At 51.8% G+C, this 235,445-nt stretch overlaps 1 protein-coding gene and 1 non-coding gene across 3 annotated transcripts; both read left to right on the top strand.

Annotated features, from left to right (window-relative positions):
* Positions 1–18,874: 18,874 nt before the first annotated feature.
* PLXNA1 (plexin A1) lies at positions 18,875–123,261 on the top strand. 2 transcript variants are annotated; one of them, XM_034066458.1, is made up of 32 exons: positions 18,875–18,948; positions 29,814–31,156; positions 37,254–37,436; positions 63,655–63,795; positions 66,403–66,503; positions 66,654–66,777; positions 68,783–68,936; positions 69,525–69,624; positions 76,585–76,699; positions 80,780–80,980; positions 88,493–88,589; positions 88,877–89,067; positions 91,295–91,446; positions 91,737–91,857; positions 92,146–92,282; positions 92,787–92,954; positions 93,826–93,919; positions 94,264–94,503; positions 94,652–94,795; positions 95,460–95,694; positions 97,166–97,308; positions 100,392–100,648; positions 103,668–103,734; positions 107,579–107,725; positions 108,223–108,382; positions 108,937–109,040; positions 109,572–109,749; positions 110,310–110,500; positions 110,946–111,115; positions 112,709–112,921; positions 115,214–115,364; positions 118,923–123,261. In XM_034066458.1, the coding sequence occupies exons 2-32, from the start codon at positions 29,954–29,956 to the stop codon at positions 119,016–119,018; spliced, it is 5,778 nt and encodes a 1,925-aa protein (XP_033922349.1). In that variant the 5' UTR covers positions 18,875–18,948; positions 29,814–29,953; the 3' UTR covers positions 119,019–123,261. The 2 variants fall into 2 exon arrangements, with proteins under 2 accessions (XP_033922349.1, XP_005142291.1); XM_005142234.3 differs by lacking the exon at positions 18,875–18,948 and having other exon boundaries at positions 29,954–31,156; positions 109,572–109,668.
* Positions 123,262–180,288: 57,027 nt separating this feature from the next.
* On the top strand, positions 180,289–180,371 carry TRNAL-UAA (transfer RNA leucine (anticodon UAA)). The gene has a single exon. It is a non-coding gene; the product is annotated as a tRNA-Leu (tRNA).
* The last annotated feature ends 55,074 nt before the right edge of the window (positions 180,372–235,445 follow it).

Genomic DNA, 235,445 nt, shown 5'->3' with positions numbered 1-235,445 from the left:
TTCCATGTTCTTTTATAATGAGCTTTATTTACCAAATTGGCAATTTCTCTGTTGAGAAATAACTGATTACAGCATTCAGGGAGTTGCTGTCATCTCAAGACACGCAGGTGTCTGTGGAACATAAACAGATGTCATCATTCACACAGTGAACTCCATTGACAGAGGGGAGGGGGAGGGAAAATCAGCCCTGAAATCATCAATGTAACATCTCCAGCTAATGCTGCCCAGGTGCTTTATGGGTGTCCTGCAGCTCAACAAGGACAAAGAGGCTCTCTGAGGCCATCCAGTACCTCCAGATGAGTGGTTATTAGCTGAAAATACACCTCTTGCATGTCAGCATGCTTCAGTGTGGCTTGTCTCGCTCAGCCCCCCAGGATGAGTTCATTCTGTGCCAGCAAGTGGGACACTTCTTCATCCAGCCATGTTGGGTTTGATGTTCATCACTCTGTGATGAAAGTCTTGGTGATCACGTCCATGGGAATCGTGGTCTCAGCTGCCTTCCAGGCAGTGCTTTTCCTTTGGTGTTTCCTTACGCCCAGGAGCACTCTTGCCCTCATCATCAGCTCAGGGAGCGGAGCCAAGGGGAGGATGCGATAAGCAGAGATGTCAGTGGGAAACTGCTGAAGATGAAGTTCATTTTGCAGGGTCTTAGCTGCTGCCTGAGTAAATAACATAGGGGTAACACAGCTCCTCGAGTCAGTGTTCTCCCTTTACTGCTCCTGCACTACCGGGGCCCTCGCAAAGCAGACAGCAGCCCTGCATCCCCTCATCCACTCCCGCTCCTTATGTTTCTCCTTGAGTCTTTGTTGGGTATTTGGAGCATGAATTTGTTTTTCAGGCAGCATTGTGACAGCAGGTGTCAGTTACGCTCTGAAGTGGCAGAGATTGTTCTTCCCGGAGCCTGGTGTCCAGTGCTGAATAGATGTCCTCATCACACAGCCACTGGCACAGTTGTCATTAACGGGCAACTGGGACAGCGGGATAAACAAGGTCTGCATCTATTGTAGGAGCTGAATTGGAGGCAAGTTTGAGGTAGGGCAGGGGCAGCCGTGCTGCTCCCTGGGCTACATGTGCTGGATAAAAAGGAGCTTTTTTGTGTCTGGAAATACCCCTGACCAGTCTCACCTACTCAAACCAACCCTACCTAATGGGTGCTCCATCCAGATGAATATTGCCTGTCCATTTTGCCTGCCCATTTATTGCAGCTCTGTGTGCAAATAGGGTCATGGTGTGTACAGATGCATCTGCAACGCGCACAACTGTAGTTACTTCACGTGAAAACTCAGGCTTGCAGAGCACCTGCTTTATGATGTGAATTGTTCTAAACCTGCCCAGATGAGGGAAGGAAGAGCCTTGTTTTTTATTCATGCCTCATTTCTTAGTGTTGCAGGAAGGGAGAAGAACAAAACCAACAAAGCCAGAGGAGATACAGCAAAGAACAGAACCGATAGACGCTTTCCAGCAGGCTTCAACAGCTTTTGAAATGAAACATTCAACGAGCACTTTGAGATTCCAGTGTGCGAGAGCATCCCCGGCTCCGTAAGCACCAAATTTGTGATCTTGCATAAAAACACAACCCATTGCCTCCTGTTGTTAATATTTCACACTTGACTTTGCAAGATGCTTTATCTAATATCTTCTCTGCATTCAGGCTCCTACTGGCTCTGCTTTGGCCATAACAGGAGAGGCTGGAGGAGGAAGGCAATTGCCTAGTGCTCTGTAATCTGTGTAGGAGGGGTTTGTGTAGCTGTAGGGGGAGAAGAGTAAGTCTCATTTCCCATTTTATAGTCTGCTGAATCCTGTGGGCTCCCGCTGTGTGCGCCTTTTCCCAAGCAGAATCTTTCAATTTGGCCTTCAAGTTGTTATTTTTCATTTCCAACCTGCTTTAAAGGGTTTGTCTGGAGCTTGTTGTTCAGCTGTTTATGACTGATCCCCTAAAACACTCCATTGCCGGCCTTGGATGTGTCTCGGACCACATTCAGCTTCCCTTTGCCTGGTGCCTTGGTCTTTTGGGGTTAGAATCATAGAATCACTTAGGTTGGAAAAGACCTTTAAGGTCCTCAGTCCAAGCACTGGAAGCAGTGTAGATACAGTACAGTGTAGGACTCTCCTCCACCTCTTGCTCCGGTGTGTGATTACACTGCAGAGCACCGATTGTGCAGCCTGGGGCAAACCCAAAGGGAGTGAACGGAGCAGCCACTGGTCTGTGTGTCTTGTATTTAATGACCCATGTGCTCTTCTCAGCCTTGTTACAGAGCTCAGCGCATGGCAGAGAACTTTCCTTTGTCCTCTGCCCAGCGAGAGCAGCAAACCTCAGTTTCCAAGCTGAAGATGAAACCACTGCTCCCTCTGGGTACGTAACGAACTCCTCCTGGAGCTGCTTTCCCCTTGTGAATGGCCTAAATTAGCCATTCTTCCTGCTCACACTCAGTGGAGTGGCTTGTGCTTGACCCAGCCATTTCGTTTGTGCTGTGTTAATAGTACTTGTGTCTGGTTCCTGCTGCCCTGTGCTCTTTACTGTGGGAGCTGTTGTGTGGGAGAAGGGGCAGAAGGGACCTGGAGGCTCGTATTGAATCCTGCTGTGCATCCTGGTTTATAGGATCACAGACCGGTTTGGGTTGAAGGGGCCTTAAAGCTCCTCCAGTTCCAACCTGTGCCACGGGCAGGGACCCCTTCCACTGGAGCAGCTGCTCCAAGCCCCTGTGTCCAACCTGGCCTTGAACACTGCCAGGGATGGGGCAGCCACAGCTTCTCTGGGCACCCTGTGCTAGTGCCTCAGCACCCTCATTAAGACCCATTCTGTGATGGTTCTGTGATCCCCAGCACTGCACAAGACCTGACTGATGTTTGGAACAAGCCTAACACAGGGGTGTCTCTTGCCCTCTGCTTATGCTCTGTTTGGACAACACTGTTGACGATCCTCTTAGTCCAATAATTGCAACCTGAGGCAGTTACCATTAGTGCACTGGGAGGTAAGGAACAGAGGGAGAAGTCCCAACACAAAGGCTTGCAAAAGAGAAGTAAATAAGGGTTAAAGGGGCTGTGAAGGCTGTTTGATTGCAGCAGCCCATAAAGAGCCATTTCTCTGCCTTTTGTAAGCTTTTAATTTTGGCTGATGTGATTTAAGCTAAATCCTGGCCTGGCATCTCCCTTCCTCCTCATCGCAAGCCATGCAGCTTTGCTGCAGTCACCAGCCACAGGCTCCTGCAGCAGTTGAAAGGCCACTGAAGGAGAAGCAAGGGATGAATTTTTACAAGCCAGCTCCATCACATGGAAAAATTCCAGCCTCTCCCTTTGGTTCCGCCGCTCGGAGCGGGATGCGCGGCCCTGGCACAGTTCCTGTTTACTTGTTTTATGATGGTTGTAATGAGGAGCCCATTAAATTAATAGCCGTGCTTTAGTTTTAATGTTATGTTTAGCTAATCCTGACTTACAGTGGCACTCCCCACTCGCAGAGGAGAAAACCAAACTCACTGTGGCGATGGGCTCCATCATGCAGGGAACAGATACAGGGGGATGGTAGATAGGGAGGGATGTTCAGGAGGGGGACAGTAACACCCTTTCCATTCCTTCTAGGGGAGCATCCCTGAGCTGGTGCCTGTTAAAGCAATCAGTTCAAGCTCAGCAGTTCAAGGACTAAATAAGGCAAAACTGATCTAAAGGTGTAGGAAAACAAAGAGTTGTCAGATAGACCTGATCCGAGCCCATGAGCAGCTCAGCAAATGGTGCTGAAACAGGGAACCTCCCGTCCTCCCCTAGGAGAAAGCAGCCCTTTGGAGGCTCAGTGGTCAGAGGCTGGGAGCTGGTGATAGTCTCCTTGCCTTTACAAGTGGAAGTTACCCATTCACACCCTCCTGATGATGTACCCAGGTCAATGAGTCAGAATCATAGAATCTGCATCTAACCCCAAGCTCCCCTCTGGCAGGTTAAAGCCATTCCCCTTGTCCTGTCCCTACAGGCCCTTGTCCAAAGCCCTCTCCAGCTTTCTCATGGGCTTCTTTAGGCACTGGGAGCTGCTCTAAGGTCTCTACATTCTGATTAGCTCATGTAGAGACTTCTAGTACCCTAAAGCGTACATTCCCAGGCTGGAGGGTGGTTTAGGAAGTGGAATATCCACAGTAATGCATTTAATACACTTCATGGCTGCTCTCCCCACCATCCTAATGAAACCCAGCCTTGGGAGCCCGGTGCCAGCTGCCGGTTCCACCCATCCGCTGGTTTTCCTGGCTTTCCCTGTGCCAGGAAAATTGAACTGCGCTGCCTGGAGGGAAGGGGCACGGTTTAGGCTGTGACCAAACAGATAAAGCAGAGAAATGATGCTGCTGAATCGGAGCTGGTTTTCTTGGAAGCACCCTCAGACAGCAGGCTCTGGTTCAGCAAGCAGTGTCCTCCTCGGAGTTCTTCAGTGCTTGTGCCTGATGCAGAGCTCAGGTAGTTCTATTCCAAGGCTCTTTTCAGCCAATGACTGGGGTTAGACCTGGTTGTAGGAATGGGATGTCCAACACGGGGTTGGAGCTGGATGAGCTTTAAGGTCCTTTCCAGTGCAAACCGCTCTGATTCTGTCCAGGGCAGATGTTTCAGAATGTGGCTCTTCTGCTGGGTAAAATCTTCCCTTCAACAGTGCCAAGAATGGCACAGAGAAATGAGACACGTGCCCATCATAGCATCATCCTTCTGCCCATGGGCTTGCTCACGTCATGGGGTCCAAACTTGAGCTGCTCTCTGGGAAAACCCCCCATCAATGTGGAGGTTTGAATGCACTGTACTCCAGGGGCTGGTGCTCCAGGTGGCTTTCATCACCCCTGGGGCTGGAGGCTGATGCTCTGACACTGCCATGGACCCTGCAGCACTGAGCGAGTATATGGCAATGTAATCACTGCGGCTCTCAGGAGAGCAGGATTCTGCCGTCCTCAACTGGAAAGCAAGTGAGGTTTCAATGAGGAGGGCAAGGTGAGAAGGTCTCAAGCGCAGGAGCCTTTAACAGCCACTGGGAATGCGGACAGGGAAGTGGGGAGTATGGCTCAGCCCTGGCACTGTCACAGTGCCCATGGGCTCCCTGGGAATGCTCCTGCCCTTCTTGCTTCCTCTGCTCCATCCAGAGGTAGGTTTTAGGTGATGTATAAACCGCTCTGTGATGTTTCCTTCCATTGCTCTGCATCCCCATGCACCCTCCCCAAACCCTTCCCAGGTTTTCAAGTCATATCAAAGCTCTACCTGAAGAAAAGCACCATTCCCTTAATGATGCCTGTGCATCCATATGGGCTGTGCCTGGCCCAGGGTTGTCTCATCCATGCTGAGCTTGGGGTATGAGTATGGATGTGGAGGGAAGTGCTCATGGGAAAGGAATGGTTGAAAGTGGCCCTTTGGCTGTTAACCTGGGGGAAATGGTTGGTGAACTTGGTCCTGGTTTCCTGGGATCCTTCAAGTCCTGAAAACTCGGGATTCTGAGTAATGGCAACTGAGTCTATGCACTAAATCCATGGGCTTTTCCATACTTGTGGTCCCATGTGCTGTCAGTCGGTAGTGTAATGTTGTCCTTAATCTAAACTTCTTAGTGGCAAAGTTATCCATGATTCTGTAGCCCTTGGCTGTTAATGGAGATACTCCTTATCCCAGGAATGAGACATGGACTTTGGGAGAACGGCACAGGCGATATGGATGTCTGTGCTGACTGATCCTGATCTCTCTGCCATGTTTATTCCCCCATCAACAAGTAATTGAGTGGTTGCACTTAATTAGTGCCAATAACATCCTAGTTTGAGCAGTTAGATACAGTTTGGTGTTTCTATTTCTTTCTTTGCAGCACCCACACTTGGTGCTGTCGGGATTAATCCTCGCGCTCACCTGATGCTGAGCTCTGATTGTGACAATGGAGTACACAATCTGACACCCGTTCTGCACCTTGTGTAGCTTATTTATGTAACCCAAGTTATAAATTGCATCAATTGGGGACGTAATTTGCCATATACCTTGTGCTCTTCACTGCAACGCTCCCAGCCCGCAGCTCCAATGCTCCTTATACCCACACTCATTTACACTGAACACTCTTGAATGATTCTGCAATCTGTGCCCGGACAGACAAGGAACTGTGTTGGGGAAATGAACCCTTGCTGGTGCTGGGGTTAAGTTACTGATCACCCCATTCTGCTCCCCACAGCATCTTGTGTGTATCCTGAGCAATGCTGTGTCCTGGATGATGCTGTGTCCGGGTGATGCTGTGTCCGGGTGATGCTGTGTCCAGGTGATGCTGTGCTGGCAGGGCCAGACCCAAGCAGAGATTACAGAATCATAGACTCATAGAATGGTTTGGGTTGGAAAGGTCCAGTTCCAAGGATCATCCAGTTCCAACCCCCTGCCATTGACAGACACCTCACACTAGACTATGTCACCCAAGACTCTGTCCAGCCTGGCCTTGGACACTGCCAGGGATGGAGCATGGACCCAGGTCTTCAGCTTGTGCCTTCCTACCTGGGAATGATAAATTCCATCATCCAGCCTATCCTGCCTGGAAAGCTGCTCTGCTGTTTGCATCCTCCTCCAGGAGCACGGGCCCTGGCTTCTCCATCATCCACTCAAGCACACAAGTGATGGAGGGTGGAATGCTCATGGAAATGTTCATGTAAGCACTGTCATTGCCTTTCCTTGCCTTATCCTGTGGCTTTTCATCTGCTGTCACTGCCCATCTCCCCTGCTTTTCCCAGGGGTGGACAGAGGTGACAGACCATTAATCTGCCATCCCTTGCTCCAAGCCCCATCCTACCCCTAAGCTGCTGCCCCGTGACTGATGCCTCTGAGTTCTGCGGGTGCCAAACCTGCAAACGTGACATTTGGGAGCATGGGAATGGGGATCATCATCTCACGGCCCTGACGGCCACCAGCTGCATCCCGAAGCTCTCCCAATGGCACTGCCAGGAGGGGTTGTCCCTTCCTCAATCCCTTGGTATCCCAGACCACGGCTCTTCCCAGCTCTCCCTTTGCTCCCGCTTGTACCTTCCCATGAGGACCAACACAGGAGTTATTGTCCACACACAATCCCAACACATACATCAGCTGGACTCATGCATCCCAAACCCATGTGGGCAAAGCCCGGCCCCTTCCCGCAATCATCCCCTGCAAGGCAAAACAAGCAGGAGTCTGCTCTCCTCTCCCTCCCTTCCCCCTTCTTCCTCATTGTGCTTGGCAAAAGAAGGTTAATTAAGCTCAGAAAATATCCCTTTTCTCCCCTTCCGAAGCATGAGACTGTTAATTTTCTCTTTATATTTGTATTCAATTAATTCCCGCAAAGGCTCCCGCTATATTTTTTGGGTCTAATTTCTCCCTTTGTCTCTCTCTCATTGTTAATCCTCGCGTATTCAGTTTTTCCCCTCCCTTTTTCCCTAGATTGGAAATTCTATTACCATTTCAGAGGCAGGCATTTGAAGAGAAAATTGAATACCCGTCCGGTCTTGATAACAAGGGACATTTGGTACCAGCAGTGATTTGTGCGGCAGGTTCCCCCCCACCCCGTGCTCAGGCTGTGGGTCCCCCCTCTGCTCTCCATGGTGCAAGGATGTACCTGTGACAGAGGGACCTGGGGACATGTCTTGGCATCGCCAGTGGCTTCTGCAGCCCTGGCATGGGGTGACAGTGCTCTGCCTGCTGGCTCCCATGTGCCTTCACACCCACAGGAGCCATCCCTGCATCCCACTTTGTGATGCCCAGCCGTGCTGCCCCATGTTTTGGGGGAAGCTGGGCTGTGCTCGGTGGGGACCCGCAGTTTTCATGGATAACCCTCTCCCCATCCCCACCAGCATGAGGCTCCCTGTGCAGAGCACGAGGGGATTCCTCCCGGGATGGCCCTGGGCTATGTCTGGAGTTGCGTGGTCCGTGTCTATCTGCGGTTTGCATCAGCATCGTCGGGGCAGGGTTTGGGACACGGGGTCCCGCAGCTCCCTCTCTCAGGACACGGCCATGGGCGCAGCATCCCCTTGTGCGCGCTCCCGCCTTGTCCTCGCATCCCGGGGACGGAAAAACACCTCGGGGCGGGGGGGGAGGTGTTGGTGAACTCCCCCCTGCTCTGGGATCACTGTCACCCCCCGGGACGAACCCCCTTGTACCGGACCCCCCGTCCGCGGGCATCCTTCTGGCAGGCGGCACAAGGTGGCACTGTCGGTCTGCGCTGCCGGTGCCGCCGGTGCCGCCGGTGCTGCCGGTGCCGGACCTGGCGATGCTGCAGCCTCCGTCGGCGGGGGCCACATCCCTATGAGCATCCCGGGTGCTGAGCGCTGGTTGCGGGGGAGATGAAGGACCGGCTGTGCCCAGCAGCGGGGCTCGGCTGAGGCGGGACTGAACTCACATCACTTGTGAATCCCGGGCACGGCTCCCGGCTCCTGGGGTGGGAACACGGGAACCCTTCATTGAGGAACGGGCCCGAAGGGTGGGAATTGGTCACTGCTGCCGGGTTGGTGGCCCGAGGTCCAGGAGAGCATCCCTGGTCCTGGGATGGGGTGAGGGCTGCAGCCCCCCTGGCAGGATAAGGACCGTGGTCATGGTATTGCTGTTCCATGTGAGCATCCAGCCTGAGCAGGATGGAGCCACTGCCATCATGGATGTTGCTGTGATCCTGAGTGTCCCCAGAGCAGGGTCTGGGTGCCATGGTCCTGCCTGGGTACTACACTGCATGGCTCAATCCTGTGAGTACTGGAGGATTGAACAGCATCCCCAGGGACAACCCCCCACTTTGGTACCACCATGGAGCCGGTGGGACATGATGGGGACCCAATGTGGGATGTGGGAGCTGGAGGTGAGGGAATCAGCATCCCTGGAAGTGTTCACACACTGCATACACGAGGCCCTCAGTGCCATGTGTCCGTGGTGGCCTTGGCAGTGCTTGGGAACAGTTGGACTGGATGATCTCGAAGCTCTTTTCCAACCTGGTTGATGCTGTGGTTGTGCGATAGCAGCCTGGGCAGGGGGGCGAATTCCATGGGGAGCAACACTCTGTTCTCCCCACCTCCCTCACGGCTTTGTAAATCCTGACGGCTTGGACAGAGCTGAAGTGAAACATTCCCTGTTTCCTTGCCCAGATCTGTAGTTTCCTTCTGGCTCCAAGGCTCTGGGCCATATTGCACATTTGAATTTAAAAGCAGATTTGTGCTCGGGCTTGTCACTTATTTATTTATTTATTCATTCCAGGGTTATTATATCCTTTCAAATCAAGGCCCTGCTTTGGTTCAGCCCAATGCATCCTATGGGAGCGGTGGCTGACAGACCTGGATGCGGGCGCTGCGGACAGGAGGCCGGGCTTGGTCCCTTGCTCCCGGGGGGGTGTCCATGGGGATGCCTGGAGCTGGGGAGGGAGAGCCTGGGAGCCCAGCGCTGGCTCCCAGCCCTGAGAGGGATGCACAGAGCTCAGGCGGTGGCTGGGGGTGCTGATGGGGGCCCCACTCCCCTCCCTCCCTTAGGCTTTGCCATCTGCTGTGTGAGCAGTGGCATTTGCTCACTCCAGGGATGTCAGGCTGGGGATGAGGTGTCCCTGTGAGCCCTGCTCTGCTCCTGCCCACAGAGCCTCGTGTCCCCGGTGTCCCCATGGGCTGGGGTGCAGCAGTGCAGGTCCGGGCTCTGGCGGTGGCCTTGTGGCTTAGAACGTCTTGGGTTTATCATTGAGTCCCAGCCTGGTTTGGGTGGAAGGGAGCTTAAAGCTCCTCCAGCTCCAGCCCCTGCCATGGGCAGGGACACCTTCCACTGGAGCAGGGTGCTCCAAGCCCCATCCTGTGGCATGGGATGCCCAAGTCCCTGTGGCTGCCCCATCATAGGGGATCCTGGGAACCCACCAGGAGCTGAGCTCAGCAGGCAGGGACCAGCCTCAGCCTTGCTTTAGGCATGGGAAGAGCATCTCTGGAGCGGGAGAAGTGGGAAGAAAGGATGGAGAGGGGCAGGAGGAAACCAGGACAGCAAGGGAGAGGCAGGACAGGGGACAGAGGTGGGATGGGAAGCAAGGAAAGGAGGACACTGGGGAAGGAGGGGTACACATGGAGGAGGGGACCCCACTGCAGGAGCAGCCCCTGTGCCCCTCTCCCCATCAGGCTGCTTATGAGGATTAATTGCATGTGCTGGGCTCCTGCATGGGGCCACCCATTGCAGCCGCCTGTCCTCCATCCCCATTCCCTGGGTAATTGATGCCACATCAGCCAGGAGCCTGCTCCAGGTGGGTGCTTCACCACCGGGCATCTGTGCCTGGGTCCGGGCACTAAATAACCCCATCGGCTCCTCCCCATCCCACCCAGGCCACCCCAGTGAGTGCAGGTAGGAGGCAGCAGTGGGGGTCCTCCAACCCCAGAAACCACCGGTCCAGCCCTGCAGGGATGGGGCCAGCTCTTGGTGGCCTCATCACAGCACCAGTGGGGTCCCTTGATACCGATGCCACCATGAAATGAGGTTCACTGGTCACTGCTGGGTCTTGCTGCCTCATGGGGTGGGTGAGCACAGGCAGGGTTCATGCTGATGGAGGCTGTCAGCACTCTGGGACCTCACTCTGTGTCCTGGTTGGAGCTCAAGGAGTGTAAACCACTCTGGGATGCTGTGAACCCAGCCCATCCAGAGGTACAAACCCAGCCTATGAGCCCTTGCTTTCGACATTTAATGTCTCTTGAGCCTTGTCCTGACTTAGGACAGCTGGAAAACAGTGCAGAGCTGGGGGCTGCCTCCCCAGGATGCTCTGGCTGCAGTGAGCACTCCCAGTGTGCAAGAGAGGTGGATGTGACCTGAGCTGGTACCCACAGCCGGTGTGAGATGGGACGGGTGTGTGGCCATGGGGCACTGGGAGCACTGGGGTTCATCTGGGGGTCCTGCCTGCGCTCGGGTCACAGGGACAGCCTCTGCGGTGCAAGAGGTGCAAAGCCCTGCCCTGGGCCATGGAGGTGCTGGGTGGTGGAGCTGATGTGCACCATGGGGGGTTCCTCCCCTACATGTGGGGTTCCATAGCCCAGAGCACACACAGAGCCCTGCTGGGCTTTATTGCACACAGGTCAATAGCTCCTCACTGGGTGGTTTGTTAAAGGAGCTCATTTACTGCTGATAATTCATGGGGCTGAGCCTCTCCTCTTCACTGCTCTTCAGCCTCACCCCTTGCTCCCAGTGATGGGGCTGAGGAGATGCCAGCATGGATGGGCAGGGATCCCTATGGAGTGCCTGATGCCTTGTGCACCCCAATCCTGGCTGGGACATGCAGCATCCCTGATGGGGGCTCCCCCCTGGTCCCTATTCCCGCAGTGGGGACCCATGGCACAGCCCAGGCACATGGTGGGCACCTCCAGGTAGCTGAGCTTCCTCGTGGCCCTGCATCGGGAACCTCTTTAAGACACATATTGACATTAAAAAAGGCCCCTCTGTACCTATTAATTGAAGTCATTAAATGTAATGGGATGGTTATTGCATGTTAAATAAATACCAGCTAATTATGAAAAACATATTTGCCAAGGTTTAACTATAGAAAAGATGCCTCAATTACATGGTTATTAAACCTCAAAAAATATACACTTCCAAGAATGAAGTGACATTTCAATGACATGCATTAACTGCCTTATTAAATGTTGGTTCTTTTCATGTTTGAGGACTTTAATTCTGAGCATCCTCCCTGGCACTGAGCATATGATGCATCATTCGCTGTCTTTCACTCATCACTCCCTAAACTTCTCCTATAAACAGGCTTTGGATGGGGTTGCTTTTGTTCCCCAGCTTCCAGCTCTCCCTTCGGGCACCGGGATGTGCACTGGGAGCAGGCACCTTCTTACGCTTCCTAAGGATGGTGAACCCCTTCCTAGGTGCATCCTCATAGGCAGGCCAGCAGCCAGGCTTCCCAGGATTTCTGGCACATCCTTATGGGAAGGAAGGACCACTCCTGGTGTTCCAGATTGGATAGGTTTGTAAGAAGTAGAAACAGGGATGGGGAACAGGGAAGAGGAGCTCCTCGGGAAGTGCTTGGTGTGGCTGAGGGGGACTTGGTGCTGTCTGTGCCACCAGCTCATGGTACCAAACCCCTTCTGGGATGCTGCATCCCTCGTGGTGTGGGGGGGATGCTGCTCCAGCCAGGATTCCTCTGCATTCCCTGTGTCCAACCTGGCCTTGAACACTGCCAGGGATTGGGCAGCTGCAGCTTCTCCGGGCACCCTGTGCCAGCGCCTCAGCACCCTCACAGGGAATAAGTCAATCGTTTTCTCATGGAAAAGAAGTTGGAGGAGAGGAAGTATCCCAGTATCCTGGGAATACTGGGATTTGGGTCTTTTCTCTGCATTCTCAAGTGTGCACTGTTAGGGGTGCATGGACTGGAGTCTAATCCAGAGGGAAACATCCCTGCTCCATCCAGGCGGCATTACACCCATTGTGGTGATGCCAGGATGAGAATAAACCCAGCTCGGCTCTTCCTGGGAAACTGCCTCATGGATACCAGGCTCTCCTCTTCCTCCCATCCCACCAGCAGCAGGACCATGGTGACCTCCAGAACCGTCTCAGGAGGGCTCATGGCCAAGGAGCTGAAGCCAAGAGGCTGTGGATGCCTTCAGGATGCGATCATCCTGCTGCCCGGAGCTTGGAATCTCACAAGGCCGGACACTGCTTCCTCGCTGAGGTTTGTGATGCTCCTGGAGGGATCCCTGTGCTGCAACAGAACATCCCTATGCAGGGAAATTGACTTAAGTAATGTGGTTCCTGCATTTTTTGTGAAGGTATATTTATCACATCTTTTATTGGAATAGAATTAAAGTGAAATTAGAAACTAAAATAACTTTAATTACGAACTTCATGATTCAGTATGTTGTAAATCCTTCAGCATAATATTGTGCCATAAAAATGCTATTTTGTGATAATTATTATTATTATAATTAATGTTCCTTAATTGCTAATGTCGCAGGCATGTGTTATCTCCCAGGAGCTCCTGCGGTGAGGGGGAATGTGGAGGATCCAGGCAGCTTCCAGGGTGGGCGCAGGGCTGTGGGTTGGTGTCCGTGTGTCCGAGTGATGCTGGAGCTCATCCCATCCCATCCCACAGTTTCCCTCCATCTGGTGGCTCAGCACTTTCCAAGGAGGCGGATGCAGTGAGCAGAGGGATGAATGTTCTACGCTGTGGGTGATGCTCTGGTCCAGGCTTTGCTGTGGTCTCAAGTGCTTGTGGTCAGTCAACAGGCAGGGATAGGCTGAGCGTGGTCTGATGGCTCTGCCACCGGTCGGGATGGGAGCACCCATCCATCCTTGCAGGGATGGGTGCAGATGCACTGGTCATGGCCTGGGGAAGGAATGGGAGCACTGAATAGGGCCTCTCCTCCTCACCCCCAGCCACCAAGCGTGAATTCAGCTCCCTGCAGTGCCTGCCAGGAGCTGTGCGGGATGCCAGCCTTGGGCACTGCAGAGTGAAGATGCAGTGAAGATGCAGAGCAAACAGGATGCCTCAGCCCATGGTTGCCTCACTGCTATCCAGCCAGGCGCAGGATGCCATAGGGAATCCCAGCTTAGCTCCCAATGACTGTTAACACCCAGCCAACAGCAGGCTGAGAGTGGGTTGGAGATGCAGGATGTGAACAAGGGAAGGATGAAGGCCGGACAGAGGGAACTAGGGAGAATTCAATAGGATGGGGAGATGATGCTATCGGCTGCTGGGGCTTAGCAATTCCCATCAGCATCCTTTATAAGTGCAGAGGATGCTGTGGGGTCTAGCAGAGAGGAGCACAGGGATGGAGAGCACCCAGTGCTGATGTGTGGATGGTCCTGGCTCATGGCAGCATGGGGCTGCATGGGACTGACCAGAGCAGGAGACAGGAGCACAGCCGCCGAGCAGGATGAGCTGAACCCAGGATGCATTTTTAATGACACAGGCAGGGCTGGGTTTCCGTAAGCGAGAGCAGACAATGGGAATGTGCTCCCGAAGCCGTGTCATGCACCACGGATGCATTATTTACAGCAGCTTCTGCCTTGTCCACGTTAATTTTACATGGGTACTGGAGAAAGGGAAGGGACCCTGGGGTGTCTCGTGGCCAGCCACTTGTTCCATGTGATGGAGATGGATTTCTGAGCCACCAAAGGGTTTGGTGTTGATCTTTCCACTGATGTGAAAAGGAGCAGGGGTGTTACCTGGGTATATGTAGCCTGGTGCACATAGCCTGGGTTTGGTTTTGTTGATGCATCATCGGGTCTTAAGTGGCTCATTTTCCATCTTCTCCCCATGCACGTAATGGGAGGGGGATGCTCTCAGACCACTGCACCCTCTGCTTGTCCTTCGCTGAGCACAGCATCTCCCCTCCTGGCGCTGGTGGAGGAGCAGGAAGCCTTTGGGAATGGATGATGACACATGTCACCCTGATGGCGAGGGAAGAGGTGGATGTGAGAGTGGTCCTCAGCTGGCGCTGGTGAAGGAGGGCTTGAGGAGGAGGGAGCAAGCAGCAGAGGGGCACTTGGTGATGGAGACGGATGAAGGGTGCTCTGAAGGACACAGAGGGGATGCTCTGCCAACCTGACCTCAGGTTGCTATTCAGCCCTCAACTATTAGGCTTCTGAGTTAACTCCTTTTGCATTGATCCCTTTATCCCACAAACCATCAGAACAGCCTGTGCTGCCTTTTCCTCTGCAGGACTGGCTCAAACCTCAGCCCACCCCAGGTAACCCCCTGCACACCCAGCCCAGCATCCAAGGCACTAAACATGCTGGTGATGGCACCACAGCCTTCTACCCCCTGTAATAAATCACAGCAGCTGCATCCGGGGGTCCCGGTGGGGTGGTGATACCATATCCATGGTGGCAGAGCCCATGGACCTGGGGGCTCAGACAGTGACTTTCATTCCCACCTTTAAAGCTGCCCTGATTTGAAGCCTGTGTTCGATGCCCTCTGTGTGGGGATGCTGGGGTTTGGCTCACCGGGAGCTGCCTGATTTCCTCAGGGGGACCCCACAAAGCGGTCCCGGACTCCTGAGCGGCTGCAGAGGTGGGATCAGGCTCCGGGAGCTGCTTTCCCTGGCACTGTGAGGCCTGGGAGGGATGAGCTGGCAGCGTGACGGCCTGGATGAAGGGATATCAATATGGAGAGGAGCCGCTCCTGCCGAGCAGCCCCGGGGCAGCCAACATGAAACGCTGGTTTCTCAGAGGAGCTGTCAGGTGCCTGCATCAGCTTCCTGCTCATTAAGCGATGCTGTGAGTCACAGGGCAGGGATGGAGCCGGGAAGGAGCTCAGCAGGAGCAGGTATGGCCAGGGGGGATCTCTGCAGGACGTCCCTGCCCATCGGGAAGCGCTGGTGTACGCACGGCTGTGGCTGCCGGATGGAGCCGACGGGGCAGGGAGGGCTTTAGGGAGATGGGATCAGCTTGAAGAGCAGCGCGAGGTGTCCCATAGGGTGTTTGTGCTCTCCCATTGCAGCTGCGTGTCCCAGACCTCCTGCTCCAGGCCTGGCAGGGTCATGGAATCCCAGCCGGGTTTGTGTTGGAAGGGACCTTAAAGCTCATCCACTTCCAACCCCTGCCACAGGCTCCAAGCCCCCAGAGCACCTCCTACAGTCCCAGCCCCCCAACCAAAGGGTGCATTGCTGCTGGTGTGTCAGGCTGTGGACACAAGGATGCTCCCGTACCCCTTCTTCCCAATCCCCTTCCCGGCAGCCTTGCTTTGCCTGCAGACCATTTGCCCTGGCTGGGGGCAGGTTCTTGCTGTAATTCAAACGCTGCTGCCTGCTCACTGGGGCCTTGAATTCCCCGTTCCAGGAACACAAGCAGGAAAAATAGCCCAATGCGTTCCCTGTTTGAATTCCACCTCGGAGCCCCGGGGCTCCGCAGGCACCGGTTGTTATCCCGGCTGTCAAGAAGCTTAAAGAGCTGCTGACACCTCCTGGAAAACTTTGACAACCCCTCAGATGGACCCAGCGCTGCCTCCCCAGCCCGTCTGTTCCGGGGCCTGGTTGGAAAACACATTGCTGGGGATGGGAGGAGGGAAAGAGACCCCATTGGTGACACTGGGCAGAGCTGATCCCCTCCTGGAGTCCAGGAACCCTTGGAGAATCCCATGGGATCAGTTGAGTGGCAGAGTTTGGGTGTGAGGGTCCCCAAATTCCACGTTTTGGGGTGCAGGTTGCTCTCTACAGGTTTCACATCCCAAAAGGCCCCTGGATGAGGGCGCTGGGTTCATCTCATCCCTGCACATCACTGCTCAGCACAGGAGGTTCAAACCATGGCTTCTGGTCCGGGGGGGTTCATTTTGGGTGATGAGCAAGGGGGGTGGCTCCTGCTGAGGACCCGGGTGCCCCGTGCAGGGCTCTGCCTCTTAGCAGGAATTTTTAGCAGCCAAAACCTTACAAACAGTTGGAAAACCATGGATTTACCGGATTCCTTTCAGTGCCTCAGCACCCGGGCTGGGTTAACCAGTGAGTGGAGCAGAAGAGCTTCCAATCTCTGCAGGCTCTCTCCAGCCACCTGATCCTCTCCCAGTGAGGTTCTTTCTTAACAAAGGAGATGCCAGGCTGCTTTTAGAGCCCTCTCTATGGGATTTGGGGGGGGGAAGTGCTGAGTCAGCTTTTAGCCTATGAGCTTTGGGTCCAGCTGCCACCAGCCCCATCCTCTGCCTCCTCCAGCCCCCCGCTGAGCGCGGAGCTTTTGAGGTGCCATTCACGGCGCTGCCCTCGGGGCACGGAACGAAGGGCGGATGAGGATGCGCAGGGATGAACGGAGCCATTGCAGCCCCATGGGAGGAGGGATAAAAGGGCCCCATTCCTGACATAACGAGGGGGTCTCTGCAGGGGTGAGGTGCCCAGAGCCTGGGGGCAGACATGGGAGTGACAAGCGTGTCCCAGTGCCCGCGGGCATGGGCATGGGTGAGACATCGGACCAGCGCCATGAGATCTGCGGGACACTGCGGGCATGGGGCTGCTTCCCATGAGGGATAGATGATTCCCACCTAGGACAATCCCCTTTCAGGTCGCTCCCTGGCCCTGTGCTGTGCTCCGGGCACAGGGGATGCTTCGGATTTCTTGCTGTCTCATTCCCCTCTCTTGGGGCTGGACGCCTCTTGGTGGCTCACAAAGGGGCTGGTGATGCATCCACAGCCGGGGCACCTGCCCTTTGCTCACTCCATCACCTTCATTTCCCTCATTCCCATGGATGGTGATAATCCATCCTTCAGCAAAACCACCCCACTCCAGTCTCCTTCCTATGGACAAAGCTGGGAGGAAGGATTCATCCCTTTCCCCTTGCCTAGGAAATGGAAGCCATGGGACCGATGTGTCCTTACTGGGACAAAGCAGGTTTGAAAGTGGTGGTGGGAGATTGAAGATCTCTTCCTTCTTTATAGGTGTAAGAGGTTTTGCTCCCCTGGTAACTCCCCTGAGAGAAAGGAGCTGCTGCCTCCTTGGATGTGGGTATCTGACAAGGATTCAATGTGAAGGGAATTCACTGAATTCACTCTCTTGGAAGCAGGGAGTGAGGGGAAACTGAAGGGTTTCTTTCAATGGAGGGAAGCGATCCAAACCCTGGCAGAGCTCGCTGCTTTCTTCTCTTCCCCTCTGTCTCGAAAGCTTTTAAGTCTGGCCCCATGTGTGTCTGTGCACAAACAAGAGGTGGGAGAGCGGCAGCTCCGACACTGCATCCCATGGGATGTGCCTGCTCCCGGCTCCTCCCGGAGATGGATGCTGGGGAGGGCAGAGAGGGGGGACAATAGAGGAGAAATCCCTGTTTATGTGGGATGGACCCTGTTATCCCAGGCACAGGGATCCCAGCTTTGCTCTCAGGTGGGCTTTGCACAAGGTGTGAGCTTTGAGGTGCTGGAGGGAAAGAGCATCTCTGCTGTTGTACTCGGCCACAGCACCTCTTTCCCCCCTCCATCCTCCCTCCTACCCCTGCTGGAGCCTCCAAGGGCCACTTTGATTCTTCATTCACCAGGAGCCTCCTGCTCTCCTATATCGTCTCCCAAAGGACCTGCAGCTCCATCACCTGGTGGACAGGTCGGGATAGAGCCGCTCTTTCCGTTTTCATCCCCAAATCCCTCATGAAACCCATGGAGGTCCCAGTTGTAAACTCTGGATTTGTTTCTGTAGGTCCTTGCAAAGGTCCCTTCCCAACTGAGAGGTGATGGCGCATCACAAACAGGCAGGACCCTTCCCCTGGGCTGTGCTGTGCTGGGGCAGGCAGGGAGCATCCAAGGCCTGCATGGGAAGAGGGAGAAGCACGGGAGAGGGTTTAGGGGTGGTGGATGAAGGTGACACAAGTGGCTGGCACCGAGCGTGCTTAAAGAGCCAGCATCTCAGCCCCCAACTGATCGTTTCCTAATGGATTTTATTACGTTCCCCCTATTTCATTGAAGCGGATGCGGTGCCATTGGGGTGATGCTGAGCAGACATCCCTGGGGAGCGCAGCCCTGCCGCGGGGACAGAGAGGACCCTCCCCTCTGTTCCTCTCCCTGGTGGGTCCCTGCCCCACGGCTCTGCCCCACAGCCCCTTCGCGTTGCAGGGGGTGCTGCGGGGATCGTTCGGTGCGGCCGCTTTAAAGCTTCCCCCTTTAAGGCGGCATCGCCCTTTTAAGGCGGGACAAGGGGAGGGGTTGAAGGCTCCGCCCACTTCTCCTTTCTGGCGCCCCCTGGAGGCGGCGGCGCGCGCTCTCTCTCCCCCCCCCGTCCCTCCCTCGTGCGCGCGCCCGCGTGCGGGGCGCCGTGCGCGAGTGCGTGCGTGCGCGCGCGCTGGGGCGGCGGGGGCGCGCGCTGAGGCGGGCGGCGTTCCGGCGGGGGTCTCGCGCCGCCGTCCCATTCATGCGGGACAGCGGCGGCGGCGGCGGGAGCGAGGAGGCGGCGGAGGGAGGAGGAGGAGGAGGAGGAGGAGGAGGAGGAGGAAGAAGACGAGGAGCAGCAGCGGCGGCAGCGGGAGGAGGAGGCGGCGGCGGAGGGGCCCCGGCGGGCGGCGCGGTGTGGAATGCGATTATGGCTGGCACGGCGGAGGCGAGCGGGGAGCGGAGCCGTGAGTAACCGGGGTGGAACTTTGCTCCGCGCGCCTTTCCCTTCGGTTGGATAAAAATGCGCCCGTTTCTTCGTGGTTTTCACCCAAAAATCAGGCGGCGGAGGAGAAGCGGGGCCGGCCCGGGCAGGGCAGCGAGAGGAGGAGGAGGAGGAGGAGGGGTGTGTGTGTGTGTGTGTGTGCGCGGAGGGGCCGCGGCCGCCGGGCTGGGCCGGGTCGGGGCCGCGCTGCTGCCGCCCGGGGCCAGCCCCGCATTGCGCCCGCGGCTCCGGGAGCGCGGCCGCGGGAGCCGCCTCCCGCTGTGGGGACAAAAACCGCGGCGGGGACCGAGCCCGTGGCGTTACCCCCGCACGCGGCTGCCGTCGGGGCTCCGGGCTCCGGGCAGGTGGGGGCCGGAGCCGCCCGGGGCAGCGCCGGGGTTTGCTTCCTCGGTGCCGCACCGCGGGGACCCACCCGAGTCCGGTAGCGCTGGAGGCGTGAGCGGGGCGCAGCCCTGACGGGGCTCCGGGTCCCCGCACCCGCCCTGCCCCATATCCGCGCTGCTGTGCCTCCATCCCCGCTGCCATCCCCGCATCCCGTCGGGGCGCGGCACCGGGCTGGGCTCCTCGCCCCGACACCCGCAGAGCCGCCGTTCCCCCCCCCCCCCCAGCGCAGCCGGCGGAGCGATGCGGTGTGGCTGCGGGGGGACTGGGTCGTGCTCGCCCGGAGAGGCAGGCGCTGTGCGGGGCGGCTGCCATCGCCTCCGTGCTTATCGCGGCTGTTGTGATCGGGCACCTCTCGCAGCGAGGCTGCGGGGCTGTGCTCCGGTGCCAGCTCCGGTATCGACGGGGAAGGTGGGAAATGAAGCTGGGTGCACATTCAGTGTCCCTTTCCCCTCTCCCTTTCCCATTTCTGCCCTGCAAACGCACACGGCAGCTCCGGCGTGCGAGCGGGGAGGGATCTGTAAAAGCACATCTCTGTGGCGTGCCGAGATAAATCCCGAAACCCCTTCTTTTCCCTTGCCTTCCTTGAAGGGAAATTGTGCCTTCTGCCCCTGCCTGGGGGAGCCAGGGGATGGGGCCGGGGTGTAAACAGGGCTTAACACGGAGGTCACTGGTTAAGGCGGAGATGGATGGGAGAGAAAAGACAGGCATTAACCTCACTTGTTCGCTCCCCCCTTCCTCCTGCTTTGGGGAGGACAAAACAAAAGCAGAAACCTGCTAACGGCGGCGGGGGGGATGGATGGATATTCATGATCCTTCTCGTCTGCTCTGGGACACGGAGGGGAGAAAAGTTGGGCAGAGGAGCTGCCTTCCCGAGCTGCCGCTGCTGCGGCTGGGAGAGGATCCCTGTTTGCTGAGCGAGGGCTGTGCCGGGGGCAATCGCCTGCCTTTCGCTGGATTTCTTTATGGGGTTTTATTCTATTATTGTCTTTTGTGTGCGGCTGCGAAGAATGGGAGAGGTGGGGGAAGCAAAGAGAGGAGCCGAGGCTCCTGCCTGCACCAAAGGTTATCCATTTAAAAACACCGTTTTCCTCTGAACGGCGGCTAATTGCTTCCTGAACAATCTCAGGGTCTTTTGTATGTACTCTGTGGGTAAAATGAGTGACTCGAGGTCTCTCTTTCGAGACATCGGTGACCAAACGGGGTGGAAAGGTTGGAGGAGCCGAGGAGGAGGAGTGGGGCAGGGATGCGCGGATGGTTTGTGGAGCGAGGGGAAGGTGCAGGCTGCGGGTGCCGGTGGATGCCGGCGCTGGCAGCGGTGCGGCAGCACGGGGCCGGGAGGGAAGGCTGGTGAGGAAGTTTGCATTCAGAACACCCCACGGGGCGTGCGAGCCGGTGCCGCTCCTCCGGGAGCCTGGATGCGCCGCTTCCCGAGGGGCTGCCTCCCGCTCCTGGGGCTTGCTGCAGATGGTGCCCTCACGATGGAAGCTGCGGTGCCAGCGGCACCGGTGAGAGGGGTTTTTCCCCCTCCCCTCTTGGCTTATTTCTCCTCTAATGGAAGCATCGGATCGGTTGCGGAGCGGAGGCGTGCACCGGGGCTGCGCACGGAGCCGAGGGGAAGATCCTCGGTGCACAAAGCCCTGCTCCGTGCGAGGCAGAGCCAGAGACAAACAAACTCCTCTCGACTCGGCTCCAGCCCAGCGCCGTTTGGCCGGAGCTGGAATGGCAGCGGGAGATGCAGCGGCGCTGGTGCGCGCTGGCGGGGCTGGCTCCGCTCCTCCGCAGCCCCGGCCCCGCTCCCGGGGTCGGTGTCACGCCAGGCCCTTGGTTTCGGTGCTTTTACCGTGCTTAAGGAAAGGGAAGGATCCGGGTTTTGGGATCGGGGTTAATGATGGAAACTCGTGCGTGTTTATTCTCCAGGCTGAGCAATGGTCAGGGCCTTTGTTGTGCCTGCCCCTGCTCCTGGCTGTACCGCTGACCACTGCCACGAGCTGGGTTTGGTCCTGAGGTGGGAATATTGGAGCGGGAATGCCTGGTGCCGGCTCCCTGCAAACATGGGGAGCCTTGCTGGGAGCATCGCTGGGCCCATTGCAATGGCTTTCTCTTTGGTGCTGTGGCTTGTGAAGTGTCCATCGTGGTTTTTGGCACCCCTGGCACAATAGAAGGGAGGTGGATCTTGGGAGAGCCAAGGTGGTGGAGGTGATGCTCACTCCTCTGTGCAGTCATGGGGAGGTGGGCATAGGTCACCCTAATGCCCACGTGCCGTCCTTGCTGCCTGCAGGCTCAGGTTTGGTGTTGTTCTTGCCTGGTGTGATTTCTGTATGGAGACCTTCGGTTCCTGCTCTCTGTGACTCATTGATGTCTCGTCCAAACTGTGTCATTAGAGACTATGAAGAAACCAATGGGCAGAGGGCTCCCATTCAGTATTTGACTGGTGAATGGCTTGGTGATGTGCCATATGTGTGGGGCTGGGAATCACAAGTGATGGGGAGCTGGGTTCAGCATGGCCCATGATCCTGTACCTCTCCTGGATTTGGCCTGGGACCCCTGTTACCAGCAAGTGGCTCCATGTGAAATGAGCAGGAGTGAGCATTTACCACCATCCAGTGTTGGGGCGGCTGGTTTGGCTTCAGGCTGGACACAAGCAGCTGCTCCCCTGGCTGCAGCCCATGACATGTTCTAGGCAGTGCTATGGGGAGCATCCCTCTACAGCCAGATGGTTGTGTGGTGAAAATGCAAGGGCTCCAACACAGTCTGACCACAACCTCTTGGTCCAGGCCAGGATGCAGCATGGAAGCCATGTAGATACCCCAGTACGGTCCTCCAGCTGTGTTGGAAGCCATGTTTGAGCAAGTGCTTGTGCATCCATGGAGGAGAAAAGCTCCAACCAATACATAAAGAAATCTGATGGCTTCCACACCAGGGATGGGCAGACATGGTTTGCCTCCCCAAAATGCATGGCTTGTTGGAGCAATGTCCTGCTTTGCCTTGCTTCCCTGAGCATCCTGCACCCGTGGCTGCTTCCAGCCCTTGTTCCATGCGGAAACCACCGCTTAAACCCCTGAATTAAAAACATTTGAGTTTATTTTCCCTTTAGCTGAGGCTTGGCAGAACTCCTTCTTGTTGCTGGTGGGCTGGGATGTTTGTGTCTGGAGGAGAACTTGGTGTCTAAACCCTGGGGCTCATACTGCACCAGCACTTTTGCTCTTTGTGCTCTGCTGAAGCCTCCTCGCATGGCACAAGGTGGGCTGTTTTAGGTGACCAGTCTGTCCCTAAGGTGTGGGATGGCTTGGTGCTGATGGGGGCTGAGTCTGGCTCTGCCCCATGGGTGCTGTGTCTTGTGAGCTGCCTGATCCATGGAGATTTGTTATCGGGGTCAATGCGGTGCCTGGTGCGAGCCCTGGCAGGATATCCTCTTTGCTCCTTGAGCTGAGCTTGTAGGGATTTCACTGGAGAAAGTGCCAGGGTGAGAGCTCAGAGCATGGCTGGTGCTGAGAATGGGCTGCGTGGCACTGGGGACACATTGGTGATGGGGTCTCCTCCCCATCTCTCCTCCTTCATAGCCTGTGGATCAGCCCTGGGGCTCAGCACCCACCTCCCTATGTCCAACAACCCGCAATGCACTGACCGACTTGGCACGGAGAGCCAGGAGCAGCAGTAATCCAATTGCACTTTGCTATCGGGAACTTTAATCCAGCTAATGACCCCGGCTTCGGGGGGTGAGTAACTGGTGACCATCTCATTTGGTTTCCCTTTCCATCACTGGAGGACAGAGCCTGAGGCTGATTCCGAGTCCTGCCCCTGCTGTCGGGCATGGTTTCCAGGTATCTGTATGTGTAGGGTGAGGGCAGCGTGCAGAGGCACTGTAATCCCTGCTTTCCCTTCGGGAGATCCCTCCTTTCCCTTCCTGTTTTCCATCTGTTCCCCTCTTTGGTGAAGATAAACCCTTCTGTTGGAGCTGTTTTGCAACACACTATTATTTTCAGAAAGGAGAAGCCAAGGAAAATCAAGCCTCTCACTTCCCTACTGTTAATGTACAAAATACAGGGGTGGGAATTGCATTAAAATGTATATAATTATATTGGAGGGAAGGGAAAAAGAACCCTTGCTAATTGCACGGCTGTTTTGAACTGATAAATGCTGAGTGATTTGTGTTTTCCGGGGAGTTCTGGAGCAGAGCTGTGGTCCGGTGCGTGAGGGGTTGGGAGCAGGGCTGGTTTCCCATCGTTATCAGGAAGCTGGATGGGATGCTCATCATCCTGGAATGCACTGGGTTAGTGCTGATTGTGTCCGGGGCCCGATCCTTTCCAAGGCACCGAACACAACTGGTGCTACCCTCCTCTAGGCAAATCCCAATGTTGTAGGAACCCTGGAAGTCCTTTTATATGCTCAGTGAAGCGACTGCTTGTGTGTCAAAGCATTCAGCCTCTTGCAGAAGTAAATCCCTAGTGAGAGGAGAGGCAGATTCCCATCGGTGCTTGTGTTGAGGTGGGGGGGGGTCATATCCTGCATGATGTAGCTCTCCATATCCAGGAGCTGTTGTGTCAGTGCCAGCGGGTTCTGACCCCTTTGGGCATGCTGGCAGGAAGGCTGGGCTCGTGTTTGGAATGACACCGATGTGAAAACCACGTTTCCTCCTGCAGATGCTGAGTTGGAGCTGCCGATAACATCGCAGGTAATTGTGATGGCAGCGAGCTGTTTGCTCTGCGCTTTCCTGTGCAGACCCGGAGCTTCGGCAGGGGAACAGGAAAACCCAGGAATATTTTAGGAGCGGTTTATAAATAGCCCTGGGGCTTGGCCCGTGGGCAGGATGTGCTGCAGCGCTGGTCCATGGCCAGGCTTGTGGCCCTCGTGATGCTTTGCTGGGTGGTGGGAAGTCCTATGGCCAGCTTGAGGATGCGGTGGTGGTCTCGGGGGGGGGGGGGTGAGTGTTGGGGTTTGCCCTGGGTTGTGTGCCTGGTACCGGAGCAGTGGCATTGCTGGGCCGTGAGCCTGTGAGGTATTTAACATCCATTCCCCAGCACCGTGCTCCCTCCACCCCCATCTCCCCCGTGGCTTTTATTCCTAGAAGTGCTGGCAATGCCATCAGGGTCCCTGCCCGCCCGCTTATCTCCGGCTCTGGCTCCTGGATGGCGACATCCTCCCTGGAATCAAGGGGGAGGACATGGAATCCTGGCATCTGAGCGGGACCACAGTTGGCCCGATGAGCCCTTCTGAAGTCGGGAACCTGTTTTTCAGGCTGATGTCATCGAGAAGCAATGGGGGAGGAGGGAGGCAGGAAGGCAGCGCCGCTTCCGAAGGGAGCCGAGCCCGTGACGCCGCAGGCGGTCCCGGCTTCCACCCGTGGCTATTCCCCATTACCGGCACGGCAGCGGTGCCCGTGGGGATGCGGCACACGCCGAGAGGTCCTGCTCGGCACAGCCTCGTGCCTGCATGGGGAGAGGCGGGAGGGAGGGATGTGCCGTGCCAGGGGCATGTGTTGGCTTGCACCAGGGCTCCGGGTGGGATGTGTCTGGGCTTTCCTGGCTCTCTGCGGGGTGATGGCACTCGCTGCAGCCACCATCCATGGGGTCATGTGGGCTGCTCTGGCAGAGGTGCAGGCAGGCAGACACCTGCTTTTGGCTGTGCGGTGAATGAGCAGCCCCATTGCATCGATTGGGTTGGGGGTCTCTGCCCTTTGTGCCCCCCCAGGGCTGCACCTAGGATGTGCAGGGATAGAAGCAGCCTTGCTCCACTCTCTCCTCTACCTGGAATCTGGTTTGACCGGATGCCCTGCACCCGCTGTGCTGCAGATGAAGCTCCTGGTGTCCTCTAGGAGCAGTTTCCCCTTGGTGCTGTTGCTGTGGGGAAGCTTTTGGGTCCTTCCCCTTCCCCCTGTGCCCGTCCCACTGCTGAGTGAGCCTTTGGTGCCTCTCTGGCTGTCACCCTGCTCCTGGGTCACCTCCACCTTGGGCAAATAAAGCCGGGACTTCCACAGAGGAAGCTGAGCCTATTCCAGCTGCGGTGCTGGGGACAGCAAAGAGGGAAGCAACGGAGGTTTGGGGGAAGGAAAAGCAGGACATGGCTTGGGGTTTATCCGGGGAGACCTTGTTTGGAGAAGCTTTGTGGTCTGTTCTATTCAGTCCTGACTCCAGCAGCGGCTCAGCACGTGATGGCACGAGCGCTGGTGTCAGCATGGGGCCGCGGGAGCATGGGAATTGCTCAGCCAGGATCAAACCAGCCCAGAGCCACCTCCCTTTGCTGGGGGCAGAGTGGGTCCAGCAGGAATCCCCCTGCAGCAGCACTCCCTGGGAGCTCCTGGATTCCCTCTGGGATGTGGGGGGAGCGCAAAGGCAGAGGAGCTCCAGTTGGACTTCCCTGTTGGCTCTTGGGAGAGCTGGGTGCTGGGTGAGCTGCTGGATCTCTGCAGGTCCAGTTGGATGAGGTGACCTCTGCCAGCAGGGATGCATTTTTGGGATGTTTATATAGGGCAATGGGCTGATGGGGTGGGAGAACCAGGGTCTGTGGCAAAGCCAAGCTGGAAGGTGACCTTCAGGGGATGTGATCTGGGCTTCTTTGCTCCAAAGCTGGGGATAAAACGATGTTAAATGGTGATGGTTGAGGTTGCAATACCCACATCAGTCTGGGGTCAAAGCCTCGAGCTGGCCTGGGTGCTGGCAGTGGGAAGACAGCCCCATAGCTGGGATCCTGGCCCCATGGGTGAGGGTCTTGGTGTGCTGAGAGGCGCAGAGGGGTTTGGGGTGTGGAGATGTACCCTGATGGACAGCCTTCCAGGAGCAGGATGGGGAGGCAGCAACCTATGTCCTGTGTGGATGGATGGTCACCCATGGGCTGTGCATCGGTGGCTCCAAAGCTGTTCTCCTTGGCATGATGTGACATCTCCTGGAGGACCGGAGAAGGGGAATTGTGTGCTCGAGAAATGCTATTTAATTTCCTTGTTCCTTGTTCTTTTATGCCCTGTTTTTGCTGAGGGTCAAGCTGCTGCTTGAACCCCTTGGGCAGTAGGTGGCTGCTTCTCCTTGTCTTGTTTCTCAAGACAGAAAAGGTTGGATTCCTTGCCCAAAAGAGCCTTGCATGGCAGGAGTGGGAGCTGCTGTGCTGCAGTGGATGGGGTCCTCAGCCCTGGGGGGGGATGGCAGGAGCCTGGGGTATGCTGAAGATACTCCTGATGGAGATGATAACAATGGAGATTGGAGCAGGGCAGCTCCAGAGCTTCCCATTGATTTCATCAGGGTGCGGTTCAGAACAGGGATAAGATTGGTAAGGATTTAACTCACTTGCTAGGGCAATTCTGCAGCCAGAGGGATTTTAGTGACTGTGTGATGAAGGAAGGAGTTAAAGTTTAGCCCTGTTGCAGAGGATTGCATATAGAGCGCAGCTCTAACTCGGCCCACCACCAGGCTTTCCTCATTGTTGCCGAGGCTTTTCCCAGGCAGAGGAACCTAAAAATACACCATCTGCACGGTGAGGCCGGCTCTCCGGTGGTTTTCTTCTCCCTCGGAATAGCTGCACTCTCCCCATCACTAATTACTGGCAGCTCTGCAGCTCGTGGGTTTGGATAATGGAGCCGGGTCCCTTCCTGGATGTTTCCTATTGCTGAAAGCAGCAAGGGACTCGGAGATGCTGCAGGTAAAGACCCATCAGATGCTGTTTCCCCTTTTTGGGGTGGTTGTATGGGGGGTTTCAATCCCATTGCTTCCCTCTTCCAGCCTCCCTCGCAGAGTGTGGGGCTGTAAGGCTCTTGGGGTAGTTTGCAGCCTTATCCCGCTGTTTGAGAGCAGCTTCTCCCTGAGTCCAGTGATGCTTTCCCTAACCTTGGGGTGCAAACCCACCTGGGATTCCGGTAATGTGTGGGGCTGCTCTTGAGATGATGCATAGTGGAGGACAGCACCAATAGTGATGCGTCCCAGCCAGGGTCTGGGTGATGCAGGAATGGGCACTGCAGGTGGGTCTGTGGGTGCCAGATGTGCACCTCTGTGCTCACCAGCATGTTTTAAACCCTGGCTCCAGCTGTTAGCACTAGGGCTGGTGCTCTGTAGCCCAGCAGCCTGTGCTGACCTGGCATCCATCACTGCCTGGATGAGTGGTCCTTAAAGCCCTGTCCAGTCTTTGCCTTTTGAGGTTGTTTTTTCCATCCCAGTACTGCTTTCTGCTATCAAAAGTGATGATTATCTTTCCAAAGCATGCTCTCCCATCCCAAACCCAGGTTCCTGGCTGGGAAGCAGGACCTGGAAGCTCACAGCCTCAGGGGATGAATGCTGCAGCCTCTTGTCACCTCTTTGACAGTGACCAAGTGGGATGCAGGCATTTGTGGGCCATGTCCATGGCTTTTTGACTGGAAAGCTCTCTGGAAGCTGGAGCCTGTGTTGGCTGTGGGCAGCCTCATCCAGGTCATGCTGCGACTGGCTCTGCATGGCCACTTCCAAGGTGAACTGTGAGCAAGCATCCTCTCTGGTGTGGGATGGAAGGAGCTGGGATGGGTTTGGTGCCAGGTTTGTTTATGATGGCAGGTTTCCTGAATGCATCTGTGTGCATGGAAAGCAAAATACAAGCCCGTGGGGCTGTCTCCCCATAGCGTGGCCCTGTGTGGGGATGCTCTGCACTGCAACCCTTGCTGCCCAGGTAGCCTAACAGGGTGTAGTTTCGGTCCTGCTCTCCCAATTGGCACACATACATCCATTCTGGGGTGTATTACTTTATTGCAGCCTGGTTTAGGGCTGGGCTTGGCTCCACGGTGTCTGCTCAGGGTTTTCCATGCATTAGGACTGCAGTGGTGCAGGTCTGGCTTCCTGGTGGCTCTCGGTGGTCCAGGGCCGGGTTCTTCTGGGATAAGATGCTCCATGTGTGCAGCTCTATGGGGTTTGGATGCTGTGTGGGTTCAAGCAGAGGAGCTGCTCTGCTGTTAGCCTTGCTGTGACCTCTCCATGGGGGTTGGAGGTTGTGTGATGGGACGGAAATGCCCTTTGTTCCCTGTGCTGCTCCTCCCAGGCTGCTCCCATGGGCATGGAGCTGAGGGCTCAAACCCGGCTTTGATTCCATCCCAGCCTCAGGAATCCTGAGGAGAGCAGACAAGCAAAGCATTCCTGCTGTGTCTCTGTAATAGTCACTGCTCATGGTTTAAGCTGGACAGACCCACCGCTGTGTCAGGTCACTAGGGCGAGATGCTGCTGCTGAAGTCTATTTAGGAGCAGAAGTCTCAGAGGAGCTCTGCAGTGTCATCTCTCTGCTCTCAGCTCACCCCAGCTCTGCCTCTCTTTGCTCTCCTTCCAGCTCCCGAGTAGTAATTCCCTACGTTAATTTGGGAATCTCCTGTTGGGCTTTCTAGCACTGCTTTGTGGCAGCAGCTCTTGCCTGCTTCCTGAAATAGAAGCGGTGAATCATAGAATAGCATTGAGAAAGTGACTTCCCTGTCCTGCTCACACATCCTGGTAGGACAATGCTCCAACGGGACAATGCTCCTGCACTGAGCTCCTGTTTTCACCTCCATCACCTGCTCCTTTCCTTTTGGCACATGAGTTTAATGGTGATTTCCAGGACTGGTGGCTTCGTGCTTTGGTTGTCTTTGTACCCACAGGTCTTTGTGGCTCTTGGCTTTGGTCTCAGTGTTGGAGAACTGGGGATGAGCTCTTGTCCTGGTCACGGATCTTGAGAGCGATGATCCCACCCTGCGTGGCTGGGTTGTGATGGTGTTGGTGGGATGCGCTGTGTGCTGGTGGCGGGGTTTGCACAACCCCAGGGTGTTTGTGGATTGGGATAGAGAAGACATGGATGGGGTGTAACTGAGGCACACACGGAGAGCAGAGCTGTGTTGTCTGCCCATGGCCATCTCCTCCCCACTGCTGGATGCAGTGGTCACACTGCTGTGGGCTTTTGGCTGGCCCCATGCTGAGTGTAGAGCTCTGCATCCTCCCTGCGTGTGCCTCCTCATCCCTCTGGAGCCCCTTGAACCAACTGCCTGGTGCTGCCCCTGCATTCCCTAATGTATGTAAATGCCTGCTCCTCCTCCTGGGTTTTATCACCTTTATCAGGCAGGTGATGGGGACAGCAGGCAGCGTGCCAGGGTGCTCAGCTCCTTTAAAATGTGCTCTCAAGACCCTCCTCTGTGTAAGGCTTGGGCTGGGCTTGCTTCAAACTGGGTCTTTGCATCCGCTCCCAGTGCAGGGGCAGGAGGCTCCTATCAAGGCTTGTTAGGAGCCATCCCTGGATAACACTTGGGTGCTGCTGGTGGTCCTAAAACCAGGTCAGGGCCCGCATTGCCCTGCTGAGGTGTTTGTATGCTGTAGGTGTGCTAAAGAGCATTGCTGGGCTCCTGCTGGCATCCTTAGCATCTCACGGGCTCCTTTGGTCCCTGCACCTGGGACAGTCTTCCTCTGGGGTGGGTGGAATGGGCTTGACACGGTGTGGGAAAGCCTCCTAATCCTTTTCTCCTTGTCTTTCTCCCTCTAGGGCTGACCGGAGCGGCCGTGCTCACGATACCCTGAATGCGGAGCGCAGTGGAAGCAGAGGAGACTGTGTCCCGTTAGCTCCTGCCTCCCTTTCCCCTTAATTTGGGTTTGTTTCTATTTATTTTGTGGCTGGGTTTGGGCATGGCCTCGGCTGGATGCGAGGCTGCTGCGATGCGGCTCCTTTGGCTCAAGCACCACTTGTCCATCCACGTTTGGACCTTGCTGCTCTTGGGGAGCACCTGGCTACCGCTGGCGGAAGGCAGCCCCAAGTCTCCCTTTAGGACTTTCCCGGTTTCAGACTGGAGCTTGACGCACTTGGTGGTCCACAACAAAACCGGGGAGGTCTACGTGGGGGCTGTCAATCGGATCTACAAGCTCTCCAACAACCTCACGCTCCTGCGGACACACGTGACGGGCCCCGTGGAGGACAATGAGAAGTGTTACCCTCCGCCCAGCGTCCAATCCTGCCCGCACGGGCTGGTCACCACCAACAACGTGAACAAGCTGCTGCTGGTGGACTACTCGGGGAACCGGCTCATTGCCTGCGGCAGCGCATCCCAAGGGATCTGCCAGTTCCTGCGGCTCGATGACCTCTTCAAGCTGGGTGAGCCCCACCACCGCAAGGAGCACTACCTCTCCAGTGTGAACGAGTCGGGCACCATGTCTGGGGTCATCATCGAGGTGCTGAACGGGCAGAACAAGCTCTTCATTGGGACGCCCATTGATGGGAAGTCGGAGTACTTCCCCACCCTGTCCAGCCGCAAGCTGATGGCCAACGAGGAGAACGCAGAGATGTTCGGCTTTGTCTACCAGGATGAGTTTGTGTCCTCGCAGCTCAAGATCCCCTCGGATACGCTCTCCAAGTTCCCCACCTTCGACATCTACTACATCTACAGCTTCAGCAGCGAGCAGTTTGTGTACTACCTGACCCTGCAGCTGGACACCCAGCTCACCTCACCCGACTCCACTGGGGAGCAGTTCTTCACCTCCAAGATTGTCCGGCTCTGCGTGGATGACCCCAAGTTCTACTCCTACGTGGAGTTCCCCATCGGCTGCGTGCAGGACGGCATCGAGTACCGCCTCATCCAGGATGCCTACCTGACCAAGCCTGGCAAGGCTTTGGCCAAGTACCTGGGCATCTCGGAGAGGGAGGATATCCTCTTCACCATCTTCTCCCAGGGCCAGAAAAACAGGGTTAAGCCTCCCAAGGAGTCTGTGCTCTGCCTCTTCACGTTGAAGAAGATCAAGGATAAGATCAAGGAGCGTATCCAGTCCTGCTACAGAGGGGAAGGGAAGCTCTCGCTGCCCTGGCTCTTGAATAAGGAGCTGGGCTGCATCAACTCGGTAAGTTCCTGCTTGTCTCTACCCAAGCCAGGCTGTTTCTGGCTGCTGGTTGTGGCTGGACCCTTCCTGATGACCTGCCCTGCTCCGGGTTTTCCTGGAGGGAGGATTGGCACTCTTAGGGCTGGGTGTGTGGATTCCTCAATGTCTTTCCTTGTGGAGATAGTGGCTTCACAGGGGGTTTGGGCTGCATCAGTGCCCGAGGAGAGCCCTATGCAAGGGGCCCCACGCTGATGCACTATGGCTATGGGAAGTGTTGGTGGGTTGGGCTGGGAGGGATGCTCTGTCCTCAGGGAGTCTCTTGCACGTGGCATGTAAGAATCTGTGTTGTGGCACCCTGTGGTTGAGAGCAGTAGGATGTGGGGTTGAGCAGTGCAGATCTGATGGATAGGGTGGACAGGTTGACAGTCCAGGTAGGATTTGGTCTCAGTGTGGAGGGACCACGTCCTCTCCATGGGGTGCTGGAGGAGAGGACAGAGGGTGCAAGGTGCTGTAAATGATGTGGGTTTTGAGCATGGTCATCCAGAGATACAGGAGGCGAGTGGCAGAATCCCAGGGCAGTGATTCCAAACCAAGGGAATGCTCCCTTTTGACCCCAAAGATGTGTCCGTCTGCCTGGTGCTGGGTTATTTTCCACTCCACATTCTAACCCATGGGTGGTCAGAGGGAGGCTGTGGCTCTGGGTGATGGGATCACAGCTGGTGGTCCCCAGGCAAGGTGGCAGAGAGGGCATTTGGGTGCCATTGTGTGTGTTGGGAGGGTCTGGTGGAGGTCCCAACATTCCTGCTGTTGCTGTTATCCCCCATCCCTGCCTGAGCATGGTTTTGGGTGCCTGGTGATGGGATTGGTGCTCCCTATGGAGCGGATCTGCCTTCCCTGCCACCGTGCTGCCCTCAGCTCCGGAGCAGACAGCTAACAGCTGCCTGACAAAGTAAAGGGGCTGCTGTCAGGAGCGCCGGGCTCACAAATCACATTTTGCCTTTGAACTAATTGAATTCCGCTGGAAAAGGATGAAATCGTTACCCTGCTGCCTGTTGGGTCTGCAGCTGCCGGCTCCACTGAGGAGATGCTGCTGCTTCCTCCCTCATTCCCGACTGCCTCTCTTGGTGCCCCACGGCAGCACCGTGCTCCCTGCATTTGGGGAGCCACCCCTGTGCTTTGGGGGTGGCTTCATACTGAGAGAATCATGGGATCATGGAATGGTTTGGGTTAGAAGGGATCTTAAAGCTTCTCCAGCTCCAACCCCTGCCACAGGCAGGGACCCCTTCCACTGGAGCAGCTGCTCCAAGCCCCTGTGTCCAACCTGGCCTTGAACACTGCCAGGGATGGGGCAGCCACAGCTTCTCTGGGCACCCTGTGCCAGCGCCTCAGCACCCTCACAGGGAAGAGCTTCTGCCTAAGAGCTCATCTCAGTCTCCCCTCGGGCACGTTAAAGCCATTCCCCTTGGCCTGTCCTTGCAGATCCTTGTCCCAAGCCCCTCTCCAGGTTTCCTGTACGCATGGTCCTGTTGGTCAGCCCATGTGAGTGGATCCATCTCAAGGTGCTCTTTTGGGGCTCTCGCAGGATGGAAGGATGTGTGTGGTGATAGGATGGCTCCTGCTTTCAAATGGGCTGGGTTGGAGGGTGCTGCCTCCCTTGTGTGGGATCCAGGTGATGTTTTCTGTCCCATCCTGCTCCAGCTGCCAAGCAGAGCTGGGAAGGCAGGACTGGATTGTGAGTCCAGCTCTCAGCCCCATCCTGTGCTGAGCACAAGCCAAACCAGAGCCTGTGGAGCATGTAACCTCTTCCTGGCAGGAATTTCTGTGCCCCTAATGAAATGCAGCCACCTCTGGGGTGGGCCATGGCAGTGATGGGTCTCTCAGTGGTGAGGGCTGGCCAGGAAACAAAGGGCATGTTGTTTGTTGTCTGATTTTGGAGGAGGCAGAATGGAATTGCTCAAGTCAGTAGCTGCTTGGGATTTACACCCCATCCATATGGAAAGTGTCCCAGGAGGTCTCCAGCTCTGCTCCTTTGCAGTGGGAAGCGGCTGAGGCTGGTCCATACTGGCATCCCAGACCTCAGGGCTAAGGGATACTCATCCCTCAGGGCTGGTGCTGGAGCCAGGAGGAGAGGCCAGGAGCCAGGCCTGGCAGCAGCTCAGGGGATGTCAGTGGTTCCTTCCCGATGCTGGCGAGCAGAGCAAATTCCTGTCTCCTGTTCCTTGTGCTCCCCTTCTGGGATCCAGTGATCCAATGGGAAGGGGAGAGGAGCTGGCTTGGGAGCGAGACCCCTCATGCGCTCAGACCTGTGCACACAGCAGAGGCACCTCGTGTCCATCCCCCTGCTCCAGCCCCGCTGTCGAAACCACTCCTGAGCCCATCCAAGGTCTGGCTGCTTGTGGTGCTTCAGTGAGGGATTCAGTGCTGTGGGTCCTGGCTCTTTGCTTGCCCTGTGCATTGCAGGGACTGCGCTGTCCATGGCCAGATGTGCTCTGCACATCTGCTCCACATGCTGGTTGGTATCCCTGCCCATGGCAGGAGGTTGGAAGCAGGTGATCTTTATAGTCCCTTCCAACCCAAACCACTCTAGGATTCTATGTATCAGGGCTGGGAGAGGGCAGGTGCTGCAGCAAGGAGTGATTTGGGGTTCCCAGCATCCTCACCCTGGGTTGGCAGCGCAGGCAGAGCCATGCCTGGAGCCAGCAGGACAATGGGCAGCAGCTTTCCCTGTGGAACCCCAGGGAGAAAATGAGTTCTGACTCCTCTGTGGGGCTTGCTGCCCAGCCTGCTGGCACAGGGCAATGGCTGGTGATAAACTGGCCCACACTGGGCCAGGATAAGCCAAATCCTTGCCCAGGGGCAGCCAGGGAAATGCAGGTGTTAATGGAGCGTACCAGGCTGCGATTATTCCTGGGAAGCGTGCTAAAAGCCTGGCATCCCGGCCTGGCGCTTGCTCCCTGGCTCTTCCCATCCTTCCGCATCCTCCATCCTCAATCGCAGCACCTGGGGGGGGGGTGCACAGGGGACCAGGCTTGAGCCTGTAATGGTGTTAACTGGTGAATCACTGGCTAATTAATAATGCTGCAGTGCAAGTCTCGCCTGCCTCTGCTGTCTGCTCCCTCATTGCTTTCGTAAGTGGGCTTGAAGGGAGGCAATGAGACAAGGCACGTCAAGGAGATGCTCCCTCAGTGCTATGGGCCTGCTTTCCATCCTCCTGCATGCTGTTGTCCCTGGGAAATATGGCTTTCCTGATCCTGCTTTGAGGGAGTGGGTTGGTGATGGAGGAGAGAAGGATGCTGTGCTGCAGAAGTGGGGTCTGGGGGTGACAGGGTGCCAAGGAAAGCACTGAAATAAAAACTAAAGGAAAAATCATTAAAATCCACAAAAACACCCACCCCAAAATAACAATTCCCCCCCATTGCAATGGGCTGAGGCCATGGTTCCTGCAACCACCTGTGCAAATGGGAGAGCAAGCAGAGCCAGAGGCCTCCTGCAGACCCCAGCATCTGCGAGCTGAGATGCTTCAATGTCACTGGCCCTTGTGTGCTATGGTGTGTGTCAGAGGACACCCCTCCTGCATGCCCCTCCTGCATCCCCCTCCTGCATCCCCCTCCTGCATCCCCCTCCTGCATCCCCCTCCTGCATCCCCCTCCTGCATCCCCTCCTGCATCCCCTCCTGCATCCCCCTCCTGCATCCCCCTCCTGCATCCTGCATCCTCCAGGGATGCTGGTTGGTGCCGTAGCCCCGGTTCCGCCGCCCTTGGCCTGCCCTCTCCACGCTGCCTGCCTGTGCTTCCCTAACGAGGCAGTTTGCTGTTAATGAGCTAATTGTGGGTGTAATTATTTATCGAGGTGGTGGCTGCATGGCGGTGCCGCTCGGCAGGGCCCTGCTGCAGCTGTATTTGTCGTTTCCCAGAGAGTTTGTTGAGACAAAGCAGAGCGGAGTAAACACCATCAACATCTCTCCTCCTGCATATTCAGCAGCGGAGGGGATGGGGAAGCTGCAGATGGAGCGTGAGAGAGCACAAACTGCACGCAGGGGCTTAAGTCCCATCCTGGCATTGCCCTTCACCTGCTGCGGATGGGTGGAAGGTGCTGGGATGCTGGAGCAGAGTGGGGTTGTCTCCCAGTGAAGTGCCTAAAGGATCCCAGGTATGCGGAGAGGAGCGTGGTGTTGGCTGGAGCATCCCTCGTGTCTCTTCTTTTCTTGGATCTTTTGTTTCAAAGTGATGCAGAGGAGGATGCTTAATGTGTGTGTGCTGGCTGATGGAGAGCAGAGGGTGCTTCCAAGGCTGGGATTAAGAGGATGGATGGAAAGCTCCTAATTTCCCTTCCCCCTTTTCCCAGGGTTGCTAAAGTGCCTGGTGCCCCATGCTGCTGTTTTGGGGATCCCCACATCTCCCATGCCTGGCTGTGGGAGCTCTGCCAGTTTAAGGAATGATGAGCAAAGGTCGTTGATCTGTGGCTGTATATTAACCCAGGCTCTCAGCAAACACGGAAGTAACTGAGGAAGCAGCCCAGCATTCCCAGTCTCCCTGTAAAGGCTGAATGTGCCTGTGCCTGAAAGCTTGTGTCATTCCTGGTCCTTTCGCACTGAGCCGGGAGTGGGACCACTGGTCTTGGTGCTGGAATGGTGGCACAGTGAGGACAAGCAGCCTCACCATGGCTGTGGAAGACTGAAGCCATTGTGGTATACAATGCACTGGGACATGGAAAAGCACCCTGTTTGCCCTGTTCCCCATGGGTGACTGGGAATTGCCTGTGGGAGCTGGTCCAGGCTGACCCACTCTTCCCAGGCAGCATGGAGTGGGAATCGTGGAGTTATGTACTGCCCTTATGTATTGGAGCTGGGGGTTTTCCCATCTGCTCCATGCACATGCTGTATGGATTTAAACCCCCGTGGGGACTGGCATGCATTTGGAGGGCCCTGCTTGCCAAAAAACCTCTCTCCCCTTTAATTTCAGTTACATAAAGAACCTTGTGGAGCAGAAGGATCCCGAGGCCGGAGCAGGCTGTCTCCTTTGTGCCCTCACCTCCTGCACCAGGCTCCCTGATCCCATTGGGATCAGGAGCCCCTCACTGCCTGGGCAGGCTGGGATGGATTTTGCTGGTGCTGTGAAACCATGGCATGGGTGCATAGGCTGGATACCTGTGGCCGGGGTCTGTTGTGCTCAGCAGATCAGAGTGACTTGAGGATGCTCAATGGAGCTGGTCCTGGTCCCACTTCCCTGCCTGCATCCTGACTTCCACAGGGGCATCCGTCTGTCTTTGCCTTGCCCATTAATGTGCCCATCCTTGCCTAAGGGTGGCAAGGGCTGGTGCAGCCCTTTCCTCTGCCTCTCCTGGGGCGGAGCTTGTATGGGTGCTCCCATGGGTGAGCACAGAAGCAAGGAGCCAGCTCCTGGATCCCGGCGCCTTGTCTGGGGCAAGGCAGCAGGGAAAGAATGCGGGGAATTCCCAACGGCGTTCCTGTGGGAGGAGGAGCAGGGCTGGCAGGTGGGCAGCGTGTCTGCTGGAGCCTCTGCTGTGTGAAATGAGGTTCTTTGAGGAGCCCTGACTCGTTTGTCTTGGCACGGCCTTGGCTGGGAAGTGTTTTGTCTCTGGGAGAAGACCCGGTGCAGGATTCGGCCCCTCCTGCCTGGCTGCCAAGATGTTTTCCTTCTGGGATGAGGAGGAGAGGGATGTGTGTGGAGTTCGTGCCCGCATCCCACGTGTCTGAGGTGGCAGTGGATGGAGGGGGAGCAGGGATGCTGTGCTAGCTCCCGCTGGGTTTGTAAGTGTTGCTCTGTAAGACCCAGAGCCTTAATCTTGGTCTGCAAAGCTTGTTCTGGATGCAGAGTGGCTGCGTTCTTGGATGTGTCCTAAGTGCCTTACATCCGTGTGGAAAGGGAATTTTAGGGAAGCATCAGCTCATCCCTTCCCTTGGGATGACTGGGACACTGATGGTGATAGTTGGACTTATTGATTCTAAAGGTCCTTTCCAACCTAGCTGGTTCTATGATGGGGCTGCTGAAGCCACCATAGGTGATGGGGTGGAGGTGGGAGATGGCTGGTGGCCCTGTGGCAGGGTGGGCATGTGGCGGTGTTATTCCCGAGCTCATCTCTCGGTTTTCCTCCACAGCCACTGCAGATCGACGACAACTTCTGTGGGCAGGATTTTAACCAGCCCCTGGGGGGGACCGTCACCATCGAGGGGACCCCGCTCTTCGTGGACAAGGAGGATGGGATGACCTCGGTGGCTGCCTATGACTACAGGGGCCAGACCGTGGTGTTCGCAGGCACACGGAGTGGGAAGATCAAGAAGGTAGGGAAAGGCCTCGGTGGTGTGATGGGGAGGGATGGTCCTTTGGGGATGCAGATAAGGCTCCATCATATCGTAACTTGATATATTGATCTGTTTCTGTCCATATGGCTTTGCCATTGACCCTGGCAGAGATGGGTGCTGATGGCTCCATCCTGCTGTAGGGGACATTCCTCTTTCTACCATGCCACAAAAGGCTGCTTGTTGGTGGCAATTAGCAAATAGCTCCGTGCGTGCCTTTCCCTGCCTGCATCTCCACAGGGCATGGATTTCCTGTTATCATAACATCATGCCTATAATTACAGCTGTACATGCCCTGTATAAACATAGCTTGAGTTAACGGATCCTCAGCCAGGGAAGGGCAGTGTGAAGGTCCTGGCATGATCCCTGCCCAGGAGCAGGAGGGTTTGGCCAGGGGGTCTGGCTTGGTGCTCTGTGGCTTGTGAAGTGCTCCAGCACCCCATCCTGGGCACAGCGTGGTGCATTTGTGCTTGATCTATGCTGGGCAGGATGCCTTGGAGAAGCAGGGTGGCTTTCCTGGCCGGAATCAGGAGCAGGGTGCCATTGCAGGAGATAATTCCCTATATAGATGTGCTGCTGTGTTGGGTCAGGGGCAGCACACCACTGGTCCTCTGCAGCCCCACATCCTCTGTTGGCTTTGTGTGGCCCTTGGAGGGGCCCTGGCGTCGCCAGGGCTGCAGGAGCTGATGGAGCAGCTCATCCCTTCCGGATCGATGGGGGATCCGCAGGGATTGGTGTCGTGTTGCTGGCTGCTTCTCCTGCACTGGGCTTCAGATGGGAGTGATGAAATGGGGATGGGAAGGAGCGAGGATGTGGAAGAAGGGTCACAAAGCCATTGGGACAGTGCTATACCTCTAGTTACTTATTCATCTGTAGGGGCTGGTGGTTGCTTTCTATATGGCAGATTTGTTTTCTCCTCTTCCTCCTGGTTTCAGTTTTTCTCTGGTCTTTGCACCTTTAGAGGGATTTACAGGGGGGCCTACAGGAAACCTGGAGAGGGGCTTTGGACAAGGGCCTGTAGGGAACAGGCCAAGGGGAATGGCTTGAACCTGCCCGAGGGGAGACTGAGATGAGTTCTTAGGCAGAAGCTCTTCCCTGTGAGGGTGCTGAGGCGCTGGCACAGGGTGCCCAGAGAAGCTGTGGCTGCCCCATCCCTGGCAGTGCTCAAGGCCAGGTTGGCCACAGGGGCTTGGAGCAGCTGCTCCAGTGGAAGGGGTCCCTGCCTGTGGCAGGGGTTGGAGCTGGAGGAGCTTTAAGGTCCTTTCCAACTCAAACCAGGCTGGGATCCTATGATGCAGGGTGGATGCCTTGCCAGGGTGTAGGCTGTGTGCTATAAAGTCATGGCTGACTTGGGCCTTAGCTGTGGTTCAAGCATCCTCCTCTCCTGCAGGGTTTTCCCCAGCTTTCTTTTTGCTCTTTACCAAGCTTGCTGCCCCACATTGCTGGTCTGGCTCTCTGGCCCTGCAGGGCACAAGGGCACGGAGCAGGAGCTCCATGAGGAGCAAAGAGGTTGGTCCAGCCCTGGGATGCTGGGCAGGTTCTGGAGGCTCATACTGCCTGTGGTCGCTCTGCTGGCAGCATAGGAGCACTCTGCAGTCTCCAAGCCAGGTCTCCCTCATCCTCTGCTGTGACCTTGTGGTGGGCAGCCCATCCTCCCTGCTGCAGGGGCTGCCTGCCCAGCCTGGCAAAGTGCTGCCTCAGCAGCTACCTGATCCTGATCCTGATCCTGATCCTGATTCTGTGCCTGATGCTGCGCCTGGCTGCCGGCCGGAGGCAGGATAGGGAGGGAATGGCTCCCTCCCACCTGGGAGCACAAGGGGGATGCTGCTGACTTGTCCCCAGCCAGGGGGTGTGATACCCAACAGGGGCACAGCAGAGCATGGCCAAGGTGGCTGCCAAAGGCTCTGCAGCGGGGGCATCCCTTGGAAGTGGTTGCAATCCCTCTGCCTCTAAGTTTCCCATGTGAGGGGACAGCGATGAGTAACCTGCATTAGGCTTGGTGCAGCCTCGTGGCTTCTCCATCCTCCTGCCAGTTCCCCCATCCCTCCCTGGCATCTCCTGTAGGGAAGGAGGGCTGTGCTGGCAGCTGGTGCTCCCCATCCCAGGAGCCTGTGACGGATGCTGCTCTGCTGCGGGGGCTCCCATCTCACCATCTGGGCTGGGGTGAGGTCAGGCCAGAGTCACTGCCGCGTCTGGATTTTCCTTGGATGGCAGCTCCATGCCCAGCATTTGTCCAGGCTGTTGCTTGCAGACAGAGCCTCCCTTTGTGTCCCCTTCCCAAAAACAAGCCACGCGAGCCTCTGGCTGCCCTGCAGCCTCTCCCTGGTGCTGCCGCCTGCAGTTGCTGCCATGAGGCCACAGTGATGGGCAGCTCCTGCTGCAGCAGCTGCACGGACACCCCAGTTCCGGAGGGGTGGAAGGATATTGCAGGAAAACCAATGCTAGGGGGTTGGAGCTGAATGATCTTTAAGGTCTCTTCCAGCCCAAACTGTTTTGTGATTTGCAGACCTGGGATGGGGATACAGGAGTCTGGGATGTGGGGATACAGGAGTCTGGGATGTGGGGGTACAGGAGCCTGGGATGTGGGGGTACAGGAGCCTGGGTTTGGGGATACAGGAGCCTGGGATGTGGGGATACAGGAGCCTGGGCTAGGGATACAGGAGTCTGGGATGTGGGAATACAGGAGTCTGGGATGGGGATACAGGAGTCTGGGATGGGGATACAGGACCCCAGGATGCTGCGTGGGTCACAGCAGTGAATCCTACAGTAACCCACTCCAGCTTGTCCCTGCAGTGTCACCAGGCAGGCATTATCTTTGGCTGGCCCTGAGTTATATGGAGGAAAGGTCAGGCTTGGAAAGCCCTTAGCCCCACGTGCTTGCTGTGCCCTGTGCCAGCAGTCATGGGACTGGGGCGCAGGGGGAATTCCTGGTGCATCCCAGGTGAGTAATGTGGGGATGACTTCTCACACTGCTCCTGTCCTTTGTGCTCCTGCTGCGTCAGGGACCTGGCCTTGAACCCTGCGCTGTGTGGGTGCTGTGGATGGGGAAGTGACGTGGGGACGCTGCAGTGGGGAAGTCCAGGGGGTATTTGCGCAAGGGAAGCGAGGTTTGCTTCCCAATGCCTGGGTTTTCCATGGGGCTGTGGGCACCCTGCTCCAGTGGAAGGGGTCCCTGCCCATGTCAGGGGTTGGAGCTGGAGGAGCTTTAAGGTCCCTTCCAACCCAACCCATTCCATGGATATCTGGCTGCCCAGTTGCCACTGTAATTCCTGCAGCTCCCTGCCCTGTCCTGATGCCAGCTGGCTTTGGGCATGGATGCATCAGGAGTGTCTCCGTTGGGAATCTGCTCCCCCCCAGGGCTCACGCTTGCTGCAGCTTGTTTATTCTCTCCCACAGAAAGCACAGCTGAGCTGGCCCCATGTCTGCCTGCTTTGGCTTCTCCACTGCAGTAATAACAACAAATAAACTCTTCACACTAAGTGGAGCATCCCCATCCCTGTGCACCAGGATGCGGTGCTCCTTGTCTGTCCTGGGTACCACCCCCTCTGCCCTGCTGAGGGTGTGGAGATGGGATGCTTTGGGGGACCAGATTTAGCATCCCATGGAGGCACCTCTTTTGAATAGCATTCTTCAGCATGTCTGGGTAGCCTGACCTGAGGATAGGTGCTGTGTGGATGGGGAGCTGCTGGTTGGGGGGCTTTGGGGGAATTTCCCTGTTTCCTGCTGGCTCTCTTCCCATCACAAGAGCCCCCCCACCTCCCGTGTCAGCCTGTTGTGTATGGAGCATGACCTGACTGTGGTCCACGTGAGCTGGCAGGACAAGCCCTCAGGCTTCCTGCCTGCTCTGCCTGGCCCTGTGGGTCCATTCACGTCTCGTGGTGCTTAGTGCTCGGGGTAAGCGGCTCTGGATGCAAAGGGACCCTTTGTGCTGTGTGTGAAATCCACTCCCCTCGTGACCCTGATGCTGCTTACCCTGCTCATTGCCCTAGCCTCGAATGGCTTTTTGGGGGTGATGGGGGCAGATTCGGGCTGTGAAGCCTCTGGTGTCATTGGTGACCCTTGAGGAGCATCGCCCCCAGCGCAGCCCCTGCGGATCCTCTCCTGCCCGTGTTGCTGCCTCTCCCCAGCTGGCCGCCAGCACAAGGGCCTTTTGTTCCTCTTCCTTCTCCCATTCCATCCCCATCCCAGCCCCTGGGGACCCCTCACCCCCTCCCCACATGTTCACAGCTCACTGGGTGCCTGCTCCCAGCCCCTCGGCGCACGCGGCTGCGCCTCTCCCCAGTCAATGGTGATCATTTTATTGGCATGACAAGGTAGGCGACGGCTGCCAAAGTGAATCCATCAAATACCTCTCGGCAGCTCCCTCCCCCTGAGACCTCTCGCTGGAGTCGTTAAGCTCTTTTAATCAAGGTGGAGGCTTGAGCTGGCCTGAAGTGGATGAGGTGATGGGGAGGTGGAGGCTCTGGCTCCCCACTGCTCGTGATGGGGACTGCTCAGCATCGCCCTCGGCATCGCCCCGCTCCTGCTCGGCAGGAAGGGGCCCCGCTCGGTGCTGTGGGGCTGTGCTGAGCTGCCCGGCTCCGCACAGGATGTGTCATTGTTGGGGGAAACAATCACAAATTCATCGTGAACCACTGGCCCATGGGACTGCTGCCAGCGCTGTCCTTGGGTGACTCCTGCAGGGGGATGCGGCTGGGTCTGTGCTCCCGGCTCCTGTGGGGTAGAGGGGATGCTGAGAAGGGAAAGAACCGTGGCTGCCCCATCCCTGGCAGTGCTCAAGGCCAGGTTGGACACAGGGGCTTGGAGCAAACTGCTCTAATGGAAGGTGTCCCTGTCCGTGGCAGGGGTTGGAGCTGGATGAGCTTTGAGCTCCCTTCAACCCAAACTGTTCTATGAAGATTACCACGCTCTCTGAGGATGCTCCATGCAGCCATGGGGAAGGAAAGGGGGTGTCAGTGTCTGCCCCCCCCAAACCCCCCTCCTTGTCCCCCATGTCCCCAGGCTTTTTGCCTCAAGCCGTACCCCTCTGTTCCCCCATCTGCTGTGGTTGGGGCACGGAGCTGCAGGTGAGCGGCTGGGAGCCTGGCTCCAGGCCAGCCCTGCTCCAGCCTCCTGCGGAAGCGCTGACGGTGCAGGTCTCGCCTGTACTGGTGCAGGCAGCACGTGGCCTCACCCCATCCATCACCGCGCTGCCACTGCCGCCGGCACGGCACCGGTGCTGCCGGCATCGCCCGTGTCGGGCAAGGTGACTGCTGAGGAGCAGAGTGCTGGGGGAGCAGGGATGGAGCCGGGTCCTGAGGACCCTCTGTCTTCCAGAGGGCTTCTGTGGTTGCCCTGGAAGGGGGTTGAGGGCCAAATGCCTCTTGGTGCTGCTCTGTGCTCAAGAGCTGGTGGGTCCATGCCAGCCGAACACAGCAGCATCGCCCTTGCAGCCCATGTGGGTCATCCCTGAGGATGCCACCCTGGGAATATGGTGGGAATAAGGCTGGGAAAGGGAGAGGCAAGAGCTGTGGGTTTGTGTCTGTGTTCTCTCCTGCCCCTGTTGTTGCAGGGCTGTGTAAGGCAGTGGTGGCTGTGGCTCAGCAGAGCAAGGCAGAAGGGTAATGCTCTGGGGTCACTGAACCCCTATAAAGAGCAGGAGTCACTGAGGGCCTGCGTTGGGACTTGTCCATCCCTGGGGTGTGCAGTGCCGGCAGCAAGCACTGTCCCAGCCAGTGGGGCTGGTTTGGTTTGGTTGGTGAAGCATGAAGCTGCTGAAGCATTTTCTTTCCCATCTCTACACTGCTGAATACGGGGCTGTGCCCCTGTCTGTGACCCCTGTTCCGCTGGGAAGAGCGGGAGCACGGCTCTTGCTTTGGGTCTTTCCTCTTGCTGGGGACCTCTGCGGTGGCCCCATGAGATGGGGCAGGATGAAAAGCCCCAATTGAGATGGAAATGAGCTGGGAGGTCCCAGCTCTGTTGGGTCCCTCCTGTTGGGGTCATTGTGCCTATTCAGGGCCTCAAACACTGACTAATTTTGGCTTTTCAGGTGGGAGAATAGCCCTGGCCTCCCATCAAAGGCAGAGGAGGAGGAGGAGGATGCTCATCAGGAAGGCAGTGGTTTTGGGAGCAGGGGCTGCATAGGAAGGGGCAGTGTTGCTGTCCTGCCTTGCCTTTGTGCAGCCCCATTAACCCAGATTTAATGGTTTCTGAGGAATTTGGCCTGAGCCTGTGTCTGGATGGAGGAGGGAGGGAAGATGCTGGAGGAGGGAAGATGTGTGCTCAGCTGCTTTCAGTGTTGACTCGGTCTGCATGTCCCAGCACTGCCTCATGTTGAGATGTGACAGCGGGGAAGGTCAGCCATCCCTGTGGGCTGACCTCGCGCTTCTCCCTTATGGAATGGAAAGAAAAGCCATCATAAATCAAGAGCGAGGTGGAGGTGCCAGATGGCACTTAGGGATGGATGCAGGATGCTGACTCCAGCTGCCCCTTGGTGGCTGATGGGGCCCATCATCCATCTCTGAGGCTTTGATACACATGGGGATCATCCATCTCCACTGCAGGTCCAGGCAGGGACAGCACTCAGCCCCCGGATGCTGGGAAAAGCTGCTGTTTGGCCTCTGTTATCCTCTGCCCTTGTTAATTATGGGCTTTTCTGAAATGGAGCAGGGGATGGGATGCTAATGCAGGCTGGTACTGATGGGGAAGGCAGCAGGAAGGTGCATTGTGAGGTGAAATATGGAAGTGGAGGAGTGGGGTGGTGGTGATGGTCATACTTAGCCTGAGTGATACAGGGCAAACAGCCCTGGAGATCAGGGCTGTGCTGGTAATCCCTCTGCTCATCAAAGGATAGTGGAGCCGGAGCTGCAGCACTGGGGTTTAGACACACTGCCCTTCATCATGAAGTGCCATCGTGTAAAATGAAGTGAGGTTGATGGGTTCTTGCTTTAATCCCTTCACTGGGCTCGGTTACAGGGCTGAGGGTGCATTGGAGAAGGCTGGTGGGCAGAGCTGGGGTGATGTGACAGGGCAGAGCATCCCAAGAGGAGGAGGAGCATCAGAGCCCTGAGTCCATGGGATGGATTGCAGGTTCCGCCTCCTCCTTCCATCCCCTTTCTACCCAGAATGGAAACATTTCCCATTCTTTTCTCTTCCACTTTGCCTTTCTCTTTTATCTCTCTTACCCCCACCAGTGCTCACAATAGGCTTGAGTGCTGCACACCAGCCCCATGTTCTTCCTTTCCTGCCCTTTGGTTGCTCCTTGAGGTTCCTGTGTCTCCCCCCAATGAGGGGTAGAGCAGTGCTGAAGGGAGTAAACCTTCCTGATCCCAAAATGGGAAGTTTCCCAATACCCCCCCTCCCCCCCTTCCCATAGCCATTGCAGTTGGGTTGAGACTGGATGGGGAGAGCAGGGGACGTGATGGACAGGGCTATTGCTATTGTTTGGGGTTTGGCGCTGGATTTCGGGGCCCCGGGCGCTTTCCCTGGGTGGCCAGAACTGATCCTGGCACGTCCCTGCTCTTTGTGTGCCCATGGACCAGCCACCGGCACGAAACCTCCCCGTGGCAGCAGGAGCAATTGTCTACATGGGAAGCAATAGTGGGAAAGTTTTATTTAATGGATGCTTAGTTCTTTTAATGCCATTTAGCAGCTGGAGAGAAGGAAGAGAGCCAGGGCTGTGTGACAAGCTGGCTCTGGGCAAACTGAGGAATGGCTGCAGTGGTGGGGAGCATCCCTATGGTCTGGCAGAGAAAGGTGGGATAATGGGATAGTGCTTTAGTTTCCCCATGGTTTGTGCTCTTGAGGGCAGCATTGGTTGGTCACTCTATGCCAGGACAGCTCTGGCATGGCTGGGGCACTCAGTGTGGGGATGCAGGGATGCAAGGAGGGGTCATGCTGGTAGAGTTGACACTGGGGAAGCATCTTCCCCCCTCCATAATCCTTTATGGGTGAAGGAAGCTACACTGGGATGAGAAATCCCTGCTTGGTTTTTATTAGCTACAACCCTAATGATGTATTTTGGATTGCTCTCCTGCGTGGATAAAAACTACCAGACCTTGAACAAAGGGGACAGAAAAAAGTCTCTCTGACCTTGAAGCTGTTGGTTCACTCGTCTTCATTTCATTGCCCTCGCTGGGGATGCAGGTCAGTTTTGGGTGCTATTTATAGTCCACTTGGCTTGATGGTTTTCTTTACAAAGCGAAAGGTTGTCACCTTTGTTTCTGATATTGCAGCAAGGAGCAGCTCAAGGGAAAAGGAAGAATAAATGAGAAATGTTTTCAGAGGGTTCCTGTATGCAGCAAAGCTTTGTAATCTGGACAGATCAGAAAGCCCTGGACTGCCGTGCCGAGCTCGCGTGGATGTAGCCAGGGTCCGTACTGCACAATGATGCTCTGCTGGGACCATTTGGAGCCTTTATGGGCCCAAAATGATGATGCTTTCCCTTCCTGGGCAGCTCGGCTCACTCCTCCACGTGTGGATGGCTGGTTTTGGTTGAGCTTAATTCTCCCCTTCTCCCTTCATGTCTGTGCCTCCCACCTTCACTGCCTGCAAGAGTAGCATCGCCCGCCTGCGCCCGCATCCTCTGCTCCATCCCCTTCCCTCCCTGACAGACTCCTTGAAACAACAAATGGTGCTGTAATTTAATTTTCAGGCAAACAATAGTCGGGGGACAATGTTAAATTCATGAAAGTGCCTTAATGCAATGACATTTAATGAAGCAATTTGTGCACTAGTGTGGCTGTGCGTGGTGCTGGGGTAGCGGGAATGCTGCTCCATCCTGCTGGGCGGTCCCTCTTTAGGGATGAGCAGGGGAAAGGTTGATGCTCCAGGGAAAAGGGATGTTCTCCTGCTGCTCCCCAGGCTGTGTGTGCTCTTGGGGTGCAGCCTTCCCATCCTGCTCCCTGATGCTGCTGCAGTGAGAGCCGGTGGGTCTGCTCTCTGTGGTTAATGAGTGTTTTGGGGGCTCTCTGCAGGCTCTGTGTTCTCTGGTCCTTTCCTCCCTTTGTCTAGAGCCCCTGGATGGTCCCTTCATCCCCCCCCCCCAGCTCCCTTAGTGGGGGGTTCCTGCTTGAGGGGGGCCTTTTGCTGAGGGCAGAGCCAAGGACTTGTCCTCCAGGTCTGGGCACCAGAGGAGGATTTGGCAATGATGGGTCCAGGCAAAGGGCTCCTGGGCATCCTGTTGTTGATGTCCAGCTGCTTCTGGAGACCTCTTGTCCTGGGGATGCTGCTGGCAAGGGCAGAGTGCAGACAGGGAAGAGGAGCTATTTCCTTGTGCTGGGTCTGCATCCTGGAGGGCTTCTCTTTGGGGGTAAGGAGATCCATGCAAACGCTTTCCTCCCTCAGCACTGCATTGGGGTAACAGATTGAAGCCTCTGGTTCTGTAGCCTCTGATTCTGTAGCATCCCATCTCCCATGGCTTTTCCCAACCACCATGTGTTGCAATATCCACGGAGCTGTTGGCTGATGCTGTTCCCTCTATAGCAAGAGTTAGGAGTGATGCTGCACTGTGGCAGCACAGCCTTGTCTTGGGGGGTTAACGGTTGGCCAAGCAGGTTGAGAGGAGGCAGTTTGGAGGGCGGAGAGCCCAGCTGCTTGCTCCAGGGGTGGATTGGATTGGTGCCACCCACCAGCATCCCTCGGGCACCCTGGCACCGGTAACGTGGAGGCTGCTGCCTACGTGTCCCAGGAGAGGTTTCCCTGCTGCTTCCCTCCCCTCGGTGACTGACAGAGCCCTGTAGATCTTAATTATTGTGCCGGCATCCGCAGAGCAAATCTGGTGCTGCCGTAGCTGGAGGCTGAGCATTGGCAATGATGCTCGCTGGGGCGGGTGGCTGCGGAGGGAAGAGGCTTTGTGCCTCCTCTTCCTCCTTGCCTCCTCTTCCTTGCCTTTCTGGGGACAGCTCATTGTCCTTGCTGGACGTGATGGACCTCTGGAATCTATGGGTGGAAGCTGGGGCAGGCATTGCTGGGTAAAGGGATGGTATTAAGTGTATGTGTAGGTGATTTCACTGTGGCTGTTCTCCAGTGAAGCTTGGGAATGAGGGAGCTGGAGATGGATGGATGCTGCTTCCTTCTGGGTGGGCAAAAGGACCTGAAGGAAGCAGCATCATCTAAAACCTGAGCTCCACCAAACCCATCTCACTGATGATGCTCTTCCCAACCAGCTGAAGGATACAGCAGAATCCATCAGACGTGGGTTTAGGGGTTCAACAGGGATGTTCATGGGTAAACTCGAGGTTGGTAGTGCAGTTTGCAGTCCTGGAAGGTGTGAAGGCAGCAAGGGCAGTGCCTGGCTGCTCCATGGCTTCTTGCTTCCCATTGATGATGCTCAAAGATGAACAGGTAGTTGTTGAGCAAAATGCAACTGGAAAAGTTCAGAGGGGAAATATGATGCAGTTTTGATATATGTGTGTGTGTCTATATATATATATATGTGTGTGTGTATGTATTTTTTCTTTAAAAGCTTCCAAAAATAGGCCTGTGTCTTGGCCAGGGTGACTGTGTCTGTAATTAGCTATGGAAAGCGGGTGTCATAGTGATGCTGGTACATATGGAGCCACAAAGAAAGGCTCAGCATCCCTGGGAGGGATGCAGGATCTTGGGCTGGGGGTGCAGGCAGTGGGATACTTGGTACCAACAGCTTCTGTGGAGCAGAAGAAGGGGAGCATCTCTGGATGGAGATACTGGATGGTGTTGGCCTCACTTGGTTCTCAGTTTCTGGTCAGGTTGTGAGTGATGCATGGGACGTTCCTTGTGAAGAACAAGCAAAGTCCTTTAAAAGGACCCCAAACCCACACTGTTCCCACCTGTGTGAGGGGTGGGAACTTCCCAAATTGGATTATCCGCTTATTTCCCCAGGGATCCTCCGCGTTACTCTCCCTCTCTTTCTGGTGTGTTTATGAGCCTCGAGGGATCTGTTTTTACGCTCAACGTTTGAAATTAAAGATGTGTTTCTCCTCTAGCAGGTGAGATAAATGCTCCCCGGCTCCTTCCTGCCTCTCCTTCCCCCACAAATCTGAGAGTGGGAAAGAGCAAGCCAAAGGCTGGGGCACAGAACCTGGGAATGAGAAGCCTGAGCTCTCCTCCCAGAGGGATGAGTCTGCGTCGATGCGGGATGTGTGGCTTTGGCTGCTTCTGAAAAGAGGGGGAAAATTGCTACTTCCAGCATTGGGGATGGAGGTGGAGGAGGGAATGGGGTGGAAATGTGCTTGCTGGAGCTTCAGTGTGGTTTGTCTTAGTGATCTCGGGTGGCACCTCCTGCCCTGGGTGCCCATGGGGTGCACTGCTTTGGGTGCTTTGAGTGTGTCAAGGGGAATGGCTTTAACCTCCCCGAGGGGAGACTGAGATGAGCTCTTAGGCAGAAGCTGTTCCCTGTGAGGGTGCTGAGGCGCTGGCACAGGGTGCCCAGAGAAGCTGTGGCTGCCCCATCCCTGGCAGTGTTCAAGGCCAGGTTGGACACAGGGGCTTGGAGCAGCTGCTCCAGTGGAAGGGGTCCCTGCCCGTGGCACTGGATGAGCTTTAAGCCACTCTGGTTCTATGATTCAGAGATGCCTTCCTGCCTGATGCTTGCTCTTGCAGGCTGCTGAAATGAGACCTGGGCTTCATTTTGGAACTGGGAGCAATTAAGGAGCACTCAACCAGCTCTGGTCCTCTCTAACACCATATATCCGCCCAGGTGGCTGTCACTGCCTCCTTCCTGGGGTGGAAACCTCTCTGCTCAGCATCATTTCCCACCCTCCATGTGCTGCTGCACTCACATGAGCATCCTTACTGCTGTGCTGTGACAGCCTTGGCTGTAACCCAGCCTAACCCCCTGCGAACATGTGCCTTTTGGAGCCAGCACTGGATGTGGTACCATGTTCCTGTGGGACCAGGGTGGTTTTGCAGCATCCAGCAAGCTCCAAGCCTTGTCCCTGGTGACCCTGCTCTCAGTGGCCAAGGCTGTTGAGCCAAAACTGTTGTTTCTGACCCACTTCCCAACCTCCCTCATGCTGTTTATGCTCGGGAGCAGGGAGGAACAGAGCGAGTGTTTCTTTTAATGGCTCGTGAGTTGTTGGTGATGTTTTTCATCCGCAAAACGACAGTTGTGTAGCAGCCATTAGTGGAGGAAAAGTTTGCAGGAATAAGTGTCAGGAATGTTTCAGGGATGGTTTCGGTGAAATACCTACTGCTTTGAACCTTGCCAAGGAGAAACGACTTCAGAAAGTTCAGTTTTCATCTTGGTGTGTGATGTTGAAGGGCCTTTTCCCCCTTTCAGCCTGTGCTCCTTAACCAAAAGCATGTGTTTTCCTGGCGCGGCTCCCCCGAGGCAGGGCAGGGGCTGTGGATGGAGGTGATGGACGGACAAGTCCAGACAAGTCCTGGGTTTTGGCAGGAGCCGGGCATCCTCCCTTGTTCGGGAATAGGAGCAGTCTGTGGTCAGTTCTCTTCTCTTGCCTGTTTCTCCTCCTGTCTATGGATGGCGGTGCCAAAAGGAGGAGCAAGCTGAAAGCATGCATGGGGACCTTTGATATCCTGGGGCAGGAGGTGATAAAGGAAGGAATTATTGCTTCGGAATGATGCTAGAGCCTTGGCTGCCTATCCCTGTGCAGGCATCATCTGCACTGTTGATAACCCTGATTGTCTCGTGCTCCCTGGAGCGAGGGTGGGTGAGGTTGGTATGAGAACAATGACAGGGAGATGAGTTCCTAGGGGGGGATGTCTGTGTGTGCGCGTGGGCTTGGAGCATCCCTGGGATGCTGTGAATCCACATGGGAGCTGGGCTCACCCCGGTGTGGCCGAGCCCTGCTGCAGTTCAGCCTTCGGCCCCAGCTGTGGGGCTCGGGGCTTGGTGTGTTTTTCATAAAGGCTCTTAATCACATACAGGATGTTTCTGTTTGTTCAAGCAATGAAATCACACAAACAACCCACCCCCAGTTTGGCTTTCGCAGAGCATCAGCTGCTTGACCCAAGTCCTCCCAGAGCCAGAGCCCTCCTTCCCCTCTCCTCTTCCTCCTCCTTCTCCTCCGGCTCTCGACCCAGGAGCGCGCCTTTCATGTTGTGGACATGCCCTGGAAAGCCGCCCGGCACCGGGGATGGGATTAGATGAGGGCTGGGAGCTGGGCTGACTCATTGCTGGGGCTCGCACTGGGCCGAGGCGGCGGCAGCATCTCATGGGGAGGCTCCAGGACCTTGAGCCAGGACCAGCCCCGTGTCCCGGGGTCTGGGTTGTGGTCAGGCTCTATGTGAGCAGTGGTGCCAGCTCAGGCCCTTGCCTAAGAAGAGTGTGGCTGGGTTTTGGGTGGGTTGCAGGCATCGCTTCATTCCTGTGAGCTGGGGTTATGTAGGTTTGTGTTCCTGGATGGGGATGGATCCCTGTCCCATCCATCCATCCATCCCCCAGGCAGCGCAGCCCTCCTGCTGTGTTGTCATCTTTTGCTTTGGGCCCTGTCCTTTGTGACATTAAGTAGAAAGAGAGCAGGATGGATCCAAACCTAAATAACCCAACTGACTTTCTCACCCCTGTTGCACGCATCGGTCCCGTCTCTGCGGTTTCCATGGCAAAGCAGGGGTCCGTAACCCAGCCCGCCCCGCGCTCCAGCCCTTTGGACGAGCAAAAAACCCTCGGAGATGAGAGGAATGATTGAAGAAGCCATTATGGAGAGCTTGGGAAGGCGCAGGAGGAGCGGGGTCGGGAGGCAGGGCTGGTTTTGGCAGGGAGCAGGTCACGTTGGCAGCCTCTGATGTGTGATGAAGTTTTGGAGGCTGCTTGAGCAGTGCCTGGGGAGTGGTGAGGAGCCAAGCGGGCCGGGGGCCAGCGCAGCCCAACGTGGGGCTGTGTCAGATCGCAGTCAATTCATTTCAGGGCTGCCAATTTCGGCTGTGGAACACAGGGAGGTTGCGTCGAGTTCTCAGTGGGGTGGGAAGGGGGAAAAGGGGATGAGCTCTCAGCACTTGGAATCGCAAACAGCGATCCTCTGCCCGATGCTGCAGAGCCACCTCCTCGTCTCTCCCCTCCTTGTGGTTGTGGTAAACTCGCTGCCACTGATGTTAAAAGTCCTTTTGCCATGTGCTGTCGGGGCTGGGATGCTTGAAGGATGGCAGCCAGTGCATGGTGAGGTGCTGATGGCATTTTCAGTGGCTGGGGACGCTGTGGGGGGATGATCCAGTCACATTTGGCTTTGCAGTATTCCTCTTCCATAGCCCCATGGGGAGCATCCCCTCTTTATCATCCTAGTGTTGTCTTCCCTAAACTTACCCAATCCTGCAAGGCTGATGGGATCCTTGGCATGTTGGGCATTGTGCTGTCTGTCTGAAATAGAGGAGGGGCTGGGAAATGCTCAGTGCAAGCCCAAGAGATGCTGCACATCCCCTGCATGCAGCCCTGGAGGTCAGAGCAATGATTCATGATGGGGCACATAAGCTGGTACCCACCATGCAAGAAGACAGCCTGCACCTGAGAGCTGGCAGCCAGGTGGGCATGGTGCCTGCACCCCTAAAAGGCTCATTCCCACCCATCCTATGGTAGCAGCGTGGTGGATGTGCCCCCTGCCAGCTACTCCCCGTGCACGTTATGTTGTGCTGCAGGAGCATAGCACATCAGAGAGGGGATCCTGATGGGAGGCTCAGCTGTGTTTGCCGTTATCTCCATGAGGAAGGTGTTTCCCGGGTTCTGGAGGATGTGGAGTACGTGAGTCTGTGAGCTGGCTTTTTCTCCATTATTTCCTTGTTCTTTTCTCCTGCTTTACAGCTTAATGAAGCTTCTGTGGAAGCACAGCTCTGCTTGGGAGTGAGAGTCATGGGGCTGGCGGGACAAGCTGGTCTTGGCTGTTCCCCTTGGACTGCTCGCAGGCATTGGTGGGGCTGAGCTCCTTCTGCTGGACACTTGTACCTCGGCTCTCCCCTGTCCTTATCCCAGCTTGCTTTTCCATATCGGAAAGCAGTGTGGCTCAGATTTACACATACATGAATGTCCTTTCTGTGGTCTCAGCCCTGGGTTTTGCTGTAGCCTCTCTCATTGTGGCTGTGTGTTTTGAGGATGCTCTCTGACCTCTCCTAAGCTGCTGTTTTCTGATTTCATAGAATCATGGAATGGTTTCATTTGGAAAGGACCTTAAAGCTCACCCAGCTCCAACCCCTGCCACGGGCAGGGACCCCTTCCACTGGAGCAGCTTACTCCAAGCCCCTGTGTCCAACCTGGCCTTGAGCACTGCCAGGGATGGGGCAGCCACAGCTTCTCTGGGCACCCTGTGCCAGCGCCTCAGCACCCTCACAGGGAACAGCTTCTGCCTAAGAGCTCAGCTCAGTCTCCCCTCTGGCAGGTTCAAGCCATTCCCCTTGGCCTGTCCCTACAGGCCCTTGTCCCAAGCCCCTCTCCAGGTTTCTTGCAGGCTCCCTTTAGGTATTAGCAGATTTGCCACCAATGGGTGCGAAATCACCTCTCCCACGGCTCTAGGGATGTGAACCAGATGTGTACCCCCCCACATCCCAGTGTTTGAGCTTTCCTGTGCAAGGGCTTTGCTCTTGGTTCAGCTCATGTGTGTTCCATGGAGCTCCTGCACATCCCTGCAGGGATGCAGGCTCACTGCTCCTCATGGCTGGGAGAAGGGATTGGGAGGTAGGGCCCTCTGGAGCTGGCTGTGCCACGTGGGCGCTGCCATCCCGGACTTCCCTGGAATACATTAAGTGTCATTTCCTCCTGCTTTGCCGGGAGCCTGTTAATATTTCACTGGGCACAGGACATAGCACAGCCCCTGCTGTGGGGGGGGAGCAGCTCCAGCAGCAATGGGGAGCTTTTGACCCTGGGTACCGCACACCATTGCCTGGCTGAGCCAGCTGTGGCTCTAGTGTCTGCTCAGCTCCACTCCTCCTGCACTGGTGTTTGGGATAAAAGGATATAAATGCAGTACATTTAATGGAGAAGGACTGTCTGGATGGCTTGAGAGCTCGCTTGGGTCTGGAATGGCTGGAGGGACCCAATGCAATCAGGCTGTGTCCTAGTGCTGCCAATCACTGCTTGTGCTCACGGCTGGGCTGAGGTGGGTTTTCCCATCCCAGGAGCGTTTTGGGACTGCCTTTAGGGGGGAATTACTTTTGCCTGGTCCTGGGCTCCACACATTGGAGCAGGATTGCCCCTCCAGGAGTAATAACAGAAGAATTACTGCATTGCATGGGCGTCTTTATGTGTTTTTTAAACCGTGCCTCCTAATTATAAATAATGGCTGAGATATGAGATATGATTATGATAGATGGTGATTCCGCATTCCGTGTGCATTAGCGGCTTTAACCTTGCTGGGGTAATTATGTCTCATTTCAAATTCTGATACTATTTATTTGAGGTAGGGGACTGGGAATTTAATTTCTCCAGCTTTGTCTTTTAGTGCCGTTATTATTTGAAAAGGATACCTTTGCCCAATTGTTTTTTAATCATTCCCTCCACCTGCCAGCTCCAGGTCATTAATATTTCCCAGCCCCGTGCGGGCTTGTTTTGGAGCTGTTTGTGCAGGGAGATGTTTTTGGAGGGATGTGGAGCTCAGGGATGATGGATAAGAGAGGAGCTTGTCCTTTGCCTGTGTGCATCCCATTGGCTTCAGTCTCCCCCAGGCAGCTATCTTTGGCCTTTTGCACTGGTTGATGCTGTTGCCCCACGTGTCCTCACCAGCAGGTCTCTGGGGGGTGCAGGCAGGGCTGAGCCATGGTTCTGCCCACCCCTCTCCCTGTCTTTGATGGCACGTTTAATTAAAACCCACATCAACCCGAAGATTGCGCACGTGGTCCTTAATCAGTTTGAAGTCTCCGTGAGAATAAAGTAATTATAGTACTCGTTTGGTTACAGTAATTAAAACTTTAATTAACATCATTTCCCACCCCTTGGCCTCCCTCTACACCTATTCAGGCATGCGATGGGTGCCTGCTAGGGTTGCATCTCAGCATGAAGCTGTTACCTGGGGGTTGTCTGACTGTCCCCATCTCTGGCTGGTGGGGTCCAGCCGTGCTTGGTGCTTGCCCATCTCTAACTGGATGCTCCTTGGCCAAGTCATGGAGGGTGGTGGCACTGAGGACGCCTGGCAGCAGTGGGAATGATGGGGAGGGTGGTAGTTGCTCCTCAAAGACCTTCTGAGAACTTGGTTTTGGATGGGGTGTGTGCTTGATCTGGTCTTGGCAAGAGCTGTGCTTTCAGATGACAGCCCTGCTCCCCAGTAGTCATGTATTAAGGTAGCTGTGCTCTTTGTTTCCCGTTGCATTGGGCTGTAAGAGTCAGGATTGTGGCCAAGAGCTGTCACTGGGAAAGCTCAGGGGGGGCTCCAGCCCCCTGCATCCCAATTTACCTCCTATGGTCACTGATGGGCTCCATATTGGATGCTCCCCAACAGACTGAAGCAGGGATTGCAGCCTGGAGAAGCAGGGCAGGGAGTTCTGCGTCGGTGCCAAAGGAAATCCAAGCCGTGTAAAACCTGAGCTCTTAAATATCTCAAGCAGCATCCTTGGGGAAAGCAATCTCTTTATTTAAATCTTCCCAATCTCTCTTTCGCAATTGCTCCTATCCACACACTGAAGAGCCTGATTTTCATCCTGGTTTTGAGCAGAGAGCCCACTGCAGAGAAGTGGTTTTCATCACTCCATGTGCTCCGTGACAGGGAGCTGTGGGCCCATAGCTTTCCCTTGGCTTTTCAGAGAAGGGTGTAACATAGCCAGGGATATGGCTCTTGGGGTGGGGATGCTGGAGTTTAGGGTGTGGGAATGAAGCCTTAGAATGCAACCGAAAGCAGGGAATTTAGCAAACACATCAAGAGCTCGAGGTGGAGCGAGCAAGAGGGTCTGGGTGTGTTTGAAGGCAAACACTTGCAGGCACTCTCTGCTGTCCTCAGCCCGGAGCCAGGCTTAGGTGGCTGTTATCACCGGGAATGCCGGGCATGGAATGGGGGAAGGTTTCTGCTGTAATCCTGGAGGTGCTTGTGTTTGGAGCAGGACCTCCAGGAGGCAGAGCCTGGAGTTGGGATTGTGGCATGTTAACAGTGGAGATGTTGCTGTAAGGAGAAAGGACTGAAGTGCGGCTGTAATGCCGTGCCTCCTCCTGATGCTGTGGGTTATGTTCCCATGGAGCACACTGTGCTGTGTGTGATGTAGTCATTGAGTTTGTCAGTGATCCTGCATGTCCAGGCCTGCTGCCCATGCTGGGTGTTAACAGTTAACGTTGTTGCTGTGTTCTGTGATATTTAAACCCCGATCATTTATTGCTTATCAGCATCCGGCCAGTCTGGTGTGATTTGTCCATGGAGATAAAGCACCAGGACAGCCCCAGAGCCAGAGCCCAGATGGGTAGGAAGGGATCAAAGCTGGTGTTAAACAGACGAAGCTGAATGCAGGTGGAGGGGAATGGGCAGTGGATGTAGTTCCTTGCTGCAGTGCATTGCTGCACAGCTGGAGCTGCCTGGATGGGGGACCTGCTGAGATGGGGTTGCAGAAGGGTTTAGAGCCTGATGGATGGATGGATAAATCCCTGCCCAAAGCCATGGTGCCATACACAGGCACAGCTCTGCTGAGATAGGGGCTTGGCTGGTGCTGAATCTGTGCATAGGTGCTGGGTGGGAGAGGACCCTAAAGCAGATCCCCCCTTGGGGTCCGCAGCATCCCCTAAGTGGGCTTTGTCGGCTGCTGTTTGCAGGACTGATGTCCCCTGCGTGTCCTCAGGCAGCTCCTCTCTTGCTGCTTGTCTTAGGGACCAGGAAGGACACAGCTCTGTTCCTGGAGCCGAGGGGGCAGGATGGATCCAGCTGATCTCCAGCTGTGCAGCGGCCCCATGAACTCATCCTGCCTCCCCGCTGTGCTCCTGGTGAATCCCCACTGCCTCCTCCTGCCTTTGGGCTTCCCTCATGGAGGCCTGGAAGGAAGCATCCCCATGGCTGCTGGCAGGCAGCAGGGCTTTGAGCCCCTTTGCTGCTCACTGCTCCGTGTCCCAGGCGGCCAGGAGGGTGAAGGTGATGGGCATTCACATTGGGGTTCTCTTGGTCTGGCTGCATGTGGTACTGGTGTCACTGGTAGCCAAGGGTTCGGGCTGATTCCCATGGGACAGAAGGATGGGATCTCCTTGGCAGTGCTTTTGGAGAAGGTCTCCATCCCGTTTTGCTCTGTGCTTTTTCTGCCTTTACCTTCCAGTTTTGCAGGGCTAAAATTCCTTCCCCATCCATTGCCAGGCTCTCCTGCCTCCACAGCTCCTTCTTCCCTTCCCATGGCTTGAGGAGCAGCAGGACCTGGTGCCTGTGTTCCCCTCCCTCGAGAGGGATGTGTCTGCAGTGAGATGCTGGGGTTTCTCTGTGTGTCTATGCTGGTGCCAGCACTGTGCTGCTGGAGGGGTGGATTTGGGATGCTCCATTACCCCCTCCCCAGGGAACTGATGCTTCCTGGGGACACCCTGGAGCTCCTTTTGGCTCTTTACATTGGGGATAAACCTCATGGATCACACCCAGGGAGTGTGGGGTCGGTGGCTGCCTGCACTCTCCTTGCACAGGTTATTTTCTATCACCATTGCTTGGCTGAAGGTCAACAAGGACAGAGGGCTGCCACCCTGCCGAGCCATGGCATCGCATGGGGGGGGTCCCTGGGGTCCCCTGTCCTCTGCCTGCCCTTCCCTGAGCTGCTCAGAGCTGCCAGCTCCTCCTGGCAGCCCCAGAGCAGAGGCTGCCCATTGATTTGCTTGTGGGAGCCCTGAGCAAAGCAGATTGGGGAATGGTTGCAATAATAATAGTGACGTTTTGGTTCTGAGTGACTGGATGATGTGAACCGGGTGCTGAGCCAGGAGAGATGTGAAGGGCAAAGCTGGGAAATCAATGGCTTGAGACTGCTGGTGCAGCCGTGGGGCTGGGGGTGATGGGGATGGGACCTGGGGCTTTGCTGGGGAGGGAAGCAGGGCAAGTGTCTTCACCCATCCCATCCATGCAGCTCCCAGCAGTTGGAGTTCCTCACCCTGCTTCCTTGCATTACCCCATTACAAGGGGAATGGCTTTAACCCACCAGAGGGGAGACTGAGATGAGCTCTGAGGCAGATGCTCTTCCCTGTGAGGGTGCTGAGGCGCTGGCACAGGGTGCCCAGAGAAGCTGTGGCTGCCCCATCCCTGGCAGTGCTCAAGGCCAGGTTGGACACAGGGGCTTGGAGCAGCTGCTCCAGTGGAAGGGGTCCCTGCCTGTGGCACTGGATGAGCTTTAATTGTCCCTTCAACCCAACCCATGCCGGGGTTCTGTGATCTTTACAAAGCAGATGGTCTCACTGACTGGCATTGGGCAGCTCAGCTCACCCCATTCCCAATGTGCCAGCTTGGAGCAGTCAGCAGCTGCCCATTCCACAGGGAGCCTGTGTGTGCTCCTGGCCCGGCCAGTGCATTCCAGTGCAGGCAGCTGGTGGGATGCAGGGAAGGCAGGCGGGTGCCGGCTGCTGCCTGTCCCACATAGCTGGGATGTTTCTGTGGGGCCGCCTGTCCCCGGTGCTGGGTGCGAGACCTTGGAGATAGAGCCCCAGTGCCTGTGCCCTGCCACTGATATCCCTGTGGATGGGTGCATGGGTCCTGCCCCTGACACAGAGCATCCTATGGTGGGTAAATCATGGCGAGGGTTCTACTGGTGGTGGTTTAATTCATGCCTGAGCAAAGCAGGGTGCCCAGAGAAGCTGTGGCTGCCCCATCCCTGGCAGTGTTCAAGGCCAGGTTGGACACAGGGGCTTGGAGCAATCTGCTCCAGTGGAAGGGGTCCCTGCCCGTGGGTTGGAACTGGGTGATCCTTAAGGTCCCTTCAACCCAAACCAGGCTGGGATTCTCTGAATGCCCTCATCACCCCATGCCCCTATGACAGATGATGCCATGGCTCTACAGCTGCTCCGGCCCCACATTTCACCATCACCCCTTGCATCTCCCTGGTATGGGAGAAGCACAACCTGTGTGTGTCATCCCCCCAGAGCAGCTGATCCAGGAAGCTCATTCAAACCCCTTGTCCTGCTTAGGAAACCAGAGAAGTGCTGCAGCAGCTGTGGTGACATGTGGAGGGGCAGCTGATGTCCCATCCCCATTGTGCCTGCTGCTTCGGGTGAGCCCAGGTCATGGATGGCATCCCAAGGGGGTCCCTATCCCCAGCCAGACCCCTGGCTGGACACAGGATGCTCCCTGTCCAATTCTAGGCTTGTTGGTGGGTGCTGAGTGACACCAACCAGCAGCTGTCACCTCCACTGGGCTGTATGGGACTTGTATTGCCTGCAGGAGACTGCACCATGGGGTCAGCTCTGCTGGCATCTGCTTCTCTCCTGGTTTTATTTGCTCTGTCCTGTGCCCTTTGGGCTGACAGGGCCAAAATCCAAGCAGAATGCTGGGTGTTAGCATCGCCCCACTCCCACGGAGGATGCTCACACACTGGCTTGGATGCAGGAGCCTGGGGCTGCAGTGGTCCTGAGCTGTGAGCACCACGGGCATGGGGAGGGGCAGGTGTTGGTTCTTGTGCTGAGCTCTGCCCATGTCAAAGCGAAGCAAGAGGATGGGGCAGGAGGGGACCAGGCCATAGGCGAAGGTGGGGCAGGGACCAGCATCGCTTGTCCCATTCTGCTCAGTCTGTCCCTGATGGACATCCCTGGAGCAAGGGGGACTCTGCTTCCCCCAGTGAACGTTGAGAGGGAAGGGGGGAGGCTCTGAAATGCGCTCCCATCAATAAGCCTTTCTTTTGCCTTGCCCGTGGAGCTGGAAAGGGTCCCCGTGAAAAGGCTGCGAGTGTGTTCCAGGCAGATAAGTCCCTGCCTTTGAAGTGTGGCAGGCGGGCAGAAGCGCCCTCCTCTTGTAGCTGCTGCCAGCCGCTGCGGATTAATCCCAGCCTGGAGAGATAAGAGCACAAAGCCTGGCTGAGCACTTCTCCTGCCCGGGGACCTTGGGACCCGGGATGGGGTTTGAGAGCCTGGAGGTGTGGAGATGCAGGGATGCGGTGGGTGAGCCCCCTCTTGATGGGTGTCCCCTGTGGTGAGATGGGGGCTCTCTGCATGTGTTGTGGGTCCTGCAGGGACCCGGTGACCCCATCCAGCACCCCTGGACCGTGCCATAACCCAGCACATGTGTTACATCCAGACGCAGCCATGGCATGCGTGCAGCTGCCTTCCTGCTCCGGCTGCGCTTCCTCCCTCTCCGCATGGCATCCCTGGACCGCACTGAGCTGTAAAGCCCTGTCCTTGGCTGCTGTCCTCTGCTCCCAGCGCTGGGTCAAGGCTGCTCCCTTTGTCCCTCTCATTGCTTGTCTTCCCAATGGAAAAGTGCTCCCCTTCGCCTTGTGCCTGTTGCTGGTGGCCATGGGATGTGGGGAGGTTTCCCCTTGGTGGTTCTATGAGCAGTGGGTATGGTAGTGGGGAGATGCCTCCTCAGCTGGGCAAGCCCAGAGAGCATCTTGCCATGGGGAGCAAGCATGCTGCGATGGAAGGAGCCTTCTCTCCTCTGATGTTGTCTCTGCAGTCCCAGTGTTTTCCCTTCTCCTTGTCTTTCCTGTGAGTTTCAGGTCCCAGCTCCTCAGGGCAGTTCTGTGATGGGTTTGGGTCCTGTAGAAGCTTCTGAGTGCTCCAGCATCGTGGTTTGTTAAAGAAGGGCTGAGCTTTGAAGGGAACATCAGGCTTGAGACCACAGCAGGACTGGCCGGTGCTGTCATCTGGCCATGACCCCTGCACCACTGCATTGCTGTGTGGGATGGCAGCTCCCTTCTCCAACCAGGACCATGCCATTCCCAGGAATCCTCTCTAGACCTTCTGGGGGAGGACTTAACCTCTGCCCAGACTTCATGGTCACTCCTTACACTGGGTGCCTCTGGTTAAAGCATTGCATGATGTCCTTTCCCTCACTGTTCCTTTGCTGGGGCTCTCCATGGTGAGGAGCATCTCTTGGCCTTGCTCTGCCTTCACCATCCTGCTCAGAGGGACCAGGTCTTAAACTCTTCCCTCTCCACACTGAAGTGATGCTGGATGCTTGCCCCATGGGGTGGGCTCATTGCTTGGATGGGAGGATGAGCACATGGGTGCTTGGCAGAGCAGCCTTTACCTTCTTGCCTTTGGTCTCCATTGGGATCCAGCATCCCCTCAGGGCTCCTGCCAGCCCTTTACCATCACTGAGCCGCTGCCTGAAGCAGCAAGAGCGAGGGCAGGAATCCTGAGCGAGAAATTAGTGTGAGTAATTATTAGTATTGGGTAATTATATCAGCATCAGGATGAGGAGAAAGGTTAATAGGTCTGGTTATTTATTTATTTCTGGTAAATGTCTTCTCCCCCGGGTGGGAAGGCGGGTGGAGGGTGGGCAGGAAGGAGCGTGATGCCGAGGGGGCTGCTCTGATTAAACCACATCCTCTCCCCCTTTCCCTGCCCCAGCTACCCCATGGCTTCAGGGAGAGGGGGGGGAAGTGGTTCCCCCCAGTGTCTGTAAGGGATGGAAGGCACACTGTGTATCCCATGCACTGCTTTGCTGCGTTATGGTCCAGCTGGGATGTGTAGGTTCCCATTGGGCTAATCCCACTGGAAAGGCCTTGATGCTGTGTTCCCATCTCAGCCTGCATGGAGCAGAGATGCGGGATGACGTTGGGTCTATCTGCTGGTGGTCCCCTCACACTGGGGAGAAGCAGCAGGATGGGTTTGCCTACCACAAGCTGACCTTTTGGCCAACCAGAGAACAACCCGGTTGCCAGGGCTTCCAAATGTCACTTCCCAAATCCCAAACCCACCCACGGAGCATCCGCAGTGGGAGGAGAGGTGCTAAAGAGATGGATTTCCATGCTGGCATGCCTGGGGTGGCCCCATGCCCCCCACCAGCACACTCTGATGTGTGCCAGCCTGGGCTCCAGCCCCCTCTGCTTACCCGGGGGTATATTTAGGTTCTTCCTGGAGCCTCAAATTAACTGGAAGCGCTTTGCGTCTGTTGGGGTTTTTTAATGTCTCTTTCTCTTTCCCAGCACTGCGCAGTGCATTAATGTAATGGGGAAATTACCCCGCTGGTTAAAACTGAGTGCCAGTGCCACAGCCAGCTATAGATCTGTTTTAGAACCAGGGGGAAGCGGTATTGATTCTGCTGCGCTGCCACTGCGGCCCATAAAAGGTCTGGAAAGGTGCGTTTGTCACGGTGAATAGTGAGGGGATGGTCCTGATACCCTGCTCTGGGGGCTGGCTCCGATGGGATTTCATAGGGGAGATCCTGAGGAGCAGGAGGGGAGCAATCTGTGAGGGAGGAAGGGTTCTGGAGTGATGCTGTTGGTACCAATGAGCAACCAGTACTGGAGGGCTTGTGGGTCTGTACCAGAAGGGCTTGACCCCCTTTGGTGTAGGGAGTAGGAGCAAACGTGGTCCTGGACCTGGGTGGAAAGATACCCCACAAGTAAAAGGGCAGAATGAGTCCAGAGGAGGCCACAGAGATAGAGCAGCTTTGCCCTGGAGCCAGGCTGAGAGAGCTGGGCTGGGTCAGTCTGGACAAGAGAAGGCTCCTGAAGAGGAGACCTTAGAGCAGCTCCAGTGCCTAAAGGGGCTGCAGGAAACCTGGAGAGGGGCTTGGGACAAGGGCCTGTAGGGACAGGCCAAGGGGAATGGCTTGAACCTGCCCGAGGGGAGACTGAGATGAGCTCTTAGAAAGAAGCTGTTCCCTGTGAGGGTGCTGAGGCACTGGCACAGGGTGCCCAGAGAAGCTGTGGCTGCCCCATCCCTGGCAGTGTTCAAGGCCAGGTTGGACACAGGGGCTTGGAGCAGCTGCTCTAGGGGAAGGGGTCCCTGCCCGTGGCACTGGATGAGCTTTAAGGCCCCTTCAACCCAAACCAGCCTGGGATATGATTTGTGATTTAGGATGAGCTTTTGATATCTCTTGGGCTCCCCAACATGCAGTGGTACCCAGTGCGTAGGTGATGGGGAGCAGAATCTGCGTATGGGTCTGGCAAAGGATGCTGATGATGGAGGTAGGTACCAGGACCAGTTTGGGTCATGGCAAAGACTTCAGTCCTGGACATCCAGGGTGGTTTTGGCTGTGCCGTGGGCTCCTGGGAGCGATCCTGTCCTTGGTCAGAGGGAGCAGGGCTGCCCCTTGGCTCGGCGCTGCTCAGACCGCATCGCGCTCTGCTTGCTCAGGGGTCTTTTTCTTCATTAAATACATTTGTTTTGTAAAACTGCCTAAAAATAATCCGGGGCTGGGGCCCGGTGGAGGCTGGCGCTGAATCAAAGGCGCCGCTCTCATTAAACCAGCCCTGGTTTGTTTGTGAGCCGCATACATTTCCATGCTAATCAGCTGCACACCGGGATCCTGCTTTCCCGGCCCCCATGCCTCCTGATTGGGAGCTATGTAAATGCCAGCAGAGATTTATTGCAGGAGGGGGGCGAGTTGGCTGGGATGCCACGAGCGGCTTGGGGATGTCCATGGGAGCTGATGTGATGCTCAGGGCAGGGCTGTGGGATATATTTTGGTGGGTGCTTGGCATCCCATGGGAGCAGATGAGACCCACTCAGCCATTTCTTGGCACTGTCTCTCTTGAGGCTGCTCTGTGGTGGGGACAGCCTGAATTGGGGGTATCACAAGTGATGGCAGTAGCAGGCCCATGCAGGTGGTTATAAGGTTATGACTGAGTTTATTCCCTGCTTGGTGGGGGTCCCCGTGGTGCCTCCTGATGTTGTTATTGCCGGTACAGCCAGAAACTGGTGCACTTAGGAAGAGCTTTAAGGTAATTGTGCGCTGGAAGGGGATTAAAGCCTTCCCCACGTTCCTGCTCAGGGAACAAAGGCACTTTCTGAACCTCTGTTGACCCCCAGCTTCCTTAAGACCCTGTTGACTTCCCAGTCACTTGTCCAAGCATTTCCTCTGATGGATGGGGGGATGCGAGGCCGGTGTGCGCTGCAGCATCCTGCCTGGGAGGGCTTGGCATGGTGTGATGTGCAAACTGCTTTTGGTACCACTGTGGCAGGATGGGTTTGCTGCTCTGCTGCAGGCTGGGGGCTTGTCTGTGCCATGCTGCAAGTTGGAGGGGCTTTGGGGCTGAGCAGCAGTGGGGAAGTGGGGCAGCGTGTTAAGGGGATGCAGTGTGAGGACCAGGGATGTGTTTTCCCTCTCTGGAGGGGTGAATGCCATCACTTAAACATGGTGCACCAAACCATTTGGTACTACTCTGCCATAATGCAGTGGCCATGGTGTGGGGCAGAGGGGTGGCATCTCTAACAGGACACACTCCCCATGTGCGTGCAGGATGTACTCACACTCCCTTGCTCTCCCCACAGATCCTGGTGGACCTGACAGCCGAGAGGAAGCACCAAGTGCTGCAGTACGAGAATGTCGTGGCCCACGAGGGCAGCTCCATCCTGCGGGACCTGGTGCTGAGCCCCGACCGCCAGCACATCTATGCCATGACCGAGAAGCAGGTAAGAGGAGGGGACACAGCCCCTTTGCTCTCCTGCCTGGCAGCCCCAGCCTGGTGATGGGAAGCCCTTTGGGCATCTCCCTGGTGGGGTCTGCCCTTTGCTTCCTGGGATGAGGCTGCCTGGGGACCATGTGCAGCTCCTGTCTGGAAAAGCACTGCCCAAGGCATTAACTGTTAGCAGCAGCTGCTTGAAATGCCCATGATCCCTGGGGACTGGTGGCTTCCTGACCCTTCCTTGCTGGGAGGGGCTGGCCATAGACCTCCCTTCTCTGTTTATCCCCTCCCAAACAGGGGTTCTGCAGGTTAGCAGCAGCTCCTGGCTCCAAATGGCTTTTCCTCCTCTGAGGTGGCTGCTTGTGCACCTCGGGGCTGAGGAGACAGGGGCTGGTGTTCCCATGCACACCTTGGTCGCTCTCTCTGTTTGTGCTAAACCAGCCAGAGGTACAGACCTGATCCAGATCTGATGCTGCCATCCTGGCAGTGTGGTTTGGGCTCACAATAGGAAGTTGCAGTTGGCTGTGTGAGTGGTTGTGTGATTCCCAACCTGTGGAAGAGCTTGCTGCTGCCGTTCATCCATCCATGAGCTGCACTAATGCAGATGAAGCAGGTTCATGCCACAGTGGTGGATCCGGCTCGGTGGGGTGATGCAGGGTGGCTGTGGTGTGGTGCCTGTATCCCACAGCATCTCCTCCCCTCTGCCCTGCAGAGGTGTGTGTGTGAGTGGGACCACGGCAGAGCTTGGAGCACACCAGGATCCTGGCTGCCAGCCCGGGGGCAGGATGCTGTGTGTTTGTCTAGACAGCCCTGTGGGACAGCAGAGCCCTTTCCCCCTCCTCCCAGTGCCTGCCTCCGCTCTCTGCTCTGCTGCAGGAAACCTGCAGCCTCCCAGGTGGGGCAGGAGCTGTGTTTGTGTGGCTGCACTGGGCTGTGTGTCTGTCCCTGGCTGTGTGTCCGTCCCTGGGCTGTGTGTCTGACCCTGGGCTGTGTGTCTGTCCCTGGGCTGTGTGTCCGTCCCTGGGCTGTGTGTCTGACCCTGGGCTGTGTGTCCGTCCCTGGGCTGTGTGTCTGTCCCTGGGCTATGTGCCTGTACCTGGGCTGTGTGCCTGTCCCTGGGCTGTGTGCCTGTACCTGGGCTGTGTGTCTGTCCCTGGGCTGTGTGCCTGTACCTGGGCTGTGTGCCTGTCCCTGGGCTGTGTGTCCGTCCCTGGGCTGTGTGTCCGTCCCTGGGCTGTGTGTCTGTCCCTGGGCTGTGTGTCTGTCCCTGGGCTGTGTGTCCGTCCTGGACCTGGCTCAGCAAAGCCTCCCATCTGCAGGGGAGATGCTGGAGATGTGAATAACGGTGCGGGGGGAGCTTTTATGCTGACCTGGACTGGGGATTTCCACCAAGGATCAGCACAGCGTGTGCCTGTGTGGGCTCTGCATGTGGAGGGCACCCACTGCTGCCCCCATTGCCACCACCTGAAGCAAAGTATAGACAAAGAGATGGGAACTGCAGGTACCCTCATTGACATGCAAAACAAAGGATAAGGATTGGCCAGCCGGCATCACTCTGAGCCCATGTCGGGGCTGGGAGGAGGGGAGCACCTGAGGCTTAGCATTGAGTAGCAAAGATTGCAAATTGTAATGGAATGAGTGAGTTCTTCCTTGTTGGAGCAATGGGGAAACTGAGGCAGGAGCAGAGCAGGCAGCTCCTGCCCCCCCTCCCTGGCCCCCCTCTTCTCCTCCCCTCTCCTTAATAAAACCCACTCTCCTCCCTACTACACTTGGTGTTATCAGAGTGCTGGTGGAAAGTAATTAAATGAACAGTTGTAACAGAGCTCGAAGGGCTTGGAGAATGAGGGGATTTTAATCAAATCTGGAGGAGCAATTAATAAAGGGCTGGTAACCCCTTCAGAGCCAGGGTGCCGGCCGTGCTGGGAGCACACACAGCCATGCAGTGGTACAGCACTGGTGGAAAGGGCTTGGTTGGGGTGCAGAAGCATCCCTGGGGTGGAGCTGTGACTGCAGATGTGCTGCCAGGCCTGGCAGAGCAGTTGGTGATGGCTGGAGGGTCAGCCTGGAGTCCTGCATCCAGCTCTGGGGCAGCAGCACAAGAGGGATGTGAAGCTGCTGGAGCGAGGGCAGAGGAGGCCATGGAGATGCTGCGAGGGCTGGAGCAGCTCTGCTCTGGAGCCAGGCTGAGAGAGCTGGGCTGGGGCAGCCTGGACAAGAGAAGGCTCCTGAAGGGGAGACCTGAGAGCAGCTCCAGGGCCTAAAGGGGCTGCAGGAAACCTGGAGAGGGGCTTGGGACAAGGGCCTGTAGGGACAGGCCAAGGGGAATGGCTTGAACCTGCCCGAGGGGAGACTGAGATGAGCTCTTAGGCAGAAGCTCTTCCCTGTGAGGGTGCTGAGGCGCTGGCACAGGGTGCCCAGAGAAGCTGTGGCTGCCCCATCCCTGGCAGTGTTCAAGGCCAGGTTGGACACAGGGGCTTGGAGCAGCTGCTCCAGTGGAAGAGGTCCCTGCCCATGGCACTGGATGAGCTTTAAGGTCCCTGCCAACCCAAACCATTCCATGAGTCTATGAATAATAGGAAGCTTAAAGTGAGTTGGGTTTCCTGGTTTCCCGCAGGTGACGCGGGTGCCGGTGGAGAGCTGTGAGCAGTACGAGAGCTGTGAGCTGTGCCTGGGCTCCCGGGACCCCCATTGCGGCTGGTGTGTCCTCCACAACATGTAAGTACCACAGGATGGTCCTTGGGGCCAGGCCAGCATTGCCAAAGCATGTTTGTCCCCATCACTGCTCCCCATGGGGACATCCCTCCTGGAATTGTGCAGGGCCCCGGGGTCTCTCCTCCTCACCGGGGTGGTTCCCATCCCTTCCAGATGCTCACGTAAGGACCGGTGCGAGCGGGCGGATGAGCCGCAGCGCTTTGCCTCCGACCTGCAGCAGTGTGTCCAGCTCTCCGTGCAGCCCAAGAACATCTCCGTCACCATGTCCGAGGTCCCGGTAAGCCACCTCTGCTCCATGGAGCCCCAGCAGCTGCTCCTGACCCTCTGCAGGCGATGGAGGGGAGGCAGCGATTGGAAATAGCTGATGAGTTTATGTTGACTAAGGAGAAAGGGGAAGAGAGACAAATGCAAGGTAGCAAAGCGCAGGGCATTGCTGAGGGCTGGTCTATTGATGGAGACAATAAACCAGTTGATGATTAGTCAGAAAAGATGTAACAGAGCAATAAATATCTCCCTATAAGCCAAACACCACCATCAGAGATGCTGTTCGCAGGCCAGCCATCCGTCTAGCTCAATAGCCTGTCTCCGACTCTGGCCTGCAGTGGATATTTTGGGATGAGACTTTGATGCACAACTCGCTGCTCTTTCAGGGCAGACAGAAAAAGATGATGGACTTTCCCAAAGTAGTTTTCCAGGCCATTAGCACTGTGAAAAGAACATGAGACAGCGTCTGCGAGCAATAGAGTTTTGCAAACTGCCTTGTCTGGATATCTGGCACTCAGCATTCCTGAAAGAGTTGGCCAAGGAGTTCTGTGGCCTCGGATCCTTGGAATAATGACTTTGTGATAAGTAAGTGGATGCTGAGAAAAGGTGCTCCTTGTTTTGCCCGAGTCCAGAAAGGACCAAATGGTCAGAGACTGCTTAGTTTGACATCAGGTTTGGAAGCAGGTATAGGATGCAAGTGATAAAGGTTTAAGGATGGAGACATAATTAATGCCAATTGACATGGTTTTATGTCAAACCACGTCTTGTTCTTTGATGGAATTATGACTTGACTTAGGAGGAGGACTGCAGGGGATGTGATGTCTTTAGGCTTGTACAAGGCATTTGGCTTGGTACAACACAACGTCCTGATTAAAAATTAGCATTATACAATATTGATAAAGCATGTTTTAAGTGGATTAAAAACTGGCTCCGTGACAGATCTCCAAGTCCTCGTCAGAGGGGAATTGTCACTGGATGGAAGTGGTTTAGGAATTGCTTCTGTGTGTGGTTAATGTGGAGATGAATGGGAGATGGCTGTGATGGGACTTACTGGGGCTGATGGGGATGCTATGGGGTGAGATTCCTTTCGGAGCTGTTGAGTTTGCATGGGACTGGCTTGGCAGGGAATTGGCATTGCCAAGTCTAAATCAGAAGGAGAAGACAGGCATCTACCCAGTGTACTGGGACATGGTACCAGGGCTGAGCCCTCGCTATGGGGCTACCGATGCTCCATGGGTGAAGCTGGGATGTGGGTGCTGAGTTCACCTCTCGGGTGGTTTTCCCCTTGTCTGGTGGCAGGGTGCTGCATGGGGTCAGTTGTGGTCCATACAGGGATGCTGTGCTGGGGCTGGAATCCAGCTTTTCAAGGGAGAGGCTGAAATCCTCCCGTAAACATCATGTAAATGAGTTGAAGGCTGGAGAAAATGCCTTGCAGTGAGAGACTTCCAGAGCTCAATCTGCTTAGCTTATCAAAAAGAAGATTAAGAGGTGACTTGATTACAGAGTATAAGTGCCTTTACAAGGAGCAAATATCAGGGACTAAAGGGCTTTTTAATCTATCAAGGAAAGGCATAACAAGAACTAATGGCTGGAAGCTGTGAAAAATTCAAATGAGAAATAAGGCAAGCGTTTTGTAAAGTGAGAACTGCTGACCCTGGGAATGACTTTGTGAAGGAAGAGGTGGATTCCTCCCCTCCTCGGCTCTGCCGGAGTGGATGCCTTTCCGTGAAACACTCTTTAGTCCTGACACTGTGCTTGCTCTCTGCACAGAGGTGAGACATAATGGTTTGTGGTATGGCAAGGGCAGAGGATGGAGGCTGTGAGTCATTCCATCTCTTAACTCATTTAAATCCGAGCTCCTTGCTCGAGTGGGGAGGCCCATGGATGGGGCTCACTTGCCAAAGCATGAGTGGCACATGAGGGATTGCACCCCATTGGCTGGATTTACCCATAGCAGACACACAGAGGAGTCTTCTGTGCTGGTTTCCCATGTTGATGCTCTTGTCTCTCCACCCCAGCTGGTCCTGCAGGCCTGGAATGTCCCAGACCTCTCGGCAGGAGTCAACTGCTCCTTTGAGGACTTCACCGAGTCCGAGAGCCGCATTGAAGATGGGAAGATCTACTGCAGCTCTCCCTCTGCCAAGGACGTCATCCCCATCACCAGAGGCCGTGGTGAGCTTGTGCCCTGGGCTGGGAAGAGAGAGACAGACAAACCTTGTCCCACTTGTGGCCCCATAGGCAGATATGCAGGAGGATGGTCCTGTGACAGTGCTCCCCAGGCAGGACCTGAGTTGGGTTCTTGGGGTGCAGGGGGAGAAGGACATCACTGCTCATGGGGGACTGGTCCTTGGTCTCCTCCAAGCCATGGGCAGAGCTATTTGCTGGCACTGTAGTGGTCTATGCACCATTCCTGGGCACCCTGGCCTCATTCCCACATATAGTCCATTCCTGGGCAGATGTGCTATAGGTGACTATGGGCTTTAGGACATTCTGCTGACTTCAGAACTGTTAAGCCCCCCTTCAATACCTAAGTACAACCCAAGGCACCTGCCTCCTTTCCATCAGAAGCTTAGAGTTGTGCTTGGGCTCTGCTGGCCTGTTGGGGTGGGTGAACACTCTTTAATTGCCAGATTTGGAGCATTTAGTTAAGTGAGTGGTGATGCCCAGCTCCCTCCAGCCCATTTCAAGCCTTGGTTTGAATGAATGCTGGACCAAGCACTGTGTCCTTTCTGATGCCTTTTCTGCCTGGATCTCTCCCAGGGGACAAGCGGGTGGTGAAGCTCTACCTGAAATCAAAGGAGACAGGGAAGAAGTTTGCCTCGGTGGATTTTGTCTTCTACAACTGCAGCGTCCATCAGTCGTAAGTGGCCTGGGCTTTGTGAGGATGCTCTGGGAAGGGGCTGGTGAGGCAGGGTGAGAACTGGAGAGCTCAGTCTCAGCGTTGTGGGTGCTGATGTCGCAAGAGGGAAGGGCAGTTGAGTGTAGTGGCGTTTGCAGTGAGAAACCTCCTCCTTTTGCCCTTGTGAGCTGGGACGATGACCAGCGCACCCGCAGTTGGGTTGGGTGTGTGGGAACGGGTAGCATCAGGGCAGAACCTCACTTAAAAACAAGGCTTTGGGTTTGGCAAAGCTTTGGAAGAGGAGGCGAGTTTACTGCATTGCAGAGTGCAGGAATCCATGTGACCAAAAACGCCGAGCATCTTGTTATTCCTGGAAACAGTTAATAGGAATGACTTGGCGATGCAAAAGGAGAAGCCTGTGTTTTCCTGCTGTGGTACCTGCTTCCCAGGCTTGCTGGAAAGCGAGCTGGAAAGTTACAGCAACATGGGATGGAACATGCTGCATATCCTGGGGCGTTTACCCAAGAATTTCCTAACTGGAAGTAATTGTGGATTTGCTTTCTTGTCAGGCTGCCATGAAATCCTCTCCATGTATGGGATTTCAGGCAGTTGGAGATGTGCAGGTGATGATAAAACAGAGGAGGTGTGGATTATTGATGTGCTGTCTAAGCAGGGTGCCTAACGCCTCTAACCACCAGCTCCTCATGGGGAGCCATGGATGGTGTGTCTGAGCAGCGGGGAGACGGCTCCACTATGGGAACGTCTCAGGAGGTGCTGGGCTGTGTTTGGGCAAATAATTTGGAGCTTAAGCATGAGAATGATTTCATTACCCTGCCAGAACCCTCCCCTGGATGGTGGTGCTCCAGCTGATCAGTAATTATAGATAAGCAAATGCAGAGTGATCTCCTATGGATGGCTCTTTGCAGTGTGTCTAGCCCGGCTTGGGCGGGGGGGTTCTGCTTTAAGTTGCTGCTCTACTTGGATTAGGGAAAAGCAGGTGAGCTCCAAGGGGGATGAGCCAACCTTGTGCACTGCAGGGATTTCTTTGCATGGGAGCAGATCCTGGCTCCTGGGAATGCTGTGGTGGCAAGGGAGGAGAGAGTTTGCAAACTTGACTTTCTCCCTCACCTTGACTCCCAGGTTGAGCTTTGTCTCCCGTCCCGTGGTGTGGTTGCAATAGGATGAGCTCAGCTTTGGCGCGGGCTGGCTGCATGTCATTACCCTGCGAATCACAAGGCAGATGTGACTTTAGTTCTCTAAATCAAAGGAAGAAGACTTTCAAGTACCAATGGCATCAGATCCATTCTGAGTGGGGGTCCAGTGGGAAGAGGTGGGCAGGGAATTGACATTTCATTTGATGTGCCTGGCACAGGAGGGGAAATAAAACCTAACATATCCCCCCCCCCCAGACAAACCTACAACAAAGAGCCCTGACTGATTTATTACCACGTTGATGTTTAATTTTGGATGCATTATTTAAAAAGGCTAATTATGGACGCATTAATATTTATGGGCTTGCGTTGGAGCTGATAGAAAAGTCTATGTTCTAGGCTGGTGAACAGAACTATTATTTCCTTTATGCCTAGACTTTTAGGGTTTGGAGGCAGCCTTAACTGGGTGACCTGCAGTCAGAGCCAGAAAGCATGACGGTACCTCGGATGATGCAATACTTCTAAATACCATTTGCAGACAAGCGTCTTTAATGGATCTCTTTGGAGTTAATAGCCTTTCAGATCCAGGTTTCATATTTTGTGCAGGAAAATCTATATGTTAGTCTGATGAATTCTGGATTGGGAACACTGCTTTTCCACGAGGCTGATGTTTGACTGTGGAGAGCTTTGATCACTGTGTGTTACGTTCTCTTTCTCTGTTCGGGTGGCTTTGCTCAGGTTGGGAGGTAGAGCCCTGAGCATTGAATCATTTCTCAGCTGAGGATGAAGTGTTCGGGTGAGTTTTCAGGTGGTTGTGGGGAGATGGGAGGTTTCTAAGGCAGCTCTTTGCTGGTGTCAGCTGGGGTAGCTCCAGAGAAGCCAATTCAGCTCCACTGTGTGCACTGGGGAGAGTCTGACCCTTGTTTTCAGCAGACATCTGATGCTGAAAGATGCTTTCCATCTGATGGAAAGGCATCAGCAAAACACGCTGCTGAAGCCCTTCTGCAGGCTGTGGGGCTGATGGAACCGGGCTCTCTTGTTTCTCACCACCTTGCAAAACTCTTCTTGCTGTGTCTAATCCCTTCTCCTAATGGCTATGGGTATAGAGGAGGTTGTGCTGCTGTGTGTTTGGCTTGTGATGGGCCAGGCCAAGAGCCCTATTGCTATCCAGTCTGCTAATGCAGGGCTTTATCATGCTCATCGTGGGGATGTCCCCATCACAGACCAGCATCACTGGGGTACTTCTCCAGCTGCCAGCCTTGTCGTTGTCCTGGCTGCAGTGATGGTTGTGACACCCAGGTCCTATCAGCTCTGGGGTGCTGGAACCAGGGGCAGACATGCCAGGAAGCTCTATCTCCTGCTGGCTGGAGAGATGTGACTCTGCTGTTGCTCTGATCACAGCTCAGGCTTTCCCTATAAGCCTCCATTAATTAAATGGGATTGACATGCATGTCCCAGAGGCTGGGAGCAGTGGAGCTGGTCTGGTGGCCAAGGCAACCATTGGCATCCATGGGATGATGCAGCCCTTGTGTCACTGGGCTCCTCTCTGCAGCCTTCCTGGCTGCCCGTACCCACTGTGACTGCTTTTCCCCTGGCCCCATGCTGCTCGTTTCCAGATGCTTACAGATGTGTTCTTTCGGAGGCATGGACAGATGGCTGCAAGCAGTTTAGTGTATCTGGGTTCACACAGCTGAGCTGTGAGGCGGTAACAGATCCTTGTGTGTGCCTGTGCTGGGGCAGGTGGAAAATCCCATAGGATGGCCCCACAAACTGCTCAGGATAACCTGGTTTATGTCACGTTTGCTGTGGATGAGGAGGGCTGGTCCAGCCTGAGGGTTGTGTTCAGTGAGGGGAGGCAGCTGAAGGGGTTTAAAACCTGGGTCCTGACTCTGCCTCCTCCAGGCAGGATGGTGGTGGAAGCCCTGGATGAGGTCTCTGTGCCAACCCCTTACCCTGTCAGTTAAAGGCTCTTGGCAAAACCCACCAGGGCTGGAGAAGCACAGGGCTGGTGTGAAAGGAAAGGCAGAACGATTGAGATGGACAGGGATGGAGGGAGGCACGAGCTGATCTCCTGCCTGTGCTTCTCCAGGGTTTGGGTCTGGGCTGTAGGTCTGTTGTAGGGCATTGACTGTCTGTTCCCGCTGCTCCTCAGGCTTTCCCCCTTTCCCTGGGGCACAGATATGGATGTAAAGCCCAAAGCACTGCAGCTCAGCCCCTCACCCTTGACAGCTGCTGCTCCAGATGCCGGCTATGCTGGAGCAGAGTGTTTGCTAAGGATGGATCCTCCTGGCAGGAAGAGGGCTGCGGAGCAGTCGGGGTTTCCAGGCGGGATGTGCTGTGTGTGCTGTGCTGTCTGTGTGTGTGCAGATGCTGTTTCCATCTTTATATTCTCCCTTCTCCCGGGATCTACCCATCTTTGCTCTTGGTGCCGTTCAGCTTATCCCCATCCCTGGAGGGGAGCAGGATGCCCAGAGAAGCTGTGGCTGCCCCATCCCTGGCAGTGCTCAAGGCCAGGTTGGACACAGGGGCTTGGAGCAGCTGCTCTAGTGGAAGGGGTCCCTGCCCGTGGCAGGGGTTGGAGCTGGAGGAGCTTTAAGCTCCCTTCAACCTATTCTATGGTTCAGTAACATTAGGAAGCAAAAGGAGATGGCCGGGGTTGATCCCTTCCCCCTTTCCCACACTGGGCTTTGTCTCTACCTGGCCCCTGTAGGGCTGAGGATGAGGCAGATGGGGCACAAGCTGTGGGTCTGTGTCTGCTGCAGCCCCATCGCGGTGTTCCTGCCTCGCTGGCTCCCTGCACGCTTCAGGGAGGCAGGGGGGGAGCTCCAAGACGTGAAGGAGAACCCCCCTCTAATCATCAGAGTGATGAAAGCCTCTTAGGCAAGAAGTGATGAGGGAAGAAGCGATGCCTGACCGTGGGAAGGAGAGAGACAGCACAGATGGCATCGCGCTGCCGAGCAGCCTGCTCCCGAACCGGGAACAGACAGCGGCGGCACATGGACACACCAGGAATACAGCCCTGGCCATGCTGACCTGCGTGGGGTTACACCCCCAGCTCCTGGGGTTCAGGCAGCCACACAGGAGCTGCGTGGCCAATGGATGCACTGGGGAAGGCTGGAGATGGGGTTTCACTGCAATAACCAGCACCTGGGCAATGGCTTGGTCACCACATCACAGAGTCCTTGGCCAGCTGGGGGGGTGCTGACCCCAACAGGCTCTGAACGCAGCAGCGATGCTGTGGAGTGAGATGCGCGGTGATGAGTGCTCTCATGGAGGTGTTTGATGTCCTTATGGCAGATGGAGAACCTCGGCAGAAGGGAGAGTGTGAAAACGATCTCCGAGAACGGGCTTCAGGAATGGCTCAATTCAGTTGGAACCAGGGGAGGGATGAAGTAGGAAGGGGGGGGAACCATACATTATGGAGGATAACCTGAGATGCTTTGGGTCTTTTGGCAAGTGGAGATCAGGAGATAAGCTGGGACTGCAGTGTTTAAATGGCAAAGGAGACCCGCAGGTGAGCAGGGTCCCAGATAGCCAGGATTGGGCTTTCAGAGCAGAGCTGCAGCTTTGGGGACCAGGATGCCCAGGGCAGGGCTGTGCTGGGTGCTTCACCCAACTGCTTTGAGGTGCTTCTGAGATGATGAAGGGGTCTGTGGGGTCTGGATGATCTATGCAGAGTGCCCGTTGCATGGCAGGGTTGATGGTTATGCCCTGGCACATGGTTTATGACTGCTTAGAGCATGCTCCTCTCTGACATGACCTCTCCTCAGGAGCTCTAATTCCATGAGGATTAACCCATGCTTTCCCAGCCCTGCTGCCTTCACATCCTGGATTTAGCTGCCCACTGGTCGCTGCTTGAGCCCTTATCGTAGGGCAGGAGCCATCCGCTTGCTTTGTCTGTGTCCCCCGCACCTTCTGCGCCTCCCTCCATCAAAGCAGGCAGAGATAGGAGGCTGTGCCTCTGCTTTTAAGTTGAATCTCTGCAGCTGAAATAAAATTGCATATATTTGCATAAGGAGCATCTCAATTAGCATATTTGTGGGTAAAGCTAAAAGGGCTGTTCATTTGGAAGCGAATATGTGAGCGAAACATGGAAATGACTTCCAGCCCCCTTTGCAAGCAGCTTAATTAAATATTTCCTTAGTGTGTGTGCATGGATTTGGGAAGCTCTTGCTGTGTATGGAATGGTGTGTGAAACCCCAGGGCGGGCATGGAGCAGTGGCCCTGTGAAGTGTGCATTGGCGCCCTGTGCTGCCTGTACCCTGTGGGTCCCTGTGGTACCCAAAGGGACAGGGCTGCTGGAGGACAAGGGCTTTGGTGTGCCACCTGAGGATGCCCCTCCCCTCTCCAGGAAGGTTTTCCTTCTGCCTCCTTGCATGGTGATGCCATATTCCAGGTTGGTGGTGCTGTATATTCCTGTTTGGCGATGCTATATTCCTGGTCGGTGATGCTGTGTTATCCCAGTTGGTATTCCCTATCGGTGATGTTCTGTTCTCCCTGTCATTTCCCAGAGGGTAGAAACAGAGTGATAGCTTTGCTTTAGGAGCAGGATGAGGCAAGGCTGCCTGCCTCCTGCCAGAGCTATGTTCAGGGGAATATCCTCCCTTTGTTTAAATGTAATTGCTTTGGGCCCTATCCTGCTCACACTCGGATCAGTGGGAGCAGTTATGAGCTTTGAGGGAGAAAAATGGGGCTGATGCTCTTTCATTGCCTCTTTCTTTCTTTTTAAAGCCAGGCTGAGGCTTTGTCTTGCCCTCCAGCTTCTGCCTCAGGAGCTCTGCCGTCTCCTCCTTGGGAGGGCAGCTTGGGCTGCATGGGACATGCTTGGTGCAGACCTGCCCTGTGAAGCTTCGTTGCATTAATGCAAGACCTCACTGCTGCCATAGGACAGCACAGCAGGGGAGGGCTCAGCCATTCCATCCACACAGGGCTGAGTGCCCTGAGAACTTGGGGATCCATGGGATCCACAGCACTTGCAGGCAGGGATGCCTCATGGTGCTGAAGAGTGGGGGCTTTTGGGAAGCAAAGGTACAGGCCACTTGTGTGAATGGTTGCACAAGGAGGGGATTCTTTATATCCCCTCCTGCATGGGGCAGAGGCATCAAGGTCCCTTGGGCTGGTTTCTTTGGTAAGAGGGGTGCAGAGCACAGAACTCGCAGCATCCCTGCGCATCTTTGGTACCCAAGCACATCCCTGGTACCCAAGTGCCAGGGAGAGGGGGGCACACATGATCCCACCACACAAAGAGTCTGGAAAGGAGGATGGGGAGAGAAACGGAAATGTCTGGGGCTGGAAGGAGGGGGTGGAAGTTGCACACACACACACGCTGCAGTGGGCCAAGGGAGGGAAGGGGTCACACACAACCTATAGGGAGGCTCAAAGGCGCTATGGTCCTGAATTGTCCATCTTGTCCGACCTTTTCCCTTCCATGAGTGTGCATTAATCTGGCCCTTTCTCCCCTGTTCCCCTGCAGTGCAGAGCCCTTGTTCTGCTGCTTGTTCTCTTGCTTAAATCACCTTTCAGCAAGCCCAGATAAAGCTCTCACAGTTTGGAGCTCAGCCTCGGCCAGGAGCCGGGTGGACAGGGTCAGTGTGCCAAGCGGAGCAGGGAGTGGGGCTGCGGTGCCAGGAAGATCACATCCCTTCACTTTACTATGGGTGAAACCTGGAGGTCCAGGGTGTGCAGGCATCTCTCCTTCCAGCCTGCTGGCACCTTGCTCCATGGATGGGGGGGTCTTTCCCACTCAGAGATAGGGGATCGCCGATGGATGCTGTCCTGCTGAGCATCCCCAGCAGTGTTCCCCTAATGCTGCTCACTTGTCTCCCTGCAGTTGCCTGTCCTGTGTGAACGGCTCCTTCCCCTGCCACTGGTGCAAGTACCGCCACATCTGCACCCACAACGCTGCCGACTGCTCCTTCCTGGAGGGACGTGTCAAGCTCTCCGAGGTAAGGTGACGTGGGTTGGCTCCCTGGTCCTGTTGCGGCTCCTTTCCCCTATGGGGATGGGGTTGGAAGAGGGAAAACCTCTTTGGAAACCTTTCCCACCGCCTTGCCTGGGGGTGCTGGGACTGCCTGGGAAGCAGTGAGGATGGGATGGGACAGTGTGCTGGTGGGAAAAGGCTGTGTGGCTGCAGAGAGGCTGCTTGGGGAGCCAGGCACAGCCCAGAGCACTTGAGGTTGAATGAAAGGAAAACCAAAGGCAGAGACACCAAAGCATTTTCCTTTGATGCTTCTGAAGGGAGCAAGCTTGAGCTGTCACTGCAGAACAACTTGTTTCCAGAGGGGGGAAGGTTGAAATCTGTAAAGCAAACTGCTCTGCTGCACCTCACAACTTCTTAATCTCAGATGCATATTCCTGGGTGGGGGGGGAGGTTCATCCTTGCACACATCCATGCCATCCAGTGGGAAACCTGTCACTGACAGGGTGCTTATGGGGGTCTGAGTGTCCCCAGCCTGTGGGTGGCCTCACTGGTCCTTGGGTTGGGTCTGGTGAGCAACCATTGGCTCTGTAGGAAGTGCTCATTCGCATCCTGAAGGGAATGTTTTGGGAAGGAGTTTCTCCTCCATCCCTGCCCTGGAAGAGAGCTCCGGTTGAACTTGTGTTTCCAGTTGCATGTACTGCGGATGAGCCCTGCCTGGCTTCCCTGCTCCTTTGGGATGGGTTGACCTTGCCTGAACATGGGGTACCCACCAAGCCAGGAGGATTCAGTAACATGAGAGATCAGAAGGAGCTGTTCTCTCCTGGTTGTGCCCTACAGCAGCCCAGCAGCGGATCAGCCTGTTCCCAGCATCCTGCAGCCTGCTCCTGAGGCTGCGCTTCCATCCAGCCCTGGTGCTGCTTCTCCAGACACATGGTGTCCAGACCACTGCATCCCAGCGGCTCTGCTCTGCCCTTTCTCCTCACTGAGGACATGGGGAGCTGCTGGTACAGCTCCACCAGGCTGTACCCCCAGCGGTGTTGTCAATGGGACACGTGCTGCTTTTCCCTCAGCCAGCCTCTTGGGAATCCATGTCGCTTCCCAGCATGGCAGGGTGTCCCCCAGCAGACCTCCCGGCCACACTGGGACCTGGAGCCGTGCCCGGGTTGAGGTTTTGGAGCCTGTTTGCACATTGGTGTGGCTTCAGCTCTTCCTGCAGGGGATGCTGAGACAGCCTCGGAGCAGCTGCTGCGGGCTGCGTGTCTGGGCTGGGATGAGACATCCCATCCATCCCCATCCCTCCTGGTCCCCAGCAGGGTGGTGTGGTGGGTCAGGGGCTTGGTGCCACCAGACACGTTAATGGTAGATGTCCATCCCCATCCTCTCTGTGGGAGGAAGTCTGACTGGGAAGTTTATTTTAAGGAGGGTTTGGTCTGTGTGTGTTGGCTGGAGCGTGGTGGGCACTGAGAGCAGTGCTCAGTGTCTCTGCTGATTCCCATGGGTGGTTCACCGCCGTTTCCTGGGTGGGAAAGTGGCTGTTTTGTAGGGAAACATAGAGAGTGACCACTGGCACTGTCTTGGGAATGCCGGGAATGTTAACCTGGATTTCCGGGGGTGGCAGGGCAGGAATGGGGCGTGGATAGAAGCCAGCACTCATGTAAATGTGCCTGAGAATGAAGGCAGCAGGAAGGATGTCCCTGCCTGATGACTGCTGTGGCTTTGAAGCCTGAGCTCTGGAGAGCACCCTGCCCTTGGCTGGCTCCATGATGTGGGGCTGGGGAAGGGATGATGAAGCAGCACAGGTTGTCATTGTCTTTTCCCTGCTTGTGGTGTCCAGCAGTGGCCTGGGGTGATCAGGGATGGATGCTGGAGTGTCCCACCCCAAAAAGCTGCTCTCCTGTGATAGTCCTTGCTGCTGCAGAGGGGAACCAAATGTGTTGGGAACCAAGTGTGTTGGTTCAGTCTAAGCTGCTTCAGTGTGTTTGTTCTTCATTGGCAAGGTTGGACACAGGGGCTTGGAGCAAGCTGCTCCAGTGGAAGGTGTCCCTGCCTGTGATAGGGGGTTGGAAGTGGATGAGCTTTAAGGTCCCTTCCAACCCAAACCAGGCTGGGATTCTGTGATACCCCCACCAGTGGGAATGGCTGAGGATAAAGGAACCAGCCCCAGATTCCTTTATCCCCATCTGCTGATGGCCCAGCCTTGTGGCTGGAGCTGGGACCTGCCAAAAACACCCAACCACAGCAGTTGCAGCATGGCTCTAAAGCTCTCAACCTTCCCAGGCAAACCTGGACACCCTTGTCATGGTGTCATCCAGCCAGAAAAACAGTTTTAATGGTGAAAATCTGAGTTGTGCCATGTTGGGGAATGTGTCTGTGTGTCCGGATGCTGCTTTTCTGCCTGTCCCATTCCTTCATGGCTCCTGGCAGCTGGAGCTGTGCCGGGGGAGGCTGGTTGCGGCAGGATGCAGAGCTCTATGGGCTGTCAGAGCATTCCCAAGGGATGCAAGTGCTGGGGTAGGGGAAGTGAATTGTCCCAGTGCCTGGGCACGCGGCGCCCACCAGCACCAGGTGCTTCCTGCCTGAGCATGGGGTGAAATTGCTGCTGGATGAGTCGTCTCTGCCGGCAGATGTGAAGCATGAGAGATACTGGGGGGGCTCCTTCAAGCTGTGAGTCAGCAAAATGAGCCCTGCTGCACACATCCCTGTCCGCATCCCTGCCTGCCCCCACCTGTGGCTGCCCCATCCCTGTGTTCAAGGCCAGGTTGGACACAGGGGCTTGGAGTAAGCTGCTCTAGGGGAAGGTGTCCCTGCCCATGGCAGGGACTGGAGCTGGATGAGCTTTAAGTTCCCTTCCAACCCAAACCAGTCTGGAATTCTATGAAGAACAGAAAACTTAGAGTGAAACGAGTTGGGTTTTTTGGTCAATATTTGCTAAATGAAGCAATTTCTGTCTAGTTTCTCTGCATCGTTTAAAAGTTAGATTAATACTATAGCTGTTACACAGCCCAGTGCTGCTTGGGGTCCAGCCTGGCTCGCTGTGAGTGGCAGGAGGCAGTCAGGCAGCATTGGCCGTGTGTGGCTACCAGTAGCCTTGGGGTGAGAGCTGCCCTTACAGCCCCATTGCCACCCTTTGAAGAGCAGTGGGTGCCTGTGTATTGCTGCTGCTGATTGTGTTCTCACAGCAGCTCCTTGTTATTCCCCCCCGGGATGTTATTTCTTCCCAGAGACACTGCCATAGGTGCATGTGTTCCATCCTGCTCAGCAGAGCCAGCCTGGGATTGCACCAGGCTCTTGTTGCTGCTGACACCCAATGGGGCTGTGGGGCTCTGCTGCTGCCTGAGCTCATTTATTTGTGTTGTCCTGCTCCCCTGTGCTTTGCACCCCAGGTTCATGGGAGCAGCAAGGAGCCCATGGCTGTTAAAGGATGCTCCTTCCCTTGGGAGCATCAGAGCTGGTGGGGTGATGCTGAGCCCCTTGCCTTGCTCCCCTTGGCCTCACCAGCATCCCCTGGCTGGAGGCTTTGTCCCCTGGGCAGCCTGTAAGCTGGGGTGATGCTGCTTTGAGCTGGCCACAGGTAGAAGCAACAGCAGCAGCATCCGCTGCAGAGCAGGTTCTCTGCAACACTGCAGAGCTGCATTGCTGCATCAAAGGGGCAAAAGGCTTTTCTGTCCACCTGGAAAAGGAGATGGAGGCTGTAAGGGAAACAAGAACCCTGAGAGAGCCTCACAATGCACGGCCCAATGGGTGTTAACCCTGAAACCTACTGACTGCAATAGTGGAATTACAGCCCATCTCGTTACCAGTCATTCTGCCTACATGTGTGCAGGTCCCACAGCTGAATCCTCTCCCCATCTCCCACCTGGATCAACCCAAGCTGTTAAAAACACCCCACAACCCTGCCATCATTTTCCTCTGGGCTCTCCCTTCCTGTCTTTGGGGCTTTGGTCAGAGCAGCCGTGAGATGCTTTGGGGTTGGCTGCACTTAAGGCTTTACTCAGGGTGCTGTTTCACAGCCTGCTTTTGAGCTTGCCAAGCAGGGGGGGATCTCAGGGCACTGGGGTCTGTGTGGTGCTCCCCCCTCATCATGAGCCCCTTGTTCCCTTTACAGGACTGCCCCCAGATCCTGCCCTCCACCCAGATCTACATCCCCGTTGGGGTGGTGAAACCCATCACCCTGACAGCCAAGAACCTGCCACAGCCACAGTCCGGGCAGCGCAACTACGAGTGCATCTTCCACATCCCCGGCAGCACCACGCGTGTCACTGCCCTGCGCTTCAACAGCACCAGCATCCAGTGCCAGAACACCTCGGTGAGTGCAGGATGGGACCCGATTCGACGTTGTTTGGGGGCTGCTCCTCCCTGCCCTGCCCCAGGACCTGCCTGTGTGGGTGGGGAGGGGTTTGCTCTCCCATGGGCGGGTAATGGGAGGTTGCTGGTGCTTATGTGGTGTGAAGTGGGGTCCTCTCCCCTTCCCCCAAGTGCATGTAGAGGCCGCTGCTCTGGGTCATTCCGGATGGGATCAATGCCAGAGCTGCCTTAAGGAAGCTGCCAGGGTTTAGGAGCACTTCCAAGGAAATTGGCTTTGGGATGCTGAAGAAAGTTGCCTGGGCTGGAGCCAGCTGGCCCGGACATGCCGCAGCCTTGCCTCCCCTTCTCCCTGCCTTCTCTTGCTTCCCCTGACACCAAGCCATTCCTCTTTACAGGCAGGATTGAGCTAACACCTTCTCAGTGTCACACTGTGTGCACCCTGCCCTGCGTGCTGCTGGTCCCAGAGCACTTCCCTCCTCCCTACTGCCCCCAGCCATTCCCAGCTCCCACCCATCCCTGCATCTGTGGTGCATCGCCTCTGCTCCTGCTCCCTGCAGCTCTGTCTGCCTTATCCCTAAGCAAGAGGCTGTTTGGTGACCCCTTGCTGAGCTGTTTTGTGCCCCTTCTATACAGCAATCCTATACAGGGGGCCCCAGGCCCACCAGCAAACCCAACCCAGGGTGTTAAGAGCCCCACAGTGTTCCTTAGCTCTGCACTGACCTGCGCTCATCCGCATGGGGCCCGGCCCTCCCTTCTCCTTCCCATTTAATCCTTTCAAAATTTGTTTTCCATCACTCACACAGTGAAAGCTCATTTGCAGCCTAACACCAGCACTGAGCCCTGCTCCCCTGTCCTTTGGTGGCACATGTGACATTTAGAGGCTGTTAAAGATGGGCCCTGGCTCCCTCTCTCCTCCTGTGCTCACAGGGATGTGGAGCCTTTGGGCAGGAGGAGCATTCCGAGTCGCTGCATCCTGCCCTGGGCACCAGTGCCTGGGGATGCTGTAGTTCCAGGGCTTGCCCTTGGCAGCAGGCAGTTGGTGATGAGCTGAAATGCTCCTTGTCCTGAGCTGCTACCTGGAAATGTTGTTATTGGTCCATGCTTGGTCTTGGAGATGGATGCAGGCAGCAGCACCAAAGTGCAAGCAGCAGGACCCGTGTGGAGTCTGCAGGGCTCTGCTGCAATGAGCCACTATTGAGGCAGCTTAAGCAAAGGTTTGTCTTCTTGCTGCTGTGTTTAGGGAAGAAAAGCGTGCAGATGGAGAGCTGCTCAGGGGAGCTGGCTTGGCTGCTGGTCCCTTTTGTGGATCGTGGTCCTTGCCATCATGCAGGTCTGCTCCCAGACCCAGTTTTGTCCACTGCCTGTATGGCTTGGTGTTAATGCTTCAAGGGGAGCATGATGGATGTGTGTGCCAAGAGCCATGATGGTGGTGGGGATCCTGGGGTCTTGCTGTTGCTGGTACCCCAGCTTGGCTGCTCTGTGTCTATCACAGCTGTGTGAGAGGTTTCTTGGGGGTCAGCTGAGCCATTTGTGTCCCAGCAGAAGGCTTGGGTACATCAGGTACCTGCTTGGTCATCTGAGGGTTGTTCTGCACTGTGTCCATGCCTGTGGGTGGACATGGGCTGGAGGAGCCATTGTCCTCATGCAGAGTGTGGAAAAAACGTGGCCTCTTTGTCCCAGATTCCAGCAGGGACCCTGGCTGGGTGCAGAGCAGAGAGGCACTGGTGTCATGATCTGCATGGGCTCTGCAGCCCTTCTCCAAAGGGAAAGGGCAGCTTAAGCTGTGCCTACCTGCCCTATGGTCCCCATATTGAGCTGGCAGTGGTGTATATTTGACCTGGAAATCACCAGGAATGCCCTGAACATGGAGCAAACGGGATGGATGGTGCATGGGAGGTGTCGTGGGCGCAGGAGTGGATGGCAGCAGCTTGATGGGGCCGTGGTGTCAGGCAGGAGACGTGTCATCACAGACGGCAGAAGACAGCTTTGGCTTCAGAGGAGCTGTCTTGCTTTCAGGGTCTGCTTTAACGTTTGAGGGCATTCAGCCAGGCTGTGTTCTGCGGTGGGGGATTCGCGTTCACACTCGGGTGATGGTTGTCTCCTCCACGTCTTTTCTTGCGGTCCATCTGGCTGCTTGGTAGCGCCTTGTGCTCCCGCACCATCACCCACCCTTGACCCGCTGCGTTCTTCCGTCACAGTTCATCCCTTGGGATAGGGTTTTAGGGCTGTGGGGAAGCAGGGCGGGATGACACCCAGCCAGCAAGTGAGGGATGGATGTCCTCTCCTCTGAAAGGCATTTAAGCACACTTTTGTTTCCAGGAGTTCAATGGGATCTAAACAAGAGGTTAATTACTCTGTGGAATTAGGGATGCTTTCCTAAATCCCGCGTGAATGGAAGGGATAATAAGTCAAGCCTGCTTAAAACTCTTTGTCTTTTGTTTAGTTTTAGTGCTTGTCAAACTCCAATGACTTGTTAGGCTTTGAAGAAAGGACATCTTGGTTAAATATTCAGCAGGCCATTCATTAAGGTTTGAGTGTTGCCTATAAACATTGTTTGAGACACCCAATAGATCTCCAGCAAACTGAAGGGAGACCAGGCCTGGTGTTCCCCATCATCCCACCAGAAAGAAGCCTTTTCTGCCTCCTCACTTTGCTCTGTTTTTGCTCTCCAAGAGGAAAGCAACCTGAAAGGTTTTCCATGTGCATTGTAAGGAAGCAAAAAGAAAGGCGAGCCGAAGAAAATGGGATTCTTTGCAAATAAACTGGGGTTTGCTTGTTAACTGATTAGTTATAATCTTCTGGAAGCAGACATTTCCAGGCTTGCTTCTTGCAGCGGAGGATGGAGGGATGGTCACAGGCCTTAAACTGTGCAGGTTATGCCACTTGAGTTTTGTTTTCCCAGCATCCCTGCCTTGGCCCATTCTTTCCCATCTGCCATCCCTCAATGGGGTTCGTCCTTCTGAATGCTGCAAAAAGTAAGCAGTTTTGCTGTTGGGAGGTACCACAGTGCATCCAGAGCTGCTTCTAACCTTGGACTTCATCCCATTTAGTCCTGGCCTTGGATGTTTCTCACTGCCAAGAGTTTGGGTTTTACCCTCCAGAATGTCCCTCTTAAGGCTGAAATAGCCCCAGAGCTGCTCTTTCCCTTTAAATGTAAAAATAGGAAGAACCCCTGATCTCCTTTCCATGAGCATTGGAGTTTGTCGTCTCAGCACTTTAAATTAAGCCTCACGCCTCAGTTATTTCCCTTTCCTCTTACCCAAAGCCCTGCGTGGTGAGGAGCAGCTGTGTCACCTCCCTGGCTCCTTCCTTACTGATCCCCATGGACAGACCATCCTATCCACCCATTTGGGCTGTGGCTTTGGAGTTCACTCCCCTCTGGCTGGGATCCACTTGGGATGCTCACTCAACAGCATCTTATCCCATGACAAAGTGATGTGGGTGCAGAGCAGGGTGGGTGTGTGAGTGGTACCCAGTGCGGATGCTGAGACTGGGGTACCCCAGGCACGGATGTGGGAATGCAGGACCTAGTAGAGTTATGTTTTCTGGGTATTTCTTTACTGTGGGTGTTGCTCTGACGTATTCCCAGGGTTTCAGGTCCTCACTTCCACCCTGCCAAACTTTGGGCAGAAGGAATGCAGGCAAAGGAGCTTGTGTGTGACTGGGGAGGAAGGGAGGAGATGTATGTGAAAGGAGCAAAAGGAGATCCAGAATGAGAGGCCAAGCGTTCCTATCCAGTTGTGCTGTTGTGTGCATGACAGTGTTCTACTAGGCCTGGAGTGTATTTATGGAAGAACATAAATCATACACACGTGCCCTGCTCCCAGTGCCTCACACCTCCAATAAAGGCATCTCTAATTAACCAGCTATGGAGAGGGAAGCAGGATTGGAGCCCATTCTCCAACAAAGCCATGTTCTCGGTCCTGGCGCTGCCTGCATTTATCTTTCCTGCAGCAGTGTTTAAAGTGAAAAGGGAGTATCAGGAGAGTTTGATAGGATCCAATTAAATTCCAGCAGATAAAATAATGATGAATTGCAGTTGAGCCCTGGCGAGACGCGATGTACATTACTGCCGTCCCCGTAGTGCGGGGAAGGAGTTGAGGTCATCAACTACAGGAAAATAGGACACAGCTGCAGCCCGAGCCCTCCTCCAGAAATGCAGCCCAGGGGGATGGTGCAGATGGGAAAGAGTGGGGGATGCGAGGGAAGTTTGGATGTATGGGATTGCTCACAGAGGGCAGTGGAGGCGCCCCTCTTGCTGGATGCCCAGATTGTGTGTGATGGCTATAGGGTACCCATGGCTCTTGCAGTGTGCTGGGCTGGTGGCATCCCCACCTGGGGTGAGAGTGAGAGTTGGGGATGGGAGGAGCACATGAGGTTGTTGGCTGTTACTTGGGAAGATGTGAGGGTGCTGAGGCGCTGGCACAGGGTGCCCAGAGAAGCTGTGGCTGCCCCATCCCTGGCAGTGTTCAAGGCCAGGTTGGACATAGGGGCTTGGAGCAGCTGCTCCAGTGGAAGGGGTCCCTGCCTGTGGCAGGGGTTGGAGCTGGATGAGCTCAAGGTCCTTTCCAACCCAAACCAATCTGTGATTCTGTTAAGCTGCCTGAGATAAGTTTTGGATAAATTGCCTTGAGAAAGGCTTAGCAAGGAGTCCTCTTGTCCAAACGACATCCATTTCATCTGGGAATAGCCATATCCAGGCTGGTGGCATGTCCCGTCTTCCATCAGCTCTTCCACCCTCGCCTTGTAGGCACCTTCCAGGGAGGGCAGTGAGGCTGACTGGGCTAGGTAAGGAGCCAAGCTGACTCACTCGGTGACATCCTTTCCCCCATCCCCTTCTGTGGCCAGTGCTGCTTGACAATGCTTGTCTTTCGGGCACCATGGGTCTGCTCTTGGGGCTGTGCCTGGTTTATTTTGCTCCCAGAGAAAACATCCCTTTCCTATAACTCAGCCTCATGGCAGCATCATGGCACATCATCCTTTGACACAGCCAGAGGGTGCTGGGCACCTCTGTAGGGTGGAAGGTGTCTGACAGCAGCACTGCAGGGTAGGTACATCCATCCCCGTGCTGACACCCGCCCTGGCATCCCCTCCCATGGCTTATCCCGGATTGCTGCCAGCTATGGTGATTGATTAACCAGAAGTTAATAGCAGTTAAGTATTTAATGGGTGTTTAGCTCCATGTTAGCTAGAAGCAGGGAGGAGCCAGTGTGATGGGACCTGCTGGCTCTCTGTGTGCTGGATCCCATGGGATGGACAGATTGTTAAGCACCCCCCTTCCTGATCCTGTCTGATCCCTGCTGGCTGTGGGACCTTCAGGGCTAGGAAGTGGCTGCTGCTTTGCTGTGGTTTGGTTGCTACCTCCTGTCTTGTGGGTGGAGAGGGCACCTTCCTGCTTCCCACAGCTGAAAACAGGGCATAGGAAAACATCCTTCAAAAGAAGAGATACTTCGGAAATCAGAGAGGATCTGATGGACCTCAGTGTCCATGAGGGCTGAGCCCTCATCTTCTGCCTGCACACAGCTGAGCCATGACTCCAGCTCCAGCATCCTACAGGGACCATAACAGCATCCAAGCCATGGACACGCTGCCTGTTTGCAGGGCTGCTGATGGACATGTTATTCATTGATACCCAGGTTCCCTTGGTGATCCCAGCCGGGGTGATGCCTCCTGCTGCTTCCCTGCGCCCAGTCCTGCCTGCTCCAGCTCCACAAATGCAGCATCCTCATCACGCCTTCCTTCCCCAGAGGAATACCATCTCTTGTGCAATCACACTGTTGGGCTGGCACATGGAGAGTTAATGCTCTCCCTCCTTCCCTCTCCCCCCCTTCTATTCTTCTTCCTCCTTCCCACCTCCCAGAAGAACTAATTTCCAAAAGCAGCCGGGGCAGAGAGATGCAAATAAGTGTTTTGGACAGCCGCAGCCTGGATGCCTTCCCGAGATGCCAGGGCCCCAAATGAGACATGTCAGAGTACAAATTGAAAATGCCAATTTCACTTACACTGCCACGTGGCTCCTCGCTGCTGAATCCTGCTCCGCCACTTCTCTCTCTGTTCCCAGCACATGCTCCCTCTGCTCCATGCTCTGGGTCCGGCTGGCTCCTTGTCGTGGTCCTGCCTGGGATATCTTTGGGTGGGTGGAGGATAGGGGAAGGGGAATGGGTTTGGAGACTCCCAGTGTGGTTTTGTCTCTGTCTTTCCATGCATGGTGATGGGAATGTTGCTGAGAGGCTCTGGTTGTAGGTGGTGTGTGATGGAGATGTGGCTGAAGTCTTCCAAGCAAACACTGCAAGAGGCTTTGTGATGAGGGGCGATGGGGCTCTTACATAGTGTGAAGATGATGGATGCTCAGGAAAGGGCTGAGTTTGCAGCTCGATGTTTTATGCCTTAAAACTGCTGCATAGGGTTGATCAGCATCAGCCTTCCTCCTGGGGAGAGCTGTGTTTTGGGGTCCTTCACCCTGCATTTGAGTGGGGTGAACATAGGAGCACAAGCCAAAAGCTGTGGAGGTGTAAGCGAGGACCAGGCTTGTCTTTGTCTTTGAGCCTTGTAGGGTTGAGGGAGGGTGTTGCTGTAGCCATGTCCCACACTGCGCACATGCCCCACTTTGGTGCCATGTCTGGTGCTGGACCATGGCCAATGATGGGAGAGACTCAGCAAGGAAGGGCCCAGCTCTGATAGCGAGAAGGATCCAAGTGTCCCCTGCTTCCCACAGCCTCGTGGCCATGCTGGCTGCCTTTGGGGCCACATCCCTGCCTCCTGTGGGTCGAGCAGAGCAGACCCCTGAAGTGGTCCCTGGTGCTGGCAGGGGGCAGATGTGCTCTATGGGGCAGTGCTGGAGGAGATGCTGAAGCCACCTCCTCCAGGTACAGCACCGGGGCTGTGGAAGGTGATGCTGGAGCCGCTGCCGGAGCATCCACTGCTCCCTAACAAACTCCAGCAGCCCATGAATCATTCATTTAATCTCTCGTGACATGCCTGTCATTTTCCTGGGCGAGGAGCGGGGAATCTCTTGCCGAAGGAGGTCATTAGCTGTCAGGGATGGTTCCAACTGCCTTCCTGCCTCCATATCGATTAAACCACTCCGCCGGCGTGCGGCAGCTGTGCAGGGAATACTGATAGGCAGGCAGGAAGGGTGGCTTGGGAGCAGAGGAGGCACCGGCCAGACTGGAAGGAGCAGCAGAGGTGGGTACGTTGGGCAGCAGCGGGTGTTGGGGTCTTGGTTTGGGGTCTGCTAAAGCAGTGTCACCTTCCTACATGGCAGATCAGACGTAATGGGGTTTGGGTCTATTTAGAAACCCTCTGTTTTGCTTGTTAGTATGTTTTGCCAGTTCAGCCTACTGGTTTGTATGTGCTGTGGTCATTGCTCTTAGACCTGTCCCTAGCTAGGGGGTCTGAACCAGGTCCCCATCCATCTCCTCTGGGTTGATGAAGGACATCCATATGACGGGCGGTTATGCCTCACCGGGGTCTTTTACCTCACCAGTTTGACTCCTTCTGCTCCCTCCTGCAGTATTTCTACGAAGGGAACGACATCAGTGACCTGCCAGTCAACTTGTCCGTGGTCTGGAATGGGAACTTCGTCATCGACAACCCCCAGAACATCCAGGGTGAGTGAGGGATGGGATCAGGATGGGAAACCAGCCCCGTACTCCCCAGTCTCCAGCCTACCCCTCTCCCCAGCCCCGATGCAGTTTGCACCAGTGATGCTCTGGATGCATCAATCAGGTGGGTTTGTTAAACAAGAGGCTTTTCATCAAGAAGCTTTGGTGTTAAGGGCTCAGGAACCTCCTGCCCTTGGGGGTGTGTTCCCTTGGGAGCTGCTGGCACACACACAGTGGGATGGGGAAGGAGTGGGGGGGTCCGTGCTGACCCTGTCTCTCCTCCTGCCTTGCAGCCCACCTGTACAAGTGCTCGGCATTGCGGGAGAGCTGCGGGCTGTGCCTCAAGGCTGACCCCCGCTTCGAGTGCGGCTGGTGCGTGTCGGAGCGGCGCTGCTCCCTGCGCCAGCACTGCCTGGCCTATGAGAGCAGCTGGATGCACGCCACCAGCGGCAACAGCCGCTGCACCGACCCCAAGATCACCAAGGTACAAGGGGATGCTCCGTGCTGCGGGGCGATGGGGATGCAGTTGATGCTCTCTGGTGGCACCTCACAGCAACCAAACCTGTGTGGTGTTCAGTCCTAAACACCTCTGGTCACCTCTTGGGCTGAGATCCTCTCTCCTTGCACTGGTTTTCTGGCTCATCTCTGAGATTCCCACCACTTCTACACGTGACGGGAGGATCCTGGGAAAGCCGCAGATCCAGGTTGCTGCTCCCCAGTGCTCACTAGTGCTGGTAGTTCATCATCACCCCCTTCCCTGACAGCTGTTATGACCTTTGCTTAATAACACTGTGTATATTAATGTTCACATGCCCGTTGGGCCGGGCTCCAAGCGCACTGGAGGGACTGCTGGGTATTTCTGCTGGATACCTTCTGTTTACCCATGTCTGGTGAGGCCTCACTGGTGTTAATGACTGGAGTCTTAGCACAGGATCTGGTCTGTTTGGGTTTCAGTGCCTTATCTGATGGAAGCTGGAAGTGAGAGTGGTGCCTTTTTCTGTGCCAGTGTTGTGGTGTGCTGGGCAGCAGCCATGGGGGTAAGGGGAGCCTCAGCAGCAGCTCTCCAGCCCTGAGTCACTGTGAGATGCTGCAGTGACTGCAGGTGTAGCACAAGAAGATCCGGTAGCCTTTAGTCTTGAGCTTGGTGCTGCTCTGTATCGGTGCGTTTAGAGCTGGTGGTTGGTGTGGATGTGTGTAGCTGTTGGTGTGATGCTCCTCCGGCAGCCTGCCTGTTGCCTGCTGCTTCCCATAACCCCTCTTCTCCTGCAGGCCAAGGGGAACGGCTTTAACCTGCCCGAGAGGAGACTGAGATGAGCTCTTAGGCAGAAGCTCTTCCCTGTGAGGGTGCTGAGGCGCTGGCAGAGGGTGCCCAGAGAAGCTGTGGCTGCCCCATCCCTGGCAGTGTTCAAGGCCAGGTTGGACACAGGGGCTTGGAGCAGCTGCTCCAGTGGAAGGGGTCCCTGCCCATGGCAGGGGTTGGAACTGGAGGAGCTTTGAGGTCCCTTCCAACCCAAACCAGGTTGGGATTCTATGATCCAGTGGTTTCAGGAGGAGCTGGAACCTCCTTCCTGGCCATCCTTCTGGGCTGCTGCTGTGTTCATGGCTGCTGGGCTGGGAGATGACAGTGATTCTTCTCCCTTGGAGTGAAGAACCTCATACCCATTGCTCTGTGGTGGGGACAAGCCCCCTCCAAACCTCTGCAGGGTCCTGTGACCCTGAAGAGCAATATCCCTTCCCTTGGGAAGGGGGAACCCCTCACCATTGTCAACCCCTGGCTCTACTGTAGCTGTTGGAGCTGGGAATGAACCCCCTGCTCGTGCCCACTGGAGCTTGTTGGTGTGAAAGGACCCTGTGAAATCAATGAGCAGGAAAGCATTGGTGTTTGTGGGGCAGGAGTTCAGGAGTGGAAAGGGAACAGGGAGGCTGGAGCAGCCCTGCTCTCATCCTCAGCTCCCTCCTTGTTTAGCCCTGACCTCCCCATGCTGGGTGCCAATGCTGGGATTTCATTCCAGGGCTCATTTCCCCCTGGATGCGTGGCTCTCATCAGCTCTGCCATGGAGGAACATGGGGAGCAGCTTTCAACCCTCATTTAGAAACACCAAACAAACACCCTCCTGATGGAGCTGGGTTTGGGGAGAGCCCCCAGCCTGATGCTGGTGGTAGCTGCTGTAATGGGCTCTGATCCTGGCCTTGGGCACTGCTGAGCTGGGTTTAGGCAGCAGTGGTTCCCTGCAGCCCAAGGGGTTTTGCCTTGTAAGTTGTGGCTGCTTCCATGGCCCCAAGTGCTGATCCCAGCTTTGATCCCAGAACACATCCCACAGGTGCCTGTGTGCAGAGGGACTGGATCCCCCATTCCATGCAGTGTGAGTCCAGAGGACAGTAGTTAACCCCGGAGGTGATGGCTGTAGTGCGGCTGTGCAGAAACACTCTGTCTCCTTCCCATTGTGTCTGCAGTGGGGTGTCTAAATCCCATCCGTCTGCCTGGACACATCTGGCATCTCCTGGCTTGTTCCTTGGGGGATTTATGGATGTGGCTGCCATTCAGGAGGTCTTTCCACCTCTGTGGGCTCCTTACAGATGCGTTGGGATTTATCATCTCCCGTCTGCTCCTTAGGGGTGGATGTAGGGGAGTAACACACATCCCATGGCTGCCCATGCAGGGCATCCCCATGGCTCTGCTCCCTTGGCTGATGGGCCTTGTTCTCTCCTAGCTGTTCCCTGAGACCGGCCCCAGGCAAGGAGGGACCCGTTTGACCATCACCGGCGAGAACCTGGGCCTCAAGTTTGAAGATGTTCGCTGGGGCGTTCGGGTGGGCAAAGTGATGTGCATCCCCATCGAGAGCGAGTACATCAGTGCTGAGCAGTGAGTGTCTGAAGGGGATCACCTCGATGGGCTGGACAGGGCTGCTGGTGCTCACATGGAAGCTGAACGTATGGGGCTGAACTGGGGAGGAAATGCCTGCTGGTTGTGGTTGCCCTGGGAGGAGCTCAAAGGCTTTGGGGAAGCTGCCCCCAGCTGGGTTGCTCCTGAAGCTGCTGGCACCTTTGTTGGTGTCAGATCCATCTCTTCCTGAAACCAGTCCATCCCCAGCGTGACACAGGGAGCACCTCAGTGCCAGGACACACTGAGCGCTCCTTCCCTGCATCCCTTAGGATCGTGTGTGAGATTGGAGATGCCAGCCCGAGCAAGGTCCATGAGGCGCGGGTTGAAGTGTGCATCCGTGACTGCTCGCCCAGCTACCGAGCCACGTCCCCCAAGAGCTTCACCTTTGTGGTAGGTCCTGTGCTGGGGACAGGCTCCATGGGAGGGAGGTGATGCCGGGTGGATCAGTTGGAGGATGAGCCACCACTTCCCTGGGGTGCAGGTGGGGATGCTCTGGGCAGGTGATGGGTCATGCTGGTTGAATCTCTCCAAGGTTGCCACTGCTGGCACTGCCACCCTTAGCCCTGTGCACTGCTGCTGGGCCCATGGGTCTCCTTTAGCCCCTCATGAAGCTATTTAGGGATGCAGATTGCAGTCCCCAGCCCTTCTGACCCCAGGGATGCTCTTTTCCTTTGGCAGACGCCCACTTTCTCCCGTGTGATCCCAGCCCGGGGTCCACTCTCCGGTGGTACCTGGATTGCCATCGAAGGCAGCCACCTCAATGCCGGCAGCAACGTCTCCGTCACCATCGGCGGACGGCCCTGTGCTTTCTCATGGTGAGAGGGGCACGGAGGGCAATGAGGGTGGGCAGAGGGCACCTCCAGAGGCAGCAGAGCCCCTGCATAGGGACCTGTGCTGGGGGTGTCTGGAGGCATCCCCCTGAAACCTGTGTGCGTCAGAAGCTGCAGGAAGAGCCCTAAGAACAGGGATTCTTCTCTAAAAGCACAAAGCCCCGAGGCATGAAGTGGATAATTTTTAGATTAGGGATGATAATGGAGCGGCTCTTTAAATATTTTCCTGCCGTAATTACTGGTTATCAGCCCTAATCGCTGCTGTTTGCAGCAGCCGCGTGATGGGAACGCTCAGGAGCTGCTCAGCCCTTCCCATTCCCTCCTGCCTTTTGTTTCAGTTCTTGGTGGGTTAGTTTTGTCTTTTTCCCCTTCTTTCTCCCTTTGCCAACCCCCCAGGGTAGTTTGAGAAGGGGCAAGGGGCTGGGGCAGCATTGCCCCCTCTCACCCTCCTCTTGCCTGGCACTGATGGCTTGGGTGTTCCTACCCCAGGAGAAGCGCCCGTGAGATCCGGTGCAGGACCCCCCCTGGGCACAGCCCCGGCGGCTCTCCCATCCTCATCAACATCAACCGGGCAGAGCTGAGCAACCCCGAGGTGAAGTACAACTACACCGAGGACCCCACCATCCAGAAGATCGATCCCGAGTGGAGCATCAACAGGTAAATCACTGCTTATGGGGGGCTGTTTTCCACATGGGTCCCCTCACCTCCTGACAGATACATCCCAGCGCTGCTGCAATAGCCACTGGGCCGTGCTCCAGAGATGTGGTGAGAGGAGTGTGAGCAATGGCTTGGCACTGAGGCCCTGCTGACTCCTGGCCTGCAGTGCTCAGCCTGGCAGGGGACAAGAGCAGAGAGTGCTTTGGATCTGCTTAGTTTCAGGCTGACACTTGGCCGCAGCAAATAAAATGAAACTATTTCCCATCAGGGAGTTTTTGCAATGTTTACATATTTTCCTAAAAGGTTTGAATTGGCTGGAGAGGAGCCCAAGGAATCCATTAAGAGCCAGTGCCAAAGGGAAACCTTCCCCAGGCTGTTGATGGAGTAGCAAGCTCCCCAGAGGCATTGCCGAGCTCTCAGGGACAATGGGAGCTCTTAACACCAACACCAAGGCATGGAGAAAGCCCCTTGGGGCTCAGCCTGTCCTGCCACCCACTGCCTGCGTGGTGAAGGGGGTGACAGAGAGAACCTCCTCCTCCTGGGGATGCTTTCCCATTGTGGAAACCTGGTCTCCCTTAGCTTGGGATCTGCCTTCAGACCCCAAACCCAGACACAGGGTGGGATGCTGGTGTTAACTAGCAGGTTTGGTGTCTCTGGTGGTCCCTGGGTCAGCTGAGATGGTTTGGCAGTGGTGCATGCAGATCCTGCTGGATGTGGTGGCATCTGGATAGGATAAGAGGTCCCCGTGACATTGTGGCTCACCCAGGCTGGGCTGGATGGGTGTCTGGCTGGTGAGGATGGGTGATTCCCTCCCAGAAGTGAGACCCAGCACTGAGCTGCCCATCCTAACCCATTGTCTCCATGTCTCTAGTGGTGGGACGCTGCTGACTGTGACTGGCACCAACTTGGCCACCATCAAAGAGCCCAGGATCCGGGCCAAGTACTGCAGCTCTGAAAGAGAGAACGTAAGTGATGCTGGGCTGGGGCTGGGGGCAGAGCATAAGAACGAGGAGGGATTCCCTGAGCCATCTCCCTGCAGAGCCCCTGGCCATGAGAGCATTGAGACCTGAGTGTGCGGAACTGATGGGATGTTTGTGGGATGTCTGCAGGACAGTGACAGAGAGAGCACATCCACCCCTTGCACATCCATTGCAGACAGGAGTCTCTGCCCCAGGGTGGGATGTGGTACCTGTTGATGTAACAGCACAGGACAGGAGATCCCAGGTCTAAACCTCATGTCCAGAGGAGGTCCTTATTGGGGTCTGATCCTGCTGGGAGCTGGGTCTGACCTCAGTTGTGCCTCCTGCAGAACTGCACCGTCTACAACGACACGACCATGGTGTGCTATGCTCCCTCCATTGACAACCCTGTGCGGAGCCCTCCGGAGGTGGGCGACCGCCCGGATGAGATCGGCTTCATCATGGATAACGTCCAGGCCCTGCTCATCATCAACACCACCAACTTCGTCTACTACCCAGACCCTGTCTTCGAGCCGCTCAGCCCCACGGGGATGCTGGAGCTGAAGCCCAGCTCTCCCCTCATCCTCAAGGTAAGGCAGAGGGGTAAAGATGTGTCCCTCAGTGGAGGTGGCTTTTTGTCTCTGCACAAAGTCCTGCACTGATTTGCTTTACATTGGGTTGGTTTAAGTGTTCCCTGTTGCAAAAGAACTGACAATCCCATTCCTTGCTCCCACAAAGGGCAGGAACCTGCTCCCACCAGCAGCCGGTAACTCCCGCCTCAACTACACGGTGCTGATCGGAGACACCCCCTGCACCCTGACGGTGTCCGAGACCCAGCTCCTCTGCGAGTCCCCCAACCTCACCGGCCAGCACAAAGTCACGGTGAGTGCTGACACTGGTGCCCTCTGAACCACACAGGTTCAGGCTTTATCCCAGCCCTGCTCTGTGCTCGCCCTCGGATGAGGACCGGACACCCGGTGCGCACGCAGGAGCATCCTTCCTGCCCGCTGGCCATCATTCTCCCCAGCTTGTAGGACCGAATGCTTTGTCCCATCCCCAGCACACACAGCCGGGTGTTCCTGTGCCCTGGGTGGCCCTGCCAACAGCCTCCCTTCCCTGCTGGGTGCCAAGGCACAGCCTGTGCCAAGGCAGGGAGAGATTCCCACCTCTTTCCCTCAGTGCTGGCTCACATCCCAAGGAAGGCTCCTTTGTTAGTGGGGTTGTAGCAGAGCAGTGCTCTCACTCCAGGACCCTGCCAGGTTGAAAGGGACCCAGCACAATCCCCCCCAGCCATGGGGGAACTTGCTTCACATCCCATCTGTTAATGTAATGTTGTCTGAATGAGACATCAAACTCTGCCTGTTCTGCATGCACGCTGGCAGCGTGTGTCCTGCATCCCAATAAAGCATCCTGCACTGCTCTGGACCAGCTCCTGCTATCCCTGCATCCTTTGTCCTCTAGGGTGGGAGTCATCCTCCAGCTCTGGACATAATGGGAAGGGCTGTCCTTGTGACTCCAGCTCTGTTTTCTCCCCACCATGGTGCAGATCAAGGCTGGAGGGTTCGAGTTCTCCCCGGGAACCCTGCAGATCTACTCGGACAGCCTGCTCACCCTGCCCGCCATCATCGGGATCGGTGGAGGAGGTGGCCTGCTCCTCCTCATCATCATCATCGTCCTCATCGCGTACAAGCGCAAATCCCGGGATGCTGACCGGACCCTGAAGCGCCTCCAGCTGCAGATGGACAATCTGGAGTCCCGGGTGGCCCTGGAATGCAAAGAAGGTGAGGGATCCCTGTGCTCTTAACTTGGGGTCTTGGAGGGTTTCCTACTGTCCCAAAGCTCAGTGTGGTCCCAGCCTTTCCCTAGAAGAGGAATGGGAATCATAGAATCATTTAGGTTGGAAAAGACTTTTAAGGGTCCAACCATTAACCCAGCACTGCCAAATCTGCCACTAAACCATGTCCCTAAGTGCCACATCTACAAGTCACTTAAATACCTGCAGGGAATGGGCAAAGCTGCTTTGTCAAAGGAAGCAAACTCTTTCTGTGTGGGATTTGGGGATTTTTCCCATTACGAAATTCCCCTTTATTTCTCCAAACAGGAGGAAAGAGAGCAAGGAGAGTAGTGGAGGCTGCCTGGGAGCAAGCAGTCCATCTCTCATTATGTGATAGACGGACTCTGTGAAATTGGACAGAATTCCTTGTGTGATCCTCCTGATAAAACCTAATTGCCCATTATCCCCCTGAGCTGGCTCTGGAGGCTCTGACCCTTCCAGCCACAGCCACAACCAACCTGGGTGCTGCTGGTGCAGCGGGCACCAAACCTGAGCTAACAAAGAGAGGAAAGGAAGAAACCCCCTTTGCTTCCCCAAATCCCCATCCTTACGCGTGCCTGCGGATGGCACTGGTGACAGGGAGAGGGAAGGGAGCTGGTGGAGGGGATGGTGTCTTGTCTTCCACAGCTGACAGATAAAAGGATCTGCTTTTAATTAAAAGGCACAATCTCTTCCCTGCCTTTTCTCCTTTCTAGTCCCACCAGTTACAGATAAGATAGCACGCTTTTCAAGCTGACGGGTTGTTTTCTCTCATCAGGCTGATGAGCCTGCAGTCCTCTGCCTGCCTCCCAGCTCCCTTTAAAGTGCCTTGAATTGGATTTTTCTAAGGGTTTGCTCTCCCCTCGCCCTCCAACCCCTTTCCCTGCTGCATCTCCAGGACTCCTGGCAGCTTTTCCCTGTAGGTGCAATTAAAGGCTCAGGACACCCCCCCTGCCCACCCTGCATCGCATTCCTCTGGGATTTGCTGCTGCCTCTGCTCGGATCCGGAGGTGCTGGGGTGGGTGTGTTCAAGCTCTTCTCTGGAGCAGTATTTAGGTCAAAAAGAAATGAGGACATTCTTGTGGTTTAGGCTAACGTTTTCCCCCAGAAGCTCCAGCTTTGTTCAAGCCTTGCCATTCCCTGCTTCCCCTTTATCCCTGGGAGGCTGGGAGCGCTGAGCAGCAGGGATTTGAGCCCTCTGGGACCTGGTGGTCCTGTTCCCAGTGCTGCCACTTGATTTATGCCGGCGAAGTCATCCCTTCCCTCTGCAGCTCCGTTCCTCCATCTGTGAGATGGGGACAGTGATCACAGCCTGCGGGGAGGAGGGATGCGGAGCCCATTCACGCCTGGGGGCCCAGCCATGGAGTGCAGGCTGGGTGCTGATGCTGGGTGCTGGCACTCCAGGATGTGTTGGTTTAATTCTGCCTTTCCCACCCTAGCCTTTGCTGAGCTGCAGACTGACATCAACGAGCTGACCAATGACCTGGATGGGGCCGGCATCCCCTTCCTGGATTACCGCACCTATGCCATGCGCGTTCTCTTCCCAGGGATAGAAGACCACCCTGTGCTGAAGGAGATGGAGGTGTGGGTCTGTCTGTCTGTCTGTCTCTGTAACGTTTCACACTGGGGCTGTGCCCCTGCACGAGTACCCTTGCCCCAAGCATAGGGCTGGAGAGATGCCTTGGTTGGATGCTGGCCTGGTGCAGCAAAGAGCATCTCGCCACGTGGCAGGCAACATGAACGCGGAGCGGCTGCTGACTGCTTGCTGCACTCTGACATTAATATCAATATTTATATTAATATCATTGCTGCTGTCATTTTCTACAGCACTTGCTTTATTCAATTGGGTTTGTTTGATGCCTGACCGGCTGCTCGTTTCTAACAGGCTTGTCTGACATGGCCTGCTTGCTTGGCTCCGTTTCCCCATGCAGAACCCATCCTTGGCATCTTTCCCCTGCTTCCCAAACCCGCTCCCTCTCCTCTCCCGGCTTCCCCACCTCTGTTTAATGTAGTGCATGCAATTGCACACCAATTGGCTTCTCGTTTGCTGGGCTGCTCTTGATGAGGGAAAGGAGGGGGATGACCTCAGCTTCCCCTTGCTGCTGACCCGGCACAGTAATTAATGTCGACGGGGGCTTCACCATGTATTTAGGAGCAGTAATTGGCCCTGGTGCAAGATGCACGGTCACTAATTACAACACAACAAGCTCTCACCAACTGCAAGTGCACGTGCTGCTGGTGTACGCCAGCGTGGCTGCGGCGCGGGGCCCTGGCTCTCTTTCCCTGGTCCCTAATCCCAGCTCCGGAGGGCAGTGGGGACCCGGTTTCCATGGATTTCCCTTGGTTTCCATGGATTTCCCCTTGCAGCTCGGGTTTCCGGATGCTCGGAGCGTGAGTGTAGCTCTCCCTGGGGCACAGCCCTTCCTGCCTGTGCGAACGCCTGGTTCTCCTCTCACCTCTGCTCTTGCTCTTTAGGATTTTCCCTACAGACGGAGGGGTGGAAAGGGTATCACAAAGGGTATCAGAGGGGGAATTTTGCATTGGCTGCACCAGGCTGGATGGGAGTTTGTCTGCTTCTAGTTCCTAATTCAAAACATCCCATTTGAGCGAGCACGCCAGCTCAGTCTGGCATGGGAAACAAGGGGTTAAAGTTGCAAAGGAGGACAAAAAACCCCACCAAATCCCCAAAAGAGATTAAATAAAGCAACTACAGTTGTGTAAGCTTCATATAATTTAATCAGGTTTGCTTTTATTTGCCTCTTTGCTCTGAGTGTAACATTAGCTATTGCAAGTGACGGGAAGGAAGCGGCGCTTGTGCACGCACACGCTAATCCGCAGCGAGCATCAGGCTGGTGGGACCAGCTCCTTTCTCTTTGGGGTTTGAGGGGGAGGTTTTGGTGCTTGGTGGGAGTTTAAGCCTGATTAAATATTTAATTCAGTATTGTTCATTTATTTCTGCTAATGATCAGCCAGTTAAACACAGGGAAACCAGGGAGGCGACAGCCTCGGGCATTGCTGTGCTGCTTGTGATGGGGTTTCATGTCCTTCTGTGCCCCAGTGGGATGGTCGCTGTTGGGCAGGACCAATTCCCCATCCTATCGAGATCCTCCTGCTCTAAAGGGAGAAGTCCTCTTGCTCTGTGGTGACCTCTGTGTGGTCTTGGCTGCCAAAGCACCAGCCACACACAGGGAGAGGGGTGCAGCATCTCTCTGCACCAGTTATACTGGTACGTCTGGTAGGTCTCCACTGCACCCGCTGTGCTCCAGCTGGCTCTTGGGTCTTCCCATGCTGAGGAATCGCCCAGCCTCTCTGCATCCCTGTAGGGAGCTTGCTGGGTAATGCTGCTGAACCTCAGGCATCCGAGTTACCAACATTATTGCATTGAGGTCTCTGCATGGTCTGGAGGGAGAGGCTCTGGGAAAACCTAATTTAAAGCATTTCTGTTCATAGCAGGGCCTTATTCTTGACCTGCGTTAAGGGAAATAGAGCCATGTGCTTGCTGTGAGGGGACCCGGAGGATGGAGGCAGAGAGGGTTTATCACTACCCCATTCCCCTTTGGGGATGCTCTGCGACAGGCGTTTGGGTGATGGGGGTGACAGTGGCACCTGGGGATTCCTATTGCAGAATGGGCAAGGTCAGGGTGTGAAAACAGGGATATTGTCCAATGGGAAGGAGTATTTTGGAGGGGGAAGGTAAATCCATGAGGAATTCTGCTGAAGTGAAAAGTGATGATCCAAAGTTTTGATTGAAGTGGAGTGATTTGATGTGTCAAAACCCTGCTCTTCATTTTGAGTTGGTGTTTTGAAGTGAAAAGTGTTGTTTTGTCTCCAAATACTGACGTGGAATGAAATTTTTCACTTACTCCATTGATGTTTTTGCCACAGCGAGGCTTTCCTGTGGAGGAAACCATCCTTTCCAATGGGAAAACATTGTGTTGTATAAATGTTCGTTTCTGATAAGGAATGTGGTCAAGGCTGACCAGAGCTATGCTGACGATGGCAGCGTGGGGATGAGAACATCCCAACCCCATCCCTGCTGGGTCCTATGTGGCCAAGTATGGCCAAAAATACTCCTTTAAACATCTCGAGAGGACAGGGAATTATTCAGGCTGTTTCTAGAGTGGGTTTTCTGCTCTTTCCTTCCCTTGTCTGAAATCCAGCCCCTCAAAATCAGGTGGGTTTGCTGGTGGTGGAACTCAGGGTTGAGGCGTTTGCTTTCTGTGCTATACCCAGAGCATGTGTTGCGGTGCCTTGGGTCGGGATTGAGCTGCTTGTTAGCTGAGACTGGGAATTACTATTTGTGTGTGTCTGGGAGAGGAAGAGTGTGTGGTTATGGGATGGAGGTTTGTGTATGTGCCTGCACGTGTGTGGGAGAGTCTTTGTATAGAAGTGTGTGTATGTATGTACATTATATACAGTGATGCCGTGTATTAACCTGATGCTGTGGTACTACAAACTAGATAATGCTTTTGGAGGGAACCGGGGTTGATCAGCAAATAGGAAGCTTGGTAGTATGAAAAGAGCAAATCCAGCTGCTTTTTGACCTGTTTTCATCCTTTCCTCTTGTGGGATGAAGGTGAATCCAGCATTTTGTGCAGCCCAGCACCTTCTTACTGCCCATCTTACTGCTCGTGCCCATCTCCCAGCTCTGCTCTATCCCTGCAGGTCCAGGCTAACGTGGAGAAGTCCCTGACACTCTTTGGGCAGCTCCTGAACAAGAAGCACTTCTTGCTGACCTTCATCCGCACGCTGGAGGCTCAGCGCAGCTTCTCCATGCGGGACCGCGGCAACGTGGCCTCGCTCATCATGACAGCACTGCAGGGCGAGATGGAGTACGCCACAGGTGTGCTGAAACAGCTCCTCTCCGACCTCATTGAGAAGAACCTGGAGAGTAAGAACCACCCCAAGCTGCTACTGAGGAGGTGAGGGACCGTTTGGGGGGTAGGAGTTGTGGGACAGTGCCCAAGCTCTTCTGAGCTGGTGTCATTTGTGATGCCATCAGTGATGGCTTTGGTGTTGGCTGGTGGCCGTTGTCAAGTATTTCCTTGCCTGTCTGTGTGCAAGTGTAAGGGATGTGGGACCACCTGGACCCAACAGATTCAGGAGTCACCCATGGGATGTTCTTGGTCTAGTTTGGCCCATGTGGGTTTGTGTTGTCTGGGAAGGAGGGAGCAAGATGCTTGACAGCTAGGTTGGTGCAGTGAGGATGCATGCTGGTGTGTATGGTGATAGTGATGCTCCACCAGCCTTCCCTTCTCCAGGGGACCAGGTGGTCCCACACACGTCTCAGCATGTGGGGCAGCTCTTGCCCTGCATGGGTGCCTCCTTGGGGCTTGCCCACCTTGCTGGGCACACGGGGTTTTTCCTGGGAAAGCCAAGCAGCTCTTCCCGACCTGGGAGTCTCTCCAGGGCCGGGGGGAGCGCGAGCAGGAGGCAGCCTGCCAAGCCTGGCCCATCAATATTTAACGATAGCTCTGAGCTCTCCTTTGTCACGGGCTGATGAATATTGAGAGATACACCAAGAGCTGAACAAAAACAATTAATAAGCTGCACCAGCCCAGCCCGAGGCCCTCCTTGTGCCATCTTCTCTCTTTGCACTGTGCTGTGCCTCTCTATCTCTGCCTTCACCAGCCTGGTGCCACCAGCCTGCAGCGAAGGTGCTGCAGGAACAGGAGAGAGCCATGGGGCTGGTTTGTTACCAGGAAGCCTCAAGAGCATCTTTCAGCCATCAACCAATGTTCATGGATGGCGTGGTCAGACCAGACAGAGTGTGCTGGGTTTTGTGTGCCTGGCCCAGGGGAGAAGACACAGATGTGAGCTGATCCCAGTCCCAGCCACCTGCCCTTGGCTGGCCTCTTTAGGAACATAGCTTTGACTCTGCTTCATTTATCACACTTCAAAGGGTGACCTTAGTTTCTCAAGTGCCAGAGATGGGGTGCAGAGCAGACCTGTGGCTGCCTGGGTGAGCAGGGGGGATCTTGGAGGTCCCAACCCTCTCCCTCATCCCTGCTTTCCAAGCGCATCCTTAGGCTCTTCCCTTCTCATCATCCCTCCATGACACTAGGTTTCACTGGAATACTTAAACTGCATTTCCAGCACCTGAACTACATCAATAACATCTGAATAAAAGGCAAGTTGGGGAGGGCAGGAGCTGCAGTGGCTGAGCCATGGGACCAGCACAGGGACAGAGCACCCTGAGGAGTGTTGGTCCCCAGCCACAGAGCTCAAGGGCCCATCCAGGTGGAGCTGCAGGAGGCTTAGGACAAGGATGAGGTCCCCATCACCTTACTTGTGTGTCCCCAACTGATGTTTAATGGCCCTGAGGGCTTCTCCATCCTTTTGATTTGCCCTGCTGCTGGGTCTGAGAGTGTGCTCACTGCCCAGGGCACTGGATTAACATTGATCTAAGTGGGGAGAGCTCTTACTTGTTTGTTTTGTTACTGGATAATCCCCTGTTGCTGTGGCATCTGGCTCTATTGCGGATAAAGACAAACACCCACCGGAGCCTGGATGATGGCACTTCAGATGAGTGTTACAGCCTTGTCACAAAGATCCTGGGCTGCGGCTGAGGGGTATCTGCTGAATAGCTTCAGTCTACCCCTCCCTGGCTTTCTCCCTGTCTCCCTTCTCCCTTTTTCCTTCCCCTTGATGCATTAATCTTTCCCAGCAGGGCAGAAAGGCTTCCCTGGAGGCTCAAGTATTACCATCCCCTAATGGTTTAAGGAGGGTTCTGCTATTCCAGGGAGGGCAAAAAGGTCTAAGCCCCCATTAGCACAAGAGAAAGCCTTGGAAGGGACCATACGACCCTGCGTCAGCTGGAATAAACTGGCAAAATGGATTTCCTATCCCAGCCATCTGGCCATGAAGCTGCTCCTGGCCCATCTGCTGTATGGCATTGCCCTTGGGCTCTGGGACTCCTTCTGGTGGCTCCGAGGTCCCGATTCCTTATGGGTTTGGTTCCTTGAGTCATACTGTTTGTATCCCTTTCCCTGGTGCACCAGAAAGGCAGCCACATCCCTGGGGCTGTTGGTATTGCTGGTGCTTCAGGAGCACCTGTGGCTGATGTGATGGGTAATGGGTGGATAAGCTGAGGAAGCCTAACCCAGAGGGTGAGGGCTGGCTGGGGGTTTTACTTCAGAAGGAGTAAAAGGCACTTAAATAATGGACATGTTAAGGGGAATTTCAATCTTATGGCCCTGAGAGCAGGCTGTGGTGCAGACAAGCATGTTAAGATGTCCTTGTAGGAACCTGGGCCTTGTGTCCCTCTCCTCTGCTGGTGCAGCCCATCCTGGCTGCAGTACCAGCACACCCCCCATGCTGTCTGGACCCATTGCATCTCACACTCATCCCATGGGACCCTGCTTTCCTTCTTGTGCACATCTGTGGTGCCAAACAGACACAGCCAACTCCCCTGAATCATCCATGCTTGTGGAGCATGGTGGCATCCTCATTTGAACCATGCTTTAGGAAACTAGGGGCAATATACGACCGTCAGCTGCATCTCTGAAAGTAGAGAGGCACGGATCCGGTTTTGAGCTCCTTTTGGAGCTGATGGTTGCAGCACTGTACACTACAAGCTGCTACCTCACCACCCCGCTCTGTGGAGACACAAAGAGACCTGGATTTCCACCATGCAGGCAGGGAATGGTTAAATCCCATGGGACAAGGTTGTACTCGGCTCTCTGGTTCTCCAAATACACTGGAGAATTTGCTTCTCCCTCCTGGGGGGCTGCCATCCCTCAGCCTTATGGATGGGCACCGTTTCCACTAGAGCTTTGCTGTTTGCTTGTGCCCCTTTGCTTCGAGGTTCCTCCCTTTCCAGATGACACCTTCTGTAGACAAAAGTAATGCAGCCCCAGTCCAAGGCTGAGGTGTCAGCAGGTGGGATCAGAGCCCTTTAATATCCCCTGCTGATGGCTTTGCTCTCTGCCTTCCCTGCAGGACGGAGTCGGTGGCAGAGAAGATGCTGACCAATTGGTTCACGTTTCTGCTGTACAAGTTCCTGAAGGTGAGTTTGGGAAGGGATGGCAGCCCCATGCGGGCAGGGAGGGGGTACCACAGCCTGGGGTGATGCTCTGCTGCTCCCTCCCAGAGTAGCCGTCACTTCCCAGGTCTCCGTTCCCATCCTGGGATTCTGAGATGTGATCCGTGATTGTGGGTCTCCTTTTGGAGAAATAGCTGAGATTGAGAAATGCATTAAGCAATTCCAGTCTGGATTTCACAGTGGAGATAGGATAAATCTGAATCAACTCAGCTGAGCCTTGAGCCCCTTTGGAGCGGTTCCCATTCTTGTGTAACTCAGGAGGAAAAAGCCCTTGGAGCTTGTCCTTCTGTAGATGTGACTGTGATGGGAGGATGTTTCTGCCTGTTTGAGCTGCAGTTGGATGTGCTGAGCTCTTCATGCACAGCTGCTGCTTTTCCTTTATCTCTTTGACACTGAGGCTCTGCTGCAGGGGAATTGTTTCCCTCAAGCATTTCTATCACTGCTGCCCTTCCAAAAGGTGCTCTGGTGAGGATGGACACCCTATGGGTTGTGTTGGCAGCTGGGACACAGCTCTCATCACTGTGCATCCACGGGGATGCAGAGCTTGAATCCACCTTTTTCCCAGCTTCATCATGGTGGCAGCAGAGGATGCTGAAGCCCCAAGGGCTGTTTTTACCCCTGATTCGTCCATCCTATATCGAGAACATTTATTCCACCAGCACCAGTGCTTCCACCCTCTGGAGCCGCACCAGCGGGTGAATGGTGCCTGCTGTCCTGCTGCTGCTTTGCCAGTGAGCAGAGCCATTCCTTGGGATGCTCCGTGCAGCGAGGCTGGGTGCCACGCAGCAGGTTTGGTGGGATTTCATCCCTCATTAAGATAAAGAGAGTTTGAACCGTTTCCAGCCAAGAGATGAGAGCGAGCAGAGCCTGTGCACAACTCGAGTGATCATCAGCAAGAGGTGATTTATAATATCACTTACATGCACTTGGCTTTTTGCCTCTGTCGAGGGATAGCCTCTATCTGTACAAATCTAGCTGGAGTGTGCAGCAGAGATGCTTTCCAGGGCTGGGGAGAAGAGCTGTGCTGGTCATGGGGAGATGTCAGACCTCCTGCTGCCCCGTTGTGCTGGTGCTTTGTCTATGGGATAAAGTAGAATGCTGGCAGATGGGTTGGTTGGATAGGCTGGAGTAGCTCTCACTGTGGATAAGCCCCCTCAAGGCTCCTTGAAGTGGACAAGGTTGGGCTTTGGCAGATGCACGGCATCCAAATGCCACAGTGGTGTCTGGAGATGTTGTGTTTGTGTTCGTGTGTGTGACTTGATGCCCTTGGCCTGTCCTTGGCTGGGCATGTAGGCAAGTGGTGAAGTGATGGGGCATGTTCACCTTGTTCAGAAGCTGCTCATGTGCCACCTCTGTTCTGCATCTGTCCTTGTTACAGCCCTGTCCCCTTTATGGGTATGTCACCAATGCAAGGCAGGACTGAGGATAAGGAGTAGAAGGAGAGAGACGTGTGGATGGGATCGGTACAATGGCTTTTTATAGTGCTTGGCTATGGTGTCCAACCACAGAGGTGTCACAGCAGACAGTTTGCCAGCAGGGAAATTGCACCAATCCCTGGTTTGATCCATGGGAATGAGGCAGGAGGACATCCAGGAGCTGGATCAGCTCCCAGCAAACCTTCCCAGAGCAGGGCACAGGGGCAGGACAGCCTCCCCTGCTCAGGGCCAGCAGCATGGGGAGCCAATGAGGGCTGGTGCTTTCACAGGAACCCTGTAGTAGCATTTATCAGACTCTTAATGAGACACCCTGGGGAAAGGGAGGGGGATAAATGGAGACAAGTGCTGACAAATGCAGGATATTAGGTGCCTGATGAGCTAGATCTAGTCAATAAGACAGTTTGAGCGTGGCTGGCTTGCTTCAGCCTGCTCCCAGCGCATGCATCAGGGCTGGCACCATGGGCATGGCTGTGTTTGGGGGCTGGCTGCCTTCCATCAACCTGTGGGGCTGCCAGACCCATCTCAATGGTCCCTTCCTGTAACTCCCCCAATGGAGATCATCTTGGGGCAACTGCCCAGTGCTGGTTTCTGCAGCTCCTGTTCATTGTGTTGGTCTGTGAGGGATGAACCCTAAACCATCCTCATCCGTAGTGGCTCATTGAGCTGTGAGCCCGTGTCAGTGTCTTGGCCCTGGTCCTCAAGAGCTGCTGGGGACAGAGAGGTTGGGAGTGAGGTTTTGGATTGCTTCAGTTGACCAACAGGTCAGAAGGAGATCAGGATCATGGGGCACACGGGAGCCGCCAGAAGCCCACATGGTATTGGTGGAGTGATGTGTCTGTCACTGGGACCTCTGATGCCTCCATCCCTCATGGGAGACCATAGGGCCAGCTCTACCCATGCTTCCAAGGAGAGATTTATTCCCCATCAGCCCCACCAGTGTGTGAGTTGTGGAGGAGGCGATGCTGTGATGCCTGGAGTTAGAACCATGGCTGATCCCCTCTCCTGATGGGAATCCTGTAGAGCTGCAGATGTTGAGACAGCAACTATGCCTTGTTGGAGAGGGGAAATCTATGGGCTGAGACTGGAGCAGCCATGCCAGATGTGAGCAGGAGCCCTGCTCCCAGCTCTCATCCATCCATCCATCCATCCTTCCATCCATCCATCCATCCCCCTTCCACAAACTTGGAAGTTTTACAAGGAGTTTTTACAAGCAACTGTAAGAAGCAACTTGAGCCTTTCCCCCGTGGCTGGAGGGTGGGCTTGGGATGCTTTGGGAGCATCACTCCTTGGCTATCCCCACACTCCTGCCTCACCAGTGATGCTCAGCACAACACCCACCTTGGGTGTCTCACGTTTCCAAGCCGACTTAATGAAGCCAAGTTTGCAAATGAAACCTAATTCCAAAGGCAGGCGTGTTGTCGGGAGGCTGGGGATGATGTATGCCTGTTCCTGCTCGTTAGCAGCTGTCTCTTTAATTACCGCAGATGCTAACGAGATGCTACCAGCATATGGTGACAGGGAGAGCAGCCACACTCCGCTCCAAAGGACACTTTATCTGGGAGGTGGCTGGGAGGGAGGGATGAGGGCCAGGGGGTTACATCTGCTGGGACCTGTTCCTGTCCTCTCTGCTCCCATTGTACCCTGTTTAGTCCCTTAGGGCTGCTTCCTGTATCTGGAGGGGCTCATTGGGATGCAGCTCAGCAGAGAGGTTTGGGCTCTGGGTGATGAAAGCCAACTCATGGCTGCTTAGTGCCTCCAGTCTCAGTGGGGCCTTTGCTGTTCCTTGGTTGCTGCAGTTCCAGCATCTCTTTGGAAGAATCTGCTCCAGTTTCCCTTTCCCTTCCTCCTACCTACGAGACAGATGCTGAGGTGGCTCTGGCTGGTTCTGACTATAGGGGTTTGGTGGTGGGGATATGTAGGTGGTAAATGGTTTTGCTGCAGCTTTAGCATTGCCTGGTCACCTCCATCAGCTGCAACCTGGGGTAGGGTTGTCAGTGAGTTGTTTGTTTGCTTTTCCTTCCCAGTGGATCTGGTTGGCTGTGCCCAGCATCCTATGGAGAAACCTCCTTTGACCTTCTCTCCTGGCAGATGCCAGAGCTGCATCATGGTACCTGGGAATAACCCCCAGGCTGTCGCACTACACCGTGCCCTTTCCAGTCCTCTGATGCTTCTCTCAGCTGGACCAGCTCAAAAGATACAGGCTATAACCCATACACACAGTCCCCAGACCCAACCTGCTCTTCACTAGCCTAGAATGGATGCTGCAGGGCTGCTGCAAGCTCCTGACACAGTGGTGGTTCCTGAAAGGCAGAGCTGCTGTCTGATGCCTTCTCACCCCTTTCTCTCCCTCTTCTCCATCCCCTGTCCTGCAGGAATGTGCTGGGGAACCTCTCTTCATGCTCTACTGTGCCATTAAGCAGCAGATGGAGAAGGGACCCATTGATGCCATCACAGGAGAGGCTCGCTACTCCCTCAGTGAGGACAAGCTGATCCGGCAGCAGATTGACTACAAAATGCTGGTTAGTGCAAGCAGAAGCCTCACTGGTATTGATGCCAGGGCTGCAAGGGCCGGCCATTTAACAAGGTCTTGGAGGCATCCAGAGTGCTTTGTCTCTTGTTCTCCTCTGCGGCACCCCTAAGGTGCCTCTTGCCTTCTCTACATGATGGCCCATCTCAGAAATGGGTCCTTTGCATGGCAAGGTTTGCCTTTGCCATGGAGCTGTGAAAGTCAAACATGAACTCAGTCCCCTCTGCACCTCTGCCAGCAAACCCCATGGATGAGCCTTTAAGGTCCCATCCAACCCAAACCCTTCAATGACTCTATGAATAGTTGCAGATTTGAGGGTGGTGGGGAGAAAGGCAGAGCAGGGATGTGCCATGTGGCCACCCCACAGCAGCCCAAGAGGTGGAAGCCATGGGCTGTGCACAGCTGTAGCCCCATGCCCTTGGACCTGCCTTTGCAGCCAGTGCATCACAACCTCTCACTGGAGTCTTTCTGCCCCCCTGTGCTGTGCAGACCCTCAACTGCGTGAACCCAGAGAATGAGAACGCCCCAGAGATCCCTGTCAAGGTGCTGAACTGCGACACCATCACGCAGGTGAAGGAGAAGCTGCTGGATGCTGTCTACAAGGGAGTGCCCTATTCCCAGCGCCCCAAAGCTGGAGACATGGACCTGGGTAAGAGAGGTCGAGCACTGCCCTTGGGGGAGCAGGGATGTGACAAGGAGCAGAAGTGTCCAAGCCCCTATTTAAAACAGGGAGATCCACATCTCCTTCAGGTACCTGGCAGGAACAGAGCATCTGTGCTTCTCCAGTCCACTTCTGCTGTGCTGGTAGCACTGATTGTGTGGGGACCTGTGGCATGAGAGTGTGTGTCCTGCCAGTAGGGAGGTTGGGAAGTGGAGCCTCCTTGGGTCTGGCTGTGTTCCAGATTGCAGGCTTGAAGTGCCTGAGGGCCAAGGGGGAGAACAGTGTTTATAGCCCTGTTCTTAAAGGAAGGGCAGGAGAATGGAAGGTAGAAGAGCAAAGGAAATGGTCACCAGGGTCAAATCGATGCTGTCTTTCCTTGGGAACTTGGAAACAGCTTTTCCCCAGCACTATGTGGGTAGCCATCAGTCCTGGGGTTCAGAACATGGTGGGAGGGCTCTTCTGTTGATGCCCAGACCTTGCTCCTACCCTTGCTTGGCTCCTATCACCCACTAACCACGGGCCCTTCTTGCTCACGGGGACAGAGTGGCGGCAGGGCAGGATGGCCCGGATCATCCTGCAGGATGAGGATGTCACCACAAAGATCGACAATGACTGGAAGAGGCTGAACACCCTGGCCCACTACCAGGTAAGGCTGTCCATGGTGGAGAGCACTGAGCAGACACCAGCTGCCTTGAGCCTGAGCCATCTCTTCTCCTTCCTCAGCTTGGTCAGGGCCTGGGCTCGGGTCTCCAAACTGTGCTGCTCATCCATGCTCATAGCCAGAAGATCTGCAGCCACTTTCCTGGTGGAACAGGAAGGTTCCATAACCTAAACATATAAACCTGTGTTTATGTCCTTCCATTGAAGGAAGGGCATTCAGGGATGTTCTTCCATTCAAGGAAGGACTTTCAAGGATATCCTTCCATTCAAGGATGCTCATTAAACAGAGCATCTCCAGGACTCTCAGAGGCTGTTTCCTGCTCTGATCTTACTTGGCCATTTTCACACCAAGCAGTCTGGTGTGTTCTGGTCTGACCCCTTCCCATGAGCTGTTAGAAGTGGAGATGTAGATCTCCTTTGCTGGAGATGGATGTCCCGGGGTGGGATGCAGTGGAGCTTCCCCCGGGTTGGTTTCTCCCTGCTGCCTCTCCCCTGCTCATCCCATCTCTGCCCGCAGGTGACGGATGGCTCCTCGGTGGCCCTGGTGCCCAAGCAGAACTCAGCGTACAACATCTCCAACTCCTCCACCTTCACCAAGTCCCTCAGCAGATACGGTGAGCGCGCAGGGGCACCCTCCGCTGTGCTGGCAGGGGAGGCAGCGCCGGGCTGGGCTGGCAGACCAAGGCACAGGGCAGGTGATTCATTAACTGTGGCTCTCGTGAACAGGGTCCTCCAATCCCCGGCTCTCCTGCACCACTTCTGGTGTTGGAAGGGAGCAGATGCCCTCAGCGCATCTCTTTGGGTCAGGCTTGGGGGTGAAACAGGGGTGTCGTGGCTGCTGCTAAGGGGTCCCCTCCCTTTAATCCCCCTGAAGTCTAATTCAAATAGGCACAGGGAGACTTTACACCTAAATGAGCAGATTTGAGGACTGCAGTGAATGTGCTGGCGAGTGTGCTTCAGCCATGGTTTGGAAGGGGATAGCGTGGTCAGCTCAGACTGACACAGGAAGAAGCATCTGTGATCCTGGGACATGTGTGTTGGGAGCATGCAGAATCCCTTCCCCCACAGTCCTGGCCCCTGTAGCCTTGCATGTAGCCCGGTAGACTGAGGATGGTCCCACCAGAGCTCCCAATCCATGGCTGATCCCAAAGCTCCCGTTCCACAGCCGTGACGTGTGGTGGGAAGGGGGATGATGGGGATGGTGTCAGGATGGAGGCGGGCAGGCTGTGAGCATCCCCTGTGCTCGGTGTTGCAGAGAGCATGCTGCGCACGGCCAGCAGCCCTGACAGCCTGCGCTCCCGGACCCCCATGATCACCCCCGACCTGGAGAGTGGCACCAAGCTCTGGCACCTGGTGAAGAACCACGACCACATGGACCAGCGCGAGGGTGACCGGGGCAGCAAGATGGTCTCGGAGATCTACCTGACCCGTCTGTTGGCCACCAAGGTATGGCCCAGAGGCAGCTGCTGGGTGGGGAAGGGCAGGGACTTGGGTTCTTCATAAGTTCCCTTATAGGAGCATGGAATGGTTTGGGTTGGAAGGGACCTTAAAGCTCATCCAGTTGCAGCCCTTCCCATGGGCATGAGGACACCTTCCACTAGAGCAACTTGCTCCAACCTGGCCTTGAACACTGCCAGGGATGGGGCAGCCACAGCTCCTCTGGGTAATCCATGCCGTTTGTATGCTTTTAGCATGTCAGATCATACAGTGAAGGAGGAGGCATCACTGCAGTGTTGTTCCCAGTATAAACCACTGTAGGGTTACACAGATTGCGCTGTGCTTCTCTTCCAGATGGTAGGAATAGAAGTGAATTTGCTTTCAAGGTCAAGCTCTGGTTAAGGCTCACCTCCCTGCTGGTGCTGAGTGGTGTTTCTCTCTTTCCCTTCCTCAGGGCACCCTGCAGAAGTTCGTGGATGACCTGTTTGAGACCATCTTCAGCACAGCACATCGTGGCAGCGCGCTGCCCCTCGCCATCAAGTACATGTTTGATTTCCTGGATGAACAAGCTGATAAGCATCAGATCAATGACTACGATGTCAGGCACACCTGGAAGAGTAACTGGTAATGGAGAGGGGGAATGGGACAGGGGGGTGATGATATCACAGCTAACAGTACTTCCAGCCCTGCCTTGCAGGCACCAGAAATATGTCTCTGGAATGGATCCAGGACAAGAGAGGCCCATATCTCTGTATTTCGGGGGTGGGTAAATCCCTCGAATGCCTTCCTGCAGCAGCAAAAATCCCAGGAATGCAATGCTCCCTCACCCTTCCATCCCCAGATCCCAGCCACACGCTCCCCCTGATGGCTGGAGGCAGCAGCTCCCTTCCCATCTCACCTTAGGCAAAGGCTTTCTCCATCTGAGATGCCAGCCCCAATTCCCATCTCGCCTGTCCTAGAAGTGTCTCCACACTCCCTCCCATTGCTCAGCCCAAACAAAGTCAGTGTAAAGCTGTCTCAGCATCCTCCATGGGGAAGCAGGGTGGAGTGGGTGATGAGACCTCCACCAGTGCCATGCTGGGACCAAGGCTGGAGCTCCTGCTCCCCAAGCCCCTCTCTTGGCATCAGTCTTCATTGCTGCCTCACTGATTCCATCTCTCTGATCCCGCTGTTTCTGGTGGTGGGTACGTACGTTCCCATGTCTGGCATTTGTTAAATGGCAGCCAAATTGCTTTTGTGTAGCTCAGTAACTGTTGGCAATTAGCAGGGCAGGAGAAGAAACATTTTTAAACGGAGATGTGAGAGCGCAGAAGTGCTTGGAACTGATTTATAACTCGGCTTTCTATATTAAAAGAAGGAGGGAAAGGCAAAGGAGGATAAAAAAGCCCCGCTCCACAGGGGCTGGGCATGCAGGCTCCTGCATACTAATGCCTGTGCTTATCTCTGGGTGCTAATTCGACGTGTGGAGCTCATTTCTTGAGGCCATTCCGTTCACAAATGAAATATGTGCATGCACCCGGTACCCTCATTAGGAAAGTCCTGAGGAATGAAGTGTGTTTTGTCTAAGATAAAAAGCATTGCTGGGTGTTGGTGCTGAGGAATGACAGAGCCGAGAGGCTTCCTGATGGGGGTAGGCCCTGAGATGCTCCTGGGAGAGGAGAGCGGCAGTGGGATTGGGAATTGGAGCCATGGTGGGTGGCATGTGTGTCAGTATGCAGCAAACATCCAGTTGGTGGCTGGCCAGGAGACCTCCACAGCCGAGAGCTTTATTTCCAGCATCTGAGGCTGTCTCAGTTCTCTTCTGGTGTTAAATGTGCTAATGAGTCCCTTGAGGAGTCCAGTTAACTCCCTCCTCCGACACAAGAGATGTGTGAGATGCCACATGGCGCCTGCAAAGGGACTATGGATGCGAGAGGAGGGCACCATGGCTGGTCTTGACCCATGGGCTCAGTGGATCCCTGGAGAAGCAGCACATCTGCACTACCCTGGTTTGCCTCTGGAGATGTTGGCAGTGCTGAGGAATGGAGACCTGTGGCCATGTGGGATTGGGCAGAAGGGAATGGCCAGGATGTTCGCATCCCTGGGATGCTGGGAAAAGCAGCACGCCCAATTCTGGGTCATGGAGAGCACCTTCTCCATATCTGGAGGTACATATTGAGATGTGTGCCCCTGCAAAGCTTGGTTCAGATGCTGACCCCCGTTTCCTTCCTCCCTCAGTCTACCTCTACGTTTTTGGGTGAATGTGATTAAGAACCCCCAGTTTGTGTTCGACATTCACAAGAACAGTATTACTGATGCCTGCCTATCCGTGGTGGCTCAGACATTCATGGACTCCTGCTCAACTTCTGAGCACAAGCTAGGAAAAGACTCTCCCTCCAACAAACTACTGTATGCCAAGGACATCCCCAACTACAAGAGCTGGGTAGAAAGGTGAGTAGATTGGGCAATAGCTCCTTGCTTCACCTGGAGGACTTAACAGAGCATGTATGTGGGTTAGGGGACTTGGGTCTTTGGGAAGACTCTTGGCAAGTATCTGAAGAGGGGCTACAGTGATGCTTGCAGAAAGTGATCTTCTTTGAGAGATGATGTTTTCTTGTGATCCTCTCTTAAATTGAGCTTGCAATGACTGCTTGTAAGAGATGTTTGACTTGCTCAAGGGGTGCTAAAAGCAACCTCCTTAGGCTGTCTGATGTTTGCTATGTAAAAACTTGGTCTGTACCAGGGAATTGCTAACATGTCCCTTGGCTGCTTTCAAAGAGCAATGAGAAGTCACTCTTGGACTGGAGGAGCCTTTTTTGCACCATGACAATATATGCAGGTTGTGCTGAAATTACCATTCCCCATCGCTCATCCATCAGAGCATCTTGCCTGGGATCCTCATGAGAATACATGCTCTGAGGCAGTGCTTGGGCTGCTGTCACTGTGCTGGGGAGCAGGGAGAAGAGCAGGTCCCCTGACTCCTTCCATCACCCTCCACCTTCGCTGTTAGCAGATGAGAGATCTTCTCATGTCCCACTGAATTAATGCAGTGTTAAAGGTTTAGGGTTTGAATGCTACTGATTGCAAATTGATGCACTTGGGCATATTATCCTTTTGGGAGAGAAACCTAGGAAATGCCCTCCAAATAGAGCTGCTGTTAAAACCATAGCATCCCAGGCTGGTTTGGGTTAAAGGGACCTTAAAGCTCCTCCAGTTCCAACCCCTGCCACAGGCAGGGACCCCTTCCACTGGAGCAGCTGCTCCAAGCCCCTGTGTCCAACCTGGCCTTGAGCACTGCCAGGGATGGGGCAGCCACAGCTTCTCTGGGCACCCTGTGCCAGCACCTCAGCACCCTCACAGGGAAGAGCTTCTGCCTAAGAGCTCATCTCAGTCTCCCCTGGGGCAGGTTCAAGCCATTCCCCTTGTCCTGTCCCTACAGGCCCTTGTCCCAAGCCCCTCTGCAGGTTTCCTGCAGCCCCTTTAGGCACTGGAGCTGCTCTCAGGTCTCCCCTTCAGGAGCCTTCTCTTGTCCAGACTGACCCAGCCCAGCTCTCAGAAATGCTGGTTTCCTGCTGTCCTTTGTGTCATGATAAAACCCAGAACACGAAGCCGCTGCACATTACCGGGACATCCTGTGTGCATCAGCCACAGTAGCTTTCTTCAGCAGATTTCCTTTGTACCTTCCTCTCCCTTGAGTCCCTTCCCTAGTGGCCTTCACAGGGTTAAAGGGTGACCAGGATGAGCTCTATGGGTTTTCCTTGGAGGCTGGGATGGAGAAGGATTGAGCAAATCGTCCCTAACATTCCTCAGCACAGGCAGAAGCGCTGTCAGCTCTGGGAGGTGTCACTGAGGGTGACCTCTGTACTGGTGTAGCTGTTCTCCTGCTGCCTGCTTTAGTCAGGTCCTCACCTCAGACCACTGCGCTCTTGGCAGTGTCCAGGAAACCTCTCCCATCACTTTGTGGGTGTGAATGAGCCTCCTTGTAGAACTGCCCCAGTATTTTCACACCGTGTGAGTTCAGCGCTGTGGGATGGAGTGGATCCTCGCATTCATCTCCTCAAGTGGTCTCGCTGCCATCTGCTCCTACCCGAGTGCTTCAGCTCTGTTCCATCTCAGCATTCAGCTGATGATGCTAATGATGCTAATCACTGTACCAGAAACTTCACTGAGTGAGGAGCCATGAGGAGTAACGCAAACCTGGAGGAGACTTGGCACTCTGCAGTTCCAGGTGGTGGGAATAGCCAGGGCTCATTTGCTGTGGGGAAAGTTTCTTTTTTAAGAGGGCTGGAGTGAACTTGTCTGATGTTCATGCACCAAGTGTTGAATTGAAATCAAAGCAGCCTTAGGAGAAGCAAAGCCTTGCCTGTTGCTGCAGACGTGGATGATGCTGGTGGGTGCAGTTTGATGGCAAAACATGCCAATGGGATGGGAAGGAGGAAAAATGTGTGGTTTAGGAGAGGGTGGGAAATCCCTCAGAGCAGCAGCTCCTGCTTCCCAGCATGGTGAGCAGGGCTGGGTGCTGCTCCATCAGGAGCATGTTCCTAATGATGCTAACCCATCCATGGACTTCTTGGAGACCTCTGGATGAGCAGTGGTGTTACAGCGCGTGATTGCTGCATGCCGCTGCTTGGAGGCTCTTCTCCTTGCCTCTGCAGTGGCTGTTCTTGGTGAGTGTTGTGGTGGGGACCCATCCTTCTGTGTGTCCCTGTTTCTGACCCCCTCTCCTGCTTTTCCCCCCTGCAGATATTATGCAGATATAGCTAAAATGCCAGCGATCAGCGACCAGGACATGAGTGCGTACCTGGCGGAGCAGTCGCGGTTACACCTCAGCCAGTTCAACAGCATGAGCGCGCTGCACGAGATCTACTCCTACATCACCAAGTACAAGGATGAGGTAAGATGTAGCCAAGTCCCTTTACCTGTGTTCCTGCAGCCCCATGGTTTTCCCTATGGAAAAACACCACATGGAGTGCAGGAGAGCAGCTTAGTCTGTGTCTGTGCTTGGTCTGGTGGGGATGGAAAGGTCTGGGAGGTGTGGAGCCAGGCACTGGAGTAGACAGCACTTCATTCCCATATTTTCTGAGTGAGTACTGTAGGAAAAACCCATTTTTCTACCCACGAGTTCCATGGGGCTTCAGATTTCATGGTGTTCTCTCCCCTGTCCACTGGCACTGCGGCTGTACCAACGCCATGGAATGCAGGCAGTATCTGGCTCTGCTCCCCATGGATGCTGGAGGATGTGGTGGCCTCCTCAGTGCTTTGTGAACGTCAGGAAGAATGGTTAAAACCCCCTCTGCTGTAATTTATACAAATTAACTTCGTAAAGCACTGCTCAGATCCACATCTAGCATCTTTTTATTAAAGCAATGAAATATGTAACTACAGTAAAATATGGATCTATAGATATAATGTGATACTGTGGTTTTATTGTCCCAATAAATGGGATTGACGACTGCATTTGAACAGTAGCTTATTTAGGTGATAGAGTGCCTGAACATCTCCTTGCTTGGAGCTGGGAGAGGAAATGGGATCCCTATCATACCCTGCAGCAATCCCAAGAGGCATCTCCCAGTGCCTCTTTGATGTGTGAATTTAGGGAGTCCCCAGGCTGGTTATAGCAGATCTGGCTCCTGGGTTTAAGGTCAGCACTGGGACCATTATGGCCAAAATCTGTGTGGGACCAGGTGCTCTGCAGGAGTGAGGAGAAGAAGGAGAATCTGTCTTGGATGCAGGGATGGGAGGAAACCCTGGTGCTTGGGAAGGTGCTGTGTGGTGATCATCATGGGGTTGGTGGCTGCGTACTGATGACCAGTGGCCAAGTTGGATGGGGCCAGATTGCGGCTTAGAGCACCCTGCTCCAGTGGAAGGGGTCCCTGCCCGTGGCAGGGGTTGGAGCTGGAGGAGCTTTAAGGTCCCTTCCAACCCAAACCATTCCATGACTCCATGACCATGCTGGTGGAACACCTGTGCCACTCCCCAGCCAACCTGGGATGGCACATCCTGGAACCACCCATAGCTCTGTGTGATGAGCTGACTGCAAAGGAGTCTTGGGGTTCTACAGTTTGTATGACAGCTTTATGTCCACTGTGAGAGTGGAAGAGGAGCAGTTTGGAGGATCCTAGACCTGGAGTGTGGCAGCCACCATCCAGCCATTGTCCCCCAGGCTTTACATAGACTCTTCAAGCTCTGTGTGAGAGCTGTGATGGGACCATAGGGCATTAATGAGATGCTCTGTAGGGGCACAGGTCCTCTTCTTGCCCACTGACAGCAGCCTGACATCTGTTGAGTGTCGTGCACTCTGAGCATCACAAGTGTGTTCACAGCTCTCAGGAACTTCTTATTATTTGCGATAGGATTAATAAATGGCAGCTGTTCCCTTTGTTTGTTTTCATTCATTAAGCACAATTATATGCAGCCCGATTGCACCCTCTTTGATGCAAAATGGGAGAGAATAATTTTTCCTGTTGTTCAGAGCAATAATGTGCTGTCATTGGCTGGGAATGAAAATCATAATTAATTTTCATTTGGGTTCTTGCATGGTGGTAATCAGTGGTCCTGGCTCCTTGCAGCAGGTGACAGACCTGGCTCTGTCTCTATGCTCAGCACAGGTTCCTTTTGAGTTGTTCCCACAAGGCTGAGATATGAGGAGCAAATCAGTGCAGGGGCAGGCTGGAAGCCTTTTGGCACCTCAGCATCCCGGGGTATACAGCTGTTTGATCGGGAGAGGCAGGAGGGGAATAGGCTTCTCTTCCACTTCTCAGACCAGTCTCATTTGGTTGCAGCTCAGGCACCTTTCAGGGTTTGATTTCTGTGTGTTATTATAGTTATTTTATTCCATGCGTAGCATGACAGTTGACAGGCTGCAGAGATGGATGGTGGGGAGTGACCCTGGTAGGAGGTTTATGGCAGAATCCTAGAATCATGGAGTGGTTTGGGTTGGAAGGGACCTTAAAGCTCCCCCAGCTCCAACCCCTGCCACAGGCAGGGACCCCTTCCACTGGAGCAGCTGCTCCAAGCCCCTGTGTCCAACTTGGCCTTGAGCACTGCCAGGGATGGGGCAGCCACAGCTATGAATCTTTGAACTGCACTGTAGGGTCCTTGCTGCCAGGGGAGGTAAATCAGTGCCTGGGTCCCTCACTGATGGATTCTCCCCTTGTTGGAAGCTGAAGCAGGTGTCAGGATGCATCTTTCCCCTTTCCTTTGGAGTGAGATTCTCCATCGGGCATCCCTCAGTGCCCCAGCAGGCAGGAAGCAGCCTGCTCCTATCCCGGAAAAGCCTGGCACAGGGCTGGAGCGTGCCATGGCTGCAGGCTGGAGCGTGGCAGTGCAGGATGCTGCACACACAGCAATGCTGCTCCCCAGCCTCTGGCACTGCCGCAGCTCCTAATCAAAGGGAGCCAATTCCCCATTAAGAAGTTACCTGTAGGGCTCCTGATGGACTTTGCCTGCCTCCTGGTAAGTCTATTAATTATACAACAGTTTGTTTCCAATTATGCAGCCAATGAAATGGTTAATCAAGTCCCCTTTGACGGATGCCTTGGTATTTAATTGCACAAAAATTTGCTCTCCCAACCAGCTCACCCGAGGAGATGAGATTTGTGTCAGGTTTGGTTTTATAAATCAGCTTCTCTGCTCTGCTGGCATCACATCGGTCAGGCGAGACTCCTGGTGCTGGGAGCACAAACGGCTCTTTGGGTTATGCTTCATTATCCCTTTCTCCTTACTCTGAGCCTCATCCTGCCCCAGCCCTTGAGGCATGGCCCAGGGCAGGGACCATCCCTTCATCCTTTGGTCTGTCATCATAGACAGGAGCTTGTTTAGGGAAAGGGGGTTTCAAGGGAGGAAAGTCAACCTTGGGTGTCTGTGGGTGCTCTCCTTGCATAGGACTGAGGGTCCCAGTGAGGCAGGCTTTGCTGGTGCATCCATCCCACTCCATTATCCCAGTACCGCCGATTGTCCACCATGGGGAGAGAAAAGTGGTGTTTTACCACTGATGGCAGCTGAAACCTCATGGGTTTGGTCTTTCTGTGCTTGTGGAGCCAGTCTATGGCTGGACAGTGGTCTCTGAAACGCAACCCCTGCCTCTCCAGGATGTTATAGGCTTGTTGGAGACATGGACATGGTGGGAAGGTGTCATTGACTTCGTTTTGGGGCTCACCCTCCCTTTGGTGATGGATGATTGTTTTCACCATTTCCCCACGTGCGAGTTGTCTTCTCATTAGTATCAAGCACATCCTTGATGTTACTGCAGACGGGAGGCTCTGCCTGTGGGGTGGCAGCACTCAGTGCTGCACCCTCCACTTTGTGCCTCTTTTGACCCTTTGTTAGGGATGGGAACAAATGCACACCACTTCCCATGGGACTTCATCCCTGTGCGGTGACGATCCACGGACACCAAGGATCCTCTTTGTGTAGGAAGGCATCTCCTCATGTTCTCTCCTCCCCTCTGCAGATCCTGGCTGCGCTGGAGAAGGACGAGCAGGCGCGGCGGCAGCGGCTGAGGAGTAAGCTGGAGCAGGCGATCGACACAATGGCCTTAAGCAGCTGAGACGGCGGCGGCGCGGAGCCAGCACCGGGGCAGCGGCGGCAGCACGGGACCGACCAGGGCAGCCGTGGCCAGAAGAAGACTTTGGGGCTGGGACCGGCCGGAGCCACGGAGCCGCCGCGTTCTCCGCACGCTTCCCACCACCGAACAAGGAAACCTCCTCGCGCTCCAGCGGATCAAATCCCAACCCACATCCCGACAGCAGAGCGGGGATAACACCCCCTTGACCCACACGTGAACCACCCCCCAGTCCAATCGGGATGCAGCAGGGACCTTGCACAGAGGCGATGCCAGGGGGATGAGAAGGGGGTTGCCTGCCCCATGGACCCGCTGGGCATCCCTTGCCCAGGCAGAGCCCACAAGGACGGAGGGTCGGGACCGCGGGGCTTGAGGATGGCTTTGGGATGTTGTTGTTGCTTTGGTTGGAGGGAGGGGGGTGGGCTCCTGTTTTTACTGTACTTGACTTGCTCTCCCCTCCTTCCTCCTGCTGTCCAACCCCTTTCCTTCTCCTTTTCCTCCCTGGTTTTCTGTCTCTCCCCCCTCTCTCTCTCTCTCTCTCTCTGGCCTTCCGCCACTAGTGTTAACTGCTACATTTGCACAATTTACACGAGACAAAATTTTTAATTTAAAGAGAAAATAACAAAAAAACGGGAGGGGAAAAGAAAAAAAAGGAAAAACCCCACCGATATTCTACTAAATTTTTGCAATGAACTAACAAATATGGTTTTAAAAGCCTAAGCTAAAGGAGTGATGCTGGGGAGGTTTGGGGTGGGCAGGAAAGGGAGGAATCCCTGAGCTTTGGTATTTCTAAACTAAGTCCTGTGCCATGTTTTATTTGAATGTTGTTTAGTGTGGAAAAACACAAAAAATAGGAAAAAAAAGTGGGAATTTCGTTAGCTGAGTAGATGCTCTCATTGAAATGCTGCTGGAATGAATCTGGAGGTCAGGGTCAGAGAGGAAGTGGGATCCCAAGGTTGGCTTTTACTTTTCCTGCTGGATCACTATGGGATGGTCAATGTTTTGTTGGGCTCATCCCTGTTTTCCCTGCCCATTGGCTGTGGGGAGGTCTTGGAAGTGCTGCCCATGGGACAGTGCTGAGGTTTGGGGGCTGCTGGGGGGGACATGCGGAGCCAGCCTAGGGTTTATGGCAGATCCCCTGGTGCTGGAGCAGCCTTAACGAAGCCTCTTTATGTTTTCTTCCTGCCATCATCTTCTTGTGCTGATGCTGGGGAAGGGACCAGATCCCTGGGGAAAAAGGGGAGGCAGCTCTGTAGTGTCTCCCATCTGGGATCCCCATGGCAAACCCCTCCGGTTGGCCACCCCAGCGAGGGACTGGGATGCTTGGCTGCATGGAGCTGTCCACCTGGGAAGCCCACACGTGTGCAGGACTTCCCACCCCAGACTGACCTTTCTTTCTCTGTCTTTTCCTTCCTTCTCCCCCTTTCTCTCCTTGCTGTCACCCCCTCTCCCCTCCACCACCTCCATCCTGCCGGGGGGTTTGGTGGGAACCCCATGGTCTCCCTCAGCCGCCCCCTTGGGAATGTTTGATCCTCGCAGGTTTGTGCTTTCCAGAGATGCAAAGGTGCTGAATGCTGCTCCAGACAGCAGCAGGTGACCAAAAACTTCCCAAAACCACAAGCAAAACCCTTTCCTTTCCTGTACCAAGAGCTCCCATTGCTGCCCAGCCTATGGCACATGGAGCCAGACTCTGCCAGGAGCGAGTGGCTGTCAAAATCCAAGTGGGAAGAAGCCCAGTTGATTTCTGTCCGTTCCCTTAAATCTCAAGTTAAGGGAGGGGGGGGAGAGGGAGAAATAATGAAGTTTTTAATTAAAAAAGGATAAAAAATAAAGTGTGTATATATATATATATGTGGTTACAATCTAATTCTCGTGCCCCAGTGGGGTGCTGTATAGTTACTGAAGGGGATTGGAACCAGTATAACTAGGAAATGAATTTACACAGCCAGTCTCAAGCAAACAACTCAAGAGAAGATACCAAATGGTCTGGAAGACGCTTCCAAGCCTTTCTCACCCCGCAGAACAAGAACACGTCTCTTGTTCCGTTGTGCTTTCCTTCAGTTTGGTTGCGTTTGAAGAAGGAAGGAGCGGAAGAAGATGCTGATTCAAAGGGATGATGGAAAGAAACCCAACCACCAACACAACCACAACAGCAAGGCTGTGTCTGCAGAAGTGAGAACTGTGTCCCTCCGATCCCCGAGCTGTGGCTGGAGTCCTGAGAGCTGTGGGCTGTTGCATGACTGTGCTAGATTTTAGTCTGAGTTGATCTTTTTAAGGAACAGAAGAAAAAAGACCCCATGAAAGTGTTGACTGTTTGAGCTTTCTTTAGACCTGCTTTTCGTTTCGTTTCAGATTAATTTGTCACTTTTGTGTCCAAAAGAATCAAAAGAAAAAGGCAAAAAAGTCCTCAGAGGTTCCTATCTCAACTGCTGGTATTTGAGAGCCTTAAAGGACAGTTGTAACTGGGCACTGCCACCTGCCAGCATCCCCCTTGGGGGGTCCTTTGCATGCCCACGGCCATGGGGCAGAGGGATGCTTGGGGCTCACTCTGGTGCGAGGTTGTCCCAAAGCTGCTTCCTTAGGGTGTTGGAGGAGGTCCTGGATATCGCCTGGAGGATGGTGGTTGTGCATCAATGGTGGTTGTGGTCCGGTGGAAGGGGAGGAGTGGCTTTAAGTGTCTCTGAAAGCAGCATGGGTCCTGCCGGCTGCGTTGGTGAGAGCATCTTGGGGAGCTTTGGTTTGAGGGAGCCAAAGGTGTGGGGTTTGTGGTGGTTGATAGGGAATGGTGGGACCCTCACCATTGCTGGTTGGAGGGATGGAGATGGGTTGCTAAGAGCATTCCTTGTTGGCAAATGAGGGCTGGAAGCGCTGCAAGAGCAGAGTCTATTGGCCTGCTGCTTTGCCAGCAGTGATGCTGTGGGAAGCGCCACCTGAACATAAGGAAGAACATTCCTGTGAGGGTGGCACTGTTGGAATAGGTGCCTGCAGAGGTTGTGGAGTCTCCTTCCCTGGAAATACTCAAGAGCCATCTGGATAAAACCCTGAGCCATGTGCTCTGGGTGCTTGAGCAGGGAGGTTGGACCAGATGGGGTAGTCCCTTCCCTCATCCATCCTGGGATTCTGTGGGTGCCCCCTTGGCCGGGCTGGAGGGGCAGGTTAGTTTCTTGGCCATGGTGGGCCCAGGTTGAATTTGGGGGTCCTTGGGGGTCATGCTGGCAGTGCTGTGGTGTGGCTGTGCTCTTTGGACTCCCCTTGTGCTGTGGCTTGGCTCTTCCCACCCTATAGTGATGCTGAGAGCCCGTGGTGTGGTCCTGGGGATGGGTTCCCGTTGGCTTCCTCCTGGTGCAGCTTTGGGGTGTCTGTGGTTTGCTCCTCCAAAGGATGCCCCCAGTACCCCCCCACCCCTCCAGGGTCCCTTTGCTCTCTGATGGGTGGTGGTGGTTGATGAGGTTGGCATTGCAATGCTGCCTGCAGCCTCTGGTGCTCGTTGGTGCTACCTTTGCCTTTCATGTGATGATGCCCAGTGTCCTTAATCGTGCCAGGCAGCCTGTCCTTCCTCCCCCGGGCCTGGCCGGGCTGGCCATCCCTGTCTAACCCTACCTAGGAACTGGGAAAGGCAGGGAGAGGCTGGGAAGCAGTCCCAGGACTCTTCTTACTGGTGGTATCACCCATAAGGTGAAGCATCCCCTGCCCTGAGCCTGCGTTCTGTGGAGCTCCTGGGGTCCCTCCCTGCCCTCCTCTGCTCACATTGCCTTTTCTCTTCAGTCTGGGGTTCAAACCCAAGTGGAGTCCAGCCTGGAAGCACCCCCAGTGTCCCCAGGAGCCCTGTGTCACCCCCAGGGCTGGGGGACAGGGAGCAGGGGAATGGATGGTGGCATCCCCCCTGGGCTCCCTGCTCCCGACCAAAGCGCACAACAAGCTGTCCTTTAGGAAAGCAACGGGAAACCGAACGTGGACCCGGCAAAAGGCAGAGATTTAATAGTTTTAAACCATGAAATGGGGAAAAAAAGATGATGATAATAATGATAATAATAATAATAATGATAATAATCGGGAGTCCTGATGACCTTTCTGTGATTGTTTCAGACTTGAAGCAACAGGCCAGCGTGCCTGGCCGACCGCCCTTTGAGCGTGTAAATATCCTGCTATTTCCTATTTTAATGGTCTTCAGATTTAGTACTTGTAAATAAACACACGCATCAAGGAGAGATTAAACATTTTTGCTACAGCCCGTGTCTCGCCTGTGTGTTGGGGTGATGCGGGCGGGAGGGAGCGGGGGGCTTTGGGATGGATGGATGGATCTGTTGTGCCAGCGTGGAGCGATGCACACTAGGATGCTGGATGCTTGTGTGGGGATGGGGACGCTGAGCTGGGGCTGTTCCAGGTGCTCACATTTGCGTGGTTGATGGAGGTTTGAGTGTGGATTCGGATGGACTTTGTGGCTTCACTCTGAGCCCCTCGCAGGCAGGATTTTTGTGCTTTATCTTCCCCCTTAATGTTTCTCCTATTGTTTTATCAGGGAATGGAAGCTTAAAAACCTCTTGGTTGGCCAAATAAATGAATCTCTTGCATTTCACCATTGCCAGGGTGTTCTTTGATACAAATTGCATCCGTTTTTCCCAAGTAGTAAAAGCTCCTGGAACGAAGCCAGGGCCTCCAATGACAGCTACAAACGTCTTTGTTTGCCTCCTCAGCTCTAGTGCAGAGCTAAGCAGGAAAAGATTATCCAGGCCTGCAAACGATCATGTAACCCACAAATGCACCTTATTTGATTAAAGGATCAAATGTGAACCTCTCAATGGATGACACACACCACAGCCTGAGGTGATGCTAATCCCTGTGCCGGGGGCCAGCCCCAGCAGACCCTGGGATTCAGGGAAGCCCCATAGCATCCCATCACCCCAACTTGGGATCCAGGTGAGTGGCACATCCCAGGGCACTGGTGTCAGGTCTGAAGGTCTTTTTTCCACACCTCTATCCCTGCACCATCGCGATGGCCTTGCGCTTTCCCTGTGCATCTCCTTGTTCTTTCCAGCCTCAGGAGATGCTCTCCTGCTTTGGGTCTCTCTATATAACCATAGAATGGTTTGGAAGGGACCTTAATGCTTATCCAGTTCTAACCATAATCCTGCATGAAAGGGATGTGTCCCACATTTGAGTATTCGGGGGAGCAGCCACTTCCCACAGGAGAGAGGCTTTTGGCTCTCATATAGAAGAGTTATATAGAAATATAATACATGTCTGTTAAAGATATATAATATATTGATAATACATATATAGGATCTATGGTAATATATTGTGCTATATAATTAAAGCTATATATTGATAATACATATATGGAATCTATAATTATTAACATAATGTGAGATGATGTGATATGATATAATGTAATGCAATATGATATGATATAATATAATATGTAAGTTAACCCCCAGCTAGAGTATTAACATGGGCTGTGAGCACCAGCCCATATGCTGGGTTCAAGATGGGAAAGGCCGGAGCAACATCATGGGGTCGTGTGAGCTGAAGGATGCGACAGGAGGTGTCTTCCCACTCCAGGTGAGGACTGAGTTTCTCCTGAGCTACTGGGAAGAGGGAGGAAAAGAGCAATCCATGAATTCTGAAGGCAGCAAAGGGAGAACGGAGCAGCATCCCTTTCCCTGCCCACTGGGAGGCCACTGCTCTGTGTTTGTTCTTTGCTTTAAACCTAGTGGCAAAAGGCAGCAGTTTGGGGTTCAGATGGGAGGTGGCATCACTGGGAGGTGGCAGCTGACACAGGGTGATGTGCCAGGAGCAGGCAGAGCTTCACTGTGGGTTCATTTCTTACTGTGGAATGAGGGCAGGGAAGGGGGAAATTGATTCATCTGGAATGTTACGGTGTTGGGGTGTCAGCTCGGGAGATGCTGTTAATCCATCCTGCAAAGCCATGGGACAAAGGGCAATGGCACTATTCCAGGCACTGCCTGCTCCCACTTTCCAGAGGCTCCCACTTTGGAGGGGCTGGTGGTGACCATGGCTGGGAATCTTGGCCAGGAGTGCCAAGAATACTTCCATGCCATGAAGCCGGTTGAGAAACAGCCATAGGTGCAGCCTGTGCTTCTGGTCCCCAGTGGTTTGGTGGTTCCCCACTATATGCCTGGCACGTGTGGCCAACACTGTGGGGTGATGCTACAGCTGCGGGACCCCCACTTCCCCAAGGGCTTTGAAGGTGCTGACTGTGCACATGCTGTTTGTAGGTGTTCTTCCTGCAGTAACAGCGCTGGGATGGGTTTGACCCAGCCTTCCCCTCCCTCTGCTGGAACAAAGCAGAAATGTCCAGCATCCAACAACCTGGATGGTGCCCAGGGGCAGCGCAGCCGCAGTGCCACCGGCAAGGTGTCTGCTGGTGAGTGATGGGGTTATTTCAACGCTTACCTCTATCGCAAGGGAACACGATGTACATCCTAATGACAGCCATTAGCTCACCAACCACACAGACTGGCCCCAGAGGGGGAAACTGAGGCACAAGAGCAGAGCTGCTTCTCCCAAGGTCATGCAGAAGGCTGCAGCAGGAAGAAACCTCTCATGACCCATGCTGGGATCCCCTGGAAAAGCCCCAGCTGCCTTTGGGCCGCACTCCCCTGAGCTGCAATTCAAGTTCTTCCCCAAACTGACTTTTTCCCCCCTCTTTTTTATGAACGAAATCCTCCCTTCGCAGCTCCTATTCTCTCAGGGGCTCTTCCACTCAGCAGTAGCCCAATTTCCTTTTATAGCTCCTACAATGACTGTCCTAATTACAATTAAAACCGGGAACGCTCTAATCAAATCTTTTACTATTCTAGACAAACTCAGAAAATGAGTAAAATTAGTGACACATGGTGAAAAAAGAGAAAGAAAAGGAGGTGTGGGGGGAAGAAGAGTCTGTGAGCTGGTGTTAATGCAGGGAGGGAGCCAAAGAGGGCAGCGGGATTTCGGCTCTCATCTGCACTAATTGGTGGTGGGGAGAGGCATGGGAACCCCATGGAGCGGGACTCGAGCATCCCTGGAGGCTCCTCCATCCTGCTGACCCCGCGCTAGCTGGACGCCTTGGATAATCCCCCCCTGTTACCATGGCAACAAAGGCTTTTGATGGCGAAACCCTTCAGCATCAAGAGTTAAACAGACCCTAAACCAAACCAGGGTTAAAGGCAGAGCAGGGATGTGTGAGCAGCAGGAGCACTGGGGCAGAAGGACGGCAGCAAGTGGAGAGTAAGCAACAAGGAACGGAGAGGGGGCTGATGCTTACCTGGGCTGGAGGGGCTTTTGCTGTGGTGGGAAGCTCACAGGGGGAATTCAGAAGCTGGATAATGAGTTTGAATGCTCTGAAGGGCTGGGTGCATGGATGGTTTTACCACCCCCCTCCATCACTGTGCAGCTTGGCAGGCTGCTTTAAACAGGCAAACATCGAGTGGAAGGTGGGCTCAAGAGGGATGTGGAGTTGTTGGGGTGAGTCCAAAGGAGGCCACAGAGATGCTGTGAGGGCTGCAGCACTTCAGAGGAAAAAACACTCTGGGGAGACCTTAAAGCGACTCCCCAGTGCCTAAAGAGGCTGCAGGAAACCTGGAGAGGGGCTTTGGACAAGGGCCTGTAGGGACAGGACAAGGGCAATGGCTTTAACCTGACAGAGGAGAAGGGTGTCTTAACTCCTGTCAGGTCTCCATTATCTCCAGCTTTCTCCCCAGGTCTTGGTTTTGGAGGTTCAGCAGTGAAGGGTTTGGTATTGAACAAAATGAGTGATCCAGCAGCCTTATTCCTTCAAGTTTACCAGCTTTCCATCCACATTGTGCAGTCCCACAGCCACATGCACTGCAGTGGATCCCACGATGGAGAGGTACCTTGGAGCCAGTTGTGGACTGAGTTCAGTTCCAGTGCACACTAACCAGGAGCTGGTTTCTCTCCTCACTCCTTTCCCTCACTCTCCGTCTTTATTACTTTGTCAAAGCACTTTCAAACATCATACTTATATTTTATAGGTCTGAAGCATGAGATTATTCAATTTGCTTTATAGGCCCAGTTTGATAAATTCACTTGGAAGCTCATGCTGTGGTAATTGAAACGCTGCCTGGGGAAGAGGGGATCTCTGCACTGGATTCAGCCTCTGCTTCTGACTGCTGCTGGGTGGGCACAGGGGCAGGAGATGGTGAAACCTGATGGGATTTACGGGGCAGGAGCTGCCTGAGGGGCTCAGGTGGGTCCTGGGTGAGATGGGAGCTGGGATGGAGCGCTCTGAAAGCATTAATTCCTTATTCCTCCTCTTGTTGTGATCCTCCTGACCCAACCAAGCCCCAGGGGTTGCTGAACTGTCGGGGCCCAAATTGAAATGACAAATTACACTGGAAACAAGAGGATGGCCGGGAGTTCAGCGTGATCATGACCAGGACATTTTACATGCCTTTAGGAGCAGCATTTAGTAATTCATCCCTGCCTGCGCTGAACCAGCAGCAGCTGCCTCCAAATGAACCAGGGCTGAAAGCTCTGCTCTCCGGGCACAAAAAGCCTCCTTGAAGGAGTTTGACACCTTCCCACTGGAAGGGGGATGCTCTCACCTTTGCTGCAGCAGCAGAAGACTGTGCCTTGAGGAAAGTTTTGATGCTTGAGGATGGGTCCGAGGCAGGGCTTGGTCATGAATTACAAGGCTCTGGGGAGCCGATCAGTTTATCCCATGCTCACTCCATGCTCCTTTTTTGGGGGATCTGAATCCCAAACCCAAAGCTTTGTGCTTTTATGTGTTTTATGTGTCTTGAGGGACAATATATCCCTGCCTGTGACAGCTGGGATTTGGTACAGTGACCTAAGAAGCCATTCTCAGGTATCCTTCATCTGAAGTTTGCTTATCGGGCTTGGTTCCTGGCATTAGGTGAACCTACCTGTGACAGACCAGGTTTCTTCCAATCCAGCATTAGCTCTCATAGGAGCAGCAGACCCCAAAATCCCATGGTTTGCAAGCTAAAGTCAGGTTTCCCACTGAAAGGAAGGCTTTCTGCTGGAAAACCTCTCCCCAGGTAGTGCTCTTCCAATGCAGCAATGCTTGGGGCTCCAGGGAAAGCAGTTGAAACACCACAAGTGCAGGGACCTGCCAACCTCTGGATCATGTTCCTGAGGGTACCTCAGCTATGGGTTGCTCTGCTGTGTGTTGAGTGGAGGTTTTCCATCCAAATGCTGCTGGAAATCTCTCCCTGTTGAACAAAGACTGTCAGCATTACACTGAAAGGTTATACCAATCAGATGTGATGCCCAATAATTTGCAAAGCCTTGAAAACTCTTGGGAATGTTGGTTATTGGTTTACCCCTTGAAGGAGCCAGGTCTGGGTGAAAAGATGCCATTCTTTTTCATATGAAAAGTCTAGTATATGGAAGGTCTGGTGGAGTCCTCATTGGATGGGAACTGCTCGGGTGGGAAGAGGTGCCGGTCTATAGATCCCTTGGGCCAAAAAGGTGGGTGCAGGAAGTGTGTTTAAAGGCAGTTTTTAGGAGGCATCCTTAAAAGCCTGCTCTGTCCTCCCCACAGGCACAGAGGACACCCCTTTCTGCTCATTGGGACGAAGGGAGGTGGAATCAGACGGGAGGTGCACCCCATTGCCTTGCCTCCTGATGTTCTCACCATAGCCAGGCTTCGCATGGCAGTGGGAGGAGGGATGTGACTGTCAGCTCATTGTTTCTGCTGCAAAGTTGCCCTTCTTTGCCTGTTTTAGACTTCATCCCCCAGGGCTGTTAATGCAGCATTTCCCAGAAGGGCTAAATTTAAAGCAAATGGCAGCATATTATATTTTTGGCTTCAGTAGGTAGAGCTGTGTAACCCTGTGCCTTCATTTTTGCTTTCTCCCTTTCTGGGCAGAGTGTATATCATGGGCTGTCATTGTATTTAAATAATAAAGCAGAACCAGGATTATTTTGTACACTTTTTTCTCCTCTCTGATCTCCCCACTGAAAAATGCATGGAAAGCAACAGATGCTTCGACTTTGTAGCTTGAACCTTCTCAGCTGTTTGAAGATTTGATGTAAAGTTCTTTGAACATCAGTTTCAGAGGAGACTCTCTTAGTAACGGTTGCCATGCAAAAATTCATAATTAATGAAGATTTCAGGGTTATGGTGGGGGTTTAAAATGTTATTTCATTATTAGTGTTATTATTTTGTGCTAGTCTTAATCAGCTGGAGAAACGGCAGCATCCAATGGGAAGAAACAGAGTCACAACTGCATCCCAGTGTGTGGCGATGGGTCCGGGTGCCTTCTCCTGGTCCAGCAGTTCGGTGGTACCCAGAAGGGCTCTCTGGCTAGCCATGGATGCTCATTTAGGCAGGGGCTATCAATAGGCACCTGGTGATCAGTTGCTGGGGTTCAGGCACTTACCTGCTGCCCACTGCATCAAAGCAAGGAGCTGATCTAACTCGGAGGGCTGGATTACCCTCTAGTGGCTGCAGCTTAAATAAGAGCGTGTTTCTTGCAGCTGTGATGTGCTAAATGATGCTGTCCAGGGGCCCTGGCTGCAGTGTTGGGGGTACACCAGGAGGCTATAGAGGAGCAGACATCAGTGCCATGGGGAATATGGGGACCTAGAGCTCTTGCTGTTACATGATGCAGATGTTTGTGGTGCAGTACCCAGTGCCTGGTTCCCAGCATCCCAGGCTGGGTTTGGAAGTGATTGCTGCTGGGGATGCTGTGGCCTGGCTGCTGGGCACAGCATGGTGCTGTTGTGGCTATCACACCAGCACAACTCTTTGGGGTCATCTTTGGGCTGCCTAAATCTAAGGGCAGCAGCATCACTGTGGGTAAGCAAGGAAAATTGTGGCTTGCAGATGGATGTGGGTTTCTCTTGGCTGTCCCACGTTGCCACCCAGCAGCTTTTCCAGATGCCTCTGGCATGGGGTGATCCTGATGTCTGTCATGTCAAGGGATGCGGCAGGACCTTTGGTGGGCTGGCCCCTGCTGTAACATCCTGCTTAGCGATAACAGACACATCCCTGCCTGTTCTAGTCCAGATGTTGGACAGCCTAAATGAGATATTTTCCATGGGGTCCACCCACTGTTAATGCTCCAGAGAGATTTGGGCTCCCGGAAAAGTGACAATGCCCTGTTCTCAGGGCAGGACATGTGTGACTTTATGGTGTACTTGGTGATCAGCTCACTGGCACGCAGGCATGTCTCACACTGCTGAGACTGACCGTCCTTGGCATCCCCTGCGAGAAACAGCAGCTCAGCAGTGTCAGCAATGACCAGTGACACTCTGCTGCCACCAGCAAGCCACCACTGCTGCCGTGGCGCAGGCAGTCAAGTCATGCATTTAATTGGTGTCTATTGGATGTTTTTTCCTGCAGCTACGGTTTGTGCTACTTATTGTGACATCCATGGGAAGTGGTGATGTGGGTTGTTTGTGCGTCTGACTCGGAGGGTTTCTCCACACTGGCATCTGACCCCTTCCCGCATCCTGCCAGCTTGTTTTCCTTGTCACTGGGCTGAAATGAGAGGAAGCTTTTGGGTTGTGGGTGCAAAGGGATGAGAGCACAGCCAGGGCAGCCATCAGGGCACCCAGAGGGATGCTCCGCTCTCCTTGTTGCTGATGCCCCAGGACATCATGGCAAAGCTAAACTCCAGCATGAAGATGCAGCCAGGCCTCTGTCATATCACCATCATGTCACCCCAGCTGCTGGCTGGATGTCAGTGGCCACGGGGACAGAGCAAATAGGCTGGGCAGCATGGAGCTGTGTCCGTCTGTGGTTGTGATGGGTCTTCTCCCTTGCAGAGCAGTAACTCCAGTGCAGGAGTTGCATTCTCCCCTTGGAGGTGAGCAGGGGGTGTGTGAAGCATGGATTCTCCTAACCCTGCCAGACTCATCACATCTCCAGCCTGGATGGGGTTTCCAGCTGGATTTCCACCTAGGTCTTGAAGGTTCTGTGCATGGCTAAACCTGCTGGGACTCAGCAGAGCTTCTCCCTCAGCACCGATACCTCTTCTCCTCAGCAGAGCTGAGCACTTGAGATTTTGAGGCATTTCAGAAGCTAAAAGTACATTTCCCAGCTGCAGAGTAAGTGGAATCTTGCCTGCACCATGAACCCCATGGCCACCAAGTGCTGGGCTTGGTCAGGGGTTGAATACTGCTGTGCAGCCCAGCACTGGGGTGTTAACGTGCTGTTGTGGTGCAGGATGTGCTGCTGCAGGGGCTTCATGTCCCCACGACATTGGCCACTGTGATGCTGGACCTTCTGGATGTGGTCCCTTCTGAAGCTCAGGTTTTGATGCAGTCTGTGATGGGTTGTGTAGTGCCAGCAGACCTGTCCTCTGACCAGGGGTAGTACTGCTGGTGTTTGTGATAGAAAGAGAGGAGATGCTTGTCTTGGAGAGGCACAAGTATCTGGGCGCAGTTTTTGGCCATGCCAGGCTCCCTGATAGCCCACCTGGGGCTCCAGGTGTTGCATTTGCCCCATTGTCCTTCAGGGAATGCAATTCAATAGATGGTGACAGTGTGCAGAGCTGTCAGACTTGGCCTGTCATCCTCAGACAACACAACAGAGGCCTACAGGGCTTGATGCCCTCCCCTCCTGACCAGCCTGCTGGGCTGTGTGCATGTGAGGGGTGTCACTGGAGCTGTCATCCTTCTGCTTCCCCCCCAGAACAGCTCCTTGTGCAACATCTCTGCTCTTTGTGTCCAGCTGGGGATGAAGGGCACCTTCCACTTCCCTCTGGTCCCTCCTTTGAGTTAATCTCTGCCGTGATGCTGGGCTCAACCTGAGCAGAAGGTGCTGGTGGGATGGGGCAGGATGTAGTGAAGGTCAAAGGAACCCCTGTAGGAGCTCATCTCCTGTCCAGATGCTGTTTTGGGGATACCATGGGCCAGCAACGGCCCCCAGAGAGCAGCTTGGGTGCAATCACTGATTTTGGGAACAGGGATTTGAGCACAGCTGTACTGAGCCAGGCAGTGACACTTGCCTTGGGCCAAAGGCTGGGCCCTGCTGCATTTTATATACTTAACCTATTTATTTCCTTTACTTGTAGGTGTGTCTGGAATACTCCAAAGAAACACTTCTGCAAACCCAGCGGACCCATATCCCTGCAGCTGGGAGTCCACGGAGCCACCTCCACTCAGTCATTAGAAGAAGTCCCCACTCCTTTACCTCTTAACCCTTTCTCTTCCTCCTCCACCTCCCAGACAAGCTCAGCTCAACAGGACGCAGCTCTGCCTGCTTGCAGCCAGGAGCAGTGTCTCCGGTGCGGTGCATCCATCACTGCCTCTTCTCACCTCGGTGTCCCCTGTGACTGCAGCATGAGGCCCTCGGGAGTAACCCACCATGGCAGACGTGTCCCCGCAGCCCTGGCAGGGCTCTGTGCTCAGTGGGGAGCAGCAGCTCTGGACTCTAATCTGAGCAGACAGATTGAGGTCAAACGCGCCCTTCGTGCAACAAGCTGAGAAGGGCAGGGGAAGGGGAGGGAATGTGTGTGTGATGGGCAGTGAGGGGGGCGAGAGCCCTGTGAGGACCACCAAGTGCCCACAGAGGGCTATCCCATGGGGGATGCAGGTGGTTGGGGATGGGGAGGGAGGGCAATATGTGTGGCACAGAGCAAAGTGATGGAGGCTGGTTTGCGCAATGAGTGTGCAAGTGGGCTGTAGCAGCACTGGATGTGTGTCCACAGCATCCCATGCAGCTTGCTTGGCTCTTCTCTGTTGTGGTTTAGGCTCCTGAGACCTGGTGAAGTAAAGGAAGGTGGAAACATATCTCCTTTGGACAAGGGGCAGATAAATGCCTGCCTTAGGAGTTGCAGTGCTGGGGACTGAGCTGCCTGCTCTTATACCAAGCTATGGGTTCGTTAAAGTAGGAGTTTTTATTGCTAAACCACTGTATATCAGCCAGTCTGGCTGCTTTCATCCACTCCTTTACCAGTGGCATGTAAATGCCTGTGGGCAGCAGAGCCACACCACCACTGCAGAGCATCCTCCTCCCCTGCTCCCAGCACCACAGGCTTCCCTCTTGGCTCAGCCCCGCTGCCAAACTGAGCAGCAAGAGATGTGCAACAGAGAGCTGAGCAGCTGGAGGAGGATTAAGTCTGCTCAGGTTTGCTCTTTTGTGGTGCTTTGGCATTTGTATGCTATGTTGTGGATGCTGCTCGCTGCTGGCACGGTAGGAATCGCAGTGTTCCTTGTTTATGTCCAGGCTTTGGTCTGGAGGCTTTCACCAGAATCATTGGGCTGATGGTGCAAATAATGTGGAGTAAAAGAAGCAAAAATTCCCCCAAAATGGAGAGCAGGGTCTTTTCTGCAGGGTCTGGTGGTTGTTGCTAGAAAACAGTGCATTGAGCTCATAAAATACACCCTGGCATTGGGATATCTGGATCTCCCAAACAGGGACTGTTCCCCATGGTGTATGTTGAGTTCTTTGCTCCTTGGGGACCACTGAGTATGCTGGCACCTTCTCAGTTGGTTAGGATGGAGATGGCTCCATTTTCTTTCATTCCAGGTAAGCTTCTGTTATTGTGGAAGTGCTGAGGGGCTCTGAAAGCATCTGCTCCCAGCTGGTGTTTCTTGGACATGTCTAAACTGTGCCATACCCCACTGCTTGCCAAGAGGGGCACAGAGGTGTGTGTTGTGTGGCCAAAGTCCCCCCTGGCTCCTTAAGACCCCTCCTCATGCATGGATGTCCAGAGGTGATGTCTCCACGTTGTGATGAGCTGCATGGGTCCAAGCTGGGATGCTCGGGTGCAGATCCTGACAGTGGTAAGGAGGGATGAGAGGGACACAAGTATAGGAAGAGAAGCAGCTCCAGACAGCAGATGTGTGGTTTTGCCTGCTCCCTGGGAGACTCCTGAGAGCTTCAGAGCAGCGTTTCACACAGTTGCTCAGCTGGAACCGCACTGAATAACCACTTGCATTTCAGCAGCAGAGATTTAAACCCGGGTCTTGGCAATTCCTGGTGGCTCAGAATCCCTCGGTGCCTTTCAGAGCGGTGGGTGCATTAACCCCTGTACCTGGATAAATCCCCAGCTGAGAATCACCTCCTAACAACCCTTTCTTGCTTCCTTTTGCTCACTATTTGCCCCAGCTGCCTCCATGCTCTAGAGAAGCATCAGTCTGAACTTAGATAACGTTTTTAGCTATATTGTGTGGTTTTAGTATCCATATCATCCTTCTACTTCCACTGCTATGTCCCTTGTTTACAGTTAGGGATGGAGGCAGCAATCACATTCCCTTCAGCCAAACAAATTCCCTCTTCTCCGGCCATCTCCCATCCCTGGTTATCCTGGCAGCCTTTCTTTGCACCTCTTGCTCCTTTCGGGAGTGGGCGACGGTTTATCCCGTGAATTGGGTGTGAATTGCTGTAAGCTCTCCCCGGCACACACCTTAGCATCAAATTTGCGGCTGTATCTCGCTAATCAGATTGTAATTGCCTCCTACAAGCAGGGGCTCTTCCTCTTCAGTCGTTTTCAGCTTATGGATTCCCCATTTGCAGGGTTTGTTTCGGGGATTGCCGCATCCAGCTGTGCTGATCCTCCAGCTGTGCTTCCACTGCCATATCCTTGTTCCCTGCTTTTCTCCTGCTTCTCATGGATGAGCTCATTAGGGGAATTGCTGACTAGGGCAAGTCCTGAGACCACTCTGCAGGGAACTCCACTTGCTGAACTGTCCCTGTCCCTCCACAATGTCCCAACCTGTCTTCACATTGCCTGGGCTAAGCCTCATCCTCAGCACCATGATAAATCCCTCCCCATCATGGCACTGTGTGAAACAATTCACTAAAGCCTCATATTTTCCTTTGTCTAGATCAGTTCTTAACACAAAAAGTGAGACACAAATAACAATCCCAAGTGAGATAGGCTGGCATCACCGTGTTTCACAGCCCTCCTCAGTCTTTACTTCATCTCAGGTGCACTGGCTTGGCAGATGCTCACATTGCTTTTTCATCCCTCATACTTACAGGCGCTGCATTTTATTTTCTCTATGTCCTTATAGGTGGATTTATCAAAGCCCTTGCTCCAAGTCCTATCATTCCATGGGGTAGATTCTCCAGGAATCAGAGCTGTGATCTCCCGACCCCATGACTTGATCACAGGAAGATCCTGGATCCTCACTTCCACCTCAGCTGTAGGAAGTACATTTTCCATATTGGCAAGCCAGCTCAGTTCATGTTTATTATCCCTGTCCAGAGCTGCTGAGAAGGATTCATTTAGCCCTGGGACCTCATCTAGATTGTGTGTGTACTCTCTTCCCCCAGCCTGCATCACAACACCGCTTGTTCTCTTTATTATCTCTGTGTTTGAACGGCCAGAGAACCTTTCACTGTTTGTTTTAATATTGTTCCCAGGTCTAACTCAGTTTGACTTCTGGCATTTCTCATTCCATCCCTTTTATTTCCAAGCCCCTAAAAAACTGCTGTCTTTGCTGCTTAATCATTCCCCTTTCTATGTTCTCATTCCTTTTGTCCCCATCACCCCACTCATTCCAGCAACTTAGGAGCTGCTTCAGAGCTGCTCCTTCAGTGTATTTTACATGGTTTAGGTGCAGTCTCCAGGGGGTTTTGCCTTTGGTTCAAAGACATTTGAACCTGCCTTTTATATCCAAGGCTGGGTTTTCCCTTTTGGAACCTTCAGGCAGCACCCTGCTGTCCTTTATTTATCTGTTCTGTTTAAAGTAAGTCAAAATAAGGCACAAGTTTTAAATCAGTCACTCTATCCAAGGTTATTTTCCAGTTCCAGCTCTTCCACCCGTGTCCTTATCACTCACCAATGTTGGGTCTAAAACACTATCATGTCTTAGTGATGCATCTACATTTGGTGTTCAAGTCTTCAACCTCTTCAGATAGGATGTGTGAGTGAATGTTGCAAGGTTAGTTTAGTTTAGTTTAGGGTGGTTTTGGGGGGGAAATTTGGGAATTCATTCTGGGAATTAACCTCCCAGAATGAGGAGTTTTTGTAGTTCCTCTCTGTTTGTTAAGAATGTCCATCCAAACCCACTCCTGCCACTCCAGGGAGGGCTTTCAGCACTCTCCTCATAGAACTATTACTCAAGTGGTGGTGGACCCAGATGATCTTATTCCATCTTGTCATACATCTTCATCCATCATTAGTGAAGGCGGTACTGCCTTGCCACCTCCTCTTTCCCACCTTTTTGGAGGAAAGCAGAGCCTTTGGCACCTTTGCTCCACCAAGTTTGTTACTGCTCTTGCTTCCTGCCCCATCCCCAGCACTTGGGGTCGTGCCATGCACAGCTCTGCTGTCCCACTGGGTATGTGTGTCCTTTTGAACCACTTCCATCCTTGCCCTATGGGAGTTTGTGACAGACCCTATGGGAGGGATGTGAACAGAAGTGCTGAGCAAGTGCCCTAATAATGGTCCACCCTTCCCAGCTCTTTCCCTCTGTGTGCCTCATCCAGCCCAGGTCTCTTTGGCTGTGCAGCTTGCAAAATAGAGCCTTTTCCTCCTCTTCAGCCCTTTTGCACATTAGGCTGTTGAGGCCAAACCATTGGAGCTGCCCATCCCACTGAGAGCCCTGTCCCTGCCTCTCCAGTGTGGTCCTCTGATGACCAGGAGTACGGAGCCAGCATCTCCTCATGTGTGCACAGATCCTGCCACCCTCAGCAGATGTGCAGAAACATGTTTCCATGTGAACCTTTTCCATAATTACCTTCCTTCCCTTTTTCCCCTTCTGCAGCATATTGCCAGTGTCTTCTGGTCCCTGAGCCTCTGGGGACCCCTAAGAAAAAACATGAGCCTGATTTCTTCTGGAGAGGGAATGAGCAGCCTCCAAGTTGCTGGGTGGATTATCTTGTCCTCTTGGTTTTAATAAGCTGCACAAGATTAAAGAATGACTGTGGATTAGTTGGGCTTTTGTTGGTTTGTGTTTGTTGTCTCCTTTTTCCCTGAGTTTTGCTTGGCACATAATTGGAGGCAGAACAGAGGATTCCGGGTCCTCATGCACCACTGCCTTTCACACTGGCATTGGCAGTAAACCTCTTAGTGAATCCGACCGGCGGATAGGGACCAAGGGGTTTGTGGCTTTGAAGGACTTACATGTTGCTGAGCATTTTGCAGTGTGTGAGCTGTTTGTGTTGGTTTTGTTTTCTCCCCTCTTCCCCCACTTCATCTTCAGTGTCTCCCTCACCGCAAACCTGATTTAAGGAATACATGCACTTATTCATTTATGAGCTGTGGTCAGTGCTGTGGGAAGAGAGAGCTGGAGGGAAAAGGGGTTTGTGCACGTGGCTGGGCTGTAATGAGATCAGGGATGGGGGATGCTCTGCGTTTGGACTCTGCTGCTTTTGCTGAGACACTTGATCCTCAAGTGAATGGACAGCTTAATATTGCTGTGGATGATTGATAGCACAGTGTACAGGACCTTCAGACATAAGGATGGGGAAGTTTAGACCAGAAACATCCTGTGTTTATGGCTGCTAGCAGTGCCTAGAGGAGAGCACAGGAGGAGAGCAAGTCCTATGGTGCTCCCCTCTGCCTCTTAGGGCAGCAGTGGCCATAACCTGGGGCAGACAGTCCAGCTATTCATCTCCATGGGGTGCAAAGAAGAATCTGTTTCTGTTTCTTTCAGACCTTATAGCAAGAGATGCTCTTACCTGATGTGTAACAAGTCCTGGCTCTCTCTGGTAATGCTGGAAAAATGGAGTCAAAGGAGGGTGCCTGCTTCTTCCCATGGAAGAAGGATGAAGGCAATGCTTTCCAGTATGGTAGGTGACCTGGCGTTACCTTCTGCCTGGTGCAAGTGCTGACAGCTCGGCAGGGACAGTGACAGCACAGAGGCAGCTCCCAGATGGCATCCTGGAGAGGAATGCTTGGGAAGTGCTCCCTTCACAGAGAGCAAGTGGTTTGAATGAGCTGAGTCTTAATGTTGGACCCCATGGAGGACAGAGCAGAACTGTCTCTTCTTGCTTTCCCTGCTTGACTGATGCAGCTGCAGCCTGTTGGGGTGACCTGGCAGAGGAGCTAAGTCCTCTCCATCCCCTCTTCTCCTGGCTGGAAGGTACAGGTACTGCCTCCTGCATCACCAATTGCATTCACCTCAGCTATAAAGCAGGAGATGTGAAAAGGCAATAGGAGGTGGAAGTGCTCCCCTGATTTGAAGCACCATCTCAGTCTGGTGGCGTTCTTACTGAAAGTCCTACTGAGACCTTGCAAGTGAGATTGATCTTCTCTCTTAACCCTTCACCTCTGCTCCCATCACAGAAACAGATTTAAGCCCCACAGTGTCCCAGGTTCTGTCATCCCCTGAATGTGTGCTTTGTGACCGAGGAGGAGTTCGTGCTGGGTGGCTGTTGGTGGCTTGTCCAAGAGTGGCTGTCACTGCAAAGCTGTGGAGGAACGTGGCAGGTCTGGACAAACAGGGTTTGTGGTTGAGGAGCTTCTCTGGGCAGCTCAGCAGCTCCTAGTCGAAATAGCGCAATCAGTGCCGGGGCATCTGGGATGTGTTATGTTGCTTTTGACACAGGGAGACTCATATGGATTTTTCCAGAGGGATGTAAAACCAAAAAGATGGGTCATCATTTCCCCTTTCTGATCTCAACATGCGTCCCATTAGCGGAGGGGAAAAACATAGCAGGAAATTTGTGAGTTGGCTCTGTGGCATGTGGAAAAAGAGAGAAAGATTGGGGGGGGAATAGCACTGTTTTAAATGTAGCATCCATATGCCCATTTAGGATTTAATAAGAGTTACCACATCGCTGGTAAGTGACAGCTGGTTATTAGGAGCATACTCTGAAGCAGCAGATCATCTGAAGGCAAAGCTGATGCTTAGCTATTCATACACCAGTACATCTGCCTTTAATAATGACTTTTAATTTTGTTAACATGCTTTAACTAGCTTATTAAATCAAAATAAAATGGGAACCTTACCCTTAATGCAACTGAACGAAAAAGGACCCAACCCCAGCCCAAGGCCCCCCTGGCTGTATCCCATGGATAGAAATGCGTCCAAGGGTAGGTTTAACTCAGCATGTTGCTCTGGAAGCCACAGCAATAGTGTGTTCCCTCTCTTTACTCATTCTTCCTGATTTTGACTTCTGCATTTCCATGCTTGGCATCCTTGAGGGTTGCTATGTGTATGGAATGTGGCATGGGCGAGAAGCTCAGCCTGGTTTGGAGCTGTTCTATCTACAGAACAGGCAGCAAGTGTAATTCCTCCTGACTCTCTCAGCAGAGGCAGCACTTCTGGCCTCTCTGGATGAGTGAGGGATCGGAATCAATGCTTCATAGTGGAGCATCCTGGAGTTGAGAGTGAGGAAAAGCCTGGGCTCAGCGGTGCAGGCTCCGTCTGTTGTGTTTTCTGCTCTAGTAATGACAGCCCACGATGCCTTTAGCGTGGTGGGAGTGTCCGTCAGCCCATCAGGCTGGATGAGCGCTGCCAGCACGCCGCTGCTGAGCACTGCATTTGCAAACAGATTGGCTTGGATTGGGCTCACCCTTCATTTTCCTGCGCCAGCCACTGTGTTTGAGCCAACGTGCCTTCACGGCATGGAGCGGCACTTGGAGATGGATGCTGGTGGGTACCATGTGGGCAAGAAGCAGGAGACTGCCCTCCTTGCAATCTGTGCTGGTGACAGAGAGGGAAGGACAGGCCAGCCTTCAGTGATGCCAATGCCTTTGTCTTCCTTACTCACTGCACTTTCTGCACTTCCTGTTAATTCCCATGGCCTCTCTTAGTTTTTTCCTGGGGAGATGCACAAGTGTGAAACATGTTTCTTGTGTCTGTGGCAGAAGGGCAGCACAGTGGTGCTGGATAGTGGCTCACGTCCCTGATTTAGAAGAAGGGATGATTTTCTAGCATCAGGGTTTTGGGTTGTTTGAAGCACCTGCTTGTTTCTCTGCGATGGCTCCCTGTCCACTTGGCAGGTTGTATGGACCCAAGGCCAGGGTGCTGCCTTATCATCATCTGTTGTTTTGAGTATGTCTATTCTGATTCGCAGAATCACAGAATGGTTTGGGTTGAAGGGGCCTTAAGATTATCCGTTTCCAACCCTCTGCCCTGGGCAGGGACACCTTCCACTACAGCAGATTGGTCCAAGCCCTTGTGTCCAACCTGGCCTTGAACACTGCCAGGGATGGGGCAGCCACAGCTTCTCTGGGTAACCAGCTTGTACTTAGATACTCATGCCTCCCAAGTAACAAAATGGGGAAAAGGAGGGTTGAGGGTGGCATCCCGTTCTTTGTCCCCATCCTGAGGCTATGCCCCATAGCACGTCTATAGCTCCTGCCTTGCTCCATCCTCCTTTGTGGTGAGCGCTGCTAACATGACAGCCGAGGTGAGCGTGCCCGGAGCTGCTGGCCTCATTGGTCCCCACTTCCGTCTAACCAGCAGAGCAGAGAAATTGCCTGTTACCTCGGGTCGATTTTTCATGCACTCCTAAATTGCTTTGTATTGACACGCTGTCAGAAATGGATTGTCACATTAACCCAGCCTGAGCTGGGCCGGCGATGGCGAGCATGAGCTGCCGGGTTGGTACCTGCACAGGTTGAGGGCAGGCTGGGGGAACCGTGGGGTCTCTCCCTCTTCTTGCTCTCCTCTTGGGTTTGCAGCGTTGTTTTGCAGCAGTTTATGATGGAGATGAGCCAGTGAAGGGCAAAGCTCACTGTGTCCTCCTTTCTATACCCATTTCTTCTTCCTTCGTTGGGTCAGAAAGTGACTTGCAAGACTGCTAGCTCCTCGCCCCTGCTATGGGGTCTGGTGGTCTGACCGTCGAGTTCTCATCCCCAGTGAAAGCAGGATGCCAAGGTTTAAAAGATTTGGATTTGATCTCTTTGCTTCCCCATCTGTATTTCCCTCCATGTCCTGTGTTTTATTGCTGCCTCTTCCATCTCCATGTGACAGATCCATGAAGGGACCAGCTGTAGCACTGAGCCACGGAGCTGAGGTTGAGTTGAACAGAGTTTTGTCCAGTTTGTGTGGTAAGGTTTTGGTGCAGGGGGACCACAGGGGTGGCTTCTGTAGGAAGCTTCCAGAAGCTTCCTATTCTCTAGGCTATGCTATTTCCACAGCTTCCCATCCCTACCTCTAATGCCCTCTTCCATTTCTCTAATGAGATTCCTCCTCAGAGATTAGCAAATGCCTCCTGAAGTCAGAGCACACACCACCCACTTTGCTTCCCTCGTCTGTCACGCAGCTAAATCAAAATCCAATGGGAGCTGGCTGCACACAGCCTGTGAAAGCAGAGCTGCAGGCAGTCCTCATGCAAGGAATCTGTCCCTCAGTGGTGAGAATTCAGAACAGTTCATGGCTCATGCCGCTGCATCCCCTGTCTCAGAGAGGCGACGATGTCTCCTTGTAGGCAAGAGACTGATGAGATGCACTGAGGTTCACATGGGAACGATTTGGCTGGCAATAGGATTCTCATGTGGTTTCTTCCCATGGTGTAGGCGAGCACATCTATTGTCCCCTCCCATAGATGTGTGTCAAAGCCTGTTTGACAGAAGCATGCTCTACCCCAAACACAGCAATTTCATCAGCACTTACCTGGGAGTGGGGGAGATGTGGGTTGCTGTTCTAGCTCCAGCAAATACTTATATAAATTATGCTATGGAGTCATCTCTCCTCACCTCCCTCTTCTCTTTTGCTTCAGCCCAATGAGTTTTTACTCATTTCATGCACAGTGGAAGAGGCTGAAATTCACAACATGAGCATACTTGACTAATCCCAAGCTTTTATGCCATGTTTGAGGTCTTCTCTCCATGTCCTTCATCTCCCAGAAATGGAGGAACCTCCTCCCTCTCCATTCCAATGCCCTTTCATAGGCAGACGTCTCCTCTCAACACTTTCCTGGATTTATTCATCTTTGCCTTTGATGAGCACAGCTCTGGTTGCTTCCATGGTTGTTCCTATTTTGCCCATCGTTCCTGACAGTTAGCATTGCAAGGATCTTCCTATGCAGGAGAGGATCTGGGCTGTGGCAGGAGAAATGCCCCAAGTCATTCCTGCACCGTGGCACAGGAGAAACTTTCACAGTGTCGTGGCTATTTGGTTTTTCTTAGCTGAGGTTGCTGCTACTGGAGCCACCTCAGGTGGCATTTAGCTAGGAGCACACTTTATCTGGTACCTTTGTCCCTACAGCAGTAATTGTCGTGCTGCTGATGCAGCAGTGAATTTTGGTCCCTGCTGCCACATGGATGAGAGATGCTTGGTTTCAGACCAGGACCTTCCCCAGGAGCTTCCGCCCATCTCCTCCCTGTGACTCTGTATCTGAACATTTTTGTCCTTTTCAGTGCCTGACACTGCTGCTGTATCAAGATGAAAAACATCCTTTCTGTATGGAATAGTCCCTGCCATTTCCCAGCTTGATTTGTCTTTCTTCTCTTACTTTTCTTTTGCTGTTCAGCCTTTTCTTCTCATTCCCGTTCTCCCTCCCCCCTAGCCCCCATCAGTCAGACTTCTCCTAAGCCCTGATGTGTTGTGACTGGGGCTGACTGACAGTGCTTTGTGCCTGACACACATCTCTGGGATGCAGCCCAGGATGTGTATCTGAGAGCAAAGTTGGATTGTAAAGTGCCATGTGGGAGTCTCTGAGAAGGGAGTCAAAACACCGTCAAGTCAATTCTTCCTGAGAGGAGGGGAGACGTTGTGTAGTGCCTACTGATGCCAGGAGCATCACAGCATCCTGTCCCATAGGCACTGAAAGATGCCCTCAGCATCCTTATAGAGCTGGAGCAAGGGAAGAGGGGATCATGGGGAACCAACCCTTCTTTTCTGCATTGACAATGCTATTTTTAAGTTTATATGAGTCTATATGGATGACATGGAGCAAGCAATAGAGTTACCTTCTGCTGCGTATGTCCTGGTACTCTGTGGTGGCTGTTTCTGGTGATTTGGCAGGGGAAGGTGAGAAAACTGGGACTGCAACTGAAAAGAGGGATTGGATTCATGAGACTTCCTTCCATCCGCTCTTCATCAGTGAACATTCAGAGAGGCTGCTTCCCACCTTGTTTCTTTACTCCCCAAACCTGGAATGTGTAGGGATGTGCTGGTGAAGTGCTGGAGCCACAGCTCTGAACACTTTTGTTCAGCCACCACGTTCATCTTGTCCCAGCCCTGCCTGGGCTCTCAAGTTGGTTTTGGGGTGTGTGTGAGAGCATCTTCAGAAGAATGGGTTCTGATGAGCCTGCAGAGAGCTGTTGTTCTGCTGGGGATGAGGGAAAGTGGCCTGCATGAAGCAGAGACCGATGTTGACCTCTCTCAACCCACCTGCAGCCCCAAGACCACTTGCCCATGCTCAGTGATTGGAGCCAGACTGCTCTGCTTTCTCCCACCCAGTTCATGCTTTAGATGAGCTGTCTGGGCTTGAAGGTCTAATCTGCACTTGGAGAAGACCTGCTCTTATGAGTGCCATACTCAGCACCATTGTGTCACCATCCTTTGCTTGCCACCTCCTGGTTTTCTGCGTGTGGAACCATCACTGCTCTCTGAGCACCTTTGGTGTTGATGCTCCTTTTCTTACACAAAGTCACCTAAAAAAACCTCTTTCATCTCCTGGAGACCCCAGGTGCCGCTTGGAAATCTCTTAGAGAAGGAATCACCTCCTTAGGATTGCACCATCCCTCACCTTCAGTCCCCCTGACAGGCCCAGTTTGCAGAGCACCAAAAGCAAACCACTGGAGGCTTCTGGCTTGTGGAGTTTCCTTGCCTGAGAAAGACAGCAGGCTCACAGCTTGCTCCTTGTTTTCTTCACCTGCTGCCCTGCTCTTCTGGTGACTTCAGTGTTCCTCTGTCCTGCTATGGAACCACAGAATGGGATGGGATGGGCTGGAAGAGACCCCAGGACCTGCTTGGTGCTGGCAAGCTTAGGTTAGATCATTCAGGGCTGACTTGACTTCTGTGCTGGTTTTCCTGCTGTTTAATGTCTCATCATCTTCCACCTGAATCCCATCCATCTCCATTCTTCCACTATAATTTTTGGTCCCTGTTTTCCTTTTGTCCAGCTACAGCACCAGTCCCTGGGGGATGCTGGAGCCAGATCTGCATTACCCTTATAGACACAACCTATCATTCACACCTGAACGGAGCAGTGCCAGAGGTGAACTTGCCCATGGAACTATGACAAGATCCCTACCTGACATTGTACGTTGGTTGTAACTCCCTTCAGGAGCCAGCCAGGACCTGGTTATTGAGGTCCATCCCTTGGGAGTGAAGGGGCAGTTCCTGTGCAGGGATTAGCAGTCATCACACCTGTTACTACAAGAGACTCCAGCTGAAAAGGGAAGAAGAAGAAGGTGGAGGGAAGGGATAAAAAAGCAGCTCTTCAATTTAGCACAATTATCTCAATTTTCCCAGGATAAGGATCCTTGAGATATTTATCTGATTTACAAGGGTGCACTGCAAGGCAGCAGACACGGGGCTTTAAAGAGACATCCATAAATTCCTTACGTATGGGGGGGAGAAGGAAGAAGAGAGAGAATTGAGGAGACACCACAAGGAGAAGCTTTTGGAAGCGGGATGGGAGGAAGGATTCCTGCCCACTCCCTGTGTGCTCACTTGTGATTAATAGGTTGTGGAAAACTCTGCTGGCCACAAGAAATGCTGAAGGCTGCTTCAGGGAGGTGTCTGGGCAGAAGCAGGAGGATGGCAGGGCTGGGGCGGTGGCAGAAATCCTGCCTGGAATGCCCTTAAACCATCATCAGTTGATATTCCAGGGTACATGGGTTAAGTATTTCCTGAAGAATGCCCTTTGCTTACTTTCCTGCTGAGGAAATGATGAGGGTTAGATTTGTGTCAGGCCTGGAGAACTTGCCCGATAGCAGGACTCTGATGATGCATCAGTTTGGCTGCAGTGAGACAAGGTTTCTGCAGGATTCATGTCGTCTAAATGCAGATGTTCTGGGATCAGGAAATGCACAAATGTCTATATCCCCATTTAGGAACAGAGAACAGAATTCCCCTGACACATTTGGATGCCCACCTTTGGGTGGCATGTACTCCTGTTCATTAAAAAGACAGTCCTCATGCAATGCCATCAGACCTTCAGCTTCACTCTCCCTCATCCTTATCCTCACATTATCTGTACAGCAAAGCCGGTATGAAAATCCTCGTCTTTCCTGAAAGCACAGCTGCTTTACTGCCATCCCTGCAGCTCCTCACACCCCCCTTTCCCCTCCATCATGTTAAGGCTTCTCAGCTTCCCTTCTCAGCCCTTTTGCTTCTCTGGTGCTCCTTCACATCTACATCCCTTATTGTTCCGCCAGCACTGTCTTGTCACATCTTACCCTGCTCCCATGATTTGACAATAGAGAGGAAAACAGAAGGGATTCAGCAGAGAGGGGAATGAAACGGGAAGGGGAAGAGGAGGAGGAGGGAAAGAGAACATCAGAGGGAGTGAGAGCAAGTGCTCGTAGCTTACCATGGCTCGGGAAGTCACCTGGGGGAGTCATTGACTGAGGGGTCGCTGACCCTTGTGAGTAAATCTCTGTAATAAACTGGTTGCAGCAGGGGCAGACCCAAGTGATTTAGTTTAGAGATTGCTGTAGTTCAGCTCCCCTCCAATGCAATTCAGCAGGAGCAGAGCCCTTGCCAGCCTTAATATGGATTTCTTTTCTTTGTCCCTTAAGTTCATCTCTTTACAGCATGGTTATGTTCCCATAAATTTGTCGCAGCGTGTTTGCCGGCAGCTGGCCCATTGGAAAGGATTTGTGTCCACTGGAAAAGCCTCTTGGAGAAAGCTTTCTTTGGCAACATGCCTTTTTGAGGCCCTTCTGCTCTGTGAAATAACAGCTTTGTCAAGGAGCAGCTTCACCATCAATGCTCTGACTGAGGCAGCAACCCTTGGCCATTGCACATGGGACCCTGCTTGTCATCACTTGCTGGGAATCTCCTGTCTCCTGCCCTCCTTTGAAACAGATGACTTGGGTAAATGAGAGGCAGCCTTAATATGAAGGGAGAGATTCTCAGATCCCTGATCTCAGTGAAGTTCCTCATGGCATTAGCAATCAGAGCTGTTAACCTGCCTTTGCATCTCCTCTGGGATCTATACATATATAAACTTCACTTACCCACTTCTGTGGGGGGACCTTGCTGGGATTACGAAGGGATTCATGAGTCTCCCCTAGGCTGCAGAGGTCCCATTGATCGGCTACATGTATTAGTGTTGTATTGCATATTGCATGGTATGGGTATTGGGTATATTGGTACTATGAGTGTGAGCTTGTTGCTTGGTTAAAGCCCTGTAGTGATGGTGGATGTATATCTCTGCTCCGTAGAGCAGAGTAGGTGGTAAATTACATAGGGATGCTATGTAAGAAAGAAAGAAAGAAAACCACATCAAAGAACAGTGCATTTCTTGTTGTTTGATCTTTGAGGAATGTTAAAGAAATCTCTTAGGCCTCTGTCTCTGTGCTTGTGCTCGTAAGGAGATTATGGACCTTGTGCTTTCACAGGGAAGCACCCGGCCGCTGGGCCTGGCACACTAATCCAGACAAAGGATAACAGCAGCCTAATTAATTCTCATGTCTCTGGATCTGATAACGGCACAGCACACAGACGGGTCCATAAGGACTTAATGAGTTTAATCGACTGCACTTGATGATTTTATTTGAAACCTTGTGCCACAAATTAAACTATTAAAAATGCGCTTGAACTTGATTGGCAGCTGTAATCCAGGCAAAGTCTGCTTAATCCATAGGGGTGGAGAGCTGGGATGGATGCAAAAGGCTGGAGGGGACTGGAGAGGAGTCTCTGGTAGGGAAAGGGGTTTTGGGGTGAATTTAAGGGAAAGCTGGATAGAAAGGCAGTGCCTTGGTGGAGCTGGGGGTGAGAAGGGATGGTGGAGGGTGTAAGAGGTTTATCTGTGCTGGCCCAGCTACGGGTTGTGCTGTGGGATAAGAGAGGGGTCTGTGACTGTTCTCGCCTTGTGCTCTGTGTTTGGCTGTTAGCTGGATGGACCTAAACAGCTGCTGGCTCTGGTGTGAGTTGTGTCACCAAGGCCTTGCATGGTGAGGTGGCAAGGGCAGGCATTTTGGGTCCATCTCATGCAAAGCAGCTTGGTGAAAGGCCACAGAAGTGCACTTGAGGATGTAGACTGACAGGTGTGCACAGGCAGTGGTGTCACCAGCAGGCAGGTTGAATGCTAATACCTGGTTTCTCTTCATCTCTAAAAGCTGCCTGGGTCAAAAGCATCCTGCAAAAAGGCACCTTTGTCCACATGGAGTGTCCTGTGTGCCTGTCTATATCCCACTGTATCCCAAATGATGCCTATGACCCTGCAGAGACAGATCATAGAATGGTTTGCATTGGAAGCAACCTTAAAACTCATCCATCTCCAACCCCCTGCCATGGGCAGGGCCACCTTACACTAGAGCAGGTTGCTCAGATGCACCTTCCTGTGTGCTCTCTGCTACCTGCTGTCACTCCTATGTCTCTGGTCATGCTCATCCAGTTTATTCCCGCACATAAATTCCCATGCAGACATGCACAAGAACTAATTTGGCTCAAAATGGAGCACTAGACAAGGAAGAAACAGCATGGAAGCTGCTTTGAATGTCCCTTGCCCCCCACCCTCTTCTATTTAAAGTAATTTGTGAAACATTCTCAAAATTATAACCCAATTTGCAAATAAATGATCATGATTAATGGCATATTCCTTAAGAGGTGACAGATCTCTAATAGGTCTGTAATCCCCCTTATTATGCAGGAACCATTAACAGCAGTAGGCGTTAAGAGACTACATTCAAGCTAGAAACAGGCTTCAGTCTCTGGAGTGGAGCAGGTCAAGTTTTTTGTTGCTATGGCTTCTTTGCCTGTTGTTGTTGTGGTGATTGATAGAAAGCAGCGCATCTCAATGTCGGTTGGGTTGCATGGCTCACCTCACCCTGGGCTAAAGCACATGCTCTGGTTTGATCATGACCTTCATCATGATGAAGGCTTTGCCAGGTTAGCCGGCCAGTGAAGGCAGGAGGGATGAATGGCTTGTCAATGTGGGCATCTCCTTTCCAGCTTCCCTGATGCTGTCTCCTGGAGGGGATCTGCACAGCTCCCACTGCACCCTGTGCCAGAGACTAACCCCACCTGTAAAGCACCCCTTGGAGACACCGAGGTATGAGAGCAGTGCCTCTGATCTCTGCAACAGCAGGGATTTGCTCTGTAGAAATAAGCAGATGATCCAGCAGCCCATAGCACACACCTTAGTGTGAAGCAGAGTGAAAGCCACTCCAGTGCTCCCTTTCACTCAGAGAAAACCCCTTCTCCTGACCTTACACCCTGCAAGGGGTTTAATGCATTGTACATGGATGGCACAGTCCATGGAGCTATTCTGTGTATCCCACTGAGCACCAACCTGGGGCAGAGGCCACCCTGACCTTGCTGTCTCCTGCCCACGCTTCCACTATGATGCTGTGGATTTGCTGTATTGACAAAGAGCTGAAATGTTTTAACGTGATAGGTCACAGCTTTAATTTGCCTTATTTTTCAGCATTTAACATCAAACCTCCCTCAGCTCCTAGGCACTGCCATAGCACACTGTGATCTTGTGAGGGCTGTTGCTCTGGTTTGCATCCCTGCCACGATGGGATGGGGATGTGAGTGAGGAAATGGGCTCCTCAAGAAGAGTTATTGATTTGTGAGCTGGTGATGCTCTTTCTAGGGAAAAAAGAGTGTTAGGGGAGGTTGTTTCAGGTGAGTTAAAACCTGGATCCTGCCTGCTTCTCTTTCTGAAGCCTGGCACTTCTGCGAAGTAGAGAGATGGTAATTTAGAACGTTGTACATCCTGACTAATTACATCGGTCCTGGCCATAGCTGTCTTTTGCATTTCTCACCTTAAAATACACTGTAAACTTGCTATTCACTGCTAAGCAGATGCTGTACGCTTTTCCAGCCATGGCTACACTTTAACTTCTTTTGACTGAAAGGAAAATAATTGGCATATCTTTGCCAGAGGAACGCTTGAGGATCTTATCGGGGGAGATCAGCTTGGGAACGGCAAAATATTCTTGTCTGTAGTGTTTTGATTAAACAGACTCCTATTTCTGAGCCTGTCACTTAGCATGAACAGCAGGCTCCTGTGTTATCAGGTAATTCCCTGCCTACAGTGGCTGCAGAACAGGTTGTATGTACATCACGCAGTACAGGAGGCAGATGTAACCACTAATTGCGGAGCGTGGGATGCTCGATGAAATCACAGCAACTTACCAGCCCCCATTAGGTCACTGGGGCTCTCCCCCAACCTCCTACCTTCTGCTGGGCAGGATGCCACGGGTGATGGTGTGAGGGTTATCCTCATCCCCTCAAAGCTGCATCCCATGGAGCATCCGCAGAGCTGTCCCCACTGCGGAGCAGCACAGGCAGCACCAGCACAGTCAGCAAACAGCCGTGCAGCTCCTCAAATATTTACCCTTTGTTTCAGTGCTGACCTCTTTGCCTCTCAAGATAAATAATTTAGCATGGGAGCCTTGAAGGTTAATCTCACATTTATTTAATGTTACAGGACACTTGGCTCGCTCACAGCTCAGAGCCCCGCGTGCTGCTGCTGAGTTTATTTAATGCAAGCCCCGTTTTCCTCACCCTCTCCTCTTTGCATGCCTGAAAGGAAGGAAGGAAGGAGCAAGGAAGAGTTATCTGTATGCGGCTTCCAGCTCCTGCTGCAAACTCCATCAGGAGCAGCGCCCTGGGGAAGCGAGCGCCTCAGCCCAGCCAGGCATGTCGATCCGAGAGGCTGGCTCCGAGTGCCGGTGAGAGGAGAGGGAGAAAAACAGGGATCTGACATCTGAAGCTGGGAAGAGCTGTCTGCGTCTGCCTACATCTGACTAGAATCACTGGTGCCAAAAGGAAATGGACAGAACGAGGGGGCAAAGAGGGGGAGAGGTGAGGAGGAGGAGGACGAGCGGCTTTGCTCTCATTGCTGAGATGTGTTTCCTCTCCTTTGTCCCAAAGCATCAGGTGGTTCTTTCCTCTAAAAGCTAACACAGGAGAGAGTGGCTGTGGCAGGGTCTGATGTACCTTGCTTTAATGATGCTCTGAGTTATTAATCTCAGACAGACCAAGCAAAATCATTTGGGAGAACTGGAGGTGGTTCAGGCCCTGGGAGCTCAGGACCAGAGGCAGAAGTCACCTTGTTGCCCAAGAATTCACTCTAATGGATGTGAAGAGAGTTGTAAACTCACTTGACAGTGACTTGCAGAGCACAGAGGAGACATTTCATCCTCCTCCTCCTCCTCTTCACTTTGCATTTCTGGAGATGCACTGAAACAAAGGCATGGTCCTTCCTTGAGACTGTCAGTACATCTGTGTTCTTTAGACATATTGGGCAAAGCAGCTGGAAATGAAGCCAAGCACGTGGAGCAGATTGCCTGCTGGAGCTGGTTTGGCTTTTACAGCCCAGCCCACCATTTCAGATCAGAAACTTGGCACTAGCCACTCCTTCCCAAGCAGGGTTTATAGCCAGTAACTCAGGATGGGGGCAAATTCCAAGGTTTTGGAACAACGTCTCTTTATGCATATGAGAGCAGAGCTGCTTGGACAGCAGGCAGTGAGGATCCTCATGGCAAAGCCTGATGGCAATGACACCACCAGATCACGGCCCTGGGCTGTGTCCTCCCAAGTTCTGGTTGGAGCAGCCTCCCTCCCAGGCTCAGCCTGTTCCGTGCTAGCTCTCGACAGCCCCTTTGGCAAGCTCTGCATCTGTCTGGATGCGCTCCTCACCTCTTGCAATGATAGCTACACTCATCCACCACTTCAGAGCATCTTGTTAACTTCCTTCCTATCCCTGGTTTTAAAGGCCTCCTAAGGAGAAATGGCACCGATGTCTCTAAAGCAAATAACCCCTACATTTGGTGGCATTAGGGCCAGCTAGGGAGAAGGAGAAGTGTCAGAGGATGCTGGCAGTGCGATCACACCTTGGCACAGTCACATTTTCACCTGCTCATGTGGTCCAGCACAGCTGTGACTTGCTGGTAATTACTTGCTCGTAGCTGGTGCGAGACTCCCCATTCTAACAGCCATCTGCTCACCTCCAGGTCCCTGTTGTGTGATCCTTCATTTGGAGTTCACCTCCACACTTTATGGCACTTTCCAAGATAACGGTCCAGCTGGAGATGCTCTCGGCCCCATCCTTCTCCTCCTTTTAAAGGACATTTTGCATCTTTCAACAAGCACCAAGAGGATGCTCAAGGTAACCTGGCAGGATGTGACCCAGAAGGAATAGCTGTGTGTGGCAGGTGGGAGGCTCGAGCATCTGGGTGTTCATTTGCGCACTCCAAATCTCCTCAGGTAGAGATGTGATCAGAGTGACCTTTCCCATGAGCTTCCAGCGCTTCAATATGAAATGGGAAATGGCACAAGATCAATGTGCCTCGTGGCTTTTCAAAGCCTCAGCCTGAATGACAGAGACAGTAATAAGAAAAAGTCGGAATAATCTAATAAATGGTTGTGTGTGGGGTTTTTTTCCTTCTGGAGAGGATGCTCAGATGTGTTTGCATTGATGAATAAGGCGTAGTTTTGTTCAAGGCAGTAATCCAGCTTAATTCTAATTTCATTTTGCTTCCTGTTGGCATGTACACATTAGGATATGAGCATAGGATCTTTGGGAAGAGGTTTAGTGCACCTAAATCTGACCCCAGCCTGAACTGACTTCTGCACGAATGGCTTTCCCTGTGTTGTGGAGGAAGATCAGTCTCCCTGATGCCAAATGCTGGGGCAGGAGAAAAATGCTCCCTCTCAGGTTCCCCTTCTACTGCTTGGACATGGGAGATGCCCCGTATGTGCAAGCCTATGGAGGTACAATCCTCTGGTGAAATGGCACATTGCAGCCAGCAGCTGCTTAATAAATCCCCTCACATTGGAGGTGATGATTTCCTAAGGGCAGCTGGGAATTCACATCCATGAGCTGCGTTTGGCTCCCCGGACCTTGGAATGCATGCACATGGATGTTTGGTGTCAACCTGTACACACTGCTGCCAAGGTTTAATGTTCTAAATCATGACAAACACACTCTAACACCCTCCCCATCTAAACAGCTCCCATCAAACTGGCACTTGCTCTCATAACACCCTGCCACCTCCATCGGCATGTGTTCTGCTGCCAACCTTTTGGCAAGCTCCTACCTTTTGTACTAGGACGAGGTGATTGACATTGCTTTGTGCACCTTGATAATGAAGAAATGCACCATTTAGAGAGGGGGGAATGTGCATCAGTGTCTCCCCAGGAAACAGGATCTGCCAAATGCCTTTCCCCTTTCCTTTTTTCCTCATATTTGAATAGCACACATCAAGGCAGACAGCTGCAGTGGCTGAAGGAAGGAGCTCATTCCCCCAGCAAGCTTCTTGTGGAGAGAAAGGCTGGGTAGCTCTGAGCATGGGACTGGAAGTGTGCATAGGATTAGGGGCATATCTGGAAGCCCAGATTGCCCAAAGCCAATTAATGACTGTTACCAAAGGAGGATTTCCTTTCTGAGGTTAGAAATGCAGCCTTGAGCCTGGAGAGGGAAAAAAGGAAGAACCCTGGATGAGCTCAGGGCTCAAAGGGGAAGTTCAAAGGGTTGGGGTTATTTGCAGTTGGAGCTCAGGAGTGAGGGGTTTCTGCACATATTTGTGTTTCTGTGCAGCTCTCTTCCCTCTTCCAGCTCTGTTTTAACTTATTGATCCCTCTCGCAATAGGATTTCCCTCTTGTATAACTGAGGAGAAAATTACTGAGAGTCCAGTCTTGTAGCTCCACTCCTGAGAGTGTTGGCTTTGTCCTAACAGCCCCAAACCAGCACAGATGCCAAGCGCTGCTCAATGCTGTCCCATGGAGGCTTTGCAGCATGATATGAACACGGGTGTTGGGGTTAGGGCTGCTCAACAGAGCTGTGAAACATGCCCAGTTTTCCTCAATCCCTTTTTCCTTTTCCCTTAGTGAATGTTCCTGGAAAGCAACAGGATTTGCTGGGGATGCTCTGTGTGACTGTGCACACACATTGTGGCACCGGTGGGCTGTCATGGTGCTGGAGTGTTCATGCAGGAGACCTGCCCTGCTCCAGATCCGGTTCCATGCAGCATCCCTGTCTCTATTTACTGAGAGCTTTGGGATTGTCTGTGATCGAGGCATGCAAGCAATTACCACTGGAGCTGGGACAGGAAGGGGAGGGCTTGTTTGGTGTTTTGGGTGCAGGGCTGTTTGCTCAGCTGCATCTGTATCACAGCTAATTATTAAGACATTTATTACCATGGGTTATTTGTGTGGGGTGGTGCTTGTTTACCTTTCCCTGCAGCTTCCAGCTTTACTTGCTCTTGGAGGAATGTTTCTGCATCCTCAGCAGGACGGCTGGCGATTCCCAATGCTCCCATTGAGGGGCAGGGGAGCAGGATGTCTTTGGCAGTTCAGGACTTACCCAGCTCGTTTCTATTCCTTTCTTCCCAAGAGCTGGGATTTTTCAGGCTCCCTGGAAGAGCACGTGTCTCTAAAACGAGACCTGCTGAGCCTACAGGACGTCTGCTCTGCTCTTCATCTTTGATGTGTCCCTCACCCTGTCTATTTTAATCAGGAAGTCCTGTGTTCAAGGGGTTCCTCTCATCTCTAAATCCAGCTTGAAGTGCTGGAGCAGGGGGGGAAGGCTGGTGCCGAGAGACCTCCGAGGGCAGGGGAAGGAGGGGATTAATGAAAGAGATTTGTTCATACAGACCATTATGAATAGAGGAGTTCAGGCTTTGCAGGTGCTGTGTGAGGATGGGGAGATTAGACCCTGCTGAGGCTTATGGCTTGGATCAGGGCAGGTGCTGCTGGAAGTGGGTAAATATGTGAGCTTGATATTAAAAAGGGGCTATTTATATGGAAAAAGCCTTGAAAGCTGTTCACCTCTTCCCCAGCCCTGCGGCAGCCCATTGGGAAGCAGGAGCAAGGAAGGGTGATTTGTCTTGGTGTCTTATGTGCTGCTTTTGCTGGACCATCTCAGTGATGTCCTGGTGAGGAATGGGTGACATTAGAATAACCTGCATGGCAACAACCACAGATGGGTTAGGACAAGGATGCTGCAGTCATGACTCCTGGTTTCTATTTCCAGGCCTCATGGTGTGATCTTGGGCTCACTGTCTGTAACCTGGCATTTACCACCCAGTCTCTCCATGAAAGGGTTAGAGATAGATTGAAGATTAAATGCAGGGCATGGGAGCAGCTCTTGAAACTCCCATTGATGCCTGTGGGTTTGGGACTCAAAGATGTGCAAGGCAAGCTCTGGGGGTGCTGATGAAGCTGGAGGTCTCCAGCATATGAAGGTCACAGGTATTTCATGTTCTGCTTCCACCATGCCCTCTTTTTTCCCTTATTTATTAGTATCCATCCAAAGAAACTCACTAGTATCTTTTGTCTCTGTTTGGTACCTGTCTCTTACAGGAGGCACAAGGATGCTCACATCATCCTGTGGTCTCCTAGGAATCAGCAGATCCAATTCCAAACCCAGGATATCCTGCTGCCAGGCAAGCCCATGTTTAACATAACAACGAAGTGTCTTTTCCCCTCATTCTTCTCCCACTCTTTGCCTGGTGATTTTTTAGTGCCTTTTCCCTAATTTGAGTGGATTTAACTGGCTTGGCCTCACCAGAGCGCTCCGAGCCTTTGGGGCTGTGGGGCGGCATTATGCAGGAGGCATGGGATAATTTCATGCGTGTTTACATACATCTGCATCCCATATCGGCTCCAATTTGTGCAATTGTCTAAAGCAGCATGCTGGTATTTCTCAGAGATTGTGCTAACTCTTGCTTTGCCTTAACCTTTGCTGTGCAGAGCAGAGCAGAGCCGTGGTCCCCCAGGCAGAAGCAGAGCTCATGTACTGAAGCGCCTGCCTGTCCCAGCAGCTGGAGGGATGCCCTCTGCTAAACTCACAGCTGGATGCAGGAAGATGGTCTCTGGGCTCCCCCACTGGGGTTTCTCAGCTCATGAAGCCAGGAAAAGGCTGTGGTCACCCCTGCTTCATTGCTTACATGAACACACAGTGCACACTGCACTGCAGCAGAGCCCAAGTGCTCCATGCAGTGAGGAAGGTGATGCTGGCTGGTCCCTCCATTTCTGCATCCTGCTCCAACTTGGTCATCTAAAGCACAGCAACCAGGGATGAAGCAGGCAGAAATTTGTTGTGTAGCAGCTGATTTTAGCTGAATTAGCTGAAGTTGGTATTTAGTGGCAGCTTGCCTTGCTTTGCTTTATGGACTTCAAGGTGCTGCAGATCAGTTGGGAGGAAAATAAAAGGTAAAAATCAGGTAACATGGATAGACCTGGAGGATCATGGAACTGGGGCAAACCCCTTGTCTGTGTTCTCCACCTAAAGGCTTTGTGGGTCATGAATGGAAACTTGCCATAGCGTTGTAGTTGTGTTTGTGCTGGGGAATGATGCTGGAGTGAGGGAAGCTGCATGGGGAAAGTGTGATGCAAAGAGAGATGGTGCTCAGCTGCATCCTGGAGCACCTTCAAGGTAAAATCCTGCTATGAGCACACACCACCTCTGAGCTCAGAGGCAGAGCAGGGGCCAGCGTGAACCTTTTGCAGAGAGAGAAACTCTTCCCTCCCCAGGAGCAAGACTGGGGCTCTTGCAGAGACAGCGACTGATGGTGTCTGATGGCTGATGGGACCAGGGGCTGGAAACAGCCACTTCACTTACAGGTAACCTGGTAACATCTGGCTTGGGCAGGGACTCCCGGTGCTTCAGCAAAGAGCATCACTGAGATTTAAAGTGTCCTTATGGGACCCCAGGGTTATGGAAGGCTGGGCACCCCACTGGTACCCTTATGTGAGGTGTGGTGTTCAGTAAGGAAGGATGTGAGCCCGGTCAGGTATCACAAACCCTGTGGTGTTAACTCCACAGTGGCACCATGCTGAAGAGCTGGTCTGTCGGGGGGCCCAGCAATGGGGCTATTTGGAGCTCTGTTCTTAGGAAAATGGCTTTGACTGCTCAAACCAATCTACTATTATAGGGTGGCTCTTTCTCACTGCAGGGCTGGGCACTGGAGAAGGTGCAAAGCTCTATATGCTGAGAACAGCCACCAGCTCTTATTTAAAGGGGTGTAACCTGGAGAATTACAGAATTAAATAGAAGTGGTGCAGTTCTCAGTAAGCTGTGGTTTGGGAGGGATGAGAACAGCCTCTCCTTTCAGGCCAGGAGACACAGAGAAATAGATCTTCTGTTATCTCTTCCTCTAGAGAGCAAAGCTGGAATGGCAGCCACCTTCTTCCCCTCGTGGTGGGTTGCTCTGATTGTTGTGATGATTGCCTCAATCCATAAGGATTTTAAGGAAAATACTTTTTGATTGGTTTCCCCAGCCTAGTACAAGAGGATAGAGCCAGCCAGGTAAAGCAGCAGCATTCCCAGCAAGCCAAGAGAGGAAGGTGATGCATGGAGCAGCCCCAGGGGCTGGGGTAGAGCTGGGTTTGCAGCACATCACCCAAGAAGGTGATGAGGAAGAGAGAAAAGGCACCTATGAAGAAGCCCATGCAGACAACAGCAGCACCCGTGGTCAGGTACCACTCTCTAAAGGAGTCCTTTCTGGGAGGAAAGTTGCATCAGCAAATAAGTGCTGGCATTTACCAAAGCCTTTCATAGCTCTCTCCAGTGGCACGTGTCATTTCTCCTTCACTGCCAGGGTGTGTGCTGGAGCCATCCTTTCATATGCCTGACCAGTAATTAGTTAGGAAGGGATCAAGGCTGATAATTCTCTGTAATCCTTTCCCTCTCATCATTTTGCTCAGTAATCCTTTTAATGTTAGCAACCTGGGGGTGTGGAGTGGCCGGGGCAGCAGAGGAATCCTGAGCGGTGGTGTGGTGCTGGCTGAGCTCAGCTGCATGGCACCAGAGCATCCCTCTGCTTCCCTCCAATGGCATCCCCCAAGGGAAGCATCCTAAAGTGGAGGGAGAGAGAATTTACTTGTGGGGAGGATGAGGTTTGGGAACAATGAAGCAGGGATGGGGCATGCAGCAGGATCCATCAGTCCATAGTTGTGGCTGCCCCATCCCTGGCAGTGTTCAAGGCCAGGTTGGACACAGGGGCTTGGAGCAAGTTGCTCCAGTTGAAGGTGTCCCTGCCCATGGCAGGGGGTTGGAACTGGATGAGCTTTAAGCTCACTTCCAACACAAACCAGGCTGTGGTTCTCCACATGCTGACAGATTTAATTTCACCTCAAGGTCTCCAATGAGCACAATGGCATTTCTGCTACCATAAAAGCATTTCAATAGCCAGTTCTCTGCAATGACCATGATTAAGAGATCCCTGATTTGCCTCCATTTCCTGTGGCACCATTAAGTATACCTGACCAGTGCTCCCCATCTGTGTGACCTGGAGAGGAGTACCGCCATCTGAGGACATCTGATGCCTGCAGTGGTCCTGGTGTCAGCAGCACAAAGGAGGTTTGGAGGCCAGGTTTTGTTGATGAGTGCTGAGCTCCTCGTGGGTTTGGATACATAGAAGAGGGGTGGTCAGAAATGGTGGGGTTTGGGCAGAAGGAAACAAGGCAGCGTTTGATGTGCACTGAGTGCTGTAACAGCCCTACATTTCCATAGGAATTAGCCATAACCGGTAACACTGACCCTCCTCTCCTGCCAGGTCAGGGGGAAAAGGGAGGGTGTTGCCAGCCTGCATGGCAAAGTGTTTGGGCACTGGGAAAGCTCCGGGCTCCCAGTTTCACATCCCAGCATCTTCCTCTCCCTCTGACTCCCTCTTAATCACTTTCTTCCCGACAGCTGGAAGAGGAGATGTGAACCTGCCGATTACAGGGACTAAGTGGGTCTGAAGGGCCTTTTGTCTGATCAGAGCCATGGTTATTACTCCTGACAGTCACAGGCAAGGAAGTCTCCAATGTGTGTTTGACTGAGTTAAGGTGCCTTTGATGCAAACTTCTCTTCATCCCATTTAAACTGCAGATCATTTCCATTCACAGTGAGGGGAAGCTAAATAATTCAGTGCCAGACAGCAGCATCGATGCAGCTGGAGATATGGGATGCCTTTACCAAGCAGGCATGGCCTTGGCTACTTGAGGGGGGGAGAATGGGGACATGCAGCATCTCTCTGGTCTGGGTGGAGGTTTGACCCATGGTAACATGGCCTGATAGAGCATATAGGGAAATGAATGTGTCTGTATAGACTGAAGGAGGGCCATTTGCTATCACAATCCCTAAATCCCTTCTCTCCGTGTGTTTGATAACACAGATGTCTATAAAGTAAATGCCAGCTGATTATCACAAAACATATTTGCTGAGCATGAATAACTTCTTAATAACCAAACACCACAGATAAACAGTGACTATATGGGTTTGCAACTTCAGAGAGTGGGTTTATAATCTGCTGTGTACCCAAATTATACATACACATCGAGTAAACCCTCCTACATCCAGATCACAGCACAAATCCAAGCTGAGTCTCTGGAGTTACTGGTCCATAGTGGGGATAGGGGTGGAAACCTGATTTCTAGGCGCTGTGTGTTTCTAATTCCTCCCTTCTGTGTCTGTGCAGTGTCTGTCACCCACCTTACAGCCAGAAACACACAGTGCCCACAGCCAGGAGCCTTCCTCCATCCTGCCCCTCACTCACAGTGATGTAGTTCTCAGTGTTAGGAGATGTGCATCGCTATGTACTGACCTGTAAGAGCAAGCCACCGCAGCCTCTTGCAGGCTTGCCATTGTTCTCAGCTGAATGGTCATCTCATGGCCCAAACAGGGTCATTTCCTTCAAAGGAGTCACCTGTGGCTCCCTTTCAGCAGGATCCCTCTGCATGCAGGCAGGAGCAAACAGGCTTCAGCTTGCCCAGTCTTTGTGTTAAACTGCAGCTCCGCTGTAGGCTTTTTTGTCTATGCATCATTTAAAATAGCACAGAAAGTTGAGGATCTGCTCTAAAATAGCTTTGTTAGGGGGGAAAAAGAAGAGAGAGAAAATCTTCCTCCCTGTGACAATCAAAGGCAGAAAGAACAATCTCCCTGCAGCACCTGCTAAGTTACAGGTGAAGGGGACTGCGTGAGGAATAAATGCGGTGCCTCGGCTTGACACTGCCAACAGGGTCAAGTTTTCCCTGCACCGTAATGAGCTCTTGTTAGGAAAGTGGGAGCGGGGAGTGATGCGCTTTTCTCTTGGATCTCTTCGTTTCAAGCTGAAGGAGGGTGGTTGGGGATGGGAAGGGGGAAAGGGAATATGGACTTGTTAGGTATTTCTGCTTTGGGCTTGGATGCTCTGAGGATACAGCAGAGGAGGAGGAGAAAAAGATGGGGGTAGGGGTAGCAGGAGGCCAGGCAAGCTCTGCAAACAACCCTCATCTTCCCCCCCCCCTTTCTATTATGTACCAATCTATGTTGGTGCCTTCTTTAGATGTTTCAGCTACATCTCTGTGATGAGGAACCTGGGAGATGCTTTGGCAAAAGCTTTGCTTTCCTGGCAATAAGGCGGCTGTACAGATTTGGGGGCTCTTGTGGCATCTAAGTGGATGGGGGGGGGGGGGGGGGGGGGGAAGGATTCCAGACTTCCAATCAAGCCCTGCCAGCTCTTTTCCATTCGAGAGAAGAGAGGCTTGCCTTGTTAAAGGCAGAGTGTGAGTGAGAGCGGGCAGCATGCCAGGAGCCATTGGAGAGGCAGGTGAGACTTTCTGAAGTAAGAAATACCCATTCCACTCTAAACTCAAGTGTGTTAAATAAAGATGCTGTTCAGTGCTAATAAGGCAGGCAGCGAGCTGGAGAGCACAGCTGGGGTTACAGCTACCACAGGGGCCCTGCACTTGGGTTCGGACACGACTCTAGCTGTGAGCAGGGAAATGAGCTCCAGGCAGGTGCTGCCCTACTTCCCGAGGATGCTCATCGGTCAGCAATGGATCTGCTTGACGTGGCTATTTCTTCTTGTAGTGTTTGAGCCCTAGGGTGGGAGCAATGGGGGTTATGGAGGTCAGGAAGCACACAGAGGGATGGTGCTGCATTCAGGGCTGGCATGATGTGAAAGCTACAGTGATGGACTGCAGCATCTGGGCTTTCCACTTAGGGACAGGGAAAGCTGGTACAGCACCTGCTTTTAGTATGAATTTCTCTACCTACAGGCCTTAATCAGGAGAACTGCTCTCCTGTTTTCCTTTCTCTTTGCTTTAATTCCCCTGCTTCTCTAAAATGCTGGCACATAGAAGAATAGACTCAAATGAACCCATAAATCCAGGTTGGAGGGTGTCACCAAAGGGACAGGTACTGCATGGTAATTAAAGAGCATGAAATTGTCCATGAGATGTTTGTTAGTGTGCTCTAAATAGCCAAATGCTGTTTCTTAAATATTCAGTAATTACTGTAACAGGGCACAGTTTGGCTTGGAATTTAATAAGACCTTATTGGAGAGTCCATTATAGCGCCAGGAGATCAGTGGGGTAATTTAACAGTATTGCCTGTCTCTCTGCTTCTTGATTGCACTCAAGAAGCCAGCACAGTGGTTTCCAGTCAATAGGGCATGAGAAGGAGGTATGAGGCATGACCTGGCTTCCTTGCTCCACTGTCTATGGGGCCAGCAGCTTTGGGGATGCTCATCCCAAGGGCTTTGACCAGCACAGAGCCCAGCTCCCCACAACCCTCCCTTGGTTTTAGAGGCAGAGCTCCAGCCCTTGCAGCATCTCTGTGGCCTCTTCTGGACTCCAACAGCTCCACATCCTAATACACTGATTCCTAGCGGTCTCTTGCCAAACTCTCCTCCTGTCTTTGTATGCAGCAGCCTTTCACATGCAGGGTGAGGAAACACGCCCTGGATATTTATCTCATGACATAGTGGAGAAATACTCTGGAAAAAAACCCTGCTATTTCCATCCTTGCTGGTGTGCCGGAAAGCATGAGCTGCCAGAATCAGTGTTTCCCTGAAACAATACAGGGCCTAGGGATTTACCCAGGAGCAGGGAATGCTGCCGGGGCATTGCCATGCTGTGAGTCAGGCTCCTGATCAAGGGATGCTGGACCAGCGTGGGGCGGCTCTGCTGGGCTGATGCAGGAAGGGGACAGGGAGGGCCCCGGAGAAGGGGCCCCATTGTCCACCCTGCTCCTTCGTTAAGCTGCTTCCGGACTTTGTCCTGGGTTGTCTCCAGGATGTCCCTGGATGCCTCCTGAGGGCTCGCTCAGCCCAGGACCCCAAAAGGCAGCAGGGATCAGCCTGCATGGTGCTATGAGGACCGTCCGGTTGGCTCTGCACTGTTGAGCATCTCCAAGTGTTTTCTTGCTGTACCTCAGGGCACACAGCTCACATCCATGTTGCAGGCAGCAGAAGACATAACTCTGTCAGGTTGCTCTGCTGCCCTCCTGTTATCTCAGGTATTTTGGATTGAAAAGTTTCTATTTTATACGTATATATTTGTATATATTGGCATGTTTGGCTGCTCTGTCTTGTGCAATGATTTGAGGCCATGGGATAAACAGCACTGCAGAAGGTCTGGCAGGTCTTCTCCTGCCAAAGGCTGAGCTCGTGCAGTCCTGACTGACTTTAAAATCTATGCTAGGGAGAGTCCCAGGGTGGCTTGGTTTGGAAGGGACCTTAAAGCTCATCCAGTTCCAGTCTCTTGCCACGGGCAGGGACACCTTCCACTAGACCAGGTTGCTTCAAGCCCCAGAGAAATGCCCTTATCACAGCTCAGACCCATCCACCCAGCTCACAGCACCAGCCAGGATCAGACTATTGTGTCTAAGTGATGGCTGCAGCATCTCTTTATGCCTGGCAGTGATAACCCCTGGTTTTAGACCATACTGCTGGATTCAGATTTGAATTTCCAAGCACTGCTTCTACAATGAGGTGCTTTGTATTGTCTGCCTCTCCCGCAGGAATGGAAAGAGAAACCCCAACCTGTGGGATATTTCTGCCTAAGTTCCTGCCTTCCAGAATGGAAAACCAGATCTGGGGGCTGAGACTACTTCAGCTCCCAGTTAATTCCTTTATGTGTGAGTGAGGAGCAGGTGCTTCGGAAGAAATGCTCCTTTTAATTGCAAAGCAACTTTCCAGGAGAATTTATTTCTTATTCCTCCAGAGCAGGATTTCCTCCTGCCCTCACACCCGCAGCCTTTTGGATCATGGAACCAGGATGTTACAGGATTATTTTTGCTCAAACTACACTTGCCTGATCTTTTGGACACATAATCCGAGCATCCCTGCATCACTGGAGCCCAATTTAATGCCAAGCCATAAATTGAAGGATCAGAAGTGCCTAGCCACAATGAAATCCTGTGCACAGATTAGGGAGTCCTGGCTGAACAGCCCTAGAAATTGAACTAGGGGACTGGTCTGAATCATTTCGATTCACCCAAAAGGTAGAACCACTACTAAAATACATAAAGCACAGAAGGGCAGGATCTCCCTATACCATCTGCCTAAAGAGGAGGATGAGCCATTCGAAAGTGCACCCTGACCTTTTCTAGCTGAAATGTCCCAAATGCCAACTTAACTCCCTGTCTGCTTCCTTTATTACCTTTTCCTTTCCTCCTCCTCCCTTCCCTCAGCTTGGGTGGTAATTTTAGGCTCTAGGCTAAAAAGACGTAATGATGGTCCTGAAAAGGGAATTGGCTCTTATACAAACCCTAGAGTGGAGCTGGACCAGCTGCACATCCGTCCTTGGCATGGATGTTATATCCATGGATACGTTAATGCATCATAGGTACTCTTGGGAAAGAGAGGGAGTTGTCTAGACCAATGCTCTCCTGCAGGAGTATGGCATGTCTGGGACCTCATGGTGGAGAAAGAGCAGCGTTGGGATGAGCATCTATTGAAAGAGAACGTATTGTGCCACCCGTCTGCCTGGAGCTTTGTGGATTATCTCCCTCTCACAGGAGAAATCAGTGATGTGGAGCTCGAGCATGTGCTCATTTCATGCTCTGTGTAGCAGCTCCAAAGCAGAGTGGGACAGGGAGGAAGGGAGACGATGCTGCAAGCCATGAGTCTTGCACTCCTAACTCCAGAGTTTGCTCCTGGGGCAAGATGCTGCTTAGTGTAAGGGGAAAAGGAAGCTCCCACACAGCTTGCAGTATCTCCATAGGAACAAATGCACTGTGGAAACATGGGCAATGCAACTCTTCTTCAAGCACATGCAAAAAGAAAACGAATGCAGCTGTGAAGAAATGCCTCCCACCCCAGCATGGGATGTTCTTCTACTCCTCTGTGTGCCACTGCCTACACTTCTCCTCTGCTGTATGGACTCCCAGGTATGTACTGGCTGGCTTAGAGATGCCCAATGCAGCGAGAAAGCTGATGGATTCTGCGGGTGGGTGCAATGGGACTTAGAAATCCCACTGGAAGACCATGGCACAATCCTTGATCCTTGAGAAAGCAGTGCTATTCCTTCTCCTAAACATGACCCTATAGCTGGATCTTTGATGGAGGAAGCACAGGGAATTTACCAAACAAATTGGGTGTACATGCACAGTCATACCCCACACTATGGAAAATGCTCTTCAAAGGCATCCTCTGTGGAATATCTCCTACCCACAATATCCTTGGAAATTGCCCCTCTGCCTGAAGAGTTTGCGAGCAATAATGGCTGGCCCTTGTTCAAAACAAGGCAGTCAGCAAAGCAGACTATCACGATTCAGATGTGGCTTGAGCAACTCAAGGCAATATGAGATGTGGGACAGATTAGAGGCTGGATCACATAAGCCACAAACCACATTAAAGGTATAGGGACTACAATAGATACTCTGCTCTCACACTTAAGCACGATCCCGAATGAAAGGATTTCCCCTGCCTCCAGCCCTTCTTTCCCTAAGAAAGAAAGGATTTCTGTCTCCAGAAAATGCAATCCAGTCGCATGAAGCACCTCGGGTACCACGAGCATCTTTGCATAACAATGTCTTGTCAAACAAATGCCTGCCTGCTCCTTGTCTACTGCCTGATGTATTGTGCCCCAAAATGGTTTTGACTACCTGCCACCTCAGCAACACCTGGTGGCTATGAAATTAGCAATCGCAGAGGCAGCTGTGAAAATGAAAAGTAAAACAGGGTGAGAGAAGGAAGGGAAAAGCCAATGGATCGAGCATTGATGTGTTGGGAGGATGCAGAGAAGAGGAAGGCCAGCTGGGGACAGGTTTTGTACTCCACTTTCCAAATGAGGGATGATGCCTCTCAAGTGCCATACAAATGAGCAATGGTGTGGAAAGGCTTTTCTAGCTATTAATGATTGTTAATCAGCTCGTTAACAGTGATGGTCAGCACTTTGTAAGAGGGACAATTTGCTTTCCTCTCGAGAGCAGAGCCCTCCTTTGTCTGCAGCCCTGCTGTTAGCTGTGGCTGCGTGTGCAGAGGGGCAGAACGAGGGAAAAGAGGATATTCTGCTACTCAGCGCCTGATGCTGAGGCACCGTTATGGTTCTGGCAGCACCCGCATCCCCACGGGGTGCTTTGTTGGGTCCCTGGGAGAGGGGGAATCAGTGCTCCCCAGCATGTCTGGAGCTGATGTAATTAAAGCCTTCCCTGCCTGCCACAGAGCATATGGGACATGTTAGCACAGTAATTACATTTAGTGAAGTGAGCTTGTGCTGGGAGGCTGGAGGGAGGGTCGGTGGGAGGCTGGGGAGCAGCAGCACTGCCATGCCCTGCCTGCGGGAGGGAGCGTGCTGCCCCTCGCCACTGCGGGTCCTGGCTCCGAACCGCTCCTTGTGCAGCAAGCTGGGATAATAATTAAGCGGTGGCTCATTTGCATTATTTATTGAGTTTGTAGAGATGGAAAAGTGCTGAGGGAGCTAGTCAGGCTGTGTAGATGGGGAAAGAAGCGTGTTTGTATGCAGGGGTGGGGGGGGGAGATGGGGAGCAGGACTTGGAGTAGCAAAGCAGATGTGGGGGACTGGGGAGCAGAAGGGGCAGGGAAAGAGGGAGTGGGGAGAACAGGAAACTCTGGTTCATGCAGATGAGGGTAAAATGCTTGGAGTGCGCAGTAAATTTGCCAGTTAGATGAGTTGCAGGAGGCTGGAAGCTGCTCGTGAGTTGGACTCGAGGCATGTCGCTGATGAGGGATGGAGGAAGGGGGGTCAGGGAGGGTGGAAAGGTTCGTTTGCAGGCTTCAGCATGGGACCTGTAAAAGCTTTCACAGACAAAACCTTTAGATGCTAAACTCAATTTTTGGCATAATTGCTTTCACTTAGAATGAGAAAGAGAACCTCACTTTTTAAAAGAAAATAGAGGTCAAATGATTACTTAAACAAAGTTCCTTTTGGGGTTGAATGAGTTATTTGTAGTTGCCTCACATTGAATGCTGTTTTATTTTATGAATGTTGTTTTGTTTGTCTCAAATCTCATTTTATGAATCACACTGTTTTCCTTCTCCTAATCTTTTGGATCACCTGTTGAATCTGGAATTCACCCTATACTGTGTTTATGCAACTCTTACAAGGGAACCAGTACTCCTAGACACCCAGTTTCACACAGCGATGGCTGTAGAAGTTATTAATACATGTAATGGGTTTATCTTTTCCTGAGGACACACCTTTAATGAGCACCTCTTTTCCCCTCTATCCAAGATGCTCATAGAGTGAACTGTGGGTTAGAAAGGCTGGAAAGCCCCATCCCTGTCAGTGTTCAAGGCCAGGTTGGACACAGGGGCTTGGAGCAGCTGCTCCAGTGTAAGGTGTCCCTGCCCATGACAGGGGTTGGAGCCAAATGAGCTTTAAGGTCCCTTCCAACACAAACCAGTCTGGGACTGTATGGAAGTGGTGACCAACCACTGACCTCTCTGAAATGCTTGCTGGCTCCAAAGCTTTCATTTGGGCAGTGATGAGGGAAGGGGGGGGGTTTGCTCCTGCATTGGTGGGCCACAGTGTTCGCTGTTCAGAGCAAGCATGTGGCAGCTTTCGAATGGCACAGGCAGCTGTGTCTGATGAACTGCTCCTTCATTATCCTCCTGCTTGATGACAGTGACAGCCCATTGAGCAAGCCCCAGCTGTATGGCTGCCCCTGGCCCTTGCAAGCTGAACTGGGCAGTTCAGCTCCTCTGGCAGCCCCTTCCCCTCCTGAGCATTTCTCCCCTTACCAAGACTGAGTACTGGCAAGGGTATCAGCAGCACTTTGTCTATGGCATATCCGTACCTGATGGCACCATGTCACCCCAATAGGGGTAGAGTCTCACCAGCTTTGTGCAGCACCTCTCCAGCAGCAGAGGCTGCAGGACTGTCCCAACCCAAGGGAAGACTCCATCGCTTGGACTGCAGACCAGAAAGGTGGAGACAGTCTGCTGAATCAGCATGTTCCATGGCTGTGTGCTTGAGAGGATGGAGCTGCAAATGTACCAGGTTTGGGGCCATTTCCCTTCTGAGCTAAAACTGCCATGTAGCTGCTGACACATGAGAGAAACATGGATGGGAAGGACATGATGGGGTGATGATGTGGCACAGGCAACTGCCTTTCCATCATGGGGGCCTGAGGCGGTGCTGCTCGAGATGCCCACATCTACAGAGCTCCTGGTTTCTCCTTTGCTTGGCTTGGATGGCAGAAACTTCACTTACAATTTGCTTTGCAGCATCCCATCCTGGCAGCTGCAGCACTGAGAGGAAGGGAGGGGGAAGAAGAAATATGTAACTAGGTCAGCCCGCTCCACATTGCAGCTTCATCCTTTACCCAGGGAGGAGTTGTGGTCTTTGCCCGCCTCTCGCTGTTCCCATTCAGTCACTTGATGGGGTTTCTGGTTACTTTGAGCCTGCAGCCTTCAGATCAAGACTTTTTCCTTTTCTTCCTTTCCTTAACTTGGCTTCCACGTTCGACTCTGCTCCTTTCAACCTGTGTTCAGAGGCTCACAGTGGAAGAAACCTTTTGCTGCATTTAATTGTAAAAGTTCCTTCCCTATAAGAGTCTTGGCAAACAGGGCTGGCTCAGTGGTTAGTGCTTTGCTCTGCTCCTTGCAGGGGCAAAGTTCAGTTACTCAGCATCTGGCTGCTCATTCCCTTGTCCAAGAAGGAGGTTTTAATCACAGTAGGACTGAATGGTTTGGCTTATTCGCAGCAGGGCTGCAATGCCAATTGCCATTAGGTCTCTTGCTCAAACATGGCCTGGATCCTTAGTGAAGTTTTAACTGTTTCGTGGCTGGTGGGTGAGGAGTTGCTGGGCTCAGCCTGTTTGCTGGAATGGGCCTTAAAGCTCATCCACTTCCATGGACAGGGACACCTTCCACTAGAGCAGGTTGCTCCAAACCCTGTCCAAATTGGCCTTGAGCACTGCCAGGAATGGGGCATCCTTATCCCTCAGCATATTCCCCTATGAGCAGATGAGCTGAGTTGTCCTTCTACAAACCTTCCCACCTCCCCTGCTACAAGCCCTTCCCTGTCCCAGCCTTTTGGCTATCCCCAGCCATGCACCTTCCCTTCCTCATAGTGATCCTCACTGATGCCTTCCCACGTTGTCCCCCTCTTCTTCTGCCTCTTCGGTTCAAAGCTGGAGAGCCAAAGTCACCCAGTGAGGCTGCATTAATTGGCTGGTTTGGTATCATTAATACTATCAGTATGAAAGTAAGCAGAGATGACACATAAGGGACATTAATAAGCATATTAATTATGGTGAGGTGCTGCATTATTCAGCCTGGGCTAGATCCTGCCCTCTGGCAAGTAGCAGTGTCACTGCTGCACACAGGAGGGCTGCGATGGGTGCTGTGGGCAGAGTCCTTCCTTAAGGTAGGTTGTTTGTGTACCTGCCCCTTCAATTGGGATCAGATCTGAGGTCAAAAGGCACTGATGGCTCAGGTAAGGTAACAGGGATCATGTGGAAGAGGGGCTGTGCTTGTCAAATACTAGTGAGTATGTTAGAAACAAACCTGATTTCCTATGTTGTTCCTAATGAATCTTGCACAGCTCCAGCTCAGGCACTATTTGCAAACCGTGGGGAGAAGAAGACTTTAAACCAACAACAACAGAAGAGCATTAGCAGGAAATAATCTCATCAGCCCCAACTCTCCAGCAGCGCTGGAGACAGGAAAATGATGCCTTTTTATTAGCCTTATTGTCTTTAATTAAAGCGTTCAGCAGAACCCTCTGATAATGGACTGCGAGTGGGGTCGACAGCATTTGTAATAACACAATACAGGGTTCAATTAAGTTGTGCTTTTGTAGCTTTTCATCTCCAGTTTAAACAAGCTGGTGATATATCCAGAATGATTACCTTCCAGAGCTGGGGGAGAAGAGGGAGGGCGCAGGGGCTTGGGAAGACAAATCACTTGTTGCTGTACGAGTGATGCTGCAGAAACACTCCATTTCCCTGCTGCATTTTCATGTATTCAGCCAGCTTGTAGGGTCCCCCATCATCGCTGCTGCTGGAATTGGGCTGTTCTATTGCAGCCATTAGGGATGGCTTTCCATACCTTGATATTTTCCGGTTGTGGTGGGTAACTACTGCAGGTTTCCTAAACCTCAGCTTTTGAAAAGTGTATTTTTGATGGCTGCAGCACCCAAAGAAGTCCAAGCAAACAGGGGGATCAGAGACAGCAGAAGAAAAGATCAGAGGTCTGGGTATAACCATTTGAGCAGAAAGCCTGCGGGTGATTGACAAGCAGTTGATATTTGCTGCTCCTTCTTTTCCTTGCTCTTTTGAATTATTGGCCATAAACCACCCTGCAGTCACACTCTTGCTGTGTCAGAGAGAGAGTGAAGCCAAGAAAGGACCCACATGGCTAACACTTAACTTTATCTTCACCATTAAGTAATGCTAAATTAGAATGAAATCACTCTGGTAATACAGGTGACAGCTATATGGGAACCAAATGAATTCCCTATGATCAGTGCCCTTAAAAAGAGCACATTGGCAGAATTCATGATGATGGGACACTTACCGTGCGTATAACTCATGTGCGCACACAGGAAGCTCATGGTAAATCTTGCTGGGGCTTTATGTCAGGCTTTAAAAGAAGGGGAAAAAGAGTGGCTTTTGAAGTTTCTGTTCAGATTCTGATCCCTCCAGCCCTGATGTAAATTTGCAATAACTTCACTGCTGACCTGTGGGGGAGAGGAAGAGATGTGAATGGAAAGCAGGGGTTATGGACAGAGATACTGGGTGCTTCTATCTTCATGTGGATGCTGTTTGGGCTGTGCAGCCTTGTGCTGCCACCCAGAGATGCTCCTTCATAGCCTGGGACAGGAGCCACCACCAGTGGGACTGTGCTGCAGGGCTTGCAGGACAATTGCTCCTATGTACCCCCACAGAGCTGTGGCCTGGTCTGAGATTCCAACAGACGCTGCTCACCATGATGTTAATGTGAGGCTGTTTCTGTGATGCTGATGGCTCCTATTGATTGCTGAAGCCTTATATAAAGAACAGGTTTGAACTAAGCTTGATCTCTAGCACAGCTGTCCCTACAGTGATACAAGAGCTGCATCACTTGCTGCTTCCATCACGTTGAAAGAAGCAGGTTTTGGGTAGGGCTTTATGCCTACACAGCTTTAGCATGTGGGTTTTCCTTGCCAGGATGCTGGGGCCTGCAGGGGTGATGTTAATCTCTGTTTTTATGGCACAAGAAGGGGTGATGGGGAAGGTAAAACTGAGGTCCCCTTCCTCTGTGCCAACTGTCATGCTGTGGTACCCCTTGCTGGCACACTCTGTCACATAAGGACACTACCCTCCGCATACAGGCAACAATTAGAATGTGAGATAATTACCTTCTGCCTCCTTACAGCCCTGTTGTACCTGAATACAGTTAATTCTGCAGGGTTTTAGTGTCTCTCATGTAGTGCAGCTATGTGCTGTTAAACAGCTGCTCAGCTCCAGCCTCGAAAAACAGCTTCAGCAAAGCGCATTTCCCATACAGGTCATATATTGGTTAATTCCTGCTTGTGGGAGAACTTCCAGGCAGGAAATGTGGAGGCAGAGGAAGCTGTCCCAGCAGAGCACAACAACTGTGAAATTACATCCAACCCTGGCTCCCAGTACCTGCCATTGTTGCTGAAGTCAGAAGGGAAAGCAGAGTTGCAGAGTGCTCCATCTTGTGGGGTAGCTGTTGATGTTCTTCTCCTGGAGAAGGTGAGTCAGGTTTTATGGGGTCACTTCTTAACCTTTGTGATTCAACAGCTGGTCTCCTTTTGCCTTTTGGGGGGCTCAAATAGTAGGGCAGTGCCATATCTATGCTGTATTCTGGCTGTGGTGTGGAAGGCAGGTATAGGAGTACCCTGATGTGCCCAGTCGCCTTCACTCGTGATGTTCAAGTGTGTTGAAAAGGGAAAGCACACTGGGGCTATCTCTAAGCTGAATTGACCTCTGGTAGATTTTGCAGTTCGAGTCAGTATAAAAAAGGCTGCCTCTGACTGTTCTCCTTGGACCACGTGCTCCATCAAACCCGTTTGGCCTTGTGGGTATGATTTGTATGGACATGGCAGGAGTCAATTCTGTGCAGAGCCAGTCTGCCATGTGCTCCACATGGCTTTGCTATTATTGCACCCTGACTGCTGCTGAGACAATTTCTTGCCTATTAAAATGCAGTTACGGCCTGGAAAGCAATAGTGTAAGAATGGCTTATCAGTGCTCCATAGCTATTTGCTTTAATCACCCGTACCAAAGGCCTGAGAATGCTCCCACAGAAGCCAATAAGACTTTTACCATTGACTTCAAAGGCAGCAGAGAGCAATTTAGCTGCTGCCACCAGACAAAGCAGGTTAGGCTACAGCTGGTACTTCCACAGCTAACTTGGCTCAGAAATCCTGACAATCTAAATGTATTTTTGCTGTATGGGATGTTTAAAAATAGACAAGACAAAGTAGCAGGGAAAACAGATTGCTGGGAATGTTCCTTCCCTGGTAGGAGAAATGGACTAGCTGAACCTAGCAGGGCTTTTCCATCTCCAATGTGTATGAATCTATGATTTTTGTCAGCAAACTAAGCCCTTCTGAGCCAGAGGCAGCACTGAAAGCCGCTAAAAGCAATTTCGAGGTGCTGGTATCATAATTTCTCAATCCAAGAAGAACTTCTGGTTTTGCATATATTGTAGGGCTCTGGAAGATTCCCCTGAATCCAGTGAGATGTAAGTGGGGATGATTCCATGGACATGAATCGTAAGTCACAATAATGTGAATGTCTTGATAGGGCTGTCCTCATGGGAGGAGGGTATTGAGTGCACAGCACTGGAGAGGATCAAAGAGGCACCTACAGCAAATAAATCACCAATAATGGTGACTTTTCCTGCTCATATATAAGCAGGCCAATGATATTTAGTGAATCAATGTCTCAATACTTGAAATTATCCTCAGAACAGTTACTTGCACAGCATGCATGACAAGGTTTGGTTCTTCCTATTTCACCTGGAGTAACATGGAGGATGTGGTTCAGGACAAATAGCTTCCAATGCACACAAGCCATCATGGTCTGGCTGTGTTTGTCACCCTCATGGGCTGCATCAGAACTTGGTCAGGAGCTGTGATTTTAAAAAGGAGAAGGCAAAAGAAATTGAAGAATAATAAATGAGACTCAAAGTCAAAGCTCTCAGACCATATATAAATACAGTTTGCTCATTCATCTATAGAGGAAATCAAGAGGGCTGTGTAGATGGTAGAAGGATGAGCTGAATAAATACCCTTCATTTCATGGGGTGGTTGTGGAGGATCCTCTACTCACTATGCTGCTGTTTTGTCTACTCAGTCCCGCTCCTGCATCCCAGGCTGGGAAGGAAGGACCTGATCACCCATCTCAGCTCCTCAAAGCACTCGTCGAATGGACTCAATACAAACCCAAGTGTTTCATTAGCCAGCTTTTCCACCTGGGAAGAGAAGCTACGACAGCATTGACCTTAATGCGGAATTAAAGCTTTTTAAGCAGGTAAGAGCCCGGCAGCTGGGTGCAGCCATGCGATAGAGACGTTTGTCTCTATTTGCAGACAAGCTGTGCATGTGTTTCCATTCCACTCAACTTTTGCTGCTTGTTTATTCAGCTAATAAGAGGCAGCAATCTGCCTCACACACCAGTCTGCCTCATGCACCAATCTGCAGAGTGAACAGCAGAGCAAAGAGCGCCCAAAGAAGGGTTTTTGTTAAACACTTGCTGGCCTTATGGCACTACTTGTGTTTCAGCTGCTCTAGGGGAGAGCTGGAGGGAAGACAATTGCCTCTAACAAAGCTTTTCCCTCTATGAGACATGTCCTGTCTCTCTCCATCAGGCTGGGTACAGGACTAATGTGTTCTCATCCCTGGGTTGGGGTTATGTCACTACCTGGAGCTTGGGTAATGTTTTGTCATCCCTCGCATCTCCCACCCAACTTCTGGCAGCTGTATTGGGGTTGCCAAAAGGAGACAGACAGGCAGAGGTGACCAGACCTTCTGTCCATGTTAGTGCTTTAGAGAAAGGAAGCAGAAAGAAGGCAGCTTGGACAGCTGCTGCAAAACTTCTCCCTCATCCATCTCTGCAGAAGGACTAATGTTGCATTTCAGCCACTGTCTTGTCTTCTCCTTCTGAACGCAGCAGTCCTTTCTAATGTATAAGTGTTAGTCTTACTGCCTCCTGCTTTTACCAGCCAGCCTTAGGTGTCCCAGGTGCTATTCAGGAGTGGAACAAGCTGCTGCCTTCAGGAGTGGCCAATTTTCCCCTTTTGTGGCAGAGATGTTGATCACTATCAGCACCAGCCCTGCCATGTCCTTGTGCTGCAGGCATTTTCTAAACGGGAGATGGACTGAGATGCATGACCTCATTTTAAGAGGCTATCAGGCAGGCAGGAGATGCTGACCCCTCATTCTGGATCGGTACTGCAGGCAATTGCTAAAGGACTTTGTGCTTCCCTGTTATGTGTAAACTGTTATCACACCTCCAGTGCCCAGGTTTTACAGCCTAGGTTTGGATGTCTGAATTGCTGCTATGGGTGGATGATTTCTAGCACTCTCCCCAGAAATTTCTTTTGTACAAAACAGGTCTTTGTATCAGGTTCTTCAACACATTTGTGTTTTCTTTCCCAACCCTTTCACTGCTCCTATCTGGGCTATTTCTTCCCACAGTGCTCTGAGTGTGAGGCGTGGTAAACGAGAGAGCAAAGAGTGGGAATCTCCTTGGGAGCACTTTGAAATTAAATGGAGAGGGAACAGGGAACATCTCCAGAGGGCCCTGACCCAGAGACCACTGAAGGCGGCAGAAGCCTCCTGGAAAATACAGTCTGCAGTTGTTAGGTTGTGTCCCAGTTGTCTAGAGAATGCATCAGGGACCCCAGCCCCATCGTGTAGGTGTTGTAGAGAAGGAGGAGGAAGGTGTACACACACAGAGGCAGCAATATACTATGCCTATATACTCATTAAATCAGATGCTGTGGATCTTAAGCTCTATTATGAATTCACAGGTCCTCTTGGAGCACAGAGGAACAAATGCTATGGAGTTTATCCTGTGCTTAGCTGCTAATTAGGAGGTTTTTAGGACCTACAATTTGAGGTGTTACCAATTAACTCAATTGTGGACCCAGACCAAAGCTGTTATTTGCGTTGCTGTAACAATTGAAAGCCAAATAAACAGATAGTGGTGTCTCTTCACTCTCCCCCTGCACTTCAGCACAGCTGTGCAGCCAAACAACATTTCATTGTCTGCTCTCCAAACCTCTACACTTAAAGCAGATCAGAACAAAAATCTCCGTGTGCTTTACTTTGCCTAATGATTCCCAAACCAGGCTGTAAACCCCAGCAGAAAGACTGTATCTCACTTTAAAAACAAAACCCCAACACACACACAAAACCCAAGCAAAAGAAAGCAGATGAATGACTGAAATATTCTGGAGCCTGTCTGTGGTTTATGATTAGGAGTTCTGAAGGAAGCCACACAGGGCTTCAGAGGGGCTTCGTGTTCATTTCACTGTGGTTCTTCTGAGTGTAAGAAACCATCCTGATTGCAGAGAAATAGCAGAAATGTGAAGACTTTCTGGGTTTAATCTATCTTTTAAGCTTTGGAAGTTTCTTTTCCAGTTTCCCAGGAAGCTTGGGATAGTGTTGCTTGTGTTGTGAAGTCTTCTGGTAGCCAGGTCTACCTTGAGATGGCCTCTGCTCCATGGGATGAATGAAGGACTGGATGGACAGGAGCTGAATTTATGGGCATGAAGTGAAGGGTCTCAAATGCCAGGCAGAGGATGGACAATGGAGGTGAAGCTGTGGAACAGCTAGGAGAGACTTCACAGGTTTGCCCTCCCCATTCTTTTCTATGAGCTTCTTTCCCTTCACCTGGGTGGTACAAGCATGGGATAAAGGGCAACAAAGGGAAACACAAATGCAGGCAGTGCTGATGCTCTCCTGTCAGGCAGTGGTAAAGCAGATGAACTCTCAGCCTTCAGCAATTCCCTTTAAAGGTCACATCTAAGCAGGAGGATCCTGGATTTTGACATTATGATGTTTTTAGCCAGTTGGACTCTTCGAGGCAGCAGAAAAGTCCAGCTGGGGACCCATATGGGGAAATATATATATATTTTGTAAACTTGTTATCCCTAGGAAACTTGTGTGCACAATGTGTGAGCTCACTCTATACACCTACTCTTCACCACAACCTCATTTTAGACATCTCATGGCAGATATACTGATACCTGTCAGCATTTCTGTGTTTTCTTGGAGTCCACTGTAAGGCTCTCTAAAACACAGAAACTTTTTCATGGTGTTTCCTTAAGTTTCTGGTCACCTATAGCACCCTCAGTCAGTTGATTTCTATGTGGTCTGCAGGGGTGGAGGGTCAAACTCACCCTTTTCTGATTACTTGTTCATTAACCTATCAAGGTATTGGAAGCCTGCTTGGGGTAGGTGACTGTATCCTCAGACACAGATTGGGTGAAACAGATAGCTCCTTTTCTTCTCTGTTTTGTTGGAAGGGGACAAGTGGTGGTCATGATGATGTATCCTGGCACCAGGAAATGCTTGATCCTTAGATAAGGAGAAGCTACATCTATAGACACATACCCTTTAGTTAACCCAGGGCTATTAAATACTGCATTTTAAGCCTACCACAAGGTTTCTCACAGGGAGAGGCATGTGTGTGCTGGTAGCACTGCATAAACGGGCATCTGGATTTCAGACCACGCTAATGCAGGTAGGTACCAATGCGCTCCAAGCTGAGACCACCAACATCTGAAGATGGGTGCCCCCCAACCCACTGGCGATGCTGTTACACTCTCACTTGGGTGCTCTCCTTGATAAAACTGTATCCTCTCACTTCTTACATTCATTCACTTACCAGTAGACTCGTTTTACCACTGTGAATTCTACATTTTCCCTGATGTAATTATTGTTTGAAAGTGCAGCCCTTCCTAGCACCTTACATAAGGAAAAAGAGAGAATTAAACATGAGAAGCCTAAAAATACAACTATTAAAGGGAGACAGAAGCTGTTTCGTGAGCAGCAGGAATGATGTGGTGCCTCTGGGAGAGGATACATTGAGCCAAAGATGTTCTGCTTTTAGGCAGTACCTTTTGTTGTATTTCAGTGAAGTTCTGTGCTTTTCTGAAGTTCTTAGGTGGGGTGCTGTTAGAAATGAGCCTGTTCTTTCCCTTTGCTCCTGCAAACCCCACGACTTTCGTACCATTTCCCAAGCCAATCTTCTCGTACAGGCTGCAGCCAAAATTCCCCTTCCCTAATTAAGCCAGAATGGGTTTTGAAGAAGTTTTAGCTGCAGAGAACATCAAATTTAGCTCTTAGCCTGGAGCCAAGCTCTGGGCTAAAGAACACATGTCATTTTAGGAATTCATGCAGATGCACCTTGACATCTGGGATGTGATATGTCGCCTGCACGCTTCCCTGCTGGGGTAATGAGCAGCAGCGGGCACTGCTGATGCTGCAGGTGGAACACTAAAGGCTTTCCCCATTTGTTCCAATGCTTTTGTCCAAGCTATGTCAATAATTGCAGGAGACTTTGATACGTGCAAACCTGTTGGTATTTGTGCACATGATAACTCAATTGCCTCATTTCCCCTCTGGGTTGACTCTCAGAGCATTGTGTTGCAGTATTCCCTAAATTTGACCCTGTAAGGGATGGAGTTCTCTGCTGAGCCTTTGTTTATTGCAGCAAATTCCTCTGTCTTGTGAAAAGACAACCAAAAAATGCACAACAGACATTATCTGGTGTGATTTTGGAATGTCCTTAATCCAGCCTGGTTTACACATGCCTGATGACCAATAGGTGCTTATATTCAGATACAGAGGGCCAAGTGGAAGGGAGCTTCAGAGGCCCTGTGCCTCAAATCAGGATCAACCAAGTTTCTCTCTGCAGTGTCTGTAGAATAACTCTGCTGACTGCATAAGGCAAGAGCAGATGAACATACACTGAATGTCTCATTTATGTCAGGTCTCTTTACGACTCCATGATTTGGGCACTCAACAACTGAGGCATCAGTCTCAAAGCACTGTGATCCTCAATGTGTTCTCAAGCTTTCTCTTCTGCAGAGCTGTGGCTCATTTTCTCTGTGTGGTTAGTGATGGTGTTTGGAAGAGGCAAGGAACAGTGACAGGGAAAGATGGCTCCATGGTGGTACCTTTCACTAAATGTGGTCCAGACTGAACAAAGATAAGACCTCAGTGAGCTACATGTACAGAACATCAATGGAATCGTTGAACATGGGTAGGTGATGACTTTGAAATGCTGAACCGTCACCATTCACTCCAGACATCTCACTGGGAGCCCATACAGAACCAAAGCAGAAACAAAGCTGTGAAGCCTGCATACTTCGAAACCTCAATATTAATTCCTTTAGAAACTATTTTGTTGTCCAAGAAATATTTGTGGAAAATAGCTGGGGAATAATTTAGACTAGCAATAGCTTGTGGGAAATTGTAAGCAGCTGGGACACCATTCCTGAGCAGGAGAGAGTACACAGATCCATTCTTTTCTATGACTTATTACTTTAGCTCTGGTAGCTGCATTGCTTTCAGTTTGATGGGGGTTTTTGTTGGTTTTGTGAAAGAACTGACTCAACAAAGAAATGTTATTTTCCCTCTGGGACAAATAACCTCCTGTAATTGTACAACTCCACTGGTTTTTAATCCAGTCTGTGTGCCCACAGTAAGTGGTCTTTGGTTTTCTGGCCAAATACCAGTATTTGGAGGCTTCATGAAAACCTTTCCTCTTGAGTAAAGTGCTGTAAGTTTTGTTGTTGCACAGGAGCTGACTCGAGCCAACGAGCAGCAGGGCATCGTGTCAAACTCGGCCGAGTATAAGCTTTCACCCGTAGGAATACTACATGTATTTTCTAGCTATCCTGCAAAGAAAACCCTCTGAATACAAAGAAAGGCTGCCTTGATTTCCTGAACTGCCACTGCAGGAGGAGGAAAGATAGGAAAGGAGTGATTTTCTTCTGTGCTGCTTTGCCTGTTTACTCTTAAACCTGCTGAGGACTGGTCAAACGGTAGCGCTGCCCTGCTTAACTGTTCTTTTTGGCGATTACCTCCATCAGCCCTCAAAATGTGGTGGTTCAGTTACATGTGGGACATCAACGGTGTATTTAAAACCTGGCTTCCTCATCAATTGCTATGTGATCACAACACTGCTGTAAGCAGCATGAAGTTTACCCCCTCCAAGCCTTGCTACACAAGGTAGAGCCAAGCTGTCACCTCTCACTTAACCTAAGATGACCCTGGTAAGGCTGCTCTGTGCCAAACATTCGGGTCACAGCATTCCTGATGGTCATAACCCACATGCTGCTCTGCTCTCATAGCAGGGAAAAGCCATAAGAGGACCACAGAGTAGAATCCCATCTTACTTCTCTTTTCCAACTAGTTTCTAAAGTGATGAAGCAGAGATTATTTCTGCCCCTGTATCAGTAAAGTGGAGAAGTTTTGGCCCGAAATCTCTTGAAGTGCTATTTTTACTCTGCCTTGCTCATAACTTTCAAGTTTTGGGTTTTTTCTTAATTAGCAGCCAGCCTCTCTCCAGCTGCAGTATTAACATGTGGGATGGTGGTTTCCTCCAGTGGCTGTTTAAATTAAACACAGAACTACTGAACAGGCACCGAGTGCCAGGAGAGCTCTTTTGGAGGGAGAAAAGGTGAGAGGAGAAGCTGCTTTCCAGCTAGCATTACCAGTGTGTTTCTAAAGCAAAAGGATGACACCTTTTCTGGCTTCAGGACATTATTAATGTCTTTCTCTTACAGAACATGTGTTCTGAAAGCTGGTAGCTGTGTCATCTTCAAGCTGTCATTTCATGGGGATACTGCAAGCGAGGCACAATCAGCCTGGCTTGGGAATACATAGAAGACATCCAAGACACTACAGATAATTCAGGTGATATTACACATCTCCCCTCCCCCCCAAAGCAAGGCTGACTCCAGATCCAGCTAAGTGCCAGCTGGTGCTCCGTGTAGGCTTGCAGGTGAAGAAAACCAACCTGGAAGATGATGCACAGCCATGAGAAACCCTGGGATGCATCCACTTGGGGCTGCCTTTTAATATAGAGCCAAGAAGTGCCACTGACCCCCCTTGGATGTGTGTTATGGTAAAGGAGCACAGGTGAGGGAGGCTGAGCCCCCATGCCAGTGTGTAGAATGCACATGGTCATTGTCCTGAAGGTTCAGCAGCAGCAGTGAATAATCACCCTCAGCACAGCTGGTTTGCGTGGCCTCCTCCTAGCCCAGCAGGATGGATGGGCTCAGCTCCTCAAATGGGTGCTTCCAGGCTGTCTGCCAGGCACTGGAGGTTGTTTCAGCACAGAGAGATTTATGGTGAGCCCAGGGATGCTTGGAGGGGGTTGTGGCTGGGAGAGAGGGGTCCCTGGGGAGGGCAGCAGATGCATTGTGCTGTTCTGGGCCAGCACTTCCTTCCCATGCTGTGCTGGGAGGATCCCACAGAGCAGGAAACATCAGGCAGAGCTGCTCTCTCACACATCCATGCCAATCCCTCCATGCATGCCTTCAATCTGTGCAATTCCACCACATTATTCATCCCTCAGGCTGCCGATTCAAGTAGCATTTCCCAGCCTGGACCCAAAGGGTTAAGGTGGGATGTTAACTTCAAAGCTGGGCTATGGGGATCTGAGCAGCGTGGGTCTTGGGCATCCTTATGGGCAGGTCCCTTCTCTCCATGCTGTGAGGAGCAGATGTGGTATAAAAGCTTCCTTTCAGAGAGGGCACAATTAATCTTTGCTTCTTCAGAGGATGACAAATACATTATATTCACCAACATGCACACGCGTTCTCTCCTCCTGACGGGTGACCCCTGTCTTAATGCCAAGCGTGAGGGGTCCAGCTCTGTAAACGAAGCAGAGAGCTTTGCAAGCTCATTAATGCTTTGAAGTCACTCATTAAGAGCAGATTCCTCGGGAGCTGGCGTGCGCAGCACCCTTGGTGAGTAGGGCTTCATTGGGTATTAATGCTGGAGGCATTCAGGGATGCTGTGCTGTCACTCTGCACACATGGACCCACACGGCAGGATGCTGGGGCTGTGATGCAAAGGGATAAGGGAAGCAGGCAAAGGGTGAAGGTGCTGTCCCCTCCTGGCACTTAAGGAGGGGAGTTTTCCTCCTTGCAGTGTTTTTTGCATGGGAATAGGTTGACCCAGGCCTCTGCTAAGCTGAGGACCTGCAGCATCCCCCCATGGGGTTCTGCCTTGCTTCCTAAGCACTCACATATTATCTCTGGAGACTGGGGTGACCCCTCCTCACTGAGGAGCTCTCTTCCACCCTCTTTTGGGACCTTTTTACTTGTCAGTGTCTCTTTCTTCTGCAGCAGCCAAGCACAAGCCGTGTACACAGCTCATCTATCCTAGGGTGCAGTTGTGAGCAGTCCCTGGGGAAGTGAGGAAGGAATTGCCAGGACAGGGTCAGCACAGACAGGATGCTCTGGAGAAAGGGCTTGTGTAGGTTTCTCTGTGTGACAGCATCTCTGTGTGAAGGTGCTGGGTTGGGAAGAGTGAGGGTGGCTGGAATCAGAGACAGAAGTTATCAGGCTCCTGTGGCTTAAGGACTAAAGCCCTTCTGCACAGAGGCAGCTGAGGGCTGTGGGTTTGAATCCTACACGGTTCAACAGAGGTTTTCTGTGTGGTTTTACTTTTAGTTTTCCCCAGATGGCAGAATGAAAGCTGCACCTCACCCCAAGGAGAAAGAAAGGCTCTCCTGCCCCACTGCAGTGCTCTGGTAGAGCCCCAGATGCAGACTGGAGAGCAAGGACAGTGATTTAACCATGCGGTGTGTCTGCCTGAGTGCTGTCAGAACTGCTCCATTCCCCCTGGGCATGCAACAGGGTCAGGCTGAGACCCTCCAGAGATGCCCTCATGCACCAAGGTCCCTGCTGGTGTTACCACCAGTGCAATGTGTGGTATGCAGGGGCTGTGCATGACCCGTGAGGGCTGCTGCCTCCCAGTGTGATGCTCCACTGGTTTAGTGGGGACATTCGAGACAGTGGTGAGGAGGGAAAGGTGTCGGTGGGCTCGGGAAGGGTCTGTGTTTGGGAGCTGGGGTGCTCAGTGAGGTGTGTACCCTCCAGGGCAGGAGCTGGTGGGTCAGAGCAGGGCTTACAGCCCACCAGGATGGCCGAGTGGTGAAGGCGTTGGACTTAAGATCCAATGGGCACATGCCCGCGTGGGTTCGAACCCCACTTCTGGTAGGAGCCTCCTTTTTTCTCTTGTTCCATAGCTCCCACCCCAGGTTTTAGAGCATCGGTTCAGAGCAGGGATGGGAGCTCCAGGCCCTGTGCCAGTCAATCCCAGCACATTCCATGTCCCAGCATGAGGAGCTTGGTGGGACTGAGCCACCCTGCTTGGAATGAATGCGGGGAGTCATGAGCCAGTCCCTTTGGCACACGGGTAATGGATCTCATCTTCCATGCAGGGAGTGCTGAGACAGTTGTGGGCTTGAATCCCACATGCTCCCAGAATAGTAACCTGTTTTCCAATGGCAGAAATAGGAAAAACTGACTATCCTGAAGGGGGAAAAACAAGGTGTTGAGCTCTAAACAGCTCAAGTCACAGAAACCAGTGCAAACCAGTGGGGCCAGGGAGATGGGGCTGGGGTTTGTAGAGGCTACTCCTGTTACCACCTCTGCTCCATGACCCCAGACCCATCACTTGGTCTTTGCACTCTGCACAGGGATCTGTCAGTGTCACAACCCCCTGGAGCAAGCCAGCATGGAAGGAAAGGCTTCCTGGTTGAATTTGGGAAGTCCATGAAGAACCTGTAAAGCATCGCTATGCCACAGTCTGTCTTGGGGTGGTGCTCATGGATGGACACCAGCTATTCCCCTCAGTAAAGGGTTAGCTGGCTGGACCCATGGAGATGCTGTCAGGTTTTCATTTGGCTGCTTTACTCCAGCCTGAGGCCAATCAGAAACGTCCTGCTGCTGGGACATGATTTGAAGTGATGGTGTTAATTTGGTTAATTAGGATTCCTGGGTAGCGTGCGCTTCTTGCAAATCAGCTTTCCATTGTGGCATCACTGCAAAGAGTTATTTGCTGGTGCAGGGGGTTATGTATGAATTTATGATTATGATGTAGGGCCGTTAATTTCATGTTTGTGGCAGATGATACAGCTCAATTAGAAGTTGCATGTTAAGATCTTTGGCTCTCTCTGATATGTGGGAATCAGACAGTGGCTTACAGGGAAGGATTACAGGGTCTGGACAAGTGGCCATGTAACAAATGGGGCAGGACCCAGAGGAGAGCACATGGGAGGAAATACTCTGCTCCTCTTCCATTTGCTTAGCACTGGGAGTGAAATGTGCATCTCTGCTAGAGCTGGCTCGTTGCAATTGACCTGTCATTAAGAGATGCAAAGAATGACAAATGCATCCCTGAGAGCATCCCAGAGGGTCTAAGCAGCACTGTGGGTCAAGGGTTTGCCTCTGACGGCTTGGAGCCTGCCTCCTGTCTCCTTCATGTGTCAAAGGCACTTGGTGGCCTCTGTTGAGTTCATAGCTGAAATCTCATTTGAACTTCCCAGTTGATCCATGAACGCACAAGGCTGGTGGGTTTCCCACTCCAGGGATACAGGTTCTGGTCTGTTCCTCATCCCTTGGGATGTTTATCAGCTTTGCAAAACCATTGGGCAGACAAAGCATCATGTGGGGGCAGCAGGAGCTGAGTTACCAGCCTGCTGGGGTCACACAGGGGGCTGGGGGCAAGGGTTAATATGAGTCAGGACAGGGATCAAATGGCAGATCCATGGAAGAACGTGGAGGTTTTGGGATTGAAATAGCAATGAGCCCAGTGGCTGGGGTAGGTGAGGGCTGGTAAAAAAGCCACCTTCTATCAGGCCACAGCTTTCCTCCTTCCCTCCACATCCCCTTGGTATTTAACAGAGCTTAAAAAGAGCAGCTTGCCCAATAGCCATTGCTGTGTATCATATTTATTAGGATGGTTACTGCAGGTTAAATATCAATAGTTTATTGCAAATATGTTTATTATAGATTAACTATGCAGTGTGCATATCTGTTATGTCATGGTTAAAAGTAAACCTCAGTGAAAGGGTTTTAATAATGGATTCGTGTTGCAGCAGTGTACAATAAGTGTATTTAGCAATCTTCCCCTCAATTTCACCAGACAGTTTTACGTTCAATAAATACCTAGAGATTATTAAAAACATATTTATCAAAGATTAACAGTGATGGAATAGATACAAATCTAAGCTGTTACGCTCAATTCGCGTACTTGTAATAATCAATTCCTGTATTAAAACACAATAACTGCCTTGTTTAATCTAAACAAAATGGTTTGGGGGGATCTCTGTAAGTGCCATTTTGCTGCACGCTCCTGCTTGCAGATCTCAGATTAGATTTTGGGACATTTGTGCTCAAAATAAATCAAGTACTTGGGTAAAAGCAGAGCAGTCCTAGAATAACACAGGCTGTTTTGGGAACAGGGAACCAGGGCTTCAAAGGATGTAGGTCAAAGCCAGTGCACGGGCATCAGGGTTAGTGCAGCTTGCCCCAGCTCTGTATCCCTGAGAAATCCCTATATCTAGTCTAACCTACAACTCATACGACCACCTCCAGCCACCCCATTTCCAGGATTGGGAGTCAGGAGCAGCAACTCTCAACTCTTTTACAATCAATCACAGATGCACCCACACTGTTTTGGATGCAGAAAGCTACCGCCTCGCTTGTATCCTGTTATTATCTAGCACTTGGAGGCAGAGTGCTAAAATGAGCTGACTGCTTAGGAGACCAACAAAATGTTATTGTTTTCCTCCTGCAATACTACTGTTGGAATTGGTGGTTGGTGGGTAAAGAGAGCTGGTGCCGGTGGCTGTGCCCCAGCCACTCATTGTGAACAGTGTCACGGGCCACCTGGGTGCCTCATAGAGCATCAGGGGCTTTTGGACCACAGGAAGACCCCTGAGCCCTTTGACAGCACAAAGCTGGCCTGGGGTCAGTGCCTCGTCCCGTCCTTTGGTGATGGTTTGATCCCATACCTGGGTTTGACCTTCAGCATCAGTGGAACTCAGTGCCAAATGCAGGTGAGGATACAAATCAGAGGTGTCCAGATTAGAGGGAGGGAGACTGCAGACTGTGTGTTTAAAATATGGGCTGTGCCATGGCACAAGGGGGCTGTGTGGGTTGTTGGCCTGGTAATGTATTGAGGGGTATTTGCCTCTTGTGCTGGCAGGATCTCAGAGAACAGTCTGAGAGGGACAGACATCCCCCATACTACTACTCAGTACTATCTCAAATATGTGGTGATTTTCTATCTCCCAATTGTATGTTGTTTCCCTTCCTTTAGTGAGTTTGAAAACCAGGTTCAGGCACTGCCCTAAAGGATGCTCCTTCTGCATTTTGGATGCCACTGAGCAGCCCTCTAAGATCAGATGTATGCATGGGGCTGCTGAGGAAGCCCTTCAAAAGTTTCAGAAGCAGGGCATGCTGAAAGCAGCTGGGCAGCCTTTTGGAGATCATAGGATCAACTAGATTGGAAAAGGTGGAGGGACCTGTTGGAGAGATGATGGTTGAGAAGAAGTGGAGAGTTTCTGGACTGTATCATCCATGAAGATATGGAGATATATTTATGTGTGTGTGTATATATTTACACCTTCTGGTAAATGAGTCCCATCCACGCTTGTGGCAGCAGTATATGGTGCACGTGTCTGGCTTTGAGGGGTATGTTTGACTCAAAGAGTGGCCTATACAACCAAGGAAGATCTTTCTGTGCTTAGCTGGGTGAGGGCAGTGCTGGCTTTAATAGATGATGTGGGGATCCATCAGAGAATTACAAAATGGTTTGGGTTGGAAAGGACCCTAAAGCTCATTTGTTTCATCATTGTATTTTGACAAGGTCTGGTCTGCATGTTTATCTGTTGCCAGGATCCCAAATTCACTTTTTGTCCCACCTGGGAAGATGTGACCCATACTGTTTAGAGGCTTTGTGTGTCTCCAATGCAATCAATCACACACTCCTCCATTGACATCAGAGAAGAGCTATCTGTTTACACCCTGGGTTTGTCTCCTGTATGCATGCCTTAGCCAAACCCTCCCTGTGGAGGATGCTCAGCTGGTAGGGGGGAGTTTTACGTCTTGGAAGAGAGCTGCAATTACAGAGGTGACCAGAGAAGAAAGACAAGCGGGCACGCACCGCTGCCTTTAATAGATGGCAATGATTCTTCTGGGCTCCAGAGTAATATGGGAGATCTGGTTTTAATACATTAACAGCCTACAAGTAACAATCTCAAGCAATTAAGCTCTGGAATGAAGGTGAACACCATGAAATGTATTCTGGAGCCAACAGGGAGCTGGCAAAGACAAACCTTGAACAGTGGAGAAGGCAAAAACCGACTGAAATTGTCCCAGAGAGACTGGGAGAGCTTGGTTCACCCCATAGAGAGGAGGGAATGGTTGGGGGGAGACATGGGAAGTAGCTGGAAGCTTGAGGGTAATGACGAGCTGAGGAGGGGAGCAAACAAATAGCAAATCAGAGTGTTAAGCTCCCTGTTTTACATTAATAGCCTGGATGGAATCCTCTTTGCCATAGAATTCAATTTATTTCCATTTAAAGGCTGTTCTTCTCCATCAATGCAGCTAATAAATAGCTGCTGATGGCCATGACCCCCAGGCTGGGGGAAGAATTTTTCTTCTGAGCCAATTAAAGGAATTGAACAATTCCTTTTAATAACGTGATGGGATTTTAATACAAGAAAATAGAAACAATCCCCACAGCAGGATTGGGAAAGAAATCCTCTTCCTGAGCCTTGCAGAGAAGGGTCAGGAGTGCCCTGCTGGGGTCGGGATTAGATGCTTTAACTTGTCTTGTGAAGCTGGTAGGGGAATGCAGCATTCCCTTGGGAAGCACAGGGATGCTTTTCTGATATCTGAAGAATAATACTCCAGAAACCAAAAAAACCTAATGGCAAATCACTGTCCCTTGATTCCAGAGCTGCAAAAGGTCTGGAAGGATGAGTGAGCCCCTGTGGAGTGGAGGGGAGAGATGGACATGCCCTGCAGTCTGTGATGCTTCTCACACTTCTGCGATGGGCAGGATGCCCCTTCAGGAGTAGGGATTTATCCAGGTGCCCTCTTGGCACTTCCACACTCATGGGGTAAGGCAGGGATGGCCTCTCCATGGCTTGTTTATGAGACACCCATTACTTTTATTCTTATAAGTGGCAAAAATCCTCTCTGATCCACTTGAGCCCCCATGGAAGGATGTGAAGAAGCATCCTGTGAGACTTGCAGTTTCCCACTGCTGGTATTGGAGCTAGCGCTCGGTCAAGAGAGCATTCGTGCCTTGGAAGACAGACAGGAGCAAAGGAGGTGGCCAGGGAAGCAGGATGGACACCTATTGAGTTCTCACAAAGCTCCATAACCCCAAATGGCAGTGGGTCTTCTCCACTCCATCACTCTGCTGTCAGTGAAGTCTCCTGACTCCCGCTGGCATCGGATGAGAGCATCTGTCAAGCACAAAGTCTCCTTCCAACACTCCTGTGCTGTGGGGAAGTCTCTTATCTCCATTTTACAGATGGCAAGCAGAGGCACAGAGAGGTTAATTGACTTGCCCAAAGTCAGCACAGGGGGTCTATAAGTGACGCCAGATCCCTTGAATCCCTGGCTTAATCATAAGACCATCCGTCTTTATCCTCTTCCCTCTCAGGATTCCCCAGCAACTGTGATAGCTCAGGCACTCATGTTGGCAAACTGCAGGAGGAGACAGCGCTGGGAGGTGGGCATTCCCAGCAATGGTTTCTCAACCCCATTTCCCAGCAGGACATCAATTTTGACCTTGAAAATGTGGTTTTTAGATTCTTCTCTCGTTTCCTTTAGGAGCAGTGAGAGAAATGCGCTCGGGCATGAGGAAGAGCCTTCGCTCTTTGGGGAGGTGTTTTGGAGCTGCTAAGGCAAAAGGACATCATTGCTTTGATAGAGAAAAGGCATCTTCCCTGCGTTTTAATGCACTGCCCACACCAAGCTGATAAGCAGCTTGGACCCACAGGTAGAAAACAAACAGTGACCTCTATTTCAAGTAATCACCTGGTAATAGCTCCCCACAGGGCTCTGGAGCTTTGTCCTTGCCAGCTGTGCAGACAAGCCTGTGCATGCAGGGCCATTGAGGAATATGGCAAGGCAGGAACGTTTCCAACCCAATGTCTCTTGTTCCAGAAGTGTGAATGGAAGGAAGGGGGAGTCCTGAGTGAGCTGTTGATGAACATGGAGCAGGATCTGTGTTCCCTCTGAGGTTTGGGAAGGAATCACAACTGTAAGTGCCTATTTCAATTCGCAGGCTTTCTGCAGCAGTTCTGTTCTTCCTTCTTTCTTTGCTCTCTTGTTTTCATCTTTTATTAATCACCCAGTGACAATTTTCCCAGAGGACTCTGTTTTCCATTAATTATTAGGAGAACTACAGGGGGAATGTTGAGCTGTTGGAGAGCTCACTTTAAGAACATGGGTGGGAGCATTTCCTAATGCCTACATGTGTATCTTTTTGACATTCCCCTTACAGAGGAAGCTAAATGACCTGCCTGGGATGCAGAAGAAGAACTCTTTTTTTATTGCAGCATAGCATGTTGAGCAAGGAAACTTTATTTAAGTGCTGGTTTGATGGCCCTGGAGACTAACATACTGCTTGGCCAGCATCGATCAGCATGCTCTGTATGATTTATTATCATGTCCTGTGTGTAGGAGATCTCACAGACAGAAACCAGTGTCAGCGTAGGACTGTGCTGCACTTGCATCACTTTTCTATTGCTAAAGATGTAGATATGGCAAGAGAAGCAATAACGCTGGCCGGAATTCCCAGGTCCAGATGGTGATTGTCCCCAGTGCAGATGAATAATGAAGGTGGAGGAAGAGCATCTGCTCTTCCTCTCCTCCTGAAGCCATGCCTTTTATAGCGCCTTCTGCAGTCCTCACGGTATACTGAGGTTTATGGGAATGCCTTGAAAGCAACAGTCAGGAAGCTGTGCTAAAACTGGAAGCTCCTTGGAGTGCCATGTCTGTTTGAGCACTGTTGGCATTCAACTTCTGTTGGAAAGAGTAGAAGCTGGTATTTTTATGATGTTGATCTGTGAACCTGCCTCTGCAGGTTACTGTAGGTTACCAAGTACCGCTGTTTCTAGGATATGATACTTAAGTAGTTCCATGTAATTAGGAGGATGCTCTCTGTACATGAACTGGTTGTTCTGCTGTAATTTAAGGCCTTCTGGTTGCATTACTGGCTGGTGCCTGCCTTCCTTTGCTAACTCTGTCCTCCAGCCTGCGCTTGACTTTCTGCACAGGATATCCCTGCCCAAACCCATTCCAAGCACATCCACAAGGACTCATCCTGAAGGGCTGTGTTCAGGCGTTGCACGGCGGTAGCACTTTATTACACGTCAACTCCCATGCTGTTTTACAACGTTGTTTCTATGGTTACCCACCACCCTCCCTAACCCACAGAGCCCGTAAAGAGTCAGGATTGCATTTCACAGTGGCAAGACCTGTCACATACAGTGATGGGCTTCATACCTGATGAAGAGTGAACCCATGATCAGGTCCTGGTTGTGAAGCTGCTGCCCTGGGAGGTGGTCCTTGTGCCGGGAAGTGCCATGGGTCAGAGCTGTGGCTTTCCCATCCCTGGCAGTGTTTAAGGCCAAGTTGGACACAGGGGCTTGGAGCAAGCTGCTCCACTGGAAGGGGTCCCAGTCCATGGCAGGGGTTGGGACTGGATGAGCTTTAAGATCCCTTCAACCCAAACCAGTCTGGATTGTATGACTACAGCATTAGGAGACTTTTTGCAGAGAAGCACCCCATAATGGCTAATGTGGACCTATTTGGCTGCAAAAGGTTTTCTGGAAGGCAGTTACAAGCATGGTATATAATTGGATTAGGTCTGAAACAGATTTTTCTTCCCAGAATAATGGGTTGAATGCATTTCCATTTCATGATTTGGGCTGGCTTGTTTCAATGGTGCCTGAGGGGGAAAAAGATGATGTTCTGAGGAATTCTTAAGGAAAGACCAAGGATTTGATCTGGATAATGTGACCACTCTGGAGAATAGAATTTGATGAGAATCATTATTTGACAGAACACTTGAGAGTGTTTCGCTGTCTGTCTCATTGGTCCAGACCGTGCCCACAAATCTGTTACTGTAATTTGATATTTGCTTGCTGTTAAACCTGCCAAATATGTGTATGTGCAAGAATGCGATCCAAAATAGTTGAGACAACTCACAAAAAGAAGAGCTCTGGAAGGTCCCCAAATGAAGCAGATGAAAATCTTCTTTCCTTGGAGAGAAAATTGCAGTTTTATTGTAAAGATAAGAAAAACCCAGCTCCTTCTGCCACCGGGAAGCATTGATCCTAAACCAGAAGGTTTTCAGGAAACACCTTCATCCTCCGACTGTATCAGAAATTAACAGCTTTGACAACCTGGTTTTCACCAGTTCTGGGCAAGGTACAGAAAGGGTCATTGAGGTGCTGGTAGAAGACAAATGGGAGATGGGTCTGAAATGTAAATTACTACAGATCAAATCGTCTGCCTCCGTGGAGGCAAACGATGCCTTGGGAAGGAAGCAGCCCTCCCCTGCATGGCTCTGATTTGTCCTCCAAAGGAACCACGTGCTCAGCTCCGGCCACCACGACGTGCCCAGATAATGAGAGCAGGGTGGAAGCTAAAAGAAGAGCAACCAGACCACCCCTTCTGCCTTCTGATCACTAAAGGATCAGACGTTTGGAAGGAAATGATTTATGTGGGAAGGCTCAAACTGAGAAGCAAGGCTATGAGATGACAACGCACACTGCTGTGTGCGGGGAAAAGAGCCTAAATATATCTGAAGGGTGTAAACATGAAGGAGAGAGCTGCAGTATCAAAGGGACAGCACACGGTACAGGGTTCACAACTGCCAGCTTTCCTTGCTGTTCGGAGCAGTGGATGGGAGAGAGCTGAGAGGCAGAGCATCGGGACTATATTTCACTTAAGCCTGTCCCTCTTCCTCTTGATCAGTCACATCCTGCTCCTGCCTGTGACTGGCATCGGGCCTTGTCCCACACTGAAATAATACCTGGAAATGAAACAAAGCAACAAGTATATTCCCCTCCACTTCATTGTGATGACCCCGAGCATCACAGGGCAAACTTGAGCCTATTGGAATCAAAAGGGCTTTTCCCATGGGGCTATATAGCTGCTGTCACTTACCAAGAGTCATCTGTCCTTGTAGTCACTCCAAGTAGTAAAGCAGTTTATGGATTATCATTACCAGACCCCAAGACTGTAAAGAAATTGTTATATATTTCCTATAGCTCTCTAGATACATGGTTGGATTCTCAGCTGATGGGAAGCAGCCCTGATTCATCGCAGCTGAAGACACAGCCTCTTGTGCTTTGTCTTGTCTTCTCATCTCATTGAACTTCCCTAGGATCTAAATTAATGTAAGGGAAATACGACCTTGCCTCAGTGAATTGTTTTGGGGGCTAATGTGCTGAGCGATTTATGGGCAAAGAGGGTTTTTTTCCCCTCTTCCTTTAATAAAAAATGCTTTCATTCAGCAGCTTTGATGGAAAGCCTGTGAGGACCCCATGATAAGTATGTAACCGGAACAGGCTCATATTAGATATCACTGTTACAAATCTATTAGTCCCACACATTAGAGCATGTGCTGGACCTGATGAGCTACACAAGTGGGAACATGAGTCATCTTGTGAAATAGATGTAGCTTGCAAATCTTTTAGACTGTTATCCAATTCCTTTTCTTTCAGTTTAATTAGGATATAAAACATGGACTTAAGAGCTCACATGAGTGGAGGGAACTCCATGTAAAGGATAGGAAGCCTGCTCCAAGTGTTTCCCAGCTGCTCTGCTGCTGAGCGTATTGGCTTGCTTCTGCAAGGTGGGTTTGCTGTTCCCCCATAAGCTGATGGAGGCAATGTCTCTTGAAGCATGGCTGGAGGACAGAGCTGCTCTTGCTTAGTCAAGGGTGATGCACACAAGGAGGGTTGGCCTTGGGTTTCTTCCACATCCCTGCCAGTACCCAGGGAGATGCTGGGCTTTCCTCTGGGGCAGAGATCCTGATGTGAGGAAGGGCCTGCCAAAAGCTCCCAAGCAGGGTAACACAGCAACAGCAGAGAGCAACAATGAGACAAATCAGATGGCGGTTCTGTTCCAACCATGTATGCAAAGCTCCTATAATGAGCAAAGATGAGCCCCTGAGATCTGTGATGCTGCTGATGAATTAATGTAAAATCAAACCATACACTTTAAAGACAAGAGCATCCAGCCCTCCTCATAACCAATGCAGGACATGTTTCATCCAGAGCATATCTGCAAGCATTGGAGCACTTTCTGTTCTTGAATTCATCTGTTCTGTAAATCTGAGGACTGGCACAATTAGCATTTGGCTTTGCATAATCCAGAACCTAATTCCCGTGAGTTTTCATGTCTCCCTTTTTCTTGTTTGGATTCTTGTTTGTCCATTTGTTAGTTTGTTTGGCAACATATTTCCTGTTTGAAACAGCAATAGCAGAGATGGGACTTAGTTTCTTCCTGGACAGATTCCTTTGGATACTGATTTATTTCTTATTTTTTAGGATGGACACCTGGTTTCCTTATAGGCAAATGCTGGCAGGCTGGGAAGCTGGGAGGGGGACAAGGAGAAATGCATCTGTTTAGAACAAATGCAACACTGTGGAAAAGCTTTCTAATGTGATCCAAGATTAGCCTGATTGCCTGATGCTTTAAACATATGGTATACTCCTATATATATTATGCATGAAAACTAGCTGCATGCACATAGCAGTCATTCTGAAATGTTATACACACAGCCTGCCAAACCCTGAACTTCTTCTTATTCAAACCCAGCTCCCAGTGAAGACAATGCACATTTAGCTAAGGCTTGCTCTGTTTGGTGTGCTCAATCTCTTCTTCCTTCATTTCATCTCAGCTGGATGAGGATTCCAACAATCTATGCTTTGGCACTGAGTGCTGACCTTCCTGCTCCCCAGGGCATGTGAAGCTGGAAGCCCATGGTGCTGTGGCAATGAAAGAATTGCTGCTAGGCAGGAAAACATGTTCCATCTGCAGGGTGATGAGCAGGCTCTGATGCAATGACATGCCTGCATGTGTTGGCTCTGGTTCATGCTAGTATGTACATGGCATAGTCTATCTTTGTCTAGGATCTCCAAGACAGTTTTCCTGGACAGGGCAGGCACTGGGATCTAGTGGGATAAGAGCTGAGGAGAAGCTGTTGCAAGCCCTGTGGTTTCTGTCCTGCTTTGACACAGGCCTTTCCTTTCTATTTAGGCTTAATCTGGAGCTTTCTTTTATGTGGGGGAAAGCTGCTGTTCTGGGAGAACTTCACATCACCTTTGTGCTGCTGGGCTGGCAAGAAGTTGAACCAGGGAGTGGTATTGCAGTTATTGCATGTGTTTCTCTGCTACCACCAGAACTGTGCTTGGGTCCCATGTGGGAATACTCACTTTTTTTTCTGGAAAACATCTTTTCTTTACTCTTTCATAAGTCATTTGAAGGATTGAGAAGGGGGGAAATGAGGCGCTCATCTTACCAGGCAGCACAGTGTCACCGTATGTTTCCTTGCTGTCTTGACGCTTTTGCCCTTTACTGTTGGTGACAGAGCAGAGGAGCTAAGTGGCAGGCAGTGGTTTTATGACATTTAAGTAGTGATATTCCCAAAACAGAAAGAATGGAATTTTCCTGATCAAGAGAAGCCAAGATGCTTCAAACCGTTTGGTCCAGCACCACCTGCAGTTAAACCAGAGCCTCCTGTTGCACAGCAAGACATCACTCTCCTGTCAATAGCTCCCCAAGTCCCGAGGCATCCAGAAATGATGTGGAAAGTTTTTTTCCAGAGTCCCTCTGCCATTAGCTCTGCAACAGACAATTTCAGGAGCGTGTCATCCTTGACAGGTGTAATTATGCCTAATGCAGTGTCAAAACTTCGCAGTTTTGAGGAGCTTACTGTCAGTCTGATCCCTGTCCACCCACGTCTCCATCAGAGAGGGTCAACGCTGCTCCTACGCTGGCATTAGTTGGAAGTCTTCATGAATTCCAGGAGTTTGATTAGGGATATTATCCCCCTCCTTTCTTTCATTTTTAACACTGAATAAGCTGGGTTTTTTTCCTGTCTTTGTGTTTCATTTTCTCCTCCACCCAAAATGTTATTGAAGTCTCTGTCAAGTCATTTAGGGAATGTTCATCCTTTTCTCCCTGCCAACGCTCTCTGTGGTCCTGCTGCCCTGCCACCAGAATCCTGTGCAATTAGACCCCAAAGGATGATCTAAATTCAGATTTTACCTTGGGCAAAGAGAAGCCTTTAGATCAAACATGCCCACTACAGTGCAAAGCAGAAGCTCTGGATGCACCGCCATGCAACGATCATTAGAGGAGCAGAAGATCTGAAGTTTAACACTCACCAGACGAGTGATGGATAAACACCGCTTTCCTAAAGGAAAAAAAGCACTTTCTCATGCTCTTTAATCCATCCAGAATTTAACAATTGGGTGCTGGCTGAGACACAGCTTGATTGGGAAGAGATGAAGGAGCAGAAAGGAAGCTTAACACGGAGCCAGCTCAAAGCAAGCGCGTTTAATGCTGCCTATCTCTGAAGCTTTGAAGAAAGAGCCGTTGTGTCCTTGGTGGTTCTCTGTGGCAACGTTTTGGCATTAAAGTTCACATAAGAGAATGATGAGTTTCCCATTATCACGTATGGAGATGGGATCCATTGTGCTAATTCCCACTCTGTGGAGATTTAACATTCGTCACGCTTTGGTCTACAGATACACTGTGATGTGTCCTTTTCAGGCTGCATTGAAATCTTGACTGACACCTCTTATCTGATAGGGGCTGCTTTTCCCCTGGCTGCTCTGTGGAGTGATAAATGTCAGGAGTTTGGGAGTTTGCTTGTATCTGGGAGCTCCATCGGAGACTTTGGGCAGGTAATTATCCTGAGAGCATGGGACTTTGTCATGAAATCTGCTGCTCTGCTCCTCAAGGGAATGAATCAGGCAAGGGTCATGGATTTGCTGTATCCATGAATTGGGAAGCATCCACACAAAGACAAGGAGGGAAGGATAAGATGCAAACAAAGACTTTCTCCAGCCGAAAATGACAGCAGACCTTTGCTGACATTGTGGAGTTGTCTGTCTCAATCACCTGGGAAGGCCATGAGTTGGGATTGACCCAGTAGCCTTCAGATTTGAGGCTTCAGTCAACCAAGCAAAGCAACTAACCCTTGCAGGCTGGTGTCACAGCTGGAGCAAAGCGATAAGCCTTTTGCATGATGGAACCAGTAAAGAAAGCAGAGTTCAATGTCAGAAAACTTTCTTCCCTATAAATCCCTGAAACTTTTTTTTCCTGGTGGAAGCCACAAGGATAAAACACCTGGAGAAGTGGAAGTTTCTCCCATCCCTTCCTTCTTCTGTGTCTCACTTTTGCTTGTCCAGGTCCACTTCATTCTTCCAACACCTATCACCTGAAAGCTGAAAACAACGTTCACTGGAATCCATGAAATCTTTACTATAACATTCCTCAGTGATCATGAGGCCTTATAAATTAGGGTTAGCAGTTAGTGGAGGAAGGAAAAGATGGAGAAGATAGAAAGCCTCCGGAAGTCCCCACCACCACCCTGGAGCCAAAGGTGATGTGCTTCCCTTTGGCCAGCACAGCTCTGCTTAATGCACCCACCACTGGGGCTGGTGATACAGGTGCAGCTGGATGCCCTGGTCACCCATTCCCAAGAGCCATGGTAAGGAAAGCTGCCTTCCCCTTCCTCTCTGATAGCTGGGATGGTATTTCTGTGAGCACTGGCTCCATGCTCCTTTGGCAGCATGACCCTGGCCAGCAGCTCCTGCAGCAGCCTGGCTCAGCCCGTATTTGAAGGTACAGGCTGAGAAACATTGGCTCCATGTTCAAATGCCTGAGTCAGTTCATTCAGGTGCTTGAGGGTAACTTGCTTCATCTGTTTGGCTTTTTTTCTATTGTTCCTGCCTTTGCTTCCACCTCCTTCCCCCGTTACATACCCTTTGAGCAGTTCTTTAATTGAAGCAAAAGGAGCAGCTGCTATGGTGTATGTTGTTTCTCCCATTTTCCCCTGTGAGTCACACATTTCCTTCCTTAATGTCTCTATCTTCCGCTGGTCTGTACTAATGAAGCCCCGCATCTCAGCTGCTGAATGCTCAAGCTCGTCTGCATGAAATTTTCTAACCCATTTCAATTCATTTCCCACTTTCCCCTCTTCCCCCCTGCTGCCTTTCTCCCATTCCCATCCCATCTCTTATTTCCTCTCCCTGTCTTTGACTTCTTCCACCAGCCCCTCTATGAGTCCCACCAGCTGTAGATCCCTGCTGCTTGCTGCCCTCCACAGGATGCTGAGACCTGGGCATCATTGCATGCACATGTGCTGTAAGGGGACTGAAGAAGGCCCTCCTGGGATCCAGGAAACTGTAGAAACAGGCTTAATCCCTTTTATCCCCCTTTCCTCCACAGGGGAGGGACAATACTGCACTGTCCCGTGCTTGAGACCCAGTGGAGAAAGCTATCCCTTGACTGTGTATGCATGGGTTTCAACCCAAAGCACGCAGCAAGAACAATGGCAAATGGCAGCATTTCCACTCCTCTTTGTTTATGGAGGTCATTCGTGCCATAGTTTTAGCTGCTCTGAGAAGAGAATAACAACATGGGACATGGGAAGCAGTGTGTGCTCTGCATGCCATGGAGAAGACAATGAGCTGAAGCTCTGTCCTCAACACAGCCAGGTATGTGCCATATCACCATGACTTGTGTTGATGTCTGCTGATTGGGATGGTCAGTGCTAGTCCCATGGGTTTTTCTCCTTGTTATCACTGGTTTTGCTGGGTTTGGTGAACACTTCCTACTTCAACACTAAGTTCTGCTGGTCTCTGTTGTGTTTATGTCCTTACTCTTGCTGAAGACAGGGACTGCTGTTTCTTCAAGAAGGTGGGGAACTGGGGCACAAAGAAGCAAGGACCCAATCTGAAAGTTAGGCTCAGAGTATATTGCCTGTGCTAAACCACCAGCCCTTATCTAGAGGAACCTGGGACAAATCAGTGCTGCAGTCTCTGTAGTGTCCCTCAGCAATGCCAAGGAAGCCAAAGAGACTCCCAGGAGCCTGGTTTTTGATAGCAGTGCTTGCTAAAAGCCCCTTATCACAACTGGATCAGATCCCTTCTCAACTCTCACTCCTTTCTCTCTTCCACTCACTACTGTTGCCTTTTCATTTCAAGAAGGAGCAGAGCTCAGTCGTTGAGATTCAGCTGCAGGAATCTGATCACAGACCTTACGTTTTGCAGGTTAATTCCATCCTTACCACCAAACATCTGATGCCCCTGAAAGAAAAAAATCAAGGGCTGGGATCATTTTAGTACCACAATAGAACAAATAAACACAAATCTCTGCCAGGAAGGAAAAAACCCACCTTGATAGAGATCACACACTGGCTCATGCGCCCCAGGGAGAGCCAGTGGAAGAAGCCAGAGTTATGGGCACTGGATGGCTGGAGGAATTTTGCTCTTGCTTTAAAATCTCTTTGATGCTGTTTTTTGTTTTAAAATGCAGGTTCAAAGGGGGGAAAAAAACCCCAACGCAACAAAACAAAACACACCAGTGCTTTCTTCTTTGGCTTCAGGGCCTCCTGTTGAGGTTCCCTCATCACCATAGAGATAATATTGCTTGTTAGGCCTAAGACTAGCAGTTGGAATTCAAGTGGAAAAAAGACCTAAACAAACCCATTATAAATCCCCAATTACTTTCAAACTGTCAGGCTTATTAAAAAATGTAAATATCCTTCTCGCTCTTGCAGGGAGTGTGTAAAAATGCATGAGGCTGAAAGCTCAGCTGAAAGAAGCTGACTTTGCTGGGAAAATGGCAGGAGTTGCTCCTGGATGGCAGAGAGAGGACAAAGCGCATCCTGCCTGAGCGCCTGGTCCCTGTCACCCCTGCTGTGTGGCATGGTGCTGGTGGTACCCTGCCCTGTGAGACCACTGCTTTAATATAACTTCTTAGGTTGATCTTCAGTTGTTTTCAAGAGGTGGTCATGCAGATGCAACAGAGGGAATGGCCACCAGCTGATAAAAGGTGAGATCTCCCTTAACGTGTGTTAGGCAGATTCAAGTGTAGTCATTCTGGTGGTAGAAAGGGGCCAGTGTTGCCCACAAACTAGGGAATAAAACAATGTTACTTCTATTGGCCTCAAAGCCAAACATCTGTGACACTGGCAGAAGGGCAGAATCATCCCTAGGGAACCTTGGTAGGCAAACTGGTGTGCCATGGATGGTGGAAGGTCTAGAATAGTCTATAGCAAAAAATATCCCTCTCAATTATCTCTCAGGCTGAAGATACAGAGTTCTTGCCTGGAAGGGACCCCTCTTGTCTGATCTCTTGTATATCACAAGATACACATTCCACATACAAGAACATATTTCATACGGTTTCCCTGCTTTGGAGCCCAGAGCTTCCTTTTTGCTGCTAAACTGGTTAAATGTGTAGACTTCATGACATGCACCCTTGATGACAGGGTGCTCGAGCCAAAGGCACAAGATTGCCCTTACCCCAAAGAGCTTACCGTCTAATAAAAAGCCAGGAAGAACGGCTTGATGCTGAACAACAGTAAGATAAATTAGTGTCAGATGCAGTGGTCCAGCACATCAGCAACTTGCTTGTGTCCAAATTCGATAAGCATCGTAGTGAAGTAGGAAACAAGAAAAGATTTGAAAGCAGAATAATAGCCTAGGCTGATGATAGAGAGCTTTTCATGAAGGTAGTAAGGAGAAAGCACTGACATATTTGTGTGGAAGTAGGACACAAGGGCAGTGGGGTGGGATCTTGGTAGGTGATGTGGCACTGGTGGGGAATGGGAAGGAAAGGCAGGCTTTCAAAGGAAGATAAGGAGTTTAAACATCTCATTACAGCATTGTTATATGCGTACCAGCATGCGGTATGGGATTGACATATTTTATCCAGTAACCTGTGTATACCTCAGAGGTGTATATAATAAAAGAGGAGATGGTTAGCTGTTTAATTAAGGCAGGAAAACTGAAGTGGTGACATAAAAAAAGCATAATTGTTATTCTGATTCATATTCAGCAAGGATTAGATTAAAATGCAGCTACTCTAAAATCTCACTGGAGACTTTACAGGGACTGCTGAACTTGGCACTTCTGCCTGTTCTCCCTGGAAAAGCCAGGTAGAGGAATCCCCCTTTCCCACCCCTTTGGCACTAGTTATATTGTTGTGTAGATGCTTATGAGAACCCATTATTTTAATCTCTGAGCATCTGAAGGCATCCCCAGAGCCTTGGCAGCAGCACATTCCTGGGGGAATCTCCTATTTGAAGCAGGAGCATCGTGGAAGACGCAAAGGCAAAATGTGTCCTTCCTGTGCAGTTCTGCTCCTCCTTGACCCGCCGCAATCAGTTCCTGACGTGGAGCAGTCTGTAGCATCCCGGTTATTGCCCTCTCACCCTGGCAATCCTGCCAGGTCCTGCCATCACCTCTGGCCTGAGCAAGCAGCTGAGATGTTTTCTGCCTCCGGACTTCAGCTGATGTGCTTGTAGAGTGAAAGGACAGCACGAGTTGACTCCATATTAGTGCCAAGCTTTCAATGTTTTGACTATAAACCCAAAACACCATTACCTATTCCCCGCAGAGCTCCCCTCTCTCTCGTTCCCCTTCCCTTCTCCTCTCCACACTGTAGCCTTTTGTATGTCTCAGGCATTAATCCCTTGCTGCCGGGGTGTGTAAATTAAAGAATAATAGAGCTGCAGAGGCATAAGCTCGCAATGATGGGGAATGTGTTTGTATGCTAAGAAGCAATTTCAGTGAAAATTAACTCAATATCATCTGAAATAGTGAAGACCGGCATAAGCTGGCAGATCCCCGAGGACGGTGAAATTACTTCGTCAAAGCTCTGCTCGCTTAAATTAACCAAGCAAGCTCTCCAGGTTATTGGTGAGATGCAGCCAGTAACTAGGTTTTAATAAACAAAAATAGCTTTTTGGATAAATAAGGAAAGTGCAAAACATCTTATGTATTCTGCTGATGGTCTCATCTGTGTGTCCTCAACAGTGAGACCTTCACATTCCTTTAGGAGCTTTCTTCAAGTCTCTGTGTTCCGCTGGTTTCTCTTGCAAACAGGTATGACTCAGGAAGTGCTTTTGGAGATGATGTTGGATGAAATATCCCCAGCAACCAACAGACTGAATGGTTCAGTTTGCAACACCAAGGTGTGGTAAGAGCAAAGTTTTTAGAGCTCTTTTGGGTTTGCTCTTTTTGAAAGTCAGAAAATTACTATTATTATTTGGTTTATGACTATTAAATTGCTCAAAATACGATGTTCTGTCAGAGAAAGGTTTGCTCTACACTGTCACTGATACCAGATGAACACATTGCTACCAATGGGTAGGTGGAAGTGTGAGCTTCCTCCTCCAGCTGGGAACTCAGGTCCAAGGGGAGTGAAACTGTCATCATGACATGAAGAGTGGCCCAAGGACTTGTAAATCCAGTAGGAATGTGAAGTTTTCTACAGTTTGTTTCAGTGTTTTGTGTGGTTTTGCTCTTAATATCCTTTCTAAGGACTGTGTTTGCGAAAGACTTTGTTATTGCAGGTTGTGATCCTTAGGAAGGGCCTTCTGGAAAATGCATGTTGGGCTTATTCTTTTGCCTCTTAGTCCACCTCCGTCAGGAAGGAAGATTGCTTGTTTTGGATCTCATTCCTCGAGGTATGGTGATTTTGGTTCTGGGACTAGTATTCATCAGAAGTGTCATTTAATTGGGCAGAAGGAGAAAGAGATTAAGAAGCTGCCTGTTGAAAGAAAATGTGGAAAACCTCAGTATCCCAAAACCCCATCATTTCCATTGTCTCTCCCACTTTTGCTTCTCTTACTTCAAAGGAGGCCACCACTATTTAAAGAGCACTTGGTATTTAAAAGCTTTGTGTTCCTTCTTGTCTTAGCCAAGTCATGATTTCTGACTCTGGGAGTTACCTCTGTTCCTGGCTCAAAGTCCCCAGTGAATGGGACCGTTACTGGTTTATTCAAGGAAAGGAGAGCTGCAGAAGAGTCAGATCAGCCAAAGCAGTGTATGAGGTGGAACCCAACCACATAAGGACTGCGCTCCCATAGCTGCTTATTTCTCCTCTCCCTTCTTACATAAATCTCAGTATCTTCAGCCAGGAAAAGCAGCTGCATATAGGATTTGCTGAGCCATCCACTCATTCAAGTGTTTCACTGGCAAAGAAGTACTTTCTCTCACTGTTGTGTATTTACTGTTTGGAGATGGCTTGTTTGGACAATCTGAGGCTGTATTTTTTAGCTGTGCTGGTTTCAGATGTCAGGAGAAGACACTTGGTTAATGACCCACTGTTCCTGCCATGACCTGTAGTGCCCTCGCTCGGAAGAGAACTGGCGGCCACTCTCCTCATACACAAAAACACAGGGTAAGAGATATGGCACCAGCTCCATGCAAAATCACCTCCTTTTGATAGCATTAATTGCAGAAGTGCCACCAACTTGTCATTAAACCCAGCAAATGCATTTGGAGCAAGGGATAAATTGGCCAGGGAGGCAGCGGCTCATTCGGACAAATGTGCCCTGCTGAGACCTTTTGTCACATCACTCCTCCATTGGGTTGTCTGTCACTTGTACTTCTTCTCCCCTTTAATGCTGTGGCTGTGGTCAGAAAAGTGCCAGCTTTAAAACAACAGTCTCAAAAGCATCCAGGAAAGAAGAAAATACACATATCCCCCCTCACTATCACTACCTTTCATAGAGCTCCTATCTGCTCCCTGCATGCTGCTCCTGTGTTGTATCTGCTCCCTTGGCTGATAAGACCCAGTTCATCTATTGTCAGCCCCGCTGAGCCAATCTAGCTGCATTCGAGTGAGCTGGATTTTGTTCTGCATCACGTATCAATGACAACTTCCAGCGCCGGCCTTGCTGTAAAAGCCTTGCTGGTGAGGGTGCACAGAGCTTGAAGAGAGAGGCAGATCTCCAGGCACAAAGGGAATTCAAAGCAGCTCAAAAACAGGCTTTGAAAATAGAGCAAATATGCTGTGGAGGCCATCAGGAGAGACTAGATAAACATGGGACACCAAGATAGCTGCAGGCTAGGCTGCTGTACAGTACTGTACCTGGAACAGGGGTGTCAATGGGTACAAAACGTGGTTGTATGCTTGCTCTGAAAGCAGAAAAGGGATGATTTGTGATTAAGGCACAGCAGTGACACTGAGTGGCTGGAGTCTTGCAGATGTCTTAGCTCTGGGCTCCCTTTCTTGGACTATCCAGTGCAAAGCAGAGTTGGAGGCACTCAGGAGCTGATTGGAACTGGATGACCTTTAAAGTCCTTTCCAACCAAAACCATTCTGTGATTCCATGAAATCAACAAGGTCCTGCACCTAGACCTTTGCAGCCCTTTAGGAATCTCCCCCAGCGATGTGGCAGTCTGGACTGAGAAGCAGAAGGGACTGGACTTGTGCATAGATCGTCTCTAGCTCAGCAGCATTGCAGCCAAGGCCTCGAAGGGCTACTTGTAATTTGAATAGTAAACAGAATGCAGCCTTCAACTTTATTAACAGGATGGCACATTTTAAAATCAAATTACTCTGATACTCTTGACTTGAGTCAAGGTGCAGGGGAAAAGCCAATTGTGCAGGTGCTTTGCAGGGTGTGAAGCTGCTCAAGCTGTAGTTTGTGGGTATTTCACCTTTAATGAACCTGCCATTTAATGAGTCAGCACTGATGGGAAATGCGATGGGCGTCTTTCAGGAACACCTCGTGCTTCATCTCTGCCTGTTAAGATGTCATCTCCTTGCTCTTCACTCTCTTAGGCTGCTCCAGCCCGTTCAGACTTTCCCTCCTCAAAAGATTAACCCTACAGACTCAGGCTGGAGAATTTATTTCAGTTGAACAGCAGTACAAGACAGATAAGGAAGTAATTGTACCCTGAGGAAGAATGAGGAGTGCCTGCATCATATGTACTTGCTTTACAAAACAGCAGCTACTTATGCAAAGCAAGTGGCCCTTTAAATCCAAGACTGTGTACATGGAAAAGCCATCATGGAAATTACCTCATTATATTGGGGTCTCTATCCTATCCTTGGTTTGTATTTCCACAATCAGTGCATCGTACTGATTTCCCACACCATGTTGTCACTGTATATCTGGATTAGGGCAAGCAGGTTGTGAAAATCCAATGTGAGAAGCCTGAAGGGAAAGGGAAGGAGGGTTGGGATGAAGAATTTTTGGGTGAGGAGTTGGTGGCAAATCCTAAGCTGGGTTTAGACCTGAGCTAGACTTGTTTTGCCCAAGACGTCTCCTGAGGTTACCCAGAAGACTTACACTTTTCATTTCCAGGGGTCTTTAATATGAAAGCTTTCAAGCTAAACATCACAAAAAGTGACTTTAGAGATCAGAGGCATCAAGCAGGAACTTGTGCTGATGTCCCTCAGCCTTGTTCTGGAAGGGCTGTGTCAGCACAGTGAAGGATTATGGACATGCATAAAACAGATTAGACAGTCTATGGAAGAAAATCCATCAAGGTTTATTACCCACAAGGATCCACTATTTCGGGTGGGAAATGCCAAGCCTGAGGTCTGTGGGAGAAGGTGGAGTACACAGCAAAGCAGACTCAGTACCCTCACCCTTCCTGTGCCCTTTCCTTGCTGCTATCAGCAGCGGGACAGCAGGCTGGAGAGATGTTTGGCTTTGCTCCCTGCAAAGCTCTCTTCTTTGAACCTCAAAGGTGAAAACAGTCGGAGATCTCTGACTTCATTCACATGAGTGTCTTTCAGATGGGAAAAGCTCTCAGTTGCCTCCAGCCTGGGGCCAGAGCAGTATCAGTGACCATGAAGTAGAAGGCACCACATTCTGCATTAACCGGTCACTGCAGTCTTGTTCTCTATTCTTCTCCTTGCCTGGCCTTTGTATCTTTTCCAGCCTCTAATGAAGCACAAGGATCCGGAAGGGAGGTATGCCAGGGTGTTGACAGGGAAATGTCCTTCTGATCTCTTCTCTTGAAGGAAGATTTGGAACATTTTAATAAAGTGGATTAAGAACTCGGACACAAAAAGTAACCTGTTCCTCTGTGACGGGTGCTTTAATCTTCTCCCTGAGCTCCTGATAAAGCCCTTCCTTAAAGAAACCTCCTGAACACAAAAGGGAAAATAAAAGAATTGGGAGAACAGACTGAGAGGTGGAACATGTTTAAAGGCACCCCCATAATGAAGCTGCTCGGGCGTTAATTGTGTTCTCTTTTCCCAGAGCCTGTTTTCTTCTTTCGTTTCTGATTTTGGATCAATGCTAGAGGCTGCAGAGCTCAACCAAGGAAAGAAAAAGGCCTTTGATTAGACAATCTGAGTGGTAAAAAAGGTATTGAGCAAGAAGTGCAGTCAATGAGCTACTCAATACAACAATTAGAAGGTGAAACTTTTTCCTTCCCTTTCGAAGCACAGACCCACCTCTGCGCTGCTGGAAAGAGATGGGTGGGAGGAATTTCCCCCATTCCAGTTCCCACTTGTCCCCTGGACATATTCAACTGCAAAGAATATGACCTGTAAAGCTGGCCCACTCATAGCACCCAATGCAGCCTGGAAAACCATGGGGCATTTAAAGGGACACTCCTGGTGTTTACAGCAACGGGATTTCTGGGGCACAAGTCAATAAAGAGATGTATTAAAATGCTGTCTGTGCTCCTGGACTATTTCTGATGACACAATCTTTCCAACACTGCTGGCAATGCTAGTGGTTGCACAGCTGAAGCTTTGCCCAGATGGGGAACCCTGCTGCTCCATGAACATGATGTGAGGATGAAATCAAAGCAAGTTGAGTGGATTGGTCTGATGTGCTCACATGGTAAGTTCATGGATATTTTTCCTGTCTTAATGATTGGAATTGCTATTGTAAAACTGGATCTCTTACAAAATAGTTCCCCTCTCACAAGTATTTTCAGGCATGGGAGCATCCCAGGGTGTTGTGGTTGGGTCAGTTCTTCCGTCCCCAAATTCCCTCCAGCAGCTCCACGGAAGCCAGTGGCACTTGGCAACAAGGTCCAGTTAAACACGCTGTGAGTTTTTGCAGACTCATGACTTCAGCAAAATCCTGCAGCATTCACAGAATCATAGAATAGCTTGGGTTGGAAGGGACCTTCAGAGGTCATGCAGTGCAATCCCAATGTTCAGAGCAGTGCTGGTCTCTTGGGCCACATTTTGAGCTGAATTTGGCTCAGGAATGGACCATGCGTATCCCAATCCAAGACAGACCCCAAGCTGCCTTTGCTGTGGTTGTACCAGGGGCAAAGTACCACAGGTGTTCTCTGAACATGGGCAAGCAGAAGGCATGTGTGAGTCAACTCTTCTGCCTGCCAGGCAGCGCAGATATCAAAGCAGCATGAGTCCCAGGGGGGATTTATTTATTCTTGCTGCTTCACTTTAAGCTTGTCTTTGCTGCCTAGATCTCACAGCAGGAGGGGAACTGAAGAGTTTCTGCTTCTCTCTCCATCAGTTTCTGATACAGCCATTTATAGCCATGGAGCACGTCAGCCAAGTAGAGGTTGCGTTCACATCTCAGCCACATCTGGCTCTGTAAGATCAAGTCTCTCAGTTTTGCCCCCTCACCTCTGAGAGGCTGCAGCCATTCCCTACAGTCCCTGAGAGGCTTTTGCTTTCTGCTTTGCCCTCCAAGCATCATCTGCCCTCAAAAGGCTGGGGCAGGAAGGGTTAACCTCCATTTCCCTCACCCCCTACCACACAGAAAGGCACAAAGGCTCCTCTGCACTGATGCTTCCCTTGTTTGAGTGTGCAAAGGAAGAATGAAGCCCCCAGACACACCGTAGATAAAAACCTGGCTGCTTTTATAGATCAGCTGCACAAGACAAAGCAGGAAGATGGAGCAGAGGGCAGGGAGGGAGCAGCCCTCAGCCGGCCCTGCGCACGTGTTCCTATTCCACTCTTTTCCTGTATCCTTTGCTGCTCTATAAACACAGCTAAGCCCTTGCACCTTGCAGAGCACTGGGCCTCCTTCCTGGGAAGCACCTGATCTTCCTCTGCCACCCAAATACTCCTTCTTATCCCAATGAGTGCTTTATAGGGCAGCTCAGTTGCCAACCAACACCTTCCTCCCTCGACATCCTGCTTTGATGCCCTGTTTACCACCACAGATCCACAATATACTCATTTTCTTGTGCCCTTTTCCCTTTCCACCAATCCTTGGTAACATCCTGTCCCTCCCCATCTTGCTTTCCACACACCATCGTGCCCCAGATTGTCTCTTTTATTTGGGTTTATTTGCGTCTTATTTTTTTCTGATTTGGAAAAAAAAAAGGAAAGAATGAGTGCAGGAGATTTTTGTTTTCAAGCACACATTTTGTTTTGATAAACTGCGTTGTTTTGTCTATAGAAAAAGTATTAACTGCTTACATCTATTTTCTCAAAGACCACACATGAATATTAAGAGGGATTTATTCCTACCATGGCTTCGGGCAGTTGAGTAATCCATTATAGGCTGTCATATCACACTGTGGTAATGTGAAAAGCTGGGAGTCCCTCCAATAATGTTTATTAGCAATAAAGGCACATTTTCACTTTACATTCCCCCCCTTCCCGTGATAAGTTAATGTACAAAACTATTTATTAGTTTCTTTAAGCTGTTGCTTGATTTTAATTATGATGGTGATAATGTTGATTTAAAACAATAAGTGAATTCCATGCAAGTGATAGTGACCTGCTTTACTGCATTTATTTCAGTATACACTGGGATGCTCAATTGAAAGCCCACAGGACACCTGGATGCTTCATTAAATGGTATTTCCATCTCTCCCTCCCCCAGGTCTCAAGCAACTCAGCAATGTAGGAGCACACAGGGGTGGGCTATAGGACATCTTTACTGTTGCAGACCCCTCATCTCCTTTGGACATGGGGTGAAGAGGGGTGGGAGAGTGGGAAAAGGCTTTTCTCCTTCCCCTTTCAACACCAAAGGGATACAACAGTCATGGGGCAGTGAAGGGTCCTCACATGAGTGCATCACATCACCATCCTCACATCACCATCCATGTTAGCACATGTTATAACTGCTCCGCAGTCATTCCAGTTGCCTTCCTCTTGACTTTCCACAGGAGATTTGGACCTTTCTCCCACCTCTCCCATTCTAGTTTGAGCTTTTCCATGTTTTAATTTGGTGGCAATGTCTGGTCTTTACCCATCAACCAGAACTGGCGCTCAGCAATCATTTCCATGCCTACCAACACCGAGACACAGCAGAATCCCTCTGCATTGCCCCAGGGTGCTAAGCAGAGAGGATGGGCTCTCAGAACTGCTTTGGTGTTTCCCCATGGAGCCAGCCAAGAGTCCAGCAAGGATAGTGGCTGCAGTGACAGAGATGCTCGTTCCACTGGGACACAAGCCAGGACCGGCTCCTTATTTCACACAAGTTGCTGAGTCGCTGCCAGAGGCTAATGAATGGTGGTCAGCAGTAAACTGACCTTCCCCTGAACTCCCAGTCCCAAGGCAAACAGCTCCATTTATCTAGAGCCCTCTAATGCCCATCAGCTGGTCTACATTCGCCTTCAATTAGATCTGGCTAGGAGGGCAGTGTGTTAGTGATTCTGCTGACCTCTGATGGATGCAGGTACACACAGAAAACACTCACCTTCATCTCTTGTTTGTCCCTTCTGATTATACACAAGATACAAGCAGAATATGACCTGCTGACAAACACATCCTGAAGATGAAGTCCACATCATCCTGTATGACAGATTGCTCTTATACTATACTAGGTGTTGTGTGGTTGGGAGAAACCTATGGGGCAAAAGGTTTCCTCTGGAAAAGCAGGCTGCGGTTGAGCCGTGTTACAAGGCTCAGACAGCAGAGGAATGGGGTTGTGTGAAGGGTTCATTAGTCCCCATGGGTCAGACAGGGCTTTGCAACCTGTTCAGAGTAATTTTTACTGTGCATGTACATGGGGAGAGGCTTAGGAGCATCTTTGTTGTCATCTGCCTTACTCTGACTGGATGGGAGCTATTCTTTGTTTTTAGTATTAAAAAATAAGGATCTTTAATAACCTCATTTATTTGTATACGTTTCAGGGTCATTACTCCCTTCCTGACTGGCTAGAGTTATCTTTGACTGTTTCCACACTCCATTTCTCCATGCAGTGTAGTAATGACATCAGGGTTTATCTGAATCATGATTGGTTGCTGTGGAGACAATCATTATGTCACGAGTATTGGCATGAATGAATTACAAAGGGGCCATGGAGGTGAGCCTTCTTGTTTTAGTGGACCCCCATCCTCTCATTCACACCATGAACCATCTGCCTCTACATGACCATGAATGCTCCCATCCTGTCTCCAGATAGTTCTCCTAAGGAAGCACTTTATGGACCAGATGGCAGTGTTCAATCTTGCAAGTCAGACCCAGGTTGCCCTTTTCCTTCTGGGCTGATGCTAAAAGCTACCCAAAGCTGGTGAGCAAGAGATCTGTTTTCCTGCCTTTTGTAAAGAGTTATAAGAATATATTGGCTTTGGGTGAACTTCTTTGGCTCAGTATTGAAGTGTGACAAGCTTACACTTGTCATATAGTATATGATAGTATAGGAAGCAGTTGTTTTGGTTCCTCAGGTCATCTTTGAGCATCCATACATTGTGTTGTGGTTGGGATGGGGTGCTGCAGCAGGACCTACCTGTGGGTTTCTGAGGATGAGTGCTATGCACCCCCTGAAAGATTCCTCAGGGAAGGCATAAGTAGAGAGTTTCCTTGTGTCCTTGTTCTTCCATGTAAAATTCTGCATTCCCAAAGCTATCCCTCATCCCAGTACTCCCCCTTGACTCTTTAACTACTGCACTGGTCCCCAGCCCCTGCCAGATGAAGCCTCTTCATCTTGATTTACTGCCTGTGGCCAGAAGCCTTGACTGATTAACATCAGCTGGTCCAACTTCCCCACCCTATATCCCTGCTGCTGGAATTTCAGTGGTGTCAATATACAGCACCCCATCTATTCTCCTTGGATGGTTGCAGAGGACCTTGCTCTCCTGACATATGTGTTAAATCTGGCACAGGTAGGTCCCTCTTGTGTCTTCCCTCCCCAGTGTGGTGCTCACTGCCCTTCCCACTAAGTCCCCAGTTGGGATGTAAGTTGTGTATCTTCCCCTGGGATAATGCAATCCCAGCTTGAACTGGCCACATCAGCTCCTTGTTCAGCACCTTGTTGCTTGCTCTCAACAGCTGAACTCGTCCCCCAGACCTCAAGAGCAGTCTGAAACCCAAGATGAGGTCCCTGAGTGCCATTGTGGCACATTAGGTTGAGAGGGAAGTAGCGGAGCGAGCTGCTCCTTCAGCTGCCCCAAAGGACTCATTAGCCAGCAGCTATTTAGGTAGTGGCACTGCAGCAACTCTCCATTGGAAAAGGCTGATTTGTGGCAGTTCCCTCTCCACACGGAGAGTGCACTGATTGGGAATATAAATACTGTTAATCCCCTGCGCTAATACCAGCAGCTTTGATCATCTTTCCCCATTATCACTCCCTTGCTGTTAATAAAAGTGATAACCATGGGGGAGAAGAGAAAGGGGACTAGACTAATCAGTTTGCAGTTGGTGATGCTGTTAAGTAAGTAAACTGACAGGTTTGGAGACTAGGGAGCTGAGGAAACCCTGGAGAGATGGTGTTAAATAAACACTTTTGTTCATGCAGGTTGGAGAAATGAGACACCCAAGGCAACTTGGCACCAGTGACAGTGCTTCTGGACTGCAAGAGGGAGCCCAAGACCAGATTTCTAGCTGGAGCTTGCTGCAGGGTGTGCTTTTCTTCCATCTAGAGCAGTTGGCTGGGTGGCTTCCAAGTCTGTGTTGGTGGGAAGGGGCAGGGAGGGCCCTGTGTTTTCAACCAGTAATAGATAGCTGTGGGTTGATACTCCTTCCATCTCCTTCCTGTTCACACATGGTCTGAGCTCCCTAGTTACACTGCATCTAGCCTGGCGTCAACTGAGGAAATCATGCCCAAGCTTTGGAAAGACTTTTCTTGGATGGGGAGTGGAGACAACATATTCCTTTACAAGGATCCTTAATAACAGCTCAGGCAGACTGGGCAAAACAGATAGTGATTGATAGTATCTGCTGCTGATGGTTCCTGATGGCATTTTGGAGAAGAATGGGGAGGATAACTAATTTGCTCAGAATCTCAGCTTTACTTTTGAGAAAGATAATTGAGTCTCTTGCCTTCATATTCACAAGATAAATGTGCCTGGAGAACTGCCAATTGTGCCTGCAGAGAGGCTGAGAAGAACCAAAGGCAGGTGTATCACTAGCACAATAGTTACAAACTCTCTTGATAGGCACTTAAGTGCCCCCATTATTAACCTGCAGGACTGAAAGGGCAGGGACATCCCTGCCACGGAAGTGCAAAGGATCTATTGGAAATGGCACCTCATTCAGATCTAGAGTGTCTCGCTCATCTGGCACATCCGGATATGGAACAGAACATGGGAGAGTACCAACAGCTTTTGGGCTTGGACCGAATGTGTTTGGTAGTAAGACTGGGAGAGGAACCTGGGGTACCTAAACCCCAACATGAGGAAACCATGATGCATGTCTGAGGAACTGGGATGTGGTGAATGAAGAGTGGAGCAGGGCATCCCCTATGACACCAGCACCTCCTCCACCTTCTCACACACTTGTTTTCCTGGAGGGAAAGGTGGTTTCATCTGGGGTCACATTTTTTCCCCACTTTCTGGCATTGAAATACTGTGTAAATGGTGCCTTTGCAGAGACTTCTCTTGCCTTTTTGCCTTCAGTTTTCTTGCTGTGGCCCATTCAATCCCTACCCTTCCCACTGGGATTGCTGAAAACTGGAAGTGAGCAGAGAGCAGGATGGTTTTTGCTGTGAGACTGCTTGGGCTGAGGTCCACCACTGGAAACACAGCCAGCCTGGACTGAACACAAGCCAGACAGTGGCTTTGCCTTGTCGCTGCAGCATGAGGCTGTGAAAGAACAGCATCCTGCAGCTTGAAGAAGCCATGCCCATGTCCATCCATCAGTGCAAACCCCCACGGCTGAATCAAGGCACCAGCTGGAGTCTGCCCAGTGCTTCTGTTCCTGGCTGCTGCTTCTCAGCCCCATCCACCCAGAGCCCTTCCCCACTATATTATTGCCACCCTTTCCTAGTGGCATCGAGCCCAGAGCTTTCACAGGAAAGGGCAAACAGGCTGGGACTCATTTTAACAGGGAAAGGGAACTTGCAAGAGCTTCACCAACTTCTGGATGGGGCCAGAAGGTCTTTTTCCTGCAGCAGCTGGTTGGAGATAGCAAGAGCAAGATTCGCCTGAACCTTTGATAATTAAACTCTCAGCTGCCGAAGAGCTGGCTGCCTGGCTGCCAGATAAATGCTGTTTCCCTTGAATTAGTGTGGAGCCAAAGTGACATCCAATGGCTGGTTAGGCTCATCAAACTGGCTGTTCTCTACAGCTATCCCGGGGGATGGAGCCCAAGCGGCCATTTGCCAATGGAAAAAGGCAAGTGCAAATTCCAGGCACGTATCATCCTGCTGAATTTATCACATCTGCATCTCAGGTACTTTTAGACTTCCTGATGTCATAATACTCCTTTATACAAGAGCTTTCAGGGAAAGCTCCCAAATATGCATTAGACAGAGATGTAATAAGACAGGTCCTGTATATTAAAGAGCTACTGCCAGCTCAAATTTGGTCCCAAATTTAGGGCTGAAATGAATGAACTGTTACAAAGCCTGACACCACCAGAAACATTCTTGTACTGTTTATTGTTTGGGCAGGAGTTGGAAGAAAGGTGGTGGGGATGCTATTTCTTTAGGGCAAAGCAAGTGCTACCTGCAGGGTTCGAAGGCAGGCCTGGAAAGTGGCAGTCAGAGAGCTAAGCACCGATAAACGTGAGCCTAACACCAAGCCTTAGCCCCCCAAGCTGAGAGAAATGGAAAATGCAAACAGAGAGGTAGAAAGAACAGAGAGCAAATTGGTTTTCAGAAACTCTTCCTGTTTCTGTCATCTCAGGTGCTGCTGGATGCAGAGTCCCAGGAGAGGGGCAGTGATTTTTAAGCTCACAAGTCTCCCTGTGTTCCAGCTGCATGTGTCAGGACAGTGAGTTATTATTGCAAGGGCATGGAAGGGAGGGATGCAGTTTGTTAGGGCAGGGTCCTTGTTTGCTAGGAAAGGGCACTCTTAAGACAGATGGACAAGGTGAAAGAACTGCCCATCACTGGAACTCAGATGCAGACACCAGCAGTGGAGAGGTTGCTCACCCCACAGGGTGATAGGAAGGGAGCAGAGTTCTGTCAGTTCTGTTTATCATAGAATCACAGGATGATTTGGGTTTAAAAGGGCCTTAAGATCATCCAGTTCCAACCCCCTGCCATGGGGTCTCGAATGAATCTCCTTGCTGGGTCCTGACACTGTGAATCTAAACGGACAAAGCAGGGTGAATGGGTGGGAAGGACTGAGCTCTGTGGCACAGCCCCTCCAAGGAGCAAGGGCTCTGCACTTGTCATTCAGTGCTGGAGGAGGCTGGGTGGGCTGGCAGGAGATGGCTCCTCTCTGCTGTTATTGAACAGCTTCTCACCAGGGCTGAACGATCAGCTGGTATTTAAATATTAACTATCAATAAATCAGCTGGAAGCGTGCCCGTCCAATGCCTGATGAATGTGCGATGCTGAGGGCTGCGCTCAGGGCCACCAGCATTGGCAGGCTCCCACTGCTCAGTCCCCCCATGCCACACACACACAGATTGAGTGCGAAGGCTGTACATGAACAGATCATGAAGGCTACCTCGTGCTGACCTTCTGTTTGAGCACGAGTAGACAAAAGGCCCCAGTCCCAGTCATTCAGTGCTAAAACACCTAATTCAGCACAAGCCACAGGCACCTTGGTGCTGGGAGCACCTATTTGTCTGCAAATCAAAACCTGCTCTTTCAAAACCATATGCCATTGACTGATCAGCCCCATTAGCTGGACTGCCTTTTGTGAAGGCCAAGCTGGAGGTGAGAGCTTTGATTTGCTTTTAAAGCTGGGGAAGAGTTTCATTCCCAGCAGCAGTCTGCTTGGCCACCAGCACAAAGCATTGCAGCTCATGGCTGTGCCATGAGAGCTGATTACACCTTGGCTGACCTGCCTTGACATTTAGATGTTTAGTAGAGCCAGCTCTGTGCTTGTTTGCCTGACCCTATCAGGACCTGGAAGGACAACTAGTGTTGACTAATGTCAAGTAGCTCTGCTGTACAGAAATAGGGTCTCCTGAGACCCCCCCTGTTAGCAGCACTCACAATTGCGGCCAGCAAAGCTATAGGTTTTCATTAGCAAAAGTGTTTTTAGTAGTGAAGGACTTTGAAAGGGATCCAAACTGAAGTGCAGAGAGTTAGGATGCTTGGCAGGGCTCTTAGAGGAGAAAGACTGGCAGCAGCTGGCATTCAGCATACATCAGGAACTGAAAAAGACCATTCCTCAATCCTTATATCTCACTTAACTCAGGCAGCCTGTCGGGGTAACAGCAGTACTGCAAAGCAAAGGTATTACCAATAGCACTAGCACAATAGCTGCTATGTGCAGCATAAGAAATGAACCTAGCCAGTGGATAAACACCCTTGTGAAAGAGCAGAGGTCCAGGCCTCTGCGGCCATGGTGAGCAATTAGCACATGGAGGGCAGCATCGGATCCTGCTCTTCTTTACCTCATTGTTAACATCTGTGGCTTCTTATTACAGCAGAAATGGCTCCACATCCCTGCCACTTTGTGGCTGCGTGACACCCTGGCATGCGAGACCTTGCATTTACAGCTGAACTTCACTGTTATTCCTGGAGAGATGGATTTTTCCTTAGTGAAGGTGATGTAGCTCCAAGGGAATGCAAGAGCTCCCAGGGCTGTGCTGACTTCAGGTGAGCTGCCAGTTCAGTTTGCTGGGGGATTGCTTTTATTCTCTATCTCTACCATAGCCTCCACGTGAACCCAGTTTTAAACTCATCACTGCAGTGGTTGAAATCCCAGCTCCTGATGGTACTACAGGGCTCTTCCATCACAGGCAATATTGAGGGTAGCTCCCTCAGGATGCGGTGTATGGTAGTGGGAAAGCTGAGCTATCCCTTTCCCCTCTTATCAGTCTTCTGCCGAGAGAATGGATGACGGCTTTATTTCTGCAGGATGGAAAGACACCCATCTGATTTGTCTGGAAAAAACTTCCAGCCAATATAAAGCATGAAAAGATACCCAGAAAAGCTTGACCTTCTCTTGGGCTGTTCCCTTGGTAACCATCACCTTGCTGTTCTGGTATTCAAAGACAACTTCTAAACTTTTCAGAGGATATAACAAGGAGCCTCTCAAGCAGGGTCAGCAGGAGCTGGGAAATGAGTTTCCTTTGCTCCCTGGGCAGAAGCAGGGAGCCAGGCAAGGGGCAGGCTGTTATTCCCTCCTCCAGTCACTGCCAGCTCATTCTGGGGAGGTATGAGCATGGCCGAGGTGTTCCCTCTCTTCCCTCCCAATTCCCCTCTCACAGAGCTGGGTTAGAGGATGAAGTCTGGTGTGGGTCAGCTCCTCAGCACCTCCAAGTTAAGCTCAAAGGATGAAACTTTAACTCGGAGGTGCTGAGGAGCATCCTAAGGGTATCCTGCCTGTCAGTGTGGAGTGGGTATCTTCCCACTCCTGCTAAAAGGGATGCAATGGAAACATCTGTTCTAGATGGCTGCCTGGGATCTTCCATTTGTCATTGGAATATCTACACAGCAACATACAGCTGCCAGTTACTGCTGCCTTGTGTCCTCCATGCATATTAAAAGCACATGCCTGCACAAACCTCTACTCTGTCACTGCAGATATACAATACATATAAAATGCACTCCTGTATTTATTCATAGGTACATGCTCATTTATCAAAGAGGCAATCTCTGTTGGCATCAATATAATAAAGGGTCTCTCAAAGTAGTACTGCCAGGAGTCCTGTTTCCCCAGGGAATGTAACGCTGCCATGAATATGACAACAAGTCAACATGGGATAATGCTGCATCAGAGGGCAATAATTCCAGGGCTGTGTAAGTGCAGGTTAAGGGACACAGGAAACAACACAGGTGAGTGACTTCTACTTCTCTCTTCAGCATACAGCTGCACATCAGGTATCCTCTCTGTTCTGTGTATGATCAAAGGCAGGTAGGCATGGAGGGGATAAGTGACATTTCCCCTGCCTAGCAACAGGTATTGATAAGAAAGGGAGATTAAACCTGTATTTGAACCACTCCTGTGTGCTGGGCTCTACTCATCACATCGGCTTAGCACCCTCAGGAGCTGGGCAGCTCAGGGCAACCAGACAGGCATGAGCAAGCTCCAAACCAAAGCCTGTGTGATCAGCTTTGCTTCTAGATGCAGGTTCAGGCTGGACTCATGTTTGGTGCAGTCCGGAGGTGGTCACTTGGTCTCTGTTGCTTTCTTCACCTGGGGGAGCGTGAGCATCCTTTGAGCTGAGGAAGGTGGTAAAGCAGTGATGTGGTTTATATTCCTCACACAGTAAGACTCTTCATACAAGGAGTCAGTGTGATCATGTGGATCAACTGAGCACAAACTACTTGCTGCCAGCTCCTGCATTTAAAGGAGGCCTCAGATTCCTGCTTAGCTTCACAGAGAGCCTTTATCTTGTTCTTCAGCCTTTCTAATGCTGGGGATGATTTATGGTTTCATGTGGAAAACACACAGAATGCCTGCATTTCCATGTCCATGACGAAGTCTGCCTCCCATTTGTCACCAAGTTCACTGTTTGGGCATCTGCTTGGATGATTATCTCCATCTGACAGTGAGGTATCAGCTGTGGTCTGGGATTGCCTCCTTGTATTCATTCTGTGGTCATAACCATGAGGTTTTCGCTATTTCTTTTTGATTCCTGGGTCTTTGACCAAGCACTAAGCCTTTGTAAAAATGCTGATCTCAGCACTTCATAAATGTGAATGGGAATGACAGTTTGGATTGGGGTTGGTAGGATGTGCAGTTTCTGCCTTGCTCTTCCTGAAGTTTCCTTTTGGGACAGGAAAACCCTTTTTTCCATCCTTGGCTATGCTTATATTGCCTTGATGGAGCAAAACTGTTCGGTGGCCTTTGATGCTGAAGGAGAACCTTGATCACTGGGGTATTCATCCTGAAGCACCTCTGTGAGGGGGGACAGTGCTGTTATTTCCCCCACATTTACAGAGGGAGAACTGACCCTCAGTGAAGCAACACCACAAAGGCTGCAGGAGGCAAATGTAACCTGGTTGTCTGTAGGTCATTGCCTTTTGCTGGCTGGATGTCCCCAAGTGCCGTGTCTGCATGTGTCCACCATTGCCTTGGACAGCCTCCTCCAACCCTTGACAACCCTTCCAGTGAAGAAATTGTTCCTAATTTCCAGTCTAAACCCCCCTCTTGGAGCAGCTTGGGGCCGTTTCCTCCCATTTTATCACTTGTTACTTGGGAAAAATGCAATCAGTGTATCAGATCCTGGCAGGACAACAGCATGCCGGGGACCATCGGTGCCACAGAGCGAATGGCACGTGGTCTCAGGAATGCTTTCCAACAGCTGGCTGGCAGGAGAGGCTTCATTCAGATGAGTCTGGAAATCGATATGCACAGCTGATATTGCTGGAAAGCAGAACTGGCGTGGGAATAGCTCACACAGTGGGAGAGAAGGGAAATCTTCAGCAAAGACTTTTATCTACCAAACAATTCAGCTTGGGTGCAGCACGAAAGAGGTGCATGTGCTGAAGCAGGGAGGAGAAAGGGGACTTCTTTTGCCTCTATTTATATACCCAAGAAGTTGCCCTAGCAATAAATAACTGCAAATAATAATCATAGCATCAAGTACAGGAAGGGCAAAGAAAGAGCCGCTCCCCACACCCCCCTCCATCTCTGGTGCTGGTGTTTGAGATGTCATCTGGATATGAAGCTGAGCCTGTTTCCAGTGGAAGGAGGATGGCAGCCAGTGTATCTTTATCACAATCTCTTTCATGCTCTGGTGAGCTCTGTGCCGCGTGCAGCAGCAGCACAGACAGAGATGCCAACCTGTCTCCGAGCAATCGGAAAGAGTTGGGCTGAAGCCTCAGCTAAATCCAAGAAGCCCCTTTGGGTGTTTTTCCAGAGCTGGCTGCTGGTTGTTTTCCATCCCCCTCCTGCTCTGTGCTAAGACATGCCATGGCTCTTGCCTTTCCCTGCCTGAAAGGTCACTGATTCTTCATGTGGAAGAGTCATCAGGTTCATCATCTTCTCCAGCTTCTAATGAACAGTTTCCTCCTTATCTGCTTCTTGCAACCTCAGTGCCGGTGTCAGAGCTTGGAAGGGAAGATTGAAAGCACAGTTCGGTTTTAACACTGCAGGAACAGTCTCATGCTCTGGGGTGTTGCTCATCTGGTCAGGATGCCAGAAGCCTGTTGTGTTGCTGTGCTGACCCTCTGTAACCAGCTCCTCGGGCCAAGGGGATGGACACTCATCCCACAGCACCATTAAACCATTTTCCTTTTGTGTTTTGATCAGACGAAGGAAATGGCAATGGACAGAACTTCCTTCTAGCACAGTAGTTCACCTTAGTGAGGCTTCAAAAGAGAGGGTGAGTGAGATGGTTCAGTGACAAAGTGAATCCAACTATGAGAAGAAATTACATCTCCTAAGAGTGATCCGGGACCTGTCCCTCTTTCCTCAACAGAAGGGTTTCCCCAAGCATGTCAGAATTTCACCCCATTTCATCAGTGTTAAACTGCTCTGGTTTGGGGGAAACTGGAATCACTGAGAACTATGAAGAAGAAGAAAACCTCACGAGAAGAGCTGGTGAATGCCATGATCTCAAACCATGTACATTGGGCCCTGAGTGGAGAAATACTCCCTCTGTGAACCCAGTGCTGGACTGAGAGCTGGGATGCAGGTATGCAATTCCGAGTCCTTATGTTTAATGTGAAGAGCACTGATCTCTCTTTCTGCTGTTCCCCATCAATGAATAGTCAATAATAGTAGGAGAGATTAACTAGAAACTTGGATGAAGTTTTCTTCATCTTTCATCCTCCTGATTTCTGCCCCTGAATCTTGCCTGTGGTCCCCATATCCTGGCCTTTGAGCCCAATGTGTTTGCTCCACAGAGCAGATTGCATTATGCCTGGAATAGGATACCCAGAAGAAAGGAGGCAGAGCAAAGGGGGAGCAGTGCTGAAGGAGAATGAGTTGACAAGGAGAAGTATGGGGAAGAGCACTTGGGACTTTGGATGAAAAGTAGTTCATCCCTTCTCAGCCCATTAATAAGTTAATAACTTATCAGAGATTAACTTAACACCTTGAGGCACAGAAGACATTGCCTTGTTCTCACATTAGCTTGGCTCTATTGTAATTCCTTTATCTTACCTTTCCCCCCCCCAGTTATTGCATACTCACCTGGGGCCACACTAGTATAACAGCATAAGATTCAATTACAAAAGACTACAATAAGAGTGCAGAATTCTCTTCCTGACATGCTGAATCAGTGCTCAGAAGCATTAATTATTGAGTGGATAGCAGAATTTAGTATTTCTTTTTTTTTAAGTTGCAGTGGAAAAAAGAAAAACCCCCTTTGGCATCTCGTGTGCATGGAGCAGTGATGCTCCAATGCAGGATGTGCTTGGCTCTTGAGGCAAGGCATAGGCAGGATGAACACGGACAGGAGAGGAGGAGCCAGGAGAAGATGGGGTGGTAAGAAGGAAAGGAGGGGATGAAGGGGAAGGAGTGCCAAGCTGGCATGGTCCCCTCCTGAGAAAGGAACACCCCAGTTTGGCTCTTGCTACTTGCCTTGCTTTAAGCACAAGGCACAAGGCCTTTTATCACAAAGAAGAGCAGGGAGTCCATGTGGGGGGAAAGATAAAGGTCTGACCACTGGGTCCCTGCTCTGCCTGGGTGGGGAATATCCTTATCAGCCCATTTGATGTCTTCCTGAGAGCCCCAGCATTGTGTCCAGCACTCAGACATCCCTGTCCCTATCCCCAGAGCCGCCACTACCTCAAGCTTATCTCCTTGTTACAGGAGCCTCCATCTCTGGAGTACCTAAGCACATTTTACATGGTATGAACAGAGGGAACAAAGTAGCCTGTCCTTTCAGTGGCAGCTTCAGAGAAGCTTGGATTTGAGGGGACTGGAAATTCAGCTGTTTTCTCTTATCTGGCAAGAGCTTGCAGATCGGGGCTTTGAGGCAGGGATGCTTATGCTGCTGCTCTTTGTGAACCAAAAGATGATGCCAGGATCCAGGCGGGATAACGTGCCTTCTTTAATCCACACTAAATCATGGAGTTTAACGTCTGTCAGTGTCTCCTTGTCCCCTGCTACAGATTGATTAGGTTCACTGCAGCAAAGGGAGTACTTTTTGCTGTACCAATCCTGTATTCCCTCCCATTTTCCTTGGAGCAAACATAAAGAAACAGCAGTGCTCAGGGCATGGATTTGCTTGGGATATCCCAGCAGACAGGAAGGGTTGGCCTATTAGTTCAGCTGGAGCAGCTCTAGGCTCACAGATGCCACTACAGAGTTACATCAGGATGACAAAGACCAGATGCAATTCCCTCATCTTTCTGCCATGCTTCCCTGTGCCTATATGTAAATGTACGTTTTCCATGGGGATGGAGGCTTGGCTTTGGAACACAGGCAGAATTCTGCTGCCCCACACGGTTTTAGCCTTGTGTTCAGATGCACCGTGACAAAACCAACCCTGTGTATGCGAGCGGGAGCGAGGAGGATGACATCAGGATTACAAGCAGTGTCAAAGGATACAGACTTGCCTTTCACAGGCGCTATTTGCACGGGTAACACAGGCTCCAAAGGCTTCTATCACCTCCCTCCTTTGCCAGCACTGTGTGTTAAAGCATTAAACATATGGCTCCACTTAAGGCAGGGGCTGGGCTCCCTGTGCAGGGTGAGGATTTCCCCCCTCATCCTCTTGGGAAAGTTTGGTTTGGAGTGAGTCTGAAGGGTGGATGGAATCTGATTAGTCAGCAGTGATGGCATCGCTGTGCATAATCCCATTCTCCCCACAGATGTCACACTGCCGATTATTGGGAATGGCAGGAGGAGCAGCTGATCTAACAGACCAGGACACAAAGCTGCAGGAGCCACACAGAAACCCATTCTGTGTTCCAACCAAGGAAGACAAAGCAGACGTGTTTGGTCAGGTGATGGAAGAGATCTTAGAGGCTAAAGATCAGAATAAAGCTGCTTTTGAGCATAGATGACACTCTGTAATACCTTTAATTGGGCTAAAACATGAAATGGTGTGTTTCACGCTTGTGCTCAGAGCTTGATGGATTTGATTTAAAAATCATATAATCACATTAACTGTGTGCTGGTGAAAGATGTCCTCTCCCTTCACACAGCAGCAGGGGCAGGGCAAAGAGAGCCTCACCCCATCATGGTGTACATCAACCCAAAGTGAGGAGTTTATCAAAACTTTGTGACCTCATCTTTCTTGCACATCTCTGCTGACAAAGAGACAGTGTGGTGTCTCCTGCTTTTACTTTTCTTATGTGTTATCTGTAAGCGTATATTGCAGGCGGCCCAGCAGGTATCCAGGTAATGGTTATTTCTCTCTGCACCTTGGGAGATGAACTGGATTTTGTCTGGTGACTCAAAGCAAAAGGTATGATGTAAACACCTCATTTCTTATTCCCTGAGGCATCGATTTGGGTTTTCTATAGAGGTATATAGGATCTGAGTGCAGGTTCCTCTGATGTCCTTATCCATTCCCCCAGTGTGAGGCTCAGAGAAAGCTGCACAATGTGACCATTACTCTAACAAATCAAATGTGCTTCCCCAAGCAAGCCACTGAAGGTACAAAAGGCCCCCACCTCCCCCTTCCTCCTCCTTTTCTTCCTCTCTTCCCAGTCTTGGTTTCTCTCCCCTGAAAGATGCTACAGGGCTTTGTGTTTAATTAAGACACATTGTCCAACCAATTGGGAAGCAGGAAATAGCAGGAGATGTTTTACAAATAGGAACAATTCTTGTTCATTATCCCTTAATTGAGGCAACAAAAAGGTGCTGGAAAACATCCATCAGATGCACATTCATGTACATCATCAGAGAGGATTGGATTTAGGAACTCACAAAAGCAACGGCGAATGTTCCAATCAAGAGTTATACAGACAACAGGGAAAACAAAGAATCGGAGACACAAATACATCAGAATTAGCCCAATTACAGATTATATGTTTCTGGAAAACACATTCCCTGGCTCTCTTCCAGCATTTTCTTATTTCACACTCCTTTTCTGTCATTCCTAGCTGTGGTAGGGAAGTCAATGCTACTTCTGTCTCCTTTGGCCCTTGAGCTTCTCACAAGGAGAAGCTATGGCTCTGGAGGGTGTTAGAGAAGCACGTAGTGAAGACACAAGTGCATCCTGCAGACTGTCACCCCACACTGAACTCGGAGTGCTCTGAGCACAACTTTGCCACCCTTGTTTCTTCCTGTCCTGAAGTTCAGCTGCTCTGTTAAGCCACTGTTCTTGAGCAGAAGAGATAAATAACATGAGAGAGCTTGCTGAGGGGCAGATTTTGAGGCCAGGAAATCCCGTTACCCATTTAAGCATGCGTTTTAAAGTTTGCCTTCTCCTTTAAAGCTTCAGGCCTTCTCCTGAGCTCATTTACACTCTGACACCATGCAGAGGCAGCCTTTATTCCCACAGGTCTGCTAGACCGAAGTTCTTTGGCTTGTCATTCCTTAAAAGGTGCTTTGAGTTTTAAATGAGGGACAGAATATGCCAAGGACCCTCCAGATACCTCCTGAAATGTGAGTGTTCCTCAGCGCTTCCTGGAAGGAAAGCCATCACCAGGACAAATGGCATCACACCTCATTGGACTGGAGTAATAGACCCAAAACATGACAGGGTATTGTTAAAACTGCTCCTGATCAGTACCCAAAGCTGTCGAGCTAATTATTCTTGCTGCCTTGACATAGATACTTAGATAGTCTCCAGGGTACCTGAGCATTTCACAATCTAATAGAGTTCTCTTCGCACGTTCCTGAGAGACACCTATCCACCATCACTGCCTCCTCTCCTTCCCACTGGGATGACTGAGGGAGGCGGTGGCTTGGCAGGCAGCTCCAATGCTGGGGAACATCACGGTGTTTCCCCTTGAGTAGCACACATCTCATCAAGTGTATCTATTGCAGCATTAGACATGGAATTTAAGCTCCCATCACTGATGGAAGGAAGAACCAGAGATGAATTCTGCTCGTCTGAAGAAAGGTGAGGAACCTTTTGTGGGCTAAATCCCTCTAGGAAAGGGGAGCCCTGGGATAAGCATCCCAAGCTGGACCATCCTGCAGGAAAACATGTGCAGCAGCAGAGCATCCCCTCAGCGGCTTGGAAGACATGAAACCAAACCTGAAGACATCCTTGGGACACCCTACTTGAATCCAAAGGGGGTTTGGGCAGGAGCAGGAAGCCTGGCAGTCTGTTGCTCAGCTCTCAAGGAGACTGTACAATACCCAGGTGAGGTTTTCCTATGGGAAGGCTGGGGCAGGATATGGTTCTGTGTCCTGTTTTAGCTCAGTGGCTCTGTCTTTGCCTTCAGTGAAAAATTCCCCCACGATTTTCCCTTGTGCTTCCTCCAGCAGCTGCCATTCCCGTGTCGTTTTCCCTGCCTTGTTTTGAAATTCCCACTGCGGACCATGGGAAACGCTCACATTGTAGCTGGCATTTGTGGGTTTTCTTTAGGTGGCTCAGGGCTGCAGGCATTCCTCATTACTTTGTTATTAGCCTATTTGAATACTCATTTAGTCCCACGAAGCGTGTGATGGGTTTCAATTGTTCCTTCAGAGGCGTTTTGGCAGAGCCTGTCCCTGGTCCTCAGGAATAACACAGGATCCCACATAGCACATATGAGAGGCAATAGCTGATGGAACAAAATTGATAAGTTTGGGCTCATTTAATGCCAATTGCAATGTTGAGGCCTCATTTTGTTTTGTCTCTTGATTATCTTACAGCAGAGGAATCCTGTGTTTGGGCATCCAGCTCCTGAGCACTGCTTTGGACCTGCTTTTCAGGTGTGCTGAGAACTCAGAACTGGACTAGACACACCATAGGTCTTCTTCATTCAAAAGCCAGACCAAAGCAAGGAGGTAATAACGGGATAGATGGTGAGAGGCAATCTGGTCCTGTCATTCTCAGGTTGTAAAGCCAAATAAATAAGCCATATTCCAGGGATGGTTAGTCATGATGTGATACACACACCAACTGGGGGGAAAGGGATGCCTTGGTCCTTTCAGCCCCACTGGCAGGCTCTGGAGGCATTGCTGGGGTGGTAAAGGATGGAGCATCACCACTGAGGCTGTCCAAGCCATGTGGCTGCTGTAGATAAATACGAACCTTTGGTCTCCCAGCCTATTAGTCCGTCAGTTTCTCAAGCACTAAATCCACTTGCACACAAAAAGGTACATTCTGCTGCTCTTTCAAGTGTCTGGGATTCTATTGTGTACAAATTTACAAATGAACTGCTTGAGTGTTGACTAATGCTGCAGCCTGCAGTCAAGGTGAGAGCCCATTTATTTATAGGCTCTCCAAGGACAAGAAGATGCTGTATTTGTACAGTCTTCCAGTGGGTGCAGAGCACACAGCCTAACCTGTCTCAGCCGTGTTTCAGAGGAGGGATCCTCAAGGAAAACACACAGCTTAGCCTGCATCTCCTTGCAGGAAGGCTGTGCTGTGCCATCAGCTTTTGATGATGGCAGAGCTGCAAAGGTAGAAGGAAGGATGCCTTCCCTCATCATCAGTTTGATTGGATGTGTGCCCAGGAGGGTACTTGAGGCATCTACCTGAGCAGTGTGTGTGCAATACCCATTCATTCAAATGAGGCTGTGTGTTTGCAGTCAATGGGGCTGTCTGATCCCTGGATGCTGGCAAGCTCTCATTTGCTATTTCCCACTGATATTTACCTCAAAGTTGCACAACCACACAGATCACCATAATAACGAGAGGCCCCTAAAAAGAATTAATGAAACTCTGTGTGTGTTTTACCCTGAGATCTCATGGTGCTTGACAAAGGAAAGGCACCATCCCTTCTTTTTATATGGGGGCAGAAAGAGGTGAAATGATATATTTATCCACACTCATGCAGCAAATTGGTGGTAAAGCAGGGAGCTGGACCTTTCCAGCTGTGCTTTGAGGCTTCCTGTAATGTCTATTGGAACAGTGCTAAAACATTTACCCGTTGAGAATGTCTCCTGCCCCTGCTGCTTTGTGCAGAAATGAGCCCTGTGAAGGCAAGTTCAACTTTGCAGTGGCCAGGGCTAGAGCAGGCAAAGAGCAGAGATCTGGTGTCTCAAAGCACATCAACTTAAATTCATGGTCAAAGAGGTAGAAGGGCACACAGAAAGGGCATGCAGGAAATGGGAATGGAAGAATACGAGTTGCCTGGTGGATCTGGGCTTGAGCTATTTAAACTCACTCCTGTGTTTAGGGGAGCTTGCATCTGTTTGCCCTATGGACATGCCTTTGGTGGGAGCTGGAGGAAAGGGTTTCTGCTCAGGCACCCGAGCAAAGAGCCTTTCTGTCTATGGATTCTTCTGCATTCACAGTGCACAGTGTCGCTGTCATTCAGGCTGCAGGAAAACAGGGCATCAGGACATATCCAGAGGACAGAGATTGCTGAACCACTTGTGCTGAGCAGAGCAAAGGTCTGTAACAAAGCCCGGTGATATGTGGCCCATGTGGCCTCTCAGCATGTCCATCAAATCCTCGCTCTTCGGGGCAGGGTTGGAGGCTCTGCCCAAGCATCCAGCCTATGGGAAAGCATGATCCTGTGGGATATCTGCCTGCCCTGCCCTTTGGCTGCAGTGAGTGATATGGGTTTGGATGGGTGGGAGCTCTGAGAGGGCCATGGGCAGAGGAAAGGCCAGAAGTCCTCATTGCTTTGCATCGCTTGGTGGGGATGCACACAGATAGGGAGAGCAAATCTGCAGGTCCTTCCTACCTGGAGTACTGCTGGTACCTCAGCAGCCCAGCAGACATCATGTACCTGGGGTATTTACCCTGTATATCTAATCACTGCCAAGTGTTTAATTATGCAGGAGAAGATACCACTCAGGCTGAGATGTCTTGGCTTCATTAGAGAAGCTGCAGAAATCACTGCGCTCTACCCTTGGGCTCTGTGAAGGAAAATGCTGCTGATGAAGCCAGCTGTATCCAGAGGGGACAGAAAGCCATTGAGCCCCAGGTTAGCAGAGGACTGTGAGGCAACCATGCCCATCAGTGTAACCAGGCTCCCAGGCAGTTTAATGGGTGCTATGAGCTAATTGCAGAATGTTTTCTCTGTATCCCAGGGCCCTTGCTCCACATCCCCATAAATTCCGTTCACAGGGATGAGGCAGCGATGAATCTGCTATTTATTAACAACAAATAATATCTCTCAGTCCGTCTCCTATAAGTGTCATTATGGTATTGTTCTTTCACTTCCATTTTAGAAGGATCCCTGTGATGAATTTAGCTTGTAAAGGGTGATTAAGGCACTTCATTATGTTTTAATGTGTCTTTAGGCCTATGTCTAATAGTTTTGCTCATTGTGGATGTCTCTGGGAATACTTGGCTGCTGCAGCCCAGAAAAGCCTGTGCATGGGGCACAATGGTGCACCTCATTGACCTGGGCGGCACCAACAGCCCCTGCGTCATGGTGTGGAATACAGGCAAGTCCAGAACAGTGCCTCCATTGCTGGAGGTCAGCATCTACCCCAGTGGGGTTATCATGGGATGAAACAACTTGGTACTTTCTTCCCCTCATTACTCAGCTTATCAGTCTCAAAGCACATGGATGCAGGTGACAATGTCCCAAGCAATTTGGGCCACACAGAACCTTGAATTCACCGCCAGATTTGGGTATTCTCCCTAACAAATAGGTCCTCAGAGCCTTGCATGGGTGAGGACGGTCAATGACGGGGTATTTGCACCCTAAAGAGCAACCCAGAAAGCCTCCATCCCACACTGCTGCGCCCTGAAGATGGCTGATTCCTTTTGTGCTTTGCTCAGCTGAAAACTTCATCCAGGCACACGTGGGAGCAGAAGTGCCCTGGTTTGGGAAGGCAGGCAATTATTTCCTGCCTCAAGGGAGAAAGTTCATGCGGAGCTGTGCTTTGTGCTTCCTCTAGAGCAGAGCTCCTCTGATCGCTCCCAGGCTCTCTCAGCTGTTTGTCAGTCACTAGCTCTCTTCATGGACTATATAAGGAGCCCAAGTACCTCATTAAGATGTTTCCAATTGCTCTCTGCAGCCACGTGTGTGGCAATGCAGAGTGTAAAACCTAAATTAGATGCTGTAAAAGGCTCTCAGGAAGATGTCCATGGTTTAAGCATTCTGTCTACATGGGAGGGAGCATGTCCGAGCCCACTAAAGGCTTCTGCCCCATCACCTCCTCTGCCTTTCTCTTCCACTGCCACCCAGTGCCTGTTTTCTGTGGGTGGGCATTGGGACATCATAAGGTAATGCAAAATACAAAGCTAGTTTTGTTCTTCTTGCTCTCTCATGTAGCATTTCCACTACGTACTTCAACTATTCTATTTTCAGGCACCTTTCATCTCTTTCAGAATTCTGAAGATTGATAAAACTTTTTACATGATATTATGGCAGGGGGTTGGAATTAAATGATCTTAAGGTCCTTTTCCAACCCAAACCATTCTGTGATTCTATGAGTATGAGAAATTCTAGATGTGCCATCTTCCTTCCATATCTGCTACTTGTGAGCACCAGATGAAGACTGAGAATGTTACCATAGATAACAGCATTGGGAATGAAGTGTTTAGCAGGGAAACCTCTCCCATCCCTTCACACATAGATGCAGTTGCAAGGGGTACAATCCTTAACAAAGGCAGACAAGACCTGTGTCCTGTGGCAAGGCTAGTGTTGTGCTGATTCCTGGCACTCTGAGATAGCTGCAGCAGCCTTTCTCCCTCCCTGCATTCAACTGCTGTGCGGTGTTGCCACATAAAGAGGGACATCCTGGGAATGCAGCAATGGATGGATGCGCAGCAATGGATGGATGCGCTTCATAGGTAGGCCATGCCATGCATCATTCCTTCAGGATGATGAGCTGCTCAGTGGCCCGTGTGTTAGTCCCTGGGACATGCACTTTTGTGCTGTCTGAGAAGAGCAGGGCAGTTGGTGCGGTCCCAGAGAGTGCCCTTCTGGTCTGGTTAGAGCCTGTGAGCATCAAACGCTCTCATTCATTTATCGGAGGGTGATAAACAGCCTGGGAAATGCCTGCTTTGCTCAGGTCACATTCTTGCTCTTTTCTCAATGTGACATCTTTAAAAGCATATCTGCTAATGTCACCAGAGACCCGGAGGAAATCCCAGCCTGGCTGGTCTGGCGCTGGCTTTCCTGAAAGAGAAAATGCTCAGGTTGCTTTCTACAGGGCTGTTTCTGCAGAGAATAAGGGATTTAAACACTCTTCTTCCCTAAAAGAAAATAATCTGCCCAATCTGGAACAAAGCTTTGCTCTTTAGACATGGGCATAATGCATCGGTGATCACATTTTGATCACATCACTTTGCCATGTCTCTGTGACTGGCAGAGCTGAGACTATGGATCAGGCAAAGGGCCACAGTGCTTGCCATGCTGTCAGTTATCTTTAGGGTGGGAGGGAGAAAGTCATTCCAGTAACAGGATGGGAAGAAAGCTATTTGATTCAGAACAAGGTGCTCACTGTCCCGAGAGCATATACCTGTATGGCTCTCCATGAGCTGTCCCCAGGCTCTCTGCCTTCACAAGGGAGTCAAACTCCCTTTAAAGACCCTCTGATAAAGGGGAAACCTCATTCCCAGTGCTGGCATTTAAGGAACACCACATGCTCCTCAAGGACCTCAGCCTGTTTCCTGCCTTATTTTCTCATTTTTTCCCATAGGATACCAGAAGCACTTGCAACTCCCATGAGCCGAGCTCACCAAGTCTGGATGGAAGCACTGGGAGCCACACAGGTGCCACGATGGGATAAGCTTCTCTGCAGTGCAGTGATTTTGCAGGAATTTGCAGCTTGTCCCTTGAAGAGGAGGCAGGAGCAAAAGCCCAGATAACCTCAGCTCCAGTGCAGAGCCTTTGTGCCATGGTTGGAGCTCTGCAGCTGCTCCAGCCTTAGCTTGCAGCAGAGCCACTCAATGGGTACGTGTGTGATCCCAGAGCGCCCACCTGGGCAGGCGCACGCTTCCATGCGCACGGTGACCTTGAGCCGGGCTCACTCTGAGGTTCCCATGCAGCTGCTGCTTTGCATTGTGAGCCATATGGCCGGCACCATAAACACTGCCTCTAATTGTAGCTCTCAACCTGCCAAAGTCCAAACAAGGGAGAGTGATGGGGGTGGGGACAAAACTGGTAAATAAATCTGAGATTTGCCTGAAAAAGACTCAGGAAGGAGTCAAAAAGCAAGGGAAAGAAGTGCTGCAAGGCAGAAGGGTTCATTACTCCAGTAAAAATCACCTTCTTTGACCTCGGGCACCTGAATCAGCTTTTTCCAAGTCCATATTTTACAATACTGAAAGCGAGGAGGCACCAGGTGTGTGGGAAATGACAGCAAATTTGTGTCTAAAATAGCAGGGACGTCCTTTCTAATGGAAGGCTGGAGAGAACATGTTCCTAATCAAACTGCTGATGCTGAGCTTGTTTCTGGAATCTGCTGCTTTTCAGTAAGTGGGGTTATGTGTTATGGGGATTTAGAGGGTTCAGAGGGGCTCAGTGCAATGGTTTTAAATACATGGCTTGGTTTTATTAGCAGAGCATGGTCTTGCTCCTCCCTTGCCTGGCTGTTGTGCCAATCTGTCCGCAGGCAAAGCTGAAGCTAAGTAACTACCAGGTCAAAATGGGGAAGCTTTTCACCTCTTGTTGTGGCTGCCCCATCCCTGGCAGTGTTCAAGGCCAGGTTGGACACAGGGGCTTGGAGCAACTTGCTCTAATGGAAGGTGTCCCTGCCCATGGTACGGGATTGGAGCTGGATGAGCTTTAAGGTCCTTTTCAACACAAACCAACCTGTGATTCACCCCACCAGTTGCAGGTGTGCCATTTTATTCAGGGAGGACCTTCCAACCAGCAATTCATAGGCATTCAGTGGGGTCCTTGAGGGTTTCAGTTAGCTCCTTCATCTCAGAGGGGCCAGCCACAGCATTCCACAAAGCTGGAAGACCCCAGGGATCAAAGGCTTTGGTTCAGCAGGTCAGGAGAGGAGATATCCATAGACACTGCATGCTTTTCCAACAAAGTCTCCTTCCACAGCTCCAAAAGGAAAGCTCAGATCAAAGCCAGGATAACCCAAAAAGTGATAGGAGCAGCCCTGGGAGCTTTGTTTTGCAAGGTTAGGCCACTCACCTCCCTCTAACACAAGCAGGGAAGGAGAGCATCCTGGTTATCTGCTTTGCCTTGGGGCCCCCGGAACTTCGCAGCATGAAGAAACACACATTCCGGTTGTTTCAAAGAGAACTGTAATTACAAATCAAGGAGGAAAAGCTCTATCAGGAACCAGCAAACCAGCAGAATAGGTAGACACCTCTGCCTCTAATTTATGTGAGCTTAGAACTCGTACCAAGATTGGCTTAATTACCTGGGAACAATGTATTTCTCCTGGATTGCAGATCAGCTTGTCAGTGATACACTTTCCTTTACTTCCAGTTGAAATTGATAATACATCCCTCACTCAAAACATTGTCTCCCAGTCACCATGGTTACTGCCAGGTTTTCCACAAGGACCCAGCATATTCATCTGTCAAGTATGCTAATGGGGAACGGACCCTGTCACACAAAGGAGCAGGCTATTCAAACATACACTTGCCAAATAATTGTACATGTCAAAAGAATGATGCTTGTTATTTGCCTAATATTATCCCCCAGAAGTGGGAAATAGTTCAGCTCTCAATGCAGAATGGCTTGCCCTTATCAAATAGGCAATTTGCTGATAATTTAGACTATTAGAGATCTTGGGGTGGGGAGACAAAGAGGGGGGTGGTGGTGGTGAATGCAAGTGGCCTTTTATAATTGCACTGAAAGCAAAATGGGACATAAAGTGCCCTGGCAGTGCAGGGACGAGGAGCATCACGGGGAGCACTGGGGCCTAAGTGAGGGGCTGCTCGCAGGCTCCCCTCTCCCCTCGGCCAGGTAGCTGCTGGTGGGTGGTTAATGGTAATTGAGCAGGAGCACTTTCCTCCGCTGTGGTTTTTTATTGCTATTTATCTTCATGATGGGCCAATTTCCAATTTGTCTATTGCAGTAATTAAGCCAAAGAAAAATGTTACTGTAGGATTCCGCCAAGTTCCTGATGTTAGCAGCTGGAGTTGTCGAGCCCGTGCTGAAATACCTGTGGCCAAGGGTCCTTTTCTCTCAGTCTGGGGGCATTTAAAGGCTCTTCCCATTCAGAGCAGGTCAGCCTTGGGGCTGTGGCTGTCATCCACAGGTAAATGTCTAGCAGAGAGGTGAGACCACAGACCCCGCATCACCCGTGCCATGCAGGGGAGGACAATCCTGGAGCACAGTTCTCTCCAGGTGAAGAACTAATGAATGTCTCTAAGCTGAGACTCTCAGTTTAAGCTGTGTAAGTAGCAAATACTCAGACACCTCTGTTTCTTTGAATGGGATGGGCAAAACCCCTCTCAATGTCATCTCAGGGCAGGTGGCCCTTCAAGTATTATTGGTTCTCCCTTGTGTCATTGTGTAAGGAAACAAGAGAGGCCACAGAAATGATTTCTTCCTCTCCCAAACATCCCTTTTTCCACTCTTCCTCCACAAAGATTGGATCAATGCTGCAAAGAGCAGTGCTGTTGATGGAAGGCTGGGATAGTGCAGCACCATCACATCCTCATTATGTGACATTACTCCATTCCTGGCAGTGTTCAAGGCCAGGTTGGACACAGGGGCTTGGAGCAGCTGCTCCAGTGGAAGGTGTCCCTGCCTGTGGCAGGGGTTGGAACTGGAGGAGCTTTAAGGTCCCTCCAACCCAAACCAGTCTGATTCTGTGATTATTTGCTGGATGTGGCTGAGTTATGATTGTCTTCAATCGTGGATTCAGATTGCTGAGCCCCCATGTGCTTGCTGTAAGAGTGAAATGCAGTTTATTTGCCTTGGGGAGGATGGAAAGACCTCCCTCCTGACTGTAATATCGAGTTCTGTTTGCCCCGAAAAAACAAGCCCTTAAAATGCACATGGGGGAGGCAATGTAATGTATGGTCAGGAAGTTGAGTTTAGGGGTAACTAGTAAATATTGTGTGGGATGAGGACCAAGAGGGGTTATAGTTTGCTCTCTCAGTGTTTCTTATGAACATTGTAAACCAAACACTAGCTTTATAATGAGCAGAAAACAGAGGCAGAATAAAACAACAACCAGCAAACGACCTAATCGGCTATTAAAATATTTCCAAGCAGTGGAATGAATACAATTCCCACCTCAGAACTTAATTTGCCTCTGTACAAAATTAACATAGATAAATAAATTAAAGGAAAAAAACAACCTCATCCAAACTGCTTCCTAATAAAATGTGATCATAGCAATAATAAGCTGCTTCAGTGCGTGAATTTGGTTGTATTAATTCACCCCTGGTGTAATTGACAGTTCTCAGCCTTCAGCTTTCCGCTGAGCAGCGTACTACGGCTGAGTTATTATACCTGGCACTTCAGACTCTTCCACATCTCATTGCCTAATTGTGTTCTCTTCTGGTAGGTGAGTGTTAAACTCAGACATTAAAGGATCTCTGCCAATTACCTGAAGCTCAACATTTGATCTGTCTGAAAATCTCAGCGCTCCTTGGGGGACTGCTCCTCTGTCTGCATCCTGAATGCTGCCTTCTCTTGCTTAGCGCAGTGTAAAGCGTAAGTAACTCTACTCCTGGTTTTAAGGGCATAACAAGAGGGAATAAACAGAGGGAATGCAGGCAAGCGATCCAGCCTCCCCTCTGCCTATTCAGCATTAATGCTAGCATTAATCCAGCAGCAGCTGCTAATTATGTAGGATTTATAGGAGAACGTATTGCTTCCTTTGCCAGTTTTCCAGATGCCGTTTGACCAATGCTTCTGTGTGATACCTTGTACAAGCAGCAGCTTTTCTGGGATTACCCGCCCATTGTATTGCTTCTCCTGCTTGTAGTTCACTCCTGTGTTTCAGCCTGTGGTCATTGGAAAAGCCCGTATGGCTCTGCGGTGCTTTGGAGATCCTTGTTTGCAAAACAATCAGTTAAATTAAGAAGCTGGATTCTCATTGCTGTGCGATGACACCTTCAATTTAGCTGGTGCCCCAGTGAGGAAGTAAACAAACAATAAAAGTGTCACAATTCCTTCTAGTTCCATTAGACAAACAAGGAGTTTATTCAGCGTTCTGGCAAATGAAAATTTAAGCAAACTGTCAAGGGAGACGTTTTCCCCATCAGATGCTTTCTGAGCGGGGATTAGAACAAGAAAGAGCTATCACCCACCATGTCATTATAAACAAAGGCTCCTGTGAACCCCCTTTATTAAAGATTAGCAGCACTGATTACGGCCTTGCAGGCTGAGCCAAAGACGAATTAGAATCTCTTTGCCATGGGATAACTTACATTACCTTCCTGGGCACTGAGACTGTTGCAAACAGCAGCCTCCCATGAGCAGAAAGTTTTCACCACTGGCCATTCATCCTCTGCCATTTAAAAACAGCCTGGAGATCTGTCTACACCTGTTTGCTGCCAGAGACCAGCACTTCATTACACCACCTGCCGTAGGAGACCAGCCAGTCACGCGATCAGGAATACCAGACTTTGGGCATTTCTCATGGATAACCCTTAAGGCTGTTTCAGAAAGGGTTGCCAAGCCAAGCGCCAAGGAGCTCTGTTCCAGCAGGGACAGACCAGGATGCTAATACAGTGCTTAGCAAGCCAAGCAAATTCAGCCTTCAGTGCCATGTGGTGGCCACGGACTTGGTGCAGAGTTAAAGACCCCTAAGGCTAGCTGCAAAGGGCTGGAATTACTGTCTGTGACTTGTAACCATCAGGATCTTGCTCTCGCCCACCAAAGTCCATGCACGCATATATAGAAGATGTGTGTATATACCCTTCTAGCCATCAAAAATACCCTGGATAGCCCCAGGGACCAAGCAGAAACAGCTGCAGAAGGGATGTCAGTGATGCTGTGCAGACTTCCCACTGTGATGGAGACTGCCCTTCTGGCCTCCCAGATGGGGTTGTTGTCTTTACATCCCTCACAGGACAAGAATGTCTTTGTGGGTAAAGGAGAAAACAGCTCAGCTGTGTCACAACCATGCAGGGGGGTCATCTACCTCCATAGGAACCATTCCTGATGCAGCAAGGCATGTCCGGGATGTGATGCTCCACTTAATGGTGTGGACTGACCTCTCCTGGATGAGAAGGACCACAGACCCACTGCTCCTCTCTCACAACACAATAACTGAATAGTTCCATTTCCCTCTTCTCTTCCCTTCCCACCCCAGACTCTGAACTCGTCTGATGATGGCAGTGAGGAACCAGTGCAGGAACTGTGGTAACATGAACCTATCCCACCTGTCTTCAGAGGGGATGCATCTAGATTCCTGTAAGAAATCAATAACCAAATGTACCTGTAATTTCCATCACCCCCTTGCAATCCTGCTTTATTACCTTCCAACCCCTACCCATCCCACCTCCTAACTCCCCTTCCCTGAAGCCCACCGGGGTCCATAGGAAGCTGTTCTCCCAGGCAGGGAATGGTGTTCAGAGCAAGCCTTTTTTTAGCAGCAAGGAGCTCAGGGTGGAATGAGCCCTGCCACTTGCACAGTCACAGCACCAGTCTTTGTTTATGTACCCAAGTGATGAGCAATTAAGTTGGAGACGATGCATTCTATGCAGAGCACAGGCCTCATGATGTGCTTTCTATTAAGGCTGCCTCACATTTTCTATTATTAGACTCCACTTTCTGTTACTTACAACTTCTCCAAGTTCTAACCACGCCGGCTGAAATCCCCCCTCCTGGCTGCTGCTCCTGGCTGGACTCATCCTATTTTGCTCGGAAAGTTTCTATCTGCCCTCAGGGAATCCCGAGCAGGGTTGTGCAATCTGTGCTAATGGCTCTGAATGACTCACATGAGAAGGGGACATGGGAGAGCCAGGAGACAATACCAATGCAAACCAGGCTGTGTAATTAGGCTGAGATGGAGCTAAGCGCAAGGCAGAGGGGTCTTGTAGAGAGGCCTCTCTGATTTCCTGCTGCATGCTCTTTGTTCATAATGACTGGAAGAGCGATCCTGCATTGTCTGGTTACATTTTCTTGGCTGTAAATTACAATGCAGCTCGTCTGACCTCGGTGTCATCATCCCCAGCAAATTGCAACTGGTTCTCACACTGTTATTATGGAGCGCAATGCTATACAGGGCAGTCATTCCCCCTCTGCCTTCCATCACCTACACTTTCCTGTGCTCCCGAAACAGCCAAAAGCTTTCATTACTGCATGGCTGGAAAAGCACCATAGGTTAAAGCAGCCAAAGGTGTGTGCCTCACAGGAGAAGGGCAACAAGTAGGGCTCTGAATTCCAGTTTTAGGGGCATGGATAGAGCTAGTCAGTAGAAAAAACGGGAGGTGAATTGCTTCACTTTGTGCACAGTTAATCCTTAGCAGGAGAAGCATCAAGGCAAGAGATGAGAGGGAGATTGCAGGAACCATAGCTTGAATATCTGGTGCAAGGTCTGGAGCAGGATGATGGTCTCTACCAAACTGCATCATCTCCGTGTCCCATCGGAGCAGCATCTGGCAAAGGGGATACACAGATTTAAGATCAGGCTGCACAGGGCTCACAAATACAGGAAAAGATGCAAGGTCCTGTGGAAGAGATGCAGAGCTGCTGTGCTGAAATGCACTGCTTTAGGCAACAGACTGGGACTATGCAAAGGTGAAGGAGGATTTAATCTGTTGAGGAGGGAAAGGAAACAGTCCCCTGATGAATGAGGTATTCCTGGGCAGACCTTACTTCTGCAAGTCCCTTCGATGTCTGGCGGGAGGGACCTCCTGATAGCAGTGCCTGGATTGTCTCTGTTGGGCTATTGCATCAAGTTTCCATTGCCCCCCTCCCATCACAGACATTCCCAGAGGCTGTGATCCCATTCCCAGAGGTCACCCTGGTATTTCATTAATCTAAGCTCCCAGTCCTGCAACAGATACGTTTATAAAGAAGCTAATCCCAGGAGCCTCTTTTCCCTCTCCTTGTGGGATCAGCTCTGGGCAGGAGGGTGAGGGCAGTGAAACCCACATCACTTTAAACAAAGTCAGATACACGGGGGGGGACATGACTGAAATGAAAAGAAAGGAGCTAAATTATTCCTGCCGAGTGCTGGTCCAGCAGCATCTCTGCTCCCTACGTGTGGCACAGCCTGCTAATGCTTCCCCTATCTGCCACCTCCCTCCCCAAACTAGATGAGAAACAAACCCATTATCTGAAGGACATTTGTCTAAAACTCCCCTTTTGTGCCTTGCCTATCTGGGGCCTGCAGCTGTCACTTCCCTTTCTTCTTGCAATTGCTCCTACTGCAGCTAATAATGCATTTATCAGGCAGGATTTGCTTATTTACTTATTTGTCTGCATTTATTATTCAGGTATGAAATGAGTCTTTCTGTCCCCATGGCTCCAGCAGAAAACCTCTGGTGTTCCAAAGAAGCAGCTCCTGCCTCAGCCATAAGGAATTGGTTTATTGATATATGGTATCCCTGCAGCCGGCTCTGGGATGTGGGGTTTTCACCTGACCGTGTCACCCCTTCCCACGGTAGCTCCTGAAGTGAAGCTCTCACAAGGGGACACAAACCAATCCAAAAAGCAATTTACTTTGCTGACAATTTCCTCTCTCCCCAGAGGTGCGATTGGAGAGATTTCTGCATCGGAAGGAGCAAGGAGTCAGCATTCCCTGCAGTGGAGATGGGATCAAAGGACTGTGATGGCCCAGCCCAGGGTGACTGCAACCTCCATAGGTTTGTGGTCCAGCCTTCCAGGGCAATCAGGGTCTTTGGGGGGGGGGGTAGGTGGTGGGGTGTGGGGTTAGTTCATAAGATGTGGCCTCACAGGCTCAATTTGGATAACTCAATTCCTTGTTCTTACCTCCCACTGTCCTTCTCTTTCTGCCTACCTCCCCTTTCTGATGGTCAGCTTTGGAAATACTTCTTTTTGGTGGGTACACCAAGTTTATGTCCCTTTTGGAAGAGCCATAGAAGGTTTGAGGGATGAGTTTCTCAAACACACGTACATCCTGCTTTGTTTGATTGCTGTTTGTTCAAGGGCTGATAGAAAAGGACCTGAATGCTAAACCCTATTAATCTTCCCCATTCAGGAAATAACCAGAAGCTTCAGCTCTCTCCTGCTTCTGTCCATGGGGTATCTCCTTTGGATGTTGTATATCTAATGAGTGACAGGGCTCAGGTGGGGCAGAGGTGTAAGGCAAAAGTTTGTGCTCAAGTGATTTGCCCTTGCTAATTAGATGATAGAACTGCAACAGAAAGCAATTGGTATGGATGCTGTGGGGAGACAAGAAAGAAATCATTCACTTGCAAGCTGAAACATCTGGAACACCAACTGCCCTTTTGTTTTCGGGATTAAAGAAGCAGCTGTTTGAGATTTCAGAGAGATATAAAGGAGGGAGTTGATCTGACATCTGTAGGGACATTGTTGTGCCTTTGGGGCTGGGAGGAATTTCACTGCTTTTCTCCCTTGGAACAGCAATGTAGAAGCTTGAAAAACAGAGGTCATTCAGATGTTCCTTTGCTTTTGCCTGTTACTCCTGAATTAATAGGGTGAAGCCATTTCCCTCACCTTTATAAGGTGTCTGTGCAGGAGAGCAAAGAAGAGCAGAATTCAGCCCATAAGGTTTACAAAGGTCTTGCCCAGTTAGTCACTGGGAAGCTTCTGGCCTTCTGTTCTGGCTGCTTAATTCAGCAGCCAGTTGGAGCAAACAAGTGGCCCCAGACCCTGAATGCTTCAATAGCCAAAATGTACATTCAGTTCTGTGTATGAAAGCTGGGTGGACCCGTGAGAACAGATGTGTCTGGATTGGATCCAGGGCTTATGAAAAATACCCTCTAAGGGGAAGGAGAAATGGTTCTTCCAGGCAATGGAAGACCTCTTTTCTGCACTACCACCCATGCGGTTGTACCAGCAACGCTCTGAAACCCAGGTTCCCTCCGCTCCCTGACCTGGGAGCTGTGAATCACTTTTTCAATGGCAAAGAGTTAGGAAGATGAATTCATTCTGCTGTGACAGGCATTGCCCTGCTCACCAAGCTGAGGATTTCAGCCTGATTCCTGCTTCTGACAGACCATGGCTTTCCCTCCTTGCTGGCAATGGGGACGTAA

Source organism: Melopsittacus undulatus, chromosome 9 (assembly GCF_012275295.1).
Source record: "Melopsittacus undulatus isolate bMelUnd1 chromosome 9, bMelUnd1.mat.Z, whole genome shotgun sequence".
In the NCBI taxonomy this organism is placed as follows: Eukaryota; Metazoa; Chordata; class Aves; order Psittaciformes; family Psittaculidae; genus Melopsittacus; species Melopsittacus undulatus.
The sequence above is the reverse complement of the archived record's forward strand: the minus strand, read 5'-3'. Positions and strand labels throughout refer to the sequence as shown.

What these genes read in the sequence shown, in the direction of transcription:
- PLXNA1 (XM_034066458.1), top strand. Translation starts at nt 29,954, where the DNA reads ATGGCCTCGGCTGGATGCGAGGCTGCTGCGATGCGGCTCCTTTGGCTC. An exon ending in TGGTGTGTCCTCCACAACAT is followed by an intron (nt 66,504 to 66,653) that starts GTAAGTACCACA and finishes CATCCCTTCCAG; the next exon opens with ATGCTCACGTAAGGACCGGT. An exon ending in TCCAGTGCCAGAACACCTCG is followed by an intron (nt 80,981 to 88,492) that starts GTGAGTGCAGGA and finishes TCCCTCCTGCAG; the next exon opens with TATTTCTACGAAGGGAACGA.